Source organism: Oncorhynchus masou, chromosome 28 (genome assembly GCF_036934945.1).
Source record: "Oncorhynchus masou masou isolate Uvic2021 chromosome 28, UVic_Omas_1.1, whole genome shotgun sequence".
Taxonomy (NCBI): Eukaryota; Metazoa; Chordata; class Actinopteri; order Salmoniformes; family Salmonidae; genus Oncorhynchus; species Oncorhynchus masou.
In genome coordinates this window covers 65882175-66170532 of record NC_088239.1, presented here as the reverse complement: position 1 = coordinate 66170532, position 288358 = coordinate 65882175, and the positions used below count along the sequence as shown (strand labels likewise).

At 43.9% G+C, this 288358-nt stretch overlaps 8 protein-coding genes and 1 non-coding gene across 17 annotated transcripts in view; 3 read left to right on the top strand and 6 right to left on the bottom strand.

Moving 5' to 3' along the window:
* Positions 1-12338: 12338 nt before the first annotated feature.
* c28h2orf42 (chromosome 28 C2orf42 homolog) lies at positions 12339-18355 on the bottom strand. Of its 3 annotated transcripts, none has more exons than XM_064943002.1 (8): positions 18253-18355; positions 16613-17859; positions 16387-16500; positions 15065-15169; positions 14878-14985; positions 13745-13845; positions 13397-13559; positions 12339-13316 (listed from the first exon to the last, which is right to left on the bottom strand). In XM_064943002.1, the coding sequence occupies exons 2-8, from the start codon at positions 17802-17804 to the stop codon at positions 12997-12999; spliced, it is 2103 nt and encodes a 700-aa protein (XP_064799074.1). In that variant the 5' UTR covers positions 17805-17859; positions 18253-18355; the 3' UTR covers positions 12339-12996. The 3 variants fall into 3 exon arrangements, with proteins under 3 accessions (XP_064799074.1, XP_064799076.1, XP_064799075.1); XM_064943004.1 differs by having other exon boundaries at positions 13772-13845; XM_064943003.1 differs by having other exon boundaries at positions 16613-17841.
* Positions 18356-20486: 2131 nt separating this feature from the next.
* LOC135518102 (cytotoxic granule associated RNA binding protein TIA1-like) lies at positions 20487-30896 on the bottom strand. Of its 4 annotated transcripts, none has more exons than XM_064942998.1 (12): positions 30647-30896; positions 29095-29191; positions 27932-28030; positions 26501-26555; positions 26167-26254; positions 25682-25757; positions 25325-25433; positions 25085-25180; positions 24884-24968; positions 24510-24660; positions 23829-23977; positions 20487-23541 (listed from the first exon to the last, which is right to left on the bottom strand). In XM_064942998.1, the coding sequence occupies exons 1-12, from the start codon at positions 30673-30675 to the stop codon at positions 23403-23405; spliced, it is 1173 nt and encodes a 390-aa protein (XP_064799070.1). In that variant the 5' UTR covers positions 30676-30896; the 3' UTR covers positions 20487-23402. The 4 variants fall into 4 exon arrangements, with proteins under 4 accessions (XP_064799070.1, XP_064799071.1, XP_064799073.1 ...); XM_064942999.1 differs by having other exon boundaries at positions 23829-23974; XM_064943001.1 differs by having other exon boundaries at positions 23829-23974; positions 24522-24660.
* Positions 30897-31105: 209 nt separating this feature from the next.
* trnag-ccc (transfer RNA glycine (anticodon CCC)) lies at positions 31106-31176 on the bottom strand. Its single transcript has one exon. It is a non-coding gene; the product is annotated as a tRNA-Gly (tRNA).
* Positions 31177-31935: 759 nt separating this feature from the next.
* dtwd2 (DTW domain containing 2) lies at positions 31936-46270 on the bottom strand. Its single transcript, XM_064942997.1, has 6 exons — positions 46018-46270; positions 43522-43612; positions 41792-41886; positions 37428-37650; positions 35700-35831; positions 31936-32354 (listed from the first exon to the last, which is right to left on the bottom strand). The coding sequence occupies exons 1-6, from the start codon at positions 46257-46259 to the stop codon at positions 32175-32177; spliced, it is 963 nt and encodes a 320-aa protein (XP_064799069.1). The 5' UTR covers positions 46260-46270; the 3' UTR covers positions 31936-32174.
* Positions 46271-67960: 21690 nt separating this feature from the next.
* LOC135518099 (homer protein homolog 1-like) lies at positions 67961-116705 on the top strand. Of its 2 annotated transcripts, XM_064942994.1 has the most exons (10): positions 67961-69110; positions 93728-93884; positions 99001-99132; positions 99233-99325; positions 99764-99871; positions 100484-100632; positions 103724-103883; positions 111739-111849; positions 111943-112023; positions 114406-116705. In XM_064942994.1, exons 1-10 carry the CDS (start codon positions 69106-69108, stop codon positions 114598-114600), a joined length of 1191 nt encoding a protein of 396 aa, XP_064799066.1. In that variant the 5' UTR covers positions 67961-69105; the 3' UTR covers positions 114601-116705. The 2 variants fall into 2 exon arrangements, with proteins under 2 accessions (XP_064799066.1, XP_064799067.1); XM_064942995.1 differs by lacking the exon at positions 99764-99871 and having other exon boundaries at positions 67962-69110; positions 114406-116704.
* Positions 116706-116812: 107 nt separating this feature from the next.
* LOC135518100 (junction-mediating and -regulatory protein-like) lies at positions 116813-178392 on the bottom strand. Its single transcript, XM_064942996.1, has 10 exons — positions 176815-178392; positions 145223-145396; positions 126746-126896; positions 125101-125270; positions 124234-124399; positions 123639-123826; positions 123410-123493; positions 119837-119932; positions 119216-119726; positions 116813-119114 (listed from the first exon to the last, which is right to left on the bottom strand). The coding sequence occupies exons 1-10, from the start codon at positions 177712-177714 to the stop codon at positions 118801-118803; spliced, it is 2754 nt and encodes a 917-aa protein (XP_064799068.1). The 5' UTR covers positions 177715-178392; the 3' UTR covers positions 116813-118800.
* Positions 178393-182179: 3787 nt separating this feature from the next.
* Positions 182180-186943, bottom strand: LOC135518098 (betaine--homocysteine S-methyltransferase 1-like). The gene is made up of 8 exons (XM_064942992.1): positions 186835-186943; positions 186190-186322; positions 184953-185065; positions 184463-184654; positions 184166-184313; positions 183721-183903; positions 183360-183588; positions 182180-183142 (listed from the first exon to the last, which is right to left on the bottom strand). Exons 1-8 carry the CDS (start codon positions 186856-186858, stop codon positions 182962-182964), a joined length of 1203 nt encoding a protein of 400 aa, XP_064799064.1. The 5' UTR covers positions 186859-186943; the 3' UTR covers positions 182180-182961.
* A 5329-nt stretch (positions 186944-192272) lies between these two features.
* Positions 192273-222399, top strand: LOC135518097 (dimethylglycine dehydrogenase, mitochondrial-like). Its single transcript, XM_064942991.1, has 17 exons — positions 192273-192725; positions 193253-193421; positions 194463-194561; positions 196039-196203; positions 196807-197011; positions 210595-210689; positions 210825-210978; positions 211146-211344; positions 211531-211700; positions 212580-212733; positions 215028-215193; positions 217561-217691; positions 219403-219620; positions 219704-219861; positions 219924-219983; positions 220211-220345; positions 220809-222399. The coding sequence occupies exons 1-17, from the start codon at positions 192604-192606 to the stop codon at positions 221013-221015; spliced, it is 2607 nt and encodes an 868-aa protein (XP_064799063.1). The 5' UTR covers positions 192273-192603; the 3' UTR covers positions 221016-222399.
* Positions 222400-271825: 49426 nt separating this feature from the next.
* Positions 271826-288358, top strand: part of lhfpl2a (LHFPL tetraspan subfamily member 2a) — a 64926-nt gene continuing 48393 nt past the window's right edge. For 2 of the 3 annotated variants that reach the window (XM_064942990.1, XM_064942989.1), the window contains exon 1: positions 271826-272088. The gene's annotated coding sequence lies outside the window, so the exon portion shown is untranslated. Of the gene's footprint in view, positions 272093-288358 lie in introns of all 3 variants that reach the window. The other variant, XM_064942987.1, reaches the window with a different exon arrangement.

Genomic DNA, 288358 nt, shown 5'->3' with positions numbered 1-288358 from the left:
CCATGCTGACCCTTAACACAGGGGCCGCACAGGGGTGTGTGAATAGTACCCTCCTGTACTCCCTGTTCACCCAACACCATTATCAAGTTTGCTGACGATACAACGGTGGTAGGCCTGATCACCGGCGATGATGAGTCAGCCTACAGGGAGATGATCAGTGACCTGGCAGTGTGTTGCTAGAGCAACAACCTCTTCCTCAACATCAGCAAGAAGAAGGAGCTGATTGTGGACAACAGGAAACAAGGGCGGGGCATGCACACCCCCTTCCACATTGACGGAGTGGCACTGAAGTACGTAGACAGCTTCAATTTCCTCTGTGTACAAATCATTAAAAACTTCAAATGGTCCAAACACACATGCACAGTCGTAAAGAAGGCGTGACAGTGCCTCTTCCCCCTCAGGAGGATTGAAAAGGTGTGGCATGGGCCCTCAAATCCTTAAAAGGTTCTACAACTGTACAATTGAGAGCATATTGACTGGCTGCATCACTACTTGGTATGGCATTAGCGCTGCCCAATCGCATGGTGCTACAGAGTGTTGTGCGACAGCCCAGTACATCACTGGGGCCAAGCTCCATGCCAACCAGGACCTATATATCAGGCGGTGTGAAAAGAAGGCCTGGAAAATCGTCAAACACCCCAACCACTCAAGCCATAGACTATTTTCTCTGCTGCCGCAAGGCAAGGGTTACTGGTGCATCAAGTCTGACACCAACAGGCTATTAAACAACTTCTATTCCCTAGCATTACAACTGTTAAGTAGCTAAGAAAATACACAGACCGAGTTTCCCTTGCATCTTTATTTACCTTTTATTTCAATATTTGCAGTCTCTATGCACGCTCACAGGGCCCTACACACTCACAGGGCCCTACACACTCACAAACACTGTCACTACCAACACACACACAAACACTCATGACATAATTTGCTCGCTCACACATAATATGATCATACATTTATACTGACTCTACACACCCGCACACTCAAATACATGCAAGCTGCTGCTACTCTGTCTATCTTATATCCTGTTTCCTTGTCCCTTTACCCCTATACATACAGCACCAGTCAAAAGTTTGAACATACTTACTCATTCCAGGGTTTCTTTATATTTACTATTTTCTACACTGTACAATAATAGTGAAGACATCAAAACTATGAAATAACACATGTGGAATCATGTAGTAACCAAAAAAGTGTTAAACAAATCCAAATATATTTTATATTTGAGATTCTTCGAAGTAGGCACCCTTTGCCTTGAGGACAGCTTTGCACACTCTTGGCATTTTGTTGGGTTACTGCATGATTCCATATGTGTTATTTTTGATATCTTCACTATTATTCTACAATGTAAAAAATTGTAAAAATAAAGAAAAATCTTGAATGAGTAGGTGTGTCCAAACTTTTGACTGGTACTGTACCTTCCTCCATCACTCCAGTTTCCCTGCATATGTAAATATGGTATTGGAACTGACTTTTTAAATATTTCCTGTATATATAGTATGCTTAATTACTTACTGTATGTAAAAACCCTAAGTATGTCCACATAAGTTGCATGGACTCACTCTTTTTGCAATAATAGTGATTAACATGTTTTTTTTGATTGACTACCTCATTTCTGTACCCCACTCATACAATTATCTGTGAGGTCCCTCAGTCGAGAAGTGAATTTCAAACACAGATTCAACCACAAAGACAAGGGAGGTTTTCCAATACTGTCAGGACCCGGTTACGAACCTGGGTCTCCGGAGTGAGAAACAGTCACTTAACCAACTGAGCCACAAATAGTCAGCAGAACCCAGAAGATGAGGCAGACACAGCAGTACTTAAGACGGTGTATTTAATAAAGTAAAAAGGAGAAGTCCTTAAATACAAAAATGGCAAATCCAAAAGGTGGTAGGAATAGCACAAAAAAAGCCTCAAGAGATACTCAAAAACAAAAACAGAATTCCACAAGAGCATCCACCGGAATCGACAAGAATACACAGAACACTAGGGCTGGGTGCTAACATACAAACACAGAGCACAGAACTGAGGGAAACTAAGGGTTTAAATACAATCAGGGGGAACGAGGCACAGGTGCAAATAATAATGGGGAACAAGGGAAAAAACATAAGGTCAAAAAGCACAATGGGGGCATCTAGTGACCAAAACCCGGAACAACCCTGGCGAAATCCTGACAGAATCCCCCCCCCCCCCCTAGGAACGGCTCCTGACGTTCCTACCAGCTCTCTCAGGGTGGAGGGCCCTGAACTGACGAATGAGGTCAGGGTCCAGGATGTCTTTGGCAGGAACCCAGGAGCGCTCCTCGGGACCGTAGCCTTCCCAGTCCACCAGATACTGCCAGGACCGCTGCACCCGGCGGGAATCCAGTATCCGATGGACGGTATAAGCCGGCTGGCCTCCAATGACACGAGGCGGAGGGGAGGTCTGTCTGCCGGGACAAGGGGAAAAAACAACAGGTTTTAACAATGAAATGTGAAATGTGGGATTAATCTTAAGGGATCTGGGTAAGTGTAGGCGATAAGAAACTGGGTTAACTCTCCTGGCAACCTTGAAGGGACCGATGTATTTTGGGACAGCTTGCGAGACTCCACCCGTAGAGGTAAGTCTCTTGTGGAGAGCCAGACTCTCTGGCCGGGGCGCAGGGTAGGCCCGGGACGGCGACGTCTGTTGGCTTGTTGTTGGTACCTCTGTGAGGAACGCATAAGATTAAGACGGGTCTTCCTCCACATAAGCCGACAGCGTCTGACGAACTTCAAGGCTGAAGGCACTCTGACTTCTGCCTCCTGGTCCGGGAACAATGGAGGAGCATAGCCAAACTGACACTCGTGCGGGGACATACCAGTGGAGGAGGAACGCAAGGTGTTGTGCGCGTATTCGGCCCAAACAATAAAGGATGACCATGTGGACGGGTTGTCACGAGTCATACATCGGAGGGTGGTTTCCAGCTCTTGATTCATCCTCTCTGTTTGGCCGTTGGACTCCGGATGGTACCCTGAAGATAGACTGGCAGAAGCCCCCATGAGTTGGCAGAAGGCCTTCCAAAACCTTGAGGCGAACTGGGGACCTCTGTCAGAAACCATATCTTGAGGAATGCCGAAGACTCGGAACACATGATTAATTACCAACTCAGCCGTTTCCTTGGCAGAAGGTAACTTAGTCAGAGGGACGAACCTGGCCGCCTTTGAAAACCTGTCGATTATGACTAGGATAGTAGTATTGCCATGGGATGGAGGAAGTCCAGTAATAAAGTCCAATGAGATATGGGACCAGGGTCTGTGGGGAACAGGTAAAGGGTGAAGGAGTCCTTGAGGGCGGAGGTGAGAAGATTTGCCCTGGCAGCACACGGGACAGGCATTGACGAAAGTGGCAACGTCTTCTCTTATGGTAGGCCACCAGAACTTACGCTGGATGAACTCCAAGGTGCGACCTACGCCCGGATGACAGGTGAGGCGAGAGGAGTGCCCCCACAGAAGGACCTGAGTCCTCACTGCCTTGGGGACAAACAACCGATTGGCAGGACCTCCTTTCGGGTCCGGTTCGCTAGCTTGAGCACGTCTCATGGTATCCTCAACTTGCCACGAGATCGGAGCCACAATCTTAGCAGCAGGAAGGACAGGCATGTCCGTGTCATCTCGAATGGCAGGAGCGTAGACTCGGGACAGGGCATCCGGTTTGAGATTCTTCGACCCGGGCCGATAGGTGAGGATAAACTGGAATCGATTGAAGAAAAGAGACCATCTAGCTTGTCTAGAGTTCAACCGCTTCGCCTGCTGGATATACTCCAGATTTTTGTGGTCCGTAAGCACTTGAAACGGGTGAGAAGCCCCCTCGAGCCAGTGTCTCCATTCCTTCAATGCCATCTTAACCGCTAGGAGTTCACAATCCCCCACATCGTAGTTCCTCTCAGTCGGGGTAAGCCGGTGTGAGAAGAAAGCGCACGGATGAAGCTTCTTGTCTTCACCCCTCTGAGACAGGACAGCTCCAACACCAACCTCTGATGCGTCTACCTCCACCACAAATGGTTCATCCGTAGTCGGTAGTATCAGGATGGGAGCAGAGAGAACGCGCTGCTTGAGTCCTTGGAAGGCCGTCTCAGCTTCTCTTCCCCACAAAAACCTTGCATTGCCACCCTTGGTTAAAGCTGAGAGAGGAGCTGCCACCAAGCTGAAGTTCTTGATGAACTTGTGTTAGAAGTTTGTGAAGCCCAGGAAACGCTGAACTTCCTTAACGGATTTGGGGGTGGGCCAATCCGCTACCGCCCCTACCTTCCTGGGGTCCATTTGGACTCGACCGGGTTCCACTACAAATCCCAGGAATTGTACTCGGGATGAATGGAATTCACATTTTTCCGGCTTAACGTACAGATGGCTGTCCAGGAGGCGTTTGAGTACTTGTCAATGCTTAGTGTGTTCTTGAAGGGAGCTCGAAAAGATGAGGATGTCATCCAAGTAAACGAACACAAATATGTTAAGCATATCCCTAAGCACATCGTTTATGAGCGCTTGGAACACCGCTGGGGCGTTGGTCAGGCCGAAGGGCATCACCAAGTATTCATAGTGACCAGTAGGCGTGTTGAAAGCGGTCTTCCACTCGTCACCAGGTCTGATCCGCACAAGATGGTATGCGTTCCGCAGGTCAAGCTTAGTGAAAACAACTGCTTCCTGGAGCAGCTCGAAGGCTGTGGCCATAAGGGGTAGCGGGTAACGGTTACGGACGGTTATGGCATTGAGTCCCCGGTAGTCGATGCAAGGACGTAATCCACCGTCTTTCTTGGCCACAAAGAAAAACCCTGCTCCCGCCGGGGAGGTGGATGGACGCATGAGGCCTGCTTCCAGAGCGTCCTTGATGTAGGTATCCATAGCAGCTCGTTCGGGTGGAGATAGGGAAAAGATCCGACCCCTGGGGGGCAAGTGCCCGGAAACAGGTCGATGGGGCAATCGTAAGGTCTATGGGGTGGTAGCATGGTGGCCCTCTGTTTGCTAAACACCAGTTTGAGGTCATGGTAACACTCGGGAACTCGGGTCAGGTCGATGGATTCTAAAGACTCGGGAGTAGAACTCGGGAATTCTGGAAAATACAAGTAGCTTGGCACGTAGGACCCCACTGCTTGATAGTGCCCACAGACCAGTCGATGTGAGGGTTATGGCTGTGAAGCCAGGGGTATCCAAGGACGAGAGGGAACTCGGAACAGGAGATCAAATGAAAGTTCATCAATTCCTGGTGTTGTGAAACTGAAAGTCGCAAGGAGGTAGTGACATGAGTGACAAGTCCAGATCCCAAAGGGCTTCCATCCAATGTAGTGACCCTCATGGGTTCACTTAGAGGTTCAGAGGGAACGCCATTCTCCTTCGCCCAGACACCATCCATGAAGTTACCTGCGGCTCCAGAGTCTACCAAGGCTTGAAGGTGAAGCTTGTGGTTGTCCCAGGAGAGGGTGACTGGAATGAGCAGACGGGAGTTGGACGGATGGGAGGAGGTTATGTTTCCCGTTACAGTTCCCCCGGTCTGTACGGGACAGAGCGTTTCCCTGGAGCCCGGGACACGTGGAACGGAAATGGCCCGGTTTGCCGCAATATAGACAGCGTCGCTCCTCATCCGGCGGTCTCTCTCAGCCTGGGAGATGCGTCCAATCTGCATGGGTTCCGATGGAGCCAGCGAGGATAAAGGTGGGGACTCGGAGCTGGGACTGATAGGGGCTAGAGGTCTACGGTTGAGTTCTCTCTCTCTCAGACGCTGGTCAATGCGTGAGGCCAACTTGATCAGGGACTCGAGATTGTCCGGTGGTTCCCGAGTGGCCAGTTCATCTTGGATAGTGTCGGAAAGGCCTTTCAGAAAGCACACCGTGAGCGCCTCGTTGTTCCAGCCACTTGCTGCTGCCACCGTGCGGAACTGGATGGCATAGTCCGTCACGCTGCGCCAACCTTGGTGGAGAGTCAGGAGCTGTTTGGCTGAGTCAGAACCACTGCTTGGGCCTTGAAACACTCGTTTGAATTCCTCAGCAAAGGCAGAGTACCTTGCAAAGAAGGGCACCTATTGGTAGATGTATAAACAAATATATATTAAATATCCCATGGTGAAGTTATTAATTACACTTTGGATGGTGTATCAATACACCCAGTCACTACAGATACAGGACTCCTTCGTAACTAAGTTGCCGTAGAGGAAAGAAACCACTCAGGGATTTCACCATGAGGCCGATGGTGACTTTAAAACAGTTACAAAGTTTAATGGCTCTGAAAGAAAAAAACTGTGGATGGATCAACAACATTATAGTTACTCCCCAATATTATCCAAATTATCCAAAAAAATATTAAAAATAATGTATCCTGTTTAAAACAAGGCATTAAAGTAATACTGCAAAAAAAATGTGACAAAGAAATTAACTTTTTGTCCTGAATACAAAGTGTTAGGTTTGGGGCAAATCCAATACAACACATCACTGAGTACCACTCTCCATATTTTCAAGCATGTTGTTGGCTGCATCATCTTATCAAATCAAATCAAATTTATTTATATAGCCCTTCGTACATCAGCTGATATCTCAAAGTGCTGTACAGAAACCCAGCCTAAAACCCCAAACAGCAAACAATGCAGGTGTTGAAGCACGTTGGCTAGGAAAAACTCCCTAGAAAGCCCAAAACCTAGGAAGAAACCTAGAGAGGAACCAGGCTATGAGGGGTGGCCAGTCCTCTTCTGGCTGTGCCGGGTGGAGATTATAACAGAACATGGCCAAGATGTTCAAATGTTCATAAATGACCAGCATGGTCAAATAATAGGTCTGGTACAGGTAGCACGTCCGGTGAACAGGTCAGGATTCCATAGCCGCAGGCAGAACAGTTGAAACTGGAGCAGCAGCACGGCCAGGTGGACTGGGGACAGCAAGGAGTCATCATGCCAGGTAGTCCTGAGTTTTTTGGAAACAGTTCGGAATGGCTTCGGGAAGATGTATACCATGAGGATTAAGCGTGATCAGAAAATGGCTGATTGCCAGACACCTGATAGATTCTACTTTCATTCACTCCCACAACACAGTAGAAGTCTCATTCAAATTTCTATAGATGGTTGACATCTAGTGAAACCCCTAGGCAGTGCAACATCATTAATATCTCAAGGGGATTTCATTGTGAACTGTGGTGAATACATACAAAGCTCAGATTTCTCACTTCCTGTTTTGATTTCTCCTCTGGATTTTGCCTGCCAAATGAGTTCTGTTATACTCACAGACGTCATTCAAACAGTTTTAGAAACTTTATAGTGTTTTCTATCCAATACTAATAATAATATGCATATAGTAGCAACTGAGACTGAGGAGCAGGCCGTTTACTTTGGACAACTTATTCATCCAAGCTACTCAATACTGCCCCCCAGCCATAAGAAGTTAAGAGGTGGGGATCATACAAGAGTAATAAAGGCCCAGTGCACAAATTTTGAGGGATTTTTTTTCTGATTTATCATGGGGTGCTGCAGCACCCTCAACACCCCAACTTCCCGTGGCACTGCAGCTCTGAGAATTAGCAATGTTCCTACTAAGGTTCTAACGGTGAACTTAACCTTAAGATGCATTTGGGAAACTGGGCCCAGGGCCGCCAGTTCACTGATGGATGGGAGGAGAGAGGGAAGAGAGGTGATTAGATAGCTGTGCTTATCATCCCTTCATCGAGAGAGAGAGAGAGAGAGAGAGAGAGAGAGAGAGAGGGGGGGGGAGAAAGCTTCAATAAAAACGAGAAACACAAAGAGAAGGAAGAATGAGGATGAGCAGAAGAGAATAATAAGGGAGGGAGGGAGGGAGGGAGGGAGGGAGGGAGGGAGGGAGGGAGGGAGGGAGGGAGGGAGGGAGGGAGGGAGGGAGGGAGGGAGGGGAGGGAGGGAGGGAGGGAGGGAGGGAGGGAGGGAGGGAGGGAGGGAGAAAAAGAGAAGAAGTTTGTTGAGATTCTGGCAGCGACACTATCATTTCAATACATCAGGACAATGAATGAGGCTTTCAGCGAGCTGTAATAAGAATTTGATAAATCATGAGACCAGAATTAACCAGACGTCACAACAATGAGACTCCTCTGATGGATGGAGGGAGGGCCACGGCACAGATTACTCATAGAGGAAGAGAGGAGAGTGGGAAGGAGAAGGGGAGGAGAGGAGGATGCATTGGATCCAGCAAGGTCAAAACAGGGTCTGAGAGAGAGGAAAGGAGATGTGCCAGGCAAAGAGAGGGGAGAAGAAAGGGAGATAGGGATGGGAAAAGAGAGAGAAAAGAGGTAACTGACTGCAACTGAGAAGATATAGGAGGACAGAGATAAGAAAGGTGAGGCAGTGAGAAATAAAGAGAGGAAGAGAGGGGGTGAGGGAGTGGACACTATGGGAGGCAGACATTATATCTGCCATATCTCTGGTAATGATCTTTGTAGTACTACAGTTATCACAGAACAGTTTATCTCTCACTCCCCTCTCCCTCCACCTCCCTCCCTCTTTCCTTCCTTCCTTCCCTCCCTCTCTCCAGCCCTCCTCTCTCTCAGTCTGGATCATATCTATTTATTTAACCTTTATTTAAGTAGGCAAGCCAGTTAAGAACAAATTCTTATTTACAATGACGGCCTACCTGGCTGAGGGATGTTTATTTAATGAGTGCAGTCTGGAGGGGGTAATGGAATCTGCCCTAACACCATTAACCATGAGGCTTATCAGCTCTGCTCTGCATGGGGACACACGTCAGCACACTGCACCCCTTCGTTCTCTACACCAGTGTTCTCTACACCACTCCAGTCCTCCAGTACCCCCAACAAAACACATTTTATTGTAGCCCTGGACAAGCACACCTGATTCAACTAATCATCAAGCTCTCAATCAGTTAAATCAGGTGTTTTTGTTCGGGGCTACATCAAAAATGTGGCCGCTAACACAGTTCTGGGATCAGATTACCCATGTAACTGCAGCCTAACCCTGAGTGTGAGGTTTTACAAAAAAGTGGTAAAAAGCTAAAAGTGACTAGAGAACAGTACTAAAGGGGTAACTGTTTATATGTTGTTGTTGCTCAGTTGAAATGGAGGACAGTCTTGTGATAAAGGGTTAGGAGGACTAGAATAAGTTATGGTTAGTATTAGTTCAAGTACAAGTTATAGTTTACTTGCCATATTCCAGTTCAAGTTTATTGGCCATACCCAAGTTACATTTTGCCATATATAGTAACTACATTGGAAATAGAGGTCTCCCATTAAAACAGCCTTACATTAGAGAGGTCTGATGATGGCTACACAGCCATGTAAATGAGCAGAGAGTTCTCATCAGTCATCCTGCCAGTCTCTCAGTCCCATTAGAATTAGGACCATAATTGGCCCATGTATCCTCAGGCTACTGACTCTTCTCCTCTCTGATAGAACTACTTACTGCCCTACTCAGCCCAGCCACTCAACACTACACTACTGTGTGTGTGTGTGTGTGTGTGTGTGTGTGTGTGTGTGTGTGTGTGTGTGTGTGTGTGTGTGTGTGTGTGTGTGTGTGTGTGTGTGTGTGTGTGTGTGTGTGTGTGTGTGTGTGTGTGTGTGTGTGTGTGTGTGAGCTGGGTTGGACTGGTGTGCGTGATGTCATATGATCTGATTTGTTGTGTTCACCACAGGACTGTGTACTGGAGATCAGAAGGATCCCACTCCCTTTGTGATCAAGTGAATCCCAGACATGCCACACTTTAATACTATTAGTAAATTAGCCAAGCTGAACAGAATGAGACAATGCATGGCTTCATGACCTTCTATAGAAATACTGTACCCTGGACACAACGTCTGAGTGGGACAAACAAGCAAATAGAGAAGAGAAGATGTCTCTCATAAGATGTCTCTCATATGAAGCTCACTGGGATACTAATGGTCCTTATGAGAGTACAACATCACAACAATATAAATGGTTTTAATATTATAATTTTGAACATATATGTTGTGCCATTCTTCTTAGTACATGTACTCACCCTTCACCCCCTCCGTATCCCCTCTTCTCACCTCACCCCTTCACCTCACTATATCTCTTGCACTCTCTGTATCTCTGTAGGGGCCTAGTTGTAACAGACAAAGAGTTGAGTTAACCTATTGAGAGCCACAGTCCATTTTGGACTTCTAACTCCTTTTAAACAGTGTTTTTGATCAGTTGTACCGTTGGATTAGTCTATTTCCTCTGCGTCTGCTGATACTAACCAATAGTCTGTGATTAATGAGGGCTGAGTTAGAGCGGTGTTTGTGAGACAAGGGCAGGTCCCGAAGGGGTCTGGGGATGGTTCTTCTCACAAAAACGTCTGAAGAGTCCAAATGGGTTGAGCTAAAAACTACTATGACCCATCTATGAAAACCTGAGACTCTCACGAGCACACACGTACTGCTCTATGACTCTCAGAAGCCACACAAGAGTTGTTCGAAGGTAAGGGGTTCCTCTACATAGAAGATCGTAGGAAATTCCAGGACATTTTGTCTATAATACTGTAATAAGCTCACATACTTTCACTGACGAGTAAGATATTAATTTCTCATAGATCAAATCATTTCTGTAGTCTTATAAATACATTTCTATCAGGTTTTTGCTTACCTTATTGGTTTGACATTAGTTAATAAAACTCATTAATGCAACTGTTTGTCAAGTAGTTTTGTGTTCTACTTGTAACCCTGGTTGTCCTGAAAAATAAAATGGTCAAATACATCAATGTGATGCACAATATGAGGGCAGAATGAGCATATTAATAAAACGAGTGAATTTCAACTTGTTTTGCTGTGGGAAGCCTGGTTACAATGGAGGAAAACAGGTCGGATAAATGGTGCTGTAATGGGACAGAGAGGATCATACAAACTAGGGACGAGTGGGGTCACCACTGAACCCAGCACCCCATCAGTAACCACCAACATTACAGAGAGAGAGAGAGAGGAGAGAGAGGAGAGAGAGAGAGAGAGAGATATTGGCAGGTGTGTGATTGGGTTGGTTGGTTTAATGATTGACAGCCAGGCCTTAGAGGTCAGTAGTTAAGTGATCCATTGAGTCTCAGAGGTACTGATTGACATCTGCTAATTACTTCATTGTCTCAGTGTTCTTTAATTAGACTGTGGGTGAATCTCAAGTCTCAATACTCCTCTCTCTGAAGTCTGCACTTGCTTGCTCATGGGGCGGTAGTGTAGCCTAGTGGTTAGGGTGTTGGACTAGTAACCGGAAGGTTGCAAGTTCAAACTCACAAGGTGCAAATCTGTCATTCTGCCCCTGAACAGGCAGTTAACCCACTGTTCCTTGGCTGTCAAGAACAAATTCTTATTTTCAATAACTGACTTGCCTAGTTAAATAAAGGTTAAAAAAAAATATATATATATATTGGATTGGACTAAGCTGAAGGACCTAGAGGGAGTGTCCAAAGGAAGTGTAAAAAATGTTGCACGTAGTACCTGAACATGTATTAAATAATATAAATATGTACAGTATCGCCATCTCAACCACCTGTATGGTGTGAGCACCCTTTGGATTATATTTAGTTTTTTACCCTTTGCCTTGTACTATATAGCTTAGGCGCAGACTGACACTCATTTTCTCTGTAATTGAGAAGAACAAGGCTAAGAGAGAGCTGTCGTCTCAGTGTGTCTGTAGGCTGGCGTTGACAGACACAGAGACACACACACACACACACAGTCACAGAGCGCTGGCTCCTCACAATTCCATCATTAAGGGACACATACACACTAGTGCGCACACAAACACACACTGCGCACCAGCTAAAATAATTTTGTGACCTTGAGATTTGAATCATATTCTACCTGACATGTGGCCTTCGCTCCAATTCTTTTACCCTCCATCCCTCTCCCTCTTTCCAGCGCGCTCCTTCATCCTCATCCAACTTTCATGCTGTCAAACAGGATGTTTCTCCTCTCTCGCTTAGTGTCACAGACTCTTGTGGAGGTTGTCTCCCGGGGGTCTGAGAGGGAGGACGAATAGGGCCGGGAGCCATTGATGTTCTGACACCCACACACACCTCTGATACACTAATGTCCTCCTCCTACTCCGTACATCACTAATTTGGCATGTGGTTCACTAAGGAGCATTAACTGAATCAATTAGTTCATGTAAAAGTGGATCTTATTCTGAGACTGTGTGGTTATGATAATATCCTGAGAAGGAGTGTGTAATTGAAGTGAGCTGTCTGTTCATCGGGGGATGGATCCATGGCCAAACATTGGACAGTGACGTTTCTATAAAGCAAAACATAATTTCTCTCTTCTGTTGGCACTAGTCCAGTTTGTGGAACACTGGTGTGAAATTGTTAGCCAATGTCACCACCTGGTGGACAAAGACTAAGCTCAACACTTTGGCAGAAAAAAAGCAACATCTATGACACAAGTGTGCACACTCTTTAATCAGTAAAATAAGTAATGTAAAGGATGGGAGGGAGCGAAGCTAAGAAATAGAAAAAGTTGATTTTCAGAGAAGACTGTCTATTCTCAAAGTCAATAAATGTATTAATCTACACTACAAACAAACAAAAAGACAACAAACCATTATGTTATTCTGTAACTACGGGCACAAATGTAAATGTTCTACTCGACAGTGAATTAGATCACTACACACCAGAAAGTTCTTATTCATTATACACCACTTATAAATGCACACACACATGCAAAGGGGATTCAATCAGATGGCATTCATTTACAGACACACACATAAGCCTCACACACGTTTGTCATTTGATTAACTCAATGACTTGATATTACATTCAGATGCTACTTCTCTGCAGAGTAGCTAATTTTATCAAGCACCTGCGGTTTGATACATAGAAGTCATGTAATAGCGTGAATTAACACAAATCCATGTTAGCTGCAATGGAAGGGACAAAGGGTAACTTTGGGAGAAAAGTTTGCAAACAGTGATATAAAAAATACAATTCTTGGCCATCAGTAGCACTCTTTCACATCTCTTCTTTCCATCTCTCAAAATGTCCCCCCCCCCAATTCTCTCTCTAAAAACTGGTCCCCCTTCACCTCCCTCTATCTAAAAACAATGCTCTAGACTTTCATAATTCCCAGAACTATTAACTAACAGATCCTCCAGTGATTTCTCATGGGACAGTTGCCTGTGGAACTTTTTATTTGGGAAGGGAGGTCTCTGATGAAGACTTGCAACCCCCCCTACCTGTCCCCCTCCCACTCCGGTGCGTCTCGGCGTTCCATCACAGTATTCCGTCTGTCCTCCGTGCTGGTGACCATACTGGAAGCGGATGCGGAGCTCTCCGACGCGACAGCGAGGCAGGATGTCTGGGATCCACTCGATCACAAAGGGAGTGGGATCCTTCTGATCCGCTGTACACAGTCCTGTGGTGAACACAACAAATCAGATCATATGACATCACACATAGCAGTCCAGCCCAGCTCTCTCTCACACACACACTGACCGACTTGTAGAAAGGTGCGTAGCTCCAGGGGTCGTATGGCCTGGGATCTGTCCGTCCGGCTGTAGCCCTCAGTGGGGTGAGGATGAAGAGGCTCAGGGCAGCGGAACGGAGAGTAGGAACCATCACTGTTCTTCACAAAACTCTGGGTCAACTCCAGGGGCAGCTAGACAGACAGAGGAAGACAGAGAGTGGGAGAAGGATGCATGGTGAGATAGAAAGTCACAGAGTGACTAAGACCAAAACATACCAACACCCTGTGGTAAATACATGACACGAGCAGTCTGAAGACCATGTGAGTGGATGAGATGAAGGAGGGAGATGGGGAGGGGTGAAGAAGAGGGAGCTGACCTCTGGGGTGTCGAAGATGCGTTTCACCTGCATCAGGTTGGTGATGTGCCAGGTGTACTTGGGGAAGGAGCCATGGTGCAGATCATCTTTCCTTACAAACGCTGACCAAAGAAAACAAAACGATAAGACAACAAAACATGTTTCCCTTGTAACTCAGCCTAAAACTGGTTTTTACTTTAGTGTTAAGGTTTACCTGTAGTTGCATTAGGGTTAGTCTCGTGAGGCCATCTTTCCAAATCTCATCTTGATGACTCAAATATTGGAAGTCTGGAGAACTTCAGTATTGGATTTTGCATTTGAATGGGAGTGCTGGCTGTTAAAGCTCGCATTTGATTGTCTCAGAGTAGAAATTCAAATTAGTTGTTTTTTCCTAGTTTTGATTGTGCCTCTTTTCCTACAGGTTAGACAACATTTTAGTAGCCTATTCTGCCTCTTTTCCTACCGGTTAGACAACATTTTAGTAGCCTATTCTGCCTTCTTTTTTGTATCGTATGCTAGTTAGCTTGTTGCAAGTCAGAAAATGTTTTAGAAACATAACCTCTGTTTGGAGCTCCACCCAATCAAAATGTTTGATTGATTTGATAGGTGGCAATGTGTCACTGGCATTCATCTAGACTCCACCGTATTTTTGTCATCTTTCGGCTGATAAGTTCCCCAGGAGTTCGGAACAATGTAAATAAAGCCTGGGTGTCCGAGGCAGTTAGGGTTAGAGTGGGCTCATTTGTAGCGTTATACAGTGAGCTCCAAAAGTATTGGGACAGTGACAATTTTTTGTTGTTGTTTTGGTTCTGTACTCCAGCATTTTAAATGACACAATGACTATGAGGTTAAGTGCAGACTGTCAGCTTTAATTTGAAGGTATTTTCATCCATATGGTGGGAAACAGTTTAGAAATTATGACACTTTTGGTACATACTGCCCCCATTTCAGGGGACCAAAAGTATTGGTACCCTCAAATTAAAGCTGACAGTCTGAACATTAACCTCATAGTCATTGTGTCATTTAAAATCCAAAGTGCTGAAGTACAGAACTAAAACAACAACAACAAACAAGGGTCACTGTCCCAGTACTTTTGGAGCTCACTATAGTTGAATTCAGGATGGCGTTGGGTTGTGGTTAGGTTTAAGGGTTACCTGAGGTAGCATTAGGCAGCCGTCTCTTCTTGGAACCCAGGGACAGACGATACTGCAGGGCGTTGAAGAACACATGGGGGATGTGGAACACCAGAGGCTCCGGCTGACCTGGAGAAAACAACATCTTTATCATCATCATCAATTAGACAAACACAGAGGCACGGAGGGCTGTGTGTGTGTGTGTTACCATCAAACTGGTAGTGCATGGTCAAGTGGATCCTCTCTGTAACGCTGGCTAGCCACTGCTGGAACCCCAGGGTCACCAGGCTCTCATCCACAGGCTGACTGCTCCCTGACACACACACACACACACACACACAAGTCATAATCAATTAAAAGAGATAGAATAATATAATATGACCTTTTAATGCTCAAGAATATGTGGTTTATTGGATACCGTTAAAGGGCAGAAAGGCAGTGAAAAAGGCCGTGAGAGACAGAGAGTACACAGCGGCAGAATACCTGACCACTGTGACTGACCCAAAATTAAGGAAAGCTTTGACTATGTACAGACTCAGTGAGCATAGCCTTGCTATTGAGAAAGGCCGCCGTAGGCAGACATGGCTCTCAAGAGAAGACAGGCTATGTGCTCACTGCCCACAAAATGAGGTGGAAACTGAGCTGCACTTCCTAACCTCCTGCCCAATGTATGACCATATTAGAGAGACATATTTCCCTCAGATTACACAGATCCACAAAGAATTCGAAAACAAATCCAATTTTGAAAAACTCCCATATCTACTGGGTGAAATTCCACAGTGTGCCATCAGAGCAGCAAGATTTGTGACCTGTTGCCACGAGAAAAGGGCAACCAGTGAAGAACACACACCATTGTAAATACAACCCATATCTATGCTTATTTATTTTATCTTGTGTCCTTTACCATTTGTACATTGTTAAAACACTGTATATATATACATATAATATGACATTTGTAATGTCTTTATTGTTTTGAAACTTCTGTATGTGTGATGTTTACTGTTAATTTTTATTGTTTATTTCACTTTATATATTCACTTTATATATTATCTACCTCACTTGCTTTGGCAATGTTAACACATGTTTCCCATGCCAATAAAGCCCTTGAATTGAATTGACAGAAAGGGAGGACAGATGGACAGGACAGAGGCAGTGATTAAGACACAGGGAGACAGAGAGAAAGGAGGCAGGCAGGCTGCACCTGCGTTCTTGAGCCCAATAGAAACAGGAGCACAACGACCAGGAGGTTTCCTCTGACAAGGCCTCCTCTACCCATCCTACCCCTACCCACCCTACAGGACATACAGCTGAATGGAGGGAGGAGAGAGAAGGAAGGAGGGACTTAAAGGGGAACATTAAGAAGAAAGAAGTGACAGAGGAAAAAGAGGATAGATGATAACAGAGAAGGACAGATCGAGAGAAAAAAATTGTGCTCAGGCAGATTTCAAAGAACATAAATAATATCCTATTTTCATGATGAGGCACTCGCACTTCTATTGGATGAACAGTGTGATTGACAGGGCAGCTCACCAATGAGGTGCTCTTCCAGACGGAGTCTCTTGGTTTTGTGAGCGGTGATTGGTTCAGGCAGCTGAGGTGGGCTGGAGCCACAGAGGACTGTGCAGTCAGCATTCTGTTGTACACCTGTAGTACAGATGACAACAGGGTATCCTACAGGTACTGCAGTGAACACATACATACACCATGAAATATTACACAAAGATCACACACATCAATCCCTCTCCTAGGGACCTACCATTGGAGCTGTAGTTGAGGAAACCTGTGAACTCTGAGGCCAGTTTCTCGTCGCTGGTGAAGGCGCAAACACAGGCATAGAAGTGGAGGCAGAGGTATGGAGCTGTAGGGCCAGCATCAGTACCAGGCCGAGAGGTGGAGTCAGGTAAGACACCAGAGGAGACGCCACCTGAGGACCCTCTCACCTCCCCATCCCCATTCTGGGAGGTTTCCACGGCCACTCTTCCCCCTGCCGTACCTCCTCTGACACCCCCTTGACAGGAACACTGAAACACAGCCCCCTCTCTGACCTTCCCCTTCCCCTTCCCCCCAACAGCAGACCCCCCTGCACCTACAGTTAGGTGCAGCAGCCCCAGAGGATGGCTTGGTCCACTGTGACATTTCACCACCAGAGTATCTTTGTTCACCCGCTGAACCAGGGGTCCCGGGGACTCAGTAGCCAACCTCCAGAGCTCTTCCCTGGCCTCGGCTGAGGCCTGAAGCCCCTCCAGGATAGAGCTCTTCAGGGGGAGAGGGGTGGCCTGCACCTGGCACTCCATGGCCTGCTTCACGTGGACACAGGGAGTGACGGAGTTAGACAAGCCATGCTTGGAGGGGGGGTTGGTCAGAACAGCTGCCTGCTGCGACTGGCTCTGGCCTGATCTTTGACCGTTGGCATGGCGGCAGGTGGGCAGGAAGCAGCGGCCCATGTTGACCCGGGTCAGCAGAGTCGCCCCTTCACTCGTGGCAATGGCCGTATCCGTGGGGACAAGCTCTATGAACCCCCGCTGTGTTGCAGCCGCTCCCACCCCTCTCACTCGCTGACAGACAGAGAACACCTGCGCACCTCCACCTGAGGATTCACCACATCTTCCTTCATCTCCCTCTTCATCTTCCCCTCCTCCGTCAATCACCACCCGCACCACCTCCATTGCTCCTCTCTTGGCCCCTCTGCCTCCCCCCACAGCCCCCCCATCTCTGAAGACAATTCCACAAGCCTTGTTCTTGCAGCTGAGCCCACGGGTGCCGTTGAAAACGCCACACTGGGGACACTTCCTGATGCCTCGTAGGGTGGGCTTGCCCAGATTGGACAGAAAGGAGGGGTTGGTGCTGGTAGCAGTCTTCTTGCTACTCTCTCTCTGCTTTGAGCAAAGGTTGTGGGGTGTAGGGGCAACCACTGCAGGAGGTGAGGTTACTGCCACACCAGACTCCATTTGGTCAGCCGGTCTCCACTGGCAGTTGGCCTGAAGTCTGGAAGACAGAGTTGGTCTGAAAAGAGAACAGATACAACCTGATCTAAATTTCAGCAAGTAGATATTACTGTAATCAATGTGATCAAAAAATAACTTAGGCCATAATGCAATCTTTTGTTTCTAGTCAAGCCTTTGTAGGTCTTTTTCGCGTTTCCTTATGTAATCAGAAATAAGTGGGGTGTTTTTAATACAGAGTATAACAAATAATTGATCATAAAAAAACGGTTAATTTTCAACACATGTAACTTTGATAAGAAAGGAATAGAAAATACAATTTATGTAGGATGACATTGTTCCTGAGGTGAACAATAACGGTGCGTAAAATGCGTCCATAATTATACCATACGCATTGCAATCTACTGCTCCACGCCTGTGTTTGAACCATGATTGGTTACAGCTGAATGCATACCTGTGTTTTTTTCACTACCTATAATCCTGGTGCTGTATGGTCGCTCCAGTTTTCATACACAAACCTCCTCTTCTCCTCGACCGTCGCCATTCCTCCTTACATCCGTGTCTCCGCATTGCGCCTGTAACGAGCATCCTGATTGGGTAGGGTGTTGGACAATGACTTATACATAAAGTAGATGTATAATTCACCGCACGTCCATCTTGGTACTCCCCCATGGTTGTAAAATAGGAATGGCGTATTTTTGAAAGCACTAACTCCACAGATAGAACAATGAGCAAGTAATAGATCTTTGCTAACTCCACAAAGGTTCACTGGACAAAGCCTATGCGGAAATGAATGGTGTTGTTGGATATATGCTGAAAATAAATGTGGTGGTAAAAACAGGTTTAAACCATACTCTCATGGAACTAGGATTACTATAGAACGTCGGTTATGTAATAATAACCCCAACATGTCCGTTTTTTCAGTGGACGATTAGGAGGGGATTAGTTTTACCAAACTGCCCTGTAATTTCGGGGTGTTTTCTCATTCTCAATTGACCATTATGACGGAAACTCAGAGGCTCTTCTAGGTGTGAAGATATTTCAAATGTCTAGGGATAACCTAATATTGGCTTAATGGCCTTCAATTCGGAGAAAGTCAAAAATAAAAATCAATAATAACCATAAACGGTAACCTATGCAGACCTGACGTATTTAGCAATGTATCAATTTATTGGCACAATATCGTCCACTTTATATTTTTTAAGTATGGCACTAGAAAGGTTTATATGTGACTAAACAGATCATTCATCTGTAGGCTAGTGCTCCCCATGTTCATACCCAAACTGGGTTCAGCACCAGTTAAACTCTGTAATAATCCCTAAAAACACAGGGATGACGATTCGCCCGGGATAAATATTATCAGAAGAACTTGGAGTTTGCCGAAAAACAGGTTTTTACAGCTGGGGTAATAACCTTCCTGACAAATAAAAATGACTGACATAGCAGTTCGGACAAAACTAAATTAGGGATGTGGTGATTCGTGCTCGTGGACATAAATACATTACCTGAGCTCCCCAGTAAAATGTGTTCTGTCCGAATATGGCTTTATAGAATCTTACACATTTTGTTCTAGGATAATCTTCATCAGATGTCAACTTTTTGTTAATTTCGAAGCATTTATGCAATTTAAAAAAGCGCATAAAGGCTTTATAATTCAAAAAGGTCAGGTTCATTTGACATCTCATAGAACAAAAGGTATATAATCTCTTAACCTCAGACCTTATTTTCGGCATTTATCCCCAAAACCCTATTCTTTCCCCATTCATTGTTCGCTGAATGAACCAGAGGTAACTAATTTCCGGGTTTTAGGACTACAAACTGGCGAGCTCTACAGAATTGCATTTAATGACATTGTTTTTTGCCACGTTTATTCTATTACAGACACCTTCATTCAAATGCTTTTAAGTTGTGAGCTATACATACAAATATAAAAGTCTTTAAAGTATATATGTTTTTGGTCAATGTTAGTTTTTGTTGTTGTCATTCTGCCCCTGAACAAGGCAGTTAACCCACTGTTCCTAGGCAGTCATTGTAAATACGAATTTGTTCTCAAAGGACTTGCCTAGTTAAATAAAAGGTCAAATTAAAAAATGCATTCCTATGGGAGGACTGCTCCTACTGGGGAGTGCAAATATGGCTGACCAGTGGCTTCAAAGCCACTCAAATAGTCACTACATAGCATCAGCAATACAATGTTTGTTGCCACGTTCACATGCTATTCAGATCTAGATAGCAAGTCGGAAATGTCCAAGTTATCTGGTTGGCGTGTTCAACCAGTTAGTAAATCGGATATTTCCGACTAGCAAGTGAAGGCAGCGTATACACATTACTGGTGTTGGTCACAGGGCCGAGATGAAAGGCCTTTTCAGAGAAGAGAATCAAGTGACATGTAGTTTCTATCTTGTTCATACCTGTAGATCAGAAATTCAAACACAGCTTGGGTCAAGTGTATGTAATGTATGTAGGCCTGCCCTGCTCTTGCAATTCCAGTTTCTGTTACTTACAAAATGTGTTATCTGATGACAAAAATCAATGGATCTGAATACTACAAGTAGGAAAGCTCATTGTAAACAAAAAAGCATTTCGTTGTAAGACTGGACCACCTCTCACAATACTCTCAACTCAAGCCTGTAAAAACACAGTAACAAAAAGTGTGATGGAGATAGAAATATGATCCGTTTCCTCAAGCAATGTTTATAAGCATCAGCATTTTAATGGGACAAAGCAAGAACACGTTATAGCATCAGCAACATAACCCCACCCCCAAAACATAAGGTTTATCCTTAGGCACTGCCTACTCTATGATAAATTGGTTGGTTAAAATTAAATTAACTCAAAGTAAGGCAACACAATGGGTCTCATCCAACTGTATTATTTAAACAACTCCATGGGGGGGGGGGGGGGCACAGTGCAAAATTATGATCCATTCAAGTTTCATTTTTTACGTTTGATAACTATTTACTACTTTGTCATAAAAAAACACCAAAAAGTTCAATATTTAGGTTGTATACACAGAATAACTTTAATTCTACATTACTTTTCAGTATAGATCATTTTTGCACTGCCGTTCGCTCTCCTCAGGCCCCTGGAAGAATCAAATGTTGCACTGTCCCTACATTGTAATGGACCAGCATTTAGCAGTGATGCTAATATGCCCCAGTCTAGTTTAAATCCCCAGCCCTGGCCGTCAAAAAGCAAGCAAGCTTCCATAATTAACATGAGGTTTCTTCCTCTTTATACAGCGTCAGAACAGTTGAACAGACTTTGTTTGGTTATTTACATACAAAACAGTATACGTACGTACGCCCTCCTAAAACTAAAGTTTCAACAGGAAAAAAGTGGAATGCAAAACAATTCAAAATACCTAGAATTTGTGTAACATCAAATTTTGTGAAAAGGTAACTAAGTAATAGTATTGTGCAATATTTGTCTGCCTTTAAAAGAAAGAAGAACAGTGGCAGTAATCCCTGCAATTGTTTCTTAGTTGAGATATTGAGATTTAAAAAAATACAACAGTTGACATCCATTTGATTCGTTTTTTATAAACATAAAAAACAAAAAAAGGTTCTTACATTTCACATGATTCCATGGAGTCATTGATTTAAACATTTCTTTAAAATGACAGTCCCAAAAAAACAAAAAAAAAGGCAAAGCTCGTTTAACGATATCAGCAGTGGAAATCGTTCAAAACAAACCAACGAGAAAAAGCAAATCCAAAATATGTCTATTATTTAATAGTACTTTAATTAAAAATGGCATAGTCCTTTTTGATTCATGAGTCAGTTGTAGGGTGTGTGTACGCATGAATACAGTACCAGTCAAAAGTTCAGACACCTACTCATTCCAGTTGTTTTTTTTGTTTTACTATTTTCTGCATTGTAGACTAGTGAAGACATCAAAACTATGAAATAGCACATATGGAATCATGTAATAAGCAAAAAACAAACAAACAAAAAGGTGTTAAAGAAAACATGTATTTTACATTCTTCAAATTAGCTACCCTTTGACGACAGCTTTGCACCCTCTTGGCATTCTCTCAACCAGCTTCATGAGGTAGTCACCTGGAATTAATTTCAATTAAGAGGTGTGCCTTGTTAAAAGTTAATTTGTGGAATTTCTTTCCTTCTAAATGCCTTTCAGCCAATCAGTTGTGATGTGACTAGGTAGGGTTGGTATACAGAAGATAACACTATTTGGTAAAAGACAAAGTCAATATTATGGCTAGAAAAATAAGCAAAGAGAAATGACAGTCCATTACGTTAAGACATGGACAGTCAATGCAGAAAATTTCAACAAGTTTGAAAGTTTCTTCAAGTGGAGTCGCAAAAACCATCCAGCGCTATGATGAAACTGACTCTCTTGAGGACCGTCAGAGGAATGGTAGACCCAGAATTACCTCTGCTACTGAGGATAAGTTCATTAGTTACCAGCCTCAAAAATTGCATCCCAAATAAATGCTACACAGTGTTCAAGTAACAGACATCAACTGTTCAGAGGAAACTGTGAATCAGGCCTTCATGGTCCAATTGCTGCAAAGAAACCATTACTAAAGGACACCAATAAGAAGAGACTTGCTTGGGCCAAGAAACACGACCAATGGACATGAGACCGGTGGAAATCTTTCCTTTGGTCAAATGAGTCCAAATTAGATTTTTGGTTCCAACAGCAGTGTCTTTGTGAGACGCAGAGTAGGTTAACGAATGATCTCTGCATGTGTGGTTCCCCTGTGAAGTATGGAGGACGAGGTGTGATGGTGCTTTGCCGGTGACACTGTCTGATTTATTTAGAATTCAAGGCACACTTAACCAGCATGGCTACCACAGCATTCTGCAGCGATACGCCATCCCTTCTGGTTTGCGCTTATTGGGACTAAGTTGTTTTCAACAGGAAAACCTCAAAACACCTCCAGGCTGTGTAAGGGCTATTTGACCAGGAAGGAGAGTGATGGTGTGCTGCATGAGATGACCTGGATTCTACAATCACCCGACCTCAACCCAATTGAGATAGTTTGGGATGAGTGTGACCGCAGAGTGAAGGAAATGCAGCCAAGTGCTCAGCATGTGGGAACTCCTTCAAGAATGCTGGAAAAGCATTCCTCATGAAGCTGGTTGTGAGAATGCCAAGAATGTGCAAAGCTGTCAAGGTAAATGGTGTCTAATTTGAACAATCTCAAATATAAAAATGTTTTTTTGATTTGTTTCACTATTTTGGTTACTACATGATTCCATGTGTGTTATTTCATAGTTTTGATGTCTTTACTATTATTCTACAATATAGAAAATAGTACAAATAAAGAAAAACCCTGGAATAAACTTTTTACTGGTACTGTATACACACACGTGTGTATCTTATATACCAGGACTGGGCAACTGGGCAACTCTATCGCCAATGACACACAAGCGTTTCCTCCTCTTCTCCACCATAAAACTTACATGTAAAAACCAGGTTGGGTGGGGGGGACGGACAGGGGAACCCCCCCCTCCCCGTCATAGAGTTCTTAATCATGTTGTAAAAGACAGGGCACATGTTGGCCCCCCACCCCCTGTATAGGATCCCTGTTGTGGAGGGTAGGAGGCCGACTCTGGGCCGCCAGGCCAACGCTGATCAGTGGGTGTGGTAGCCAGCGGTGCCCATGCCGGACTGGTTGGCCAGCACAGTCCCATTGACTCCCTGTCCAGGCTCCACCACACCACCATTACTGACGGCTCCCACGCCCGTCCACCCTGCACCCGCCTGTAAATGGCTACACAGAGACAACATAGAGGTTAGAGGATAGGTGAAGGATGGGGAGAGAAAGATGTAAACCCAAAATCGGTGATGGTTAAAGGGCAGGAGGGTAAAGGTCATGAGAGGGATGAAAGAGAGCAACGACATGAACAAGAAGTTCAGATTGATCTTCAAGGGCCACTAATGTTAAACAAGTCTCCGCGCAACATCTGGGCTGAAATGTTATACAAGTCTCCTGACATCTGGGCTGCATTTCCTTCAAACACCTTGTTCCCTTCCCTCTAGGAGTCCACGAGTACTCACTTGAATCCCTGCTGGTTCCAGGCCTGTCCGTAGACTCCGTAGGTGGGCACCTGCCACCCGTTTGGTACATATTGGCCAATCTGCTGGGCGTTACCGTACCACTGGGCATACTGGCCGTAGGGCTGCGCTGCAAAACCCATTTTGTTCTGCTGTGGAGACAACACTTAGGGTTCAAACTATGTAATTGATGAACTATTGCATCAAAATGGGTCTACTATGTTTTTCTGTTTACTTAGATAGTCCACTTTGCTCTGTGCTTATGGGCAACTGCTACATCAAGCTCCTAAAGCTGAGCATGTAGATATGTTATGACACGTGTACATCGTAGATATGTTATGACACGTGTACATCGTAGATATGTTATGACACGTGTACATCGTAGATATGTTATGACACGTGTACATCGTAGATATGTTATGACACGTGTACATCGTAGATATGTTATGACACGTGTACATCGTAGATATGTTATGACACGTGTACATCGTAGATATGTTATGACACGTGTACATCGTAGATATGTTATGACACGTGTACATCGTAGATATGTTATGACACGTGTACATCGTAGATATGTTATGACACGTGTACATCACGTCCATGTGTATATCATATCCATGTTATTACACGTATTATATCTAAGAGAGTGTAAAGGATGTATGAGAAAGGAAGTGCTGTTACCTGTGGTCTTACCTGAGGCATCTGTACCTGCTGCATGGGGCTGACCATGTCTGTGGTTTCTTTCCCCCAGTAACACTTCACCACGTGACCATCTATGGACGTCCCGTTCACTGACACTATGGCGTGGGCCGCTCCCTCGTGAGAGTTGAACCTATACCAAGGAGAGAGGCAGGTGAGAGGAAAATCTCCCAAACAACTTCAAGGTCACCATCAGGGCTCTTCCCATCGAACTAGAGATGCAGACACCTGGTCAGCAGTGAAAAGTTCCACGTTTTCACCTGGAGATGACCAGGTTTTGCTGTGATTCTGGGTTACTCTGTGGGAATACGGGATTCTGGAACAGTGTATTCTGTAGACAATGTGCATGGACTTACCTCACAAATGAGTAGCCTTTGTCTGGGAAAACTCTGATCTCCATGATCTGACCGAAGGGGGTGAAGGTCTGCCTCATCAGTTGCTCTGGAAACAAGGTACACCAGTAAGGATGGGGTCACCAATGACATCACATATTCCATCTACATAACCTGCACGTTATGTTGTGACTTCCATAGTACAGATTGTCTTGAGGTTCTGACCTGTGAGGCCTGTTGTGACACCTCCACAGTAGACGGTACAGTTGCTGGGACTGGACTGGTTCACAACCTCTTCAAACGACAGGTGTTTGGTGTTTGCTGCTCCACAGGGGAGAAAGTTGATTTAAAACATGAATGAAAAAAAAAAAAATCTGCCAATTTTTTTCAGACAATTTTTCCCAAATCGGATGCCAGCAGGTGTGCGCGTGCAAGTCCTTCTTTAGACTGTTGTGTCTAACTCACTCTCGTAGGTGGCTTTGGGCGCAGGGGGCTTCCTGGTGGCCCAGTTAGTCCTGATCTGCCGTCCTCCCAACCATTGACCTCCCATCTGTTGGATGGCATTCTCTGCATCCTACACACAAAGGCATACCATTTATTACGCATAGTGATAGTAATAATGGTGTAACATAGAATCTAAATCTCGTCTTCACCCATGTAAACTCAATAGCTGAAAGTGGCTAAACATTGCTGGGTGACGTCTGAGGGGGGACACCAAACAGGAATGGAGTCTCACACTGCTCCGATGCTAATGGTTTCTTGCAAGCCACAAACCCCAGATGCAGCACAGTAAGTGGAGGTTGGGAGGGGGCGGGCACTCACCCATTTGTTGAAGAAGGACACAAAGCCATAGCCTTTAGATTTGCCAGTAGCCATGTCTTTCACCACCCGAGCATCACTATGGACAGAGACTACTGTTAGCAAAACAACAGGAAGTTATGGCCTCTGCCAACTGATCCATCGGTGTTTCTTGGAAGCTTTTCCTTGCCACCAACTAACTGGGTTTCTGCCCAGGGAGGTTTCGGCCCCACGTTGCTGTAAAGCACTGGATGATAAGTATGATACTAAGAAGTGCTGTGATTAGTATTTGATTAGCTGCTTGTTGAGAGATATACTCCAAAAAGACCCGTAGAGAACAGATTTTACAGATGAATGCTGCGAATACAGCTTGTTCTCGTGTTCAATCAATAACATTCACGATTGAAGGAACACATCTTTGTCGTGTTTTCGAATAAGCATAACAGAGAACAACTGGGGTAGGGAGAAACAGAGAACAACTGGGGTAGGGAGAAACAGAGAACACTCACGATATCCTCCCAAAGGGGGCGAAAGCAGCCTTGATGTCATCCGTGGTGATTTCAGGACTGAGGTCTCCAACGAAAACGTGGAAGTGATCTGAACGCAAACAGAACCATGTGTATAAAACATTTTTGAAGATGACAAAAAGTAATCTCATTTTAGGCAGCCATGCTAACGATTCTTGGAAAAATCTTGGATAACACAAGTGTGCTCGAAATGCCCCATACACAAAGTCTAGCCACATTTGAATAATTATTAAGTTTCCATGCTTTATATAAGCACTACTCCTTTAACACAGTTAGGTACAGTGCATGTCAAAGTATAAATAGAGATAGTACTCACTGCTTGTGTCTTTCTTCTGGCTGCTAGGGGTTGTGGCCCAGTTCACCTTGACCTCCTAAAGAAGAGAGAGATGGAAAGAGAAAAAGATAGAGGGGGATGGAAAGAGGGGTGAAAAGCAAGCCTTACTTGTACAGCACGCGTCTGTCAGCCTATTAGATGGCTTGTTGTAGTCACACCAGTGATAGAGGGAAAGCCTGGTCACACTCAGACTACGTCACAATTCAGTCTCACCGTCTAATCAATCAAATTTGGAACAAAACGTCTAGGAAGTTTAAAAAAAAGGTCCAAATAACAAGGGACTTACAAACAAGTGAATTTTACGAACTTGTATTACTCCTCAAATGGTCCTTCAATACCTGTTGAGGATAAAATATTTTCAACTGAATGTGTCTTTAAAGATATAAATAGTATTATTTGGATTCTTTATGCAAAGGATTTTTGCAAAAGAACACATAGTACAGAAAGATAAGGGTAGAAGTATAGGAGTGTTATTTGAAACCAGTCAATGGGGGACACTACTTAGAAAGATTACACAACCCAACCAGGTTTAAAGTCATTGGACATGCTGCCAATATTAATTGCCTATGCCAAGTTGTCTTCTGAGCATGAAACTGTACATGGGTGACGTCCAGAAGCTGTTTCTACCAGTAGGATTAAATAGTATGTAGAGTAGTAAGCCTATTAGCTACAACCAATCTGGGATGGCCAGGGTCAGGTGGCCAGGGTGCCCAATCAGTAGCTAGCAAAAAATAAATAAATCCATAACATCTTATCAACAGGAGTTTCATAGTGTTTGAATTCAAGTGCAATCCGTCGTCCACGCTCCTTCATTCAGTATCTCCCCCAGGTCAAATGAACCAGATGTTTCATTTACATTGCGAGATTGTAATATGACTGAATTCGATGGTGCCAATGTCAAACTTCCCCATTAGAGATTGAGGCCTGCAGATTGATTTTAATTTATTTAAAAAATGGCATTAATACAACATTTGTGTGAAATATGTAGTCTTATCTGGGCTATCATTAGACATGTGAGGAATGGAGACAGATTTCAGGGTGAAGAACAAAGTAGCCTACCGTTGTAAGGAATGCTGCAAGACCATTCAAATGTAGCCTACTTATATTTAAAAAATAATAATAAATTCTGGTGCTGCGGTATTATTGCTAAATGAGGAAACATTCCATGCATGTCATACTCCCTGATGTTTAATGTCAACTGTTGAGATTGAACTGATAACATGATTCAGTGTGATACCCAGTCAATGAGACTCAGTCCCAAATCAACCCCACTCCTAACCATTCCTCATAGGGCCGCCATATTGCTTGCGCCAATCTGACCTTTCCAGTCCAACATCAAGTAGGCCAACCCTCTCCTCCTTCCCCTACCCAAGCCGACCCAACCAGACTCACCCTGTAGATACGATAGCTTACCTTACCCATTATTTTACGACCATTCATGGCTGCGAGTGACGAGGCAGCGTGCCTGTGTTCGTAGAACTCCACAAAGCAGTATGGGTCATTACCTGCCGTCTGGAGGGGAACAGGGGACAGGAACAGGAACTTTACCTTTGACACCAGACCTGCCCACCGTTTCATCCTGCCCTTGTGAAATGTCGGTCTAGTTGAGTCTCCCTCCTTAAGAATTTGTTACTAACTGACATGCCTAATTAAATAAAAACAAGTAAAATGTAAAGCATTTCATACTCCAGTTCGCCTATACAAATAAAATCCATTATCATTCATCATCATTTACAGATTGGCCAAACAATCTTCCCTCTATTTAGCTTGACAGACTCAATGTAAATCAAACCCAGAAGAAAGACTTGCAACAGTACAATGTGTTCTTAATCTGGCAGCTGACTATTACTGGTCAAAGCTATTCTGTCTAATTTGGCTAGTGAGTCCTGGGTCACTTTCAGTGGGTGCCAGATAAAGCAAGTGTGTAGGACAGACATCCCTCTGTCATGTAGAACAGTGAATTGTGTGGTCATATTTGTTTAGGCTTTATACATTAAATTCCTATCTGCAATGTGTTGCAGACCACTGAATAGGCCCCTAGTCATGGTCGGCGCTCAGTAGGGACAAAACTAGAGAATTCTTTTTGAAGCAGTGGTACCCCTCTCAACGAGTGCAAATACAGATGGGACGTTAAACCGAAAAGGATCGACACAGACCATACCAATCACTTATTGCAGACATAATGCTGATATTGTTCATTAAGATAAGTAGCATATACTAGATAAATGTGAAGTTTGAAATTAAATAAATTATCTAATATGGGTGATTGTTAATGGGACAATATGTGCCGAGAACCATCAAACTAGTAGTTTAAATGATAATTTACAAAAACTGCAGTGCACATTAATATTATAAACGTATCCTATTCATTGTCGTCACCACAATTCAGGCAATTTATTGCAATATGGATTTTGTCCATAACGCCCAGCTCCAAGTCTAATCATAATGCTCTTTTTGTTTTTCCATTTCAAAACATTCTCTCCCATTTGTTCTGACTAAACATGGTGCAGTGGTAAGTAATTCTGAGTTGAATCTGATTGGAGAAGGTTCATTCCTAACCAATGGGGAGGACTCACGTCTACTATCATTTTACAGCTCTTGCAGGGGCCGATCTGTCCAAACAGCTGCATGATGAGGGCTTCAGTCACATCCCGGGACAGGTTCCCAACATACCTGCAGCACAGTGACAACACATCAGCATGGACACCCTGGGTTCAACTCAGCAAATACAAGATACTCCGAATGCTCCACTTACCTGATAGACAAGGAAGTGTGGTTGTGAAGATCTGGATTTAAAATGGATAGTTCACCACCATCGACAAAGTACAGCGGTATAAACCGTCTGGAATTGTTTCTTATTTTGGGGTGAACTATCCCTTTAACTCAGTATATTCTACCTCACAGCTAACAATTAAGATATTGGTATTTAAAATCTTAAAATGGATACCAGCCCATGCAAGGCACCATATAGCAACAATGGCCACATGAAGACAACTGAGGTGAAACTGAAACCATAACATAAGGCAGTGCCATACAAAACCAGTCAACGTTAGCCGGCTTTGTTTGGAAAGTAGACACCTGGCTTTTACAGCTACTGAACATAATATTTGCAACATTCTCAAGACAGATTATGTTAGTGTCGCAGTTTGTGTCTAATGTGAGAAAAATTAACACAAAGGTATAGAGTAAGTAACATCCAGTTAGAATTTCCTAAATTAGGCGCCTAGGCCCCAGAATCTGGGCATCCGAGAGGACTAGGCCCCAGAATCTGGGCATCCGAGAGGACTAGGCCGCGCTTTCACATTGCATTCAACTATTTCTATATGTGCATTATCATGCATGGCCAGTGTCGTAGTTGCAACTAACACATTCATGTTAGCTAGCTGGCATACCCAATCTGAATCTCAGATTTGTAGAGGTATGGTAGGTAGTTAGCCAACAGCAACAGATAACACATTGATGTCCAGCTATTATTGATCATTGATGTATGCCGAGCAGTGTAGGTATAGCTAGATAGCAAACGTTAGCAGTAAGATTGTGCTTTCTTGAATACTGTACGGACAACGGTGTAGAAATGTAACGTTATAAGGCTGACGACAACAGAATTGTTCAGCATGATACTGAAGCTAATTTAGAGGCCCGGCATGCTGTCGACAAGAGTTAGTAAGCAAGATAGCTAGTTATCCTGCTAATCATGCGAACGTTTGTCTTCCTCAAATATGACATTACCAAAATATGCAAAATGTACATTTAACACCAATAGGCGAACAAGAGCATCACAATATCTCTTAAATGTTGAGTTCTAAAAAGGCGGATTTAGAGACAATTATGCAAGTTGCAAAAATGTTCTCTCTTCTACAGCATAGGTGGCTACAGTGCCTTTGTCTTAAAAAATGGACACGTCTGACATGTTAGTTAACTAGCCTATTAGCCAGTGCATTTCCATCATAAACCCAATGGGCTGGCTCAGTCCTAGCTAGCTAATAAACAGGGGGGTAGAGAAATGACTGACATGATTATTATGAACCACATCATATGAAAATGCAATTGACACATCAGACCGATGCACTGATACTTGAAATAAATGGTCATTCGGCTAGCTAATAGCTTGCCGCTATTCATACATACAGGGTCTTGGGTGTTTCGTCGTCCATCATATTTTCCGACCGAGGTTGAGATCGAACCCTGAGAGAAAAATCCACGTGTGTCGTATTCTATGATGACCTTGGATTCTTGCTCCTTTACCCTATGTTGCTGATGTCCACTGAGCAATATCCAAAAATGTTTTAATGCGCAGTAAATCGCTCCGCCGCCCCTGCTAACTTCAATTATGAACAATAGAAAAGCGACATAAAATGGCGGAGAAAGAGAGCGGATATACGGCATCGCTAAGGTATAGCATCGCATGCGCACTGTGGCTTTGGTCAAAGTACTGGCAGGACGGCGCGATGACCAAAATAAGACTTGTAAATGCAACGATTGATTAACAGTAACATATGATTTGTGCTATGGTTGCCATGTTGGATATTTATTTGTATGCCTATGTAAAATGTAGGAGAAAATTGTGATAGAATGTAACAAAATACGTGCGCCGCCCGGGAATCGAACCCGGGTCGCAAGAATGGGAATCTTGCATGATACCACTACACCAGCGGCGCGTTAAAATGTCTTGGAGAATATGGGTATTTTACCCTTACCGTAACAACATCACTTCGACTGCAATTTCACATTTATTAAAATGTGTTCCTCTTGTCAATGATTTTGAACGAGGCTGTGTTAGAACAAAGGCGGTTCAGGTGTCCTCACTGAAGTTATATGCACCATCAGTACTTCAGTAACGTGACTTGCCTAGTTAAATAAAGGTTAAATAAATACATTAGTTGTATTTTTTTGAGGGTATCTGTACTTTACTATTCATATTGACAACTTTTACCCCTCTACAATCCTAAATAGAATAATGTACTTTTTACTCCATACATTTTCCCTGACACCCAAAAGTACTTGTTACACGTAGAATGTTTAGCAGGACAGGAACATTCACATATGTATGAAGAGAATATCCCTGGTCATCTCTTCTACAGCTGATCTGGCGGACTCACTGAACACAAACGTAAATGTCTGAGTGTTGGGAGTGTGCCCCGACTGTTCACGAATATAATACAAACAAGAGAATCGTGTAGGTCTGATTTGCTTAATATAAGGAATGTAAAAAAATATTTAAACTTTTGTTGCTTAGTATATTTTTGCAATTACATTTCAAACTAAATAATCTCAGACTTTTACTCTAGTGGTATTTCACATTAGTCGTTTTCTATTAAGGTATCTATACTTTACTCAAGTATGACAACTGGGTACTTTTCCCCACCACTATGCACCATGCCATCAAGTCCTGCATAATCAAATTAGACAGCAGACAATTTACTTATTTCAACACATGTTTAAAAACAAATAAGACCATTTCAAATAACCACACATTGGATTGGAAATATAGTGGGTAGCAACACTGACCCAGGAGTCTGAATTTCAGTGCTCTGTACACATCTGGGTAAGGTGGAAGAAATGTTGATTAATCCAAATTGCACTCAGATCAAAAGTAGTGTTCTATATGAGGATAGGCCAGAGAGTTATTTTATTTCATAAACAACCTAGTAGTCACTCATCTAGGGCAGATGTGCTGGTTCGTAATAAGATTCTCCATTCTCTTGATCTTGCGTTTGTTCGTGGGCATTTGTTTGTCGTAAATGCCGTGTCGTATCAGGTGTTCCTTGCTGTGGTGTACCAGGGCCCCATGCTGCAGCTGGAAAGAGCACAGTGCCTGCAGAGGCTTCAACAGAACCTGGAAGGGACAGGAAGATGAAATGTCCAGTCACGTACAGGCAGATTGCTGCAAAGGGCCATCCACAATCATGGTGTGGGTCTGTAGCGGCCTTATGCTCAGGAGCAGTGTTTGGGTCTTTACTCACAAAAAGTAATATATTATTCATTACGCATTACTTCTTTCAACAATAACTAATTACTTCACTTATTACTCCTTGGGAAAAGTAATTTGTTACACTACTTATTTTTTTACTTTTTGCGTTACACACCAAAATGTTGCACGTCCTCACTAAATGTAAACAACATTGCGTTAAGTAGGCCGATACACCAAAACAAGTACCTTAATAATGACAGATTCTACCATGGATAAGGGCAGCATTTCCTCTTACTACATACCCAGCTTAAAGCTTGTTCAGCTCTCCCTAATTCTACACCCTGTCCTCCTGAATGATTAAAATCAAGCCTTGGTTGTTTGAATGAGGTAAGCCTACAGACATCTTCAGCAGCAGTCAGGTATCGGGGGTCTTTCGATACGAGTTTTGTGTTGCCTTTGAAGATTACTTCCATGTTGAGAAAGTCAATGTTAAAGACGCTTCTGTCATTTTTCATCTCTCTCATTAAAGCAGTTAGTAGTAGTGCGTGCATAAACAGGAACTTAGTGAGACTGAGAACAAAAACAAATTTGTTTAAAAAATATATATATATATATATTGCACCATTGGAGAGGGAATAATAATCACAAATATTTACTTGGATCAATAACAAAATATTAAGGGAATGATGACAAAAGTAACAATCAATTTATTTGATAAGAAACTATAAAGTTATTACTCAAATTGGAGCAGTAACTCCATTACATTACTGGTTACTGTAAAAAATTATATTATTACTGTAACATGTTGCTTTATAATACCCACTTGAGCAGTGTTGTGGGTAATGTAAGGTAAGGAGGGTAGAAGTCATGAGACGTTATAGAAAGTACAGATAGAAATGGATGTTGTCTATTATGCAAACTGGAAACCATATATCTTGAGGCCCATTTATTGTAGCTGGGGATGTTAACAAAGCACATTTGAGAACATGGCTACCTAAATTCTATCAGCATATTGACTGTAGCACCCGCGCTGGTAAAACACTGGATCACTGCTACTCTAACTTCAGCAATGCATAAAAAGGCCCTCCCCCGCCCTCCCTTTGGCAAATCCAACCACGACTCCATTTTGCGCCTCCCATCCTATAGGAAGAAACACAAACAGGATGTACCCATGCTAAGGACTATTCAATGCTGGTCTGGCCAATCAGAATCCACGCTTCAAGATTGTTTTGATCACGCGGACTGGAACATGTTCCCGGGTAACCTCAGTGAATAATATTGACGTATATGCCGATTCAATGAGTGAGTTTATAAGGAAGTGTATAGGAGATGTTGTACCTACAGTGACTTAAAACCTACCCTAAGCAACAACCGTGGATAGATGGTGGCATTCCTGCAAAACTGAAAACGCGTTTAACCATGGAAAGGTGACTGGGAATATGGCTGAATACAAACAGAGTAGTAATTCCCTCCACAAGGCAATTGAACAAGCGAAATGTCAGTATTGCGACAAAGTTGAGTCGCAATTCAACGTCTCAGACACGAGAGGCACAGTTGAAGTTGGAATCATTAAAACTCGTTTTTCAACCACACCACAAATGTCTTGTTAACAAACTATAGTTCAGGCAAGTCGGTTAGGACATCTACTTTGTGCATGACAAGTAATTTGTTCAACAATTGCTTACAGACAGATTATTTCACTGTATCACAAATCCAGTGGGTCAGAAGTTTACATTCACTAAGTTGACTGTGCTTTTAAACAGTTTGAAAAATTCCAGAAAATTATGTCATGGCTTTAGAAGCTTCTAATAGGCTAATCGACATAATTTGAGTCAATTGGAGGTATACATGTGGATGGATTACCTTCAAACTCAGTGCCTCTTTGCTTGACATCATGGGAAAATCAAAAGAAATCAGCCAAGACCTTAACAAGTCTGGTTAATTATTGGGAGCAATTTCCAAACGCCTGAAGGTACCACGTTCATCTGTACAAACAATAGTATGCAAGTATAAACACCATGGGACCACACAGCCGTCATACTGCTCAGGAAGGAGACGCGTTCTGTCTCCTAGAGATGAATGTACTTTGGTGCGAAAAGTGAAATTCAATCCCAGAACAACAGCAAAGGACCTTGTGAAAATGCTGGAGGAAACAGGTACAAGAGTATCTATATCCACAGTAAAACAAGTCCTATATTGACATAACCTGAAAGGCGGCTCAGCAAGGAAGAAGCCACTGCTCCAAAACCACCATAAAAAAAGCAAGACTATGGCTTGCAACCGCACATGGGGACAAAGATTATACTTTCTGGAGAAATGTCCTCTGGTCTGATGAAACAAAAATAGAACTGTTTGGCCATAATGACCATCGGTATGTTTGGAGGAGAAAGGGGAAAGATTGCAAGCCAAGAGCACCATCCTTACCATGAAGCACAGGGGTGGCAGCATCATGTTGTGGGGGTGCTTTGCTGCAGGAGGGACTGGTGCACTTCACAAAATAGATGGCATCATGAGAAGGAAAATTATGTGGATATATTGAAGCAACAGCTCAAGACATCAGTCAGGAAGTTAAAGCTTGGTCGCAAATGGGTCTTCCAAATGGACAATGACCCCAAGCAAACTTCCAAAGTTGTGGCAAAATGGCTTAAGGACAACAAAGTCAAGGTATTGGAGTGGCCATCACAAAGCCCCGACCTCAATCCCATAGACAATTTGTCAGGCCCACCAACCTGACTCAGTTACAACAGCTCTGTCAGAAGGAATTCACCCAACTTATTGTGGGAAGCTTGTGGAAGGCTACCCAAAATGTTTGACCCAGTTAAACAATTTAAAGGCAATGCTACCAAATACTAATTGAGTGTATGTAAACTTCTGACCCACTGGGAATGTGATGAAAGAAATAATAGCTAAAATAAATCAATCATTCTTTCTACTATTATTCTAACATTTCACATTACTAAAATAAAGTGGTGATCCTAACTGACCTATACAGGGAATTTTTACTAGGATTAAAATGTCAGGAATTGTGAAAAACGTTGATGTGTGTATTAGGTAGTTGTTGTGGAATTGTTAGATTACATGTTAGATATTGCTGCACTGTCAGAACTAGAACATTACACTCGCAATAACATCTGCTAACCATGCATATGTGACCAATAAAATTAGATTTGTAGAACAAGTATGATTGTCTGTGTATATATATATATATATATATATATATATATATATGATTGTCATGTCACGTAGAGTATAGGTCCATATGCTACCCACCTCCTGTATTGCTTCGTTCCTCTCTAGGATGGACAGGGTGACAGCAGCACACTCCAGGGTGGACAGGCAGATGTTAGATGGCTGAGAACGGATCACATACTGGCTAGTCTGCTCACTCCTGCTCAGCTGTACCTGAAATACAACGCAGCAGACTCCATTTCAACAATAAAAATAACCTGACCATACACTTGAAAGCCCTTGATTTGGCTTGTAGTTGACACTTTTGGGACTATTGCATTGGCTTGATTGTACTTAATCAATACACCCCTGGTGTAAAGAAACCTGATTCCATTATACTCAATCTACAGTGACTTGTGAAAGTATTCAGCCCATTTATTATAGCTGCAAGTATCTTGGGGTGTGTCTATAAGCGTGGCACATCTATAGTCACTGGGATTTTTGCCCATTCTTCAAGACAAAACTGCTCCAGCTCCTTCAAGCTGGATGGGTTCCCCTGGTGTACAGCAATCTTTAAGTCATACCACAGATTCTCAATTGGATCGAGGTCTGGGCTTTGACTTGGCCATTCCAAGACATTTATATGTTTCCCCTTAAACCACTTGCGTGTTGCTTTAGCAGTATGCTTAGGGTCATTGTCCTGCTGAAGGTGAACCTCCGTCCCAGTCTCAAATCTCTGGGAGACTGAAACAGGTTTCCCTCAAGAATTTCCCTGTATTTAGCGCCATCATTCCTTTCATTCTGACCAGTTTCCCAGTCACTGCCGATGAAAAACATCCCCACGGCATGATGCTGCCACCACCATGCTTCACTGTGGGGATTTTGTTCTCGGGGTGATGAGAGGTGTTGGGTTTGCGCCAGACATAGTGTTTTTCTTGATGACCAAAAATCTCAATTTTAGACTCATCTGACCAGAGTACCTTCTTCCATATATCTGGGGAGTCTCCCAGATGCCTTTTGGCATACACCAAACGTGTTTGCTTATTTTTTTATTTAAGCAATTGCTTTTTTCTGGCCACTTCCGTGAAGACAAGATCTAAGGAGTATACTGCTTAAAGTGGTCCTATGGACAGATACTCCAATCTCCACTGTGGAGCTTTGCAGTTCCTTCAGTGTTATCTTTGGTCTCTTTGTTGCCTCTCTGAATAACGCCCTCCTTGCCTGGTCCGTCAGTTTTGGTGTTAGGCCCTCTCTTGGCAGGCTGGTGCCATATTCTTTTTAAAAAGTTATAATGGATTTAATGGTGCTCCGCGGGATGTTTAAAGTTTTAGATATTTTTTTATAATCCAACCCTGATCTGTACTTCTCCACAAGTTTATCCCTGACCTGTTTGGAGAGCTCCTTGGTCTGTAGTGGTCTGTGGTTTGTAGGTGACCAAATACTTATTTTCCACCATAATTTGCAAATAAATTAATTAAAAATCCTACAATGTGATTTTCTTTCTCATTTTGTCTGTCATAGTTGAAGTGTACCTATAATGAAAATGACAGGCCTCTGATCCTTTTAAGCAGGAGAACTTGCACAATTGGTGGCTGACTAAATACTTTTTTGCCCCACTGTATGCACGCACCACTTTTCTGTTTTTACATTTTTTTAAACAAGTAATTTTTTTCATTTCACTTCACCAATTTGGACTATTTTGTGTATGTCCATTACATGAAATCCAAATAAAAATTAATTTAAATGACAGGTTGTAATGCAACAAAATAGAAAAAGTGCTCCAAGGGGGATGAATCCTTTTGCAAGGCACTGTATATATAGCTGTTCCACCTGTTTGGGCTGGTGGAGCAGGGTGTTTCTGAGGAACATATCTTTTGCCTGGCTCCAGGTGCCATCGATGATGATGACATTGGGTCCCACTGCCCTCACAAATTGCTCTCCCATCCTGTCCTGGTCTTGTTTCTGGACTAGCTCCTCCAGGTTCTGAGCATCTGGTCCCGGGTACAGTATCAGGGTTCTGCTGTCTCGACACACTGCAGCCAGCTCTGGGTTCCTGTAAGGCAGAGAGAGAGGCAACATGTTTAGAGAGAATGATGTACGTGTCACGTTTGTCGTATGGAGGAGACCAAGGCACAGTGTGATATGAATACATCTTCTTTAAGACGAAGAACACAAACAAGCAATACAAAAACACCAAACGAACATGAAGCTATACTATAAATGTGCATATACAGGCAACTAGACATAGATAATAACCCATGAAATACCCAAAGAAGATGGCTGCCTAAATATGGTTCCCAATCAGAGACAACGATAAACACCTGCCTCTGATTGAGAACCACTTCAGGCAACCATAGACAAATAAACACCAAGATGATAAACAACCCCATAAACCTACAAAACCCATAGACACTACAAAAACACATACATCACCCATGTCACACCCTGACCTAACCAAAACAATAAAGAAAACAAAGAATACTCAGGTCAGGGTGTGACAGTACCCCCCCCCCACAAAGGTGCGGACTCCGGCCGCAAAACCTAATCGAAAGGGGAGGGTCCGGGTGGGCTTTTTCAGTCTTGGCCCACTTAGGTGGTGCCTTTGGAGTGGGGACCCTCGCAGCGGACCCCGGACTGAAGATCATCGTAGAGGGCGTCACTGGACTGAGGAGCGGCTCTGGTAGCTCCCAGCATCGCCGGCGTGACAGGCGGCATCGGCGGCTCCTGGTTGGCTGACGGCTCTGGCGGCTCCGGACAGGAGGGAGACCCTGGCGGATCCAGACAGGAGGGAGACCCTGGCGATCAGGACTGGAGGGAGACCCTGGCGGATCCAGACAGGAGGGAGACCCTGGCGGATCAGGACTGGAGGGAGACCCTGGCGGATCCAGACAGGAGGGAGACCCTGGCGGATCCGGACAGGAGGGAGACCCTGGCGGATCAGGACTGGAGGGAGACCCTGGCGGATCAGGACTGGAGGGAGACCCTGGCGGATCCAGACAGGAGGGAGACCCTGGCGGATCCAGACAGGAGGGAGACCCTGGCGGATCCAGACAGGAGGGAGACCCTGGCGGATCCAGACAGGAGGGAGACCCTGGCGGATCCAGACAGGAGGGAGACCCTGGCGGATCCAGACAGGAGGGAGACCCTGGCGGATCCAGACAGGAGGGAGACCCTGGCGGATCCAGACAGGAGGGAGACCCTGGCGGATCCAGACAGGAGGGAGACCCTGGCGGATCAGGACTGGAGGGAGACCCTGGCGGATCCAGACAGGAGGGAGACCCTGGCGGATCCAGACAGGAGGGAGACCCTGGCGATCAGGACTGGAGGGAGACCCTGGCGGATCCAGACAGGAGGGAGACCCTGGCGGATCCAGACAGGAGGGAGACCCTGGCGGATCCAGACAGGAGGGAGACCCTGGCGGATCCAGACAGGAGGGAGACCCTGGCGGATCCAGACAGGAGGGAGACCCTGGCGGATCCAGACAGGAGGGAGACCCTGGCGGATCAGGACTGGAGGGAGACCCTGGCGGATCAGGACTGGAGGGAGACCCTGGCGGATCCGGATAGGAGGGAGACCCTGGCGGATCCGGACAGGAGGGAGACCCTGGCGGATCCAGACAGGAGGGAGACCCTGGCGGATCCAGACAGGAGGGAGACCCTGGCGGATCCAGACAGGAGGGAGACCCTGGCGGATCAGGACTGGAGGGAGACCCTGGCGGATCAGGACTGGAGGGAGACCCTGGCGGATCCAGACAGGAGGGAGACCCTGGCGGATCCGGACAGGAGGGAGACCCTGGCGGATCCGGACTGGAGGGAGACCCTGGCGGATCAGGACTGGAGGGAGACCCTGGCGGATCAGGACTGGAGGGAGACCCTGGCGGATCAGGACTGGAGGGAGACCCTGGCAGATCCAGACAGGAGGGAGACCCTGGCGGATCAGGACTGCGACCCGTCGTGGTAGGTTCCGGACTGCGGCCCGTCGTATGAGTTTCCGGTCTGCGGCCCGTCGTAGGAGGTTCCGGTCTGCAGACTGTCGCCGGACGCGCTGGGCTGGGTACTGTCGCCGGACGCGCTGGGCTGGGTACTGTCGCCGGACGCGCTGGGCTGGGTACTAGTTTCCGGTCTGCGGCCCGTCGTAGGAGGTTCCGGTCTGCAGACTGTCGCCGGACGCGCTGGGCTGGGTACTGTCGCCGGACGCGCTGGGCTGGGTACTGTCGCCGGACGCGCTGGGCTGGGTACTGTCGCCGGTCGCGCTGGGCTGGGTACTGTCGCCGGACGCGCTGGGCTGGGTACTGTCGCCGGACGCGCTGGGCTGGGTACTGTCGCCGGACGCGCTGGGCTGGGTACTGTCGCCGGACGCGCTGGGCTGGGTACTGTCGCCGGACGCGCTGGGCTGGGTACTGTCGCCGGACGCGCTGGGCTGGGTACTGTCGCCGGACGCGCTGGGCTGGGTACTGTCGCCGGACGCGCTGGGCTGGGTACTGTCGCCGGACGCGCTGGGCTGGGTACTGTCGCCGGACGCGCTGGGCTGGGTACTGTCGCCGGACGCGCTGGGCTGGGTACTGTCGCCGGACGCGCTGGGCTGGGTACTGTCGCCGGACACTCTGGACTGGGTACTGTAGCCGGACGCTCCGGGCTGGGTACCGTTGCCGGACGCTCCGGGCTGGGTACTGTTGCCGGACGCTCCGGGCTGGGTACTGTTGCCGGACGCTATGGACTGGCGAGGCGCACTGTAGGCCTGGTGCGTGGTGCCGGCACTAGTGGTACTGGGCTGGGGACACGCACCTCAGGGCGAGTGCGGGGAGAAGGAACAGGGTGTACTGGACTGCCGAGTCGCACTGTAGGTCTGGTACGTGGTGCCGGCACTGGTGGTACCGGGCTGGGGACACGCACCTCAGGGCGAGTGAGAGGAACAGGGAGTACTGGACCCTGGAGGTGCACTGGTGGCGGCACTATTGGTACCCGGCTGGAGACACGCACCTCGGGGCGAGTGCGGGGAGCAGGCACAGGACGTACTGGGCTGTGGAGGCGTACTGGAGGTCTGGAGTGTAAAGCTGAAACAACCCGTCCTGGCTGGATGCTTATTGTAGCCCGGCAAATGCGAGGAGCTGGAATGTAGTGCACCGGACTAGAAATGCGCACCGGAGACACCGTGCGCATCTCTGCATAACACGGTGCCTGACCAGTTACACGCTCCCCACAGTAAGCACGAGGAGTTGGCTCAGGTCTCCTACCTGACTTAGCCAATATCCTCGTGTGCCCTCCCCCCCAAAAGAATCTTGGGGCTGCCTCTCGGTCTTCCGTGCTAGCCGTGTACCCTTATATCTTCCCCGTTCCTCCATTCTCCTGTATCCCTCCTCGCACTGTTCCATAGAATCCCATGCAGGCTCTGGCACTCTCCCTGGATCGATCAATCAACTCTCAATCTCCTCCAGGTTGTTACCCATTCGTCCTTCTCCCGGGTCCATTTCTCCATTAAGCACTGTTCCTCCCAATCACGCTGCTTGGTCCTTTTATGTGGGTTAATCTGTCACGTTCGTCGTATGGAGGAGACCAAGGTGCAGCGTGATATGAATACATCTTCTTTAATAAGACGAAGAACACTTAAACAAACTATACAAAATAACAAAACGAACGTGAAGCTATACTATAAATGTGCATGTAACAGTATAACTTTAGACCGTCCCCTCGCCCATACCTGGGCACACATCAACAACAGTCACCCACAAAGCATCGTTACCCATCGCTCCACAAAAGCCACGGCCCTTGCAGAGCAAGGGGAACAACTACTTCAAGGTCTCAGAGCATGTGACGTCACCGATTGAAACGCTATTTAGCGCACACCACTGCCGCTAACTAGCTAGCCGTTTCACATCCGTTACACATACACAGGCAACTAGACATAGATAATAACCCACGAAATACCCAAAGAAGATGGCTGCCTAAATATGGTTCCCAATCAGAGACAACGATAAACACCTGCCTCTAACTGAGAACCAATCTAGGCAACCATAGACCTATATAAAGATAAACAACCCCATAAACCTACAAAACCCCTAGACAGTACAAAAACACATACATCACCCATGTCACAACCTGACCTAACCAAAACAAAGAAAACAAAGAATACTCAGGTCAGGGCGTGACAGTACGTTTAATGTTCAGTATCAGACCAACATAAAGATAAATGTTTACCTCTCTTCATTGAATCTCCTTCCCACAAAGACCTTGCATTTTCCTGGGGGCAAACACGCAGCAAGGAGAGGGACGGTACGAAGCGCTCGGCTCTCCTGAAAACACAGAAAATCATTTCCATTGTTATTTTTACTAACACAGTACCCAACCACACACACTGGATCGGAGGAGCATAGGGCCAGCTGCAGAGCAGTAACCCTGAAGCAGTTTGGGGCATTACTCAAGGGATAAACTCAGGGTTGTGAGTGAGTCGTTCCATAGGATTTTAATCACTTTATTAATGGACCCCTTGTGATTTGAACGAAACCTTCCATACATTTTTGCCCACGGCAGAAGTGGTCAGAAAGTGACTTTTTGGACCTGAATGCCAAAACATTGAGGGGCTCAACGTTTACCCATTTTGTCTACTCCACCTACCATGAGACAGCCATGTCTTCATCACCGATTAGAAAAATGGTTGAGTTTGATATATACTGAACAAAAATATAAACGAAACATATAAAGTGTTGGTCCTGTGTTTCATGAAATAAAAGAACAGAGAAATGTTCCATACTCACAGAAAGCTTATTTCTCTCAAATTGAGTGCACAAATTTGTTTACATCCCTGTTAGTGAGCATTTCTCCTTTTCTAAAACAATCCATCGACCAGACAGGTGTGACATATCAAGAAGCTGATTAAATAGTATGATCATTACACATGTACACCTTGTGCTGGGGACATCAAATGGCCACTCTTAAATTGTGCCGTTTTTGTCACAACACAATGCTACAAATGTCTCAAGTTGAAGGAGCATGCAATTGGCATGCTGACTGCAAGAATGTCCACCAGAGATGTTGCCAGAGAATTAAATACTTATTTATCTACCATAAGTCACCTCTAACATCATTTTAGAGAATTTGGCAGTACGTCGAACCGGTCCCACAACCGCCGACCACATGCAAGTCAGTGAAGAGCCGACTCCGGGATGCTGGCCTTCTAGGCAGAGTTCTTCTGTCCAGTGTCTGTGTTATTTTGCCCATCTTAATCTTTTCTTTTCATTGGCCAGTCTGAGATATGGCTTTTTCTTTGCTACTCTGCCTAGAAGGCCAGCATAGAAGGCCAGTCTCCTCTTTACGGTTGACGTTGAGTCTGGTGTTTTGCAGAAACTATTTAATGAAGCCGCCAGCTGAGGACTTGTGAGGCGTCTGTTTCTCAAACTAGACACTCTAATGTACTTATCCCCTTGCTCAGTTGTGCACCGGGGCCTCCCACTCCTCTTTCTACTCTGGTTAGAGCCAGTTTGCGTTGTTCTGTGAAGGGTGTGGTACACAGCGTTGAAAGCGATCTTCAGTTTCTTGGCAATTTCTCACATGGAATAGCCTTCATTTCTCAGAACAAGAATTGACTGATGAGTTTCAGAAGAAAATGCTTTGTTTCTGGCCATTTTGAGCCTGTAATTGAATCCACAAATGCTTATGCTCCAGATACTCAACTAGTCTAAAGAAGGCCTTGCTTCTTTAAATCAGAACAACATTTTTTAGCTGTGTTAACATAATTGCAAAAGGGTTTTCTAATGATCAATTAGCCTTTTAAAATGATAAACTTGGATTAGCCAACAACGTGCAATTGGAACAGAGGAGTGATGGTTGCTGATATAATGGGCGCAGTCAGAAAGTGATTGAAATTATATGGATCGACCCCCCCACACACACACACACACACACACACACACACACACACACCACCCCACCTCTGCAGGATGCTGTACGATGTACAGACACGTGGAGACCTCCAGGGGTTGGACTGGCAGGAACGGGCAGAGACACACCTTCTGGGGACGGCTGTTTGGAGAGAAGTGGAGAGGGTGAAGATGTCTCCCAAACAGTCTTAAATAACTACCTTCCTCATCGCATACCTTTATATGTGACTGCCAGGGAGAGGTGAAAGGTATAACTATGGTGGATGACTACTGAGAATTTGCTTTAACATGGCCACAAATCAGTGTGCAGATAAAGGACTCAGTACTGGGGTGGTATTCATTACGCTGATTCTGTTCCAAAATATTTCGTCCAAACGGAAAACGTTTTGCAACAAAAACTTGAGTTTTGTATTGGACAAGTTCAGGTAGGTCCCTCCCCGTTTGCTTCCTGTTGAGGCAAATGGTATCCGATGCAATACATAATCAGGGTTTGAGAGTAACGGATTACATGTAAGGGATTACAAAAAATGGTAACTGTAATCCCTTACCAGAAAAAATACTGTAATCAGATTACCAATACTTTTGAAAAACTAGATGATTACTTTGAGGATTAGTTTTAAATTCCAAAAGCATGTTTGCGCAAAAAAATCTGTTTTCTAAATGACATTCAAATCAGCATTGAAAAAAGGTGCAAGTTTAAGTTTGTTCCATCTGAGCGAGTCTGACCACAAGTCAGAGACCGCTATGATGACACACCAAATGTGTTTGATGTATCGCAGGAAAAGAGCATTAATAGGCTTTTGTAGGCTACAGTCCAAGCTATGTCTTCCAATGGTGCGACTGCAGTCGGCATCCAAAGATTATCCAACTTGAATAAACGCTTGGAGGTAAGGATGACAGTAGTGGTGTAGTCTACGGCCATACAGATATCACTTATTGATATCTACAGAGCGCATTGATGTGGATCACACTGCTGCTCTCTCATTTAGCTATTTGCGCCTTACCGATTGTGGTTGTTGTAGATGGCTATTCACAAACCTAAATATGTATTTGAACCCAATAATGGTTGAATTCAATAAGTTTAAACTGTCTATCAATCATTGTTTTTGAAACCAGTGGACAGCGAATGAAAAATGCGCTCTTGCAACAGCTGCATAATGCAGATCCAAGCCTATGGAATAAAAGTGGGGCTTTTATTGATCAATCTAATTGATGCTGATAAAATAAGTCCATAGGCCTAATGGACATGCTCAAACTGTTGTTGTTTTTTTTCCTTTATTTAACGAGGCAAGTCATTTAAGAACAAATTCTTATTTTCAATGACGGCCTAGGAACAGTGGGTTAACTGCCTGTTCAGGGGCAGAACGACAGATTTGTACCTTGTCAGCTCAGAATATGAACTTGCAACCTTTCGGTTACTAGTCCAACGCTCTAACCACTAGGCTACCCTGCCACCACGCACACTTTTTGATAGACTTAAAGGGACAAGCTGTAGTTGCTTCATCCATTTTGGGATTCATAAATATTAAATATACAGTACCAGTCCAAAGTTTGGACACACCTACTAATTTAATTATTTTTAGAAAAACCATTCAATGAGCCCAGTCATTTCTCCATGTCAACAAAATCATAAAAAACAGAGTAGGACTGGCTAATATGTCCTTAGTTTTGGGGTCATACTCAGGTAAAATAATTTGGCTAACCTATACTTCCATATTTCCAAGTCCAATTCTTGAAGATCAAGGGGTATAAAATTTATTGTAATGACTGGAATTCTGATAGACTTTGGTTTTTAATGTAAAACTATAATTTAATCATATTTTTATATGTAATAGAAAGCAATGGGTTAGAAGAAGCCTACATAACCAACCCATAAAGTAAACTGTTACGTCCATATATGACCAGCTATGTAAACTTTGACATAGATTTATGCTGCAATAGATGTCGTTCAATTGATAACATACATTCGTGTGTTCTTCTAATGCATCTTAAGGGGAAAGTAATCTAAAAGTAAACGAATATAATCAGATTAAGTTACTGCGTTTGGGGTAATCTAAAAGTTGCGTTACTGATTACAACGTTGGACAGGTAACGTGAAACTGTAACGGATTACATTTAGAAAGTAACCTACCCAACCCTGGGCATAATGAATGAAGCACTGTACTATTTGAGAAGTAGTCTACCCCTAGCCTCGCGAGGGAATCCTTCCACATATCGTCTCGTTAGAAGCAGCAGAATGGTTCATGGAGAGAATGAATATCCTCATGTAGCTAGCTTTCTCGTAGGCGGGTTGCCTCCAAGGCTCCAACAGGGTACCACGGGTCTAATCATTAATCCAAACTGTTGCGTTTGGCATGAATTCGTGTAATCAATACAGCCCAGCTGTAGCTACAGAATTGTAACTGTATATGTGATGGTCCATTGCAGTAACTAGCTGATCTTAAATATTTGACTGATAAAGCTTTCGTTCACATACTATCAGTCAATGGTGGTGGCAAAGATACTGGTAACTTCTATATTTTGTGGCGGTGCTCCCACTGAACTTACCAACATCGTAAACATGTGGGTCGTCTCTCGCAGACATCTACAGGCAGAGATCGCAGATCCCCAAAGCCGTCCACGTCTTCGTCATCTTGCGAAGAAGAGCTGCCACAATTGGCATATTCAACTGGAGCAAGAGGGTGGTTTAGGGAAAGATTTGAGAGACTTTGGCATGTTGTGTCCATTACAAATGTATGGAACATGAAAAAAAATGAAGGGAAACTCGTATCAGCTCTCGTCAGTAACATCAGAAGTACTTCCGGGTTACGGAATTTCGGACCTTTTCTAAATAAAAGTCCACCACGTAATAGTAGGAAGGTGTCATTAACCTGTATTTATTCATATGTATGAAAAATAATTGTTTAAACATTAACAATGATTCATATTCGTTCAGAAATTCTTATTCGTTCACATTTGCATTAAATGTGGGTTTTTAAACAGGTTCCAAGGTTAATTAAATGCCCCCAATGCAAATCACTATATATCAGTGGAGGCTGGTGGGAGGGGCTATAGGAAGACGGGCTCATTGCAATGACTGTATTGGAACCAATGGAATGAAGTCAACGCGTTGTTTCAATCTGTTTGATTTGTTTGGTACCATTCCATTGATTTCATTCCAGCCATTAAAATGACCCGGTCATCCCAAAGCGCTTCCCACCAGCCTCCTCTGTTTTACATGCATTGCATATTGGCTTATACAGAAAAAAGCAAGTATTTGACCAGATGTAAAAGTGGGGTGGGGAGTACTCGGTAGGGACTGTAGAATCTATATATAGTGTAATTTCATAGGGCCCTCTTTCATAGGGGGGCACACGGGGAGTCAGGCCATAGACCTGAGCCAACTCCCCGTGCTTACCGGAAGAGGCGTCGTACTGGTCAGGCACCGTGTTATGCGGTCAAGTGCACGGTGTCGCCAGTACGCGCTCATAGCCCGGAGCGCTATAGGCCAGCCCCCCTCAAGTACCTTTAAATAAATGGAGAGAAAATGTTCCATGCGAGAGTGGGCATCCAGCCAGGGTGTATTGTGCCGGCTCAGCGTGTTTGGTCTCCGTACGCCGTTTCGGCCCAGGGTATCCTGCGCCGGCTCTGTGTGCTGTGTCTCCGTGGCGCTGGGAGGCTGCGCCCTATGCCTGCGCTCCGCCCGTGCCGGGCAAATGTGGGAATTGAGCCTAAGGGAGAGGTGCGAGTGATATGCACCATATGGTCAGATTTTCTTTAACGTTTCTCATTTTAGATGCTGCTATACCAGTGCTTACTCTGACCATTTTTTTTAGCTCTCACTCCCTCTCTCCCCTTGCCTGTTTTAGCACTTTTCAGATTTCGTTAACTCTGTATGACTGTCATAAAAATGCAGGTGCTGGGTTTGTGAGAGGGTTGCTTGGGTACATCTATATACATTCTCTATTATGTATTTTTAATAAGAGATGTTATTTATTCATTAATTATCCTCCTAAGCCTTATCTCCAAATCTAACATGGAAAAACTATGAGCCAAAACCATGATATATTTGAGGACAACATGGGATGCACACGCGTTTGTGTGCACGTGTATGTGCAAGTACATGTGCGCACAAACGCATACACACCGCATGTTGTCCTCGCACATTTACATTTACATTTAAGTCATTTAGCAGACGCTCTTATCCAGAGCGACTTACACACATATCATGGAGTGAAAATGTGCACCTTGAGAGTACAGTACTAGTCAAATGTTTGGACACACCTACTCATTCAAGGGTTTTCTTTATTTTTTACAATTTTCTACATTGTAGAATAATAGTGAAGATATCAAAACTATGAAATGACACATATGGAATCATGTAGTAACCCAAATATATTTTAGATTCTTCAAAGTAGCCACCCTTTGTCTCGATGACAGCTTTGCACACTCTTGGCATTCTCTCAACCAGCTTCATGAGGTATTTACCTGGAATGCTTTTCCTACAGTCTTGAAGGAGTTCCCACATATGCAGAGCACTTTTTGGCTGTTTTTTCTTCACTCTGCGGTCCAACCCACCCCAAACCATCACAATTGGGTTGAGGTTGGGTGACTGTGGAGGCCAGGTCATCTGATGTAGCACTCCATCACTCTCCTTCTTGGTCAAATGGCCCTTACACAGTCTGGAGATCTGTTTTGGGTAATTGTCCTGTTGCAAAACAAATTATAATTCCACTAAGCGCAAACCAAATGGGATGGTGCATTGCTGTAGAATGCTGTGGTAGCCATTCTGGTTAAGTGTGCCTTAAATTCTAAATTTGAAAAAATTCAATCGCTAAGACCCATTTCTCAATACTTTTTCAAAACTCTTCACACAGTTCTCCTAACCAACTTTCAGCCTGGCATAGCAGTTAATTTCACATCCAAAATGCACTAAAACTACCAAAATACTTCATACATGTCTCAAATCAACTCATTCTTCCACACTACCAAAGGTTGTCACCCAACAAGCACACTTTGTCACTCATAAAACAATGACCTAAAAAGCTCTAACACTAAAAAACAATATTTTTTTTGTTAAATTTCTTTGCTGTTTAGAATTCACTGCAGTATATGTTACGTGAAAAAATAAGACATGATGCAACATGCTTCAATATGTTTTGTCATTTTCTTATGTCAGACTGTTGGTAACAATGATTCGGAAGACAGGCACAGGAATGCGTAATAGTTTTTTTTTTAAATGATACCACAAATGACGGTGTGCCGTGTAAAGGCACGAAGAACAAACAAACACTTACACAAAACACAGGTTTGAAACCCAAACAAAAGAGTGAGGAGTACCTCAAATAAATTCACATGCTCACAATGATTAACACACGGGACGAGACCCATAGTCGTCTGCGCAATACACAAGGGCACGAAACTCCAAAACACACAGTACAGGTACTCGCGCGCACCAAGGGACATTGTAACAATAATCGACAGCACCAAGGTAAACAAAGGGCACATATATACAAATACAATCAGTGGGAATAGGGGCCAGGTGTGCGCAATGAAAGTTCCAAAGGGATCCGTGACAGTTCTGTATATTATAGTCATCTTACCTGGACATATTGGTTCCTGAGTTGCTTGGCTCCTGGGTTTGGAGGATTTGCTCAATTTACTTCTGTAATGTGCAGTTCAGAAACATGCCCTTGCAGAATGCACATCTTACCTGTTGTTTTGCCGGAAATTTCTCACAATAGATGCCACTGTTGAGCGTTGCAGATTTGGCTGCACTCTCAGACCAGCCTCTCTCATTAATAGACCATGATTTATTACATGATCAATTATAGTATCCCTAATCTCATCTGAGACTACAGCTCTCTATCTTCCTCTCAGCCGTCTTCCACCACGCATACATACTCCTCTCCCTCTCCCAGCCACTCTTCTTCCTCTGTCAGCCACTTCTCTATCTCTGGCTGGGTTCATGTTTACATTACAGTACAGCATTACTCCTAAGAGGTCCCCTTTGTATAGGTAATGCAATTGGGTAGGTGTTAGGCTACAATTGTTTTGATAGTAAGTTTCTAATTAGCTAAAGTTGTCCAACCTTTGGGTTGCTAGATTTTTGCGTTATAAGACCACCCATCCACCCCAACCAACTGCCATACTAAGTAACCATTTGTCTTATGTAACCATACCAAACATAACATATCATATCATTAGAGTAATGGATTTACATTTACTATGTCACATCTAGTCTATGAGACCAGGCTGGCCTCGGTAACGCCACCTACTCTGAGGCTATGAGGTCAGTGAACTCATGTTGAGTCTAAATCATACTTCTGCACTTTTGTAGTCACTTTAACTCTCTGCTGACTCACAAATTCAGGACTATATCTAAATAACAATGTAGACTTTACAAATTAAATCAGCCCAAAGTCAGCCTTGCCTGACAAAACATGCATCAGGTCAAGCGTTTTGGCTAGACAAATATATATATATATATATATATATATATATATATATATATATATATATATATATATATATCAATTATCAGTATCGTTACTGGCATATCTGTATGTAAATGTACTAAATTATCCGAATGATGATGAGCAGGCTGCAGACTTTACACATTTAAATCAGCCCAAGGTCAGCCTTACCTGCTGTCATGACTGTCCTGTAAGGATCTGAGTGGGTCAGATCAGGTTTGCAATGAATAACTCAACCAGACCCCCTTTCACCCACAGAGAGGGGAAGGAGAGAACTGGGCCAGGTTGACAGCTCATGCCCAGTTGTAAAATTAAAGGAGAAGAAGACTCTCTCTCCATTAACAGACTTTTTCCTGACGAAACTCTAACAGTTTTTGAACGAATACTGGAAGAACTTTTCTAAGATATGAAAAGGTTATAAAGGAAATAATGTAACTTGGAAAGCATATCCCCTTTATCTGTCTAATCTCCATCCTCTACATTGTATATTGGTAATGAAAAATTATGTTAAATAGGAATGTGATTTTAGGAGCCATAAGAGAATCTATCTCCTATAAACTCTGCATAGTAAGTAGCCATGCCCCAAGTGTGGTCAGAGAGCGTGTCAGACTGACGGAACCGTCCCCTTCAGCCAGAGTGCATAAAATGACTGGTATGGAAATTAACATTAGACCAGAAAGGCGTTTAAAATGGTTGGCACTTTGAACCTCAACACGAGGTGAAGAAAATAAACCCACCTCCCAGACCAGAGAGGCGTGTAGAGTTGCAGCTCGTGTCCAGAGGGGTTTGAACCTTGAATATCAACATGAGGAAGCAGCGAAAAGCTTACCTTCAGACAATCACTGGTATGGCTGATTATCAAGAAAAGCAAATTTATTAAGTGGGACCATCCTACTACTCTTCTCAAATCACAGTATTCTACTACTCTCATCACCAATAGGAACCGTCGACACGGCTGGCTGGCTATTTTCGAAGGAGCATCTTCCTGAGTGAACAACAGTAGCAGGCGGGAAAGTGGAGACCCATTTCGGACAATCAGAGCCACACAAGCGTGCCGCTGAAAGGTCAACAACCTTCCTAAGTAGGGCTGGTTCCAACAGCGATAAATGGTAAACGCAGTCACACGTAAATACATTCATGATTTCTTACTTTGTGTGCAAAGTATATGATTATTGTGAGAATAGTTTCTAAAATGTATCAACAATAAGTCTCTTTCTTTTTCTCTCTCTCTCTCCCTCTCCATGTCACTGTGTAAAAAGCCACCATATTGTGTCAGTCTGCTAGGAACCTTTTTCTCATGTATTAAGTGTGTATGTTTATTCTGTGTTATTATTTAGTTAGCTAGAAAATAAATAATTAAACCAATTTGTGTAGCACTGAGTCATAAGTAAGGCTGGGGTTTTTGCAGATCCAAGAAGGTTACGACTGTTCAGAATGATGATACGATAAGAGGTCATGATTTAATACGTTGACTGTTGGATGTGATAGGTAAAGACCTTTAGAGTTTAATTCGGGAGATGGTAACGCTTTAAACAACCACTCTAGAGGTGCCCCAAATTCCTAATGAGTTAATTGTTGCATGATTAATTTAATCAGGTAACAATTAAACATAGTTATTTGATTCGATAAAGAACAGTCATCAGATTAATGAAAGTAAAGCCACAACACTGCCAAAACATGCATTAGGTCAAGCATTTTGTTTCCAACAACTAAAATATTATTTTTTGAAGCTGTATCATAGTAAGATCATGCTGCTGGTTAGTATCACCCCAATTATGCCTGTAGTCTATCAATGGTTATCACGGAGGTTAACAGCACTTTTCTTCAACCAACCCTAGTCGCAATTCATCAAAAGGTTTGTATCTTGGACTTAGGTTTTTGGATTGAAAGTAGCAGGGATGTGGGTTTTGGTTTTTGTGATTGTGTGACATAGTGTTGCCTCATAAAATAGCTATGTGCTCACCAGGAAAAGGTAGATTCTAGTGAGTTGGCAGGACCCTGGTTTTATGGACACACAATCAATTGTTTTGCCTGTACACTGCAATATTTGTTTCTTATAGTGTCCAGGCGTCCCCTTTTAAGCTGTTTGACCACAGTAAATGTCCAGCAACACTTTCTATGATCTAGCTTTTTCTTCAAACTCACCTGATTTGTATTCTAGGGACTCTCATAAGTAGACTGGACCCGGATTCTATGGACACACTATCAATAATTTTGCCTGTACAGTGCTATATTTGTACCGTATAGTGTCCAGGTGTTCCATTTTAAGATGTTTGACCACAGTAAAAGTCCTGTAACACGTGCTATGTCCTTGCTTTTTGTTCAAACTAGACCCTGGTTTTATGGACACACAATCAATCCTTTTCCCTCTACAGTCCAGTTTGTTAGTGCAATAGAACGAAAATACAGAAAAACTTCTTTTTAAACATTACATTTCAAAATATAATCCTTGAACGATAGCACCAATAAATTAACAAGAATCATACAATCAAAATAATTCTATATATTTTTTAATTGTTTTTGAATATACTTTTTACCAGTAGGCCATTATTGTTATTTACTATACTTAAGCTCCAACTATTTTTCAATGTGCTTCACCTTATAATATTATTTATCTTATATATAGTAATTATCTTTAGTTTAGATTTTCTCCCATGTAATTATATATTTTGTACATAATTTTTACATTACGCACTATGCAAAGCTGCAATTTTGCGGGGGAATTGTATCATCCACACAGCGTTTTACCATGGATGGACCTTTATTTTGAAGGCAAAATACGAAAACCGGAACTCTTAATGCTGCTGCTCGGACTATAATGTTGCTTTTCAAAAATAGATATATATTATTGTAACATTTCAAATTACAATACAACAAAAAAACATAAGACATCACTGCACGTATATTTTCTCTGAAAAACATAAAATAATATTAAAAGTAGAAAAATGTAATAACAAGAACTGAGTTTCATAAATTAAAGTAAAAGAAATACAATAAAGTACAGGGGTTACAGTAGTACAAACCTATGATAGAGTTGTAAGAATATATTAGTCAATAGAAGGGGGGGAAAAAAATTATATATATATATATATATATATATATATATATATATATATATTAATTATTGACTAATTCCAGATATTTTATTAAATATTATAATAAGTAAAAATATATTTTAAATATGTGTTTTTGTGTATATAAAATGTACCATGAAATTAACGACTAATTCAATAGTTTTGTTTTCATTTGATTTGAAAATGTTGCTGCCTTGACATTTGGAATTTCCTGGTGTTAAACTGCAGTTTAGTCTTTACTAGTCGAGTAACTACAGTCATAAACCTCTCCTATTTCTACAATGTATTTTTAAACCTAACCTTAAACTTAACCACACTGCTAACCGTATGCCTAACCCTAACCTAAATTAAGATCAAAAATCTATTTTTTTCTCATAAAATTTGGATAATTTTGACCTTGTGTTTGTGGTAACTAGCGCACACCGCACAGTTGGTGCATTACCGTTTCCTGCCGTTCTGGTGCGGGAAAGGCCGTACGATTTTCCATTTGGCCAGAAGATGGCACTAAAGCCTTTCAAGAAATGTTAACAAAATGTTACAATCTCACCCGAAACTAAAAATGAAATAAAAATAGCTGATGGTGATGTGAATGTGTTATCAAAAACTCTGTTATAGCCCCATATAATACAATACAATGCAAAACCCTTTGAAAACCAGTGAAAAGCACATCAACTATTCACAGGGGAAGATACACATGATGAATAGGAGAATGAAGAGGAATACTACATGAATACAAGAAAGGGAGCAGGTATGCAGATCTACTTCAGTTCCTCAGATTGAGTTGGCAGCTGCTTCAGTCTTCAGTTAGAGCATCCACAACAACAAGCTGACACACAGGGAACACTTGGGTAAACGTGTAAACTTATATTTAATTTCCATCCATACTTCACGTGGAATAAGAAACCTGAACATACAGTACATATCACACTATGTGTTTATGCTGCAAGGTTCTTTGCAGTGGGAGCCAATCCAAGAAGATGGTTACTAGACCAATCTGAGAAGAGAACAGGGTTACAGAGACTCGGTGTCAAGATGGGGGTTGTCAGGCTCAGGCCAAGGATGGTTATTTATAGCCCTTTACAGTGAGTGGAGGCAAGGGGTGCACTTAAGACAACACACACACACTCCCTTCCTATAAGGTCATCAATGTGTATAAGATGCTACTCATTTGACAAACCCCACCTCTCCAATTCCCCCCCTCCCCTTCCGTGATTCATACCTCCTATTTCTAACACACACACATGAATACAGACACACACACAGGTTTTTTTCAACTGGCCACCATCCATCAACACAGAGGAGACTGGATGATCTGGAGCAGCGGCTATACGGTACACTCCTCTCTCTTAGATACAAAAGGAGAGGAAAATGGGTAGAACTTTATTTTACAGTTCAGAAATGATCAGATATTTATTTAGAAATGAAATGGTTAAATGGTAATAACCTAACAATTACCTATGAGTCTGACTGACTTCTTAATAGAGAATCTCAGTTGAAAGGGTTTAGGCTGGGCCCGGGAAACCAGACCAAAAAGTGCTACTGTGCTAAGGTTTAAAAATGGTAAAATAAGCAAGTATGCATAAAAATAAATATCCAGAAAAAACAGCCTGATCTGATAGACGAAACATAGTAAATGTAAATCCAGGACACTAAAATTAGTATAATACTCTATGTTAGTATGTTTACATAAGACAGATGGTTGGTACTAGGGGGCAGTATTTTCATTAAAAAAAATAAAAAAACGTTCCCGTTTTAAACGGGATATTTTGTCAGGACAAGATGCTAGAATATGCATATAATTGACATCTTTGGATAGAAAACACTCTAACGTTTCCAAAACTGTAAAGATATTGTCTGTGAGTATAACAGAACTGATGTTGCAGGCAAAAGCCTGAGAAAAATCCAATCCGGAAGTGCACCAGATTTTGAAAGCGCTGCGTTCCAATGAGTCCCTATTCAGCTGTGAATGTGCCATCAACTAGTTTACGCTTTCTACGTATTCCCCAAGGTGTCTACAGCATTGTGACATAGTTTTACGCATTCTTCATTTCTGTTGAAGAATAGCCGTAGGCGGCCACATTGCGTGAGTGGTTACATGGTGGCTCCGAGAGAGATTCTCGTGTAAAATACAGAGGTAGCCATTACTCCAATCGGTCCTACTGTAAAACTATTTGTCCCAACTATCGAATGGATATTAGAAAAACACCTTGAGGATTGATTATAAACAACGTTTTCCATGTTTCTGTCGATATTATGGAGCTAATTTGGAATAGTTGTAGTGACCGCAATTTCCGGGCGATTTCTCAGCCAAATGTGAAGAACAAAAGAAGCTATTTCACCTACAAAAATAATATTTTGGGAAAAAATGATCTTTGGCTATCTACCTGGGAGTCTCATGAGTGAAAACATCCAAAGTTCATCAACTGTAAACGATTTAATTTGATTGCTTTTCTGATTTCCGTGACAATGTTGCCTGCTGCTAGCAAGGCATAATGCTATGCTAGGCTATCGATAAACTTACACAAATGCTTGTCTAGCTTTGGCTGTAAAGCATATTTCGAAACTCTGAGATGACAGGGTGATTAACAAAAGGCTAAGCTGTGTATCAATATATTTCATTTGTAATTTTCATGAATAGGAATATTTTCTAGGGATATTTATGTCCGTTGCGTTATGCTAATTCGCTTCAGGCGATGATTACGCCCCCGCATGCTGGTTTGGGAGTCACAAAAGGCTATTAGGAAAAAAGTAAAGTAGGATGGTTAGTTGGGATGGTTGGTGGGCATATAGCGTGAACGTCTAGCAACCCAATTGTTGCAATTTCACATCACAGACAACTTTAGCATTTAATTAATTAGCAACTTTTCAATTACTTGGTACTTTTAGCTACTTTGCAACTACTTAGCATGTTAGCTAACCCTTCCCCAACCTTAACCCTTTTAGCCAATCCTTCCCCTAACCCTAACATTAACTCTTTAACCGAACTTCTAAACTTAACCCTAACCCCTAGCCTACCTAATGTTAGCCAGCTAGCTAACGTTAGCCACTAGCCACCTAGCTAGAATTCATTACATATCATACAGTTTGAAAATTTGTAACATACTATACATTGCAAATTCATAAAATATAATACAAATTGTAATTTGTAAACATATCATCCACAAATTAATACATACCATACGACCCATAACATATCATACTAAATGCAGTGTTTCGGATTTATGTACAGAATAGTACGAAATGCTCTGAGACCAGGTTGAGAAAAAAAATGAAGTTCTGTAATTTTTTACTTCAATTCATCATTTGACCTCTCAATTTCAAATTGCTGAAGCATAAAGGCAATAAGGCTAAAGGATGATGCATCCGCCGCCAACTTTGGCTGGGTCATTCACTGGGGCAGGAACGGAAGGAGTGGTCTGGCTAGGTCCTGTTGTAGGTTCAACTTCTAGCTTGGCTGACTCAGCTGGTTCAGCCTCTCCTTTAGCTGGTTCTATTTTACTGTCCTGTCCTGTCAATACCGGGTCAGCCTCTGGCATGGGGCTGTCACTCTCCTCAGCCTGAGGTGGTTCTGTGTTTCCTTCAGCCAATTCAGTCTTTTTATCCTCTGCTTTTACTGGTTCAGTAGCTATACTTGAGAGCAGCGTAATCTGGGATTGGTAAAATGAGGATGAGCCGTCAACTGGTGTTGTCATATCTTTCTCCTCCTCCCTCTGTCCTGTCTCTCCATCCCCCTCTCCTTCATCAGCAGTCTCAGCTGGTGAAGCCTTCTCTTTCTCCTCCTCCCTCTCTTCCTTCCCTCTATCTCCTCCTCCCTCTAGGATCTCAACTGGGGTCTGGGCTCGAGCCAGTGGCGCTAGTTTCAGAGAGCTCTTGTGAGGTGCAGCTGGCTTCCTTCTAGGGGGGGCTACTGGCTTTGGAGCTTCCTGATTTGTGCCACTGTCACTCACAGGTGGGAGTTTTTGTAGTTCCACTGTGGGAGCATCATGTTTGTATGAGAGGTCTTTGTCTGTGGGGGGCTCAGTGACACTCCCCCCACCAGCCCTCTCAGAGAAAGACTCTGGGTCAGAAAGTGGTGGATCATTTAAATCTGTGACAACGCCCTGACTCTTGTTCTCCTCTCTGGTTTTCCCTTCTTTAACCACTTGAAGCTGAGGTGCTTCCTGTACCGTCTTTAAAACATTGTCTGCCTTAACATGTTTGTCCTCCTTCACAGGTTCTGCATAGTTATTTTCTTTATCCAGTGATGGGATGTAGCGATCATCAGATGGAGAGGAACTGGCGTTCGTCCGGAAAAAATCTGTCATGTCATGCTCAGACTCCTGGATCTCCCCTTCTATCCCTCTATCATCAGGGTGGGAGAGAAAGCTGTCCAGCATGTACAGTTCCTGTGCCCAAGTTCTGAAGCCTTCCTCTACTGCCGGTTCCCCTTCCAGCTCCACCATGGGAGTCTCGTCCTTTAGGACAAACTTCTCCAGGTACCCCCTGGCCTCCCGGTCTGAGTGTCTGCTGTGGAAGGACCTTTCGGAGGTCATACTCTCAGTGTCTTCCTCCTTCACTCCTTCCCTGCTGCCCACCGCCTCTTCATACAGGTCTGTGTAAAGGAAGGCCATGGCCGTAGGCTCTTCTAGCAGAGTGGGGTTGATGATTTTGGGGGGTCCCGAGGGGAGGAAGATGGGGGTGAGGACGGTTTCCTCGCTGCCGAAGAGGGCCGATCCACTCTCCTTCAGGGGGGACTTGGGTGACTTGTCTACTGCGCCCTCCTCTACTTCCAGATAGTTCTTAGAAGGCATATTGTCCATACCGCCATAGAACACCTCGTCTAGATGGTCACTGGAGATTTCTTCTCCGCTAACGCCTGTGTTGGAACCTCCAAGGGCTTCGGTCAAAGGTGCGGCATCTTGGAGCTGTTCCGGCTCCTCACTCACCTGCTGGGTTTCCTCTCCACAGTCTGCTTCCTCCTCCTTCTGTCCTTCTTCAATCATGGTGGGGCCTCCTGGAGCAGGCTCATCCATCTGAGTAAATGTCTCAAAGTAGTCCATGTCACTGGTGGCTCCTCGTCTGGGCTGCTTTGCCACCGGAGCCCCAGGAGGGTCAGTCTGATCAGGCCTGGTGAGATGGGAGGAGTCAGTGTGTTCCACTGTTTGATCTCCACCCCCCACTGATGGTGCGGTGTTCTCCTCAAACACCTGAATGAATGGATCAGTGAATGAATAAACAAACAAGTGAATGAGCAAATAAATGAATGAATGACTGAATGGATGGATGGATACACAGAGTAAGTCTATAGATCTAATTAAATTGTGTTTGTCACCTCTTCTATGATTTCGTTACTGGGTTTGGTGAAGGTGGATTCCTCTAGGTAAGACAGGTTGTCCACCATGACTTGGCTCTCCTCCTCGTCTATGCTCACCAGCCTGGGAGGAACCATGATGTTCAGGATCTCTGAGCCTTCTGACACCAGGCGGAACAAACTCTGCTTCTTCTCCTCTTTGGGATCTGTCGTTTCCTCCTCCTCCCCATCTCCCTCTGCCCTCACATTGGGCAGGGAGACCTCCACTAGCTCTGGCTTCTCAACCAACTCACCTGAGGAAGGAAACATATGCAAAAATGTGTCTCAATAGATTACAGTTTGAGCATATCAGAGTTTGAGGCATTACCTAATTTCTTTCAGTGACCTCACCTAAGTCATCACCTGTGGGCAGAGGAGTCTGTCCCCGTCTGTCAGCCCGGCTCCTGCGTCCTCCTCCACAACTTATTTTCATCCTTGGCCTCCTCACCATCATTGCCTCATCCATGACAAAGGTTATTTTACCTGCTGTTCCAGATCCTAATCCAGGTGAAACAGACCTTCCATTAATGGGAAAGCAGAATTCCGAGGCGATGGTAGGGGTGGGTTCGGCTTCGGAACCCCAAGGGGTGGAGCAGCGGCTGGAGCTGGTCTCCCATTGGATGCCGCTGTCCTCGCCCTGCACGGTAACCATGGAGAAGGAGGGGTCCATCATTAAGCACTGCATCTTGGGACGCACTGCCTCATCCTGAACCGCCAACCGCAAACTGGAAGAGATGGGATAATACAGATAACATGGTGAGGTACTGGGGCAAATGTACATTTTCACATTTTGAGGCACATCAAGAAATTATAATAAACAATGACTTGAAATAAAAGCCTTATGTATGTGACGATCCCTCTACGTCTGTCTGTCTGTCTGTCTGTCTGTCTGTCTGTCTGTCTGTCTGTCTCACTAGGAATGTGAACAAGACATGATTACTATGGATGGAACTCTGATTTATCTCGACAAAGTGGAATGCTCAGAGACAGAAATCATTTTCAATCATGTATCAAATAATTTAATTATCTCCTTAACTATTCATCCACACTAATGTGATCTCGACGAAGGAGGGGCTAAGGTTTTTTGCGAATGTACACTGCCGGTCAAAAGTTTTAGAACACCTACTCATTCAAGAGTGTGCAAAGCTGTCATCAGGGCAAAGGGTGACTATTTGAAGAATCTAAAATCTCAAATATATTTAGATTTGTTTAACACTTTTTTGGTTACTACATGATTCCATATGTGTTATTTCATAGTTTTGATGTCTTCACTATTATTCTACAATGTAGAAAATAGTAGAAATAAAGAAGAACCCTTGAATGAGTAGGTGTTCTAAAACTGACCGCCAGTGTACTTTGGAAAAAGACTCAGATTTCACTTCTAGTAGGCTGTTCAGAATGTCAGAAATGATGTAGGATATATTCTGCTACCTGTTGCGGAGATCCTCAACCTCGTCATTGATTTGGCAGACTCCCTCTGTGATGTCCACATCATCCTCTAGCATTGTCAGAGTATCTGGATCTATCCTGACACATTCCACCGTTTCCATTGTATCCATTGTAGCAGGTTCTTCTCATCTATTTTCAATGGCTTCTTATCGGCACTCCGCAGAGCAACGTTGATGACATTCCAAGTTGGAGAACTTGCTCAGAGATTTTGTGCACAGCGTAATCTTGAAATAGAAAGAACGGCATCCAGGGTTTCAAAATGTGTCATCCCTTGACAGTTGACACTAATGTTGAAGTACAGGACCAATAACTATAGCTGTAAAACTATTTTTCGTGGGGGAAAAGTGTATCCTGACCCAGGGTGTGTAGGCTACCTATAGACGTCATATTCAGTTGCAGCAGTATCAGCAGAAAAGACGCCCACTTCTTTTAAAATATTTTTTTTGCCAGGTCTAAAAATAATACTTGTCACCAGCCTGTATCCATTGGCACGGTGCTGTCTGCCAGTCTGACACAACAAGGGTAGATAAGAAGGATTGAAATTGACACATGCAGAATGTCATTTAGCGGTGCATAATTAACAAGGGAGTATCATGCTTATCATAATCAATTTTCTCAAAGTCCAGCACCATGGACAGCACCAGTGGTCAGAGCCTCTCTCTCTCTCTCTTTCTCTTCTAAGTGTGCAAGAGTAGAGTGAGCCTGTAGTCATGCAAGCCAATCAAATTCAATACATTTATTTCACATTAAAATTAGGATCATATTTCTGCCTACAGGGTCTCTCTCAGGTCTTGGTGAGACTTGAATGTCAAAGTGTCATCTGCTAATGCCCTTCCATTCGCAATGTGAAACAGATACTGGACAGGGAATATGAGACTCAAGGAGAGGGGTGGGGGTTGCTGTTGGAGCACATGACAGGGGTTCTTTCTCAGATTTAGTCTCCTACTACAACCGTTAACATTGTACAAACATATATAGGAAAAGATTACTGTCCTAAAATCCAAACTGTGAAGGCAGGTATCCTAGTGGTTAGAGTGTTGGGTCATTAACTTAAAGGTTGCTGGATCAAATCCCAGAGCTGACAAGGTAAAAATCTGTGGTTCATTTCAGTTGAATGCATTCAGTTGTAAAAATGACTAGGTATCCCCCTCCCCAATGCAGATGTTTTTATATCAAATCATTTGGATAACAATTAACTACTTTATATTTTTAATATTAGCTTTTAAAATAATTGTACTATGACTGTCTGAGAGTGGTTGGGAGTTGGGAGGAGAAAACTTAAATCTTGCTGTTATTGGCAGAGTTTTGGAACTAGCTTTGTTATTGGTCTATTAACCAATTTACCGCCTGGTGATATCATCAGGGAAGCCAAAACTCCCGCTCATGCAAACAGGCTGATTAGAAGTTCCTGAATTTTAACTGCACTGGGCCTTTAACAATTAGGGGAGGAAACACAAAACTGAACTTAGATCAGTGTCTACGGGTAACTTCATCCTACCCTTTTAAGACCCCTGTGGGTTATGGTTGTAATATTCTCAGTCACCTAGGAGCCTCCAGTTTAGGGAATGTGGGGAAAGGGAGTGTGAAGTATTATGTGAGGGTTTCACCAACTGGGGTAAGGGTTACGGAACACATCAGGCAGGCGTGGTGGTGTTGGAGGCTAAAAACAGACAGGCACTTTTGGCCTGTCCTACAGCGTTCTCAGTTTTGACTCTTCTGAGAGGAAACAGGAGAGGAGAGGAGGTATCTATCTAGTCAGAAGAACCCTATAATGCTATGTCAACATGTTTTGGAACAGTGGAATAATCAAGGGGGGAGGAAGGATAGGAAAGGAAAGGAGGGGAGGAGAGGAGTAGGAGAAGATAAGGAGAGAAGGGTTGGGATTCTGTGACTCCACTGTGCTGACGGTAGTGATGTCCCTGCCATCCAAACCTTGGCTGTGTGCTAATTCTACACTTAATGAGTGTACAAAAAAAATGCCCTTTCCAGGACATAGACTGATCAGGTGAAAGCTATGATCCCTTATTGATGTAACTTGTAAAATCCTGTGGATCGCTTTCAACACCTTATATAGTCCATGTCCTGGTGGAGTGGGCAGGGCAACTCAATATTAGGAAGATCAGTGTATATCAATGTTCGCTGCTCCCTCTCTTGTCAGGTGGCCAATCAGATGTGAGGGACAGGGCATGAGGATCTTATGTTTCAGTGAAATACCACCAACCAATATCTGTAATTTATGTGAAGCCATGAACAGCCCAGGAAAATGTAATAACAGTATTTGATAATTAGCATTAACACTGAAAGATTCAACCATTTAAGATTTCAGTTATTGACCTGAGTTGTGTTTTTGACACTATGTTAGTCACGCCATGGCCATGCTATCCTCAAAGCTCAAGTCAACACTCCACCTGTATTATATTGGATGTATTATATAATGTATTATTTAAGATCCATAGTGCATTCAGAAAGTATTCAGACCCCTTCCCTTTTTCCACATTTTGTTATGTTACAGCCTTATTCAAATATTGATTAAATTATTTTTTCCCTCATCAATCTACACACAAATACCCCATAATGACAAATCAAAAAGAGGTTTTTAGAAATGTTTGCTAATTTATAAAAAACAGAAATGCCTTATTTACATAAGTATTCAGACCCTTTGCTATGAGACTCGAAGTTTAGCTCAGGTGCATCCTGTTTCGATTGATCATCCTTGAGATGTTTCTACAACTTGATTGGAGTCCACCTGTGGTAAATGCAATTGATTGGACATGATTTCGAATGGCACACACCTGTCTATATGAATTCCCACAGTTGAGAGTGCATGTCAGAGCAAAAACCAAGCCATGAGGTTGAAGGAATTGTCCGTAGAGCTCCGAGACAGGATTTTGTCGAGGCACAGATCTAGGGAAGGGTACCAAAACATCTCTGCACCATTGAAGGTCCCCAATAACACCGTGGCCTCCATCATTCTTAAATGGAAGAAGTTTGGAACCTCGCCATCTGGCCAAACTGAGCAATCTTTGGAGAATAGCCTTGGTCAGGAGGTGGCCAAGAACCCGATGGTCACTCTGACAGAGCTCCAGAGTTCCTCTGTGGAGATGGGAGAACCTTCCAGAAGGACAACCATCTCTGCAGCACTCCAAAAATCAGGCCTTTATGGTAGAGTGGCCAGACAGAAGCCACTCGTCAGTAAAGGGCACATGACAGCCCACTTGGAGTTTGCCAAAGGGCACCTAAAGGACTCTCAAACCATGGCAGCATCATGCTGTGGGGATGTATTTCAGCGGCAGGAACTGAGAGACTAGTCAGGATCGAGGGAAAGATGAACGGAGCAAAGTACAGAGAGATCCTTCCAACAGGACAACGACCCTAAGAGCACAGCCAAGACAACGCAGGGCTGGCTTCAGGACAAGTCTCTGAATGTCCTTGAGTAGCCCAGCCAGAGCCCAGACTTGAACCCGATCGAACATCTCTGGAGAGATCTGAAAATAGCTCTGCAGCGACGCTCCCCATCCATCCTGACAGAGCTTGAGAGCATTTGCAGAGAAGAATGGGAAAAACTCAGTTCCCTCCTGTACTCCCTATTCACCCAGGACTGCGTGGCCAGGCCCGACTCCATCATCATCATTAAGTTTGCAGATGACACAACAAATCATTAAAATCCAGACAGAAAATATTTACACAAAAAGCAATCTAATATCACACATTCAAACTCTCAGTCGTTTAGTAAGTTCACCATTCTGCGATTCTCGCTGTTAATAACAGTCTGATCACCGACAACGACGAGACAACCTATAGGGAGAAGGTCAGAGACCTGGCCGGGTGGTGCCAGAATAACAACCTATCCCTCAACGTAATCAAAACAAAGGAGATGATTGTGGACGGCAGGAAAAAGAGGACGGCGCTGTAGTGGAGCAGGTGAGAGCTTCAAGTTCCTTGGTGTCCACATCACCAACAAACTAGAATGGTCCAAACACACCAAGACAGTCGTGAAGAGGGCACGACAAAGCCTATTCCCCATCAGGAAACTAAAAAGATTTGACCTGGGTCCTCAGATCCTCAAAAGGTTCTACAGCTGCAACATCGAGAGCATCCTGACTGGTTGCATCACTGCCTGGTATGGCAACTGCTCAGCCTCCGACCGCAAGGCACTACAGAGGGTAGTGCGTACAGGCCAGTACATCACTGGGGCTAAGCTGCGTGCCATCCAGGACCTCTACACCAGGCGGTGTCAGAAAAAGGCCCTAAAAATTGTCAAAGACCCCAGCCTCCCCAGTCATAGATTGTTCTCTCTACTACCGCATGGCAAGCGGTACCGGAGTGCCAAGTCTAGGACATAAAGGCGTCTCAACAGTTTTTACCCCCAAGCCATAAGACTCCTGAACAGGTAACCAAATGGCTACCCGTACTATTTGTATTGTGTCCCGCCCCAACCCCTCTTTTACGCTGCTGCTACTCTCTGTTTATCATCTATGCATAGTCACTTTAACTATACCTGCATGTACTGTACATATTACCTCAATTAGCCCAAATAACCGGTGCCCAAGCACATTGGCTACCCGGACTATCTGCATTGTGTCCCGCCACCCCCCACCTGCTACTCTCTGTTTATCATTTATGCATAGTCACTTTAACTATACCTACATGTACATATTGTGTCACGACTTCTGCCGAAGTCGGTTCCTCTCATTGTTCGGGCAGTGTTCGACGGACGACGTCACCGGTCTTCTAGCCATCGCCAATCCATTTTTCATTTTCCATTTGTTTTGTCTTGTTTTCCCACACACCTGGTTTTCATTCCCTCATTACGTGTTGTGTATTTAACCCTCTGTTCCCCCCATGTCTTTGTGTGGTATTTTTTGTTGTAAGTGCTTGTGCACATGTTGACTGGTGCGCATCGGGTTTTGTACCCAAGTTGTTATTTTCTTGATGCCGTTGGTTTTGGAATTAAACTGCTCCGGCTATTACCTAGTTCTGCTCTGCTGCGTCTGACTTCCCTGCCACCAGTTACGCACCCCTTACATATTGCCTCAATTAGCCCGACTAACCGGTGCCTGTATATAGCCTTGCTACTGTTATAGCCCTGCTACTGTATATAGCCTCCCTAATGTTATTTCCACTCTCTTTTTACTGTTGTTCAGGCTGTAACGTAACAAAATGTGGGAAAAGTCAAGGAGTCTGAATACTTTCCGAATGCACTGTATGAATGCACAATCTCAACTCTGGTCCTGGAAGCCAGTTCCACTTCATTTTTTTCATTGTTCCCCTCTATCAGGGACTGATTTGGGCTCTCGAGTGGCGCAGCAATGTAAGGCACTGCATCTCAGTGCTAGGGTCATCACTACAGACCCTGGATCGATTCCAGGCTGTATCACATTGGGAGTCCCATAGGGCGGCGCACAATTGGCCCAGCACTGTGTCCAGGTTAGGGTTTGGCCTGGGTAGGCCGTCATTGTAAATAAGAATTTGTTCTTAACTGACTTGCCTAGTTAAATAAAGGTTAAATAAAAATGTAACACCAGGTGGGTGCAATTACTGTAATTATCAGGTAGAACAAAAAACAGCAGGCTCCGGACTTCATAGGATAAGAGTTGAATACCTTTGAAGTAGATAGTATCTGAAAACACTGATAACATATCTGATACTGCAGTGTGCATGTAAAAAGAATCTGCTTTGATGCCAAAGAGAGAATGGCAATCTCCTCCTTGCAAAATAGTATACATTGTATCCCCCTCATCATTGAGTTTATAACATGTCTATCTCAAGCATAGAACAATCCATTAACATATGGGCCCTGATCAAAACTAAAGGCCAATATGTCTCTGTTGTCTTGTTTAAAAGAAAACTAGTTTATTTTGATAACAGTAGACACCATTAACGGCCACATTTGGCACTGTCATCCAATGTCCACAAGGTGGCCACCATCAGTTGCACAATAATGCAACTTGAACAAATCAATGTGTACACTACATCCATTATCATTGTGTGTATGCTTTTCATTTCTAGAAGGTAAATAAATGTTTCCCATTAGAAAAAAACACAGTAGTAGAGTAGTAATAGTGTAGTAATATAGCAGCTATCCATAAAGTGGTCCTCTGGGTGAATCATAAATATAAAGTTCTAATTATATGAAATACTATACTGAACAAAAATATAAATGCAACATGCAATTTCAAGTATTTTACTGAGTTACATATGAGGAAATCAGTCAATAGAAATAAATGCATTAGGCCCTAATCTATGGATTTCACATGACTGAGCCCCCTCCACAGCCAAGGGTGGCCTGGGAGTTTACTTTTATTTTTAACAAATTCTTATTTACAATGAATGCCTACCCCAGCCTCACCTGGACTACGCTGGGCCAATTGTGCGCCGCCCTATGGGACTCCCAATCACATCCGGATGTGATGCAGCCTGGATTCAAACCAGGAACTACAGTGACGCCTTGTGCACTGAGATGCAGTGCCTTACACTGCTGCGCCACACAGCATTCGCTCACCAACTGGGGAGCCAGGCCCACCTACTGGGGAGCCAGGCCCACCTACTGGGGATCCAGGCCCACCTACTGGGGATCCAGGCCCACCTACTAGGGAGCCAGGCCCACCTACTGGGGATCCAGGCCCACCTACTGGGGATCCAGGCCCACCTACTGGGGATCCAGGCCCACCTACTAGGGAGCCAGGCCCACCTACTGGGGATCCAGGCCCACCTACTGGGGAGCCAGGCCCACCTACTGGGGATCCAGGCCCACCTACTAGGGAGCCAGGCCCACCTACTGGGGAGCCAGGCCCACCTACTGGGGATCCAGGCCCACCTACTGGGGAGCCAGGCCCACCTACTGGGGATCCAGGCCCACCTACTGGGGAGCCAGGCCCACCTACTGGGGAGCCAGGCCCAACCAATCAGAATGAGTTTTTCCTCACTAAAGGGCTTCATTATAGACAGAAATACTCCTCAGTTTCACCAGATGTCTGGATGGCTGGTCTCAGACGATCCCACAGGTGAAGAAGCCGGATGTGGATGTCCTGGGCTGGCGTGGTAACACGTGGTCTGCGCTTGTGAGGCTGGTTGGACGTACTGCCAAATTCGCAAAAACAATGTTGGAGGCAGCTTATAGTAGAGAAATTAACAATGAATTCTCTGGCAACAGCTCTGGTGGACATCTCTGCATTCAGCATGCCAATTGCACACTCCCTCAAAATAGGACACATCTGTGGTATTGTGTAGTGTGACAATCTGCACATATTAGAGTGATCTTTAATTGTCCCCAGCACAAGGTGCACTTGTCTAATGATTATGCTGTTTAATCAGCTTTTTGATATGCCACACCTGTCAGGTGGATGGGTTATCTTGGCAACGGAGAAATGCTCATTAACAGGCATGTGCATATAGGATCTCTGTATTTCAGCATGGTAGAGCTGGCAGAGCATGTCTCTTGCAGTTCAAGGATAATGGGTTCAATTCCCGGGACCACACAGATGTTTAAGTCGCTTTGGATAAAATAGTCTGCTAAATAACATATACCTAGCTATCTTTTATTTCAGCTCATGAAACATAGGACCAAGACTTTACATGTTGCATTTATATTTTTGTTCAGTATAATTCTAAGGAATTAAAGATCTGTGCAGTGGGCTGAATTAGTACTCTTTTGAAAATCCCATGTCAGCATTTTCATGCGATTCCCTCTATCTTCACAAAACATACCACAGTAAAAAACTTGAATGGAATACTGCATTTCATGTTTATTACAGGTTTATTATGGGTTACATAATAAACTGCAGGTTGGTAGGTGTTGCTACACTATTTGACAGTTGCTAACCGGAAGTGACGGACATATTTATCGCGCATTACGTCATATTTCGAAGGATACGGTGACTTCTGTGCGAGGACGGCGTGATGACGTAGGCCAATTTAATGCTTGAGGATGGGTAGAGATGGTGCTTTCAGGAAAACTTGGAATTCGGAATAAACGGGTCAAATCATGACGTCAGTGGTCTTCAGGTCGAAAAGTCACAGCTCGAGAAAGATACCCGAGTTCCCGACCTAAAATTCTAAGTTGAATGACCGTTGAAAACGATTTTTCCCAGACGGAGCTTGATTTTTTCCGAGTTCCCAGATTTCTTGAACGCACTGAAGTCAGAGATGTCCGAGTTCCCAAATGTTTTGAACGCGACAAGAGATGTGATGAATGGGATGAGAGGAGAAATCAGAGAATACACAAACAGACGGCTGAAGAAGTGAGGCGTTCGATGGAGCGAAAAGAGGTCGTGATTTGACATCTCTGTCTGATAAATAATATCAACGAACTGGCAATCGTTCATATTTAAACATAATTTACCATAGCATTTCATATTCGCCCGGCATCTTAGATGCTAGCTGCTTGTCTGATTTGGTACTAGAGATGGTGGAGCCATGAGAATGCACCAAGTCTTTCCGCGAAAACAGATGGGAGATGAAGCCGACTCGACAAAAAAACATATTCCCCTGTAGCTAAAAATGAGTTTATTATTGTTGCAGATGTATTTGTGATGTTAGTGCCATGCAATGATGCGTTTGATAAGCTGTAGTAGAATAGCTGCTGGAGGAATTTTGATGGCACTTACGACGCCAGGGAAAGAGGCAACGAGTAAATTGTGCTATTTTGAACAGTCGGGCCTTACAAAGTGACATGCAGGAATGAATGTTCAGCATTTTTCTCGCCCGAGGATAACTGTATGCGGTGCAGGCAGCTGGTCACATTGAAAGCGGCGGTGTCTTTGGAGAGTAGCGAAATACAAGGCAGCGGAGAGGAGCGCCGAGCTGTAATACCTAAGTCCGTCTAGAACCAAGTGGATATTTTAAGACTATTTTAGCAGCCAAGATAAGATTTTGTTCTGCCAATATTAATGCAAGCGGTCCCTATTTACCTGCCTTATAAGTGTAAAATGAGGTTCGCGCTACATTGAAATTAAAAACAGTTTCTGTCAATCATGTATGTGGTCCTTGGTAGCCAACATTAGCTTAGCTGCTATCGTCGTTGAGCATGATTGAAAAGTGCATATCATTTATCTAACGTCAACACCGATGTTTTCGATCCTCATGCATGCACCGACACGTTTGTTTGGGAGAGCTTTCAACCAACACCCACAGCGTATAACAGACGAACAGGCTATGTCGGCGTGAAGGGAACCACACTGACTATCTCGAGTACCCCGTCAAGCCATAGCCGTCAACAGCGTTGTGAAGAACCGATTATTGGAGAGGAAAACACAGTAGCCTGTTCATTCCCGCGTTGGAGCCCTCGGCGACCAGGGCCTGAATCCCTTCGATTAACCGACCAAGCAAAATGGGGTAGGTATCGCGCAATGTAGTGCCATTTTTATCCTGTACTAATCTAACCTGACTAGAATGGTGTTCATGGGATGTGTTATGATTCCTATGAAACCTGGTTTGTTTCAAGATAAATACGTGTGGGTAGAAGGTTGAGAGCAATATGCTGGCAGGCTACATGGGTTTACCTGAAGTTGGCTTGCATTACCATGCCAGGCTCACCATTTGTCCATGGCCTGAGCTATAGCTTCCAAATGCCTACTGAACAATGTATCAAACACTGGTGAATAGGCTATTCCTCCGTTATTCTAAGATAGGCCACCTAAAGCATGTTATCTGTTTTTATTTCAATACATTAGAGTACGTCAGATGGGTTTAGTATGTGGTGTCATTGGAAAACTATAATCTCATCCAGTACTGGGGGGGTGGCCTTGTGATGGGGTTGCACTGTCTACATGAACATTTATCAATTATTTCACAAGTTTGTTTAAGATTTGTTCTAGTGCCTGAACAAAAGCTATAATATCAACCATAGAAGTAGATCATACTGTGGTATAATATGCCTGTCATACTTTCTGAAGAAATACTGACACCAGAAAGGAACCCAGAAGGCATTAAGTGTATTTCCAGTTCAGACTAAACACCTTAATATGGAACCCCCATCCCAGAGGATCCTGTTATCTTTCCAAGCCTTTGCCTGGCAATCTGACTGTGATACTGCAGGTTAGTCTGAGAGTAGTGCCATACATTTGTTTGGGAAGCCAGAAAATGGAATATAATATATCTTAAACTTCCTCGACCTGTAGTCTCAGCAGTTTGTTGTTTTGTGGTTCGGAATATTGAGAAAACATATCTACAGGAAAGTATTATTAAACAGATGTTTCCAAACGCTGGTACTGCAGTCACCTGGCACATACGCAAAACAATGTAAACCCCCGCAAGACTTGGGTTAGTATGCATGTCCTTCTGTCTTGTGCACATTCTTCAGGTGGTGAGCAAACAAATGGTGATAGCCACACACGGAGACCTGCGTTTTGAAGTCAGTTTAATTATACATCCATGTGGATGTTTTGTCTAAAATTTCTGGCCACAAAAGTACTAAATCAGAGGACAACCGGTAAAGTTCAAATGGAATTTTATTCAACATTTGCGACAGACGGGGGACATATAGGTTTTTGTCAATACAAATGAACGTGACTCTGTTGTCTGAAGGACAGCATAGGAACGTCGGGACTAATCAAGTCCTAACCCCAGCCGACGGGGTCTCACCTGATGCTTAGGCATACACCTGTACCTCCACAACAAACTCACTGTTGAATATGGACTAAACCTGACTTTAGACCATCTGAGATTAAATGAGAAGAAAGTTGATTTCGGGGGTGTACTGCGGCGTTAAGCCATACAGCACCTCACTAACCTTAAATTCCTAGTCTATGATCCAGTTAGGACTCCATATCTCGGACAACAAAAAAACACGAGAAGAATGCATCGTTCTTCAAAGTGTGCCCTTATCTTAAATGAAGCCTCTCAGTGTGTTGGCTGTTAAAGTGTTTTAGTGCAGGGATTCTGTTCTGCATAATGTATTAATGTAAACCAGGCTGAAACTTGGCATCTCGGCAGCCTACAGTACTCTCAGGACGTGTCATAAACAGTCTGATATATTGGGCTAATAATCATTAGTGTAGATGGATTGAAATAGGGAGGTTTCAAGAGTGTGTTAGAATAAATGTTATTTGGCATAATTTTAAAACTATTCTCGGGGTTAAATGTTGCACAAATGATTTCACAAGTTATGATTGATCTCCCATTAACTGAACAAACTCATTGTCTGCCCGTATCTGGTTCAACAACTTCAACCACAACCTTGACTAGCCTATGTGGTGCATTTACGCTGACACACGTCAGTTTTTAAAGCGGCAATCTGCAGTTAAAACAAAGCCCCACCCGTTTCAGTAAAAAGCTGAGGGATGGGGCTGGAGGAATGTAACCACTCAAATTCATGAACAGCACTATGGATGAAAAGACTGATCATCTATGATATAAAAATGATAGTTTTAACCACATTTTGAGGCTAAATAGTGTTTGGTTACCGTACATTTACTTTGTTTATAAATATTGGAGTAAACAGGCTTATATTTTGGGTTCTGATGGAGTACGACAGCTGAACTAAGCTCATGAGGCATTTATAAGTTATATTCTTCAAGAACCAATGGGTACATATCATTAATTCACAAGTCCAAAAATGGATGAAGCTACTGCAGATTGCAGTAGATTGCTCCTTTAAGGACTGCCTGTCCTGCGCCAACCTTTAAAACGTCCCTCCCTGTCCTCAGACTGAGTAGAAATGATCTTCACAATCATACGTGGTGCCAGTGTTGGACAAGGAAGTTACTGTGAGACTAAGTGGATGGTCAAAGTCAGGAGCACTTTGTTTTGTAAGGGATTTCACCCCCGTAGTGGACAAAAATGAATGGCAAGTTATTGGCATTGACCGAACCATGCACACATTGGCCAATACCACCCAAAGCGGCGTTGATTCATGCAAAGTTTACTGCTATTGCCATATGGGTATTGCCAGTTGTAACACTTCAAAAATCCAACAGGTGGCGATTGCACTCCACCATGGTTTTTCATATTGGTATTGGACTCCAAGTCAACATCCAAAAGCCAAATTTTGAAAAAACGAATTTTTTGAAAAAAACGTATCACCCCTTAAAAAAGTGCTTTCTGGACCGTTTTTCGAAATTCTTTCGCTTTTTTTGACAATTACACATGTATAAGAACTGTATGAAAATACTTTTGTCCAATTTTATTAACATAATTTTTTTAATTTTTTTACTTGCGCATATTGCATATGTTTTGTCCATTTGCAATATGATTTCATAGGAAGTCAGAAGTCAAAAGTCAAAAATTCTTAAATTTCATAAAAAACTTCACACACCCCTAAAAAAGTGCTTTCTGGACCGTTTTTCGAAATTTTTTCGCATTTTGTGTCAGTTACACACGTATAAGAACTGTATCAACATACTTTAGTCATATTTTATTATCATAATTTTTTTTTTTTTTTTTACTTGCGCATATTGCATGTGTTTTGTCCATCTGCAATATGATTTCATAGGAAGTCAGAAGTCAAAAGTCAAAAATTATTAAATTTCATAAAAAACTTCACACACCCCTAAAAAAGTGCTTTCTGGACCGTTTTTCGAAATTTTTTCGCATTTTGTGTCAGTTACACACGTATAAGAACTGTATCAACATACTTTAGTCATATTTTATTATTATAATGTTTTTTTTTTTTTTTGCTTGTGCATAAGGCATATGTTTTGTGGGGGCCAAATGTCATAAGAAATTTGACATGCTCAAAAATCCTTCAGAAATGCAAAATTGACTGGCCTGATGAACTCGGGATGGCCGGGCAGTGATTGTTGTTCCTTTCAATCACTCGTGGTGTTGATTTCATCATGTCCATTTGTTTATGTTTTCTCACTTTTGCAAAGTCACTGTGCATTTGCCATATGGTTAACTGGGCATTCACCATCACCAATTTGTCATGCCATAAAAATCATGCAGGAATGCCAAATTGACTGGCCCGATGAACTCGGGATGGCTGGGCAGTGATTCTGGTACCTCTCCATCGCTCGTTTGGGTTGATTTCAGAATGTCGCTTTTGGTGATGGTACCTCACTGTTAAAACATATTGCAAATGTTCCTTACTTTTTCAAAGTCACTGAAAATTTTTGCAGGAATGCCAAATTGACTGGCCCGATGAAGTCGGGATGGCTTGGCAGTGATTCTGGTACCTCTCCATCACTCGTTTGGGTTGATTTCAGAATGTCGCTTTTGGTGATGGTACCTCACTGTTAAAACATATTGCAAATGTTCCTTACTTTTGCAAAGTCACTGAAAATTTGTGCAGGAATGCCAAATTGACTGGCCCGATGAACTCGGGATGGCTTGGCAGTGATTCTGGTACCTCTCCATCACTCGTTAGGGTTGATTTCAGAATGTCCATTTGGTCATGTTTTCTCACTTTTGCAAAGTCACTGTGCATTTGCCATATGGTTAACTGGGCAGTCACCATCACCAATTTGTCATGCCATAAAAATCATGCAGGAATGCCAAATTGACTGGCCCGATGACATAGGGATGTCTGGGCAGTGATACTGGTACCTCTCCATGGCTCTTTTGGGTTGATTTCAGAATGTCGCTTTTGGTGATGGTACCTCACTGTTAAAACATATTGCAAATGTTCCTTACTTTTGCAAAGTCACTGAAAATTTGTGCAGGAATGCCAAATTGACTGGCCCGATGAACTCGGGATGGCTTGGCAGTGATTCTGGTACCTCTCCATCACTCGTTTGGGTCGATTCCAGAATGTCCATTTTGTGATTTTTCTCACTTTTGCAAAGTCACTGTGCATTTGCCATATGGTTAACTGGGCAGTCACCATCACCAATTTGTCATGCCATAAAAATCATGCAGGAATGCCAAATTGACTGGCCCGATGACATAGGGATGTCTGGGCAGTGATACTGGTACCTCTCCATCGCTCGTTTGGGCTGATTTCAGAATGTCGCTTTTGGTGATGGTACCTCACCGCTTAAACATATTGCAAATGTTCCTTACTTTTGCAAAGTCACAAAATTTTTTTGCAGGAATGCCAAATTGACTGGCCCGATGACCTCGGGATGGCTGGGCAGTGATACTGGTACCTCTCCATGGCTCGTTTGGGTTGATTTCAGAATGTCGCTTTTGGTGATGGTACCTCACTGTTAAAACATATTGCAAATGTTCCTTACTTTTGCAAAGTCACTGAAAATTTTTGCAGGAATGCCAAATTGACTGGCCCGATGACCTCGGGATGGCTGGGCAGTGATACTGGTACCTCTCCATCACTCGTTAGGGTTGATTTCAGAATGTCCATTTGGTCATGTTTTCTCACTTTTGCAAAGTCACTGTGCATTTGCCATATGGTTAACTGGGCAGTCACCATCACCAATTTGTCATGCCATAAAAATCATGCAGGAATGCCAAATTGACTGGCCCGATGACCTCAGGATGGCTGGGCAGTGATACTGGTACCTCTCCATGGCTCGTTTGGGTTGATTTCAGAATGTCGCTTTTGGTGATGGTACCTCACTGTTAAAACATATTGCAAATGTTCCTTACTTTTTCAAAGTCACTGAAAATTTTTGCAGGAATGCCAAATTGACTGGCCCGATGACCTCGGGATGGCTGGGCAGTGATACTGGTACCTCTCCATGGCTCGTTTGGGTTGATTTCAGAATGTCGCTTTTGGTGATGGTACCTCACTGTTAAAACATATTGCAAATGTTCCTTACTTTTGCAAAGTCACTGAAAATTTTTGCAGGAATGCCAAATTGACTGGCCCGATGACCTCGGGATGGCTGGGCAGTGATACTGGTACCTCTCCATGGCTCGTTTGGGTTGATTTCAGAATGTCGCTTTTGGTGATGGTACCTCACTGTTAAAACATATTGCAAATGTTCCTTACTTTTGCAAAGTCACTGAAAATTTTTGCAGGAATGCCAAATTGACTGGCCCGATGAAGTCGGGATGGCTTGGCAGTGATTCTGGTACCTCTCCATTGCTCGTTAGGGTTGATTCCAGAATGTCCATTTGGTGATTTTTCTCACTCTTTCAAAGTCACTGTGCAGTTGCCATATGGTTAACTGGGCAGTCACCATCACCAATTTGTCATGCTATAAAAATCATGCAGGAATGCCAAATTGACTGGCCCGATGACATAGGGATGTCTGGGCAGTGATACTGGTACCTCTCCATCGCTCGTTTGGGCTGATTTCAGAATGTCGCTTTTGGTGATGGTACCTCACCGCTTAAACATATTGCTAATGGACAAGAGTCACCTGCAAGTCACTGTCCATCAGTCAATTTGATATCATTCAAAGCTAACTATTGGAGGCACTGTCAGTCTCTACGCACCCCAATGATACGTCCCTCCATCCATGTTGTGTATCTGTGTGATTTAGTTTTCCTTTGAATTTTTATGGGAAAAATGACTGATTTACAGTTCATGGGGGTTGCCTAATCATATATATGAAGTTTTGGAAAGATCTGATATTTTTAACCCCTCCAAACAGCCCATGAGACACCAATTATGGCACTTCCGGTTGGCACAGGAAGCTGTAACTCAACATACATCCTCATTGGGGTATTCCATTAGAGAATCCTGAGTTTTAAGTCTTTACCATGAAAACTGACTGATTTACACAGGGTTCAATGCACTATGTCCATCAAATTGCAGGCAGTGTATGGGTATACACTTTTAGGGCGATTTGGACCACTTCCGGTTGGTCCAGGAAGCTTAGAATCGACACAGGTAGACCTTATAGTGGTCTGATGGACTGGTACCAAAGACAGGTTCATACAACATTCATAACCCATATAGACTCCAGGTTGTATTTAGTGGAGCAGCCAATATATTCCTATGGGGAGAGAAGTCAATGAACACTGTTTTTATGTAAACACCTTCTTTTGACTGTGAAGGGTTAATGTCACACGGTCAAGGATAGGCTTGGACAGATCAGGAGGACCTTAGGAACATTCCTGTGGTTGAATTGTCTTTCTAAACCTAACGGTTCCGCCGCTGTCACCCAAAATCAAATGACGTACTGGTGAAGGCTTCATATTGGGCCTATTTTTCTCATGGTCGCCGCGCTCAGACCGAGCGAGCTACGGTCAAGCGGGGCACCTCGTTGGACTCGGCATAGTCTGGACACTATGGTGATGCCATTGTTTGTGTTGATTTCAGATTGTCCATTTGGTCATGTTTTCTCACTTTTGCAAAGTCACTGTGCATTTGCCATATGGTTAACTGGGCAGTCACCATCACCAATTTGTCATGCCATAAAAATCATGCAGGAATGCCAAATTGACTGGCCCGATGACATAGGGATGTCTGGGCAGTGATACTGGTACCTCTCCATGGCTCTTTTGGGTTGATTTCAGAATGTCGCTTTTGGTGATGGTACCTCACTGTTAAAACATATTGCAAATGTTCCTTACTTTTGCAAAGTCACTGAAAATTTGTGCAGGAATGCCAAATTGACTGGCCCGATGAAGTCGGGATGGCTTGGCAGTGATTCTGGTACCTCTCCATCACTCGTTAGGGTTGATTTCAGAATGTCCATTTGGTCATGTTTTCTCACTTTTGCAAAGTCACTGTGCATTTGCCATATGGTTAACTGGGCAGTCACCATCACCAATTTGTCATGCTATAAAAATCATGCAGGAATGCCAAATTGACTGGCCCGATGACCTCGGGATGGCTGGGCAGTGATAGTGGTACCTCTCCATGGCTCGTTTGGGTTGATTTCAGAATGTCGCTTTTGGTGATGGTACCTCACTGTTAAAACATATTGCAAATGTTCCTTACTTTTTCAAAGTCACTGAAAATTTTTGCAGGAATGCCAAATTGACTGGCCCGATGACCTCGGGATGGCTGGGCAGTGATACTGGTACCTCTCCATGGCTCGTTTGGGTTGATTTCAGAATGTCGCTTTTGGTGATGGTACCTCACTGTTAAAACATATTGCAAATGTTCCTTACTTTTTCAAAGTCACTGAAAATTTTTGCAGGAATGCCAAATTGACTGGCCCGATGACCTCGGGATGGCTGGGCAGTGATACTGGTACCTCTCCATGGCTCGTTTGGGTTGATTTCAGAATGTCGCTTTTGGTGATGGTACCTCACTGTTAAAACATATTGCAAATGTTCCTTACTTTTGCAAAGTCACTGAAAATTTTTGCAGGAATGCCAAATTGACTGGCCCGATGACCTCGGGATGGCTGGGCAGTGATACTGGTACCTCTCCATGGCTCGTTTGGGTTGATTTCAGAATGTCGCTTTTGGTGATGGTACCTCACTGTTAAAACATATTGCAAATGTTCCTTACTTTTGCAAAGTCACTGAAAATTTGTGCAGGAATGCCAAATTGACTGGCCCGATGACCTCGGGATGTCTGGGCAGTGATTATGGTACCTCTCCATCACTCGTTAGGGTTGATTCCAGAATGTCCATTTGGTGATTTTTCTCACTCTTTCAAAGTCACTGTGCATTTGCCATATGGTTAACTGGGCAGTCACCATCACCAATTTGTCATGCCATAAAAATCATGCAGGAATGCCAAATTGACTGGCCCGATGACCTCAGGATGGCTGGGCAGTGATACTGGTACCTCTCCATTGCTCGTTTGGGTTGATTTCAGAATGTCGCTTTTGGTGATGGTACCTCACTGTTAAAACATATTGCAAATGTTCCTTACTTTTTCAAAGTCACTGAAAATTTTTGCAGGAATGCCAAATTGACTGGCCCGATGACCTCGGGATGGCTGGGCAGTGATACTGGTACCTCTCCATGGCTCGTTTGGGTTGATTTCAGAATGTCGCTTTTGGTGATGGTACCTCACTGTTAAAACATATTGCAAATGTTCCTTACTTTTTCAAAGTCACTGAAAATTTTGCAGGAATGCCAAATTGACTGGCCCGATGAACTCGGGATGGCTTGGCAGTGATTCTGGTACCTCTCCATCACTCGTTAGGGTTGATTTCAGAATGTCCATTTGGTCATGTTTTCTCACTTTTGCAAAGTCACTGTGCATTTGCCATATGGTTAACTGGGCAGTCACCATCACCAATTTGTCATGCCATAAAAATCATGCAGGAATGCCAAATTGACTGGCCCGATGACCTCAGGATGGCTGGGCAGTGATACTGGTACCTCTCCATCGCTCGTTTGGGTTGATTTCAGAATGTCGCTTTTGGTGATGGTACCTCACCACTTAAACATATTGCTAATGGACAAGAGTCACCTGCAAGTCACCGTCCATCAGTCAATTTGATATCATTCTGACACCAAACTGATACAAACTGACACCAAACCCACTTTTCCCAACTCATTTAGGAGCCAAGTATAACATACTTCAGAGCTGGCCCAAAATTCACAAGGCCTTCGGTACAAAACATTAAAAAACCATAAAACACATAGTTACTTTCTAGCTGCGAGGCCAGTTCGGACATTATGTGTAGTCCTATGTGAGGCGACCCCGAATCCCGAGTTTCGGCCCGATAGGTCATTTGGTGTCCGAGTAAAAGCCTAATTGGTGCTGAAAATCCACTTTTTTCAATGCCTTGCTACGGGGTCCTTGAATGAGCTATCGGACCGAGATGTTGGGTTCTGTCTCTATGGGCAGAGACGGTCACAATGCACCTAGTCTTGTGTCTCTGGGACATTTCTAAATGTCGCCATTTTCGTAATGGTCAAAATGAATTGAAGTCATTGCAAATGTTCGACGCTGTTTCTCGGTCCGAGAACCTCCTAGAGCGCCGTAACTCACCACGCACTATCTACCTGAGGTCTAGAACAGGATTCTAAAGTTTCGGAACTCTAGGTCTGACGGTTCTTTTTTAGCTCGAACAAAGCTAACTATTGGAGGCACTGTCAGTCTCTACACACCCCAATACGTCCCTCCATCCAAGTTGTGTATCTGTGTGATTTATTTTTCCTTTGAATTTTTATGGGAAAAATGACTGATTTACAGTTCATGGGGGTTGTCTAATCACACATATGAAGTTTTGGACAGATCTGATTTTTTTAACCCTTCCAAACAGCCCCTGAGACACCAATTATGGCACTTCCGGTTGGCACAGGAAGCTATAAATACACACATGTCTTGACTGACATAGAAACCTAGGGAATCCTGAGTTTTAAGTCTTTAAGTTGAGAATTGACTGATCTACACAGGGTTGAATAATGCAGAGGCCTCGGCACCTTTCGAGGTGATGTACATCCAAATACCTTTTGGGTCAATTTAACCACTTCCGGTTGCTCCAGGAAGCTTAGAATCGACACAGGTAGACCTCATAGTGGTCTGATGGAATGTCATAGAAGACAGGTTCATACAGCATTCATAACCCATAAAGACCCCAGGTTGTATTTAGGGGAGCAGGCAATGTATTCCTATGGGGAGAGAAGTCAATGCACACTGTTTTTTTGTAAACACCTTCTTTTAACTGTGAAAGGTTAATGCCACACAGTCAAGGTTAGGCTTGCACAGATCAGGAGGACCTTAGGAACAGTCCTGTGTTTGAATTGTCCTTCTAAACCTAACGGTTCCGCCGCTGTCACCCAAAATCAAATAACATTGTGGTGCAGGCTTCATTGTGGGCCTATTTTTCTCATGGTCGCTGCGCTCAGACCGAGCGAGCTACGGTCAAGCGGGGCACCTCGTTGGACTCGGCACGGCCTTGGGATTATGTTTATGCCATTGCCTGCTCTCTGTGTCTTTAAACACCACGCTTTGTCACTCCATCCTTGCTGTGTGTGTGTGTGAGAGCTTTTCTTTGACATCTGTTGGGAAAAATGACTGATTTACAGTTCATGGGGGTTGTCTAATCACACATATGAAGTTTTGGACAGATCTGATTTTTTTAACCCTTCCAAACAGCCCCTGAGTCACCAATTATGGCACTTCCGGTTGGCACAGGAAGCTATAAATACACACATGTCTTGACTGACATAGAAACCTAGGGAATCCTGAGTTTTAAGTCTTTAAGTTGAGAATTGACTGATCTACACAGGGTTGAAAAATGCAGAGGCCTCGGCACCTTTCGAGGTGATGTACATCCAAATACCTTTTGGGTCAATCTAACCACTTCCGGTTGCTCCAGGAAGCTTAGAATCGACACAGGTAGACCTCATAGTGGTCTGATGGAATGTCATAGAAGACAGGTTCATACAGCATTCATAACCCATAAAGACCCCAGGTTGTATTTAGGGGAGCAGGCAATGTATTCCTATGGGGAGAGAAGTCAATGCACACTGTTTTTTTGTAAACACCTTCTTTTAACTGTGAAAGGTTAATGCCACACAGTCAAGGTTAGGCTTGCACAGGTCGGGAGGACCTTAGGAACAGTCCTGTGTTTGAATTGTCCTTCTAAACCTAACGGTTCCGCCGCTGTCACCCAAAATCCAATGACATTGTGGTGCAGGCATCATTGTGGGCCTATTTTTCTCATGGTCGCTGCGCTCAGACCGAGCGAGCTACGGTCAAGAGGGGCACCTCGTTGGACTCGGCACGGCCTTGGGATTATGTTTATGCCATTGCCTGCTCTCTGTGTCTTTAAACACCACGCTTTGTCACTCCATCCTTGCTGTGTGTGTGTGTGAGAGCTTTTCTTTGACATCTGTTGGGATAAATGACTGATTTACAGTTCATGGGGGTTGTCTAATCACACATATGAAGTTTTGGACAGATCTGATTTTTTTAACCCTTCCAAACAGCCCCTGAGTCACCAATTATGGCACTTCCGGTTGGCACAGGAAGCTATAAATACACACATGTCTTGACTGACATAGAAACCTAGGGAATCCTGAGTTTTAAGTCTTTAAGTTGAGAATTGACTGATCTACACAGGGTTGAATAATGCAGAGGCCTCGGCACCTTTCGAGGTGATGTACATCCAAATACCTTTTGGGTCAATCTAACCACTTCCGGTTGCTCCAGGAAGCTTAGAATCAACACAGGTAGACCTCATAGTGGTCTGATGGAATGTCATAGAAGACAGGTTCATACAGCATTCATAACCCATAAAGACCCCAGGTTGTATTTAGGGGAGCAGGCAATGTATTCCTATGGGGAGAGAAGTCAATGCACACTGTTTTTTTGTAAACACCTTCTTTTAACTGTGAAAGGTTAATGCCACACAGTCAAGGTTAGGCTTGCACAGATCGGGAGGACCTTAGGAACAGTCCTGTGTTTGAATTGTCCTTCTAAACCTAACGGTTCCGCCGCTGTCACCCAAAATCAAATGACATTGTGGTGCAGGCTTCATTGTGGGCCTATTTTTCTCATGGTCGCTGCGCTCAGACCGAGTGAGCTACGGTCAAGCGGGGCACCTCGTTGGACTCGGCCCTGCCTTGGGATTATGTTTATGCCATTGCCTGCTCTCTGTGTCTTTAAACACCACGCTTTGTCACTCCATCCTTGCTGTGTGTGTGTGTGTGAGAGCTTTTCTTTGACATCTGTTGGGAAAAATGACTGATTTACAGTTCATGGGGGTTGTCTAATCACACATATGAAGTTTTGGACAGATCTGATTTTTTTAACCCTTCCAAACAGCCCCTGAGACGCCAATTATGGCACTTCCGGTTGGCACAGGAAGCTATAAATAAACTCATATCCTCATTGGGGTATGCCTTTACAGAATCCTGAGTTTTAAGTCTTTACATTAAGAACTGAGTTATTTACGGAGGGTTTAGTGAGTGTGTGTTATTTCAGAAAATCATAGAAAATCACAGAAATGTCGCAGAGCTCCGCAGCACATTTTAAAAATACTCGTATGAACACCCTGCAACTGGATCTGTAACCGTTGAAAAAAAAAAACACCTATATCTGAACATCACGATCTGGTCAACGTACGATTTCTCGTAAATGACGATAGATAAATGGCCGATTTTTTTTTTATTGACACCGGAGGCTCCTTGACTTTGACGTGAAGTGAAAAAATCTTTTCTCTATTTTCATTTTGGACCTTTAATCCCAGAAATATGGCCATAACTCAAAAACCGTTGAGGCCTAGACGCCATCTTGTTCGGGGCCATCTTCCCATAATGCCAAACCTACGCTCACCAAGTTTCGGCTTCGAAATATTTTCGGTTTCCGAGATATGGCACGTCGTGATTCGTGATGTTTTGTCCAATAGCAATATGATTGCTTATGCCCTCTTGTGGGATATTTCGGCATTGCGCAAAAATGGGCTAAAATTTGTTTATTTTATTAAACGAAAACCGAATGTCCGACAAAGTTCATTTGATGACTTCCCGGTAGGTCTGGCCCTACCGCTCGGCCCGACGCCGTCCCCGAATTTCTAAAATGTTTTCGGACGTCTAGTAAGGGACCGTACAGTTCCAATAGGGACTTTCTCACTAACTATACGGTGATTGTCGAAATGTTCCCTTAAGGTATGGAAGCATCACTGCTGTGTCCTTACTCAAAACCAGACTCTGACTTACCAGAGTCACGGTAGCCCTGCCCTGTTTCAATCTTACTCATGTCTAATGGCAGTGGGAAGCTGAGAATGCAGAATGGTAGCTTATGCACTGGGCATTTCCATCATAAAAGGACCCATGAGCAGTGAGCACCAACATGTGAAGTTCCACAATGTAGGGATACATAAAGGCTTTGATTTTCTGTGGAATTGCCCCACTTTTAAAACATGAAGTACAGTTTCTTTGAGGAAACACAAAAAGATTGCAGTGTAAAGGTTTTAAGAAGAACCTCCAAGCAGATCCCTCCTGAGTTCTACCCATGGCAGTGTCCCCAGAGGTAGAGGGAGGTTAGATATCCTACTCTCTAATCTGAGTGGATGGACCCAGTAGAACCCCCAACCTGAGAGAGATGGAGCCAGGGGGTTAGCAAGACCGAGGGCGTGGGGAGAGATGGAGAGAGGGAAAGAGAAATAAAGAAGGGCATATGGAGAGGTAGAGAGAGTGGGCGATGGCCAGCCCAGTGAGATCCAGAGAGCCAGGAAGAGAGAGGAAGAAGTGGGGGAGTGTGAGTGAGAGGGTGGGCTGTTGTGGCCAATGCCGTTAGTAGGGGAAAGCCAGACATCTTCACTGGGCTCCAGCTGTCAATACTTCCCTGGAACCTGCGTTAACAACAGGAGCAGTGGAGAGAGAGACTAGGAGAGAGAGAGAAGTCTATGACAAGAGGGAGAGATTTCTCCTTTCTCTAATCACATTACTACTATTCCATTTTTTACGGTTGTTGTTATTATCTCAATTTGCTTTAGCAACAGTGGCCTTGTCATTAATGCTAATAAAGCTGATCTGAATCTGAGAGGGATCAGAAGAGTCCACGCAAACCACAAATCACCCTCCATATGTGTGTCACCAGAACACAAACCAGGCCCTAGCATATGGGTATTTTAAGCCAGAGGTTGCACCAATACTCCTGTGTGTATCCACAGACCAGGCCTTAGCCTAGCATATGGCTATTTTAAACCTCAGGCAGCGCCAAGCAAAGACCACACATTCCCTCTGTGAGTAGGTTTAACCCGTATGGGACACGCTGCCTTGTGATTGGCTTAGAGAGCCTGTGGGAGGGAGAGAGGGGGTTAGAGGATGCTCACAGATCCTGACCGGCCCTGAGTCACATGGGTGTTGCCTTGGCAACCAGGCAGCAGCTAAGTTTGCAATGCAGGCAAGCAGGTTTTTTTTATTTTGTGAGTGGTGGCGTTCCAACCTGTCTTTTACACAGTCACACTGCCTAGTGCAGATTATCACATCTCACAATGCCCGTAGAAGTGTTTTAACAACATCTCAGGAACCACAATGATATTAGATAGTAATCGTTTAAACATTATAGTAAAACCTTTCTGAAAACAACTTGGTTCTTAGCCTTCATCTCTATGAAGACTGACTGTGAAAGGGATCCCAGACAGTCTGGCAGACATGTCAGGTGAGGATGAAAAGGACCTAAGCAGGTTGGCTCCTCTTGAAGGCTTCTCAATATGCCCTCTAGTCTGGGAAGCAGAGGAATATGAGGAGGAGCACTGTCCTGGAGAGAGAGGTTACTTGAACATGAGTGTTTACTGACCACACACACACACACACACAGACAGACAGACACACACACACACACAGACAGACACCGACAGACACCGATAAAGGTCCGTAATTGGAGTCTGCACCAGGGTGCTTTCCCCTTTGGCCACAGACAGTACCTGCCTTTGACAACCTCTATGCAAACAGAAATCTCTGTGTGTATGTGTGGTGGTAAGTGGAGAACTGCTGATTTGATAACATCTGCGATCGGATTCCTCTGGCATAGCACTCGTCATTGAGCCCCACATGCCACACAACTGCCCATTGTGGGAGGGATTAGAGGCTAACAAACAAACACACACACACACACACACCTGGCCACTGATGTACTGATAACAGAGAAACTTTGCTTTAATTAAGCAAATGTTGCTCCAGGAGGAAGTGGGTGTAATGGCATTTGATGCCAGTAAGATTAGTCTGAATGAAAATCAGATTGATAGATTGCAGGACTGTCATGTTATTGCAGATGTGTCATATTACAGGGAGAGACTCCCTAAACGAACAAACCCTCATTTCAACACAACAAGCAGTGGACTTGGAGAGCGTTCAGTGAGGTGAAATTAGGAATAGCGAGAGACATGGTAATGGAAAACTACAAGGAAGGACATAGGTTAGCAAACTCAGCAAAAAAAAGAAACATCCCTTTTTCAGAACTCTGTCTTTCAAAGATAATTAGTAAAAATCCAAATAACTTCAGATCTTCATTGTAAAGGGTTTAAACACTGTTTCCCATGCTTGTTCAATGAACCATGAACAATTAATGAACATGCACCTGTGGAACGGTCATTAAGACACGAACAGCTTACAGACAGGTAGGCAATTAAGGTCACAGTTATGAAAACGCAGGACACTAAAGAGGCCTTTCTACTGACTCCGAAAAGCACCAAAGAAAGATGCCCAGGGTCCCTGCTCATCTGCGTGAATGTGCCTTAGGCATGCTGCATGAGGACTGCAGATGTGGCCAGGGCAATAAATTGCAATGTCCGTACTGAGACGCCTAAGACAGCGCTACAGGGAGACAGGACGGACAGCTGATCGTCCTCGCAGTGGCAGACCACGTGTAACATCACCTGCACAGGATCGGTACATCCGAACATCACATTTGCGGGACTGGTACAGGATGGCAACAACAACTGCCTGAGTTACACCAGGAACACACAATCCCTCAATCAGTGCTCAGACTGTCCACAATAGGCTGGGAGAGGCTGGACAGAGGGCTTGTAGACCTGTTGTAAGGATTGTAGACCTGTTGCAACAACGCCACCTATGGGCCCAAACCCACCGTCGCTGGACCAGTCTGGACTGGTAAAAAGTGCTCTTCACTGATGAGTCACGGTTTTGTCTCACAAACAGGGGTGATGGTCGAATTTGCATTTATCGTCGACGAAATGAGCGTTACACCGAGGTCTGGAGCAGGATCGATTTGGAGGTGGAGGGTCCGTTATGGTCTGGGGCGTTGTGTCATAGCATCATCAGACTGCACTTGTTGTCATTGCAGGCAATCTCAACGCTGTGCGTTACAGGGAAGACATCCTCCTCCCTCATGTGATACCCTTCCTGCAGGCTCATCCGGACATGACCCTCCAGCATGACAATGCCACAAGCCATACTGCTCTTTCTGTGCATGATTTTCTGCAACATAGGAATGTGTTCTGCCATGGCCAGCGACGAGCCCGGATCTCAGTCCCATTGAGCAGGTCTGGGACCTATTGGATCAGAGGGTGAGGGCTAGGGCCATTCCCCCTAGAAATGTCCGGTAACCTGCAGGTGCCTTGGTGGAAGAGTGGGGTAACATCTCACCGCAATAACTGGCAAATCTGGTGCAGTCCATGAGGAGGAGATGCACTGCAGTACTTAATGCAGCTGATGGCCACACCAGATACTGACTGACTTTTGATTTTGACCCCCCCCCCCCCTCCCTTTTGTTCAGGGACACATTATTCTAGTTCTGTTCGTCACATGTCTGTGCAACTTGTTCAGTTTATGTCTGTTGTTGGATCTTATGTTCATACAAATATTTACACATGTTAAGTTTACTGAAAATAAACACAGTTGACAGTGAGAGGACGTTTCGTAGGGATGCACCGATATGACATTTTTGGCCGATACTGATATACAATATTTTCCCTGCCAAAAAACAAGATACCTATAGACTATATTAAAAAATTTAGCTGCCTTTTTAAGAATTCTAGTACAGTTAAATAGTTAGAAACACACACACTGACCAAAAAGCAATACATGTTGGCATTTACGTATGTCCCAATTACCAGTAAAACACAATCCAATCTTATTTCTTTCACTTACTTGCTGTGCTGTTTCTTTGTTCAGTCATCATACATGTCAAGCAGTGAAGTTTCAGCTCTGTCTGTCCGTGGCCTCTCTTCCTCAGAGCGCACGGTCACTGCGACATTTCTATCTTGTCCAGCTCTGTCTGTCCGTGGCCTCTCTTCCTCGGAGCGCACGGTCACTGCGACATTTCTATCTTGTCCAGCTCTGTCTGTCCGTGGCCTCTTCCTCAGAGCGCACGGTCACTGTGTCCATTTCTATCTTGTCCAGCTCTGTCTGTCCGTGGCCTCTTCCTCGGAGCGCACGGTCACTGCGACATTTCTATCTTGTCCAGCTCTGTCTGTCCGTGGCCTCTCTTCCTCAGAGCGCACGGTCACTGTGTCCATTTCTATCTTGTCCAGCTCTGTCTGTCCGTGGCCTCTCTTCCTCAGAGCGCACGGTCACTGTGTCCATTTCTATCTTGTCCAGCTCTGTCTGTCCGTGGCCTCTCTTCCTCGGAGCGCACGGTCACTGTGTCCATTTCTATCTTGTCCAGCTCTGTCTGTCCGTGGCCTCTCTTCCTCGGAGCGCACGGTCACTGTGTCCATTTCTATCTTGTCCAGCTCTGTCTGTCCGTGGCCTCTCTTCCTCAGAGCGCACGGTCACTGTGACCGTTTCTATCTTGTCCAGCTGTGTATGTAACATTTCACATAAACCCTGTTTCTTGTCTGCATCGAAGTGGCGGTCCTTGTACCTAGCATCGAGCATGGTGGCAACTCAGTAAAGAGGCTCAGAGAGAATGCCACTGAATCACTTGTTCATAGCCTCTTGTAGAGTACTTTTGTAAGTTTTAACCCCACGGTCGGTGTTGGCAGTTCTGTTGAGCAGCGTTTCAATGTCATGACAGAGGGCATCACGTCTGCTGCAGGCACAGTTGATGAGCTTATTTCTCCAGTCAGTTGTTCAAATGGAGCTTGGAGTGTTTTCATGTTTCCAAGTTTCACACATGTTCTCAAATGCCATTGAAATGGCAGCAGCGGTATGAGATTCTTGAGCAATACGTCTTTCCTCAGTACAAAACTTTTGTCCCCCCACAATGCTGTCAGACTCTGCATGCTCATGGGGCTGACATCGCTGGTCCAAATGTCAGTCGTGAAGCTAATAGCAGTGACGCCCATAGAAAGTAGCTCATAGATGTGCTTTTCAACAAACTGTCTCCGGTAGGGCAACATCTGAAAAGTAGTGCCTACTTGGTAGTGTGTGCCGGGTGAAAGCCAACATCATCCACGACAGAGGACATTTGATTGTCAAGGGCAATGAATTCCATTATCTTGGTGTTGATTTCGCCTTTGAGTTGTCTCACTGAAATTTTCTTACTCAACTTGAACTTGTTTAGTTGTTGGAATGGGCACTTAGTTATTTTTCTGCTTTTGTTCCGTGTAGTGCTGTATTTGTGTCATGGCGTCATTACGTAATCTACCTATGATTTTTATATATATATATATATATATATTAGAGCATCCCTAGTTAGTAGTGTACTGTGTAGCACATCTCTATTTCCATTGCCTCTACATTACAGCTCACGGCCCCCTCATACAGTCTGATTCTACAGTAACTATTATCTGCAGACAGTCTGTCAATTCTGGTGTGAACAGTAAGGTTCCGGTCCACCTTCCCATCTCATCACCTCCCTCATCCCTCTCACGACACCAGTCTACACTGAGTATACTGAACCCCCCAGGGCATGGACTCTACAAGCTGTTGAAAGAGTTCCACAGGGATGTTTTGGGACATGTTCTACTCCAATGCTTCCCAGTTGTCAAGTTAGCTGGATGTCGTTTGGGTGTTGGACCATTCCTGATACAAACAGGACACTTTTGAGCGTTAAAACCTCAGTGTTGCAGTTCTTGCCACAAACCAGTGCGCCTGTGTCACGAACCAGCTCAAAGCCCATAACAAAAAGGGAGACGACGTCGAGATAAGGAATAACCAAAGTAACCTAATATGGTGTAAGTGAGTGGTTGCATGCATAGATGTGATAATGAGGGTTGTTGAAAGGTGCCCAAACAAAAGTGCCAATACCAAAATCCAACATTGTCTGCATGGAGAGAGTCTCTTCAATGAATGTGGAAGATGTGTGTTTATCCCGGAACACACCCGGGACCAGGTGTGTCCCATTTGTCTTGCCCCTTCACCCTCTGAATGTCACTCCTACACAATCCATGTCTCAATTATCTCAAGCCTTAACAATCCTTCTTTAACTGGTCTCCTCCTCTTCATCTACACTGACTGAAGTGGATTTAATAAGTGACATCAATAAAAGATCATTGCTTTCAACTGGATTCACCAGGTCAGTCTGTCATGGAAAGAGCAGGTGTTAATGTTTTTTACCCTCAGTGTATGTGTTAAATAATACCTAGCAAGGCCCCAGACCCACCACTCCACTATGCTAACTTAATTAACTGGTTAAGACCGGGAGGGACTGAAGAAGAATCACAGTAGTAAGAATGAAATGAAACCAGCTCTGAGCCACCGCCGAGCAATTACCTGTGTTTTCCCTTGTGGATCCCTGTCAGAGCCCGGCAGATCGACATCTAGGGACTGAATCTCCATCAAATGAGATCCGTTTAAAGGCACAACACTTGGCTGCCATACTGCAGGCTGCTGTTGTGGGCTGTTTAATGCTGAGGGCAGAAGAATCAGCTATAATAGTGTTTATCTTTGAGGGACCACTGGCTGGATGGTGAGGCCGATCTGTGGGAGAGTTCTGGAGGGGAGCTCACTCTGGCCAGGCCAGAGCCGCACCCCAAGGGCCCGCTCACTCCTGGTTCAGTTAACCCAGTCCAACCAGAGTTTTGTAATGCCAAGTATGTTTTTAATGGCAGTTTCCATTGCAGAGGTGTATAACGGAAAAGATAATGATGTTGAGATGGAAACCACAGCCCAACACTCTGAAACCCATCCTCTTGTGGTTTTCAACCTCTGGTTTGTGAACCTGCACTAGTCCCTCTAATTGTTGTCTGACACTATGTCGTTCTGTCTAAAGTCAGCGGGTCTCCAAGTAGAAGAATCATGGCTTTGACGTGACAGTCAAGGCTACTGTGTTGAGTAGCCTACAGTTAAGACCGGCAGATATGGTAAACGGTTTGAGTTACGCTGAGGATGTAGGGATGCCAGTTACTCCACCAGGAAGAGGAAGTGTTTCTGCTTTGTGTTTTGGGATCATCATCAGCGGGTATCCAAGATGGTAACCAAAGCATGCTGGGACATAACATCATGCCATAAGGACACACAGACCCTGCCCTGGCATTTCCTGTTATAGTAGGTTGGCAACCTATGAGCTGTTAGCCTGTCAGTAACTTAACATAGCAGGTGTAAATTATTATTATTTAAACCCTGAGCAGGATGCCCACATTCTGGTACTGATCCCGGGAGGTTTTCTTCTGCACTGTTCAACCAATCCAGTACATGTGGAGGAGTTAAGATGGAGTGTCGCCTTGTTAACGTCCAAAAGCAGAAGACAGGCTGTCTTCTATTACCCTGAAAACCAAATGTGCCCTGCCCAAGAAAGTTATGGGCCCACTTAGTCAATGCTAAACTGCTATGGTTCTTTACAGTTCACATCTGTCTTGTTTTTGGTTTAGTGATTTACTTAGCGTTTACTTGGAAAATTACCCACAAATACATCTTACCTAAATGCAATGTTAGCATATGGGCAATTTCACAGTATTGGATTTTTCGTTTAAAAGGTATGCCAAACCAAAAACATCCATTTCAAAGTTTAACAAACCACACAACTCTATGCACAAGGACTACTTGTAACAATTTACACTGAACATTTTACAAAAACACATTTACTGGTAGAGCTGTGCAGATGCAAATTTTGGTAACAGAATTTCTGTAAAATCTTCCTCAGGTTTTTATTTTATTTTTCATGAGTCCACATTTTCCAAAACCTCTTAAATATCTGTTCTGAATTAAGATTGAAAGATGTCTGCAGAAAGAATGGTGTCAGCTATGACATGACACATTGACTTTGAACCTCATTCTCTTCATGGGGATGTGTCCTAAGTAGGTACACAAAGATATACATATGCAATATCCTCCTTTGCATATTTGGGTATTATTCTACACACTGGCCTCATATGAGGGAGCGAAATGTGAAAATATCTTTAAGATATATTGGTTTTTGGTAATGTAATTACAAGGCAATGTTTCTTAAACTTACAGAAGGCAAGTCATTTCTCCAAAACTAAGTAGTGTTAGTATTAGTTGGCAGCAGAGTTGGAGTCAATTCCATTTCAATTCCAGTTGGTTTAGAAAATAGAAAATAATTTCTTCATAAAAAGCATTACACGATCATTTGGGTTGGAATTTCATTGTATTTCCTGAATTGAAATGGGGTTGACCCCAACCCTGGAGGGGTCTTTTCTTCAACGTCATTGTGTTTTGATGTATTTATAATACCTTTTTCAAGACTTTCTTGCCAACGTTTTCTAAGACCCCTTTTTCATCTGTTTGACCAGAAATCAAAGCCTTGGTTTATTCCAACGTTTTTAGATGGAACATGGTAAACTGTATATATGCCTTAATTTAAAACAATGATACACTCTTAGCTTTTTATTTGGCACGGTCCTTTGAACTTTACATGTTGTGGCTTACGTGCCCTTTTACATATACATGTGTGTGTAGCTGTGGAAATCCGTCCAAATCCATGCTTTCTGAATGGGGCTCCTGCTCCTCCCAGCCATCTCCTATCAGGGAGAATATATTCAAATGGCTTGTGATTGAGGGGCAAATTGCTGTCATAATAAAATGTGATTCATAAAAAGCAAAGTAAGTGCTCTACTTCTCCTAACAGAACCAGTTATGAGAACAATGTGCTCGTTCATGTCCAGAGCTTTTCCCCCTAGTTTTAGACAGGAGTCCCAGAGTGTAGTCACATTATCTGAGGCACTGTTGCTAAAGGGTAAATTATCACTCCTCTCCCTCTCTCTGTCTCTCTCCCTCTCTCTGTCTCCCTCTCTCTCTCTGTCTCCCTCTCTCTCTCTGTCTCACTCTCTCTCTCTGTCTCCCTCTCTCTCTCTGTCTCTCTCTGTCTCTCTCTCTGTCTTTCCCTCTGTTTCTGTCTCTCTCTCGGTCTCTCTGTCTGTCTGTCTCTGTCTCTCTCTCTCTCTGTGTCTCTCTCTCTCGCTGTGTCTCTCTCTGCCTCTCGCTCTGTGTCTCTCTCTGCCTCTCGCTCTGTGTCTCTCTCTGCCTCTCGCTCTGTGTCTCTCTCTGCCTCTCGCTCTGTGTCTCTCTCTGCCTCTCGCTCTGTGTCTCTCTCTGCCTCTCGCTCTGTGTCTCTCTCTCTGCCTCTCGCTCTGTGTCTCTCTCTCTGCCTCTCGCTCTGTGTCTCTCTCTGCCACTCGCTCTGTGTCTCTCTCTCTGCCTCTCGCTCTGCGTCTCTCTCTCTGCCTCTCGCTCTGCGTCTCTCTCTTCTCTCCATCACACTCAAAATATTAAGCCTACACTTATTTAGGATATATGGATTTTGAGGAATTATGAGATATTTAGCAAATTCCCGACAGGAAGACTTCTACCCACCTCTTGCTGTTGATGATGTGAAGAGGCTTCTAGCCCAGTCAGTCCCAGCCATAGATATGCCGCTGGCTATGCTATTAGCTTGCAGTACTAAATATGCCTTTAATCCAAGACCTTACCTGAGCGCTGCTTTCCTCCATAGTTATGTTTGGAAGCTGGCCAGGGCCACAGGGCCAGGACAGTTGTCTGATCTGTGTATGTGGGCCCAGCCCAGGTACTACCAGGTCACCTTTGGCTCATCTGTTACAGCACTGTTACAGCACTGTTACTGCAGCCTGACTCTCATGGACATCTGCCCCCTGCTGGACTGTTGGTATAACCACATTCACTCATTTTCTTGGGAAAGATGTAACAGAGTTGGTTTGGTAAACCATGCTTGTGTGATTAGTAACCTTGCCTGTCCTGAGGACTTGCATTAGCACCCAGGCCTAATGCCTAGGCTTTAGCTCATCGTGCTAACACTGTCATGCGAGATTCAAACCCAGTTGATCACATACAGTACATTAATGGACAGTATTCTGGATTGTGTACTTTCTCTGTGTAAAAGCTTAGCTCCACTTTCCTTTTAACTTTTGCAGAATCAGTGCGCAGCTTTCAAACCTTATTGTTCCTATTTCCCCCTGACTCCTGTGTGTGATATAATGGGAGGTGTGATGTGTTTGGGGTTAGGGCTCTCATTGTTCAGCTCTTTGGTGGAACATTTGCATATCTGCCCTTCCTACGGCTGCTTTTAAAACTCACACTCACAAACAGGCAGGGCGGTTGAAGTTAGACCCACTTCTAGCCAGCTAATTCTCTCTCACTCTAACACACATGCTCTTTCTCTCATCTTCACCTCCAGCCCTTATTCCATTAGTTCCTTTCATTCTTTTATCCAATTTTCTTTCTTTCAACCCTATATTGCCTGACTACCCAGAGTCCCTGCTGCGGCCGAGCACTACGCCACGTTCACAGACGTTAGTTTCTTCTCCACAATGAGTCTGGATCGACCTCCCTGACCCTTCACTGAATGTCAACACTTTCGGGGCCGTCTGATTGGTCCAGAAAACGATAGTTTGGGCCAGAGCCAGTCACTGATTATTTTGTTTTGTACAACACCCCTCGTCACCAGAAACCACTTCAGTAATGGCAGTCTCAGACTAAAGTATGTAGCGAACGACAGAGCAGCCAAAGAATTACAAAAATGTAGTCAGGCAAATATCACTACTCTCCTCTTATCTCCCAAGTAGCACAGTATAGGTTGGCTACCGACCTATACATTGTCAAAGACAATTATGTTGAAGAACCACCTCCTTTTATTTAACCTTTATATAACTAGACAAGTCAGTTAAGAACAAATTGTTATTTATAATGACGGCCTACACCGGCCAAACCCGGACGATGCTGGGCCAATTGTGTGCCGACCTATGGGACTCCCAATCACTGCCGGTTGTGATACAGCCTGGAATCGAATCAAGGTGTCTGTAGTGACACTTCTAGCACTGAGATGCAGTGCCTTAGACCGCTGCGCCACTCGGGAGACCATACTTTAATATTTTATTATATTTATCAGGCAGCCCTAACAGTTTAAATGTGCTGGGGATGCATCATCTTTAATGAACCTCCTCTCTATTGTCTTAGCAAAGGCACGTTTACTGTAATTAATTAATGGACTAGTAGAAAATCGTTTATCCCTGTTGCTCCTGTTTTAGTACCTTAATGTGCCCAGCCAGTCAATTTGATTAACTTCAACATTACATCCATTCATTTCTAGTAAGTGATTTCTGTCTGTGGCTAAGTAATGTTTGTCTTTCTAGTGCTGGTATTAAAACTCCTTGATAATGTTAATGGGCTCCATCTGGATTGAAGATATCACCCACAAATACTGGAACTGAAGTGTGTGTATGTGTGTGTGTGTGTGTGTGTGTTTCCCCCTCCCAGTCATGGCCAGTGCTGTAGGTGACAGTGAAGAATGGATGTGTGTAGCGATCTCTGGGAGGCTGTGTGTGTTACCTACCACACACACTCCACACTCTTACCTCAGCCCTCACACACTCCCAGTACTTTGGTTTTCCATGGCGCAGCTGTGCGAACCAACAACTGGGTGGTGAGTATAATTCCTATATATATACTGACCCCCCCCCCCCTCCCTGTCTCCCCTACAGAGAGCAGCCTATCTTCAGTACGAGGGCACATGTCTTCCAGATCGACCCCACCACCAAGAAGAACTGGGTCCCCACCAGTAAACACGCTGTCACAGTCTCCTACTTCTACGACAGCACGCGCAACGTCTACCGCATCATCAGTCTGGACGGCTCTAAGGTGTGTGTGTGTGTTTTGGTGTACGTGTGTGTGTGTTTTGGTGTACGTGTGTGTGTGTTTTGGTGTACGTGTGTTTTGGTGTACGTGTGTTTTGGTGTACGTGTGTGTGTGTTTTGGTGTACGCGTGTGTGTGTTTTGGTGTACGCGTGTGTGTGTTTTGGTGTACGCGTGTGTGTGTTTTGGTGTACGCGTGTGTGTGTTTTGGTGTACGCGTGTGTGTGTGTTTTGGTGTACGCGTGTGTGTGTTTTGGTGTACGCGTGTGTGTGTTTTGGTGTACGCGTGTGTGTGTTTTGGTGTACGCGTGTGTGTGTTTTGGTGTGGTGTACGCGTGTGTGTGTGTTTTGGTGTACGCGTGTGTGTGTGTTTTGGTGTACGCGTGTGTGTGTTTTGGTGTACGCGTGTGTGTGTTTTGGTGTACGCGTGTGTGTGTTTTGGTGTACGCGTGTGTGTGTGTTTTGGTGTACGCGTGTGTGTGTGTTTTGGTGTACGCGTGTGTGTGTGTTTTGGTGTACGTGTGTGTGTGTTGGTGTACGTGTGTGTGTTTTGGTGTACGTGTGTGTGTGTTTTGGTGTACGTGTGTGTGTGTTTTGGTGTACGTGCGTGTGTGTTTTGGTGTACGTGCGTGTGTGTTTTGGTGTACGTGCGTGTGTGTTTTGGTGTACGTGTGTTTTGGTGTACGTGTGTTTTGGTGTACGTGTGTTTTGGTGTACGTGTGTTTTGGTGTACGTGTGTGTGTGTTTTGGTGTACGTGTGTGTGTGTGTTTTGGTGTACGTGTGTGTTTTGGTGTACGTGTGTGTGTGTGTTTTGGTGTGCGTGTGTGTTTGTTTTGGTGTGTGTGTGTGTGTGTTTTGGTGTGCGTGTGTGCGCAAAGTTGTGTAAACGGAGAGGAAAGATATACAGTGTCTTCAGAAAGTCTTCACACCCCTTTACTTTTCCCACATTTTGTTGTATTACAGCCTAAATAAAAAATTATGCTAATTTAATGAAAAGCTGACATTTATTGAGTCAATAAGTATTCAAGCCAAGTATTCAAGTTCAGGAGTAAAATTTGTCTTAAGTCAAATAGAATGGACTTTGAGTGCAATAATAGTGTTTTACATCATTTTTGAATTACTACCTCGTCCTTGTACCCCAAACATACAATTATCTGTAAGGTCCCTCAGTTGAGAAGTGAATTTCAAACACAGACTCGACCACAAAGACCAGGGAGCTTTTCCAATGCATAGCAAAGAAGGGCACTTATTGGATAAAGAAGGGCAGACATTGAAATCCCTTTGAGAATGGTGAAGTTATTAACTACACTAAGGATGGTGTATCAATACACCCAGTCACTACAAAGATACAGGCCTCCTTCCTTTTTTTATTTTATTTCATTTATTTCACCTTTATTTAACCAGGTAGGCTAGTTGAGAACAAGTTCTCACTTACAACTGCGACCTGGCCAAGATAAAGCAAAGCAGTGCGACACATACAACAACACAGAGTTACACATGGAATAAACAAACCTACAGTCAATAATACAGTAGAACAAAAGAAAATAAAAAGTCTATATACAGTGAGTGCAAATGAGGTAAGTTAAGGAAATAAATAGGCCAAGGTGGCGAAGTAATTACAATACAGCAATTAAACACTGGAATGGTAGATCGGCAGAAGATGAATATGCAGGTAGAGATACTGGGGTGCAAAGCAGCAAAATAAATAAATACAGTATGGGGATGAGGTAGTTAGATAGATGGGCTGTTTACAGATAGGCTAAGTACAGGTGCAGTGATCTGTATACTGCTCTGACAGCTGGTGCTTAAAGCTAGTGAGGGAGATGTGAGTCTCCAGCTTCAGAGATTTTTTTGCAATTCGTTCCAGTCATGGGCAGCAGAGAACTGGAAGGAAAGATGACCAAAGGAGGAATTGGCTTTGGGGGTGCCCAGTGAGATATACCTGCTGTAGCGGTGCTACGGGTGGGTGCTGCTATGGTGACCAATGAGCTGAGATAAGGCAGGGCTTTACCGAGCAGAGAGTTGCCAGAGAGGAAGGAAACCACTCAAGGATTTCACCAAAACATTATAATAATTTAGCAGACGTTCTTATTCAGAGCGACTTACAGGAGCAATTATGGTTAAGTGCCTTGCTCAAGGGCACATCAACAGATTTCTTTTCTCCTAGTTGGCTCAAGGATTTGTTCCAACAACTTTTAAGTTACTGGCCCACTGCTCTTAACCGCTAGGCTACCTGTTGCCCTAAATCCACACTGGAGTTGCTTACCAAGAAGACAGGTAATGTTCCTGAGAGGCCGAGTTACAGTTTTGAATGAAATCTACTTGAAAATCTGTCAAGACCTGAAAATGGTTGTCTAGCAATGATCACCAACCAATGTGACAGAGCTTGAAGAATTTAGAAAATAATGGGCAAATGTTGCACAATCCAGGTGTGGAAAGCTCTTAGAGACTTACCCTGAAAGACTCACAGCAGTAATCGCTGCCAAAGGTGCTTACACAAAGTATTGACTCAGGGGTGTGAATACTTATGCAAATTCAATTTCTGTATTTCATTTTCGAGAAATATTAGCACATTTTTCTAAAAACATGTTTTTACTTGGTTATTATAGGGTATTGTGTGTAGAATTTGAATTCAGGCTGTAACACACCAAAATGTGCAAGAAGTCAAGGGGTATGAATACTTTCTGAAGTCACTGTATACAGTGCCTGGTTCCCCCTCAGCAAGGGGATTAGGAGTGGCAACAGGAAGGCTCCCTCAGGCTCAGGGCACGCCATGCTATACATCCCTCACAGCACGTGAAACACACTTCTGTACTTGTGTACAGTATTCCCTCTATTTCCCACAGGCAGACTTGACACATTGAAGGAAGTTGTAGTTTCACTCAACACACACACACTACATGTCCCACGTGTGTGTGTTTCCATGGCCAGTGGTAGCAGCAGAACCCATGGTTGGTAGTGGCATGGGGGCGTTGTGGCCTGTTCTGTCGTAACAAAAATGATTTTAGTCTTCAGAGGGTTGCAGGGGAGGAGCTATTTTAGTACCGCAACGATATGTAAAGCTCTCCACACACACACACACACACGCTCTCTACACTGCTTTGCATGTGACCCTTGGTGCTGTAAAGCTAGCGAATAGGTGAACACAACTGTGGTTACTGCTACTGTGCTGAGCTGGAAATAGCAGGGAGAGGGTGGGCTGTGGTGAGGTGCTGCCTGCCTGCCACTCTAGGATACACTCGTCATCAACATCCACACAGCCCGAAGTAACTAAACTCAGCAAACTCAGCAAAAAGAAACCTTTTTCAGGACCCTGTCTTTCAAAGATAATTAGTTAAAATCCCAATAATTTCACAGATATTCATTATAAAGGCTTTAAACACTGTTTCCCATGCTTGTTTCAAAGATAATTAGTTAAAATCCCAATAAACCATAAACAATTAATGAACATGCACCTGTTGAACGGTCATTAAGACACTAACAGCTTACAGACGGTAGGCAATTAAGGTCACAGTTATGAAAACTTAGGACACTAAAGAGGCCTTTCTACTGACTCTGATAAGCACCAAAGAAAGATGCCCAGGGTCCCTGCTCATCTGTGTGAACGTGCCTTAGGCATGCTGCAAGGAGGCATGAGGACTGCAGATGTGGCCAGGGCAATAAATTGCAATGTCCATACTGTGAGACGCCTAAGACGGCGCTACAGGATGGACAGCTGATCGTCCTCGCAGTGGCAGATCACGTGTAAAAACACCTGCACAGGATCGGTACATCCAAACATCACACCTGCGGGACAGGTACAGGATGGCAACAACTGCCTGAGTTACACCAGGAACGCACAATCCCTCAGTCAGTGCTCAGACTGTCCACAATAGGCTGAGAGAGGCTGGACTGAGGGCTTGTAGGCCTGTTGTAAGGCAGGTCCTCACCAGACATCACTGGCAACAACGTCACCTATGGGCACAAACCCACCGTCGCTGGACCAGACAGGACTGGAAACGAGTCACTAACGAGTCGCGATTTTGTCTCACCAGGGGTGATGGTCGGATTCGCAATTATTGTCGAAGGAATGACCGTTACACCGAAGCCTGTACTCTGGAGCGGGATTGATTTGGAGGGTCCGTCATGGTCCGGGGCGGTGTTTAACAGCATCATCGGACTGAGCTTGTCATTGCAGGCAATCTCAATGCTGTGCGTTACAGGGAAGACGTCCTCCTCCCTCATGTGGTACCCTTCCTGCAGGCTCATCTTGACATGACCCTCCAGCATTACAATGCCACCACACACAAAACGAGCAGTATGGCTGATTTCCTGCTTGACAGGAATGTCAGTGTTTTGCCATGGACAGCGAAGAGCCCGGATCTCAATCCCATTGAGCACGTCTGGGAGTTGTTGTTTTGGAGGGTGAGGGCTAGGGCCACTCCTCCCAGGAATGTCCGAGTACTTGCAGGTGCCTTGATGGAAGAGTAGGGTAACATCTCACCGCAAGAACTGGCAAATCTGGTGCAGTCCATGAGGAGGAGATGCACTGCAGTACTTAATGCAGCTGGTGGCCACACCAGATGCTGACTGTTATTTTTGATTTTGACCCCCCCCCCCCCTTTTGTTCAAGGACACATTATTCCAGTTCTGTTAGTCACATGTCTGTGGAACTTGTTCAGTTTATGTCTGTTGTTGGATCTTATGTTCATACAAATATTTACACATGTTAAGTTTGCTGAAAATAAACGCAGTTGACAGTGAGAAGACATTTTATTTTTTTGCTGAGTTTACATACACACACAGAACTGTACATAGAACTAACAGGCCAACAGTGTGCCTCGCCCACCTTCCTCTCTCCCTCACCCACTGTGGTCGATGCCAGTAGAGTCAATCAGCCTCACTGGGGCCTCTCCTCTCATTGACGGCTTCCTGTTTAATAATCAATAGGGATGTATTGTGCACACACACACATGCATACGCACACACACACACTTTTCGTCTGACACAAACACAGATAGATAACACAGTTGTTACTGTTGCTGAAGGAAACCGTTCAGAAAACTACAAGCCCACTCATCTTTTAGGCAAATGGGTATGCATTGCTTTTGTGATTCATACAACTCCTCTCTCCTTCCCCAGGCAATCATCAACAGCACCATCACCCCCAACATGACCTTCACCAAGACCTCCCAGAAGTTTGGCCAGTGGGCTGACAGCCGAGCCAACACCGTCTATGGCCTGGGCTTCTCCTCAGAGAACCACCTGCTCAAGGTACACACACACATTGCCAAAGTTGAGCTCACAAACACACCACATACACACACAAACTAGTTTAGTCAGTGTTGTCTGTGTCATTGTGGTTCTTTCTCAGTTTGCAGAGAAGTTTGCAGAGTTTAAAGAGGCGGCCCGATTAGCCAAGGAGAAATCCCAGGAAAAGATGGAACTCACCAGCACCCCCTCTCAGGTAGTCTCAACAACACACACCCCTACCTCAGATGGGATAGTTCACCAACACCTACTTACTCACCTTAATTAAAAAGAAACCTGTTTCCTTACATTAAATGTAGCTTTTGGACCAGTATAGTCTGCAAAGCACCTGGTGTTTTTGTACACAACCCACCACTAACATTAACATTTTGTTACCAGAAAACAATGGGAGTGAATGGACCCCAAGTGATTTCGGTATCACAGGAAGTGATTGGAAACACTACCTGCAAAGCACTACTCTTGGATGAGATGTTAAACTAATTCCTAATGGGAGTGTCTGAAGCCAGTACTCTCTTGGCAAGACTATAGTGTGTTAACTCCAGTGTCCTGGCTAAACTCCCAACCTGGCCTAACCATCCCCAGGTTTCAATTGGCTCATTCAACCCATCTCTTCTCCACTGCAACTCTTCCCCAGGTCACTGCACTAAAAAAGAATGTGCTCTCAGTACCTCACAAAGTACCTCCCAGAGTACCTCACAAAGTACCTCCCAGAGTACCTCTCAGAGTACCTGTAAAAAATAAGGTAAAATGGAATCTAAATCATTGTCATCTGACCCCAGTCTCCGATAACCCTCCTGCTTTGCCCTCTTACTCCAGTCCAGTGTTGAAATCCCCAACTACCCCAGGCTAACACTCCAGCCCTTCAGGTGGTCTCCCCACAATGTTGTCACTGCTGTAGAAACATGGACCAAACAATGTCCATTATACAGTATGGTGTATATTTACCCTAGTATTGAGGTGTTGAATGGCACTGTTCCACTCTTTGGGGAGAACCCTGCCCTCCATGGATTAACCAATTTCTCCCTCTCTCCCCCATCCTAATATCAGATTAACACACAGATTAATGAATCCCTTCTCAGTCTCAGATTAACTCTGATCTCCCAGTGTCAGCTATGCTTCCATAAAGCGATGTTTCTTTTTTCAAGTGAGAAAACAACAAGCTCACTTGAAAACACATAGGCCTACTCACTTGAGAGAAACAAAAACTCACTTGAAACATCACTTTCTGTGGAGTGTAACTCATTGTGCAGGTATTCTCTCCACATTACATCAGTATTTTATTTACTCAGCAGTTGAGAACATACAGTTCAACTGTATTTCTGTTCCTTTAACCTTATTGTTTACATCATGCCAGGAGTCAGCCACTGGTGACCTGCAGTCACCTTTGACCCCGGAGAGCATCAACGGCACTGATGACGAGAGGGGCACCACCCCTGAAATGCCGCAGCACCCACCCGAGCCCCGTCCCGAGCCGTCTCAGAACCAACTGCCCTTCTCCCACAGGTAAGAACAAGGCTCTGAAGCCAGGGGCTGGAGTAGGGTGTCAAGCACAAAGATAGTTCACCTCAGTGGGCAAGGCATGGTTGGTCAGTGGGCAAGGCATGGTTGGTCAGTGGGCAAGGCATGGTTGGTCAGTGGGCAAGGCATGGTTGGTCAGTGGGCAAGGCATGGTTGGTCAGTGGGCAAGGCATGGTTGGTCAGTGGGCAAGGCATGGTTGGTCAGTGGGCAAGGCATGGTTGGTCAGTGGGCAAGGCATGGTTGGTCAGTGGGCAAGGCATGGTTGGTCAGTGGGCAAGGCATGGTTGGTCAGTGGGCAAGGCAATGGTTGGTCAGTGGGCAAGGCAATGGTTGGTCAGTGGGCAAGGCATGTTTGGTCAGTGGGCAAGGCATGGTTGGTCAGTGGGCAAGGCATGGTTGGTCAGTGGGCAAGGCATGGTTGGTCAGTGGGCAAGGCATGGTTGGTCAGTGGGCAAGGCAATGGTTGGTCAGTGGGCGAAGGCAATGGTTGGTCAGTGGGCGAAGGCAATGGTTGGTCAGTGGGCGAAGGCAATGGTTGGTCAGTGGGCGAAGGCAATGGTTGGTCAGTGGGCGAAGGCAATGGTTGGTCAGTGGGCGAAGGCAATGGTTGGTCAGTGGGCGAAGGCAATGGTTGGTCAGTGGGCGAAGGCAATGGTTGGTCAGTGGGCGAAGGCAATGGTTGGTCAGTGGGCGAAGGCAATGGTTGGTCAGTGGGCGAAGGCAATGGTTGGTCAGTGGGCGAAGGCAATGGTTGGTCAGTGGGCGAAGGCAATGGTTGGTCAGTGGGCGAAGGCAATGGTTGGTCAGTGGGCGAAGGCAATGGTTGGTCAGTGGGCGAAGGCAATGGTTGGTCAGTGGGCGAAGGCAATGGTTGGTCAGTGGGCGAAGGCAATGGTTGGTCAGTGGGCGAAGGCAATGGTTGGTCAGTGGGCGAAGGCAATGGTTGGTCAGTGGGCGAAGGCAATGGTTGGTCAGTGGGCGAAGGCAATGGTTGGTCAGTGGGCGAAGGCAATGGTTGGTCAGTGGGCGAAGGCAATGGTTGGTCAGTGGGCGAAGGCAATGGTTGGTCAGTGGGCGAAGGCAATGGTTGGTCAGTGGGCGAAGGCAATGGTTGGTCAGTGGGCGAAGGCAATGGTTGGTCAGTGGGCGAAGGCAATGGTTGGTCAGTGGGCGAAGGCAATGGTTGGTCAGTGGGCGAAGGCAATGGTTGGTCAGTGGGCGAAGGCAATGGTTGGTCAGTGGGCGAAGGCAATGGTTGGTCAGTGGGCGAAGGCAATGGTTGGTCAGTGGGCGAAGGCAATGGTTGGTCAGTGGGCGAAGGCAATGGTTGGTCAGTGGGCGAAGGCAATGGTTGGTCAGTGGGCGAAGGCAATGGTTGGTCAGTGGGCGAAGGCAATGGTTGGTCAGTGGGCGAAGGCAATGGTTGGTCAGTGGGCGAAGGCAATGGTTGGTCAGTGGGCGAAGGCAATGGTTGGTCAGTGGGCGAAGGCAATGGTTGGTCAGTGGGCGAAGGCAATGGTTGGTCAGTGGGCGAAGGCAATGGTTGGTCAGTGGGCGAAGGCAATGGTTGGTCAGTGGGCGAAGGCAATGGTTGGTCAGTGGGCGAAGGCAATGGTTGGTCAGTGGGCGAAGGCAATGGTTGGTCAGTGGGCGAAGGCAATGGTTGGTCAGTGGGCGAAGGCAATGGTTGGTCAGTGGGCGAAGGCAATGGTTGGTCAGTGGGCGAAGGCAATGGTTGGTCAGTGGGCGAAGGCAATGGTTGGTCAGTGGGCGAAGGCAATGGTTGGTCAGTGGGCGAAGGCAATGGTTGGTCAGTGGGCGAAGGCAATGGTTGGTCAGTGGGCGAAGGCAATGGTTGGTCAGTGGGCGAAGGCAATGGTCGGTCAGTGGGCGAAGGCAATGGTCGGTCAGTGGGCGCGAAGGCAATGGTCGGTCAGTGGGCGAAGGCAATGGTCGGTCAGTGGGCGAAGGCAATGGTCGGTCAGTGGGCGAAGGCAATGGTCGGTCAGTGGGCGAAGGCAATGGTCGGTCAGTGGGCGAAGGCAATGGTCGGTCAGTGGGCGAAGGCAATGGTCGGTCAGTGGGCGAAGGCAATGGTCGGTCAGTGGGCGAAGGCAATGGTCGGTCAGTGGGCGAAGGCATTGGTCGGTCAGTGGGCGAAGGCAATGGTCGGTCAGTGGGCGAAGGCAATGGTCGGTCAGTGGGCGAAGGCAATGGTCGGTCAGTGGGCGAAGGCAATGGTCGGTCAGTGGGCGAAGGCAATGGTCGGTCAGTGGGCGAAGGCAATGGTCGGTCAGTGGGCGAAGGCAATGGTCGGTCAGTGGGCGAAGGCAATGGTCGGTCAGTGGGCGAAGGCTGAATAAATGAGCACTTTCAGTTCTCTTTGGAAATGGTAAGATAATACCAATTGATACAAAACTATCTTCCAATTCCTTACTTTACAACTCATCTTCCTTTGTACAAGCTGAACATCCACAGTACTCCACTGTGTTCCCATGTTCAGTCTGGTATTGGTGGGGTTTAGCTGTTCACTGGGACCTCTTATTTAAAAGGAAATTGGCACAGCAGCAGCACCGCGTGTGCATGGTCTGCTCGCACCTGGATGTGTCGAGTCATCCATCTCTTATTCATGTGGTCCCAGAACCCTGGACAGCAGTTAGGCATTATATCAAAACACTGTGTAGTGCTGATTTTAATTATTAATGACTAAATAAATGGAAAATGTATTTCACTCCCCCGCCCCTTCGTATTCACCATACACAGTTCCCACATGAGTTCCACTCTAGCCTCTGAGGTCAGTAATGCTGATGAACATGAAGTTGAACATGCATTTGTACATTGGTGCTGGAATGGTTCATAGTCTTTAGTCAAATGACAGCATTGTTATTTTTTGCAATAAACTCAGGAAAACAATGATTGAGTTTATATCAGAGATGGAGTCTTGATCTTGCAGTCTTAAGACCAGTCGTGACCACAAAAAAGCAGTCTTGGTCAGTTGGTCTTGTCATGTGTCTCAATACACTGGGTCTGGGTCTTGGTCACTGAAACTCTGCTGAAGTGTCTGTCTGTCTCCAGTTCGTCCAGTATTAACAAGCACTGGGAGGCCGAGCTGGCAGCCCTGAAGGGCAACAATGCCAAGCTGACAGCAGCTCTGCTGGAGTCCACAGCCAACGTCAAACAGTGGAAACAACAACTGGCTGCTTACCAGGAGGAGGCTGAGAGACTTCACAAACGGGTAAGACTGACATTATAAAGGGATACTGGAGAGAGACTACACAAACGGGTAAGACTGACATTATAAAGGGATACTGGAGAGAGACTACACAAACGGGTAAGACTGACATTATAAAGGGATACTAGAGAGAGACTACACAAACGGGTAAGACTGACTTTATAAAGGGATACTAGAGAGAGACTACACAAACGGGTAAGACTGACATTATAAAGGGATACTAGAGAGAGACTACACAAACGGGTAAGACTGACTGACTTTATAAAGGGATACTGGAGAGAGACTACACAAACGGGTAAGACTGACTGACTTTATAAAGGGATACTGGAGAGAGACTACACAAACGGGTAAGACTGACTGACTTTATAAAGGGATACTGGAGAGAGACTACACAAACGGGTAAGACTGACTGACTTTATAAAGGGATACTGGAGAGAGACTACACAAACGGGTAAGACTGACTGACTTTATAAAGGGATACTGGAGAGAGACTACACAAACGGGTAAGACTGACATTATAAAGGGATACTGGAGAGAGACTTCACAAACGGGTAAGACTGACATTATAAAGGGATACGAGAGAGAGACTACACAAACGGGTAAGACTGACATTACAAAGGGATACTGGAGAGAGACTACACAAACAGGTAAGACTGACATTATAAAGGGATACTGGAGAGAGACTACGCAAACGGGTAAGACTGACATTATAAAGGGATACTGGAGAGAGACTACGCAAACGGGTAAGACTGACATTATAAAGGGATACTGGAGAGAGACTACACAAACGGGTAAGACTGACTGACTTTATAAAGGGATACTGGAGAGAGACTACGCAAACTGGTAAGACTGACTGGCTTTATAAAGGGATACTGGAGAGAGACTTCACAAACGGGTAAGACTGACATTATAAAGGGATACTGGAGAGAGACTACGCAAACGGGTAAGACTGGCTTTATAAAGGGATACTGGAGAGAGACTACGCAAACGGGTAGGACTTACTGGCTTTATAAAGGGATACATTACATTACATTTAAGTCATTTAGCAGACGCTCTTATCCAGAGCGACTTACAAATTGGTGAATTCACCTTCTGACATTCAGTGGAACAGCCACTTTACAATAGTGCATCTAAATCATTTAAGGGGGGGGGGGGGTGAGAAGGATTACTTATCCTATCCTAGGTATTCCTTGAAGAGGTGGGGTTTCAGGTGTCTCCGGAAGGTGGTGATTGACTCTGCTGTCCTGGCATCGTGAGGGAGTTTGTTCCACCATTGGGGGGCCAGAGCAGCGAACAGTTTTGACTGGGCTGAGCGGGAACTGTACTTCCTCAGTGGTAAGGAGGCGAGCAGGCCAGAGGTGGATGAACGCAGTGCCCTTGTTTGGGTGTAGGGCCTGATCAGAGCCTGGAGGTACTGCGGTGCCGTTCCCCTCACAGCTCCGTAGGCAAGCACCATGGTCTTGTAGCGGATGCGAGCTTCAACTGGAAGCCAGTGGAGAGAGCGGAGGAGCGGGGTGACGTGAGAGAACTTGGGAAGGTTGAACACCAGACGGGCTGCGGCGTTCTGGATGAGTTGTAGGGGTTTAATGGCACAGGCAGGGAGCCCAGCCAACAGCGAGTTGCAGTAATCCAGACGGGAGATGACAAGTGCCTGGATTAGGACCTGCGCCGCTTCCTGTGTGAGGCAGGGTCGTACTCTGCGGATGTTGTAGAGCATGAACCTACAGGAACGGGCCACCGCCATGATGTTGGTTGAGAACGACAGGGTGTTGTCCAGGATCACGCCAAGGTTCTTAGCGCTCTGGGAGGAGGACACAATGGAGTTGTCAACCGTGATGGCGAGGTCATGGAACGGGCAGTCCTTCCCCGGGAGGAAGAGCAGCTCCGTCTTGCCGAGGTTCAGCTTGAGGTGGTGATCCGTCATCCACACTGATATGTCTGCCAGACATGCAGAGATGCGATTCGCCACCTGGTCATCAGAAGGGGGAAAGGAGAAGATTAATTGTGTGTCGTCTGCATAGCAATGATAGGAGAGACCATGTGAGGTTATGACAGAGCCAAGTGACTTGGTGTATAGCGAGAATAGGAGAGGGCCTAGAACAGAGCCCTGGGGGACACCAGTGGTGAGAGCGCGTGGTGAGGAGACAGATTCTCGCCACGCCACCTGGTAGGAGCGACCTGTCAGGTAGGACGCAATCCAAGCGTGGGCCGCGCCGGAGATGCCCAACTCGGAGAGGGTGGAGAGGAGGATCTGATGGTTCACAGTATCGAAGGCAGCCGATAGGTCTAGAAGGATGAGAGCAGAGGAGAGAGAGTTAGCTTTAGCAGTGCGGAGCGCCTCCGTGATACAGAGAAGAGCAGTCTCAGTTGAATGACTAGTCTTGAAACCTGACTGATTTGGATCAAGAAGGTCATTCTGAGAGAGATAGCGGGAGAGCTGGCCAAGGACGGCACGTTCAAGAGTTTTGGAGAGAAAAGAAAGAAGGGATACTGGTCTGTAGTTGTTGACATCGGAGGGATCGAGTGTAGGTTTTTTCAGAAGGGGTGCAACTCTCGCTCTCTTGAAGACGGAAGGGACGTAGCCAGCGGTCAGGGATGAGTTGATGAGCGAGGTGAGGTAAGGGAGAAGGTCTCCGGAAATGGTCTGGAGAAGAGAGGAGGGAATAGGGTCAAGCGGGCAGGTTGTTGGGCGCCGGCCGTCACAAGAAGCGAGATTTCATCTGGAGAGAGAGGGGAGAAAGAGGTCAGAGCACAGGGTAGGGCAGTGTGAGCAGAACCAGCGGTGTCGTTTGACTTAGCAAACGAGGATCGGATGTCGTCGACCTTCTTTTCAAAATGGTTGACGAAGTCATCTGCAGAGAGGGAGGAGGGGGGGTAGGGGGAGGAGGATTCAGGAGGGAGGAGAAGGTGGCAAAGAGCTTCCTAGGATTAGAGGCAGATGCTTGGAATTTAGAGTGGTAGAAAGTGGCTTTAGCAGCAGAGACAGAGGAGGAAAATGTAGAGAGGAGGGAGTGAAAGGATGCCAGGTCCGCAGGGAGGCGAGTTTTCCTCCATTTCCTCTCGGCTGCCCGGAGCTCTGTTCTGTGAGCTCGCAATGAGTCGTCGAGCCACGGAGCGGGAGGGGAGGACCGAGCCGGCCTGGAGGATAGGGGACATAGAGAGTCAAAGGATGCAGAAAGGGAAGAGAGGAGGGTTGAGGAGGCAGAATCAGGAGATAGGTTGGAGAAGGTATGAGCAGAGGGAAGAGATGATAGGATGGAAGAGGAGAGAGTAGCGGGGGAGAGAGAGCGAAGGTTGGGACGGCGCGATACCATCCGAGTAGGGGCAGTGTGGGAAGTGTTGGATGAGAGCGAGAGGGAAAAGGATACAAGGTAGTGGTCGGAGACTTGGAGGGGAGTTGCAATGAGGTTAGTGGAAGAACAGCATCTAGTAAAGATGAGGTTGAGCGTATTGCCTGCCTTGTGAGTAGGGGGAAGGTGAGAGGGTGAGGTCAAAAGAGGAGAGGAGTGGAAAGAAGGAGGCAGAGAGGAATGAGTCAAAGGTAGACGTGGGGAGGTTAAAGTCGCCCAGGACTGTGAGAGGTGAGCCGTCCTCAGGAAAGGAGCTTATCAAGGCATCAAGCTCATTGATGAACTCTCCGAGGGAACCTGGAGGGCGATAAATGATAAGGATGTTAAGCTTGAAAGGGCTGGTAACTGTGACAGCATGGAATTCAAAGGAGGCGATAGACAGATGGGTAAGGAGAGAAAGAGAGAATGACCACTTGGGAGAGATGAGGATCCCGGTGCCACCACCCCGCTGACCAGAAGCTCTCGGGGTGTGCGAGAACACGTGGGCGGACGAAGAGAGAGCAGTAGGAGTAGCAGTGTTATCTGTGGTGATCCATGTTTCCGTCAGTGCCAAGAAGTCGAGGGACTGGAGGGAGGCATAGGCTGAGATGAACTCTGCCTTGTTGGCCGCAGATCGGCAGTTCCAGAGGCTACCGGAGACCTGGAACTCCACGTGGGTCGTGCGCGCTGGGACCACCAGATTAGGGTGGCCGCGGCCACGCGGTGTGGAGCGTTTGTATGGTCTGTGCAGAGAGGAGAGAACAGGGATAGATAGACACATAGTTGACAGGCTACAGAAGAGGCTACGCTAATGCAAAGGAGATTGGAATGACAAGTGGACTACACGTCTCGAATGTTCAGAAAGTTAAGCTTACGTAGCAAGAATCTTATTGACTAAAATGATTGAAATGATACAGTACTGCTGGAGTAGGCTAGCTGGCAGTGGCTGTGATGTTGACACTACACTAATCAAGTCGTTCCGTCGAGAGAGAGACTACACAAACGGGTAAGACTGACTTTATAAAGGGATACTAGAGAGAGACTACACAAACAGGTAAGACTGACTTTATAAAGGGATACAAGAGAGAGACTACACAAACAGGTAAGACTGACATTATAAAGGGATACTAGAGAGACTACACAAACGGGTAAGACTGACTTTATGAAGGGAAACTGGAGAGAGACTACACAAACGGGTAAGACTGACTGACTTTATAAAGGGATACGAGAGAGACTACACAAACGGGTAAGACTGACTTTATAAAGGGAAACTGGAGAGAGACTAAACAAACGGGTAAGACTGACTTTATAAAGGGAAACTGGAGAGAGACTACACAAACGGGTAAGACTGACTGACATTATAAAGGGAAACTGGAGAGAGACTACACAAACGGGTAAGACTGACATTATAAAGGGGTACTGGAGAGAGACTACACAAACGGGTAAGACTGACTTGCTTTATAAAGGGATACTAGAGAGAGACTACACACAGGTAAGACTGACATTATAAAGGGATACTAGAGAGAGACTACACAAACGGGCAAGACTGACATTATAAAGGGATACTAGAGAGAGACTACACAAATGGGCAAGACTGACTGACATAAAGGGAAACTGGAGAGAGACTACACAAACGGGCAATACTGACTGACATTATAAAGGGAAACTGGAGAGAGACTACACAAACGGGTAAGACCGAATGACATTATAAAGGGAAACTGGAGAGAGACTACACAAATGGGTTAGACTGACTGACATTATAAAGGGATACGAGAGAGAGACTACACAAACGGGTAAGACTGACTGACATAAAGGGAAACTGGAGAGAGACTAAACACACGGGTAAGACTGACTGACTTTATAAAGGGATACTAGAGAGAGACTACACAAACAGGACAGACTGACTTTATAAAGGGATACTGGAGAGAGACTACACAAACGGGTAAGACTGACTGACTTTATAAAGGGATACTGGAGAGAGACTACACAAACAGGTAAGACTGACTGACTTTATAAAGGGATACTAGAGAGAGACTACACAAACGGGTAAGACTGACTGACATTATAAAGGGAAACTGGAGAGAGACTTCACAAACGGGTAAGACTGACATTATAAAAGGATACTAGAGAGAGACTACACAAACGGGTAAGACTGACTGACTTTATAAAGGGATACTAGAAAGAGACTACACAAACGGGTAAGACTGACTTTATAAAGGGATACTAGAGAGAGACTACACAAATGGGTAAGACTGACTTTATAAAGGGATACTAGAGAGAGACTTCACAAACGGGTAAGACTGACATTATAAAGGGATACTAGAGAGAGACTACACAAATGGGTAAGACTGACATTATAAAGGGATACTAGAGAGAGACTACACAAACGGGTTACACTGACATTATAAAGGGATACTGGAGAGAGACTGCACAAACGGGTAAGACTGACTGATTTATAAAGGGATACTAGAGAGAGACTACACAAACAGGTAAGACTGACTTTATAAAGGGATACTAGAGAGAGACTACACAAATGGGTAAGACTGACTGACATTATAAAGGGAAACTGGAGAGCGACTTCACAAACGGGTAACACTGACATTATAAAGGGATACTAGAGAGAGACTACACAAACGGGTAAGACTGACTGACATTATAAAGGGAAACTGGAGAGAGACTACACAAACGGGTAAGACTGACATTATAAAGGGAAACTGGAGAGAGACTTCACAAACGGGTAAGACTGACATTATAAAGGGATACTAGAGAGAGACTACACAAACGGGTAAGACTGACTTTATGAAGGGAAACTGTAGAGAGACTACACAACGGGTAAGACTGACTTTATGAAGGGAAACTGGAGAAAGACTACACAAACGGGTAAGACTGACTGACTTTATAAAGGGATACGAGAGAGAGACTACACAAACGGGTAAGACTGACTTTATAAAGGGAAACTGGAGAGAGACTACACAAACGGGTAACACTGACTTTATGAAGGGATACTAGAGAGAGACTACACAAACGGGTAAGACTGACTGGCTTTATAAAGGGAAACTAGAGAGAGACTACACACGGGTAAGACTGACATAAAGGGATACTAGAGAGAGACTACACAAACGGGCAAGACTGACATTATAAAGGGATACTAGAGAGAGACTACACAAATGGGCAAGACTGACTGACATAAAGGGAAACTGGAGAGAGACTACACAAACGGGCAATACTGACTGACATTATAAAGGGAAACTGGAGAGAGACTACACAAACGGGTAAGACCGACTGACATTATAAAGGGAAACTGGAGAGAGACTAAAAAATGGGTAAGTCTGACTGACATTATAAAGGGATACGAGAGAGAGACTACACAAACGGGTAACACTGACATTATAAAGGGATACTGGAGAGAGACTACACAAACGGGTAACACTGACTTTATAAAGGGATACTGGAGAGAGACTACACAAACGGGTAAGACTGACTGACATAAAGGGAAACTGGAGAGAGACTACACAAACGGGTAACACTGACTGACATAAAGGGAAACTGGAGAGAGACTAAACAAACGGGTAAGACTGACTGACTTTATAAAGGGATACTGGAGAGAGACTACACAAACGGGTAAGACTGACTGACTTTATAAAGGGATACTAGAGAGAGACTGCACAAACGGGTAAGACTGACTGACTTTATAAAGGGATACTAGAGAGAGACTACACAAACGGGTAAGACTGACTTTATAAAGGGATACTAGAGAGAGACTACACAAACGGGTAAGACTGACTTTATAAAGGGATACTAGAGAAAGACTACACAAACGGGTAACACTGACATTATAAAGGGATACTAGAGAGAGACTACACAAACGGGTAACACACTTTATAAAGGGATACTGGAGAGAGACTACACAAACGGGTTAGACTGACTGACTTTATAAAGGGAAACTGGAGAGAGACTACACAAACGGGTAAGACTGACTGACATTATAAAGTGATACTAGAGAGAGACTACACAAACGGGTAAGACTGACTGACTTTATAAAGGGATACTAGAGAGAGACTACACAAACGGGTAAGACTGACTGACTTTATAAAGGGATACTAGAGAGAGACTACACAAACGGGTAAGACTGACTTTATAAAGGGATACTAGAGAGAGACTACACAAACGGGTAAGACTGACTTTATAAAGGGATACTAGAGAAAGACTACACAAACGGGTAACACTGACATTATAAAGGGATACTAGAGAGAGACTACACAAACGGGTAACACACTTTATAAAGGGATACTGGAGAGAGACTACACAAACGGGTTAGACTGACTGACTTTATAAAGGGATACTGCAGAGAGACTACACAAACGGGTAAGACTGACTGACATTATAAAGGGAAACTGGAGAGAGACTACACAAACGGGTAAGACTGACTGACATAAAGGGATACTAGAGAGAGACGACACAAACAGATCAGAATGGTTACACAAAGAACATAAAAACGATATGATTACCAACACTGTGTATGTCCTCAGGTGACAGAGCTGGAGTGTGTTAGTGGTCAGACGCCAGTCATCAAATCCCAGAAGACTGAGCTCAACCAGACGATAGAAGAACTGGAGTCAGCATTAAAGGCCAAGGAGGAGGTGTGTGTGTGTGTGTGTGTGTGTGTGTGTGTGTGTGGGGGGGGGGGGGATGTACATGTGAGCCCTGTGATTGTATATTTTCCCTCCCTGCAGGAACTAGAGAGGTTGAAAGAGGAAGTGGAGAGTGCTAATGAGTTCCAGACTCTGAAGGAATCGCTAACACATAAACTACAGGTGAGACTAATGAAGAACACTACTGTATTGCACTGCACACGACACTGGGCCTCACATCTGTTTTCACTGCAGTGTGTACGTTTGTGTTTGTTGGTTTGTGCGTGTTTGTGTTTATAAGTGTGGGTGTGTGTTTTTGTCTTTGTGTGTTTGTCTATACAGAGCCTTGCAAAAGTATTCAGACCCTTTGGATGTCTTCACATTTATTGTGTTACAAAGTGGGATTACAAATATTTTGATTGTCTTTTTTTGTCAGCAATCTACTCAAAATATTATAATGACAAAGTGGAAGAAACTATGTTTAAGATTTATACAAATTTGATTACTTAAGTATAGTCATTGCATAAGTATTAAGCCATTTTGATCAGGAAAGTCTAATTTCGTAAAGGAATAAAAATCAAGTAAGTTACATGGACTCACTCTGTGTGAAATAATAGGGCTTGACATGATTTTTGAATGACTACCTCTTCCCCTGTACCCCATACAACATATGTAAGGTCCCTCAGTCAAGTGTTGAATTGAGGCACCTGTACTTGAAAGTCAAACCATCTCAATTGGGTTGAGGTCAGGTGATTGTGGAGGCCAGGTCATCTGATGCAGCACTCATCACTGTCCTTCTTGGTCAAATGGTCCTCACACAGCCTGGAGGTGTGGTGGGTCACTGTCCTGTTGAAAAACAAATGATAGTCCCACTAAGTGCAAACTAGATGGGATATCTCTGCAGAAAGCTGTGGTAGCCATGCTGGTTAAGTGAGCCTTGAATTCTAAATAAATCACGGACAGTGGCACCAGCAAAAACACCATCGCACCACCACCTCCATGCTTCACGGTGGGAACCACACATGCAGAGATCTTTTGTTCACCTACTCTGCGTCTCACAAAGACACTGCGGTTGGAACCAAAAATCTCAAATTTGGACTTATCAGACCAAAGGACAGATTTACACCGGTCTAATGTCCTTTGGTCGTTTTTCTTGGCCCATGCAAGTCTCTTCTTATTGGCGTCCTTTAGTAGTGGTTTCTTTGCAGCAATTTGACCATGAAGGCCTGATTCACGCAGTCTCCTCTGAACAGTTGATGTTGAGATGTGTCTGTTACTTGAACTGTGTGACACATTTATTTGGGCTGCAATCTGAGGTGCAGTTAACTCTAATGAACTTATCCTCTGCAGCAGAGCTACCTCTGGGTCTTCCTTTCCTGTGGCGGTCCTCATCATAGCGTTGGATGGTTTTTGCGACTGCACTTGAAGAAACATTCAAAGTTCCTGAAATGTCCCACTTTGACTGACCTTCATGTCTTAAAGTAATGATGGACTGTCATTTCTCTTTGCTTATTTGAGCTGTTCTTGCCATAATATGGACCTGGTCTTTTACCAAATAGGGCTATCTTCTGTGTACCACCCTTACCTAGTCATAACACAACTGATTGGCTCAAATGCATGAAGAAAGAAATATTCACTATTTTAACTTTTATCAAGGCACACCTGTTAAGTGAAATTCATTCCAGGTGACTACCTCATGAAGCTGGTTGAGAGAATGCCAAGTGTGTGCTAAGCTGTCATCAAGGCAAAGGGTGGCTGCTTTAAAGAATCTCAATTATATAATATATTTTGATTTCTTTAACACTTTTTTTTGGTTACTACATGATTCCATATGTGTTATTTCATAGTTTTGATGTCTTCACTATTTTTATTCAATGTAGAAAATAGTCAAAATAAAGAAAATTTGTGAGTAGTACTTGAATGAGTAGGTGTGTTCAAACTTTTGACTGGTACTGGATATCTTTGAATAAAAATAAAGATTGTGCACTGGGCCTTTAATAGTCCTGTATTAGTGGACTGATATAGCCCTTTGCAGTGCAGGCAAAACATCTGCAGCCCCAAAAATACTTCCGGCAGACACTTTAACCTTGTTTCTTATGATTTCATTTTTGGTTGTACTATTTGCCATTTATGAATGTTAGTCAATGCGTTTCTATGGGCTTTAGAAAATCTATATTTTACCAAGTAATTGATACTTAAAGGGGTCCTACAATTTGAAATCAAATAGCTAAATTATCCATAGTACGACCATTTGAAAACAATTCCATGCCAGTTTAGGACCCCCCCCCCTTCCCCCAACGTCTTAGAATGTCTTATCCAGAGCGACATAGTAGTGAGTGAATACATTTGTTATTTGTACTGGTCCCCATGGGAATCCAACCCACAACCATGATTTTGCAAGCACCATGCTTTCTACCATCTGAGCCACACAGGACCTTTTTAATCACACTTTTTAACACAATAAAATGTGAAGATTCCAAGGGGTATGAATATTTTTTCGAGCCACTGTATGAGTATGTTTGCTGTGTGCACACGTTAACACATCTCCCCCCCCCCCACCCCCAGGAGACTGAGGAGCGGAACCAGACGTTGGAGGCCCAGTTGGGGGAGTTGGAGCTGCATCTGGAGGGCAGTCAGCTAGAGAGCGAGGCCTTCAGGAAGAGTCTGCGGTCCCTGCTGGAGCTGCTGGACGGGAAGATCTTTGAGCTGACAGAGCTCCGAGACAGCCTAGCCAGACTCATCGAGGACAGCAGCAGCTAGAAGAGACGAGAAGTGCTACGACAGAGCCCCCAAGTGGAGCACCATCGCCACCATAATAACATAGTGACTGGAGAATGAATTGTAGTGCACGAGGGCACTGTATGAAAATATTCACACACTGTTATTGGTACAAACACAGTCATTATTCTTCACTAACATGCACATAATCAAGCATGTGTTGATTATGCCACATGCTTGAACATAATTGTAAATAGATAGACTTGCTCGCTTGGATTCTCTAGTTTTGGCTAATGTTCACTACATATTGCTGGTACACCTGTATACTATATGAACATACTCACACACTTTATACACACACACACTTCAGAGGTCCTGTTGAGGCTTTGCTTGGGCCCTGCCTTCCATCTCTTTGCTCTCCCTGTGGGATGTTCTTTACACATTACAGACTGCAAGCTGCTCAGATATCTATTTTCTCTCTGCTTTTTTTTGCCAAGTCTGGCTAGCATTCCAGAGGATGTTGAATATGGTGGGTTATTTTACTTTGGGTTTTTCTTCCATTACAGACACAATTAACAGAAATAGGAAGCCCTCATTTTCTATATTTATTTGGTGCAAAGTTCAGTTGCTGGTGGATGTTTTTGTTTAATCTTTGCTGTTGTCCGTCATGGGTTCAGGTCTGTTTTCTAACTATTCTGCATATACCACTTTATTATTCAGTTATTACTACAGTACTATTATTGCTCTGGTTACTATGGAGATATCATTGTCAGCCAAATGGACAGTGCGATTAGATGAGGTCATGGAGATGTAGACAGTTGTACTCACGGATCCTTACAGCGTTTCACTGGACTCTACGGCCGTTTGCTCCGAGGCCCCATCTAACACTGGGCTAGGACTAAGGGTCAGAGGTCAGACAGATGACCTCCCAGTGACCTTGTTTTTAAATGCTCCTAATGTCCTCCTATCACAACATTTCCATGGAGATTAAAGAAGAATGTGGCATCTTGTCCAAGATTGAGGACCGATCTGGGACAACCTTCTATACTAAATGAGCAATATAAAGAGAGAGCGTCAAGAGTAAAAATACACATTTCAGTCTCGCTTTCAGGTATTTTCCTCCTCTTCTGGGAAATGTAAGGAGAGACCAGGTGGAAACAACGCCAACCCAAGACCAGAAGCTGGGGTTTGGGTCAGCAGTTACTACAAGTCTTTCCTTTCTATAAACTTTTTTATTACAAATACTAATATAACAAATTTATAGTGCACTTGTGAAAATGGAATTGAATGTTTGGGTGAATCTAAAACTATTTTTCTTTATTTTCCCCCTCCTTGTTTCTGTTACAACTTGAAGTGCAGTGATTGATTGGTTCCTATGTTTTCCCTTAATTTATTATTCCAGATATATTATAACCACAGATTGAGAATTTTATGAAGCAAATTTTTGTTTGAACTTAATGATTTTCATGTCTGGTATGTGGGTGTCAAGGTAGATTTTTTTATTTATTCTTTTTTTTTTTGGTGTAAAAAAAAACGGGCAATATTTTTGAACTACTTAAAAAGGAAATGGATTTACAGAGACCCTTGTGCATAGCATGTGTGGTTTGCAGAGACATCATTTCCTTTTGCCAAATGTTTTCCTGTACAGAATATGAATTTTGCTGACATTGCCTTTGGTACAAAGATGCATCAATGGTAGCTAACTACGGAACTTTTGTCGGGTTTACTATTGCCAAAAATCTGTGATAATGTATAAAAAAATAAAACTATATGTATACCTGAAGAACACTATTTAAGGGCTTGTTGGTTCTGGTATCTTTGAGAGATTTGAATGTGGTTTCTGGGTTGGTTGGCGTTTTCAATTATGATCTGTACTACAATTTGAAAGGGAATAATGTTTGAGTAATAATTTTAAATGATTATACCACATGCTTAAACAATTAATTGAGTTTATAGTAAAATGTAAAAAAAAAAAAAAAAAAAAGTGTTGTCATTTTTCACTATCTGAATGTTCCTCATTTTCTCTAATCTGCACTCACTTCAGTTCCTGTCCTGATGCTTCTTGTATAACATCACATCCACTCACTGCCTTAAAGGGGATTGTTTGGCTTTTTTTTTAATGAAATACTATGTGGTTGACCTCATGTGGATGTGCATGATGTACTAGACCCAACAAAAGGCTGTCTGGTTTGGCCAAAGGCTGAGTTGAGTTCTAATGACTGTGATAAGTCAAAGAACAGGACAGGAAGACATGTCGGGACTTGGTTTTATTTTGAAGGGAAAAAATATAACTGGGATATATAAAGCAGTTAGGAATGCAATAACCGTAAGACGAGTAAAAGGCAAAAGAAAACATTTAAGCACATTTACATTTTGTATGGTATTGCTTTATAAATTCTTACTCCATTTCTTAAATCATGAAGTGTTTTACTCAATAAATACTTAGGATGTTTTTAAGCATGCCAATGTATTTTCAGGATGTACATCACATTATATATTACATTTCAGTTTAATATAATAATATTGCACTTATCTTGTGACGGACTCATCTTTAAATCAGACCAGGCCAGCCACATGCATAAGGTCATACAAGTCAAAGGTTATAGGTCAAACTGTAGTGTTAGCTAAAGACAGAAGAGAGGGAAATGAATAATACAAAAGATTTTACAAATCATGTATAAAATAAACAAAATACATAAAGATCCCAAATACAATGAAGAAAACTGACAAAAATGGAAGTGATTTTCCAACAGACAGGTTTGTTCTGTATATGGACAGGAAGGGGGCATCTCAATATAACTAAAATGGCTGCCTCTACACTCCTAAACGTCTCTCCATCTGCACTACAAAAAGATCTGGACAGTGAAAAGCTAATTCCTCTGAGTCAATATACTGTGTTGCTGTCACCTACACACCGTTTATAGATTCAGTGCAGATAAAGGAGAAGAAGCCACTTCAGACTAGAGACCCAGTCAGAGATATGCGGACGCTGCAGAAAGTCACATGATTGGGTTTTAACCACTTGCCATGAAGACACAGCATGAAGAATGAGCCCCATATGCTCAGCCTACTGACTCACTGTGGTTAGTTACCAGTACCATACCACTGGTGGATTCAGTGAGGTAAACACAGATAGAAATATAATGAATAGTGCTGACAAGGTCCCTGTTCTACATGACCGACAATCATATCAGTTCTGCACCATACATTTCTATCTGAGTGTTTTTCAAGACCGGAAAAATACAGTACTACCACCTTTGACCTGGCCAAATGTCAACTTGGACAGCAGTTGTACACACAGTCCTTCAGTTCTAAACAGTACACCATTTTCTCTTCAACATGTCCTTCATACTCAGTGCATGATTCATTACAGTAAACAGAGATTGTTCCTATAGAAATAGTTTCAGTTTTGACAGCTCTTAGATAAAATAATCAGGCGTAGATAACGTGAAACGACTCCACGGTAATAGTGGACTCATGAAAAATAATAACAGTGAAAATAAAGCAGTGAAAAAAGAAAAACTCCTTAAAAAGAACGTAAAAGCACATTTTAAAACCATCAACAGAAACACATGTCATGATGGAATATGAATATAGAGTATGGAATGAATGACACCTGTCTTTGTAGAGCTGGACAGATCAGCTGACTTTAAAGGGCACTGGTTTTACAGAGAAAAATATCATGACTTCTCGACACCAGGGTTTGCCACGCTCACCCGCAGAGGACTGGACGGTGTGAGTGCAGGCATTTTGTTCCAGCCAAACAATAACACATTTTATTCTATGGGGGGTTGAATTAACATTAAAGAAAACACTCAATCCTGTCAAACGGAAAACCAACTCACCCCAGCAACCTAACCTCTCCAACCTCATAGTTCATTCTATAGAAAGGGATCCCAGAACCCTAGCTCTCCAGTCGGTGCACTGACAAGGAGCCTTATTCCCCCACTTGGTCCAGGACAAAGAAGGAATCGAGTGAAGGAATTACTTTTACATAGTGACTTTCATACTAGGTTCTCAAAGTGCTTGACTATATAGAGCGTGAGGAGTCAGCACAACACAGAAAACCAGGAGCAAAGGCTAGTGGTCCATTACAAAGACCAGAAGAAATAGTAAGAAATAGTTAACATCTCTGCTCAGCTTTCAGTCTGTCAATGTGGAGCCAGAAATAGTAGATGGTAGTGGCTGAGGTCAAAGGTCAGAGTCCCAGTCGGTGCCATTGTGTGTGTGTGTATCTTGTATCTAGTTCTCCCAGTCGGTGCAGGGCAGGCCTTCGTCCTCAGACTCAGACTCAGGCGAAGCCTCCTTGATGCGTCTCAGGGCTTCATGGATGGAGCGGGTCAGAGCGTCGGCAGAGTGGGGGAACAAGCCCTTGGTGTGCCGCTGTTCCGGCCGCGTCCGCACCTTCTTCAACCGGACACCCTGCCGGATCTGGGCCAGGATGTTGTTACTCTCGTCATCGTCTGGGTCGGGGGCTAGGACTCTCAGCTCAGCCTTACGCAGGTGGAAGCTGCCTCTCTTCAGGGAGTTCAGGACCTCGTCCATGGGAGAACTCGCTGGAGAGATGGGAGGATGGAACAATGTTAAAAATCTAGTCAAGTTATGATTTTGATATATTCTTTTAAAATCCAGGAAACAGTATGTTGTCATGTCTGACCTCTCCTCCATTGTGAGGAGTCCAGCATGGCTGTCTTCTTCAGTTTCTTTCTGGCTGTCTGCAGCTGACTGCTGTCAAAGAAACGTGGGGAGAAGGGAGCCAGGGGGAGAGGCTCTGAATCTGACCCAGCCTTGGATTGCCGGACTGGGCTAGTGGGATGAGCCCACTCAACTCCCTCACTGGAGAGGTCATCTAAGGAGGGAGGGGGTGGGGGAGGAGGAAGGGGAGGAGGTGGAGGGGCAGAGGAGGGAATCGCTGAGAGGGGAGGAAGAGAGGGGGCAGAGAGAGGCCCAGTGGCGCCCCCTGGCGGGGGTAGAGAGACACTCTGATGACCACAGGCATCAGAGGGAGGAGCAAAGAGCTCAGGGAGGTCAACAGTGTCTGTTTGGACACTGGCAACCAGGGTCTCAGGCCTCCCCGCGGGGGAGAGGGGAGTGGAGGTTTTCCTCCGGGAGTGGCCGTGGGACATACGCAGTCTGCTGGACTTCAGAGTCACCTGACCAGGGAAACGCTGCAACAGACAAAGAACCAACAGTTACATCTAAACACAGCGTCAACCTAAGATATACTCAACATGAGACGTTTAGACTGTGTTATTCAGAGGTAACTGTGTCCTCTCACCTGTTTGAAGCTGCGTAGTCTGTCCAGAGTTCTCGACCTATCCAGATTCATTCTGGCGTTACTCCTCTCCTCCTCTTCCTCCTGCTCCTCCCCTCGCTATGGAGAAACAGACAGGATGAGGAACTATTCACCATCATTGCCATAACACTGAATCAACTAGAGGCATTAATTAGGGCTGATTTCAAGTTTTCATAACAATCGGTAATCTGCCTTTTTGGACACTGATTATGGACAACTACATTGCAATCCACGAAGAGACTGTATGGCAGGCTGACCACCTGTTACGGCAGGCTGACCACCTGTTACGGCAGGCTGACCACCTGTTACGGCAGGCTGACCACCTGTTACGGCAGGCTGACCACCTGTTACGGCAGGCTGACCACCTGTTACGGCAGGCTGACCCCCTGTTACGGCAGGCTGACCACCTGTTACGGCAGGCTGACCCCCTGTTACGGCAGGCTGACCACCTGTTACGGCAGGCTGACCACCTGTTACGGCAGGCTGACCACCTGTTACGGCAGGCTGACCACCTGTTACGGCAGGCTGACCACCTGTTACGGCAGGCTGACCACCTGTTACGGCAGGCTGACCACCTGTTACACGAGTGCAGCATCAAAATTACCTGTGGCTGCAAGGAGTCAAGGTAAGTTGTTAGCTAGCATTAAACTAGCTAACTATAAAAAAAACAATAAAATCTTCACATAATCACGAGTTAACTACACATGGTTGATGATATTACTAGGTTAACTAGCTTGTCCTGTGTTGCATATAATCAATGCGGTGCCTGTTAATTTATCATCGAATCACAGATTACTTCAACTTCGTCAAACGGGTGATGATTTAACAAAAGCGCATTCGCGAAAAAAGCACAATCGTTGCACAAATGTACCTAACCATAAACATCAATGCCTTTCTTAAAACTAATACACAGAAGTATATACAGTGCCTTGCGAAAGTATTCGGCCCCCTTGAACTTTGCGACCTTTTGCCACATTTCAGGCTTCAAACATAAAGATATAAAACTGTATTTTTTTGTGAAGAATCAACAACAAGTGGGACACAATCATGAAGTGGAACGACATTTATTGGATATTTCAAACTTTTTTAACAAATCAAAAACTGAAAAATTGGGCGTGCAAAATTATTCAGCCCCTTTACTTTCAGTGCAGCAAACTCTCTCCAGAAGTTCAGTGAGGATCTCTGAATGATCCAATGTTGACCTAAATGACTAATGATGATAAATACAATCCACCTGTGTGTAATCAAGTCTCCGTATAAATGCACCTGCACTGTGATAGTCTCAGAGGTCCGTTAAAAGCGCAGAGAGCATCATGAAGAACAAGGAACACACCAGGCAGGTCCGAGATACTGTTGTGAAGAAGTTTAAAGCCGGATTTGGATACAAAAAGATTTCCCAAGCTTTAAGCATCCCAAGGAGCACTGTGCAAGCGATAATATTGAAATGGAAGGAGTATCAGACCACTGCAAATCTACCAAGACCTGGCCGTCCCTCTAAACTTTCAGCTCATACAAGGAGAAGACTGATCAGAGATGCAGCCAAGAGGCTCATGATCACTCTGGATGAACTGCAGAGATCTACAGCTGAGGTGGGAGACTCTGTCCATATGACAACAATCAGTCGTATATTGCACAAATCTGGCCTTTATGGAAGAGTGGCAAGAAGAAAGCCATTTCTTAAAGATATCCATAAAAAGTGTTGTTTAAAGTTTGCCACAAGCCACCTGGGAGACACACCAAACATGTGGAAGAAGGTGCTCTGGTCAGATGAAACCAAAATTGAACTTTTTGGCAACAATGCAAAACGTTATGTTTGGCGTAAAAGCAACACAGCTCATCAACCACAACACACCATCCCCACTGTCAAACATGGTGGTGGCAGCATCATGGTTTGGGCCTGCTTTTCTTCAGCAGGGACAGGGAAGATGGTTAAAATTGATGGGAAGATGGATGGAGCCAAATACAGGACCATTCTGGAAGAAAACCTGATGGAGTCTGCAAAAGACCTGAGACTGGGACGGAGATTTGTCTTCCAACAAGACAATGATCCAAAACATAAAGCAAAATCTACAATGGAATGGTTCAAAAATAAACATATCCAGGTGTTAGAATGGCCAAGTCAAAGTCCAGACCTGAATCCAATCGAGAATCTGTGGAAAGAACTGAAAACTGCTGTTCACAAATGCTCTCCATCCAACTTCACTGAGCTCGAGCTGTTTTGCAAGGAGGAATGGGAAAAAATTTCAGTCTCTCGATGTGCAAAACTGATAGACATACCCCAAGCGACTTACAGCTGTAATCGCAGCAAAAGGTGGCGCTACAAAGTATTTACTTAAGGGGGCTGAATAATTTTGCACGCCCAATTTTTCAGTTTTTGATTTGTTAAAAAAGTTTGAAATATCCAATAAATGTCGTTCCACTTCATGATTGTGTCCCACTTGTTGTTGATTCTTCACTGTATATATTTTTAAACCTGCATATTTAGTTAAAAGAAATTAATGTTAGCAGGCAATATTAACTAGGGAAATTGTGTCCCTTCTCTTGCGTTCAGTGTAAGCAGAGTCAGGGTATATGCAACAGTTTGGGCCTCCTGGCTCGTTGCGAACTGTGTGAAGACTATTTCTTCCTAACAAAGGCCATAATTAATTTGCCAGAAATTTACATCATTATGACATAAAATTGAAGGTTGCGCAACATAACAGCAATATTTAGACTAATGTATGCCACCCGTTCGACAAAATATGGAACGGTTCCATATTTCACTGAAAGAATAAACGTTTTGTTTTCGAAATAATAGTTTATGGATTTGACCATATTAATAATGACCTATTTCTGTGTGTTTATCATAATTAAGTCTATGATTTGATATTTGATGGCGCAGTTTGACTGAGCGGTGATAGGCACAGCAGGCTCGTAAGCATTTATTCAAACAGCATTTTACTGCATTTGCCAGCAGCTCTTAGCAATGCATGAAGCACAGCTCTGTTTATGACTTATCAATTTATCAAGCCTATCAACTCCCGAGATTAGGCTGGCAATACTAAAGTGCCTATTAGAACATCCAATAGTCAAAGGTATATGAAATACAAATGGCATAGAGATAAACAGTCGACGCGTCATAATTCCTTTAATAACTAAAACCTAAAACTTCTTACCTGGGACTATTGAAAGCTCATGTTAAAAGGAACCACCAGCCTTCATATGTTCTCATGTTCTGAGCAAGGAACTTAAAAGTTAGACTTTTTTACATGGCACATATTGCACTTTTACTTTCTTCTCCAACACTGTGTTTTTGCATTATTTAAACCAAATTGAACATGTTTCATTATTTATTTGAGACTAAATTGATTTTATTTATGTATTATATTAAGTTAATATAAAAGTGTTCATTTAGTATAGTTGTAATTGTCATTATTACAAATATATATATAAAAATCGTCCGATTAATCGTTATTGGCTTTTTTGGACTTCCAATAAATCGGTATTGGCGTTGAAAAATCATAATCGGTCGACCTCTAGAATCAGCACAAACACTAACAAAACATGTCACTGTACCTGTTGCAGTGCTTGATGGGTCTGGTCATCCTTACTACCTTGGCGTTGCTGTATCTTCTGGTTGTGGTTGATGATACAGATCTCCTGGTTACAGATAAACAAGACACATTACAGGAGGATTGAAAGTATTGGTTTTACTTTTCCACATATTGTTGTTTTCGAGGCAGGCTTTCGTGGATTTGATTTGTTAGTAAGTCCAGAGCTAAGCATGTGATTGCTGGATTATTACCTTTTTGGTTTTAAGGTAGGCCTTCTTGGCGGTGATGCGTCCCCTGCGTGCCTCTAGCTGTCTGGTCCTCTGCTGCAGCTGGCTGAGCTTGTCTCTGAGGTGGGGAAGAGAGGCCGAGGGGTCCTCTACCCTCCGCATGGCATCAGGACTCTCATACGCATCATAGTACACTACCTCGTCCTGCCGCTCTGGGGAGGGAAGGGCACAGAGAGGTACACTGTTAGATAACCTCACTAGTAGTGTTTCTACAGAGGCTCTGGAGCTGAGCAGTTAGAACAGGTCTAGTGGTTCATTAACAGTAACAGGTATAGATGTATAGTAGTCTGGGGAGGCTGGTGAGTTGGGCGTTGAGCAGCAGATCCTAGGCTGAATGTTACTTAGAAGTAACAGGTATAGATGTATAGTAGTCTGGGGAGGCTGGTGAGCTGGGCGTTGAGCAGCAGTTCCTAATCTGAATGTTACTTAGAAGTAGCAGGTATAAAGTGCATAGTATTACCAGTGATCTGTCTGCGGAGGCTGGTGAGCTGGGCGTTGAGCAGCAGTTCCTAATCTGAATGTTACTTAGAAGTAGCAGGTATAAAGTGCGTAGTATTACCAGTGATCTGTCTGCGGAGACTGGTGAGCTGGGCGTTGAGCAGCAGTTCCTCACAGCGCAGCACCTCAGCCTGGATGTCATAGAGCTGCAGCTGGAGCTCATAGTACAGCGCCTCCATCTGGTCCAACCGCTGCATGGCATCCTCTCCCTCCTGCAGGCTCTGCATCTGAGACAAACAGACATAGATGGTCAGAAACACAGACAGAGAGAGAGTCAGAGTATTGTGTACATCAGGGATGGACAACTTTGATGGGAGTGGGGGCCACAAGAAATCTGAACTCATCATGAAGGGCTGCAGTTTCTGGCGGGTCTGCGTACACACATGTGCATTTCGAAATTGCACCTTGGTTATTCTACTATTCTAACTGCAACAGTAATTTGAGACCCAACATGAGTTTTTTTTGTTTTATTGATATGAGGGCCTTCAGAAGGGGGGCTGCCGCCACTTGCCCATCCCTGGTGTACCTGATGTGTGGTGAGATATCTGTTGTAAAATGGTTGCCGTGGCATCAGGTGATATACATTGGTGGTGGATGAGGCATGATTCCCCAAAACAATGTGCTTTGAGCATCTTGAAAAATGTATAGATTTATCAGTACTTCCCTTCTCAGGCCATGTTTCCTCTGCTCCAGGCAGATCTCCTTGGCCCTCATCAGTTGACTATTTATTACTATAATAACAGTAGTAGTATAGTAATAGTATTAGTTGTAGTACTGTAATATAGGAGTAATACCTCCTCTTTCAGGCCGTGTTTTCTCTGCTCCAGGCAGATCTCCTTGGCCCTCATCAGTTGACTATTTATTAATATAATAACAGTAGTAGTATAGTAATAGTATTAGTTGTAGTACTGTAATATAGGAGTAATACCTCCTCTTTCAGGCCGTGTTTTCTCTGCTCCAGGCAGATCTCCTTGGCCCTCATCAACTGCAGCGTTTCCTTGGAGACGGCGTACTGCAGACGCTCCACGCGGTCCACAGCTGCAGCCCACGTCGACTTGCCAAACTTCCTCTGGTCCACACGCATCCGCTCATACACCGCTGCAACACACACACACCAACATAACAATTACTGTAAAACTTATTAATAGCTTGGGCAATTAATAGCTTGGGCGTTTATTTGCTTAAACAGAACAGAACAGGCACGTGTGTGTTATCATTTGCACACCATGTCACATTTATTTTGTCTTAGTATGCCTCTATATATATATTTTTTTTTTTACAAGATATGTCCTTGACAGAATACTTATTCTCCTCTGTGCATTTTAGTCAGTTCTTACTTTCACCACTAGAGGGCTATCTGCTGATTTCTAGTGGTCTGTACTGCCTAAATTGGAGACAAAAACAAATGATTTACATGTTTGGGAATAGTTATCGACTTTGTAGTCAGTGTGGAGCCAGTGGATAGTTGGGTTATGGTTAGTTTGGGGATTCTGGGAGAGCAGTTTAAAGCCTGGAGATTATGGTCTGACTGAGGGGCTGATCTGCCATCTGGATAATACATGGCTCTGGAGTTTGTCTGTACAGAGTTTGTGTGTGTTTATGTGTTTCTCTGTGTGTTTCTCTATAGGAGTGTTCACACTGCACCTTAGCCTGGGGCTAAGGGAGATTTTAGCCCAGGGATAAGGGAATGTTCACACTTGCACATTCTAAAGTGGGCTAGCACCAACCTTAGCCCAGAACTAGCTGGTCCTGCTCCGGAGCAGGGTTAGTACCAACTTTTCGGGGGGATTAGTCCCAGAAACACAGTGCCAAAATCGCAAGTGTGAAACTGTGTCAAGAACAACACCTAGAATGATCACTATCCAATCACAAAAGCGACACTCAATTTACATATGCTTGTGAGGCCTGTAATGCGTTCTGACGGTTATTTTGTAAATTCGTACTATTTAATCCTGAGGAAAATACTTTAAATCAGTGCAAAAACAATGGTTGGTATGCCTAACAAAAATGGTTGCTATGCAGGCTGGCTAAGGTCTTCTCACTTAGCCAACTAAAGCTAAAAACTCTACAGCTGGAAGGGCAGCAAACCATCCATTTCCCTCTGTTTTCATAACTTTTCTATTGACATTTAATTGCATATATCCATGATAATAATATTGTTGCATGATTTCGCCTGGATCAGAAAAGTTGACATCTCGTTCATTCACTGCATTCTCTGTACAGGAGCAAGATAGAATTTCAAAAGTAAAACATTGCTGTCTGCCTGACTGACATCAGAAACAATGTTTATACAATGCATCACTGTTGGAAATCAAATGCTAGAAGCAACAGGAAATATTGTGTTAATAAATTGCTTATAATATTGGTTGTGCATCAGAGATGTTGGTCACATGTTGTGTTTGTCAGTTAGCTCAGGGCTTGGGTATACAAGTGTGAATCCTTAGCCAGGGCTAAAGCTTAGCCCAGGGTTAACAAATATTTATGTGAACACAGGCTAAGCTATCCCAGGCCAGTCTAGTCTGGAGCTAAGAACAACGCCAGTGTGAAAAGGCCTCATGTGTGTATGTGTGTACCTTTCTGAGCCCTGGCGGTGGTCTCAAAGAACTTGACGGTAAGGTCCTGTATGGAGAGGACGGCAGCGTGAGCCTTCTTCGTCCACTCCTCATCCTCCCTCCTCAGCCCCTCCACACGACGAGGCCCCAGACGCTCTGTCTCCAAGGAGATCTGACCGAGGGGACACAGATCAATAGGGGTCACGCAAAGGTCAAATCAACATAAATCAATGACATATTTAGAAATATATTATCCCAGAGGGAAATATGGTGTGCCGGTACAGCAGGATCAAATAAAAGGATTGGATTAATAAATGAAAGTCAAACTCTCGCACATGGATACATTGAGAAATTCAGACCTTACAAATAGTGATTAACGGAGGATTTAAAGTACCTGAATTCACCTGGCCTCATGTCATACCAGGCTTTAACAGCAGGTTGTGCTGTGGTGTAGCAGTCAGGGACATAGAGCTTCAAGACTGGACATGTGTTTAATGTACTACTAAACCCAGTGTCCTCCTTTGTTGTAACTTTTGATAACTGTAGGACGTTCTCTAAGGTTAAGACAACCTCATTTAATCAAACATACTGAGGCAACGACAATCGAGTGCTTAAGTGTTACTGACTTCTCAGGCTTAGTTCATTACTTGGAAGTGACTTGGGTAAGGTCTTTTACACTGTCTTTGTAGCTAGCTAACCAGCCCTGGATACGCCCTGGGTGAGTTAGTAAAACAGTTGATTATTGTTCTGTTCATTGTGTGTTTTAGAGAGCAGCTGGAACATATTGTAGTTAGAGTAGCTGATTTCCTAAGAACAGCCCCCACACAGCCCACTGTTTTGCTCCTGTCTGGACCAGCCTTGATTTCAACGTCCACAGATGTAGATTTTTGGTCCGGTCCAGAACAAATCTGAATCCATCATAGACGTCTATGTTTGGTTCAGATTTGGTCTGGCCATGATTTGGCCCAAACATAGACATTTTATAAGTTTGGACAGCACAATACAGTAAAGAAAAGTTGAGTATAGCACAGTATAATGTACTGTATTGTACCCTATTTTACTCTAATGTACTCTACTGAACTAAACTGTACTCTACTGAATTAAACTGTCCTGCTGCTCATTGACTACAGCTCAGCGTTCAACACCATAGTGCCCACAAAGCTCATCACTAAGCTAAGGAACCTGGGACTAAACACCACCCTCTGCAACTTCATCCTAGACTTCCTGACGGGCCGCCCCCAGGTGGTGAGGGTAACAAAAAGTCTGCCATGCTGATCCTCAACCCCAGTTCCCCTCAGGGGTGCGTGCTTAGTCCCTCCTGTACTCCCTGTTCACCCATGACTGCGTGGCCAAGCACGACTCCAACACCATCATTTAGTTTGCTGACGACACAACAGTGGTAGGCCTGATCACCGACAACGATGAGACAGCCTATAGGGAGGAGGACAGAGACCTGGCTGTGTGGTGCCAGGACAACAACCTCTCCCTCAATGCAAGCAAGACAAAGGAGCTGATTGTGGACTACAGGAAAAGGCGGGCCGAACAGCCCCCATTAACATCGACGAGTCTGCAGTGGAGCAGGATGAGAGTTTCAAATTCCTTGGTGTCCAGATCACCAACGAGCTAACATGGTCCAAACATACCAAGACAGTTGTGAAGAGGGCACGACAACACCTTTTTCCCCTTAGGAGACTGAAAAGATTTGGCATGGGTCCTAGATCCTCTAAAAGTTATACAGCTGCACCACCGAGAGCATCCTGACCAGTTGCATTACCACTTGGTATAGCAATTGCTCGGTATCTGACGGTAAGGCGCTACATAGGGTAGTGCATACGGCCCAATACATCCGAGGTCAAGCTTCCTGACATCCAGGACCTATCATACCAGGCGGTGTCAGAGGAAGGCCCAAAAAATTGTCAAAGACTCCAGTCACCCAAGTCGTAGACTGCTCTCTCTGCTACCGCATGGCAAACGGTACCGGAGTGCCAAGTCTAGGTCCAAAAGGCTCCTTAACAGTATCTACCCCCAAGCCATAAGACTGCTGAACAATTAATCAAATGGCCACCCGGACTATTAACATGAACCCCCCACGCCCGCTTTTACACTGGTGCCACTCTCTGATCTTCATCTAAGTCACAACAATAGACAAACAGTGTGTTTAAACTAATAACACACAAATTGTTGTGTGTTTCTTGTCTATATTGAATACATAATTTAAACTAGAGGTCGACCGATTAATCGGAATGGCCGATTAATTAGGGCCGATTTCAAGTTTTCAGAACAATCGGAAATTGGTATTTTTGGGCGCCGATTTAATTATTATTATTTTTTTATATACCTTTATGTAACTAGGCAAGTCAGTTAAGAACACATTCTTATTTTCAATGACGGCCTAGGAACGGTGGGTTAACTGCCTTGTTCAGGGGCAGAACGACAGATTTTCACCTTGTCAGCTCGGGGGATCCAATCTTGCAACCTTACAGTTAACTAGACCAACGCAATAACGACCTGCCTCTCTCTCGTTGCACTCCACAAGGAGACTGCCTGTTATGCGAATGCAGTAAGCCAAGGTAAGTTGCTAACTAGCATTAAACGTATCTTGTAAAAAACAATCAATCATAATCACTAGTTAACTACACATGGTTGATGAAATTACTGGATATTATCTAGCGTTGCATATAATCTGACTGAGCATACAAGTATCTAAGTATCTGACTGAGCGGTGGTAGGCAGAAGCAGGCGCGTAAACATTCATTCAAACAGCACTTTCGTGCGTTTTGCCAGCAGCTCTTCGTTGTGCGTCAAGCATTGCGCTGTTTATGACTTCAAGCCTATTAACTCCCAAGATGAGGCTCGTGCAACCGAAGTGAAATGGCCAGCTAGTTAGTGTGCGCTAATTGACTTTGTGTTGCTGGTGCGAGCCCAGGGAGGAGCGAGGAGAGGGACGGAAGCTATACTGTTACACTGGCAATACTAAAGTGCCTATAAGAACATCCAATAGTCAAAGGTTAATGAAATACAAATGGTATAGAGGGAAATAGTCCTATAGTTCCTATAATAACTACAACCTAAAACTTCTTACCTGGCAATATTGAAGACTCATGTTAAAAGGAACCACCAGCTTTCATATGTTCTCATGTTCTGAGCAAGGAACTCAAAAGTTAGCTTTCTTACATAGCACATATTGCACTTTTACTTTCTTCTCCAACACTTTGTTTTGCATTATTTAAACCAAATTGAACATGTTTCATTATTTACTTGAGGCTAAATTGATTTTATTTATGTATTATATTAAGTTAAAATAAGTGTTCATTCAGTATTGTTGTAATTGTCATTATTACAAATAAATAAATCAAATCGGTCGATTAATCGGTATCGGCTTTTTTGGGCCTCCAATAATCGGTATCGGCGTTGAAAAATCATAATCGGTCGACCTCTAATTTAAACATTCACAGTGTAGGTTGGAAAAAGTATGTGAACCCCTAGGCTAATGACTTCTCCAAAAGCTAATTGGAGTCAGGAGTCAGCTAACATGAAGTCCAATCAATGAGACAAGATTAGAGATGCTGCTTACAGCTGCGTAGCCCTATTAAAAACACTCACAAAATGGAGAAGGTTCAGCACCTCATGCTACTCTCCCTAGGAGTGGCCGTCCTGCAAAGATGACTGCAAGAGCACAGAGCATAATGCTTAATGAGGTTAAGAAGAATCCTAGTGTCAGCTAAAGACTTATAGAGATCTCTGGAACATGCTAACATCTCTGTTGACGAGTCTATGATATGTAAAACACTAAACAAGAATGGTGTTCATGGGAGGACACCACGGAAGTAGCCACTGCTGTCCAAAAAAATATTGCTGGACGTCTGAAGTTTGCAAAAGTGCACCTGGCGCTGGCAAAATATTCTGTGGACAGATGAAACTACAGTTGAGTTGTTTGGAAGGAAGATACAACCCTATGTGTGGAGAAAAAAAAGGCACAGCACACCAACATCAAAACCTCATCCCAAGTTTTAATGACTCCAACCTAAGTACATGTAAACTTCCGACTTCAACTGTATATTGTTGTGACCTAGATGAAGATCAGATCAAATGTTATGACCAATTTATGTAGAAATCCAGGTATTTCCAAAGCGTTCACATAATTTTTCTTGCCACTGTAATTCTACTGTGTTACTTTTTATTTTATTTAGTAAATATTTTCTTAACTCTATTTCTTCAACTGCACTGTTGTTTAAGAGCTTGTAAGTAAGCATTTCACAGTAAGGTCTACACCTGTTGTATTTTGAAAATGTGACGAATACAATTGGATTTGATTTGATTTTGATGAGGAAGTCACCTGAAATGCATTTCAATTAACAGGTGTGCCTTGTTAAAAGTTAATTTGTGGAATTTCTTTCCTTCTTAATGTTAGTGTTTGAGCCAATCAGTTGTTGTGACACGGTAGGGGTGGTATACAGAAGATAGCCCTATTTGGTAAAAGACCAAGTCCATATTATGGCAAGAACAGCTCAAATAAGCAAAGAGAAACGACAGTCCATCATTACTTTAAGACATGAAGGTCAATCCGGAAAATGTCAAGAACTTTGACAGTTTCTTCAAGTGCATGTGCAAAAACCATTAAGCGCTATGATGAAACGCTATGATGAAACGCTAGCGTCCCACCTCGACAACAGCCAGTGAAATTGCAGGGCGCCAAATTCAAAACAACAGAAATCCCATAATTAAAATTCCTCAAACATAAAAGTATTATCCACCATTTTAAAGATAAACTTCTTGTAAATCCAACCACAGTGTCCGATTTCTTTCCTCGAAAGCACACCATGTGATTATGTTAGGTCAGCACCTAGTCACAGAAAACCATACAGCCTTTTTTCCAGCCAAAGAGGAGTCACAAAAAGCAGAAATAGAGATAAAATTAATCACTAACCTTTGATGATCTTCATCAGATGGCACTCATAGGACTACATGTTACACAATACATGTATGTTTTGTTTGATTAAGTTCATATTTATATCCAAAAATCTCAGTTACATTGGCGTGTTATGGTCATAAATGCATTGTCTCAAACAAACATCGGGTGAAAGTGCAGAGAGCCACATCAAATTACAGAAATACTCATCATAAACATTGATAAACGATACAAGTGTTAACATACGAATAAAGAAACTTCTCATTAATGCAACCGCTATGTCAGATTTCAAAAAGGCTTCACGGAGAAAGCACACTTTGCGATTATGTTAGGTCTGCACCTAGCCACAGAAACCCATATAGCCATTTTCCAGCGAAGGAAAGAAAAAGCATTCAAATTAATCACTTACCTTTGATGATCTTCATTTGGTGGCACTCCCAGGTCTCCATGTTCGACAATAAATGTTAGTTTTGTTCGAGAATGTCCCTCTTTATGACCAAATACCTCCTTTTTGTTTGCTCGTTTTGTCCAGTAATCCAAATGCAGAAGGCACGTGCACTAATTCCAGAAGAAACGTTTTTAAAAAGTACAATAAAAGTTAGTAGAAACATGCCAAACGATGTTTAAAATCAATCCTCCGGTTGTTTCTGTCATAAATGATCAATAGTATTTCAACCGGACAAAAGCTTTGTCAATGGGAAAGGAGAAACAAGAAAGGCACGTTCCCGATCAGGCGCATGGCTGATGAATGGAAATTTCCACTGGCCACTGATTGAAAGTGCTGTATCTCCCTCATTTTTCAGAGTAAAAGAATTAAACCATACTTAAAGACTGGCCACATGTAGAGGAAGCAATAGAGACCGTGAACTGGGTCCTAAGTCTTTGTATGGTTGATAGGCTTTCAATGGAAAAACAGCCTTTCAAAATAATAATACTTCCTGGTTGGATTTTCCTCTGGTTTTTGCCTGCCATATCAGTTATGTTATATTCACAGACATCATTTTAACCGTTTTGGAAACATTAGAGTGTTTTCTATCCAAATCTACTAATTATGTGCATATCCTATCTTCTGGGCCTGAGTAGCAGGCAGTTTAATTTGGGCATGCTTTTCATCCAAAATTCCAAATGCTGCCCCCTACCCTAGTGAAGTTAACACTTTTTGTTAGCTACTACATGATTCCATATATTATTTCATAGTTTTGATGTCTTTACTATTATTCTACAATGTAGAACATTTTAAAAAATAAAGAAAAACACTTGAATGAGTAGGTGTGTCCAAACTTTTGACTGGTACTGTATGTGCAGTTGAAGTTCAGCCATAGAATCAATGACCAAAAAAACGGATTTTCAATTTCTGTAAATTATGTCTTCTTAACTTTCCTTCAGAACTGAAAACAAACTTCATTTCAACATCCTGAAAATACATGTTTTCAACGTCCATAAAATATATATTTTCAACTTTCATTCAGAACTGAAAATGGAAAGACGTCTTTTCGACATAATTTTGCTTACTGCAAGACTACATACACTCACTCATATGTTAATATCTCAATGTAAAACAGATGTGTCTGTATAGGCGCTCTCGCTCTCTCACACACACACAGGCCACATGCATGCATGCACGCAGGCTGCACACACACAAGAAATCAACAGCACGCCACACCTGACCTGAGTGGTTCACATCAGCCAACAAACTGTATGCTGAGTGTGTGTGACAGAGGGAAAGAAAGACTTAGATAGAGGGGGGAGAGAGTAGATAGATAGAGAGACAGAGACAGAGAGACAGAGAGAGAGAGAGAGACAGAGAGAGAGAGACAGAGAGGGAGAGAGAGAGAGAGAGAGAGACAGAGAGTGTTTTATAGTGAGAAAAGGCAAGATAAAGGGAGAGTACTCAGTCAGTCCCACAAAATTAGACATGACCTTAGTGCTGGGGTATCCATTCTCCAATAGAGAGGGAATATTAGCCCTCTACAAAAACTATAACATTTAGACTTTGACTAACATCTGGGCCACACATCCTGCTGTGGAACTATGGAAACACCCTAACAATAGGGATGTCCATCTTAAAAGAAATAAGCCTACTGTAAACACGGGCTAGTCACTTCACTGCAGACTTTCCTTCCAAGGGCTATTGACCCCATGTAAAATACACAATTTCTACTATTCCATTGTTCTCCGTTTCCCTGATTTTGTTGTTGACTGTTGTCTGTGTGTGTATGCCTAGGTGGGTTAGGCATGGTTCTGGTTAGATAAGGTGTTCTTGGAGTGAAAGAGCTAAAGACATGAATAGATTATGTTATCGGGAAATCTAGAATAGAAGTATGAGGATGGAATAATGAGATGCGAATAGAATAGTGGATATGATGTCAGAGAGTCTTTATGTTGTTTTCTGTCCAGTCTGCCACCTGGTCCAGTAAGCCGCTCCCCCTCTCAGCCATCACTTCCTCGTTGCTGTGTCACTGTGGTGTGGACCATGTGGTGTGGGTCTCATCTCAGACACGACACCCTATTTATCCATGACCTAATCCCACACCACTAAATTATACACACACATTGACACTACCTCCAGTAATAGAACTACACTACAATATACCTTCATTCTTCTGCCCATCTTTCCACACGTCCTCTACAGCCCACTATGTAATCTGCAGCTTCAGACAGCTGGTGTCAAAGTGAATGAGGCAGAAATAGCAATCAGGTCTGTTTCCAGGGCCATAGACTGAGATAACTACGGATAGACCAGTGTCACGGTGTCATGGTCCTTATCACAAATGCTTAAAACTGCCTTCTATCACTTTGGGAGTGGGGAACGTTAGCACACACACAGAGCACAGACACACAGAGTTTTATCATCCGGAATGTTAATGTTCTTCCTCCTACCTATGCTACATAGCCACCGGTCAATAGGTTACAGAAGCTACATGACTTATTAATGCATGCCTTCTGACCCTGGCTGTAACAGAATACCCACGCTGCATCACTCCAACACGCGATATGTCCTTCCCACAATGCACCATTCATCCTATACCTGCTCTCCTTTGTCCTCGACACTCATTCACTTCATGCCTTCATTCATCAGATCCCTCATTCACTTGTTCCACTTGGCATGTTGGCAGGGGCTAGGGTTCAGGGATGGGCAATTCTAGTGCTGATAGACTGCAGTGTGTGCAGGCTTTTGTTCCAACCCAGCTCTAACACAGTAATCAAAATTGGCGATTTGAAAACCACAATAGGTTGATTACTTAAATTGTAGTTATTGCTGGGCTTGAACAAAAGCCTGCCTAACGATACCCATTATCAGTTTAGACCCGAGCCTAAAATTAACTTTTTGGTCCACCAGCCACTGTGGCAGGTAGATAAAATTAAAAAAATCTACCAGACACTCAGATTTTCTACCAGCCCAAATATTTTTTGGAGCTACAATTACACCAACACAACAAAACAAAAAAAGAGATGAGTATGCTTTGTAATGTTTCTAAAACAATAAATGTATGACAAGTAAGAAGTAATAATTGTGGTTCATTATATTTGGCTTGGCACCTAAAACCCTCACAAACTTTTACACATGCACAATTGAGAGCATCCTGTCGGGCTGTATCACTGCCTGGTACGGCAACTACACCGCCCGCAACCGCAGGGCTCTCCAGAGGGTGATGCAGTCTGCCCAACGCATCACCTGGGGCAAACTACCTGCCTCCCAGGACACCTACAGGAAACGATGTCACAAGTAGTCCAAAAAGATCATAAAGGACAACAACCATCCAAGCCACTGCCTTTACACCCCGCTATCATCCAGGAGGCAAGGTCAATACAAGTGCATCAAAGCTGGGACCGAGAGACTGAAAAACAGCTTCTATCTCAAGGCCATCAGACTGTTAAATAGCTATCACGAGCTGTGCTGGTGATAGACTTGAAATCACTGGCCACTTTAATAATGGAACACTAGTCATTTTAATGTTTACATATTTTGCATAACTCACCTCATATGTACAGTTGAAGTCAGAAGTTTACATACACCTTAGCCAAACAATTCCTGACATTTAATCCTAGTAAAAAAGTACCTGTCTTAGGTCAGTAAGGATCACTGCTTTATTTTAAGAATGTGAAACGTCTGAATAATGGTAGAGAGAATGATTTATTTCAGCTTTTATTTCTTTCATCACATGCCCAGTGGGTCAGAAGTTTACATACACTCAATTAGTATTTGGTAGCACTGCCTTTAAAATTGTTTAACGTGGGTCAAACGTTTCGGGTAACCTTCCACAAGCTTCCCACAATAAATTGGGTGAATTTTGGCCCATTCCTCCTGACAGAGCTTGAGTAACTGAGTCAGGTTTGTCGGCCTCCTTGCTCGCACACGCCTTTTCAGTTCTGCCCTCAAATGTTCTGTAGGATTGAGGTCAGGGCTTTGTGATGGCCACTCCAATACCTTGACTTTGTTGTCCTTAAGCCATTTTGTCACAACTTTGGAAGTATGCTTGGGGTCAATGTCCATTTGGAAGACCCATTTGCGACCAAGCATGAACTTCCTGACTGATGTCTTGAGATGTTGCTTCAATATATTCACATAATTTCTCTTCCTCATGATGCCGTCTATTTTGTAAAGTGCACCAGTCCCTCGTGCAGCAAAGCACCCCCACAATATTATGTGGCGATCCCGTGCTTCACGGTTGGGATGGTGTTCTTTGGCTTGCAAACCTCCCCCTTTTTCCTCCAAACATAACGTTGGTCATTTTGGCCAAACAGTTCTATTTTTGTTTCATCAGAGCAGAGCACAATTCTCCAAAAAGTATGATCTTTGTCCCCATGTGCAGTTGGAAACCGTAGTCTGGCTTTTTTTTATGGCGGTTTTGGAGCAGTGGCTTCTTCCTTGCTGAGCGGACTTTGGGTTATATCGATATAGGACTTGTTTTACTGTGGATATAGATACTTTTGTACCTGTTTCCTCCAGCATCTTCACAACAGCTGTTGCTGTTGTTCTGGGATTGATTTGCACTTTTCGCACCAAGGTACATTCATCTCTAGGAGACAGAACGGGTCTCCTTCCTGAGCGGTTTGACGGCTCCGTGGTCCCATGGTGTTTATACTTGTCTACTGTTGTTTGTACATATGAACGAGGTACCTTCAGGCATTTGGAAATTGCTCCCAAGGATGAACCAGACTTGTGGAGGTCTACAATTGTTTTTCTGAGGATCTTGGTTGATTTGTTTAGATTTTTCCATGATGTCAAGTAAATAGGCACTGAGTTTAAATGTAGGCCTTGAAATACATCCACAGGAACACCTCCAACTGACTCAAATTATGTCAATTAGCCTATCAGAAGCATCTAAAGCCATGACATCATTATATTTTAATTTTCCAAGCTGTTTAAAGGCACAGTCAACTTAGAGTATGTAAACGTCTGACCCACTGGAATTGTGATACTGTGAATTATAAGTGAAATAATCTGTCTGTAAACAATTGTTGGAAAAATTACTTGTGTCATGCACAAAGTAGATGTCCTAACCGAGTTGCCAATGTTCAACTGTATATACTGTATTCTACCCTATTCTACTGTGTTTTAGTCTATGCCACTGACATTTCTCGCCAAATATTTATATATTCTTAATTCCATTCCTTTACTTTAGACTTGTGTGTATTGTTGTGAAATTGTTAGATATACCTTGTTAGATATTACTGCACTGTTGGAGCTCTAGAAACATTGGAGCACTGTTGGAGCTAGCATTTTGCTACAGACGCGATAAAATCTGCTAAACACGTGTGTGTGACAACTAATAATTTGATTTGTTTAATGTAATTTTTTGTGACTTGAGTTTTTTTAACCAAATTATCACAGATGAGACAAATGTTCATCTGCCTCTTTAAGGGCTGGAGATTACTGTGGTAATGTGACTTGGGTCATGTTTGTGCCTGTGAGATTGAGAGTGACTAGTATCTGTGTTGTCTTCTCTTCCCTAGCAGTTGAAACTCAAACATTGTAAAACAACCTAGCTTGTGAACAAAACAATGTAAATAGCCAAGAAACACAAGAACAAACTCTCACTTCAGTAGACTTTTGTTTCAAGTAAATTAGACCAACTTTTATGCCTGTGCGCAGGGCTTCTAAAAATGAATCTTCCACAACTCTTCACGCCAGGCAGTGTCGCAGCGCGATGTGGGATAGGCTATATAGGGTTCATAGGTCTTTGTTGTGTGATTAAGTTACCGGCTATGAAACAAAACATCAGAAATACTTTGAAAGCTGCTACTAGGGCATTTATTTTACTATAAATGTGGTCATACTTGACTATTTTTCTCACAAATGTGAGTGAAATGTTCGCACTGTGGAGCCCTGACCACCCACCAATGTGGCTGGGGAAATAGACATCTTAACCGCCAATGCCAAAATCTACCCTCATTTGGAGGGTGGCGGCTATTCATTTTAGGCCTTTGTTCAGACCATTGCAACTCCTCATCATAAGATAATGTGTCTGCTCAATTGTATTCATTCCCATCTGCAAAGCTTCAAGCAGCTAAATATAACTATTGGCCTTGTCATCCTCTTCCTTTCTAGAGGTGACAGGCTTTATTTACACCTTCGACTAGGACAATAGGCGTCAGCACAGACACAGTGTGTGTGTGTTCACCCTCCCAGAGAAGGTAAGAGGAGGCTGTGACTTTAGCAGGTAGGCTATATCTCTCCCTTGGGACATTGATAGCAGTCTATTGAGACTACCTAACCTACCCTCATCTCTACACATTACATTTCTCACCTCACATTACTTGCACTATTTACCAATTTGAACATCAAGCACAATGCAAAACACATGCAAATACCCTATCCTCCCCTCTTTGTCCTCTCCCACCTGTCTCTCCTCTCCCTCCCCCTGTTCTCTCTCTCTCTCTTCCTTCCTCTCAGTGATACACAGACTCCTCCTTTAATGAAACAGCCAGCTGTATACAGCAGGGCCGTTCTACTGACTCATCAGTCTGGGAGAAAACACAACATCCAACATCCTCCCAACCAAGAACTGACTGGCCCGTCTGGTATTGGAGTTCATTTGCATACAGCTTTGTTTCCAGCCGTTGGCTCGTTGGTTTCACCTGAGGGCAACAGGTGATTGGACTGAGGCTGAGTCAGGATTAAAGCATCAAATAGTCCTTCTGACTAACTACCCCAGACGGATCTACTTAGCTCATGATATAGCAGAGTTTAGGATTTACTTATATTTTGAAATTGTCATCACAAATAAGGACGAGTGTGTGGAAACCTTAGATATTAACTAAGATGAACCAACAGTTCTGGGTTTCTATGGTGGATAGAATATACAGTACTGCAGCTCCTCCTATAAATCTAACATTTAACAATGGACTACCAGCAAGCCCACTAAGCACTTTCTCCTTTATTAGAGCCCAGTAGGCAGCAGGGTTTCCGGTAGGAAAATGTGGTGCTGGACATTTGACCGGCAACATTTTAAATTTACCAGATATTTTAGAAATGTACCGGACCCATATGCATTGAGTGCGTAACCTGATTAGGTCGTACACCCACAGCGCTCAGAATGACAGAAATCTATGGTCATTTATCTTAACAGAACAGGCATGTCAAGGATGCAACAATGTGCGATCATTCTTACCCAATTCTGATGTGCACTTTGAACATGTTAAAATAACTGTCCACATTTACCTTTCCTCAGCTAACAAGACAAGTAAGGAACAGCAAAATCACTTGCCTATGTCAATCTACTATATTAGAAAAGTTTAGGCTACCTAGTCTATTGGTCAGCTCTTTGAGAAAGACATGTCATATTCCAAACAGACAGTTGTAGGACAATAGATCTCAAATTCAAACAAGCAGTAGGCCTTGGATACATAGACAAATATGTTAAAATGCAACAGATCAGAACGTTTAGCTTAAAATGTTGATAAACTATTATTTCTTCACATTATAAGTGTAGCAATGCGCACAAGGCAGTAGACTATGCGGGAATGTGATTTCCATAATACAATTAGCAGGAAAACACAGTTGTCAAAAAGGCACTGCACATGCCAACAGTTTCATGTGACAGAGATGAAAATATCCATTTAGAAAGTGAGAAAATCCTCTAGGCTACTTTGAAGCAAGGAAAGACATGCCTCATAATATGTATTATGAGCTCTGACTACAAATGCCTCATATGTATTATGAGCTCTGACTACAAATGCCTCATAATATGTATTATGAGCTCTGACTACAAATGCCTCATAATTTGTATTATGAGCTCTGACTACAAACATTTATTTGAACAGTCACCCAACTAGGAATTCCAACTCGGGAACTCTTTCTAGAGCTCTGACTTTCCAACCTGAAGATCTCTGACGTCATGATTTCACATCGTATTTTTCAGAGTTCCAAGATGTCTTGAAAGCACCGCAAGATGCTGTAGCAGCGTCTGACAGATTTTCCACTTAAAGACTCTGTATCTGTATGCTGTATGAGTGTGATAAAAAAGATGCATAACAAATATACTGTAAACGCGCCAATTTAATTACACCAAATTATGCAAATGAACCAATAGACCGATAAGCATGACCAGTCAAATGTATTTCCATCGACTGGTATTTCCATTAATGAATTGATTGAGATTCACAATGAGATTTTTGCCAATTTTATTTATTGGCTGTTTCATTTGTTTACCGGACGAAGGCCGGCTGCTACCGGCTAACGGAAACCCTGGTAGGCAGGCAGGATTACTGAGACATATCATTGCTCCAGGTTCTGGACATCTGGCAGGTGTACTAGAGGAGAGCAGATCAGTGAAGCAGCTTTGACCACACTGGTAGGATTATCCAACGAGCCCAGATCCTTCCTGCATATCTCACAGGGTTACCCTACCCTAGACGCTGATTCAAGGTCAGTTCAGCGTTTCTCCTCCAAATGGTTGGTGTTAGGATTTGGGGAGGGTAATCCTTCCCAAATGATCCTAGATCTGTACCTACCGGGAAGCAGGTTCTTCCTGGATCTCATAATGCTGCATTGTATTCTGAAGGAACTCCCCTTACACATGGACATGTATGTATGCATGTATGCATGTATGTGTGTGACCAGTGCAGCGCCACAGACAGCCATGCTGGGTGAAGAATGTGATGTGGCCAAAGACAAACAGGGGAAATCACCCCAACCTCCATGACTATAGGCTGAACCCTCACAAGAGATGAGTAAAATAACACAAAATCCTCACTAACACAACACCCTCAGAGAGAGAGGGGAGAGGGCAAGGAAAGGAAGGAGAGAGACAGAAAGAGGGGGAGAGAGGCAGAGAGTAAGGCGAGAGGGGAGTGGGAGAAAGAGACTGAACAGAATGATAAGCAGCTGAAGAGAAGAGAGGTGTATGTGTGTGCTGAGCAGTATTCCAGCCTGGTTTGGTTTAGAGCCTGAGTACTGACCACAGCACTAATACTTCTACTGTTGGTTAAGCTGCTCTGGGCAGGAAGGCAGGCGGGCTCAGCTGATCTGATCCCCCCCATCACACACACACACACCATCATATTGCGGGTAGAGGTTAGTGTTAGCCACATACCTAGCATCAGCTTAGCCTTAACCATTACAGTGGAGTAGGACAACAACAAAATTAGGAGCAATTTCATCCCACCATCTCGTCAGTCCAGTTAGCCACAGAAGCTAACCCTAATGTCAGTAGATAGGACTTAAGAAATAATGTGTATTAGAGTGTATGCTGCTGTCTGTCAACAAGCTTTTGGCCCACCCTTTAATGGTTCAAACAGCCGACCAATCATCCTGTTACAAATGTTTAGCAAACTTTTAGAAAAATTTTGTTTAATCAAATACAAAGTTATTTTACAGACAACAAAACATTTAGTATGCTTATAGGGAAAGGCACTCAATGTGCTCGGCACTGACACAAATGACTGATGATTGGCTGAAATAAATTGATAGTAAGAAGATTGTGGGAGCTGTTTTGTTAGACTTCAGTGTAGTTTTGTCATTGATCATAAACTATTGCTGAAAAAACGTAGGTGTTTTGGATTTGCATCCTCTGCCTTATTGTGGATTGAGAGTTACCTATAGAACACAGAGGATTTTCGTTCACGGAAGCTTCTCTCATGCAAATTCAGTTGAGTGTGGTGTACCGCAGGGCAGCCGGCTAGAGCCATTATCGTTTTGTTTTTACAAATGAACTTTCACTGACCTTGAATAAAGCCTGTATGTCTATGTATGCTGACAACTCAACAATATTCACATTGGCTGCAAAGGTTTAAAAAAATAACAGAGACAGTTAACATAGTTATCCATTCTAAAACTGACTGGAGCTCTATCAATAGACTGGTGCTAAATATAATATAAAATAAAAGCATCACTTTTGGACAAATCATTAGCTCAACGCTATACCTTGTTCAGCTCTAGTATTGAATAATGTGGCTATTGAGCAAGTTGAGGAGACTAAACGGCTGTGTGTAACCATAGATAGCAAGCTGTCATGGTCAAAACATATAGACTCATTCGTTGCTAAAATGTGGAGAGGTCTGTCCATGATAGGGCGTTGATCTACCTTCTTGACATCTCAGTCGACAAGACAGGACCTACAAGCCCTAGTTGTGTCGCACCTAGACTACTGCCCAACTGTGTGGTCATGTTCGGCAGAGAAGGAAATAAGTAAATTCCAGTTGGTCCAGAACAAAGCAGCACGTATCGCACTTATATGTACACGGAGGTAAATTGTCAGTAACACGCATGTCAGTCTCTCCTAGCTCAGAGTTGACTGCGTCACTATTGGTCTTTGATGTGTAGAAGGTCCCAAACTCTCTGTTCAAGCAGTTGGCACACAATTCGGACACTCATCGATACAACTTGAGACAGAGGTATCTTCACAGTCCCCAGAACAGAGGCTAGGAAAAGCACAGTATTAAATCGAGCCATGACTACATGGAACTCTCTGCCACCCCAGGTAACTCAAAACTAGCAATAAAAACAGTACAAAAAAACAGACAAAAGAACACTTTACTGAACAAAGGGGACTGTGAAGAGACACAGCCATTGTATACATCTTGTATTGTAATTTGCACTGTACTACAGTACCAGTCAAAAGTTTGGACACCTACTTTTCTTTATTTTTACTCATTTCTACATTGTAGAATAATAGTGAAGACATCAAAACTATGAAATAACACATATAGAATCATGTAGTAATCAAACAAGTGTTAAACAAATCAAAATATATTTGAGATTTTAGATTCTTCAAAGTAGCCACCCTTTGCCTTGAATCTAAAATCCAAACTTTTGACTGTTACTGTATATATACAGTGGGGAGAACAAGTATTTGATACACTGCCGATTTTGCCGGTTTTCCTACTTACAAAGCATGTAGAGGTCTGTAATTTTTATCATACGTACACTTCAACTGTGAGAGACGGAATCTAAAACAAAAATCCAGAAAATCACATTGTATGATTTTTAAGTAATTCATTTGCATTTTATTGCATGACATAAGTATTTGATCATCTACCAACCAGTAAGAATTCCGGCTCTCACAGACCTGTTAGTTTTTCTTTAAGAAGCCCCCGTTCTCCACTCATTACCTGTATTAACTGCACCTGTTTGAACTCGTTACCTGTATAAAAGACACCTGTCCATATACTCAATCAAATAGACTCCAACCTCTCCACAATGGCCAAGACCAGAGCTGTGTAAGGACATCAGGGATAAAATTGTAGACCTGCACAAGGCTGGGATGGGCTACAGGACAATAGACAAGCAGCTTGGTGAGAAGGCAACAACTGTTGGCGCAATTATTAGAAAATGGAAGAAGTTCAAGATGACGGTCCATCACCCTCGGTCTGGGGCTCCATGCAAGATCTCACCTCGTGGGGCATCAATGATCATGAGGAAGGTGAGGGATCAGCCCAGAACTACATGGCAGGACCTGGTCAATGACCTGAAGAGAGCTGGGACCACAGTCTCAAAGAAAACCATTAGTAACACACTATGCCGCCATGGATTAAAATCCTGCAGCGCACGCAAGGTCCCCTGCTGCAGTGTGTGCAAACCTGGTCAAGAACTACAGGAAACATATGATCTCTGTAATTGCAAACAAAGGTTTCTGTACCAAATATTAAGTTCTGCTTTTCTGATGTATCAAATACTTATGTCATGCAATAAAATGCAAATTAATTACTTAAAAATCATACAATGTTCTGGATTTGTATTTTTATCTAAATAGTTTAACCTACTTTTTTTGCAATAATCACTGCCCCTTTTGTTAAAATGTTTACCAGAACCATGCTCAATGCACATCCACTAATAATGACTAACTTCTGGTAGCAGGCAGTATATAACATTAACACAGGTCTCATAAACAATCTCTCAAGCACAAGCACACCTGCTAGTGAGTAGCCAACTAATCTTTATATTTAAAGTCTAGACAACTTGGTTCTATTTGCTAGCTAACAAGGTAGAACACTTGAACTGTTATGAATACATTATCCTGTCTGACTCAAACTGTTTGAAAAACACAGCCTGTTCACTATGTTTAGATGTTGAAATCAAGGATAATAATATGCTTATTTCTCAGAATGAGAACGAGTTGCCAATTCCTTATATAACTGCGTCTTTTTATGCTCATTGCACATTTCTATAACACAGACTAGACAGCTAGTATAACAGTTTGTGGCTAAAATGCTGTTAGAGGTACATGGTGCCACTCACAACAGAAACTGACCATTAATTATCCCCAATCATGTTCATTGATACTTCCGTTTTAGTCTTCTCTGTTTTACATTTCTGCAGATAAGACATAAAAAGGTTATCATTAGGTTATCCTCTATTACAATAAAATATTGTCTCAATCTGTTTCGGTGTCCATATGACTGATTACATTGGCCCAAACCTCAAATGCAAATAGCAAGTTGAAACTGCTTGTTATCAGAGAGGAAGATGATGATCTTTCGTCTTTGATGTTGTGAGTGGCAGAGGGAGGGGCTTGGTGTCTGTGTGTGAAGGTGCACACAGCACAGAAGGAGCGAAAGAGACAAGCCCAAAAAGACAAACTCATAAAATTGGGGAAAAAATAAAAACCTTGATTCTTGTAATAGTCATTTGGAACATTGTGCTAAAACATAAAATCTTTTATTTTTTGCCTTTTTCAATCTTGTCTCCACTGCAACTCCCCAACATGCTCGGGAGAGGAGAAGGTGGAGTGATGAGTCCTCCGAAACATGACCCGCCTAACCGCACTCCTTAACATCCGCCAGCTATACCCGGAAGCCAACCGCACCAATGTGTCGGCGAAAACACCATTCAACTGGCGACCGAGGTCAGCCCGCAAGCACCCGCACCCGTCACAAGGAGTCACTAGAGCGCGATGAGCCAAGTAAAGCCCTCACCGGCCAAACCCTCCACTAACCTTCACAACGTTGAGCCAATTGTGCGCAATCCTATGGGACTCCCGGCCACAGCCAGTTGTGGCACAACCCGGGAATGAGCCAGGTCTGTAGTAATGCCTCTAGCACTGTGATGCAGTACCTTAGACCGCTGCGCCACTCGGGAGGCCCCATGAATTCAAATGTATCAAATTAATTTGATATATCGCCCAGCCCTAGTGTGTGTGTGTTACCTTGATCTGCTGTCTGCGCAGCATGGCCAGCTCTCTCATGTCTCTGAAGGGCTGTAGCAGGTAGTGGTAGAGTTGTGTTGTAGCTTCCAGTAACTCTCCATAGGCCTCATCCTCCTCTGGATACACCTGCAGCAGCTCCACCATACTCTCCATGGCCCGGTGCCTCTCCAGCAGCTACACACCCACAAAGAAGATCATTAAACAATTCAGCAAAACATCACAAATAAAAAGGAACCAAATAAAACATTTTAGCAGCCGGACTGGTTTAGAAGGATTAGAAGAAGAAACTGGAAAAGATGGGGCAAAGTTTGAAGAAGTTTATTCTGTGCCTCTGAATAAGGTGTTATAGGAAAGGCGCTAACAATGGTCAGGAATAGCTCATATTTCAGACTGTGTTGAAACTAGTTCCATTGCTGATTCACAGGAGTAACTGGCACAGTGTGTGGTGGTCTCAGCCCCAGCACCAGCACAGACAATTTCATAATGGCTGTCTAAACAAAGAGCTCTTTCACCAGCTGCACAGAGAGAAAAAAAGTATTTACCAAAAGTTACAGTACTGGTAAAATGAGAAGGCTTGAGCATGTGTGCAGTGCACAAGCATACATGTGTGTGAGCATGTGTAAATGTTTATGTGTCTGTGGCCATTAAGGTTGAGAAATACTTGGGGAGACCTCTTCTACAATATGGTACTTAAATTGGTTTGCTCCGTTAATGACTAGATCATTCCAGACTGTGACATTTTTTTCCTTTATTTATGATATTATCGTAACATTCTCATTAAATAATCTTAGTACGGCAGAAAAAACAAGGTTTAATTCATTCATTTAGACTTCATTTTGAACAAACTGACTAACCTAACTAATAAAACTGCACAGTTGTGATCTGTAAAGTTCCAATAGTGTATAGTCTTGCATTACACTATATATCGTCAATGTCATTTCACGATAGTCAATTTAATCATATATCGGAACAACTAGGGTTGAATATTTTCCCGGTATTTGACAAAGTGTTCCATCCCGAGAATAAATCACTTTTCTCCCAGGTAACCAGGTATTTCCTGCCAAAACCGTAAGTGTCATTCAAAAGCATAATAAAGCATTGATTAAAGCTTTGACCGAAAATTCAAGAGTGATGCTACTTCAGCCTGATGAGCCATACATTACATACATTCCATTCCTTCCAGTTCTCTGCTGCCAATGACTGGAACGAACTGTAAAAATCACTGAAGCTGGAGACTCATATCTCCCTCATTAGCTTTAAGCACCAGCTGTCAGAGCAGCTCATAGATCACTGCACCTGTACATAGCTCATCTGTAAATATCCCATCCAACTACCTCATCCCCATACTGTTATGAACTTGAGTGAAGACCCAAAAGCGGTTTTAACAGAAAACAGAGTTCTTTAATGAAAAACAGGAATGGCATAAATCCTCTTCCAACGTTGTCAGCGGAACAAAAAGAACGTTAGTATAGTGCAGGATGCACCTGCCAGGCAGACTCCGACAGGACAGGACAAGGTGGAAGCAAACGAGACGACAGCTTGCTTCTGGCATCAAAAAACACAAACAAGAATCAGACACTGAAAGTAGCAGGAACAGAGAAAGAAATAGAGACCTAATCAGAGGGGGAAGAGAGAACAGGTGTGAAAGAGTGAATGAGCTAGTTAGAGGAGATGTAGAACAGCTGAAGAATGAGAGACAGAGAAGGTAACCTAAAAAGACCAGCAGAGAGAGAGAGTGAAGAGAAAGGACAGGAACAGACATAACAAGACATGACAGTACCCCCCCACTCACCGAGCGCCTCCTGGCGCACTCGAGGAGGAAACCTGGCGGCAACGGAGGAAATCATCGATCAGCGAACGGTCCAGCACGTCCCGAGAGGGAACCCAACTCCTCTCCTCAGGACCGTACCCCTCCCAATCCACTAGGTACTGATGACCACGGCCCCGAGGGCGCATGTCCAAAATCTTACGAACCCTGTAGATGGGTGCGCCCTCGACAAGGATGGGGGGAGGGACGAGCGGGGCGCGAAGAACGGGCTTAACACAGGAGACATGGAAGACCGGGTGAACGCGACGAAGATAGCGCGGGAGAAGAAGTCGCACTGCGACAGGATTAATGACCTGGGAAATACGGAACGGACCAATGAACCGCGGGGCCAACTTGCGAGAAGCTGTCTTAAGGGGAAGGTTCTGAGTGGAGAGCCATACTCTCTGACCGCAACAATATCTAGGACTCTTGGTCCTACGCTTATTAGCGGCCCTCACAGTCTGCGCCCTATTACGGCAAAGTGCCGACCTGACCCCCTTCCAGGTGCGCTCGCAACGCTGGACAAAAGCCTGAGCGGAGGGGACGCAGGACTCGGCGAGCTGAGATGAGAACAGCGGAGGCTGGTACCCGAGGCTACACTGAAAAGGGGATAGACCGGTAGCAGACGAGGGAAGCGAGTTGTGGGCGTACTCTGCCCAGGGGAGCTGTTCTGACCAAGACGCAGGGTTACGAAAAGAAAGACTGCGTAAAATGCGACCAACAGTCTGATTGGCCCGTTCGGCTTGACCGTTAGACTGGGGATGAAAGCCGGACGAGAGACTGACGGAAGCCCCAATCAAACGGCAAAACTCCCTCCAAAATTGAGACGTGAACTGCGGGCCTCTGTCGGAAACGACGTCAGACGGAAGGCCATGAATTCGGAAAACATTCTCGATAATGATCTGAGCCGTCTCCTTAGCAGAAGGGAGCTTATCGAGAGGAATGAAATGAGCCGCCTTAGAGAATCTATCGACAACCGTAAGAATAACTGTCTTCCCGCTGATGAAGGCAGTCCGGTGATAAAATCTAAAGCGATGTGAGACCACGGTCGAGAGGGAATGGGAAGCGGTCTGAGACGGCCGGCAGGAGGAGAGTTCCCAGATTTAGTCTGCGCGCAGACCGAACAAGCGGCGACAAATCGACGCGCGTCACGTTCCCGAGTGGGCCACCAGAAACGCTGGCGAATGGAAGCGAGCGTACCCCGAACGCCGGGGTGGCCGGCTAACTTGGCAGAGTGGGCCCACTGAAGAACGGCCGGACGAGTAGGAACGGGAACGAACAGAAGGTTCCTAGGACAAGCTCGCGGCGACGGAGTGTGAGCGAGTGCTTGCTTTACCTGCCTCTCAATTCCCCAGACAGTCAACCCGACAACACGCCCGTCAGGGAGAATCCCCTCGGGGTCGGTGGAGACCTCAGAAGAACTGAAGAGACGAGATAAAGCATCAGGCTTGGTGTTTTTTGAGCCCGGACGATAAGAAATAACAAACTCGAAACGAGCGAAAAACAGAGCCCAACGAGCCTGACGCGCATTAAGTCGTTTGGCTGAACGGATGTACTCAAGGTTCCTATGGTCAGTCCAAACGACAAAAGGAACGGTCGCCCCCTCCAACCACTGTCGCCATTCGCCTAGGGCTAAGCGGATGGCGAGCAGTTCGCGATTACCAACATCATAGTTACGTTCTGACGGCGATAAGCGATGAGAGAAAAACGCGCAAGGATGGACCTTGCCGTCAGAGAGAGAGCGCTGAGAAAGAATGGCTCCCACGCCCACCTCTGACGCGTCAACCTCAACAACAAACTGGCTAGAGATGTCAGGTGTAACAAGAATAGGAGCGGATGTAAAACGATTCTTAAGAAGATCAAAAGCTCCCTGGGCGGAAACGGACCACTTAAAGCACGTCTTAACAGAAGTAAGGGCTGTGAGGGGAGCTGCCACCTGACCGAAATTACGGATGAAACGACGATAGAAATTAGCGAAGCCCAGAAAGCGCTGCAGCTCGACGCGTGACTTAGGAACGGGCCAATCAATGACAGCCTGGACCTTAGCGGGATCCATCTTAATGCCCTCAGCGGAAATAACGGAACCGAGAAAAGGGACAGAGGCGGCATGAAAAATGCACTTCTCAGCCTTCACATAAAGACAGTTCTCCAAAAGGCGCTGGAGGACGCGTCGCACGTGCTGAACATGAATCGAGAGAGACGGAGAAAAAAATCAGGATATCGTCCATGTAAACGAAAACAAAAATGTTCAGCATGTCTCTCAGGACGTCGTTAACTAGTGCCTGAAAGACAGCTGGAGCGTTAACGAGGCCGAAAGGAAGAACCCGGTATTCAAAGTGCCCTAACGGAGTGTTAAACGCCGTCTTCCACTCGTCCCCCTCCCTGATGCGCACGAGATGGTAGGCGTTACGAAGGTCCAATTTGGTGAAAAACCTGGCTCCCTGCAGGATCTCGAAGGCTGAAGACATAAGAGGAAGCGGATAACGATTCTTAACTGTTATGTCATTCAGCCCTCGATAATCCACGCATGGGCGCAGGGACCCGTCCTTCTTCTGAACAAAAAAACCCCGCTCCGGCGGGAGAGGAGGAGGAGACAATGGTACCGGCGTTGAGCGAAACCGACAAATAATCCTCGAGAGCCTTACGTTCGGGAGCCGACAGAGAGTATAATCTACCCCCGGGGGAGTAGTTCCCGGAAGGAGATCAATACTACAGTCATACGACCGGTGTGGAGGGAGAGAAGTGGCCTTGGAACGACTGAACACCGTGCGCAGATCGTGATACTCCTCCGGCACCCCTGTCAAATCGCCAGGCTCCTCCTGTGAAGTAGAGACAGAGGAAACAGGAGGGATAGCAGACATTAAACAGGTTACATGACAAGAAACATTCCAGGATAGGATAGTATTACTAGACCAATTAATAGAAGGGTTATGGCGCACTAGCCAGGGATGACCCAAAACAACAGGTGTAAAAGGTGAACGAAAAATTTAAAAAGAAATGGTTTCGCTATGATTACCAGAGACAGTGAGGGTTAAAGGCAGCGTCTCACGCTGAATCTTGGGGAGAGAACTACCATCTAAAGCGAACAAGGCCGTGGGCTCCCTAACTGTCTGAGAGGAATGTCATGTTCCCGAGCCCAGGTCTCGTCCATAAAACAGCCCTCCGCCCCAGAGTCTATCAAGGCACTGCAGGAAGCAGATGAACCGGGCCAGCGGAGATGGACCGGAAAGGTAGTGCGTGATCCAGAAGGAGAGGCCTGAGTAGTTGCGCTCACCAGTAGCCCTCCTCTTACTGATGAGCTCTGGCTTTTACTGGACATGAGGTGACAAAATGACCAGCGGAGCCGCAGTAGAGACAGAGGCGATTGGTGATTCTCCGTTCCTTCTCCTTGGCCGAGATGCGGATACCCCCAGTTGCATAGGCTCAGCATCCGAGCCGGCGGAGGAGGGTGGCAGTGATGCGGCAGGTGGCAGTGATGTGGAGAGGGGAGCAGCGGAGAACGCGAGCTCCTTTCCACGAGCTCGGCGACGAAGATCAAACCGTCGCTCTATGCGAATAGCGAGAGCTATTAAGGAGTCCAGACTGGAAGGAACCTCCCGGGAGAGGATCTCGTCCTTAACCTCGACGAGGAGACCCTCCAGAAAACGAGCGAGCAAAGCCGGCTCGTTCCAGTCACTTGAGGCAGCGAGAGTGCGAAACTCAATAGAATAATCCGTTATGGATCGATTCCCCTGACATAGGGAAGACAGGGCCCTGGAAGCCTCCTCCCCAAAAACAGAACGGTCAAAAACCCGTATCATCTCCTCCTTAAAGTCTTGATACTGGTTAATACACTCAGCCCTCGCCTGCCAGACTGCCGTGCCCCACTCACGCGCCCGTCCGGTAAGGAGAGAAATGACGTAGGCGATGCGGGCTGCGCTCCTGGAGTAAGTGTTGGGCTGGAGAGAGAACACCACATCACACTGAGTGAGGAATGAGCGGCACTCAGTGGGCTCCCCAGAGTAACACGGCGGGTTGTTGATCCTGGGCTCCGGAGACTCGGAAACCCCGGAAGTGGGCGGTGGATCGAGGTGGAGTTGGTGAACCTGTCTTGTGAGGTCGAAGACTTGGACGGCCAGGGTCTCAACGGCATGTCGAGCAGCAGACAATTCCTCCTCGTGTCTGCCTAGCATCGCTCCCTGGATCTCGACGGCGGAGTGAAAAGGGTCCGGAGCCGCTGGGTCCATTCTTGGTCTGATTCTTCTGTTATGAACTTGAGTGAAGACCCAAAAGCGGTTTTAACAGAAAACAGAGTTCTTTAATGAAAAACAGGAATGGCATAAATCCTCTTCCAACGTTGTCAGCGGAACAAAAAGAACGTTAGTATAGTGCAGGATGCACCTGCCAGGCAGACTCCGACAGGACAGGACAAGGTGGAAGCAAACGAGACGACAGCTTGCTTCTGGCATCAAAAAACACAAACAAGAATCAGACACTGAAAGTAGCAGGAACAGAGAAAGAAATAGAGACCTAATCAGAGGGGGAAGAGAGAACAGGTGTGAAAGAGTGAATGAGCTAGTTAGAGGAGATGTAGAACAGCTGAAGAATGAGAGACAGAGAAGGTAACCTAAAAAGACCAGCAGAGAGAGAGAGTGAAGAGAAAGGACAGGAACAGACATAACAAGACATGACACATACTGTATTTATTTATTTATCTTGCTCCTTTGCCCCCAAGTATCTCTACTTGCACATTCATCTTTGCTAATGTAATTACTTCGAAACCATGGCCTATTTAATGCCTTACCTCTCTTATCCTACCTCATTTGCACACACTGTATATATACTTTTTCTACTGTATTATTGACTGTAAGTTTGTTTATTCCATGTGTAACTCTGTGTTGTTGTATGTGTTGAACTGCTTTGCTTTATCTTGGCCAGGTCGCCATGAGAACTGTAAATGAGAACTTGTTCTCAACTAGCCTACCTGGTTAAATAAAGGTGAAATAATGAGCCCCACATTAAAGACATTTAATGAGGCCAAGCCCCAAAAAGCCTAAATAATTGTGCAGTTATCCAATACATACAGTACAAGTCAAAAGTTTGGACACACCTACTCATTCCATTCATTTACTATGTTCTACACTGTAAAATAAATACTGAAGACATAAAAACTATGAAATAACACATATGGAATCATGTAGTAACCAAAAACTGTAAACAAATCTAAATATATTTAGATTTTAGATTTTTAAAAGAAGCCTTACATTGCCTTGATGACATCTTTGCACACTCTTGGCATTCTCTCAACCAGCTTCACCTGGAATGCTTTTCCAACAGTCTTGAAGAAGTTCCCATATATGCTGAGTACTTGTTGGCTGCTTTTCCTTCACTCTGCGGTCCAACTCATCCCAAACCATCTCAATTGGGTTGAGGTCGGGTCATTGTGGAGGCCAGGTCATCTGACACAGCACTCCATCACTCTCCTTCTTGGTCAAATAGCCCTCACACAGCCTGTAGGTGTTGAAAAACAAATTATAGTCCCACTAAGTGCAAACCAGATGGGATGGTGTATCGCTGCTGAATGCTGTGGTAGCCATGCTGGTTAAGTGTTCCTTGAATTCTGAATAAATCATAGTGTATTCAGCAAAGCACCCCCATACCTCCTCCTCCATACTTCATGGTGGGAACCACACATGTGGAGATCATCCATTCACCTAATCTGCATCTCACAAAGACAAGGCAGTTGGAACAAAAACATCTCCAATTTGGACTTATCAGACCAAAAGGGCAGATTTCTAACGGTCTAATGTCCATTGCTCATGTTTCTTGGCCCAAGCAAGTCTCTTCTTCTAATTGGTGTCCTTTAGTAGTAGTTTCTTTGCAGCAATTCGGCCATGAAGGCCTGATTCACGCAGTCTCCTCTGAACAGTTGATGTTGTGATGCGTCTGTTACTTGAACACTGTGAAGCATTTATTTGGGCTGCACTTTCTGAGGCTGGTAACTCTAAATGACACCAATAGGAAGAAGAGACTTGCTTGGGCCAAGAAACACAAGCAATGGAAATTGGTGAGTTTGGTGAGTCCAAATGTGAGATTTTTGGTTCCAACCGCCGTATCTTTGTGAGACGCAGAGTAGGCGAACAGATGATCTCTGCATGTGTGGTTCCCCCGTGAAGTATGGAGGAGGTGTGATGGTGCTTTGCTGGTGACACAGTTGGTGATTTACTTAGAATTCAAGGCACACTTAACCAGCATGGCTACCACAGCATGCTGAAGCGATATGCCATCCCATCTGGTTTGCGCTTAGGACTATCATTTGTTTTTCAACAGGACAATGACCCAACACACCTCGAGGCTGTGTAAGGGCTATTTGACAAAGGAGAGTGATGAAGTGCTGCGTCAGATTACCTGGCCTCCACAATCACCCGACCTCACCCCAATTGGGATATTTTGGGATGAGTTGGACCGCAGAGTGAAGGAAAATTTAGCCTACCTCTCAGGAGGCTGATTTGCAGCCAAAGACAGATAAATGGGTAATCAATACTTATTGAAAATGAAAAGACGCAATGCTCGCTCACCATAGTAGCCTAACGTATGCTGCCTTTTCCATGACGATTAGATTTTTTGATTGGACCTTGACTCACATTGGTTGAGCACCCTCCACTTCTTTCCATTATCAATATTTATTCACCAGACACTGTTGTAAACTACAGTCTAATCATGTTAAAGTTCATTTCAGAATTTAAGTTAACTACCACGTGATTCTCCGCCCATGTAGACAGCCTACTCTATTTCAATGAGACCACACATACTAGGCACACTTGAACCCAGACACCCAACTAAGAGAGGCAGGCTACTGAAGTTGAAGCAGCAAATTCTGTGTTTGAATAATGCAAAAAATATACTTTTAATACAATACGTAGGCTAATGCATACAAAGCAGAAAGATGATTGTTTCCAAATAATCTGCGGGACAACAAAAATATTTTCATCCCAAAATTGTCTGTCTGACCGACCCGCAGCATGAAAAATGCTGACCACACCTCAATGATCTCTTTTGGGAACCTCAAGAATGCAGCCCTCTACTAGGAACCACTTGTTTCAATTCATACAGTACAACCCTCCCTCAGTTCTCCGAGGTGTAATATTGAAAGGCTGCTGCTACATCACCAATCTAAGCAGTGAATAGCCTAACAGTACCCTTCTGCTCTGTCTGTCTGGTGTGGCTTGAAAAGAGAGGAGTAGCTGTGGATAGGATGAATAGGGGCTCTTAAGTTGTTAACCCTAGCCAGGTTTTCCATAGCCAGCCACACACACAGGTCCACTCTAGGGATCAGGGGCTAGAGACAGACACTGGTCAATTCAGCTCCAACACTGCTCCTACTGTTTACCTTGGCCAGGCATCTCCAAGGTAACCATAGACAGGCCAGCCCTGCACTTAGCTAAGAGAGGGCTGGCTGAGAGGGAGGGAGCTACTGTAACACTAGAACAGTTGCATTAGGAAAGGGAAATGGGGATACCTAGTCACTTGTACAACTGAATGATTTCAACTGAAATGTGTCTTCTGCATTTAACCCAACCCCTGAGTCAGAGAAGGTACAAGCTGCCCATAGGCATAAATGCAATCCAGTAGGGGGGGGGTCAATGCAACCTTCCAGGCAAGAACGGAATATGTTGTCTGGTGAGTGACATTTTCTGTGACCTCTGACCCAACTGTGGTTAAGGCAGCCCTGGGAGCACAAATTGACGAATGACCGAGTGTGTATGTGTTTGTGTTGTAGTTGATTTCTGGCCAGAGCTCACATATAACTACAGTGATTGGCTGGCTCTCTTTATAACAAACATCCCTGATTGGCTGGGAAAGAGTAGCAAAAAACTTCTGATTGGTGGAGAATTCACAAAGTACAGACGACCATCGCAAGGTAAACTTAAAAGTGCATTGGGAACATGAGTGAGCAATTATGATCACACACACACCCAAATGGTAATTAGAATCGTACTAATAACAATTGTACACCAGAGGGAACTTATCAAGCCTAACTCTACCAGTCTATCAGTGTGAAATCTGCCTGGTCTTCATAGTGTAATGCCGGTAGGCCTGGTTGGCAGGAAACAGCCTTCCGATGATGTGAACAGCAGTCCTTCCTTTGAAAGATCACATCACTTCAGAGTTCACATTAGTCAGTTGTTAGCTATTTATGCGCTACGGAAAATTACAAAATGAGACATGTGGCAAAAGTCTGCAATTCCTCACACTGGGTGTGTGTGTGTGTGTGTGTGTGTGTGTGTGTGTGTGTGTGTGTGTGTGTGTGTGTGTGTGTGTGTGTGTGTGTGTGTGTATTTAGCTCGAACAACATACATTGCATTCCATCTGGACAAGAGGCATACCTATGTAAGAATGCTGTTCATCGACGACAGCTTAGCATTTAACACCCCCTAAACTCGTCAATAAGCTCTAGACCCTGGGTCTCGACCCCGCCCTGTGCAACTGGGTCCTGGACTTTGACGGGCCGCCCCCAGGTGGTGAGAGTAGGAAACAACATTTCCACCCCGCTGATCCTCAACACTGGGGCCCCACAAGGGTGGTTCTCAGCCCCCTACTTTACCCTCTGTTCACCAATGACTGCGTGGCAACGCACGCCTCCAACTCAATCATCAAGTTTGCAGACGACATTACAGTGGTAGGCTTGATTACCAACAACAACGAGACGGCCTACAGGGAGGAGGTGAGGGCCCTCAGAGCGTGGTGTCAGGAAAACAACCTATCACTCAACATCAAACAAATCAAAGGGAGATGATCGTGGACTTCAGGAAACAGCAGTGGGAGCATCCCCCCATCCACATCGAGAGGACAGTAGTGGAGAAGGAAGAAAGTTTTAAGTTCCTCAGCGTACACATCATAGACAGACTGAAATGGTCCACCCAAACAGACAGCGTGGTGAAGAAGGTGCAACAGGAGGCTGAAGAAATTTGGCTTGTCAGCTAAAACACTCAAAAACTCTTACAGATAAACAATCGAGAGCATCCTATCGGGCTGTATCACCGCCTGGTACGGAAACTGCTCCACCCACAACCGTAAAACTCTCCAGAGGGTAGTGTGGTTTGCACAACGCATCACTGGGGACAAACTACCTGCCCTCCAGGAGACCTACCGCACCCGATGTCACAGGAAGGCCAAAAAGATCATCAAGGACAACAACCACCCGAGCCACTGCCTGTTCACCCCGCTATCATCCAGAAGGCGAGGTCAGTATAGGTGCATCAAAGCTGGGACCGAGAGACTGAAAAACAGCTTCTATCTCAAGGCCATCAGACTGTTAAACAGCCATTGTTAACACTGAGAGGCTGCTGCCAACACACAAACTCAAATCTCTGGCCACTTTAAAAAAATGGATGTAATAAAGGTATCACTAGTCACTTTAAATAATGCCACTTTAATAATGTTGACATATCCTACATTACTCATCTCATATGTACAGTTGAAGTCAGAACTTTACATACACCTTAGCCAACTACATTTAAACTCTAGTTTTTCACAATTACTGACATTTAATCCTAGTAAAAATTCTCTTAGGTCAGTTAGGATCACCACTTTATTTTAAAAACTTGAAATATCAGAATAATAGTAGAGAGAATGATTTACTTCAGCTTTTATTTATTTCATCACATTCCCAGTGGGTCAGAAGTTTACATACACTCAATTAGTATTTGGTAGCATTGACTTTAAATTGTTTAAATTGGGTCAAACGTTTCAGGTAGCTTTCCACAAGCTTCCCACAATAAGTTGGGTGAGTTTTGGCCCATTCCTCCTGACAGAGCTTGTGTAGCTGAGTCAGGTTTGTAGGCCTCCTTGATCGCACACGCTTTTTCAGTTCTGACAACCATTTTTCTATGGGATTGAGGTCAGGGCTTTGTGATGGCCACTCCAATACCTTGACTTTGTTGTCCTTAAGCCGTTTTGTCACAACTTTGGAAGTATGTTTGAGGTCATTGTCCATTTGGAAGACCCATTTGCGACCAAGCTTTAAACTTCCTGACTGATGTCTTAGGATGTTGCTTCAACATATCCACAGAATTTTCCTTTCTCATGAGGCCATCTATTCTGTGAGGTGCACCAGTCCTTCCTGCAGCAAAGCACACCCACAACATGATGCTGCCAACCCGTGCTTCACGGTTGGGATGTGTGTTCTTCGGCTTGCAAGCCTCCCCCTTTTTCCTCCAAACATAACGATGGACATCATGGCCAACAGTTCTATTGTTTCATCAGACCAGAGGACATTTCTCCAAAAAGTACCATCTTTGTCCCCATGTGCATATGCAAACCGTAGTCTGGATTTTTTGTCGCGGTTTTGGAGCAGTGGCTTCTTCCATCCTTTCAGGTTGTGTCGATATAGGACTCGTTTTACTGTGGATATACTTTGTACCTGTTTCCTCCAGCATCTTCACAAGGTTCTTTGCTGTTGTTCTGGGATTGATTTGCACTTTTCGCACCAAAGTACGTTCATCTCTAGGAGACAGAACACGTCTCCTTCCTGAGCGGTATGATGGCTACGTGGTCCCCATGGTGTTTATACTTGCGCACAGTTGTTTGTACAGACGAACGTGGTACCATCAGGAGTTTGGAAATTGCACCCAAGGATGAACCAGACTTTGAAGGTAGGCATTGAATTACATCCACAGGTACACCTCCAATTGACTCAAATTATGTCAATTAGCCTATCAGAAGCTTCTAAAGCCATGACATCATTCTTTTTGAATTTTCCAAGCTTTTTAAAGACACAGTCAACTTAGAGTATGTAAACGTCTGACCCACTGGAATTTTGATACTGTGAATTATAAGTGAAATAATCTGTCTGTAAACAATTGTTGGAAAAATTACTTGTGTCATGCACAAAGTTGATGTCCTAACCGACATGCCAAAACTATAGTTTAACAAGAAATTTGTGGAGTGGTTGAAAAACGAGTTAATGACTCCAACCTGGGGATCCCAGAGAAAGTAGCATATTTTTGTTTTCCCCGGTACAGATAACCTCCAGTAATAACCTTCATGATAATAAAATAATACACTATAAATGCCTTGTGTTATTGACTCTGTCTTTTCCATGTTGTAGCCTACTTTGGATGTTCTTGTTGACAAATGATATTGATGTTGTGATGTTGTGGTGGTTCTGTTTAGGCTATTTAGACTAGATTATTGCTCTATTCCAATCAATTCTACACATGTTTGGGACAGTGCTGCTATCTCTTCTCAAACAATGCAGCCCTCAACTGAATAATTTTGAATATTTGCCATTGTTATCAGAGTGCAGGGAGGCAGACACAGACAAACAGGCAGGACAGATGTTGTGATAAGGACAGAGTGCGTTAACCCATTAATTCTCTGACTAGTGTCCCTGCTGTTCCCATGATCTTCTCACTATCAGCATGGAGGCCTGTAAAACGTGTCCCTCTGTCTCCCCTCATTGACATGATCACCTACAGAATGACTGACAGAGGTCTGCTTCTGAATGTGAACATTCCACTCAATCCGCTGTGACATTCTCATCATCGCCCACAGCCTCAGGCTACTGTACTGAACAGTCAGAGGGAGCCATTGTGTGTCCATTGAGTTGCTGCTCTCCCTCTCTGTCCCTGGCCTTCACCAACCCACACTACATAATGGCCTCCTCTTCTCCCTTCAAGCCTCCTCCTTCCCTTTCACTGCACTGTATTCAGAGAGGAGTTCTCTCTGTCCTACTCTGTGAGATATCTGGCTTGCCTGTTGTGAATTAGTATTAGGTAGGGGTGTAACGATTCACGTGGGTTTGGTACGTATTGTGGTTTTGGGGTCACTGTTCAGTTTTGGTACAGCGGGAAAATGAAATTCCAACAATTACTGTAGCTCATATTAGTTTATTTTACAAAAGACACATAACTAAAAAGCACCCCATTTGTGGTCCAAGTCCAGCTACTGTGACAAAATTCACAATGTTCCTGGCATTGTCTGTTTTGACAAAAAGTAGGAGCTCTTCACGTGTCCAAAAAGTAGGACCCGTTCCAAAATGGACCTGGGGCTTTCCCACCAGTACCAATATGCATAAATATTATTTTTTTATATAGGAGACCTGTTCCCGAATGGACCCGAGGACAACTAGAACAGTTTCATACAGACCTTGTCGGATCCAGACCCGGTTCGATCCGGATTAAAAGTCCATTTGTAAGTGACTTGATTAACCAGAACTGATAAAGCATGAAGGAGAGCAAGGTGTCAGAGGAGAGGCCTTGTGGTGTGTGTACTGCAGGAGTTCCTAAAACTTTTGGCCTGCAACCCCATTTTGATACCAACATTTGTTTGTGGCCCGACCATGTAAAAAAATAAAGTTATGTAATCAAAGGCTAATGTTTCATTTTTTTTATTGGGGCTATGACATTCTATTTCAAATTAGCCTGACAGTATTCAATCTGAAAAAAGTATGGTTGGAAGTAACTGAAACGCATCAGAAAGGTATTGGGATGTTCAGAAGATCATCAGGCAATAATTTTGTATGATATTCTGTGTAGAAAATAGCATCATTACTGATTGTTCTTTTTCCCCCAGTCTGATTTACTGCCAGGTCGTCTACTATTTCTATTGAGTCCTGTGCAGCTTGTGAGCATTGTAGTGGGAAACAGAAGACACATCCCACTGGGCATATTGAAAATCCCTTACATTGATGTCTATTTGCAAATCCAATCAGTTTTCCACGTTGATGCAGTAATCACATTGAATTTGTTGTTGTTGAAATGATGTGGAAACAACGTTGATTCAACCAGTTTTTGCCCTGTGGGATACATACGTGTTCCTGAGAGTTATCTTTCAGCAATGCGGGCTAAATCATTTTGTAGCTTAAAACTCTTTAGAACCCATAGTGGCCGCGAACAGCCTTTCATTAAATTAGTATAGCGGCAGCGAACGGCCTTTAATTAAATTACTATAGCGGCAGCGAACAGCCTTTCATTAAATTACTATAGCGGCAGCGAACAGCCTTTCATTAAATTATTATAGCGGCAGCGAACAGCCTTTCATTAAATTACTATAGCGGCAGCGAACAGCCTTTCATTAAATTATTATAGCGGCAGCGAACGGCCTTTAATTAAATTACTATAGCGGCAGCGAACAGCCTTTCATTTAATTACTAGAGCGGCAGCGAATGGCCTTTCATTAAATTATTATAGCGGCAGCGAATGGTCTTTAATTTAATTATTATAGCGGCAGCGAACAGCTTTCATTAAATTATTATAGCGGCAGCGAATGGCCTTTAATTGAATTATTATAGCGGCAGCGAACAGCCTTTCATTAAATTATTATAGCGGCAGCGAATGGCCTTTAATTGAATTATTATAGCGGCAGCGAACAGCCTTTCATTAAATTACTATAGTGGTAGCGAACGGCCTTTCATTAAATTACTATAGCGGTAGCGAACGGCCTTTCATTAAATTACTATAGCGGCAGCGAACAGCCTTTCATTAAATTACTATAGCGGCAGCGAACAGCCTTTCATTAAATTACTATAGCGGCAGCGAACAGCCTTTCATTACATTATTATAGCGGCAGCGAACAGCCTTTCATTAAATTACTATAGCGGCAGCGAACAGCCTTTCATTACATTATTATAGCGGCAGCGAACAGCCTTTCATTAAATTACTGTAGCGGCAGTGAACAGCCTATCATTAAATTACTATAGCGGTAGCGAACAGCCTTTCATTAAATTACTATAGCGGCAGCGAACGGCCTTTCATTAAATTATTATAGCGGCAGCGAATGGTCTTTATTTTAATTATTATAGCGGCAGCGAACAGCCTTTCATTAAATTATTATAGCGGCAGCGAACAGCCTATCATTAAATTAGTATAGCGACAGCGAATGGCCTTTAATTGAATTATTATAGCGGCAGCAAACGGCCTTTCATTAAATTACTATAGCGGCAGCGAACGGCCTTTCATTAAATTACTATAGCGGCAGCGAACGGCCTTTCATTAAATTACTATAGCGGCAGCAAACAGCCTTTCATTAAATTACTATAGCGGCAGCGAACAGCCTTTCATTAAATTACTATAGCGGCAGCAAACGGCCTTTCATTAAATTACTATAGCGGCAGCGAACGGCCGTTCATTAAATTACTATAGCGGTAGCGAACGGCCTTTCATTAAATTACTATAGCGGTAGCGAACGGCCTTTCATTAAATTACTATAGCGGCAGCGAACAGCCTTTCATTAAATTATTATAGCGGCAGCGAATGGACTTTAATTGAATTATTATAGCGGCAGCGAACAGCCTTTCATTAAATTATTATAGCGGCAGCGAATGGCCTTTAATTGAATTATTATAGCGGCAGCGAACAGCCTTTCATTAAATTATTATAGGGGCAGCGAATGGCCTTTAATTGAATTATTATAGCGGCAGCGAACAGCCTTTCATTAAATTACTATAGCAGCAGCGAACAGCCTTTCATTAAATTACTATAGCGGCAGCGAACAGCGGTAGCGAACAGCGGCAGCGAACGGCCTTTCATTAAATTACTATAGCGGCAGCGAACAGCCTTTCATTAAATTATTATAGCGGCAGCGAATGGCCTTTAATTGAATTATTATAGCGGCAGCGAACGGCCTTTCATTAAATTACTATAGCGGCAGCGAACGGCCTTTCATTAAATTACTATAGCGGCAGCGAACGGCCTTTCATTAAATTACTATAGCGGCAGCGAACGGCCTTTCATTAAATTACTATAGCGGCAGCGAACGGCCTTTCATTAAATTACTATAGCGGCAGCGAACGGCCTTTCATTAAATTATTATAGCGGCAGCGAATGGCCTTTAATTGAATTATTATAGCGGCAGCGAACAGCCTTTCATTAAATTATTATAGCGGCAGCGAATGGCCTTTAATTGAATTATTATAGCGGCAGCGAACAGCCTTTCATTAAATTACTATAGTGGTAGCGAACGGCCTTTCATTAAATTACTATAGCGGTAGCGAACGGCCTTTCATTAAATTACTATAGCGGCAGCGAACAGCCTTTCATTAAATTACTATAGCGGCAGCGAACAGCCTTTCATTAAATTACTATAGCGGCAGCGAACAGCCTTTCATTACATTATTATAGCGGCAGCGAACAGCCTTTCATTAAATTACTATAGCGGCAGCGAACAGCCTTTCATTACATTATTATAGCGGCAGCGAACAGCCTTTCATTAAATTACTGTAGCGGCAGTGAACAGCCTATCATTAAATTACTATAGCGGTAGCGAACAGCCTTTCATTAAATTACTATAGCGGCAGCGAACGGCCTTTCATTAAATTATTATAGCGGCAGCGAATGGTCTTTATTTTAATTATTATAGCGGCAGCGAACAGCCTTTCATTAAATTATTATAGCGGCAGCGAATGGCCTTTCATTAAATTATTATAGTGGCAGCGAATGGCCTTCAATTGAATTATTACAGCGGCAGCAAACAGCCTTTCATTAAATTATTATAGCGGCAGCGAATGGCCTTTAATTGAATTATCATAGCGGCAGCGAACAGCCTATCATTAAATTAGTATAGCGGCAGCGAACAGCCTATCATTAAATTAGTATAGCGACAGCGAATGGCCTTTAATTGAATTATTATAGCGGCAGCAAACGGCCTTTCATTAAATTACTATAGCGGCAGCGAACGGCCTTTCATTAAATTACTATAGCGGCAGCGAACGGCCTTTCATTAAATTACTATAGCGGCAGCGAACAGCCTTTCATTAAATTACTATAGCGGCAGCGAACGGCCTTTCATTAAATTACTATAGCGGCAGCGAACAGCCTTTCATTAAATTACTATAGCGGCAGCAAACGGCCTTTCATTAAATTACTATAGCGGCAGCAAACGGCCTTTCATTAAATTACTATAGCGGCAGCAAACAGCCTTTCATTAAATTACTATAGCGGCAGCGAACAGCCTTTCATTAAATTACTATAGCGGCAGCAAACGGCCTTTCATTAAATTACTATAGCGGCAGCAAACGGCCTTTCATTAAATTACTATAGCGGCAGCAAACAGCCTTTCATTAAATTACTATAGCGGCAGCGAACAGCCTTTCATTAAATTACTATAGCGGCAGCAAACGGCCTTTCATTAAATTACTATAGCGGCAGCGAACGGCCGTTCATTAAATTACTATAGCGGTAGCGAACGGCCTTTCATTAAATTATTATAGCGGCAGCGAACAGCCTTTCATTAAATTATTATAGCGGCAGCGAATGGCCTTTAATTGAATTATTATAGCGGCAGCGAACAGCCTTTCATTAAATTATTATAGCGGCAGCGAATGGCCTTTAATTGAATTATTATAGCGGCAGCGAACAGCCTTTCATTAAATTATTATAGCGGCAGCGAACGGCCTTTAATTGAATTATTATAGCGGCAGCGAACAGCCTTTCATTAAATTATTATAGCGGCAGCGAATGGCCTTTAATTGAATTATTATAGCGGCAGCGAACAGCCTTTCATTAAATTACTATAGTGGTAGCGAACGGCCTTTCATTAAATTACTATAGCGGTAGCGAACGGCCTTTCATTAAATTACTATAGCGGCAGCAAACGGCCTTTCATTAAATTACTATAGCAGCAGCGAACAGCCTTTCATTAAATTACTATAGTGGTAGCGAACGGCCTTTCATTAAATTACTATAGCGGTAGCGAACGGCCTTTCATTAAATTACTATAGCGGCAGCGAACGGCCTTTCATTAAATTATTATAGCGGCAGCGAATGGCCTTTCATTGAATTACTATAGCGGCAGCGAACAGCCTTTCATTAAATTATTATAGTGGCAGCGAATGACCTTTAATTGAATTATTACAGCGGCAGCAAACAGCCTTTCATTAAATTATTATAGCGGCAGCGAATGGCCTTTAATTGAATTATTATAGCGGCAGCGAACAGCCTATCATTAAATTAGTATAGCGGCAGCGAACAGCCTATCATTAAATTAGTATAGCGACAGCGAATGGCCTTTAATTGAATTATTATAGCGGCAGCAAACGGCCTTTCATTAAATTACTATAGCGGCAGCGAACGGCCTTTCATTAAATTACTATAGCGGCAGCGAACGGCCTTTCATTAAATTACTATAGCGGCAGCGAACAGCCTTTCATTAAATTACTATAGCGGCAGCGAACGGCCTTTCATTAAATTACTATAGCGGCAGCGAACAGCCTTACATTAAATTACTATAGCGGCAGCAAACGGCCTTTCATTAAATTACTATAGCGGCAGCAAACAGCCTTTCATTAAATTACTATAGCGGCAGCAAACAGCCTTTCATTAAATTACTATAGCGGCAGCGAACAGCCTTTCATTAAATTACTATAGCGGCAGCGAACGGCCGTTCATTAAATTACTATAGCGGTAGCGAACGGCCTTTCATTAAATTATTATAGCGGCAGCGAACAGCCTTTCATTAAATTATTATAGCGGCAGCGAATGGCCTTTAATTGAATTATTATAGCGGCAGCGAACAGCCTTTCATTAAATTACTATAGCGGCAGCGAACAGCCTTTCATTAAATTATTATAGCGGCAGCGAATGGCCTTTAATTGAATTATTATAGCGGCAGCGAACAGCCTTTCATTAAATTACTATAGCGGCAGCGAACGGCCTTTCATTAAATTACTATAGCGGCAGCGAACAGCCTTTCATTAAATTATTTTAGCGGCAGCGAATGGCCTTTAATTGAATTATTATAGCAGCAGCGAACAGCCTATCATTAAATTAGTATAGCGGCAGCGAACGGCCTATCATTAAATTAGTATAGCGACAGCGAATGGCCTTTAATTGAATTATTATAGAGGCAGCGAACAGCCTTTCATTAAATTACTATAGCGGCAGCGAACAGCCTTTCATTAAATTACTATAGCGGCAGCAAACGGCCTTTCATTAAATTACTATAGCGGCAGCAAACGGCCTTTCATTAAATTACTATAGCGGCAGCAAACGGCCTTTCATTAAATTACTATAGCGGCAGCAAACGGCCTTTCATTAAATTACTATAGCGGCAGCAAACAGCCTTTCATTAAATTACTATAGCGGCAGCGAACAGCCTTTCATTAAATTACTATAGCGGCAGCAAACGGCCTTTCATTAAATTACTATAGCGGCAGCGAACGGCCGTTCATTAAATTACTATAGCGGTAGCGAACGGCCTTTCATTAAATTACTATAGTGGTAGCGAACGGCCTTTCATTAAATTACTATAGCGGCAGCGAACAGCCTTTCATTAAATTATTATAGCGGCAGCGAATGGACTTTAATTGAATTATTATAGCGGCAGCGAACAGCCTTTCATTAAATTATTATAGCGGCAGCGAATGGCCTTTAATTGAATTATTATAGCGGCAGCGAACAGCCTTTCATTAAATTATTATAGGGGCAGCGAATGGCCTTTAATTGAATTATTATAGCGGCAGCGAACAGCCTTTCATTAAATTACTATAGCAGCAGCGAACAGCCTTTCATTAAATTACTATAGCGGCAGCGAACAGCGGTAGCGAACAGCGGCAGCGAACGGCCTTTCATTAAATTACTATAGCGGCAGCGAACAGCCTTTCATTAAATTATTATAGCGGCAGCGAATGGCCTTTAATTGAATTATTATAGCGGCAGCGAACGGCCTTTCATTAAATTACTATAGCGGCAGCGAACGGCCTTTCATTAAATTACTATAGCGGCAGCGAACGGCCTTTCATTAAATTACTATAGCGGCAGCGAACGGCCTTTCATTAAATTACTATAGCGGCAGCGAACGGCCTTTCATTAAATTACTATAGCGGCAGCGAACGGCCTTTCATTAAATTACTATAGCGGCAGCGAACAGCCTTGTAATATCAGTGTTAATAATCACAAAATTGACTTGCAAACAACTGGTTGTCATATTCGTGTGGCTGTTGTTGTCAACTAGAAAAAGGTCATGCTATCATTTGTCTTTTTTTTCCACTTCATTAGCCAAAATGACAGTGCTGAAGTAGGCACGACTTTTCACTGTGAAAGAGGCTGCATTTATGTTGGTTGGTGATAAGGATTCGAACACATACTTGCACAATGAAAAGCGGTGATGTCAAGGTGAGTGAAATATGTAAACAGTAGATATATGCTTGGTGTTGTCAATGTTTGCTGTGAAACTTTGGGTCAGATTAGCACGTCCTGTCATGATCACTTAGTTGGTACAGGCAAGCACATCAGCGGTGGAGCTCAAATGATTGCTCTCGGTCTCATGAAAATAGTTGCAGTGTTAAGCTGTATTTTGTCTTGTTTCTACTGATGTAATTAAAAGATGGAAACGGCCCAAGATGCTTGCTATAGCTTGCTAGCTAGCTAGTCTGTTAGGCAAGTTGTGTGTAGCGGTAAATTTGGGCTGCGCTCATGAATCGTCAACCTCAGCTGTCACTTTCACTAGCTGTCCATACAGACATCCAGCGAACTAGCCACCAAAATGAGTAGAGTAATTTGTGTTTGTCTGCTTAGGTTATGGTTTGTCAGGTTTGCTAGGTGCAGATATTCATAGGCTATACATTGCATTGTTTTCCTATTATTTGACAGCTTAGCTGTTGTGTTAAGGTAGATGCCTATGCAGTGGAGCTCATATGATATTGAGTTGGATATTTAATTACATAGCCAGCTAACAAGGTGCTTGTTTTGTCCTGTTTCTACCGATGCAATTAAATGTGGAAACTGTCCCATCTTCGTAACTAATCAGCTAACATTGGCGAAATCTCTAGTTGAGAGTTGAAAGAGAGAGCGGGAGAGGGCGGGATAGTGTGGAATGGGAGGCATGTAACTGTATCACACAATTTATTATGGGAAACCCTAAGAGGTGATAAATAGGAAGAGTCTAAGGTTGAGAGAAAGAAAGAGACCGTGTGAGAGGGAGAGAGAGATTATGTTCCTGACTACAATGGTATCCTATTTGTTGCTCTTCTCCTCTCCCTCTGTTACTCTGTTCCTCTAGGTCAGGGAAAGTGAGGGAAGTGATTTACATTTAACATTTAACAGTGATGTGGAGAATCAGGGCTTAGCAGCAAAAGGCAGGGAGGAAAAGGAGTTAGAGATGACTGGAGTGATAGAGATGTGGAGCGAGGCATGGGGAATGGAGCAAGAGGAGAGTAGAGGGAGAGAGGAAGAGGAGAGTGAAAAGGATCAGGAAGGGGAACAGGGAGAGGAGGAGGGAGACAGAGAGGAGGGGGGAGTGGAGGAAGCAGAGGGAGAGGATAAAGCAGAGGGAGAGGAAGACGCAGAGGGAGGAGAAGAGGGATAGCACACCCAAGAGGGAAGCCTATGTTTCCATGGGGAATGTCTGCCCAAAGTCTTACCATTCACCCTTGTGCCAGACAGCCTGAGACGAAGGTGACAGTAGCAGGGGTTTTGGAGTTGTCTTTAACCTCTCTGGGTAGGGGGCAGTATTTAGAATTTTGGATGAATGAGGTGCCCAATGTAAACTGCCTGTTACTTCGGCCCAGAAGCTAGGATATGCATATGCATGGTAGTATTGAATAGAAAACACTCTAAAGTTGCCAAAACTGTTCAAATAAATGTCTGTGAGTATAACAGAACTGATTTGGCAGGCGAAAACCTGAGGAAAATCCATCCAGGAAGTGGGATATTTTTGATGTGGGAAATTTTCAATTGAATGCCTATACAGTATTGAATGCCTATATAGTATGTATTGGGATAGGACCAAGATTTCAATTCCTATGGCTTCCACTAGATGTCAACAGTCTTAAGACATTGTTTCATGCTTGTATTCTGAAAAATGAGAAAGAACGAGACCACTTTCTAAGTGGACTGTAGAATGAACCAGAGCTGTTTTGCGTGACCGATTGCGTGCCGTTCGTTGTTTTTCCTTTTCTATCGAAGACGCTATTGTCCAGTTAAAATATGATCAATTATTTAGACAAGAGACAACCTGAGGCTAAATTATAAAGATAATTTGGCATGTTTCTACGAACTTTACAGGTACAATTAGGGTGTATTCGTCTGCATGTCATGACCACCTTTGAGCCAGTGGATTACTGAACAAAACGCGCCAACAAAACTGAGTTTTTGGGACATAAAGAGGGACTTTATCGAACAAAACAAACATTTATTGTTTACCTGGGACTCTTGTGACTGCAACCGTATGAAGATCATCAAAGGTAAGTGATTAATCTTATCGCTATTTCTGACTTTTGTAATTCCTTTACTTGGTTGTAAAATGTTTATATGCTTTTGTAAGCGGGGCGCTGTCCTCAGATAATCGCATGGTATGCTTTCGCCGTAAAGCCCTTTTGAAATCTGACACAGTGGCTGGATTAACAAGAAGTTAATCTTTAAACCGATGTATAACAATTGTATTTTTATAAATGTTTAATTTGACTATTTCTGTATTTTGAATTTGGCGCTCTGCAATTTCATCAGATGTTGGCCAGCTAACGTCCCACCTATCCATAAGAAGTTTTAAAAGTGGTTGGAACTTATATCTGTTCAAGAGCTTGTAATGGATTACAACAAGAAAATGGGCGGGGTTGACCATCTTGACCAACTGAGGAGCTATTACAATGTTGGACGCATAGGCAGAAAATTGTGGAAATATGTGTTTTGGGGGTGCTCAACATTGCCATCATTTGTGGGGGACCCTGCAAAGGCCCCTTCCCAGAAACCGCAGGTGCTGGTCCATAAAGGCATTCAGAAACCACTGTTAATTACAACCACATCTACCGGATATTGGAGGTTACTGATGTAACCCCGGTTCAATTAGCCAAGCAAAATGTTTATGTTTTCTGAGTTTCTCTCGCGACCGCATTTTCAAATCAGGCGAGCCCATTTTAAAATCAGGCGACCCCACATTGGGTCTTAGGGCTGACCCCATTTAGTCAACTGGTCGACCAATATTTTTTTAGTCGAGCAGTCACAAATATATGTTAATTTTTTTAGAGCACGAGACACCTGTCAGATTCACACCTGTCTGGTCTGAGTAGACTAATCCATTGTGGAGGCCGCGGGATGGCACACCAGTATCACATTTACCGTTAAATCCCATAATTCTTTATCTAAATTGTTTGTTTCGTTAAGGTAATTTCTGTTAATGCATTCAATATATTATTATTATTACAGTATTTTACCGTTCTCATTGTCGGAGTGGACACGTTGTTTGCGGACCACACAACCTAGACTACATTTCTGAGGAACACGTTTTGGTGTATTTCATTCCATTTAAAAGTTGCCAATTTATGAATTGTCTTTTGTTTGAAGCGCTCCTGTCAATGTTGATTAAGGGTGCGCCCCCGGTTACGCATAGAAGTAGGCCTAGGCAACCGGCACAAAAATATAGGCCTATAAATGTTCCCACATGGGGATCTGATAGTATTTCTGATTGTCTTAACTCACCACCACTGTGGAGCTTCTCAAATTAATTTCTTATTCACCTCAAACAGCAAGTAAACGAAGTCTGTTTTTACATCCATTGAGAATGACAATAGTTCCTCAACGTAGCCTATTTGAAAAAGATTTCCAGTTCTCTTTTGATAACCACTTGTGTGAAAGGAGGAAAAAAATGTAATGCTCTGATCCGGTGGAAACGTCATAAAATTGGCCTACCTGATTACTTCTTATCCCTTGCGCAAATATCCTACAGCTGTGTCTGTCAGGAGCTCACTGGCACAGGAAACTCTGAAGGCCAAGAATATTTTCTACAATGTTGCAAGTTTGCTAGTGCCAGCTTCAGGCCAGACCAAGTTGATAGTCGATACAATTCTTCAAGTTTCTTGCAGACAGCCAATGAGTAGACAATGTGATTTATAGGATATTTATTTTTAAAATCAGAATATTTTCAACCTGCAGGCTGCAATGTTTTTATTTGTTGGCTTTATGTAGATTATTTTTTACATAGTCCATTACATAGGCCATTACAATTTGTATTAAACATATGATAATGATTGAGGTACAAAGACTTTATTATAAATTGAATAAAACAATTCCACGAAAATGTGCATATGAAAATCATAACTGGCACGGAAATCCGTAAAAATGGTAAGATTGAGTGCCAGTTCAAATAGAAAAGGTTGCCGACCCCTGGTGTAGCTTATTACCGGCAACTTCAGGAGGATAACGGCAGAATCTGCAAAGGCCAGCAGCAGCTGGAGGAGGGGGATCAGGAACAGGTTTTTTTTATTCTGGCTAGGTTACCTTGATCTCTGGCTCCCTTCAGTAATTTGCGTGTCTAATTATTTACATCACAGTGTGCTTAAGGCATCAGACAAACTCAGTAGCCTAGATATAGTTGATTTTATTAAAACACATAGGGTTTGTCTATATATGGAAAAATACATCTTTTAACATTTAAAATGGTCACTCTTGGTCGACCAAGATAAAAAAAAAATGTTGGGGCCAGTCCTTTATTGATTGAATAATCTCCTAACTTTCTTTGCCACACAGAGGCTCTATGACTGTAGGGCCCCTTTGATGACTTGTGATTGGGCGACAACAACAAGCTAAGCGCCACTCTCATGAAAAGCATACTGTACTGTCTTTGTCCGCAGCATACCATTTCTTCTCTCTATTACAATCAGCTGTGAAGGGCTGCTTGAATACAGAGGGGAGACGATGTTGTGCTGTTGTTTCTTTGCATTTCCGCCTTGCTCCGGTGCTAGGAATACTGTCAGCATAAATGTGTCAACATGTTTGAGGTGTTGGGAGCTGCATAGGCCATTATTGTTGAGCAGTGGCAACATACTGTCAACATTTTATCCACAACTCTCTGTCCATCGCCATTGTGATCTACTCTGAAGCCAAAATGTTCACAAACTGGAGATTTAAACTATGGAGGATCCTCCAATTCTGGCTTAAAATTCTCGCCATCGTACCCCACTGGGCACAGACGTCAATTCAACGTCTATTCCACGTTGGAAATGACGTCAAAACAACATTGATTCAACCAATGTGTGCCCAGTGGGACAGTTCCCGGCTGCAACTCAAAAGGAGAGTTTGAAATGCAGCAGTTAAGATCCAAATTTTTATTACAACGTGCATATAGGCTCTAGTTGTTTTAACAGAATAGCCTAATAGCTCAGATTTACTCAAGAGTCAATGGCATACAACGCAGCATACCATAGGCATAGCGTTTACATTTTTTAAATATGTATTCATTTGGGTTCACAGTGTAGACCGAAAGGAGGTCCCTGTACCAAACGGTTTGGTACCAATATGTGTAATGTTCCAGAACATCAAACAAATCTACATTTTAAACCCTTCACCTGAGTTATATAATGAAAGTCAACAGTGTTTTTTTGCTTCAATAGTGTGATCAGGGGCTTGAAACTAAAGTTTTCCTTCACAGAAAATACATTAGTGCAACACATTTGGCAGAAAATACTGTAGCTTAAGTGCAATGCTATTTGGCTAGCAGCCACACAAGCAAATCAGCTTACAATGAAAAAGCAAGGTATTTTGGCCAGAAACTATGCAAGGCCATCAAATTTGCAATGTTTATCATAGAAGGAAAGTGGGCAGAAACTATGCAAGGCCATCATATTTGTAACGTTGATCATAGAAAGAAAGTGGACGGGATATTTCCTAATGTTTTGTTTGAAGTTAATCTTGCATTTTACCAGACAAAAGTAGGCTACACTGAGAAAAGCACCACAGAAAAGTAGCTACACATCAGTCAGAGCACTGTGTGCTGATAGAATGCCCGTATGTGAATTCTCATCTCGAGTGAAGAAGTGCAAATAAAGCACAAAATTAGCAGAAAGTACAATAAAAAGCATTTTAGATCTGCAGTTACAAAACACAAGATATTTCTAATGCATATTATCTTTTCTGTTAATATGACCCCTGGTGGTGCATTCTTTTAGGTCACGAACCACTTTCTTGAGTTCTCTTTGATTACTTTTGACTATTTTGAGGAAGTGTACACTGGCTACAGCATCTCAAGATCTCAAGACATTCAGTACTATTGCAGCTTTTTTCTTGCTTTAAAGGGAGTACGCGAGCACACTCGTTCCGTTCCCTACCCAAGTTTGGATAGGCGCCAGCCGAAACCAAAACATGCAGAAGGCTGCGTTTACACAGGCAGCCCAATTCTGATCTTTTACCCAATTACTGGCAAAAGAGCTGATCTGAATGGTCAAAAGAGGGGAGGGGGGGAAATCGGCATGGCCGATTAATTAGGGTCGATTTCAAGTTTTCATAACAATCGGTCATCAGCGTTTTTTGGACGCTGATTATTGCTGATTACATTGCATTCCACGTGGAAACTGCGTGACAGGCTGACCACCTGTTACGCGAGTGCAGCAAGGAGCCACGGTAAGTTGCTAGCTAGCATTAAACTTATCTTATAAAAAACAATCAATCTTCACTACTAGTTAACTACACATGGTTGATGAAAGTACTAGGTTAACTTCACTAGGGTAGGGGGCAGCATTCGGAATTTTGAATGAAAAGCATGCCCAAATTAAACTGTCTACTACTCAGTCCCAGAAGATAGGATATGTATATAATTAGTAGATTTGTATATAAAACACTCTAAAGTTTCCAAAACTGTTAAAATAATGTCTGTGAGTATATCAGAACTGATATGGCAGGCAAAAACCAGAGGAAAATCCAACCAGGAAGTACTATTATTTTGAAAGCCTGTTTTTCCATTGAAAGCCTATCCACCATACAAAGACTTAGGATCCAGTTCACGAGCTCTGTGGCTTCCTCTACATGTGACCAGTCTTTAGGCATTGTTTCAGGCTTTTATTCTAAAAAATGAGGGAGATACAGCACTTTTAATCAGTGACCAATGGAAATTTCCATTCATCAGCCATGCGCCCTGATCGTGAACTCGCCTTTCTTGTTTCGCCTTTCCTATTGACGAAGCTTTTGTCCGGTTGAAATATTATTGATCATTTATGACAAAAACAACCGGAGGATGGATTTTAAACATCATTTGGCATGTTTCTACTAACTTTTATTGTACTTTTTAAAAACGTTTCATCCTGGAATTAGTGCCTTCTGCATTCGGATTACTGGACAAAACGTGCAAACAAAAAGGAGGTATTTGCTCATAAAGATTGACATTGTCGAACAAAACAAACATTTATTGTCTAACATGGAGACGTGGGAGTGCCACCAGATGAAGATCATCAAAGGTATGTGATTAATTTTAATGCTATTTCTGACTTTTGTGACACTCCTTGGTTGGAAAATGGCTGTATGCGTTTCTATGGCTAGCTAACATAATCACAAAGTGTGCTTTCGCCGTAAAGCGTTTTTGAAATCTGACACAGCGGTTGCAATAAGGAGAAGTTTAGCTATATTTCCATGAAAACACTTGAATAGTTTATCAATGTTTATGATGAGTATTTCTGTCATTTTATGTGGCTCTCTGCACTTTCACCAGATGTTTGTTTGAGACAATGCATTTCTGACCACAACGCACCAATGTAAACTAGGATTTTTTTAATATAAATATGAACTTCACCAAATAAAACATACATGTATTGTGTAACATGAAGTCCTATGAGTGTCATCTGATGAAGATCATCAAAGGTTAGTGATTCATTTTATCTATATTTCTGCTTTTTGTGAATCCTCTCTTTGGCTGGAAAAATGGCTGTGTTATTCTGTGAATAGGCACTCACCTAACATAATAGTTTGGTGTGCTTTCGTCGTAAAGCCGTTTTGAAATTGGACACTGTGGCTGGATTTACAACAAGTGTATCTTTAAAATGGTGTAAAATACATGTATGTTTGAGGAAATGTATTTATGGGATTTTTGTTGTTTTGAATATGGTGCCCTGCTGTTTCACTGGCTGTTGACGAGGTGGGACGCTACCCACGTACCCTAGAGAGGTTAACTAGCATGTCCTGCATTGCATATAATCAATGCGGTGCCTGTACATTTTTTATCGAATCACAGCCTACTTCGCCAAATGGGGGAGGATTTAACAAAAGCGCATTTGCGAAAAAAGCACAAATGTTGCACGAATGTACCTAACCATTAACATCAATGCCTTTCTAAAAATCAATACACAGAAGTATATTTTTTTAAACCTGCATATTTAGTTAAAATAAATTCATGTTAGCAGACAATATTAACTAGGGAAATTGTGTCACTTCTTTTGCGTTCATTGCACGCAGAGTCAGGGAATATGCAACAGTTTGGGCCACCTGGCTCGTTGCAAAGTAATTTGCCAATATTTTACAGAATTATGACATAACATTGAAGGTTGTGCAATGTAACTGTAATATTTAGACTTAGACTTTTCGATAAAATACGAAACGGTTCCGTATTTCACTGAAAGAATAAACGTTTTGTTTTTGAAATGATAGTTCTGAATTTGACCATATTAATGGCTCGAATTTCTGTGTTAATTATTTTAAAATTAAATCTACGATTTGATAGAGCTGTCTGACTGAGCGGCAGCAGGCTCGTAAGCATTCATGCAAACTTTACTGCGTTTTCCAGCAGCGCTTAGCAATGCTTGCTCACAGCACTGTTTATGACTTCAAGCCTATCAAGTCCTGAGATTAGGCTGGCAATACTAAAGTGCCTATTAGAACATCCAATAGTCAAAGGTATATGAAATACAAATGATATAGAGAGAAATAGTTGACGCGTCATAATTGCTATAATAACTACAACCTAAAACTTCTTAACTGGGAATATTGAACCACCAGCTTTCACATGTTCTCATGTTCTGAGCAAGGAACTTAAAAGTTAGCTTTTTTACATGGCACATATTGCACTTTTACTTTCTTCTCCAACACTGTGTTTATTTGCATTATTTAAACCAAATTGAGCATGTTTCCTTATTTATTTGAGATTAAATTGATTTTATTTATGTATTATATTATATAAGTAAAAGTGTTATATAATATAAGTAAAAGTGTTATATAATATAAAAGTGTTCATTGTTCATTCAGTATTGTAGTAATTGTCATTATGTCACGCCCTGATCGTAGTGAGCGTTTTATGTGTCTATTTTGGTTTGGTCAGGGTGTGATTTGGGTGGGCAGTCTATGTTCTATGTTCTATGAATTTCTATTTATATGTGTTTGGCCGGGTGTGGTTCTCAATCAGAGGCAGCTGTCTATCATTGTCTCTGATTGAGAACCATACTTAGGTACCCTTTTCCCCCACCTGTTTTGTGGGAAGTTAACTTTGTCTTTGTTCAGGGCACATAGCCCAAAGCTTCACGGTTTGGTTTTTGGTCTTCGTTTTGTCAGCGGCATTTTTTAATAGAGAGAAAATGTACGCTTACCATGCTGCACCTTGGTCCAGTCCTTCAGCCAGCCGTGACACATTATTACAAATATATATTTCTTTAAATTAATCGGTATCAACTTTTTTTGGTCCTCCAATAATTGATATCAGTATTGAAAAATCCTAATCGGTCGACCTCTAATGTGAAGTCACTTTCAGGCACCTCCACACACACTAGATGAGGCATTACCCTAGTTGTTTTATGAGCTTCATTTACCTACAATATGAAAACAGTGTTCTGTCTCTCTCTCAGTCCAGACATGAGGAAGTAACACCTTATGGAGTCACACCAGGTCATCATTGCAATAGGGAATACACGATCTTTCCAGTAATAACCTAATAACATCCATTGCCATCAACATCCTGCCATCATTCTTACCCAAGTGTTTCCATAAAAACAAAGGACACAGTACAAATCAGTCCACGTTCAGCCAAATGTTTATACATTTGTCATAACATAATTAACATTAGCCTACCCAATAACAATCTAGTCCTCATAATGAGTGAAACACCCTTCTGTAACGCCAAGCAATAGCCTGATTGTGAGTAACAACTGAGTCTTATTTGCACCGGTTAGTCATGCCCTGTCCTAGCCTGATCAGATGTTCTGTGGTCTCTGACTCAAAACACACACACTATGACAGAGAGATTGTGAAGACAGACATATGGGGATGGAGAGATAAAGAGAGAAGCAGGAGCGGATAGTTTTTATATAAAGCGTGCCCTAGCACTTACAATAACGATGATGATTATAACAGGGTGATAGTAGGAGCTGCCCTAAAGGAGGAGCTTTGGTCTTTGTTACGAGCACTGGTCTTTGTTACTAGAATGTTGATTGTCCTTTCTTGTCATCATAGTAGCCATTCAAATGATAACATTCAAACTAAGTTTGCTGAACTGCATGACTCAAGTGTGGTGGACCCATACCCCATGATCCAACTATAACCATGGACTCCACTCCACCTAGCAAGCCAACTGGATTGTCAGGGCAGGATCATATTACAGGCCTGGGACTGTGGAGTTCAGAGCAACAGATGTTTATTTCACTTTTCATCATTATCCATTTCACTTGCTTTGGCAATGCATGTTCCCCATGCCAATAAAACCCTTTGAATTGAATTGAGAGAGAGAGGGGGAGAGACGACCATGTGGTTGGGTGACCCTGACATGCATTTTGGATCTCATCAGCCCATGGACACAGTGTGTGTGTGTATACAGTAATGCCAGCTTAACACAATTGTAAACACAGTAAAGAGTGTCAGGAATTTCTCCAGGCATTCTTCTTCATGTGAAACACTAACAACTCTTCATTGTGAGACCAGAATGATGATGATAATATGATGGCATGAAATCAATTCTCTTGTGTTATTCAAAATTTATGGCAACAATTTTCTAGTGTTAGTCATGCAGAACAGTTGAGGATTAATGTAGCTACACTTGTTATTTTTGTCTGGAGACTGGTTGTTCACAATGTTTAGCTATTCCCCAATAAAACATGGGTGCTGAGAGACAGGAGTGAAGTTTAATTTACCTCTTGGAGACGTTTCTTGGCCCTCTGGAGAGCATCCTCATAACCCTTCTGTCTCAGCTCACTCAAACTCTCATAGTACTCTTCTGAGTCATCACTCTCCGTAAAAAGCACCTGGGCAAGGATCTTCCAGCCACAGGTGTCTAGAGCATGGCCCAGGTACACCTGGAGTTGGTAACACAGGGCATCCGTTTCCCGTTGGGACACCTCCGGGGCCCCGAAAAGCACCGTCCACATGCCCACCGGCTCCTCAGGGAAGGGGGGCAGACAGGGCTCCAGGTCCGAGTTGACCGCGCAGAGTTGAACGTGGGCTGCCCGGACGTCCTGGAAGGAGAATAGCCCGGCCCAGCTGTAGCCCTCTCGGCTGCTGTCCGACTCCTCTCCGTCGCCATCATCCGGGGAGCGAGGCAAACTAGTGACAACCGCTGGTTCCAGGACCTCAATATCGGTCACCTTGCAGGACACGATGTCCCACGACCCCAGTGTTTTGATAACACTCTCGGCTGGCCTTGACGAGGAACCCACCGCCGCAGTTCTCTCTCGAATGGGGCTCTTTGTCGTTTTTATTTCTTTCGGGCTGACGTTACATCTAACTTTAACCAATGTGGAGATGTCATCTTTCCTTTTGGTAGGACTTTTTATTGGAGTTTTGTGTTTGTCTGCCTCGGGGGCTAGTTTGACGGTGACGGGGGATACGAGGTCGCATTCGACAGTTTCCAATAGCGAATCCCGAAACGCTGTCCGTTTCTGTACTGTTCTATTGTGGCAGGTTATGGCGAACTTTCCCTCGATCTCGTTCCAAGCAACGATGAAAATGAATTTGTGTCTTTCCTTTTCGTCGAAAACATTTGGTCGAACGGCCACCCAGTCCGACTCTACAGAATCCTCCATCATGAATGACATCTCATCCAGCCAGTAAAAACGGAGCTTGTGAGCTCACACACAAATACCCCTTTTTACAGTTCGCCGTTGAAGCTAAAAAGACTAGCTAGCTAGCTAGCTACGTTAACCAAAAATATGACAGAAAACAAGCCGTGGCTAGCTTTGTGTACAAGCTTTGAGTTGATTACCCTCTGAACGTTGCGCAGATTTTCCTCAAATCAGACATCAAGTAAAGGAAATATTTCGGTAAAAAGCTTGCCTACATCCATAAGAACAAAACAGACACGAAAAGCGTAAGAGTCGACTTATTATCGTAAATTGGCAGGCTAGTCATCTCTCCACCTGCCTCGCTCACCAGCCTGCTACATGCGCTGGATGGCTCCCTTTGTGCGACTACAGACAATGCACAGCCGCGGTTCCCATCGTCACGTGTGAGGATCTGTTTACAAGCCGTGAAACGTTTGAGAGCTGCTGTGCTGTCAAACCCGGGGGGATTTTCTGAACAAACCACCTTTCTGAAATGTTCGGAAATACTGTCTTTACTGTCTCTAGATTGTTAATAGTCCAAAGACAACCGGTGGATATTATCCACGAGATGTCCCTCTGTTCCATCCGACAAATTGTTGTTTTGATGTCGCATCTTTACCTCTTTCAAACGTTTTTCTTCCAACTGCGAAGTGTTGTGACGTAGTTCTGCACGAGGACCTAAACATCTGCACGCGGGACACGCAGTGGACGTGGTGACGCAGAAATTAACAACAAAACATGTCAAATGTAGCCTACAAATCCCTATTTATTTTAATCAAATTACTTTGAATATAAACCTTTATTCATGTGTTATAAATCGTGCATAACACAACTAGTACTTGACCTGGCAAGTAATCATTTGTGCTCATACAATTTTCACTCTGTCAATGTAGCATATAGGCCTGCATTGAACTAATACATAAAATAATAATAAAGGCACCATGACATAATAGCGTCATAGCAACAAGCATGGTGGTGACAATTTGTTAAATAATCTAATCAAAAGATACATATTTCATTGACTTCAGACCAATTGTTGCCAGTGACAGAATCAACTGAATGGTTAGGTTACTCTCATTTGATGTTTTGAGTACTCACCATTGAACATCTGTTTTGTTTATTTGGAAGGTGTTTAATTAAATGACAGACGTTTCCACTTTCCTTTTTTCTTTATTTTGTTCTTTATTTAACTAGGAAAGTCAGTTAAGAGCACATTCTTATTTACAATGACGGCCTGTCAAAAGGCAAAAGGCCTCCTGCAGGGACAGGGGCTGGGATTAAACATAAAAATATAGGACAAAACACACATCACGACAAGACAACACTACATAAAGACCTAAGACAACATAGCATGGAAGCAACACACAACAACACAGCATGGTAGCAACACCACATGACAACAAATGGTAGCAGCACAACATGGCAGCAGCACAGCATGGTAGCAAAACAAAACATGGTACAAACAAACTTTTGGCCATTAAGCTACAATATATTTTGTAAATCATGAATTGATTCGTTTTTACTTGCTGCTTTTGCCTTTGATACAGTCATTGTTTGTTAGGATGATACTGAAGCCTACTGGGGATGATAGTGGGCCAGATGGTCCAACACTGCCACCTACAGATGATAGTTTATTTCACAGTAGTATACTACAAGGTGATTTCCATTTTGTCCACTTGATGGCATACTTTGTCTCTAAAATGTATGCAGTTAAACTGCTCTCGTCTACTCTAAACCAAGCAGTCACACTATATGGCAGTTAGGTAGAGATAGCCTACCATGTAACAAATTGAATAACAAAAATATATAAATCATTCTGAAAACTAAAAGATACATTTCCTGGAGGAATTTTTGCTTTTGTGAACAGGTGGCAGGTAGCCTAGCAGTTAGGAGCTTTGGGCCAGTAACCAAAAGGTTGCTGATTCGAATCACTGACAATACTAGGTTAAAAAAAATCTGCCGATGAGCCCTTGAGCAAGGCACTTATCCAGAGCGACTTACAGGCGCAATTAGGGTTAAGAGTTTCTGCTAAATCATGTTTTCCCAAACTCAGTCCTGGATTTTTGATATTCCTGCAGGATATGGTAATTACTGCAGGAATCAAAATTACCTTAATTCGTCAAGTATATTTACAGATACTCCGAATTTTACTTGGTAATATGGTGCTGCTAGTGACAGACAACATTTAGAGACAAGAACTCTAAGGCAGGGTTTCCCAATCTTGGTCCACATTTTGGTTTTTACCCTAGCACTACACCTCTGATTCAACTTATCATCAAGCTTTTATATTTTGAATCAGCTGTGTAGTGTTAGGGCAAAAAAACAAAACTCGCACCCCTTGGGGTCCCGAGGACCGAGTTGGGAAACGCTGCTCTAAGGACTCTAAGTCTTCATACCACAATGACTACCACCCCATAGCACTCACACCTGTAATCATCAAGTGCTATGAGAGGCTTGTTATGGCACACATCAACTCCATCATCCCAGACCCACTCCAATTTGCATACCACCCCAACAGATCCATAAACGAGGCAATCTCAAGTGCACTCCATACCGGCCTCACCCACCTAAATAAGAGGAATACTGTTCAACACCAGTGTCCCCTCCAAGCTCGACATAAAGCTTAGGACCCTGGGACTGAACACCTTTATTGAAGGAATTTAATTCCTCTGTTTTAATTCCCAATTAAAATTAAATACTCTGTCAATTCATAAGAATTTGTAAGACCCTTATTTTATAGAAATAGACAGAGCCCGGTCTAAAGTCAAATAGCAGCCTTTATTCACGAGAGTACTGAGTACTTACACATTTTACCACAGGTTATAAACTGAAAATGACGTCAGCGTTTTCTAAATGTTCCGTCTCTTCTTGACACTGGTAGAAAGGCTCTATAGTTCTCAAGCCGTCCCTCCTCGCCTAGAGCCAAGGTCAGCCAGTGTAGATAAGCATTCTAGTCAGTCTGGAGATATAGTTCATTCATTTGTACCAAGGAACAGACCGTCATTGTTCTAACTCTTGACCACATTCACACACATTATATTCAGTACTGGGATCAAGACAGAAAATTCATACATGTACAGTAACATAATAGTATTCTGATTCGTCAGGCCTGATTGAAATGTATACATAATTAGTCATCATTGATGAAAATTTCCTTAACAACCTTCCTCTGCAGCTGGATCCTGGACTTTCATGGTCTGCCCCAAGTGCTGGTAGGCAACATCACCTCTGCCACGCTGACCCTCAACATGTGGGCCCCACAGGGGTGCGTACTTAGTGCCCTCCTGTACTCCCTGTTCACTGCTTAAGTATGGCAATAGTACTGCCCTCGATCGCATGGCGCCGCAGAGAGTGGGGTGGACAGCACAGTACTTCACTGGGGCCGAGATGCCTGCCATCCAGGACCTCCAACAGGCGGTGTGAAAGGAAGGCCCGGAAAATCGTTAGACGCCAACCACCTAAGCCATATACAGTTCTCTGCTTCCACACAGCAAGCGGTACCTGTGCGTCAAGTCTCTGCACACTTACAGGGCCCTACACACTACGTACACTGATACTCCACACAGTCACTCCATCCATCATTTGCTCACACACACATTTATACTGACTCTACACAATCATAAACACTGCTGCTACTGTTTATCATATATCCTTGGACTAGTAACCGGAAGGTTGCGAGTTCAAACCCCCGAGCTGACAAGGTACAAATCTGTCATTCTGCCCCTGAACAGGCAGTTCACCCACTGTTCCCAGGCCGTCATTGAAAATAAGAATTTGTTCTTAACTGACTTGCCTGATTAAATAAAGGTTTAAAAAAAAATATATATATATATATCCTGATGCCTTGTCACCTTACCCCTATACATAGCCATCAATCCCTGCACACTGTAAATATGGTACGGGAACTGACCCTGTATATAGTGTACTTTGATATTTCTAGATCGTGTGTTGGTTCTACCTTATTTATATTGTTAAATAGTTATTACTGCTTTTTGGGGGTTAGCACTAGCAAGAAAGGCATGTCACTGTACTTGACATTAAAACTAAAATACAGACAGGAATTTACATACAAAATATGTAGGAACAGAGCCGCAAGGGAACGAGCAGTCGATATACTAATATTTACGGAGGATGTACAAATTTACAGTATCACAACGCATAGAGATGAACGGAGTGCAAATGTAGTTATGTGCAGTTCAGAGATTGTTTAATGGGCATATTACATAAGTCTCTATGAACGAGATGGCCGGTTGGTGAGGGCCCCAGCCGGTGAAAGAAACTGTTCAGATGATTGAATATTTCTGCAGGACATTTTTTGTAAGGGTAGAATGACTGCTTGTATGTAATCATTTCTATTTTGATGTCACAATGTACTGTAATTGTTAACGTGGTTATTTTTATTTCAGAAAACATTTGCATGTCTAATGTTTTGATAAGAAATACAATAAAAAGTCAGACATTAAGGTCATGTGGAAGTTTATTAAATAAAACAGTATTGAAGTCAATACTTCCATTTGGTAAGACAATATTTGGCACTAGATTGTGTTCAGAACTAGGCTACATTCTTCACCAGAGCAAACATTGTGTTCACAGTAGTTTTGTTAACACTTTATAAGCTTAGGTTTCGATTGCACCAGGGATGTATTCATTATCTCTTGCAACGGAAACTGTTTAAAAAAAAACAAATGATGAAGCAAGCAGAACAAAACATAACTGAATTTGTCCAATAGAAACTTGTTTTGATGCCAAATGTTGTTTGGCGTAAACAGTTGTTGCTAAATGTTTTGCAACAGACTCTGCGTAATGACTACACCCCAGATCAACAGCACACTCTGAAGACATGTGGACACAACAGCAACTTTTTAGTTTGTTTCACTAACACCACGCATCACTGGCTTGAAGACTCCTGTAACATTCTGTCCAAGTAAAGCACATATCAAGTTTGAAATGAGAAATCTATAACATGTTACTTCAATTATTACAGAAGAGTATACGATGGTGCTACACTATGTACAGGTGGTGCAAATCTAAATGACAAGAAAAATAACTTTTGGTTGACAAAAAGATGGTCCTTGAAATCAGGAGAATAAGACTTTATCTGATAATTTTTGGTATGTAAACTTGGAATATGTGGGAGCTCTTCCCTCTGCCTTTCTCACACAATACCACAACACACCGACCACGAGTAGAGAACAGCATCCTCCTGGCTGGTTTACCTCCCTCCTAGCCCAGGAGGAATGCTCAGTGGCTGGCCTTTGCCTTCTCAAACAGGGGCTTGAGCTCGTCCAGGCTGGTGGCCTCCTTGTGCTGCATCAGGTCAGCATGGCCTTTGGTGACACCCCAGCTGTCAGGGGTGGACATGGCGGGACACTTGGGACGGCCAGATGCTGGCTTCAGCTTCTCCCAGTAGTCACGGCGGGCCCTGGGGGAAGAGAAGGATGGTCATATGTATACGCCAAATGTAGTTATAAGCTGGTACTAAAACGTTACAGTAGTACGTAACCTCATGTTTTATAGTACCAATTAGATTTAAATAATTTAACTCTTGTAATTTTGGACTGGAGTCATATACTGTCACCCCTTCGTGGTTCCTGGTATCTTATTAATTTGTATCCTTGTGGTGTATACGGTCTCGTTACCTGGCGCGGACCCAGGGCTTGGTGTGCATCTCCAAGCCAGCACCCCAGTTGCCGTGCTTGACGGAGGCAGCGGGCAGGTAGCCTCTCTCTGTGGCCAGCTCCTCAGCCACAGCCCTGATGTGGTAGGGCTCGAAGCCGCAGCAGCCACCGATGAAACGGATGCCAACGTTGAAGGCCTCTCTGGCGTACTTGTGCATGTCCCACCTGGTCAGAATCCTGGGCTCCAGACCTGGGGGAGAGAAATGTAGTCAGAAAGAGAGTTGAGGGGGGGAAGGAGGGAGGCAAGAAAGGAAGAAAAAGGGAAAAAGAACACAACTACGGGGCAGGAGAGATTGCGATGGAGATGTTATCGTGTGTGTACCGAAGGGGAATTCTGGCAGATCGATGAATCCCTGGCAGTTGCAGTCAGGCGTGTGGTAGGCCAGAGGCTGCACCATGTAGTGGGCCTTCAGCCCTGCCCTCTCCACTCCCTCTTTCATCATCTTCACAGTCTTCACACAGGTCATGGGGTCAAAGTGGCAGTTGATGCCAACAATATTGGCTCCTATAAGCAGAGAGTGAGATGACAGTTTGACAATATCACTATTGACACTGTTTTTGGTTTTACTATCCTTGTGGGGGACCAGAAGTCCTCACAAGGATAGTAAAACAAGGAGGGACATGCCACCGGTCCCCACAAGGAAAAGGCTATTTTAGGTTTACAATCAGGGTTAAGGAAATAGAGTTCAAGCTCCAATTTTTTGGTCCCCACAAGGATGGTAAAACAAACATGTGTGCACATCTAATGATTAAATTAAGTCCCATACCAGCTTTGACCAGCCTGACAGCACAATCCCCAGGGCTGACACCGTTGAGGTCTCCATCTGGGCCGATGCACAGGGAGGCACATACTGGCTTCCCGGAGGTTTTCAGCACCTGCACGGCCCACTCTGCCTCCTCCACATGCTCAAAGTACTGCACAAACACACAGATGGGGTGAATAAGACCCAAAACACAGAAACCAGCATTGTCCAAGTGAGGATCCATTGAACATAGAAACAGTCAGGCCAAAATGAGGTGTATAAGAAAATGTGCTATACACATGCACAATATCACATTCCTACCTCTGCAATCATGAAATCCACATTCTTCTTGACAAAGACATTGAGCTGCCTCTTGAAGATACCCTTGACCTCAGCCTCGCTCTTGCAGCTCAGGTATGAGGGGGTCTGGGAGACCCCACCTGCCACCATCGCGTCACCCTCATTGGCCACCTCTCTGGCCAGGTCACAGGCAGCCTCGTTGATTTGCGCACCCTGGTGCAGCCATTGATTAGTGTACAACCTTATTGATGTAGTTTCAGGTACAGTACAATGTATTTTATATCACTATTGTGAAACCTGCCAAGTAGGCTAAACACCACATTGGGAAATAGTAGAGCTGAACAGAACAGGCATTGAGAAACGTATAGTAAACTGATTTACAGGCAGATTCATTTATATAAGCTCTTTCAGTCATTGGTCAATTTGGCTAAAAGGTCATTACAGTAGCATGGGTCTGGCATGCTTATTCATTCCCCCCTGATCTTTCCCAACAGAGCAGACAGATACTCACTGTGAAGCGCTGAGCATTACCCCTGTTCTCCAGCTTATCGTCACTGGCGTAGAAGGTGAAGGTCTGCATGACATTTGACCCCGACCGCAGGAACTCACGGTGCAGCTGTCGCACTGGAAGTAAGAGCAATCGGCTTTTGGCTAAATATTTACAACTTCGACGTAATGCCCTCAGCCTCATCTGGTTAAAACATGCACTCCAACAGTCAGTAGAACTAAGCATAAAAGTTGTACCAAATCATGTCAATAAGATTTATCACTTCATGTTTGAGTACTGTTAACAAATTAGGTAATAGAGTAAATAACAATTTACTTGTGTTCTGCTAATCTAAAGTAGAGTTCACAAGTTATGATTATTCAATATTTTACAGTTAGGCCAACATTCATAAAATAAGTTGTTCTTACTTGACTATTATGTTTGTCTTTACTTAAAATAAAGTAGTCATAGATTGATATTTGAGTAAAACAATGACATTTATGTGTTGTGCTGTAATAGTTACTTTTTTGCAAGTTAAGAATATTTAGTGCCACATGGCTCTGTTTTGGGGGGATTTGGGGTAATTCAACATTTCAGTAAGCATACATTGTTTAAGAGTGTTAATAAATAATAAAGACACTCATTTCTAAAATAGTATTAAGCAGTTTGTTGTGCTGTGATGTGTAATTGATAAGGAATAATATCAAACCCGTTGGGAAAACTGTCATTGAATAATGAGACAACCGATTCTCACCACCAACAAGGTAATGTGCCCCACTCGTCATAACAGAAGCTAACGCAGCATCTGGTCATGCTTACAGCTCTACCACCAGTTACCGTTCGAGAAATGAGCACGGTGCCCAAGAAGGACTGGCAAGGGGGGTTCAAGTGGCAAGTCTTCATATGCATAAAACAATGTTAGGCTAAACATTAAGACACCACTGAAAATGAGTAATCAGAACTACTTACACTAGAAAAACATCTACTTAAAGTACTAACCTTTTTTAGGGACACTATTTTCACTGCAACAAATATTAATGTTCAAGTAACTTCAATCGTTATAACTCAGAATACATCAAGTTCATAAGAAAAAAAACTATTTACAACTTAAAAATATAACAGTATTTCCACAAAAATGTTGTTAGCGGAACTAACTACTGGACAAGTTGTAGGCGAGAGGCTGCGCGAACCGCTATGTATTATGACTGATGCATGGTCCAGGCTAGGTAGCCAAGCAATTAGATAAGCGCGCTCATTTTACCAGCCTCAGGATGCTCTGCGGCGGCCTCAGGAGTCCAGGGACCCGCCTTCACGTATCCCCTTTTCTCCAGAGCGAATACGAAGCCCCCATCCCCGATGACAATTTCGCCTGCATCCAGGCGCTCCAGAATGTTCTGCACACACATTGCGTAATTAGTTAGTCATTCTCCAAATATGAAATATGCACGCTTAATTAACACGCATAACAGCTCCCTGGATGAAATAAACTAGCCGTAAACTAGGGTCGGTGCCATCAGGAATCCTTGGGACGTCTTACCGTAAACCTCTACCATTTTAACATTTCAACTTCAGTGGGTGAGGGACACTTAAAATTTAGCAGTGTTACCCAAATGAGTACAACACAGTTGATTCAGACTATTAACTCATCCACCAAAACTCATAGGGCGGTGTTTGGGAAACGCTTCTCTAAAACAAAGTAACAGAATATAGTTAAAGTAGAAGTCACAATTGTTCCATCAAACACGCTTTGTGAGAATGTTTTATAGTTATAAAAACTTACGCATTATAACAAATAACTTCTCAATAATTGAAGCAATACATAGCACATCTGCAAAGGTTCTGCAAAAGACTGCATGCAATTGTATACAGCCATAATGACGTTAATTCATATTATGTCGCCACTTACCCTCTTAGCTCCAGCGGGTGCCATGATTATTGGGGATTGCAGTTGTATTTTAGATTCACCTTCTCAACCAACCGCTTCGGCTAGATTTGGTGTTTGAAGCAGTGAAACGTCTGCCTTTATACGCCAAAAGAGAGGTGTGGTGCGCAGTGATGTCACACACAGATCCGCCTGCTCCTGCTTCTTACACATGGTGCTTTCATGACAATTGGGAATTCAGGGGAAAACGATGTAAAATCATGACGTCAATGATCCCCAGGTCGGAATGTCGGAGCTCTCGAAAGAGGCCCCAGTTCATGAATTGGAATTCCGAGTTAGATGACAGTCCAAAACTATTTTTCAAGTCGCTCGTTTTTTCCGAGTTTCCAGTTGTTTTGAACGTACTGAAGTCGGAAGTCGGAGACATCAGCAGATGTCACAATTTACTATACATAAACCCAGCCTAAAACCCAAATAGCAAGCAATGCAGATGTATAAGTTCCCAGTTGTTATGAACACAGCATATATCTCTTTTTTTCTCTGCATCTATAAATGCAAATGTTGCACAAAGAACACTTGTTATTTTACCTTGTGCATGTTTACTTAAAAGAAAGATGTTGACAGGGCAATGTGCAATAGCTTATCATGGTTTTTTGTAACTTCAGTGAAGGCCCACAGCACAGATATTTAGCATGGGTCAATCAATATGTGCAATAGCTCTTTCCCTTATGACTTGGAATGACAGTTTTCTAGGTCATGTGTGACCATCAAAAAATAAGATCACTTGTTTATACATTTTATTCCAGAGCCATCAGATAAAGTGGGGCTGCCTCTTTTTCCAAGATTAACATGTGTTCAGTGTTTGTACAGAAATATGTTTCTTTCTCTGTTTTTGTTAGATTGATTAATACAATTCTTAAACTCATCCAATCTGGTTAGACCTGTCAGAATTCCATGAGTTTAAGAAAAGAAAAAAATAACTGCAAAATCAGATGGCAGGTAAACTTCAGGGGCTACAAAGAGTTAGATTTTTTTACATTTTATATCTACAGTACATAAGTATTTAAAGTGGCAATCAGCACTTAAAACAATAACAAAATGTTTTCTCGTCCCTGTTTCGGTTAAATTATGAGGGATGGGCTGGATCCAATCTCAAAAACCAATCTCAAATTCATAGACCAAGCTATGGATGCAACTCTGGCATCTTTCTAGAGCTCTGATTTCTGACCTGTAGGTTGCTGAAATCATGATTTGACCTCGTTTTTTCCAGTTCCCAGTTGTCTTAAAAGCACCATTAGCTAAGGGGTCTGTGGCAGGAGTGATGAATGAGAGACTAGGTCATCATGCAGCTGCATGTGTGTGTGTGTGTGTGTGTGTGTGTGTGTGTGTGTGTGTGTGTGTGTGTGTGTGTGTGTGTGTGTGTGTGTGTGTGTGTGTGTGTGTGTGTGTGTGTGTGTGTGTGTGTGTGTGTGTGTGTCCACGGGAAGCAGAGGGGATGGGGAAGGAACATTTTGGGCCTAATAAAAGAACTCAGCACAACAGTAGGCCTACACCATAACTGATCTACAGCAATATAGAGCCCCTCAGCGAATCACTGGAGCCCATCACAGTTATATAAGATGCAAAAAACCTACAGGCAAAGCTGTTCTTTATAGAGGCACTTTACATACAGTTATAGTTTTGAAGCATATATGTACTTTACGATTATAGTTTACAAGCACAGATGTACTTATAGTTTAGGGTTTGGGGGTTTGTGGTACATTGGGCAAATCATTCTAACCCAAGGTGGTGGCCTGGCAGGTTTCATAGTGGGGGTGTTGTATGTTGTCACTTACAGTTGCATGCTTACACAAGCACACACACGCAAGCACATGCTTGCATGCACACAAGCACAAATGCACACACTCCCCTTGTATTGCATTTGGTTGTGTGTTTTATGCTTTATACTAGACTAACCAGGTGGATCCAGGTGAAAGCTATGATCCCTTACTGATGTTACTTGTTAAATCAACTTCAACCAAATCAAATCAAAAGCGCAAAATACAACTGGTGTAGACTTTATCGTGAATTGCTTGCTTACGAGCTCTTCCCAACAATGCAGAGTTTAAAGATGAAAATGAAATAGTAACACAAGAGGAATAAAATAAAATACACAGGAATGGAGATACAGTACAATGAGTACCAGTACCAGATCAATGTGCAGGGGTACAAGGTATTTGAGGTAGATACTGTATGTACATGAATGCAGGGTAAAGTGACTACGCATCAGGATAGATAATAATAATAGTTAAATATAGAACAGAGTAGCAGCAGATGATAAACGTGAGTGTGTGTGTGTGTAATGTGTATGGATGTGTGTTTGTGTTGTGTTGGTCTGCATGTGTGTGTTGTGTGTGTGCGTATGTAGTGTATGTGAATGTATGTGAGTTTTGTGTGGGCTTGTCAATGTAGTGTGTGTGAGTGAGTGTGTATATGTTTTGTATATATAGTCCAGTGAGTGTGCGTAGGGTCAGTGCAAGATAGAGTCAGTGCAGGTAGTTTGGGTACCATTAATTGACTAGCAGTCTGGCTATTTAGCAATCTTATGGCCTGGGCGTAAACGCTGTCTTGGAGCCTGTTGGTCCGACCGTTTGCAGAGGGTAGCAAAATGAACAGTCCATGGCTTGGGTGGCCAGGATCTTTGGACATTTTTTGGGCCTTCCTCTGGCACCGCCTAATATAGAGGTCCTGGATGGCAGGGGGCTCGGCCCCAGTGATATACTGGGCTGAGAAGGATTTTTAAGCCTTGAGACAATTGAGACATGGATTGTGTATGTGTGACATTCAGAGGGTGAATGGGAAAGACAAATGATTCTAGTTCCTTTGAACGGGGTATGGTAGTAGGTGCCAGGAGTATCGGTTCGTGTAAAGAACTGCAACGGTGCTGGGTTTTTTAAGCTCATATATTTCCTGTGTGTATCAAGAACGGTCCACCACCCAAAGCACTAATATTACTAATATTACTAATACTCAGTGTATATACATGTGTGAATAACTACCTTACTAACATTTACATTTACAAAATGTGGTAGTAATGGTTAATAAATGGTGAGCATACTGTTTGTAAATGCCTTAAAAATAGTTTATAAATACCTCTAAAAAGTGTTACCTGTTTCAGGTATCATAAAAGGTATTGTAGCTTTTAACCTTTTCAGTGGCATGCTGAAAAAGTCATACAGTAGTTGAGCATCACAATATATATATCTGTACAAAATATAATAGATTTTTGTTTGACGTGATTATGTACACCTGAGACAATGGACATTCAGGAGAATGGACATTTAAAGAATGATCGAATAGACTTGTAATTGTGTAAATAAAATTTGACTGTCAGTAACAGTAGATTGGAATAGAATATGACATTGTGTTCTACAATCTTAGAAAAAAGCTGCTATCTAAAACCTAAAATGGATCTCCAGCTGTCCGCATAGGAGAACTCTGTGTAGAAACCTTTTAAATACTAGGTAGAACCCTTTGGGTTTCAGGTAGAACCAATTTGGGTTCCATGTAGGGAACCAAAAAAGGGTTCTACCTGGAACCAAAAAGGGTTATTCTATGGGGACAGCCGAAATACCCTTTTGGATCCCTTTTTTCTAAGAGTGTATTGGTTCTATTTATATCTTCAACATGCAGTTGCAGATACAACCCTGACATTAGTTAAAGACAGTCAATACAATAGATTCTAAAAAAGTTGTCAATTCCTGAGATATGTATTCACACTTTTTTTAAAGTAGTTACTTTCTCAGATCTGTGTTAAAATAGTTTTGATAAGTAGTCACTTTGTGTGATCTGTATTCAAATAGATTTGATAAGTAGTTATTTTGTGTGATCTGTATTCAAATAGATTTGATAAGTAGTTATTTTGTGAGATCTGGACTCAAGTAGTTTTTAAAAGTAGTACTTTTTTGGGATCTGTATTCAAATAGTTAAGCACCTCCAAAGTAACAGTCAGTTCCCACCCCCCCAATTTGTGTTTTACTTTCCACAAAGCATAGGTAAACTTATAGTTATCCCAGGTCTGCTGCGCACTATTGACAGAAGTCCACTCATTTATTTTCTTGACCAAATCTCCAATCCCCTGTTCCCCTGTCTGTCAACAATGGTTATGACACACACTCATGTGCAGTCGCACAAACAAATGCATGTGTGGATACACACATACACACGCACGTGCACACACACGCTTTTAGAAACATATGGTTAAGTTATGGTTAAACTCGCTGTTTTTTAACAATAGATCCAATAACATTCATCAACAGATACAACCTGAATGTAGGTCAGCTGTTCCAGGGGGTTTCTAGGGGTTGTACTTATATAATAGTAGATGATACTGTAAGTCTGTGTGTGTCCCAAATGGCTCCCTGTTGAGCTCTCGTCAAATTTGGGATGCAACTCTATGTCCCTCCGTGGCCTGTTCAGACTGGATCCAATACATCAGACCAGCAGGGACTGATAAAAACAGCACATAACCTCCTGTGTCAATCCAGGAGCCCTTGTGAAATGTGCTACACCAATTGAGTGGGAGTATTAACTCCCGAGTGGCGCAAGGCACTGCATCTCAGTGCTACAGACCCTGGTTCGAATCCAGGCTCTATTGGGAGTCCCATAAGGTGGTGCACAATTGGCCCAGCATCGTCTCGGTTTGTACCTTCGAAGTTGTTCTTAACTGACTTGCCTGGTTAAATATATATAGATTTTGTTTAAATGTCCATAGCCTACTGTGAATGTCACCCACAAAGGAATTCAATATTCTAGTCTTGTCCTAATAGTTTTCTTATCCAGTGTGTTGCTCAGAGTAGCTTTACCCATATTATGTCATTACACATCACTGGCCCTGGTTAATGTGTATTGTGTTCAGTCCCTCTCCTTGCCCCTACTTGGGATTGAACCAGGGACCCTCTGCACACATAGACAACTGACACCCATGAAGCATCATTACCCATCGCACCACAAAAGAACGTGGCCCTTGCAGAGCAAGGGGAACAACTACTTCAAGGTCTCAGATCAAGTGAAACGCTATTAGCGCGCACCACCGCTAACTAGCTAGCCATTTCACATCGGTTACACTAGGTGAGATTGTGCCTGGCCTATGCTCTATGGGCAGTTGATGTCGACTCAAGTTATGCAAGCATTGTCTGTCTACACTGCCATTAGATGACAATGACATAGGTAGATCTTGTCACAAAAACAAGATTTTGTAAAGGGTCTATTGGACTAAATATCATCAATATCAACAGTGCTTATCCATTTTGTGTGTATTTTTCATTTATTTGTATATTCTCTTTTGTGTTATACGCTGGGGCCCTTCTATTCCCTAGATTCCCTGAGGCACAGCCTGACCTATGATATCTAAAGAGTTAACCTTTCAGCGATTTTTAGACTGGGAGGGTCTGGACACAGTTGGTGCGTTCAAAACAACTCGGAACTCGAATTAACGCGATTAAGGCCAGATCGATCTTCAACCAAGATAGTCATTAAGGCCAGATCCCAGAGCTCCAACTTCTCCGACCTGAAGATCACTGATGTCACGATTTTTCCCACTCCGAGCTCGTTTTTACCTGAGTTCCCAGTTGTTTTGAACGCACCAAGTTTCACTGTGCCTAAATTGACTGGCGCTCTGCGCGAACGAGGGCGTGTTCAGCCAACAAAATAGTGCTTTGGTATAGAAGGCCTGCAGTAAATTGCGGTGGGGAATTAGGCAGAGGTGGTTCTGGTGTGCTTTGTGTTTTAATATATATTTTAATTAGTTAAACCATGTCTAGTTTTTTTAACGCAATTAATACTCACCTCCGGAGAGATTTTGCCGCATATCGCGCTATTGTCTGTATTCCACTGCGTACAATAAACTACACTTCGCAGAAACATGTGGGAAATGGGTAAGCCCCCTCGTGCACTTTTTGCCTTGTAGTAAACAATTTATGTTACCCTTTCAGCTTTCTTGTATCCGACAGTAAGTTTACAGATTTCACGTTTGGGACAGTTGGGGGAGACCACAGAGGTGTCCGGTCGGCTTTAAGGGGCTTTTTGATAGCGTAATGTTATTATAGGTCTGCCCACAACCCAACCGTTTTAATTCAATTTGCATAATGCACATCACTTCCCTGCTGAACAGACCATGATATTATTCGGACGCGCTAATGTTCTATGTGTTTATAATGTGACAAACAACAGCCTATATCTACAATTGACGTTAATGTGCCAGGCTGTCTGAGTGATCTCATGGCAGCATTTGTTGCATTTCCTTCCAGGGGTGTATGTCAGGTCAGAACTGGTCAGGGTTGATTTTCTTCACAATAATCTATTCTGCTTCATAGAAGTCACATAACTACTTATTTTTTTTCACATTTCAATCTCACTGTCTCCTTTCATTTCACCCCTCTTTACCCCCTCTTCCCCCTCTCAGGGACAGCACTATGGTCCTGGGGAAGAGGTGGAAGGACGTGGCTGAGACGGTGATCATTGGAGGGGGCTGTGTTGGAGTCAGTCTGGCCTATCACCTGGCCAAGGCTGGACAGAAGGATGTGGTCCTGCTGGAGAAGTCTGAACTGACTGCTGGATCCACCTGGCACGCTGTAGGTCAACAAAAAATAAAACAGATCTAGGATCAGCTTACCTGTCCCAAAACCTTATCTTAACCGTATGAGGGAAGACAGAACTGTCTGGGAGCAACAGTTGGCTCAAGGGGCTCATGGATAGAGTCTTGTTTTGTTTGTCAGTCAGGGGGGTACACAAATGTATTGGGTGAGTTTGTTTTGCAAGACCCTGTGCCCCTTAAGTGAAATCTCCACCCACCCGGGGCATGCAAATGAACTCGCCCATTTATTGATGGTCTGACACCTGTTTCGACCTGAGACGGTCTTCTACTAATACATAAGTTAGCAAGGCATGGGAGTTTATGTTCCCCAACATTTGAATAAGTTAAGGAGTTATTACACACACCCACTATTAGAAGGAACTGTCAGAGGAAAAGATAAAGGTCAGAGATATTCAACACGGAAATAATACATTGAGACCACACTGAAGATATTTACATTTTGTCATTGAGTCATCTTATCCAGAGCGACTTACAGTTAACAGGAAAAACCCGACCGAAGATACTACAGTACTACAAGATATCAGATAGTCCACTCAGCAGAGGCAGATTCCCAAGAAGTAGATGGAAGCATGTAAGAAGATCTAAGTTATGGTAGCTGTCAGACAGCTGCTGTCAAAGAACCAGGCCTATGTGGGTCTGCCAAGGATCTGATGACCTAATACTGCTTCTCTATGACCCCCTTCCAACCAACCCTATCCCATATAGGTTACTCTACATAGTAAATATGCTGCCCTTAATGTCAAGGGGCCAACTTTCCTAGTAGACTTATCAAACTTCTCATTCTATGTATCTATGTTAGGAACTTGTGAACTGCATGCCCTGGTTGTGTTGTTGTTAAAGTCAATGGAGATAAAATAATGTTGTTGATATATGTATTACTATTATTTTATAAGATGCACTTTCAAATCATTGCTTTGCAAACCTGCAGGGTCAATACAGTAGATCAAGTGTTGTCAGTGTTTCCATTTACATGACCATGCCTCCTCTTCTAAGTGTCCATGTTTATTGTCTGTTCCAGGCTGGTTTGACCACGTACTACCACCCTGGTATCAACCTGAAGAAGGTCCATTACCACAGCATCAAGCTGTATGAGAGTCTGGAGGCCGAGACAGGACAGGTATACTATATGTCAACCACAGCACAACGGATTATATCATATCTGTCTGTATGAGTGAATTTATGTACAGTGGCTATCAAAGTTTTCACCCCACTTGGATTTTTAAAATTTTGTTACAAAGATTGAATTGAAATGAACATAATTGTGATTTTTTTTGTTGTTGTTGTCATTGATGACAAAGAGTAGTCTGTATTGTGAAATTGGAAGAATATAAACGTTACTATGCCTTGATTAGACACGAATTCACTCCCCTGAGTCAATACATGTTAACTCCTTTTGTAGCAGTTACAGCTGTGATTCTTCTTGGGTAAGTCTCTAAGAGCTTTGCACACCTGGATTGTGCAATATTTGCCCATTTAGTATTTTAAAAATGATTCTAGATGTTGGCTAGATGGTAATTTTCAAGTCTTGGCATAGATTTTGTAGCAGATTTAAGTCATCTGTAACTTGGCCAAGCAGGAACATTCACTGTCTTGTTGGTAAGCATCTCCAGTGTAAATGTGACCTTGTGTTGTAGGTTATTGTCCTGCTGAAAGGTGAATTCCTCTCCCAGTGTCTGGTGTAAAGCAGACTGAAGCAGATTTTCCTCTAGGATCTTGTCTGTGCTTAGCTCTGTCCCATTTATTTTTATTGTGAAACATTCTGTTTGCCAATGTCAACCATACCCATACCATGATGCAGCTGCCACCACCCTTGAAAACAAGGAGGTAGTAACTCAGTGTGTTTTGGACTTGCCCCAAACATAAGGCTTTGCATATATTTTTTTATTCTACTTTTTAGGTCATTATTGTGGCGTAAATACAATGTTGATCCATCCTCCGTTTTTTTTTCCTTCACAGCCATTGAGCTGTTTTAAAATGAGCAATGGCCTCATGGTGACATCCCTGAGCAGTTTCATTCCTGTCCTGCAGCTCAGTTCAGAAGGATGACTGCATCTTTGATGTGTCTGGAGGGGTTTAATACATAATCCACAGCATAATTATTAACTTGCACATGCTTAAAGATATATTAAATGTCTATATTTTGTTATTGTTACTAATCTACCAATCACTGCCCTTTTACTATGAGTCTTTCGAAAATCTTTGTGGTTGAATCTGTACTTGAAATTCAATTCTTGCCTGAGGGACCTTACATGTGTTGTCGTATGTATGGGGGACAGAGGAATTATGCCAACCCCTGTTATTAGTGTGAAATAGCAGGGATTGACATGCTACTTATTATGAGAATTGTTTAGCCAAATTTGACTCTAGAACTATTTTAGGCTTGTCTAAACAAATGGGGTGCAATAACTATTTTAGTTGTTAAATGTTTATTAATTTAATGAAGTTCTTTGTGTAGCTCAATGACAACAAATCACAATAAAATTAATTTGTATATCACTTTGTCACACAACAAAATGTGGGGGAAAAGAGGGGGGAATACTTTATGATACCCACTATGTATGCATGTTTCACACATTTTATCCATGTGTCTATAGGCGGTGGGTTTCCACCAGCCAGGCAGTATCCGTATTGCCTCCACCCCAGTCAGAGTGGATGAGCTGAAGTACCAGATGGCAAGAACCCACTGGCACCCCACGCCTCAGTGGCTCATCACCCCTGAGAAGATCAAGGAGCTCTTCCCCCTGCTCAACATGGACAAGGTCTGGACCTGAACCAAAAAGATATATATCTGTCAGAGGAGGCTAATGAGGGGAGGACAGCTGATAATAATGGATGGAATGGAGTTAATGGAATGGTACCAAACACATGGAAAACCAGGTGTTTGATACCATTCCATTTATTCCGTTCCAGCCATTACTATGAACCTGTCCTCTCCATTTAAAGTGCCACCAGCCACCACTGATCTATAACCATGGCTCTATATCTATTGTTCTGGTCTGGACCGGAGGAATGCATTCTCATGCGCCATAGACATGTAGCCTGGGTCCCAGATATGTTTGCACTGTCTTGCCAACTCCATTGTTCATTGGTATGACAATGCCCATAGGAGTTGGCAAGACAGCACAAACAGATCTGGGACCAGGCTAATAGACATCAATGTGATCTCAGTTTCATGTCATGACCTAAGAGTCTAGTGGATATACTCTAATGATTTAAAGAGGCTTTATACAACTTTTCCCTCTGCGGGGGCTCTTGAGGGAAACAAAACTTCCATAATGTATCTTTAAAGTTGTCATTGACCAAGAACGTTTGTTTGAACCAGTAGACAATGACATGACAGTAATAATATCCACCTCCCCCAGGTGCTAGCGGGTCTATATAACCCAGGAGACGGCCATATTGACCCCTACTCCCTAACCATGGCTCTGGCTGCAGGGGCCCGTATGTATGGAGCCCAGATCTACAACCCAGCCCTGGTCTCTGGCCTCACACCCACCAGTGATGGGAAGTGGGATGTCCAGACCCCACACGGGACCATCAGAGCTAACCGCATAGTCAATGCCACAGGTCAGTGGTTGAATATTTGTCAGTGGCAAAATATCTGTCTCTATGTAAACCCCAATGGTGGCTAGAGGAGAGCAGAATATGTCGACAGGCTCATTGTAATGGCTGGAATGGAATGGGTCATTACCGGTACATATGATTGCATGCAGGAATACATGCACAGCATGTACTTCTTGCTGCACACATGGAGAATAGAAACAAGAACCTTTTGCAAACTGGGAGGCTTAGCTTCCTGCTAGAACTTGGTCTGCCAGAGAGCCAGATGAGCGTTGATGTAGTTGGGTCCAGGCTCTATGTTATTGTACAGTGTTTGTGCTGCAAATCATGATTGATTGGCCCTTGCACAAGTTTGTATGTCCAAACTAACATTAGTGACCATATTACAGAACATGCATTGACTGTTGACTTCTAGATAAATTGTATCAATACATTGCATCATGCACTGTAGTATCTTGTAGATATATCAGCATGTAGAGGTCATCTAGGGCTATAGATGAGTTTCTAATGTTTAAAACTGGCTCAAGCAGTTTGTCCATTCGGCAACACAGTCCTGCTATTCACAGCTTTTGGGTCAGATTGAAATCTCACTGGCAAACATTGAGAAACTATGATTAGAGCCGGCCAAAAGGCTTGAACAACAACTTCAGTTGAATATTTTTCTAAAGGAGTTGGGGTGAGTCTGTATAACACAGACCAGTCTGGGTGGGTGAGCTGGGGAAGTTAACACCTCTAGCTCCTCTCTAGGTTGTCAGAAACTAAACCCACAGGCCTGCTTTACCAGTTTGGGTTGGTTCAAATGCAGGACCCCATGTCTCTCAAGTCAATCAAACCAGTCTCTCCTCTCTCCTTCTGCCCCTGAACAAAGCAGTTAACCCACTTCCTAGGCCGTCATTGAAAATAAGAATTTGTTCTTAACTGACTTGCCTAGTTAAATAAAGGTTAAATTAAAATTAAATTAACTCATTTTCAGTTCAGCCACTGGCTTATTATTATTATTATTTTACTCCTTGTAGACAGACAAAAGAGAGATGACCGTAGTAAAAGTAGAATTGGGTATAGTCTACAAAAAAGAGCACACTCGGCACAGACAAATTAGATCTTAGGACCCCAGTCCTGAGGACAAAGAAGTTGATGAAACTAAATACTTTAGGGGTGAGTTCAGTTGTAGTTCTTGTTTGATTTGGCCCAGTGCTGAGCCTCTTTCAGTCTTTCTGACTCTTGTCTGAACTGCTCTTATTCCAAGGCTGCTATCTTAGGGACATTTGACCCTATACACGACATTCTGAGTTCAGGAGAAACTGGATCACATGGTTTGAACTGGGTCATACCAGTTCTGGGAGGATTTAGTTGGCAAGGTTTTGTCACCACTATCATACCTCCTTGCATAACTGATTAATTTTGCAGCTGCCTGAAGTTTGCTCTCTCCCTCCTTTATGGGTCGCTGGAGGAGGAGGAGGAGAGGGGCACGTTGTAGGTTTACTTTGCTTTGTTCTAGCTTTGCTAAACCCATTACTATTATGGCCCCTGGCCCTCCGTTCCCTCATCAGTTCATCCAAACAGGCCAACAGGTTTTAGCCAATCACAGAGCAGCAGCTGAAGGACGCCTCTTCAGCAGACGTTTTAATACTTTGCTGACAGATTTTTTTAAATGTTGAAGAACAAACATTTTCTGATTCCTTAGTGATGCTTGGGTTTCCATGTGCTTTTTCTCTGCAAACTCTGTTTTCTTTAAGTTCATGAATTTGCAGTTTGGGTCCACTCATTTGACAACCTTGTGTTAACATCACCTATGTACAACAGTCAAACCATTGCTGACTGGGCTTTCCGAGTGGCGCAGCGGTCTAAGGCACTGCAGATCCGGGTTCAATCCCGGGCTGTGTCGCGGGTGGTTTCCGGGTTAAGCGAGCAGTGTGTCAAGAAGTAGTGCGGCTTGGCAGGGTCGTGTTTCGGAGGATGCATGGCTCTCAACCTTCGCCTCTCCCGAGTCCGTACGGGAATTGCAGCGATGAGACAAGACTGTAACTACCAATTGAGGAGAAAAAGGGGTAGAAATGGTTTTATTACAATAAATTTAAAAAATCATCATCTTTGAATAACAGTCAGCTGTCTTAGAATTTGACTCATGTTTTGTCAACTCAACTTGATTTCCTCAGTTGGTGTAATGTAACAAGCTGTAACTACATTTAAGTAATTTAGAAAACACTCTTATCCAGAGCTATTAAGGTAAAGTGCCTCACCTAGTCTGCTTGGGGATTCAACCCAGCAACGTTTCAGTTACTGGCCCAACTCTTTTAACCCCTAGGCTACCTGCTGCCTGTAACTACCAAAATGTTGTCTAGTGCTTGACACGTAGTTGATTCACAGCAGCTACAACATTGTCCAGTCAGGCAAAAAAACGGATATGTATTGTTTTGGTACACAGGATGAATTATGCTATAATATTAATATAATGTATAATATATGCCATTTAGCAGACGCTTTTAACCAAATGCCATTTACAGTCATGCGTGCATACATTTTGCGTACGGGTAATCCCAGGAATCGAACATACTATCCTGGTGCTGCAAACACCATGCTCTACCAACTGAGCTACAGAGGATAACGCGTGCTTGGTAGATATAACACTTCCTATAGGGGATCTGCAGATATACTGCCCATCGATGTGTGTTATTGCATAAGTCACGGCTGGTGAGAGACTTACAGCCTTGTCGTATACATTACACTTTGCATACAATCAACATGGAGAGAGAAATGTATAGCTGCACATAAAGCTGCTGGGGCCAAATGAAAGCCACTTTGTCAGAGGTACAATGGAAATGTCCCATAGCGCAGCTGAGGGATTTAATCTAAAACCTTGTCGTTGAAGCTGCTGTTGTTTGACACCCCACTGGACACTGTAGATTTATAGTGTTTGACCAATGCAGTAATGATTTGTCTCCATATGATCCAGTAAAATAGAACAGTGCACGTACAGCACACACAGGCCGGGTAGGGGGAGTTTGTGGGGATTGTGTCAGTTGCTGTGTTTGCACTTTGCAGACACAAACACATACACAACCTGCAGACTGAGTCTTATGTGTCCAGTTTTGGTTTTGTGGGCTTCTTTTTTTTATCAGAACATCCTTGGTTGTACTCATAAACAGTAGCTACTACACCCATTAAACTCACTGCTTTACTTTGGAGCTAAATCTCTCAACTTCATTATTCTACTTTGGAATAGGCCCACTGATTTGTGGTTGAGTTTTGGACATTTTGTGAGCTTTGTTCATATTTGTGGGAATAACCCTGGGAGGAGGGGGAGGAGGATCTTTTGTGAAGAGAAAACAAATTCCAATAAAGAGCACTTCCGGAAGCCTCCCACTCTATACATATCATTGGGAAGTTTATATCTTTCATTACAAACCAACTCTCTAACCCTCAGGTCAAACTACTCTCTCTCATTTAGTGGGTGGGTGAGTTGTGTGTGTGTGTGGTGGGATTTGGGGGTTCACCCCTCGACATGCAGGGTAGGATACGTGATTTATGCTTGCTGGCGCTATGGTGTGCAGAAATAACTCCATGTGAAAGCAGATCCTGAAGTACCGCTGTAGCATTCCTCACAAACACCAGTCTCTCATTTGCTCCCTCCCTCTACTCCCACACTAATTCCATCCCTCCCACCTTTCTAAAATAAAATAAAAAATCTAATCAGTTTATTGGTTGCATACACATATTTGCAGGCGTTATAGCAGGTGCAGTGAAATGCTTATGTTTCTGCAGTAGCTCCAACAGTGCAGTAGAATGTCTCACAAATATAATACACAAATAACACACAAATTATAGTCCCACACTCACCATATTCCTTCTCTCCTTCCACTGTCTCAAACTCGCCCCTTTCCTCCCCCCTTGTTTCACTCCCACATTCACCTATTCCATCTCCACCTCCCCTTCTCCAACCCTACCTTCATAATGCTACACCCCATCACTGTTTGGCACCTTGACCAATGAGAACCCACAGAGTAAGGTAAAGGGTTGTGGTTCTTGGAATGTCACTCCCCCTGAAGGATCGGTTTCAAAAGTTGGTCCTGTGACCTACTAAAGGTGCACAGGACACCGAGACCCCCAGTGAAAGGACAATGTCTCAACGAGAGAGTGAAACCTGGTTTATCAGAGTCTCTGGTCTTCAGAAACTATTTAGGTTATCACTGGTGCTCATAAATATGAGCGAGGGAGGGAAATTAACTAGTTAGTTAGAGGTGTGGAGGTGGTTGTACTCTGGACATGGCTGAGCCTGTGTCAGACAAAGCCCCACTTCCAATGAGTCCATTCATTAGAGGTTATTCCTGGGAGGGTCTGTGAATGGCCCTGTGTGTGTCCTCCTACAGGGAGCTTGTAAACATGTGTGCTGTCTACTCTGACTCCTTCAGAAGCACTGCCCTGGCCCAACTAGCTGTATTCTACAGAATTGGTGCAAGGCAACCTTTAAAAGTAGAGTACGTTCGTCACACAGTCGCAGCTGGAAAATGTAAACAACGCTGATGTTCAAATCAGCCAAACTGCCCAATTTGGGAGCGAGAAATCAGAATCTAAAATGAGCGATTATATCAGACCCTACATGTAGTTTAAGTATTTATGTACAGTGCATTCCAAAAGTATTCAGACCCCTTGACTTTTTCCACATTTTGTTACGTTACAGCCTTATTCTAAAAGGGTAAAAAAAAATATATATATAAAATAATCATCAACCTACACACAATACCCCATAATGACAAATCAAAAACAGCTTTTTAGAAATGTTTGCAAATGTATAAAAAAACAAATTCCTTATTTGCATAATTATTCAGACCCTTTGCTATGAGACTCAACATCGAGCTCCGGTGCATCCTGTTAGATCACCCTTGAGATGTTTCTACAACGTGGACTCCACCTGTGGTAAATTGATTGTATGTGATTTGGAAAGGCACACACCTGTCTATATACCCACAGTTGATAGTGCATGTCAGAGCAAAAACCAAGCCATGAGGTCGAAGGAATTATCTGTAGAGCTCCGAGACAGGATTGTGTTGAGACACAGATCTAGGGAAGGGTACCAAAAAAATGTATGCAGCATTGAAGGTCCACAAGAACACAGTGGCCTCCATCATTCTTAAATGGAAGAAGTTTGTAACCACCAAGACTCTTGCTAGAGCTGGCCGCCTGGTCAAACTGAGCAATCATGGGAGAAGATCCATGGACAGGGAGGTGACCAAGAACCCGATGGTCACTCTGACTGAGCTCCAGAGATCCTCTGTGGAGGTGGGAGAACCTTCCAGAAGGACAACCATCTCTGCAGCACTCCACCAATCAGGCCTTTATGGTAGAGTGGCCGGATAGAAGCCACTCTTCAGTAAAAGGCACATGACTGCCCGCTTGGAGTTTGCCAAAAGGCACCTAAAGACTCTCAGACCATGAGAAACAAGATTCTCTGGTCTGATGAAACCAACATTGAACTCTTGGCCTGAATGCTAAGCGTCACGGTTTGAGGAAACCAGGCACCGCTTATCACCTGGCCAATACCATCCCTACGGTGAATCATGGTGGTGGCAGCATCATGCTGTGGGAATATTTTTAAGCGGCAGGGATTGGGAGACTAATCAGGATCAAGGGAAAGATGGACGGAGAGAGGTCCTTGATAAAAAAATTTGCTCCAGATCTCTCAGGACCTCAGATTGGGTTGAATGTTCACCTTCCAACAGGACAACAACCCTAAGGACACAGCCAAGACAATGCAGGAGTGGCTTCGGGACAAGTCTCAATGTCCTTGAGTGGCCTAGCCAGAATCTGGACTTGAACCCGAGCTAACATCTCTGGAGAGACCTGAAAATGGCTGTGCAGTGACGCTCCCCAACCAACCTGATAGCACTTGAGAGGATCTGCAGAGGAGAATGGGAGAAACTCCCCAAATACAGGTGTGCCAGGCTTGTAGTGTCATACCCAAGAAGACTCAAGGCTGTAATTGCTGCCAAAGTACTGAGTAAAGGTTCTGAATAATTATTATTTCAGTTAGATTTTTTTTATACATTTGCAAACATTTCTAAAAAACAGTTTTTGCTTTGTCATTATGGGGTATTGTGTGTAGATTGAGGGGGGGATTGAATCCATTTTAGAATAAGGCTGTAACATAACAAAATGTGGTAAGTCAAAGGGTCTGATTTCTTTCTGAATGCACTGTATTTGAGCCAGTGTGTGTGTGTTACCTTTATTTTACTAGGCAAGTCAGTTAAGAACAAATTCTTATTTTCAATGGCAGCCTAGGAACAGTGGGTTAACTGCCTGTTCAGGGGCAGAACGACAGATTTGTACCTTGTCAGCTCGGGGATTTGAACTTGCAACCTTTCGGTTACTAGTCCAACGCTCTAACCACTAGGCTACCCTGCCTCCCCAAAAACCAGTGTCTGGTGTGGAACAGTTGCAACTCAGCAGATAACCCCAGTTGTTGACTTCTGCCGTTCCCCGTCACAACTAGTTCCTGCAGGCCATTACCAGTCTGATCTGTGGGGACAAACAGCTGTGGTGGCTGCAGGGGCCATGGTGTGTGTCTGTGTGTTTAGAGAGAGAGAGAGCGCAGTTGACACACGTCGGACTTTCGCCCCACAAATCATTGTTTGTCTGGCAAGGGACCAGTAGCAATAGGTTGCACCTCCGTCACACAGTCGCAGTATGACATTATTATGGAAGTTCTCTAGCTTTATCGGCAGCAACATAGTGGTTGGTGCCCTTGGTAAAGTTGTGATAAGCACAGTCATTCTGGACGAATGCTAACTACTGTTTAGTCTAAATTAAACTATAGTGCCTGGAAATACAATGACTTAGCTGAAGTATTAAAATATTTAGTAGGGAACAACTTTTCCAGTATTATCATATCATCAAATTGACTTTAGACAGATTGCAATGTTATTAGCTAGCAAAGTTTGTCAAATAGCTAGCAATGCTAATGTTCGGTGACCTCCCCTCAGTTTCAGCTAAAGTCAATCCCGTGACATCAAAATGACATGCTTTTCCTTTCTTTTTTGATTTGTCGTTGTAATGCACTTTTGGTAAACTCTTTATCAACACTCATTGACAATGCATTTGAGCAGAATGCTGTTGGGAATCAGTCCAAAACTAATGTTCAAAACAAGATTGGGACTAAACATGCAACCCATGAATACTGGTTAGTAGTCAGTTTGCTGTAACAGAGGTTATGCCATAAATTATTTCATGTGTACAGTTTTATGGGTGTCTCTTATTAAAACTATGTGGTGTAGTGTATGGATATATATAAAGTTGTGCAATACTGTAATGACCTGACTAGATCATAAAGGAACAATTGTCCAGACTGAGGCTTGAGTTTACAAATTGACGGTTTATTAACCCAACTTTACACAGGCCACTGTTTGGCTGTAGCCCACGCCAAATAAATGAAGGATACCCTATAAAACAACCGTGAGCTTCTCTTGTGAAGGCCAGACGTAAGAGAGAGAACAATGGCTAAACCTGGTCTTAACTTCCAATGCTTCATCCCCCTGCCCAACCCCCCTCCACGCCACTCCGCCAACCGCCAGGATGCCCGGCATCAGAACATTCCAGGCATTCCCGTGATTGGCAGGTTGATTGGCATATCGGACCCCGCAAACACTGGGTACTGGTAAGTACAACACAACCACCTACTAGCCTAACACACAGCTGTCTGTGCGGGACGCTACACAGCCCCCCCACCAAAGTCCCTTGTCCCCGTGGGAACAAACAAAGTCGCTGAAGCGACTCCTTTCCCTGCGTGGCAGTGATGGTCGCAGAGTTCCCCTCTGAGAACCAGAGGATGAAGGCAGGGATATGGGGGACAAGGAAGCGGGAACGGGTAATACAGTCCGTGGCTCTGGGGAACCACGCGGTGACACAGGGAGGGAGACAGGGGGAGAGGGCTGTCTGGAGCCTTGTCTGCGGCACCTGGGGGTGGGTGCCTGGAGAATGTCATTGCCAGAGAGGGGAATTGTGGGGGTCCCTGGGGTTTGGGGAGAAGAGGCCCCTCTGTATGGGGCTAACCTGTCCCGGTGCAGTGTCACCTTTCTCCCCCTGGGAGGAAGCTGCACCCGGTAAACAACCTCCCCTACCCTCTCCAGGACGCTGCAGGGTCCCACTCAGTGACTTTCCAACTTAGGGCATCTGCCTTTTTTCCTTAGGGGGCTGTAGACCCAGACCAGCTCCCCAGCCACAAAGTGCCTTCCCCGGGTGTGCACGTCATAGTTCCTCTTCTGCCTCACACCTGCATTCACCAGCTGCTCTCTGGTGAAGGTGTGGGCTGTCTCCAGGCGGTCCTGGAGTCTCTGGGCATACTCCGGCCCCGGAGGAACATGAGGGCTATCCAGGGGCCGACCAAACGCCATCTCCTTAGGGGTGCGAATCTCTCTCCCCAGCATGAGGAGGGCAGGAGGTGGAGTCTTGGACAGCGGAGCGGCATGCCATGAGGACCATAGGCAGGTGCTTGTCCCAGTCACGCTGGTGTTTGGAAGAGACGATGGCCAGCTGCTGCCCAAGCGTTTTGTTGAAGCGCTCCACAAGGCCATCACTTTGAGGATGGAGAGGAGTAGTGTGGGTCTTGTGCAGACCCAGCCTCTCACACATAGTGGCGAACACACGGGACTCAAAGTTTCTGCCTTGGTCGTTGTGGATGAACTCTGCAGCTCCAAACCTGCTGAACATCCCCACTGTCAGGGCGTTGACGATGGTCTCTGCCACCTGGTCAGGCAGAGCATAGGCCTCGGGCCATTTTGGGAAATAGTCCATGGCCGTGAGCACCCAGGTGTTTCCACTGTCTGTGGTGGGGAACGGCCCAACCACATCCACTCCCACCCTCTCCATGGGAGCCTCGACTGGGAACTGTTGGAGCTGAGCATGAGAGCGGCCTGGGGGACCCTTTATCGCTGTGCAGTTGTCACAGCGGCGACAAAAGTCCTCCACATCCCTCTTGTGCTGCCCCCAGTAAAAGCCCTGACTGAGGCGGCGCAGTAATCTTGTGACCCCAAAGTGTCCTGTCCCCACCCCCCCATGAGTACTCTGGAGCACAGCCTCCCGCAATGGTTTTGGGACCACCACCTGCCACCTCTCCTCTCCCGTAGCTGACTCCTTCCATGCCCGCTGTAGCACGCCATCAGCCAGTCTCTCAAACTTTGACCACAACCCTTTGGTCGCGAGTGAGAGCGCTGTCACCTCTTCCCATGGTGGCCTCACCTGCGCCTCTACCCACTGTATCACTGGCTGTAGGTCTGTGTCCCGCCCCTGCTGCTGCCCCCTTTCAGCCATGTTGACAGTCTGCAGCTCACAGCAGACAGCCGCTCGCCTGACACACTGTGGCACAGACCCTCTCCTCTGCACACAGCTCTCTCTCCCGTTCCTCTCTCCGCTCACAGTGGCGGCAGCCGTCTGCAGTACAGGGCCGACGAGACATGGGGTCGGCTTTGGAGTGGCGTGCCCCTGCCCTGTGCACCACTGTGAAGTCATACGGATGAAGCTCCTCCAACCAGAGAGCCACCTGCCCCTCTGGCTCTCTGAAAGACATAAGCTACTGGAGAGCAGAGTGGTCAGTCCTTTCAGTAAAGGGCAGGCCACCGAGGTAGTACTTGATGTTTTTGAAGGAAGCCACAACAGCCAAGAGCTCCCGCCGGGTGACACAGTAGCGGCGCTCATGTTTGTCAAATGTTTTGCTGAAGTACACCACCACTCTCTCCCCCTCTGGCCTCACCTGGGCCAGCACCCCACCCATCCACATTGCTCGTGTCTGTGTCCAGGATAAAGGGCAAGGTGAGGCGAGGTGTGCACGGGGGCCTCGATCAATGCACGTTTGAGGATGTTGAACGCCTCCTCACACTCCACTGTCCAAGTGAAAGCCTTGTCCTTCGGCAGCAGGCGGTTCAGGGGAGCAGCGACGCTTGAGAAGCCCCATACAAACCTCCTGTAGTACGAGGCCAGGCCCAGGAAGCTCTTCAGCTGACGCTGGTCGGTGGGGGTGGGCCAGTCTGACAGCCCCCACCTTGTCCTCCATGGTGCTGATCCCCTCCTTCCCCACTCAGTGGCCCAAGAAGGACACCTCTCTCCTCATGAAGTGGCACTTCTCAGTGGAGCTTCAGACCTGCGGCAGCCACCCTCTCCAGCACACGCCGTAGCGCCCCCAGGGCTGACTGGAAGGAACTGCCGTGGGCCAGGATGTCATCGAGGTGTACCAGACACTGCTGTCGGGGGATGCCATCCAGCACCCTGTCCATCAAACGTACAAAAGTAGCTGGAGCGTTGCACAGGACCTTGAACTGCCAGTGTCCTCTGTTAGTGGAGAACACAGTTTTGGCTCTGGCCTCTGGGGAGAGGGGCAACTGCCAGTAGCTGCGGAGGTCTAGTGAGGAGAACCAGGAGGACCACCTAACCAGGCCTAGTGACTCATCGATACGTGGTATGAGGTATGAGTCCTTCCTGGTTACCTCATTCAGCCGCCTGTAGTCCGCACAGAACCTCAGCTTGCCCCACTTCTTAGGAACCATGACGACTGGCGCCGCCCAGGGGCTGTCTGAGGGCTTCGATGAAGTCTCCAAATAAGCCTTGTCTGCCGCCTCCTGGCGTGCCAGCGGGATACGGCGGGGACGCATCTTGATGGGTCGAGCATCACCTGTGTCGATCTCATGCTGCACCAAATGAGTCTGACCCACCTCTTCCTCACTCAGCGCAAAGCTGTCTCTGAATTCAAACAGAAACTGCCACAACCGTTCCTGCTGCTCGGGGTCAAGACCAACACAGTTCCTCCCCCATATCTCCCTCACTGCAGACAGTGTCCTCTCCTCTCCCATCTGGGGTAGCTGGGCTGAAGGGGCGCGGCCCGGACACATGGAGAGATGTGTCATGGAGGTATGGGGGAATGTAACACACAGCCGTAGGTGACAGGGGGGCTGGGGAAAAGTCACACACAGATGTGGGGGCGGGGGGGCAGCCATGAGTCTCTGCTGCTTTAACTGTTGGAGTAAAGGGTTTGTTGGGTTGAGTGAATGTGACATTAGGGGGAACCATGGTGACTGCTGGCCCACCCTGAAAGCTCAGTGTGCCCCCATTTAGGTCAGCCTGTGCTCCTAAGAAAGTCCAACCCCAGGATACAAGGATCCTGCACAGCCGCCACCCACGCAGGATGACGCACAGACCTTCCCCCTACTGTCAGTCATTATTCCCTTCCCTTTCATGGGTGCCAGCTCACCTGTGACTGTGCGGAGTTGCACAGTTGTGGGCTCACACTGAGTAGAACCTGGCACAATGTCTGGCCTCACCAGGGTTACTGTGGACCCAGTGTCCACCAGGGCGGAGCAGGGCACCCCCTCCACAGTGACAGGGACATGACAAAAGTCCCCAACACAGGTCCGGCCCACCACAACAACAGGCTCCATCCGCTTGCCCTCGTCTGCTTCTGGGGCAAGTGGAGCCTTGCTTCCCCGTCTGTGCCAGTGGGCTCCTCCTGAAGAAGATGGTAGTTGGGATAGAAAACCAGGGGTCCGCACTACCCGGTCTATGCGGACCCTGAGCCGTTTCCCTGAGCTCTGGGGGACATCAAAATAAACTGGAATAATTGTTCAACTGAAAAAGCTCCTAGAAAATGTTGTTATTTGAAAATGAAGCCTTTGATGAAGTTTAAAACAGAAATGAGCTTCTATGGAGAGAGTCGGAGTGTAACTTGACATTCCCTCTAAAGTGAATCACCTGGTAGGACAGGGAGTCTTGGAGAGGGAGAGGGTAGTAAGTTTTAAGTTCCTCGGCATACACATCACAGACAAACTGAATTGGTCCACTCACACAGACAGCATCGTGACTTCTACAGATGCACAATCGAGAGCATCCTGGTGGGCTGTATCACCGCCTGGTACGGCAACTGCTCCGCCCACAACCGTAAGGCTCTCCAGAGGGTAGTGAGGTCTGCACAACGTATCACCGGGGGCAAACTACCTGCCCTCCAGGACACCTACACCACCCGATGTTACAGGAAGGCCATAAAGATCATCAAGGACAACACCCACCCGAGCCACTGAAGGCGAGGTCAGTACAGGTGCATCAAAGCTGGGACCGAGAGACTGAAAAACAGCTTCTATCCCAAGGCCATCAGACTGTTAAACAGCAACCACTAACATTGAGTGGCTGCTGCCAACACACTGACTCAACTCCAGCCACTTCAATAATGGGAATTGATGGGAAGTGATGTAAAATATATCACTCGCCACTTTAAACAATGCTACCTAATATAATGTTTACATACCCTACATTATTCATCTCATATGTATACGTATATACTGTACTCTATCATCTACTGCATCTTTATGTAGTACATGTATCACTAGCCACTTTGTTTACATACTCATCTCATATGTATATACTGTACTCGATACCATCTACTGTACCTTGCCTATGCTGCTCTGCACCATCACTCATTCATATCTTTATGTACATATTCTTTATCCCCTTACACTGTGTATAAGAAATTAGTTTTGGAATTGTTAGTTAGATTACTTGCTGGTTATTACTGCATTGTCGGAACTGGAAGCACAAGCATTCCGCTACACTCGCATTAACATCTGCTAACCATGTGTATGTGACAAATAAAATTTGATTTGATTTGGAGCTCAGTGGTTCCCAAACTGTGTGGTGGGGGTGTGAGGGGTTTGCGGGGGGGGCTTTAAACTTACTCTTGAAAGTTATAATAGTAGAATGCATAAGGTGCAATTTCGAAATTGGGTAGTGCATCATCAGTTCCTCTTGTCATGTTAGAAATAGCTCTAAGGTATGCAATGACTAACTTGTCAGAACTGTCCAGATCAACTAGCCCATGTCAGCTAATGTTTTTCTAAAATAAATTGCCCAAAGATATTGTTGTAATTTTTTAAGAAGTTTGGGAACCCCTGTCCTAAGATGTGGAGCCCTTAAAATGTGGAATTAGAATAAAGATAAAACATTTGGAGTAATTAGTAGGATCTCTATGTTGGAGCCATATTCAGACGGCTAACTCTGTTAGTGTAGTATAGCAAGTCTCAGTCTGAAATGGCATCCTATTCTCTATATAGTGCATTACCTTTGGCCAGTGACACATGGTTCTTGCCTAAACTAGTGGACTACACAGGGTACAATTTTGAATACAGCCCATATCTGAGTGGCATAGAGTACACCATAGTACTGTAGTAAGTCATGCTCTCCCTCTTCTGAGCTGCCAGCTTATACATTCTGTATATGGGATTCTAATATGCTCAAGACATCCCTTAGACACACGCACGCCTCCATTTATGCCAATATCTTTTTACAATCCTCTGTGGGACCCAGTTGGCTTTACAGTGTTTTGGTCTCAAGAAGTGAAGGCTGGTTGGTAGAAGGCAGAGAGTGTAAGTGTGTGTGAGACTATTCCTAACCTTGTTTTGCTTTCCTTATGGTGGAGACTGGAGCGGATCATGGATGGCTGTTTACACGTTGGTGGTGTCTTTCTCCCTACTGTCTGTGTTAACTGCTTCCTGGTCTCATCAAGACTCAGCAATTTCCTGTGTAGTCCATGAACTCATTACTAATCTGTGATTGGTCAAAAGGTTTCTGGGCCCGGGAAGTTGGCCAGCAGATTGGCTTTGACCACCCCACTATCCCTGTCCATCACCAGTATGTTGTCACGGCAACGGTGCCTGAGGTACTAATTGAATCACATCTTAATGTCTTCCTGTCTTAACTATCCTTCATTATGCATATTTTACAGTAAATGTGTTGTGATGTTTAACTGCATTTAATTTGATGTTTAATAAAGTTTGTGTTTTGTTGTGTCTAGGTAAAGGCACTAAAGGCAGAGCTGCCAGTGATCAGGGACCTGGAGGGTTCCTACTACCTCAGACAGGAGAGAGATGGACTGCTGTTTGGACCCTATGAGAAAGAGGAGAAGATGGTGCTGCAGGACTCCTGGGTTAGAGATGGAGTACCACCAGGTCTGTCTGCTGATCTCTCTCGCTCTCTCACCCTCTCTCTTGCCCTCGCTCTCTATGCCTTAACCTTAGTTGTACTGTGTATGTGTGTGTGTGTGTGTGTGTGTGTGTGTGTGTGTGTGTGTGTGTGTGTGTGTGTGTGTGTGTGTGTGTGTGTGTGTGTTGAACAGGTTTTGGTAAGGAGTTGTTTGAGTCAGACCTGGACCGTATCATGCACCACGTAGAGATGGCCATGGAGATGGTGCCTGTGCTGAAGAATGCTGACATCATCAACATTGTATCTGGACCAATCACCTACACCCCTGACCTCCTTCCTATGGTCGGACCGCACCAGGGAGCACGTAACTACTGGACCGCTATCGGCTTCGGGTAAACGGGAGTGTTTGTGTGTGTGATGGGGTCGGGTGGATGCTGACATCAATATGACTGGATGGTGTAGTGTGAAAGATCTAAGCATCTTCCCTATTGTGTGAACTATAAAAGCCTTATGTTTGATTGACAGGGAGTAGGAGGTTGTAGCTTAAAGGCATACCTCAGGGTCTGTTTGTGTCCCAGGTATGGAGTGATCCACGCCGGTGGCATTGGGAAGTTCCTCAGTGATTGGATCGTGACAGGGGAACCCCCCTATGACCTCATTGAGTGTGACCCCAACCGGTATGGAAAATGGACCACTGTACCCTACTTGTGTGCCAAAGCCAGAGAGTCCTATGGATTCAACAACGTGGGTGAGTAGTCACTACCAATGTTCCCTCAAATGTTTTTCATCACTGAGCAAATTTTCAGGTCTGCTATGCACAAACTTGCAACTTTGTGTGTTTATTGTAAACACTGAGGCTGTACCCGCTTTAAGTTGTATCAATAGCCACTTTAAACAATGCCACTTAATATAATGTTTACATACCCTACATTACTCATCTCATATGTATATACTGTACTCGATACCATCTACTGCATCTTGCCTATGCCGTTCTATACCATCACTCATTCATATCTTTATGTACATATTCTTTATCCCTTTACACTTGTGTGTGTATAAGGTAGCAGTTGTGGAATTGTTAGGTTAGATTACTCGTTGGTTACTACAGCATTGTCGGAACTAGAAGCGCAAGCATTTCGCTACACTCGCATTAACATCTGCTAACCATGTGTATGTGATAAATAACATGCAGGTCTTGACATGAACCTGTTTATCCACTTGTCCTTCAGACAAGGTGACTGAACATGTTATATTGGTGTTTGATGCAAGAAACCACTTTACAAAATAAAATGCATCATTATTCCCACACCATTATTACAGAGAATCAGACAAAATCTCAAAATACAACACAGCCCCTTTAAGACAAAAACAATCTCTTTACCTGACGCACTTTTCAAAGATTTTGAGCTCTTGTAGGAAGCAATCACTTGCTCATTGCTGACTGCAAATGATCCATATCTGAGCTAGAAAAGGATATGAACAGATGTACAAACGTCACTACCTGTAGCTCTCGCTTTGATCACAAAACAAGCGCATCTACTCACGACCGCTCATGCTGTCAAAACTCTTCTCTCTCTCTCTTTATCCCCCCCCCTTCTGCTCTCCCTCTCCTTCCCCCCTCTCTCAGTGGGCTACCCTAAAGAGGAGCGTTTTGCTGGCCGTCCGACCAACAGGACGAGTGGTGTCTATGAGCTGCTAAAGGGAAAAGCTTCCATGGGGTTCCATGCCGGCTGGGAACAGCCTCACTGGTTCTATAAGCCTGGAGACAATGTCGGTTACAAGTAAGATACCAAACCTGTCAATCAATCAGTACAAATATGACAATACACTGAGCGTTAACCCAATGAGTCCCACCATAACGCCGGCATGAATTAGGACTTCAAACCCCTTTTATACATTGTGACTTTGAGCTACAGAGTCACACCATTGGATTTGTCTATTTTGTCTGCATCTGCAGATACCAACCATTAGTCTGTGTGATTAACTGGGGTTGAGTTGTTTGTGAGACAAGGGTGGATGCCGAAGGGGCCAGAGCCTGGTCTTATTACAAAAACATCTGTGGAGTTGGAATAGTTTAAGATACAAACTATTAAAAGTTATCTATGAGACTCTCACGAACACACGTGTAACATGCTTTGCTCTGACGTTCACAAGGTACACAAGAGTCGTTAGAAGGTAAGGGGTTCCATTACATAGAAGATCATAGGAAATCCCAGGACATGGTGTCTATAATACTATTTCACATAGTTGCTGTCACAAACTCAACTCCACGCAATTGTCACTGACTAGTAGGACATTCATTTCCCACAGAGCAAACCATTTCTGTACTTATATCATTCATATAAATTCATTTTGTATATGGTATATGCTTTGATGGACTTAAAAGAAGAAACAAAAATTGGGCACATGACAGCAGTGTGGTTTCGTCCTGGTGCAGCCGAGAGTGTGTTAGAAGGTTCAAGGACTTGGTGTTCTTTTTTGGGGGGGATGGAAGGGGGGAGGTTAGGATAGGCTGGACAGCTCCCAGTGGAGGAGTGGAGACCACCCCTGTAAAAATATCAGCCAGCCCCAATGGGTCTTAGAGGTGAGCTCACCGACTGTAACATGGCATTATGTAACAGTTACTCGAGCCAGCACAATAGAACCATTTAGAGAACATCAAAACACATTTATTTACAAGTAATGCCATGGGAAATAAATCCTGTGTAGCTACTGTTCAATACCCTTATAGACTGATAATATTAGTCTGACTTCATCCTCATCAGGTGTTGGTCTGAAACCACTTTTGTTTTAAGAGCTGGAGGTGTTTTGGAGATCAAACTTAGGTTTAGGTTCCAGTTGGCCCGTTTAAACTCCGGTTTAAGATTGTTGGCCAACTCAAACCCAGGGTTAGCTTCCACTTGGCCACCCACCAGTGACTGACTAGGCTATTTATTGACTCAGAGAATTTAGCACCACCTGAGGGATTTCTTTATGAAATTATGCCCATGGTATATGAAAATAGTTTTCCATATGTAAAACTATAAAACCTACTGTATAAGTACTCAGTGATGCAATGTTATGTAAGTACTGGCAGTGAATAGTCCCCTTCCTAACACCATGTCTTTGTATGACTTCTTTTATAACAAAGTGTTAAGTCTGGCAACCAACTCTACCCAATAAATACACTAAATATACAAACGTATGGGGACACCTCTTCAACTTAGTGGATTTGGCTATTTCAGCCACACCTGTTGCTGACAGGTGTATAAAATCAAGCACACAGTCATGCAATCTCCATAGTCAAATGGCCTTACTGAAAAGCTCAGTGACTTTCAATTTGGCACCGTCATAGGATGCTACCTTTGCAACAAATCAGTTTGTAAAATTTCTGCCCTTCTAGATCTGCCCCGGTCAACTGTAAGTGCTTTTGTTGTGAACTGGAAACGTCGAGGAGTAAAAACTTTGTAGGCCACACAAGCTCACAGAACGGGACCTCTGCGTGCAGAAACGCATAGCGTGGTAAAATTGTCTGTCCTCATTTGTTAGAGCGTTGAGCCAGTAATCGAAAGGTTGCTCGATCAAATCCCCAAGCTGACAAGGTAAAAATCTGTCGTTCTTCCCCTGAACAAGGCAGTTAACCCACTGTTCCTAGGCCGTCATTGTAAATAAGAATTTGTCCTTAACTGACTTGCCTAGTTAAATAAAGGTTAATAAAAAAATGACAGCTTTGCACAGTCTATTGCTTGGGTGGCTGGAGACTTTGGGCCTTCCTCTGAGACTGCCTGATATAGTCCCGAATGCCAGGGAGCTCGGCCCCAGTGATGTACTGGGTTGTCCGCACCATCCTCTGTAGCGCTTTGCAGTCAAGGGCGGGGCATTTGCTGTACCATGCGGTGATGCAGCCAGTCAAGATGCTCTCGGTGGTGCAGCTCTAACTTTTTGAGGAAATCCAAATCTTTTCATCCTCCTTAATGGAAAGAGGCACTGCCATACCCTCTTCACAACTTTGCAGGTCTGTCTCAGCCAATACTTTGCCATTACATTTTAAATTAACCAAGTAACTAACCCACAAGTGTCTGTCTTTACTCCCCAGGCCCAGTTTCAGGCGTACCAACTGGTTCGGTCCGGTGGGGAGGGAGTGTAAGCTGGTGATGGAGAAGGTTGGGGTCGTTGACCTGACACCCTTCGGCAAGTTCATGGTTAAAGGGAAAGATTCTCATAAACTGCTGGACAGACTGTTGGCCAACACTATGCCCAAGGTAAGGATAACACTACACACAACTACTCACTGTATTATAACTCACTGTATTACAACTATTCTATACACAACTCACTGCATTACAACTATTCTATACACAACTCACTGCATTACAACTATTCTATACACAACTCACTGCATTACAACTATTCTATACACAACTCACTGTATTACAACTATTCTATACACAACTCAATGTATTATAACTCACTGTATTACAACTATTCTATACACAACTCACTGCATTACAACTATTCTATACACAACTCACTGCATTACAACTATTCTATACACAACTCACTGCATTACAACTATTCTATACACAACTCACTGTATTACAACTATTCTGTACACAACTCACTGTATTACAACTATTCTGTACACAACTCACTGTATTACAACTATTCTGTACACAACTCACTGTATTACAACTATTCTATACACAACTCACTGTATTACAACTATTCTATACACAACTCACTGTATTACAACTATTCTATACACAACTCACTGTATTACAACTATTCTATACACAACTCACTGTATTACAACTATTCTATACACAACTCACTGTATTACAACTAGTCTATACACAACTCACTGTATTACAACTATTCTATACACAACTCACTGCATTACAACTATTCTATACACAACTCACTGCATTACAACTATTCTATACACAACTCACTGCATTACAACTATTCTATACACAACTCACTGTATTATAACTCACTGTATTACAACTATTCTATACACAACTCACTGCATTACAACTATTCTGTACACAACTCACTGTATTACAACTATTCTGTACACAACTCACTGCATTACAACTATTCTATACACAACTCACTGTATTACAACTATTCTATACACAACTCACTGTATTACAACTATTCTATACACAACTCACTGTATTATAACTCACTGTATTACAACTATTCTATACACAACTCACTGCATTACAACTATTCTATACACAACTCACTGCATTACAAATATTCTATACACAACTCAATGTATTACAACTATTCTGTACACAACTCACTGTATTACAACTATTCTATACACATCTCACTGTATTACAACTATTCTATACACATCTCAATGTATTACAACTATTCTGTACACAACTCACTGTATTACAACTATTCTATACACAACTCAATGTATTACAACTATTCTGTACACAACTCACTGTATTACAACTATTCTATACACATCTCAATGTATTACAACTATTCTGTACACAACTCACTGTATTACAACTATTCTATACACAACTCACTGCATTACAACTATTCTGTACACAACTCACTGCATTACAACTATTCTGTACACAACTCAATGTATTACAACTATTCTGTACACAACTCACTGTATTACAACTATTCTATACACAACTCACTGTATTACAACTATTCTATACACATCTCAATGTATTACAACTATTCTGTACACAACTCACTGTATTACAACTATTCTATACACAACTCAATGTATTACAACTATTCTGTACACAACTCACTGTATTACAACTATTCTATACACATCTCAATGTATTACAACTATTCTGTACACAACTCACTGTATTACAACTATTCTGTACACAACTCACTGCATTACAACTATTCTATACACAACTCACTGTATTACAACTATTCTATACACAACTCAATGTATTACAACTATTCTATACACAACTCAATGTATTACAACTATTCTATACACAACTCAATGTATTACAACTATTCTGTACACAACTCACTGTATTACAACTATTCTATACACAACTCACTGTATTACAACTATTCTATACACAACTCACTGTATTACAACTATTCTATACACATCTCAATGTATTACAACTATTCTGTACACAACTCACTGCATTACAACTATTCTGTACACAACTCACTGTATTACAACTATTCTATACACAACTCAATGTATTACAACTATTCTATACACATCTCAATGTATTACAACTATTCTATACACAACTCAATGTATTACAACTATTCTATACACAACTCAATGTATTACAACTATTCTGTACACAACTCACTGTATTACAACTATTCTGTACACAACTCACTGTATTACAACTATTCTGTACACAATTCACTGTATTACAACTATTCTGTACACAACTCACTATCTCACCAACGCTAGGCCCAACAAGAGAGGGACTAAATGTATCATTGCATCGCACCAGGCAAAACTCACTGACTCTCATAGACAGCTCATTGCACCACTGTATAAGTCCCTATATAACTCACTATTGCCAACAGGTGGCAGTGATCTGTTTGCTGCTCAGGCAGAGGTTTAGGTTATATATATGTTTCACTCTCTCCCCTGTCAGGTGGGCCTGACTAACATCAGCCACATGTTGACCCCCACTGGGAAAGTCTACGCTGAGGTCACCATTACCCAGCTCACACCTGGAGAGTTCCTCCTCATCACAGGATCTGGATCAGAGCTGCATGACCTCAGGTAACACAGGCAGAGACAGAGGCATCCCAGGCCAGCTAACAAGGTGTAGAGACTAGCCGTCCCATATAAAAGGATTCAGTAATCCATTATGTAACATTATTCTATCCCACTTAGAAACACTGGTAGTTACAGCAGCTGCTACTTTAACGGCCCCTCTCTTTGCTCCAATAGGCAAACAGCACATTAAAAACAAATGAATCTCTATTCTAACTATTCATTCAGCTCTCTGTCTCTCATACACCCTGAGACAAATCAAATGTATTTATATAGCCCTTCGTACATCAGCTGATATCTCAAAGTGCATACCCAGCCTAAAACCCCAAACCCAGCCTAAAACCCCAAACAGCAAGCAATGCAGGCATGCATGTTCATAAATGACCAGCATGGTCAAATAATAATAATCACAGGCAGAACAGTTGAAACTGGAGCAGCAGCATAGCCAGGTGGACTGGGGACAGCAAGGAGTCATCATGTCAGGTAGTCCTGAGGCATGGTCCTAGGGCTCTTGGCCAGGTCGCAGTTGTAAATGAGAACTTGTTCTTAACTAGCCTACCTGGTTAAATAAAGGTGAAATAAAAAATAAAAAAGGTCCTCTGAGAGAGAGAGAAAGAAAGAAGGAGAAAGAGAGAATTAGAGAGAGCATACTTAAATTCACACAGGACACCAGATAGGACAGGAGAAGTACTCCAGATATAACAAACTTACCCTAGCCCCCCAACACATAAACTACTGAAGCATAAATACTGGAGGCTGAGACAGGAGGGGTCAGGAGACACTGTGGCCCCATCTGATGACACCCCCGGACAGGGCCAAACAGGAAGGATATAACCCCACCCACTTTGCCAAAGCACAGCCCCCACACCACTAGAGGGATATCTTCAACCACCAACTTACCATCCTGAGACAAGGCCGAGTATAGCCCACAAAGATCTCCGCCACGGCACAACCCAAGGGGGGGGGGGCCAACCCAGACAGGAAGATCACATCAGTGACTCAACCCACTCAAGTGACGCACCCCTCCTAGGGACAGTATGAAAGAGCTCTAGTAAGCCAGTGACTCAGCCCCTGTAATAGGGTTAGAGGCAGAGAATCCCAGTGGAAAGAGGGGAACCGGCCAGGCAGAGACAGCAAGGGCGGTTCGTTGCTCCAGAGCCTTTCCGTTCACCTTCATACTCCTGGGCCAGACTACACTCAATCATATGACCCACTGAAGAGATGAGTCTTCAGTAAAGACTTAAAGGTTGAGACCGAGTTTGCGTCTCTCACATGGGTAGGCAGACCGTTCCATAAAAATGGAGCTCTATAGGAGAAAGCCCTGCCTCCAGCTGTTTTCTTAGAAATTCTAGGGACAATTAGGAGGCCTGCGTCTTGTGACCGTAGCGTATGTGTAGGTATATACGGCAGGACCGAATCAGAGAGATAGGTAGGAGCAAGGCCATGTAATGCTTTGTAGGTTAGCAGTAAAACCTTGAAATCAGCCCTTGCCTTATACAACACAGTCTGCTGGTGTTGTGTATCACCCCCTAGTGGTGACCTCCAAGGGCCATGTGCAGGGTTTTGCTCCAGCCCTGCACTAATATACATGATTCAACTAATCAAAGTTCATATTGAAGACTTTTATTAGTTGAATCAACATTGTGCCAGTGTTTCGTTTCCTTTTGAGTTCCTTGAAGTTGTAAATATAACCCCATGGATCCCTCCCTAACCCCAGGTGGATGGAGAAGGAGGTAGCAGAGGGGGCGTATGATGTAGATATTTCCAACGTGACAGAGGACATTGGGGTGTTGGGTGTGGCTGGACCAAAGGCTAGAGATGTTCTACAGAAACTCACTCAGGAGGACATGAGCAATGCAAGCTTTAAGTTCCTCCACTGCAAACCCATTCAACTGGGTGGCATCAACCTCAGAGCTATCAGGATCTCCTACACAGGTGTGTTTGTGGGCTTAAACACTTTTAAGAGTATGTGTGGCATGTGAGTGCAGGTACAGCTCAACTAACGGACTGTGGTTCAGGTGAGTTGGGCTGGGAGCTGTACATTCCTCACAAGGACATGGCAGCTGTGTACCAGGCTATCATGGCAGCAGGAGAGGACGAGGGCATCGACAACTTTGGTACCTACGCCATGTCATCACTACGACTGGAGAAAGGCTTCAGAGGCTGGGGTGCAGAGGTACGTACACACACCTTTTTAAGTTGTTTGTGGCTGTTGGACTGATGTTTTTGTCTCATCAGATGAACTGTGACACCAACCCCCTGGAAGCTGGTCTGGACTACTTCATCAAACTCAACAAGGTAGACATTGTTACTAGCTACTGCTGTTTCACCATTCAACCACTGTGTTCAAATATTGGTGTCATATTCAAACGCGTAGCTTATTTTGAGATGTTATGAAATTTTGGCTTACTACATCTACTTAACATTTTCTCCTACACTCCTGTATTCTTTTTGGGGTTATTTATTCTACTTATAAATAAAGCACACATACAAACACTCTCAAATCTCTCCCTGTCTGTCTCCAGCATGCTGACTTCATCGGTAAGGCAGCGCTGCAGGAGATAAAAGCTAAAGGTCTGAAGAGGAAGCTGTCATACATCACCATGGAAACGGATGATGTTGACCCCGAGGGCAACGAGACCATCTGGCTCAATGGCAAGGTGAGCTGTGTGTGTGTGTGTGTGTGTGTGTGTGTGTGTGTGTGTGTGTGTGTGTGTGTGTGTGTGTGTGTGTGTGTGTGTGTGTGTGTGTGTGTGTGTGTGTGTGTGTGTGTGTGTGTGTGTGTGTGTGTGTGTGTGTGTACATTGTTTTCCTACCTTATCAAGACCACAGTGTCCTGACATGTCACCAGAATGTTCTGACAATGTAAGAAACAATTTCACTGTTAGTCTACACTTGTTGTTTACAAAGCATTTGACTGATAAAATTGATTTGATTTTGCAGTAGTAACAGAGTTCTGTGTTTTTGTTAAATTCATTTGTTAAAATGCTATTTTAGGTTTAGGGTTTGGGCTTAAGGTGTGTGTGTGTGTGGGGGGGGGGGGGGTATAGAGGCAACACAACATTAGAAGCTTACACTTCCATCCACCGTTTGCATTCCTGCAACCTTCTCTATCTCTCCTAGGTGGTTGGTAACACTACATCTGGGGCCTACAGCTACACCACCCAGCAGAGCCTGGCGTTTGCCTACCTGCCAGTGGAGCTGTGTTCTGTAGGGCAGAAGGTGGAAGTGGAGATGTTGGGGAGGAAGTACCCTGCCATGGTGGTCCAGGAGCCACTGGTCCTCACAGAACCAACCAGGACCCGGCTGCAGAAGAAGAGCAAGGCATAGACACTGGGGACAGGCAGAGAACCAGCTTAGAACTAGGGTACCAGACCTGGGTCGAAAATAGGATGTTTTCTTTCAAATATTTACAGTGTGCTCCTGGTGCTAATTTCAACCCAGGTTCGACCAAGGTCCGCAAACGGTAGAGCTGACACCAACCAAGCAACTACACTGTGAAGTGAACTATGCTGGCTGACAAAGTTACTTATGAAAAAGACTGAAATGTGATGAATGGTACTCAAATGACACCCTATTTCCTATTTTGTGCACTGTTTGTAGTGTACTATATAGGGTATCATTTGAGACAGACTGACTGTGAAGTAAAATAAAAAAGACTTTCCTGTCTGGTCATCTGGTGAGGAAGAATCAGCTAGAGCAACCTAGAATGTGCATATAAGAGCTTAACTCTAGGTTCCGATGTGGACCTATGGACATATTGGAACGTAGACCTAGACTTGTATTCGTCTCAGTATTCAAAGTATTACAGGTCCAATGCAGCCATTTTTATCTTGATATCAAATCATTTCTTGGTAACAATTAAGAACCTAACTGTGATGGGTTTAAAAATTGTTTTAAAAAAATCACCCCTAGGAAAAAGAAGGGAAAAAAGGTGCAATTTCTCAAGCAAGACTTTTGTTAGGACTGTATGAGAGTGGTCTTATACTAACTGTTATTGGCAGAGAGGTGTGGAACTCTCTTATTGGTCTATTAACTCATTTACTGCCTGGTGATTTCAACAGGCAGGCCAAAACTCCATCCCACCAAAAGAGGCTGAAATTTCAGGTCGTCTTTTCAAACAGCTCTTACACTAAAAGGGCATTATCATGTTTGCAGTTTTGCTCTAACCTCGTAGTGTGGAAATGTATATAAAATACTGAGCCTTTAAAGTCATGATACCTTTGGCTTAAGTCTTGAATCCATCCAACCCTTAGAATGTGGTCATTAAGTACCTATACCTTAACTGCTTAGCAACAGAGCCAATCATTACTCTTAGTTGGCATTTTAATGTCTCAGTATTGCAGTGTTATCTGTTTGAATGGTTTTTTTAAATTCCAGGTATTAAGGGTTATTATGGGGTTGAAAAGCAGAGTCTTGGTAGAAGTGTTATTGTAGCTACACTATCACAAGAAGAATGGGCCAAATAGATGCTGCTTTACTTCCTACTGTAGTCTACATTATGTGGAAGAGACAGTTAACTATGATAATGCTTTGCACAAACTTTAGTCTTGAAAGCAGGGCGGGCATAATTGCAGATAATAATCAATTATGCACAAGGCAGGACAAGCTAAGAGAACTGTTTTTTTAGAGCACAATGTCTTTATCTTTTCAGTTATTTTTGTCATTGTCTGTACATTTAAACATTGGTTAATTAAATCCAATGCCAAGCTTGGTCCTGTGTTGTGTGTTTTTGTGAAGATTCTAGGTATTTCAAACACTAGAATTAATCCCTCTCGCTGAATGGCGCAACATCAATCATATTGGCTATTTGAACTTTGAGAATGATAAGTGTCACTCCACTGTACCACTACACAACACAATATCCAGGAGCAACCAACAATAGAAGATTCACAATAATGGAATGAATGTATTGCATCATACAATTATTTTTTATAAAAAGCAAAAATAAGGTAATTTATAATGAACAAGTTTTTCTTGATCAGAACCCTGGTATGGAACACAACACAGAACTCTGTTACTACTACATAAAACAATTTTTGTAAACGACAGGTGTAGACTAACAGTGAAATGCTTACTTTTCCAACAATTCAGTTAGATACAAAAAAATGGAAATAGTGACGAGGAATAAAATCTCACAGTAACAATCTCACAATAACAAGTAAAAATAACATGGCCACAGGGAGTACCAGTACTGAGTCAATGTGCAGGGGTATGAGGTTGCTACACGACTGTCTTGGTGTGCTTGGACTATGTTAGTTTGTTGGTGACAAAGGAACTTGAAGCTCTCAACGTGCTCCACTACAGCCTCGTCGATGAGAATGGGGGCGTGCTCGGTCCTCATTTTCCTGTAGTCCACAATCATCTCATTTGTCTTGATCATGTTGAGCGAGAGGTTTTTGTCCTGGCACCAAACGGCCAGGTCTCTGAACTCCTCCCTATAGGCTGTCTTGTCGTTGTTGGTGATCGGGCCTACCACTATTGTGTCATTTGGCAAACTTGATGGTGTTGGAGTCGTGCCTGGAGTACAGGAGGGGACTGAGCACGGCCCCTGTGTTAGGTGTTCCTTTTGTCCAGGTGGGAAAGGGCAGTGTGGAGTGCAATATAGATTGCATCATCTGTGGATCTGTTGGGGCGGTATGCAAATTGGAGTGTGTCTAGGGTTTCTGGGATAATGGTGTTGATGTGAGCCATGACCAGCCTTTGAAAGCACTTCATGGCTACAGACATAAGTGGTGCTCTCATGCATGTTTCAGTGTTATTTGCCTCGAAGCGATCACATAAGTAGTTTGGTTTGTCTGGTAAGCTTGTGTCAAGACCTGCCACATCCAACAAGTGTTAGAGCCGGTGTAGTATGATTCGATCTTAGTCCTATATTGGCGCTTTGCCTGTTTGATGTTTCGTCGAAGGGCATAGCGGGATTTCTTATAAGCTTCCGGGTTAGAGTCCCGCTCCTTGAAAGCGGCAGCTCTAGCCGTTAGCTCATTGCAGATGTTGCCTGTAATCTATGGCTTCTGGTTGGGGTATGTACGTACGGTCACTGTGGGGACGACGTCATCGATGCACTTGTTAGCCTGGTGACTGGTATGGTAAACTCCTCAATGTTATTGGATGAATCCCGGGACACATTCCAGTCTGTGCTAGTGAAACAATCCTGTGGTTTAGCATCCGCTTCATCAGACCACTTCCGTATTGATCGAGTCACTGGTACTTGTTTGAGTTTTTGCTTTTAAGCAAGAAGCAGGATAATATAGTTATGGTCTGATTTGCCAAAGGAGGGTGAGGGATGGCCTTGTATGCATTCCTGTGTGTGGAGTAAATGTGATCTAGAGTTTTGTTGTCTCTAGTTGCACAGGTGACATGCTGGTAAAAAGGAGGTACAATGGATTTCAGTTTACCTGCATTAAAATCACCAGCCAGGAGAAAGTTACTACAGTCACTAATACTATTAAAACATTTAGCTTTAGTAACTTCAACTGCAGCATTCTAGTTTCTAAGAGCAGTGACATCTAATCAACTTTGCTCTTTCCCTGCACATAAACTTTGCAATCATTTTATGGCAATAAACTGTACTGAATGTTGCTGTATTGCTCACAGTTGTACATGAATCACAATAGGATCATATCATGATATAATAAGTAAAGGATTTTTACTGATGACACCCTTCATGTGATCTGCACTTCTCTACTTGAGGGGGGAGGACAGTTAAATTGAATTAAATTGATTGTGCATAATAAGTCAACCATTCCACTGATCACACCCTTCATGGTATTTTCATTTCTATACTTGACATACAGAGATAAAGAGAAGGGAGTGGTAATCGAAGAGAGACAGAGGAGTTTACCTGTGAGGGTGAACCTGAGTGAAGGTGAGAGTCTGTAGATTTATTGTACAGGCCTGAGCAACAGTGATCGGTAAAAACGTTGTGAAGATATGTCTGTATGTACTTATGTAGAGTATGTTTTAAATCAAGTATTTTTAGTCTGTGGCAGACATGAAGACCAGTAAAGGTAAGAGGAGATCTCAGTACATTTCTCTTTCCAAATTAGCCACAACAGCGAGGACTGGAGAAAGAGTATGTGTGCTAGACAAAAAGACATCATCTGATGAATGGATGGTGGAATTATGTAAATATAAATGTTGTCTCTTTTTGGTGCAGGGAAAATGGCCAGAGCTCATAGTAAGTCACCATGTTGGAATTCATTATTCTATTTTCTTGCATTCATATTGGAAAGCAATACTAAACAAAGTATTGAGAGTGAAATACGTTTGTTGTTTTTCTCTGTACATCTGTATTTGCATGGATTAAATGTGTTTGGAAGATGAGGAGTTGTAGTTTGTGTCTGTGAGAAACAGCTCTTATGCTCCACAGTGACCTCTCTCCTGCATTTGATTTCCAATCTAGATAGTAGTATTCATCTTCTGCTTTCCTATATATTTTCTTTTCTTTCAGTATGTCTTCTTGAGATTGTGTTGTACTTTAGAATGGGTATTGTCCCTGTCATTGTATTTCTATTGTAGCTTTTAATTGAGCTGTGTTTATGATGAGAGTATTTGTTAACACAGAAAATGTCATTAAACTAGATATGTGTTCTCTCTTTCTGAACAGATGAGTTTAAACTCACCACCCCTGAAGACAGTGTGGAGGCTCGGGATGGTGATGATGTCACCCTCCCCTGTCACCTCTCCCTTGAGACCAGTGCTGTTGACATGGCAATCAGGTGGTTTAAAGGGACAGAGTGTATTTACCTGTTTAAGAATGGCCAGGTGACAGAGAGGAGTGGCTATGAGGGCAGAGTGAGTCTGATCACCCAGGAGCTGGAGAGAGGCAATGTGTCTCTGAGGCTGAGAGACTACAGGGAGTCAGATATAGGAGTCTACATATGTCAGGTCATCCATGGGGAACAGAAGGAGGAGGCTGCAATAGGTTTAAGGGTCAGAGGAGGTAAGTGTTCTATAACTCCAGTAATGTTTATAAACACCTAAACAACAACAATAACAGCCAGTCTGTTTCCCTGTACAGAACACTCCTACTTTCTCATGTAGGTAGGAGTTCATAGTAGGAGTTACAGATGAGTAGACTAGATTCATTCCGAATATCAACTAGTTAGAATGCATATTACAATCACTCTGAGCTTTGAGCTTGATGTCCTAAAGCATTTGAACCATTCCATCATTACTTTCACATCCCTTTCCACAGTGCACAGATGTCGATTAAACGTCTATTTCACATTAGTTCAACGTAATTTCATTGAAATGGCGTGGAACCAATGTTGATTCAACCAGTGTGTGCCCAGTGGATTGATTCTCATTAGTAATGAATGTGATGAACACTAATACCCCTCTGATGCATATCAAATCACTATGGCATTTGATTGGCTAATGTGACTGTGCTGGGTGATAGCTGTAAACCTAATTTACATTTCAATAAATTCGCCCAGTAGGCTAGTGCAATTTTGGTTGCATGTATGCCTATTGGTATGAAGTCTTTTTTCTACTTCTTGCTGTAGGCCTACATCATCATCCTCTGCCTGCATTCCTACCTGTAGCCTACCTGCCTCTGGTATAATGCATTTCCACCTCTCACTCTATTAGTCTTGATTGTCCATCTTCTTGAATTAAAATTAGATATTTTAACAGATCAAGCTTGCTGGCAAAAAGCCATTAAATATGTTTAATTTATTTAGCTATAGTGTGGATGTAGGGTTGTTTTTAGTATATAATGACCACCCAGATGCTGCGTAGGCAACACAATGGTTTCAGACAAGCTGGCTCGGGGAAAAATGTTCGCGGGCCGCATCCGCGTTGAGTACACATAAAGGCAAACATTCTCGACCGAGGAATGAAGAAGGTAGGCATAGTGGTGCTCCGTGGGGTGTTGCTGAATGGACAGCGTCTCTGTCTCGTAGCCAGATAGAATTAGGCTACTCAGTTTGTGGCCAGTTTAAAACATTTTCTGGGCACAATTGAGTAGCCTACAATGCTTATATGAAAATCATAACTGGCACGCGGATCTTTAGAAACTGTAGGATCAATTGTAATTGTCACTCATATGAAAAAGGTTGGCCACCCCCTGCTATAGGCTATATGAAGCAACCCTTGTAGAACGGCGCATACAGTGTACTGCGTTCTGTCGATTGTAGGCCTAAATCGTTTATTTGACGTATGCCTTTAAGTTCAACGCATGTGTAGGATTTACTTTCACATTGATGTCCATATTTGAAGTCGGCCTTGCACTGTTCCACAAGTAGGGTAAATTTCAGAAAATGATTTAATGGTTTTCGAAGCTTCTGAATGCCTATATATGATGAGGTTGAGTAGTACATTGTACACACCGTTCCACAGACCTTTAAACCTAATATAAACCTAATATTCAGGCGATGAATGGATTTAACCGTTATCTAACTAGGCAAGTCAGTTAAGAATAAATTCTTATTTACAATGACGGCCTAATCCGGGCCAATTGTGCGCTGCCCTATGGGACTCCCAATCACGGCCGGTTGTGATACAGCCTGGAATCAAACCAGGGTCTGTACCAACGCCTCTAGCACTGAGACGCAGTGCCTTAGACTGCTGCGCCCTTCAGGAGCAGCGGTCTGAATTTTAATTTCGTGTTAAATAGCCAATTGGCAAACCATCCCTTATGGGATTAATTGACACATAAACAAACATTACAATAATTCACTATGGTAATTAAATTCTTCTTCTTCTTCCGGTGTTCTCTGCACTGAGCATCGCATAAAGAGTGAAAAAAAGTAAGGTCAAAATCAATACATCGTGGAAAATAAGGTTATCCAAACAATAATTACATCCCTAGAGCAGTAAAATAATATACAGTTGAAGTCTGAAGTTTACATATACATAGGTTGGAGTCATTAAAACTCGTTTTTCAACCACTCCACAAATTTCTTGTTAACAAACTATAGTTTTGGCAAGTCGGTTAGGACAACTACTTTGTGCATGACACAAGTAATTTTTCCAACAATTGTTTACAGACATATTATTTCACTTACAATTCACTGTATCACAATTCCAGTGGGTCAGAAGTTTGCATACACTAAGTTGACTGTGTCTTTAAACAGCTTGGAAAATTTCAGAAAATGATTTCATGGTTTTCGAAGCTTCTGATAGGCTAAATGACATAATTTGAGTCAATTGGAGGTGTACCTGTGGATGTATTTCAAGGCCTACCTTCAAACTCAATGCCTCTTTGCTTAACATCATGGGAAAATATAAAGAAGTCAGCCAAGACCTCAGAAAAAAATTGTAGACCTCCACAAGTCTGGTTCATCCTTTGGAGCAATTTCCAAATGCCTGAAGGTACCACGTTCATCTGTACAAACAACAGTACGCAAGTATCAACACCTTGGGACCACGCAGCCGTCATACCGCTCAGGAATGAGACTCATTCTATCTCCTAGAGATGAACGTACTTTGGTGCGAAAAGTGCAAATCAATCCCAGAACAACAGCAAAGGACCTTGTGAAGATGCTGGATGAAACAGGTACAAAAGTATCTATATCCACTGTAAAATGAGTCCTATATTGACATAACCCGAAAGGCTGCTGGGAATTAAGAAGCCACTGCTCCAAAACCGCCATAAAGAAGCTTGACTACGGTTTGCAACTGCACAAGGGGACAAAGATGGTACTTTTTGGAGAAATCCTCTGTTCTGATGAAACAAAAATTGAACTGTTTGGCCATAAATGACCATTGTTATGTTTGGAGGAAAAAGGGGGAGGCTTGCAAGTCAAAGAACACCCATCCCAACCGTGAAGCCGGGGGGTGGCAGCCTCATGTTGTTGGGGTGCTTTGCTGCAGGAGGGATTGGTGCACTTCACAAAATAGATGGCATCATGAGAAGGAAAATTATGTGGATATATTGATCACAAGACATTAGTCAGGAAGTTAAAGCTTGGTCGCAAATTGGTCTTCCAAATGGACATTGACCCCAAGCATACTTCCAAAGTTGAGGTAAGATGACTTAAGGACAACAAAGTCAAGGTTTTGGAGTGGCCATCACAAAGCCGTGACTTCAATCCCATATAAAATCTGTGGTCAGAACTGAAAAAGCTTGTGCGAGCAAGAAGGCCTACAAACCTGACTCAGTTACACCAGCTCTGTCAGGAGGAATGGGCCAAAATTCACCCAACTTATTGTGGGAAGCTTGTGGAAGGCTACCCAAAACGTTTGACCCAAGTTAAACAAGTTAAAGGCAATGCTACCAAATACTAATTGAGTGTATGTAAACTTCTGACCCACTGGGAATGTGATGAAATAAATAAAATCTGAAATAAATCATTCTCTCTACTATTATTCTGATATTTCACGTTATTAAAATAAAGAGGTGATCCTAACTGACCTAAGACAGAGAATTTTTACTAGGATTAAATGTCAGGAATAGTGAAAAATTGAGTTTAAATGTATTTGGCTAAGATGTATGTAAACTTCCGACTTCAACTGTACATACATACACACACACTGTATATATACACGTACATACATACATACATACATACATACATACATACATACATACATACATACATACACACACACACACACACACACACACACACACACACACACACACACACACACACACACACACACACACACACACACACACACACACACACACACACACACATACACATACACACACATACATACATACAGTGGGGCAAAAAAGTATTTAGTCAGCCACCAATTGTGCAAGTTCTCCCACTTAAAAAGATGAGAGAGGCCTGTAATTTTCATGATAGGTACACTTCAACTATGACAGACAAAATGAGAAAAAAAATCCAGAAAATCACATTGTAGGATTTTTAATGAATTTATTTGCAAATTATGGTGGAAAATAAGTATTTGGTCACCTACAAACAAGCAAGATTTCTGGCTCTCACAGACCTGTAACTTCTTCTTTAAGAGGCTCCTATGTCCTCCACTCGTTACCTGTATTAATGGCACCTGTTTGAACTTGTTATCAGTATAAAAGACACCTGTCCACAACCTCAAACAGTCACACTCCAAACTCCACTATGGCCAAGACCAAAGAGCTGTCAAAGGACACCAGAAACAAAATTGTAGACCTGCACCAGGCTGGGAAGACTGAATCTGCAATAAGTAAGCAGCTTGGTTTGAAGAAATCAACTGTGGGAGCAATTATTAGGAAATGGAAGACATACAAGACCACTGATAATCTCCCTCGATCTGGGGCTCCATGCAAGATCTCACCCCGTGGGGTCAAAATGATCACAAGAACGGTGAACAAAATTCCCAGAACCACACGGGGGGACCTAGTGAATGACCTGCAGAGAGCTGGGACCAAAGTAACAAAGCCTACCATCAGTAACACACTACGCCGCCAGGGACTCAAATCCTGCAGTGCCAGACGTGTCCCCCTGCTTAAGCCAGTACATGTCCAGGCCCGTCTGAAGTTTGCTAGAGAGCATCTAGAAGAAGATTGGGAGAATGTCATATGGTCAGATGAAACCAAAATATAACGTTTTGGTAAAAACTTAACTCGTCGTGTTTGGAGGACAAAGAATGCTGAGTTGCATCCAAAGAACACCATACCTGGTGACGTCACTCGCTCTGAGACCTGAAGTAGTTGTTCCCCTTGCTCTGCAAGAGCTGTGGTTTTTGTGGCACGATGGGTAACGATGCTTCGTGGGTGACTGTTTTCGGTGTGTGCAGAGAGTCCCTGGTTCGAGCCCGGGTCGGGTTGAGGGGACGGACGAAAGTTAAACTGTTACATACACCTCAATCCCTTTCTTGGCTTCCATGGCACCTCCCAAGGGAACCTTTCCCCAATAGAATCTTTCCCCCACGGGAATCACACCTGTTGGCTTTCTCACAAACATACGCACCATTGTTTCAATAATGCGTAGAACTTTTCTCGCAGCTATGGTATATAAAGCTTTTTTGAGGCCTTGCTCACAATTCATTCTGTGGCAGCACAATGACCAAATGAAATACTGTATGTGAGGCTCTTGATCATATCTTTGATCACGACACTGGTGAGGAGGAAAGAGGCCAGGAAACTGACAGGGAATATGCATTAGCGGAGGAAGTGTCAGAAGTTGAAGACAGCACAGAATATGATCCAGACCAAGAGACAACCGATGTGGAACAATCCAGTGATGAGGAAGAGGGCCATGCTGAGGTTGTTGTTACAATCCAGTGATGAGGAAGAGGGCCATGCTAAGGTTGTTGTTACAATCCAGTGATGAGGAAGATGGCCATGCTGAGGTTGTTGTTACAATCCAGTGATGAGGAAGAGGTCCATGCTGAGGTTGTTGTTACAATCCAGTGATGAGGAAGAGGGCCATGCTGAGGTTGTTGTTACAATCCAGTGATGAGGAAGAGGGCCATGCTGAGGTTGTTGTTACAATCCAGTGATGAGGAAGAGGGCCATGCTGAGGTTGTTGTTACAATCCAGTGATGAGGAAGAGGGCCATGCTGAGGTTGTTGTTACAATCCAGTGATGAGGAAGAGGGCCATGCTGTGATGGTTGTTGTTACATTCCAGTGATGAGGAAGAGGGCCCTGCTGAGGTTGTTGTTATTCCAGTTACCCTGCTGATTCCAGATGAGGAAGAGGGCCATGCTGAGGTTGTTGTTACAATCCAGTGATGAGGAAGAGGGCCATGCTGAGGTTGTTGTTACAATCCAGTGATGAGGAAGAGGGCCATGCTGAGGTTGTTGTTACAATCCAGTGATGAGGAAGAGGGCCATGCTGAGGTTGTTGTTATATATATTATATTATATAACAACATTTGTGAAAATGCTGACATTTAAAATATATGTCAAATTATGTTTGTGTTTGTGGATTCATTTACTTCTGCCAGATACCTTTTATAAAGTGTTTTTGCTGAAGACTTGCACTATGTTTTTGCCCATTGAATACCATTCAAAAACCCTACACATTTTCAAAAATGACAAGGCTACTTCCTGGATATCAAAGATTTACCTTGGGGATATTTATCAAGATGGCCAGAAGATGGCAGTGTTTATACATTTGAACTGATTTGAACAAACTCCATGTTAGGGTTACAAGCTAAAAACATAACGGTGGCTAAACACTGTAGCTGGTTGAGATAACAGAGAGTAACATAAACACTACAGGTAACAATGCTAAGTTGGTGTAACAGCCAGGTGTGTTAACACTTTTCATTTAATAAACCAGTGGTGTTGTCCTTGTTTAGGTGCGCTTCCGATCCACTACATCCCTGCTGCAGCCATTTTAATCTGGATCAAAGGTGAATGTATCATTCTGGTGAGCTTGTTGTTGTCCGGTTGTTATGTGGGCAGGTGTCCGCATAGAAATATAGCTTTATTTCTATGGGTGTCACTCCCTTCTCATGAATTTTTACAAAAACATTGTCACAAAGTGCTTAACAGTAACCAGGTCTAGACCATGAAAGAACAAGCATGTTATTGATTGGCCAGAGAATCCACTGACAGGGTCTGAATCAGTCCCTGATTAAAGGGGAAAGATAAAAACCAGACAAACCATTTCAAATACAATTTTATTTGTCACGTTTTGCAAACAACAGGTGTAGACTAACTGTAACCGCTTACTTACAGGCCCTTCCCAATAAAGCAGAGAGAAAAAAGAGAAATAATAGAAAAATAACAATAACTTAGCTATATGCACAGGGTACTAGTACCAAGTCGATGTGTAGGGATACAAGGTATGTACATATACAGTACCAGTCAAAAGTTTGGACACACCTTCATCGGTTTTTCTTTATTTTCACTATTTTCTACATTGTAGAATAATAAAGACATACAAATTATGAAATAACACATATGGAATCATGTAGTTACAGAAAATGTGTTAAACAAATAAAAGCCTTTTATATTCTTCAAAGTAGCCACCCTTTGCCTTGATGACAGCTTTGCACACGCTTGGCATTCTCTCAACCTGCTTCACCTGGAATGCTTTTCCAACAGTCTTGAAGGAGTTCCCACATACGCTGAGCCCTTGTTGGATGCTTTTCCTTCACTCTGCGGTCCAACTCATCCCAATCCATCACCATTTGGTTTAGGTCAGGTGATTGTGGATGCCAGGTCATCTGATGCAGCACTCCATCACTCTCCTTCTTGGTCAAATAGCCCTTACACAGCCTGGAGGTGTGTTGGGTCATTGTCATGTTGTAAAACAAATGATAGTCCCACTAAGCGCAAAACAGATGGGATGGCGTATCGCTGTAGAATGCTGTGGTAGCCATGCTGGTTAAGTGTGCCTTGAATTCTAAATGAATCACTGACAGTGTCACCAGCAAAGCACCATCACACCTCCTCCATGCTTCATGATGGAAACCACACACGCGGAGATCATCTGTTCACCTACTCTGTGTCTCACAAAGACACGGAGGTTGGAACCAAAAATCTCAAATTTGGACTCATCAGACCAAAGGACAAATTTCCACACTTCTCATGTTCATTGCTCGTGTTTCTTGGCCCAAGCAAGTCTCTTCTTCTTATTGGTGTCCTATAGTAGTAGTTTCTTTGCAGCAATTCGACCATGAATGCCTGATTCACGTAGTCTCCTCTGAACAGTTGATGTTGAGATGTGTCTGTTACTTGAAATCTGTGAAGCATTTATATTGGCTACAATTGCTGAGACATACAGTGCCTTGCGAAAGAATTCGGCCCCCTTGAACTTTGCGACCTTTTGCCATATTTCAGGCTTCAAACATAAAGATTTAAAACTGTATTTTTTTGTGAAGAATCAACAACAAGTGGGACACAATCATGAAGTGGAACGACATTTATTGGATATTTCAACTTTTTTAACAAATCAAAAACTGAAAAATTGGGCGTGCAAAATTATTCGTTCCACTTCATGATTGTGTCCCACTTGTTGTTGATTCTTCACAAAAAATACAGTTTATATCTTTATGTTGAAGCCTGAAATGTGGCAAAAGGTCGCAAAGTTCAAGGGGGCCGAATACTTTCGCAAGGCACTGTATGTACCAGTTTGTACTTGGGTAGAGTGTTTTACGCCTGTGTTCGGCGTCACCCATTTGTAAGCTATTTCTGTTGGACATTAAAGCGTTTTTTTCCCAAATCCTATGCTCTCTGTGCCTGACTCCACACCCATCACTCTTCGAGGGTGACAGATGCGCCTAAGACAGCGCTACAGGGAGACAGGACGGACAGCTGATCGTCCTCACAGTGGCAGACCACGTGCGTGCACAGGATCGATACATCCGAACATCACACTTGCGGGGCAGGTACAGGGTGGCAACAATAATTGCCTGAGTTACACCAGGAACGCACAATCCCTCCATCAGTGCTCAGACTGTCCACAATAGGCTGAGAGCAGCTGGACTGAGGGCTTGTAGGCCTGTTGTAAGGCAGGTCATCACCAGACATCACTGGCAACAATGTCACCTATGGGCACAAACCCACCATTGCTGGACCAGACAGGACTGGCAAAAAGTGCTCTTCCCTGACGATTCGCGGTTTTGTCTCACCAGGTGATGATGGTTGAATGCGCGTTTTCAGTTGAAGGAATGTGCGTTACACCGAGGTCTGTACTCTGGAGCGGGATCGATTTGGAGGTGGAGGGTCCATCATGGTCTGGCGCCATGTGTCACAGCATCATCGGACTGAGCTTGTTGTCATTGTAGGCAATCTCAATGCTGTGCTTTACAGGGAAGACATCCTCCTCCCTCATGTGGTACCCTTCCTGCAGGCTCAACCTGACATGACTCTCCAGCATGACAATGCCACCAGCCATACTGCTCGTTCTGTCTGTGACTTCCTGCAAGACAAGAATTTCAGTGTTCTGCCATGGCCAGCTAAGAGCACGGATCTCAATCCCATTGAGCACATCTGGGACCTGTTGGATCGGAGGGTGAGGGCTAGGGCCATTCCCCCCAGAAATGTCTGGGAACTTGCAGTTGCCTTGGTGGAAGAGTGGGGAAACATCTCATAGCAAGAACTGGCAAATCTGGTGCAGTCCATGAGGAGGAGATGCACTGCAGTACTTAATGCAGCTGGTGGCCACACCAGATACTGACTGTTACTTTTGATTTTGACCCCCCCCTTTGTTCAGGGACATATTATTCCATTTCTGTTAGTCACATGTCTGTGGAACTTGTTCAGGTTATGTCTCAGTTAAGTCGTGTTATGTTCATACAAATATTTACACGTTAAGTTTGCTGAAAATAAATGCAGTTGACAATGAGAAGACGTTTCTTTTTTTTTTGCTGAGTTTATTAATATCAAACAAATCAGGTAAATACCTACATGTTCTCCCACACTTCACACCAGTATGAGGATCTGAGTTCTCTGGAGAAGGTTTTCATCAAGGATCTCTCTATACTTTGCCCCGATCATCTCTCCCTCGATACTGACTAGTCTCCCAAAATCTGCAACTGAAAAACATCCCCACAGCATTTTACTGCCACTACCATGCTTCACATTAGGGATGGTATTTGCCAGGTGATGAGCGGTGTCTGGTTTTCTCCGGACGTGACACTTGGCATTCAGGCCAAATAATTCAATCTTGGTTTCATCAGACCAGAGAATCTTGTTTCTCTTACTAGTTAGTAACCTTAATTCATCAATCAAGGACAATGGAGGAGCCAAAACCTGCAAACACTTGGCCCTCTGTGGAATGAGTTTGACACCTGTGGTATAGAGATCATTATCACACAGATGGGAGCTATTAGGAAACGGAAAAAGCCCTGAGTTGAAAGGTTCTCAGCAGCCACAGACAATTGTGAGCATGGGAAGTCAAGACGTGCTGTGGAGGCTGACTGTAGTTGTGTACGCTTACTGTTAAAGGAACGGTCTGTAAGATGTGCTGTGGTAGGCTTACCGTTAAAGGAACATTCTGTAAGATGTGCTCTAGTAGGCTTACCGATAAAAGGAATAGTCCGTAAGACTATACTTTAAGCCAGTAGTTCTGAATGTAGCGCTCACAAGCCAAAAGTGGTCCCCGAACATGACATACTATGTCACATACTGTATGTGCACCACCTCATTGCTCTCTCTCGCTCCGCTGTGTGTGCATCTTGCTAGGTGTCACTCAAATGGCAAGGGGCTGAAGCTCATTGGCTAGTACTCAAATTGCTAAGGGACTGGACCACTTGGGGGAAAATATAGGGAAAATGGTGCTGCACAGTTTCCAGTAAACAGTCGCTTTCAAACTAGGGATATCGTGGCTAATTGAGGTAAAATAGTAATTCTGCACATAGATCTGGCATGTATGAACTACACATGGACACATCCAGCCCAAAGCGAGGCAAATTCGTAGCCGCCAAAGTTCCTGAACATGTATTTAAAGAAAAATTCTGTAAGATGTGACATGTGTAGGCCTACTTTCAAAGGCAGATCATTATAAATTCAAAATTGTTCTAATTTACCAGTGTGGAGGTCTCCTTTAACATAATAATCTAATTAAATCAAATTGTACTCATCACATGCTTCGTATTTGTCTGCCACTTTAGTCCAGGGTGCATTGCATGGTGCAGTTGCCAGAGATATTATAGAAAGGAGATTGGAATCCAATGAAATAAGGAACGTGTAACGCCCCACCCAGCAGACTGTCGACCAATCGCGTTCACGTAGTCATGCTGCATTACGCTGTTGCTAAGCTGATCGTCAAGCAATCCCTTCTCAAAGTCAGTGTACATGTCGAGAAACGTATCTATTTTCCTCTAAAGTAAGTAATGTCACGATTCCAAAACTATACGATACTACAGACAACAAGTTAATTATCTTGGAAAATATTTGTAGTTTTGCACTTCTTCTTGATGTAATTTGTGCTAATGTTGGGTTTTTGAGCTAGCTCCAATAGACTCCCATACGCCCACACTCCTTGAAGGAGAGCGGTCCTTGTCCAAGTATCACCAAGAATGCACCGCGCGGCCGATTGACATAGCATGGGCAGTGTTTCCCATCTTCTCTAAAGTATATCTGCTGTTGCAAATGTTGGATTCCACTCTGTGAGGCACATCTATATGCAGGTTGAACATGGTGAGATTGTAGACTCCAAAATTGATAGTGCAGTTTGTTTAGGTGATTTTGTGGTTGGCATTATTATGTGTAGCTACATTTGCTAGCCAGCAGTGTGGTGGTACCCGAGACCACATATTGAGCATCTCGGTCTTGTCTCTGTGTTGGATACATTTGGACTCGGTTTCGACTCTGTCTTGTCATAATTTCTTCCCAAGACCAGCGGAGTAAAAACTCATATTTATGAGCTTCCCATTCAGTCAGTGCATAAAGCCGCTTCGCCAGGCCAAATATTCTTGAAACATTAATACAGTATCTTAAAAAACTTCATAGGACTGCAATCCCGTTAACGGGATTGATATGACAACAGCCAGTGAAAGTGCAAAGCGCCAAATTCAAACAACATAAATCTCATATTTAAAATTCCTCAAACATACATGTATCTTATACCATTTTATCCTTGTTGTTAATCCCACCAAAGTGTCCGATTTCAAATAGGCTTTACAGCGAAAGCACCACAAACGATTATGTTAGGTCACCGCCAAGTCACAGAAAAATTCAGCCATTTTTCCATCCAAAGAGAGGAGTCACAAAAAGCACAAATAGAGATAAAAATGAATCACTAACCTATGATGATCTTCATCAGATGACACTCATATGACTTAATGTTACTCAATACATATATGTTATGTTTGATAAAGTGCATATTTATATGAAAAAATCTCAGTATACATTGGTGCGTTATGTTCACTAGTTCCAAAAACATCTGGTGATATTGCAGAGAGCCACATCATTTTACAGAAATACTCATTATAAATGTCGATGAAAATACAATTGTTAGACATGGAAATATAGATACACTTCTCCTTAATGCAACCGCTGTGTCAGATTTAAAAAAAAACTTTACGGAAAAAGCCAACCATGCAATCTGAGTAGAGCTTTCAGACAACAAAGCAGCCATAAAGATATCCGCCATATTGGGTAGCCAACAGAAGTCAGAAATAGCATTATAAATATTCACTTACCTTTGATCATCTTCATCAGAATGCACTCCCAGGAATCCCAGTTCCACATTAAATGTTTGATTTAGTTCGATAATGTCCATCATTTATGTCCAAAGAGCTACTTTTGTTAGCACGTTTGGTTAACAAATCCAAAGTCATGAAGCGCGTTCCCTAGTTGCAGACGAAATGTCAAAAGGTTCCATTACTGTCCGTAGAAACATGTCAAACGATGTATGGAGTCAATCTTTAGGATGTTTTTACGTGTTCACGCTACAGGTTCCCCAAGGGGAACCACCCCCCCCGCTCAACTGAAACCGTGGCGTACAGAATGCAAAAATATTCTTAGAAATATTTAACCTCCACACATTAACAAGTCCAATAGCTCAAATGAAAGATAAACACCTTGTTCATCTACCCAGCGAGTCAGATTTCTCAAATGTTTTACGGCGAAAACATAGCACATATGTATATCAAACCACCACAAAGACACAGACGATATGTAACCATTTTGTCGAACAAAAGATGCAATCACAAACGCAGGATTAAAAGAAAAATAATTCACTAACCTTTTGAAAATCTTCATCAGATGACAGTAATAGGACATGTTACACAGTACATTTATGTTTTTTTCAATAATATGCAATTTATATCCATAAATCTCTGTTTACATTGACGCCATGTTCAAAAAATGCTACAAAATGTCCGGAGAAATTATAGAAAACTCCGCCAGATAACGCCAGATAACAGCAATACACATCATAAACTTTGACTAAATATACATGTTCTACATGTATATTTAGTAAGATACACTGCTTCTTAATGCAATCGCTTTGTCACATTTCTTTTTAATGTTACAGAAATCGTTAGCTATTCAATAATCTGAGACGGCGCTCAAACGTAAGCAATATTTCTCCGCTATGTTGGAGTCAACAGAAACACAAAATTGCAACATAAATATTCCTTTACCTTTGATGGTCTTCGATCAGAATGTAGTGGAAGGAGTCATACTTACCCAAAACAGCGTTTGGTTTCAAGTCGTGTGTCTTTGTGTTAGCAAATGCGACAAATTCCAGCTGAAATGCATCCAAAATTACCTCTGGTCTCGAGGGGTTGCGCATCAAAACTTCAAAATTACATATTATATGTCGACTAAACTGGTCAAACTAAGTGCAGAATCAAGCTTTAGGATGTTATTAACGTACAAAACAATTCTCAAATCGACCAGACAAACTGACTTCTTCTCGTGCCACATGGAACAAAGGGCGCTCTGGGCGCAACGCGCGCCTGAAAGTGCATGTATTTTCTCGCGACACTCAGTATTTAGCCTGCCAAAGCATCAAAGCTCGCGGGATTTGCACAATGAAATGCTCTATTGATAGAAGACATCTCGCGGAAGACATAGAAACTGATCCCAGATCCATAGCTGGTTGGGAAGGGTGGGGGCGATGACGTCAAAGTTGGACCAACTTTCCTGATGAGAAAAATAGTTTGGGAGATTGGCTGCCCTGTGAGTTCTGCTATACATACAGACATAATTCAACTGGTTTTAGAAGCTTTAGAGTGTTTTCTATTCAATAATTATTATTATATGATTATATTAGCAATTTGGACAGATTTGTTTCCAGTTTACTATGGGCACGCAATTCATCCAAAGGGGGCAGTATTGTCCCAAGCCTTAACAGGTTTTAACATAAAACGTCCCATAATGTTCCAACTGGAGAATTCCTATCTCTGTAGAAAAGCAATGGAATGAGTGCTAACTCTCTCTTGACTGCACCTCAGAGCCTGTGGCAATCTGCCAGACACCTGGCTCAAACAGCCCTTATGAGCCCCCACTTCACAGTAGAATCCTCAAACCAGTTTCTAAAGACGGTTGACATCTAGTGGAAGCCTTAGGAAGTGCATAACCAATATCCCACTGTGTATTCAATAGGGGCTGGATTGAAAATTGACCAACCTCAGATTTCCCACTTCTTGTTTGGATTTCTTCTCAGGTTTTTGCCTGCCATATGAGTTCTGTTATACTCACAGACATCATTCAAACAGTTTTAGAAACTTCAGAGTGTTTTCTATCCAATACTAATAATAATATGCATACATTAGGAAATGGGACTGAGGAGCAGGCCGTTTACTCTGGGCACCTCTGGGCACCTTTCATCCAAACTACTCAATACTGCCCCTGCAGCCATAAGAAGTTTTAACAGCCTTTATATCTATTATAGACATGTCTGCACAGTGCCGAACCTATAGGCCTTCAGTGTGTGACAGGTTCGTGATTCTGAAAGGACAGCAATCTTAATACCAGTGCAGTCAGGTAGGAGAGTGCACTTTTTGTAAAACACAAAGTGCCAGTGGTGTAGCCATATACCCACTTATTTTTCAGTGGGCATTGCGCATACTCACTTCTTAATCCCTACTGATGCGTTTCAAAATAGGGTATTGGAGGTATACGACTTGTCAATTATGTAGCACAATAGAGAAATCAGACACAAAGTAGCCTAAGCAATCGCAAAGCACGTGAAATATATTCACATGCGCGCTGCACACAGCATAGTTTCAGCGGAATTTCATCTGCAAGCAGCTAGAGTGTGCAGCTCTTGACTGGTTTTGACATGGAGCAGCTCACAAAATAATGACATCTGTAGCGGGTAGGGTAGGAAAGACATTTAAACGTATGATATTTACCAGCTAACTAAGGCAAACAATGGGTATGCAAACCAGGTATTGAAAAAGTTTGGGTATTGAAAAAGTGTTGGTCAGTAGGCTATTTGTGCTGCACAATTGTCATCATGCATCAGGCTCCATAGACATGCACATCGCACACTGCTCCAGAGTATACTACTAGCCAATGTCCAGTCTCTTGACAACAAGGTAGATTTGAGCAAGGGTTGGCTCTCTCGAGATATGTTGTCGGAATCGGTTCAGCCACTGGGCTTCTCCATGCATCGCCCCAACAGAGATAAACACCCCTCTGGGAAAAGAAAGGGTGGGGTATATGCTTTATGATTAACGACTCATGGTGTAGTCATAACAACATACAGGAACTCAAGTCCTTCTGCTCACCCAATCTAGAAATCCTTACAATCAAGTGCCGGCCATTTTACCTACCAACAGAATTCTCATCAGTTATAGTCACAGCTGTGTACATTCCCCCTCAAGCAGACACCAAGACGGCCATCAAGGAACTTCACTGGACTATATGCAAACTGGAAACGATAAATCCTGAGGCTGCATTTATTTTAGCTGGGGATTTTAACAAAGCAAACTAAGTCTACCTAAATTCTACCAACATATTGATTGCTCTACGTGCATGAGCAATACCCTCGACCACTGCTACTCTAACTTCTGTGATACATACAAAGCCCTCTCCCGCCATCCCTTCGGCAAATCTGACCTTGACGCCATCTTGCTACATCCGTCTTATAGGCAGAAACTCAAACAGGATGTACCTGTGATGAGAACCATTCAACGCTGGTCCGACCAATCAGAAGCCATGCTTCAAGATTGTTTTTATCACGTGGACTAGAATATGTTTCCGGTCAACCTCAGAGAACAACATCGACCTATATGCTGACTTGGTGAGTGCGTTTATAAAGAAGTGCATTGGAGATGTTGTACCCACTGTGACAATTAAAACCTACAGTAACCAGAAACTGTGGATGGATGGCGGCATTCGCGCAAAACTGAAAGTGCAATCCACCCCATTTAACCATGGAAAGAGGTCTGGGAATATGTCTGAGTATAAACAGTGTAGCTATTCCCTCTGCAAGGCAATCAAACAAGAGAAATGCCAGAACAGGGACAAGGTGGAGTTGTAATTTTATTTTTTTATTTTACTAGGCAAGTCAGTTAAGAACAAATTCTTATTTTCAATGACGGCCTAGGAACAGTGGGTTAACTGCCTGTTCAGGGGCAGAATGACAGATTTGTACCTTGTCAGCTCTGGGTTTTGAACTTGCAACCTTTTGGTTACTAGTCCAACGCTCTAACCACTAGGCTACCCTGCCGCCAATGGCTCAGACACGAGACGTATGTGGCAGGGTCTACAGGAAATCACGGACTACAAAAAGAAATCAAGCCATGTCGCGGACTCCGACGTCATGCTTCTAGACAAACTAAACACCTTCTTTGCTCGCTTTGAGGATAATACAGTGCCACCATTGTGGCCTGCTAATAAGGACTGCCCATGGCTGACGTGAGTAAAACATTTAAACGTGTTAACCCTCGCAAGGCTGCCGGCCTAGATGACATCCCAAGCCGCGTTTTCAAAGCATGTGCAGACCAGCTGGCTGGTGTGTTTCTGGACATATTCAATCGCTCCCTATCCCAGTCTGTTGTCCCCACATGCTTCAAGATGGCTACCACTGTTCCTGTCCCCAAGAAGGCAAAGATAACTGAACTAAATGACTACCGCCCCGTAGGACTCACTTCTGTCATCATGAAGTGCTTTGAGGGACTAGTCAAGGATCATATCACCTCCATTCCCATCTGGACAAAAGGAATACATGTTCAATGACTACAGCTCAGCATTCAACACCATAGTACCTCCAAGCTCATCATCAAGCTGGAGGCCCTGAGCCTCAACCCCGCCCCGTCGCTGGAAGCTCCGGACTGGAGGCCGTCGCTGGAGGCTCCGGACTGGAGGCCGTCGCTGGAGGCTCCGGACTGGAGACCGTCGCTGGAGGCTCCGGACTGGAGGCCTTCGTTGGAGGCTTCGTGCCATGACTCCTCACTGGAGGCTTCGTGCCATGGATCATCCCTGGAGGCTTCGTGCCATGGATCATCCCTGGGGGCTTCGTGCCATGGATCATCACTGGAGGCTTCGTGCCATGACTCCTCACTGGAGGCTTCGTGCCATGGATCATCCCTGGAGGCTTCGTGCCATGGATCATCCCTGGGGGCTTCGTGCCATGGATCATCACTGGAGGCGTCGTGCCATGGATCATCCCTGGAGGCTTCGTGCTATGGATCATCACTGGAGGCTTTTTGCCGTGGATCATCACTGGAGGTTTCTTGCCATGAATCATCAATGGAGGTTTCTTGCCATGTATCATCACTGGACTGGAGAGACACACAGGAGGCCTGGCTCTGGGAGCGGGCACAGGATAAACTGGGCCATGGCGGCGCACTGGAGGACTCGAGCGTAGAGCCTGCACAACCCGTCCTGGCTGGATGGTTACTTTGGCCCGGCATGTGCGGGGCGCAGGCACAGGATGCATGCGCTCCACCGCATAACACAGTCCCTGACCAGTACGACGCTCGCCACGGTAAGCACAGGGAGTTGGCTCAGGTCTCCAACCTGACTCAGCCAAACTCCCCGTGTGCTCCCCCCAAAAATGTTTTGGGGCTGCCTCTCGTGCCAGCTCCGTTGCCGTGTCTCCTGGTAGCGAAGTCGTTCCCCCCTCTCCTCCCATGTCCAAAATGTCTCAATTCTCTCTTCTCCTGGGCCCAGGATCCCTGCTCCTCCTGGCCATGCTGTTTGGTCCTTTGGTGGTGGGTAGTTCTGTCACGGCCGTCGTTGGAAGGAGACCAAGGTGCAGCGTTGTTAGCGTGCATTTTCTTTTATTTATATAAAATGTCGCCAACAAAACATGAAATAACTAAACAACCTTGAAGCTTAACAGGGCTATAGTGCCACTAACAAAAATAACTACCCACACTGAAAGGAGGGAAAAAGGGCAACCTAAGTATGATTCCCAATCAGAGACAACGATAGACAGCTGTCCCTGATTGAGAACCTGTCACGTTCTGACCTTTATTTCCTTTGTTTTGTCTTTATTTAGTATGGTCAGGGCTTGAGTTGGGTGGGCAGTCTATGTTTGTTTGTTCTATATTTTGGGTATTTCTATGTTTCGGCCTAGTATGGTTCTCAATCAGAGGCAGGTGTCATTAGTTGTCTCTGATTGAGAATCATACTTAGGTAGCCTGGGTTTCACTGTGTGTTTGGGGGTGATTGTTCCTGTCTCTGTGTCTGCACCAGATAGGACGGTTTGGGGTTTTCACATTTCTTGTTTTTGTAAGTTTGTTCATGTTAAGTGATTTATTAAAGCATGAATCAAAGTAACCACGCTGCGCTTTGGTCCGCCTCTCCGTCAATGGAAGAAATCCCTTACAGAACCATACCCGGCCAAAACATAGAAATAAAGAAACATACTATTTGACACATTTTTTTAAACTTTAGTTTATTTAGTAAATATTTTATTAACTATTTTTCTTGAACTGCATTGTTGGTTAAGGGCTTGTAAGTAAGCATTTCATGGTCTACACTTGTTGTATTTGGCACATGTGATAAATAAAATTTGATTTGATTTAAGGTATTTTCTGTCGTTCTTCTATAGTATCTACAGTATCTATAGTCTCACATTTCTATATTCCTTCAATGTCAATAGTCTCAGTAGTAGTCATGGAAGCTATAGTCTCTATAGACTCTATAGTCTTGCCACATACACATAGAATAACATATTGTGCTATTATTTGACTTAAGACTAGTGGTACCTTTTTATGTTTCATGTCATTGGTTTTATTAAAACATTTTATTTTTATACAAATTAATTTAAATACACTTGCTGAAATCCAGTTGTCGTGTCCCTCAATAGTTTGCGGATGATGTGTATCCAGGGCAGTAAGGGTCTGGTCTCGTCATCTTTTGGTCAGAAAGGAATTTCCCTCACGCTTAATGTGTCACCGGGGCAATCCCGTTAGTTCTCTTATATACTGCTTACACAGACAAGTTATATCTGCATGATTTACATTATTCATTATTCATCATTAATTCATCATTAACGTTTGATTCATGCATGTGACTGACCAATACCTAACAAGGCATTCCCTTCCCAAGCTGAGACCTTGAAACTGAGATACCCCTTTTCGGTTCTCAAAGAAATATTCTGGGTGTACTGCCAAATTGCTTATTCCTGCTTGACACGATCAATCAGTCACTTGAATGAACTCAAACAAATTGGTTATTAGAAAATCACAAACATAAAACGGTCCTTCACAACAGAAATACTGGACAATTTGAACTCTTATGGTGGTGATTTGACAAAATTACAATCATGGTCTTGAATTGGACTCACATTTTTCTGGTCTCGGTCTTGACTTGGTCTCGGGCCCCTTGTCCCCCTCCCAGTCTCGGTCTTGACTCAGTCCCCCCCCCGCCCCGCCCCTCCGTTCTTGGTCTTGAATCAGTCTCACTTTAGGTTGTCTCGAACACAACACTGCTAGCCAGCCTGTCCATAGAGTTAGCATTGTGTATTTGGTGGTCAGCTTGAGCTGCAACAGATTTCCACAATTTTCCATGTAGCTACCAACCTTATTATATGACCAAAATGAAACATTTGTTCACAAACAATATTGTTCTCACATATTAGTCTTATTTAACACTGTAAATTAAAGGAATGAGTGGTTTTGGGTTTATTTCTCCTTTAACTATTTCATTAACTATTTAGCAGTCTTATGGCTTGGGGCATCAGTAACACTTGCCATGTTATAGCAGAGATAACAGTCTATGATTTGGGTGGCTGGATTCTTGACAATTCTTAGGGTCTTCCTCTGACACCGTCTGTTTTAGAGGTCCTGGATGGCAGGGAGCTCAGCCCCAGTGATGTACTAGGCCATACACACTACCTTCTGTAGCACCTTGCAGTCGGATGCCAACAGTTGCCATACATTTACATTTACATTTAAGTCATTTAGCAGACGCTCTTATCCAGAGCGACTTACAAATTGGTGAATTCACCTTCTGACATCCAGTGGAACAGCCACTTTACAATAGTGCATCTGAATCATTTAAGGGGGGGTGAGAAGGATTACTTATCCTATCCTAGGTATTCCTTGAAGAGGTGGGGTTTCAGGTGTCTCCGGAAGGTGGTGATTGACTCTGCTGTCCTGGCGTCGTGAGGGAGTTTGTTCCACCATTGGGGGGCCAGAGCAGCGAACAGTTTTGACTGGGCTGAGCGGGAACTGTACTTCCTCAGTGGTAGGGAGGCGAGCAGGCCAGAGGTGGATGAACGCAGTGCCCTTGTTTGGGTGTAGGGCCTGATCAGAGCCTGGAGGTACTGCGGTGCCGTTCCCCTCACAGCTCCGTAGGCAAGCACCATGGTCTTGTAGCGGATAAGAGCTTCAACTGGAAGCCAGTGGAGAGAGCGGAGGAGCGGGGTGACGTGAGAGAACTTGGGAAGGTTGAACACCAGACGGGCTGCGGCGTTCTGGATGAGTTGTAGGGGTTTAATGGCACAGGCAGGGAGCCCAGCCAACAGCGAGTTGCAGTAATCCAGACGGGAGATGACAAGTGCCTGGATTAGGACCTGCGCCGCTTCCTGTGTGAGGCAGGGTCGTACTCTGCGGATGTTGTAGAGCATGAACCTACAGGAACGGGCCACCGCCATGATGTTGGTTGAGAACGACAGGGTGTTGTCCAGGATCACGCCAAGGTTCTTAGCGCCTTGGGAGGAGGACACAATGGAGTTGTCAACCGTGATGGCGAGATCATGGAACGGGCAGTCCTTCCCCGGGAGGAAGAGCAGCTCCGTCTTGCCGAGGTTCAGCTTGAGGTGGTGATCCGTCATCCACACTGATATGTCTGCCAGACATGCAGAGATGCGATTCGCCACCTGGTCATCAGAAGGGGGAAAGGAGAAGATTAATTGTGTGTCGTCTGCATAGCAATGATAGGAGAGACCATGTGAGGTTATGACAGAGCCAAGTGACTTGGTGTATAGCGAGAATAGGAGAGGGCCTAGAACAGAGCCCTGGGGGACACCAGTGGTGAGAGCGCGTGGTGAGGAGACAGATTCTCGCCACGCCACCTGGTAGGAGCGACCTGTCAGGTAGGACGCAATCCAAGCGTGGGCCGCGCCGGAGATGCCCAACTCGGAGAGGGTGGAGAGGAGGATCTGATGGTTCACAGTATCGAAGGCAGCCGATAGGTCTAGAAGGATGAGAGCAGAGGAGAGAGAGTTAGCTTTAGCAGTGCGGAGCGCCTCCGTGATACAGAGAAGAGCAGTCTCAGTTGAATGACTAGTCTTGAAACCTGACTGATTTGGATCAAGAAGGTCATTCTGAGAGAGATAGCGGGAGAGCTGGCCAAGGACGGCACGTTCAAGAGTTTTGGAGAGAAAAGAAAGAAGGGATACTGGTCTGTAGTTGTTGACATCGGAGGGATCGAGTGTAGGTTTTTTCAGAAGGGGTGCAACTCTCGCTCTCTTGAAGACGGAAGGGACGTAGCCAGCGGTCAGGGATGAGTTGATGAGCGAGGTGAGGTAAGGGAGAAGGTCTCCGGAAATGGTCTGGAGAAGAGAGGAGGGGATAGGGTCAAGCGGGCAGGTTGTTGGGCGGCCGGCCGTCACAAGAAGCGAGATTTCATCTGGAGAGAGAGGGAGAAAGAGGTCAGAGCACAGGGTAGGGCAGTGTGAGCAGAACCAGCGGTGTCGTTTGACTTAGCAAACGAGGATCGGATGTCGTCGACCTTCTTTTCAAAATGGTTGACGAAGTCATCTGCAGAGAGGGAGGAGGGGGGGGGGGAGGAGGATTCAGGAGGGAGGAGAAGGTGGCAAAGAGCTTCCTAGGATTAGAGGCAGATGCTTGGAATTTAGAGTGGTAGAAAGTGGCTTTAGCAGCAGAGACAGAGGAGGAAAATGTAGAGAGGAGGGAGTGAAAGGATGCCAGGTCCGCAGGGAGGCGAGTTTTCCTCCATTTCCGCTCGGCTGCCCGGAGCTCTGTTCTGTGAGCTCGCAATGAGTCGTCGAGCCACGGAGCGGGAGGGGAGGACCGAGCCGGCCTGGAGGATAGGGGACATAGAGAGTCAAAGGATGCAGAAAGGGAAGAGAGGAGGGTTGAGGAGGCAGAATCAGGAGATAGGTTGGAGAAGGTATGAGCAGAGGGAAGAGATGATAGGATGGAAGAGGAGAGAGTAGCGGGGGAGAGAGAGCGAAGGTTGGGACGGCGCGATACCATCCGAGTAGGGGCAGTGTGGGAAGTGTTGGATGAGAGCGAGAGGGAAAAGGATACAAGGTAGTGGTCGGAGACTTGGAGGGGAGTTGCAATGAGGTTAGTGGAAGAACAGCATCTAGTAAAGATGAGGTCGAGCGTATTGCCTGCCTTGTGAGTAGGGGGGGAAGGTGAGAGGGTGAGGTCAAAAGAGGAGAGGAGTGGAAAGAAGGAGGCAGAGAGGAATGAGTCAAAGGTAGACGTGGGGAGGTTAAAGTCGCCCAGGACTGTGAGAGATGAGCCGTCCTCAGGAAAGGAGCTTATCAAGGCATCAAGCTCATTCATGAACTCTCCGAGGGAACCTGGAGGGCGATAAATGATAAGGATGTTAAGCTTGAAAGGGCTGGTAACTGTGACAGCATGGAATTCAAAGGAGGCGATAGACAGATGGGTAAGGGGAGAAAGAGAGAATGACCACTTGGGAGAGATGAGGATCCCGGTGCCACCACCCCGCTGACCAGAAGCTCTCGGGGTGTGTGAGAACACGTGGGCGGACGAAGAGAGAGCAGTAGGAGTAGCAGTGTTATCTGTGGTGATCCATGTTTCCGTCAGTGCCAAGAAGTCGAGGGACTGGAGGGAGGCATAGGCTGAGATGAACTCTGCCTTGTTGGCCGCAGATCGGCAGTTCCAGAGGCTACCGGAGACCTGGAACTCCACGTGGGTCGTGCGCGCTGGGACCACCAGATTAGGGTGGCCGCGGCCACGCGGTGTGGAGCGTTTGTATGGTCTGTGCAGAGAGGAGAGAACAGGGATAGATAGACACATAGTTGACAGGCTACAGAAGAGGCTACGCTAATGCAAAGGAGATTGGAATGACAAGTGGACTACACGTCTCGAATGTTCAGAAAGTTAAGCTTACGTAGCAAGAATCTTATTGACTAAAATGATTGAAATGATACAGTACTGCTGGAGTAGGCTAGCTGGCAGTGGCTGCGTTGTTGACTTTGTAGGCTAGCTGGCAGTGGCTGCGATGTTGACACTACACTAATCAAGTCGTTCCGTCGAGTGTAATAGTTTCTACAGTGCTGCTATTTGGGGCTAGCTAGCTAGCAAGCAGTGTTGATTGCGTTACGTTACGTTAAAAGAACGACAATAGCTGGCTAGCTAACCTAGAAAATCGCTCTAGACTACACAATTGTCTTAGATACAAAGACGGCTATGTAGCTAGCTAGCTACGATCAAACAAATCAAACCGTTGTACTGTAATAGTTTCTACAGTGCTGCTATTCGAGGGCTAGCTGGCTAGCTAGCAGTGATGATTGCGTTACGTTACGTTAAAAGAACGAAAATAGCTGGCTAGCTAACCTAGAAAATTGCTCTAGACTACACAATTGTCTTAGATACAAAGACGGCTATGTAGCTAGCTAGCTACGATCAAACAAATCAAACCGTTGTACTGTAATAGTTTCTGCAGTGCTGCTAGTCGGGGGCTAGCTGGCTAGCTAGCAGTGTTGATTGCGTTACGTTACGTTAAAAGAACGACAATAGCTGGCTAGCTAACCTAGAAAATCGCTCTAGACTACACAATTGTCTTAGATACAAAGACGGCTATGTAGCTAGCTAGCTACGATCAAACAAATCAAACCGTTGTACTGTAATAGTTTCTACAGTGCTGCTATTCGGGGGCTAGCTGGCTAGCTAGCAGTGTTGATTGCGTTACGTTAAAAGAACGACAATAGCTGGCTAGCTAACCTAGAAAATCGTTCTAGACTACACAATTGTCTTAGACGTTAGCTAGTTGCTTAGCTAGCTGCTGGGCAGATAGCAGTGTAGACTACGTTAGGACGACGAAATACGATAATTACGCAATTATCTTTGATACAAAGACGGCTATGTAGCTAGCTAGGAAGAAATTGCTAAGATTAGACAAATCAAACCGTTGTACTATAATGAAATGTAATGAAAATACCAGGCGGTGATGCAGCCAGTCAAGATGCTCTCAATGGTGCAGGAGGAACAGTTGTCAATACATACCACTGTTCCCAGCCCTATGTTTTGGTTGATATATAACAATCAAAGGATGTTTATGTCACCCATTGATTACATGTTGCCATTTCAATGTGCAGTACACCAGAGATGGTGGTTGGTTCCCTCTAAACCTTGACATCTGGGCCTGTTAATGGTTTGCATCCGAAGCTTCTAGGTAAAAGCAGCTTTGAAGGTTGAGGAGGATAAAGTTATTTTTAGGACTAGCAGGGTTTTACAGGCTAATTACAAGTCAGGAACAATTCTGTGAGAGTAAAGTGGAGAGGTTTATGCTTGTGGTGGGCTGAGGTAGGTGGCCTGCTTCACTGGTTCTCATCTTAACCCTTACCATTAAACTCATTACCATTAAACTTAACCCTTACCATTAAACAGATTGTGAGTGACTATGTCTTTGTTCCCTCAAAGCTTTCAAATACAATGACAAAATCAACGTAATAAAGCCTTACATTTATGTTTTTTTTCTCTAGTCTGGAATACACACCAGCCATGAATGAATCTTAAGGATTTTGTTTTTTAACGACATCTTAAGGATCTTCCTTAAGGATCTTCCTTTTTCTATCATTGTAAGTTTCAGCTTCACAAAGTATGTCTTAGTCCGGCCCTGTTCAAACACACACAGTTTAGAAAATTTGGAGGAGCACTCTGAGATTCCTTAGCGATGAAACCCTCTGTTAGCTAATTGGCGCACTGGGGCCTTACTGTAAGAGAGAGAGACCAAATGGGGGAGAGAGCTGGGGAGAGAGAGAGAAAGGATAGTAGAGAGTGTGTGAGTGAGAGCTGGGGAGAGAGAATGAAAGAGAGAGAGAGCTGGCATAGAGAAGGAGAAAAAGCAGATTGAAAATGAATTAGTGAGCAGAGGAGCTTAGAGGAGCGCCTTTTCAGGAACAGCCTGGAAGCTGCATAGACTACTTCCTGAACTCCCATGGCACTTTTCTTCTTCTTCTTCTTCTTCTTCTTGTTCTTCTTCTCCTCCTTTCCTCCCCCTCTCCTTCTCCATGTCTCCCTAGCTGAGAAGGAGCCCAGGACGACTGGTCTGTTTATACTGGACTAGTCTCTGGGTAGAGTCTCTGTCTGTCACTGTCTGACTCTCTCTGTCTGTTTGAGAAGCATAGACAAATGAAAAGACAAAGAAGGCGACAAAAATGTACACTTTGTCCTGTTTCTGCGAAGCTATAAATTATGGCCTAAACTCATCAAAGGCGAGCGTGCGAGATGTGTGTGATTTATTTCAGAATGCATTGTTTTGAATTATAATGACCCAGCCGGGAGGGCAGGTTGTCTGCTTTGATGCCTCGGTCAATTAGAACGTTTCTCTATTTTTGCATTTTGTCACTGGTGCTGTAGTCACACAAAGCAATATAAATGTTGTTGTTACTCACTTTTTTCAAGCTCATTTGAATTGGATGTGGTAACTAAGGGTTGAGGATTTACCATACATGCCAAATTAGACCAATTCATCCACTTATGGAAACACAATATCGCTATAAGCGTAGATGATTAGAGACATGGACTATCCTTCTACCATATGGTCACTGCTCTGCCTGTCCCGTCCTTTCCACCCGCCTCACTCTGCTTCTTCCACCCACCCAGTTCAGGTGAGTTTTAACCAACCTTTTGTGAAAGGACCAACTCCATTAACCCCAAGAGCAACCAAACAACCCACCATAACTAAAAGCTTACGGCCAGCCTTCCTCTTTTTGAGAGACAGTAGGCATGTTGTTTCATCTCCACCTCCACTGTTTCCCTTCTTCTGAGAGAGTTCTTCTATGAGTTCTGTGCTTCAGAGGTCGAACCATTGTATTGTTAATGGGATCAATTCACTTGGAATCACTGTTACACCTCAATGAATGAATCACCTCAGACCTCATAGATCCAGTCATGTTGGTTAGTAGTGCTTGCCAATCATGCTGTACTCTCATGGTGAATTTGATATATTATTAGAAATTCTGTATCATTTGAATTGCTGTATTATTTGAATTGAAGTATCATTTGAATGTATTTATCATTTGTGTGCCAGTCAGTGGAAAGGGAAAGAACAGACAGTGCTTTTTTGTAGAGGAGTTGGAAGGTATCTTTGGTTGGGCTCTCCAGTTCTTTAGAAATGACATATCCATAATCTATTCCCCTCACCTGTCTTCAGTGTCAAAATGGCTTCCTGGCTCTCATCAGGGGAGAGGGATTCTTTCTTACCCTCTGATCAGTGATATGGAATCAGAATCAAATCCAGCTTAATTTTAAATGCATTTAGGTTAACACCGCAATACACTTTACAGTACCTCTCTCTCGTGCGCTCTTTCTCTCTCTCTTGCTCTCTTTCTCTCTCTTGTGCGCTCTTTCTCTCTAGATAACGATGGTTAGACTCTGTCGGGGGGGTTCTAACTGGCCTCTGAGAGGCAGGAAGTGGTCACTGTGGGAGGGCGGGGTTAGGGGCATCAGCTTTGTGACCAGCCTGCTGTTAAAACAACCTGCCAGGTCATACACATCTCTGACATGGTTGGGCCTGGCAGAGGGGTCGACCAATCGTACAAAGCCGCTGGATGGCTTGTAACGTGTGGAACGCTATCAGATATGTATGTCATCATTCCTGAGTTGTTTATGTGTCTGTCTTACTCTGCTCTGGACAGACACCCCAGGAGTTTCTCACGTCTCAGTGAGGAAAAATATTTCCTTGTGTTTGACAGCCTCCCCCTCCTTTCTCCTTTCCCCCTCCTCCTCTCCCCTTCCTCATCCTCTCCTTCCTCTCCTCCTCTCCTCCTTCCTCCCTCCCCCTGAGCGATCTGTCTCCTGTCTTTCAATAAGCTCTTTGTTACCAGGACGATAAGACCTCAAAGAGAAGGAAATTCGGGGGGCGATTCCAGGAAATGGGTCTTGTGACTACCAGAGCCCCCCCCCCCCGACCCCCCCCTGCTGTGAGACACAGTGGAGCCCTCTCATTCTCGTCTAAACCACTTAATATTTGGTGGAGCAAACCACTTCCCATTCAGAGGGGTGTGGGGGCCCCTGGTCAGAGGTCAGCGTGTCTGACCGTGTGTTAAACAAAGGGCTGTTCGGTGGAGTGAGAGATCATATTCTCTTCTTCTCCACTAAGTTACTCAACAAGGAGGATGCCTTGGCTTAATGCCACATGTACATCATCTTTTTGATCTGATGGGCCAACTTTATCAAATGGTCAACTAAGGAAATTTGCCTTCGCAAGAGTGTGAGTTAACCAGAAACATCCTAATATGACTGTGACGTATGTGTATGTATGACATCATTGGAGTTGAACCATTTTCTGGTGTTTCCATGGAGATTTATTGGCTCAGATCATTGGTTTTTTGTGGTTCTACAGGAAACCAGCCAACTTTCAAACCCCTGATTGTTATTAATAGGCTTTTATTGTTTTCAGAACAGAGATCTTTTGAAAGGCAACCGGTTCAAAGCCAGCACTGCTTACCTTGGCCCAGGGAGTCCTAGCCAGTCAGCCAGGCAAGGCCTCATGTAATTGGTACATGATTGGTTTATACCAATCTTGAGTCTAAATATTACAGCACTGATGTTCCTGGGAGGGAGCTGCCATACTGATATAACATATAAGCTAGTTGACTTTGTGGAGTTTGGGCTTCCTCACTGACTGACCCTAAAATAAATGATGGAGTTTATGATAGAGAAGAAAGCCTTTACGCTGCAACACTTCAGACTGTGACTCGTTCAGAGAAGTCATGTCAGCAGACAGGTAGTAGATGTGAAGTAACTAGTGAGAGTTAGTAGCCATCATGATACAGTTGATCAAAACTTATGTGGCAAAATAAACATGAGATCTGGTTGGTCCTTCATCAGAGATTCAAACCTATCCACTTTGTTACTCTCTGACAAAGGCCATGCTGGAGAAACTTGTCAATTTTTAAATATTTGTTCCATTGAACATGCCATTAAAAAATAAAGTCATTTTAATTATACCAAGAGGGCCTTGGTCCTCTTCGATTCTCTCCATGTTGTTGAATCTTTCCTTCTCATTCTCTAGGAGCTTTCGAGTGAGCGGAGCGAGCCAGCTTCATGTGGGCCTCAACACTGGAAAACTTCTTGAAGGAGTGAACTTCTCATACCATAAGAACTCCTGTGTCCCATACATTCATGTCTTTATGTATTCATTCATCAAGTTGGAACCCTTGTAACTGTAACCATAGTGACCAGCACCATTCTTCCGGGGTTGTCTCTAGCAGGAGACCCCACTCTGCTTTCTTCATCACATTTTATTATCTTTCATTCCACTTCTCTTTCAATCCCCCTCTCCCCTTCTCTTTCTCTATCTGACAAGGGATTTTGTCTTCCTTTTTCAGTCTCTCATACCTCTGTCAATCTCCCACCCCCTTTCTCTCTCTCCTCACTTCTTCTACTCCACTTCTCCTCTCTCTTTCTCTATCTGACAAAATAGAAGTTTCTTCCTCTTTCTCCCACTTTTTCCTCTGTCCAAACTTCTTTTCCCAGTCTTTCTTTATCTGGCAAGATTCAGTCCTGTGTCTTTCTTCCAATCCTTCTCTCTCCCTTACTTCTTTCAATCCCTCTCTCCCCTTTGTCTCTCTATCTGACAGAGATATTCCGTCTTTAAATTGGGCAGAGAGAGTGAGGGGGTTCTCTAAACATCTAGGCAGAGAGAGAGAGAGACTCTGCAGTTCAATCCCCTCGATTCCCCGCCTCCTTCTCGACCACTCTCCCCCACTTGCCTTACGCCCTCTTTCTCCCACTGCTCTCCTCTTTCCCCTCTCATCTCTCATTCTCACCCCTCCTCTCTCCCCTACCTCCTTCTCTCTCTCCCCCTACCTCCTTCTATCTCACCCCTACCTCACTTCTCTCTTCCCCTCTTACTCTCACCATCTCACCCCCTCTCCTCCTCCCACTCTCTTCCCTCCTTCTCTCTCTTCTCCCTCTCCCCCTGCTCTCCTTCTCTCTTTACCTCTTCCTCCTCCATCCTCTCCACTCCCCCTTTCCTCCCTCTTTCCCCATGTCCCAGTTGGTACTGGTCCCGCTGTGCAGTTGGATCCAGATGTAGAGGCCCTGGCTGTCAGCTGCAGTTGTCGTCTGTCGTTCCTGCAGAGAAAGGGAAAATAAGAATGAAGCAGTGTGTGAGGGGAGAACAGAGTGTGAGGGGAGAACAGAGTGTGGGGGGAGAACAGAGTGTGGGGGGAAGACGGCTGAGGCACCTAGCTTTGAGGAGAGGAGGAGGAGGGAACAGAAAAGTCGAGAACAAGCTTCTCTGTTCTCAGTGTTTTAGATATTCTCTTATACATGATTCAGGCCAATCATGCATATTCATCTCTTCTTCTATACAACCCCAAGCCCATTACCTATGACCCTTTCTCACCAACCTTCACTTCTAACATGGTGATAGACTAGGATAGGCTAGGTGCAGTTTCCACAATATTTCTTAAACCCATCCAATCCTTTAGGGTATAGAATAGGAGTTGATTTGGGGCATTACGGGCCTCTGTCTGCCTGTGAAGCACTGGCAGTCTGGCACAAAAGCATAAAACTCACCCCAAACCCTTTCACATTCACTTAACTTCCTCATGGCTGGATCCAATCAAATCTGCAATATAGCACACTTAAGAATCTGGGTGGGGGATTCAGCAGTTGTATAACCAAATGCATGTGATAACAATTAGCTTATGAGGAAACCCCACACATCATTCATAAGCGGATCAATAGAGTCTAATGTTGCAACGCTAGTCATGTGGTCTGGAATGGGAAGTGTTTTAATGTCTCTGTCATGCTACAGCAGAGAGAGAGTCACGAAACAAGACATTAGTCTATGTGCTCCATGTATGTCAAAGAGAGGAGAACAAGGGCCTGTGTTAGTTACACAATGAATGTGGGAAGGGTTGTTTTCGGCAGCTTAAAACCGACCTGTAATTACTTTCAATCTAAGTCTAATTAGTAGCACATTGCTGGGGTCAACCTCTGCCTGAACCCTGGGATGCCCTCAAGGCTACTACAGCATCCCTGAAGCAGCTAAAGACCTGACTACCAGCCTAATGGGTATTTTTTCCTTAGGCAGACATCTTCCTATAGAGGTGAAGAAGTACTGGCCTGAGCTACTTTGACCCTCCCTGAAGTGAAACGGCTGCCTCTAGTTAAAGCAGCAACAGAGCTAGCTACTGGCCTAATGTGGATTTGCCTCAGTGGGTGAAGTAGGCCTACCGCTGATGTTGTGAATCTGATAAGTCAGAGGGCTGTAAAAACCTTTAGACATTAACTTGAGTAGCAGTAAATCCGTTATCTGTGTCATAAAAATACTCTCTGGTCTGAATCCTCTTAACAGGCAAACATTACAACATGTCTGTTGTCATTTGAATGAAAACAAGTTGTCCTTTTGGTTTAAGTGAGCAAAGCTGGCAGTCAGACTTCGTGTCGCTCCACTCTGCTCTAACCAGTAGCTGACCTTGGCATCGAAGGGTGAATTCTTCCAAGTCCGACCCCAGAAATTGTGCAAGTCCAGAGAAATCCTACACCTTGAATTCCACATTTTAACCAACGTTCAAATACAAAACCCTTCTCCATTCCTGCTGCTTCATCATTTGGCCTGCGGGAAGAAAGAGCTCTTTCTCATTGCTCTGTTTATTTTCACACCTCTCTCTGTATTGGCTGCCTAGCCCTCGTCTGTGATTCTCAGGTATGCTGCAGGGCTCAGTGTCTGGCACTCTTTACTTTACTTTAGTCTCTCTACAGAGAACGTTTTGTGTCCAGCAGTCGACCAATACTACATTTATCAGCAATTTCCACTTTCTCTATTTTATTTGGTAAATTTTTATTGGTCTCCATTATCATTTTTCTCCTATTTCGCTTCTAATGTTGTTTCTTTCTCCCTCCTCCCTCCTCTCCCCTTCCTCCTCTCTCCTCCCTCCTCCCAGTTCAAGGCAGGTGTTTCCAGGGGTGGTTTGTGTCTGATGCTCCAGCCCCTGATCCTGGTCTAACTCAAGCTTGACAATGTCTATCCACGCTGCCTTCTGCACCATGCAGTGAAAGCTCCTGGCTCGCTACCCAGGTAACTTAAGTTTCTCTGTCTCTGTCAGTTGTTACACATCCTAACTGCTGTGTCTGTTAAGTCTGTAGAGAAAGTGAAGTGTGACTCCTGACTGGGATTTTATTACTTTGGATCTGCAGCATGAAGCGCTATAGCATGAGGGTAGTATATTTACAAATTGTATGCTCACAGCCATGTGCACACATATACACACATGTCCCTGCTACATTTCATATTTCTCTGCCCTCCAGGCTGTGACCGATGGTTCCCCCATCCTGGCTTGGAGAACAGTTCTGGAACCAACCGTTTCAAGGCTGGTTCTGATAATCCTCTGAAGCTAGTGATGCTGTTTGGTGTGGAGGCAGACCCAGAGGAGAGGGGTGAGGTGTCTGACCAACACGTAGTGGACAACCTCCTCAGCAGACTGGGCCACTACCTGCAGCCTTTTCCCCAGGTACTTCATGGGCAGCCCAAACGTATAGTTATTTAATATTGTAGATTCTATGTGATATTGTTCTATGCCAGTTGAAAGAAAGCTTCTACTATGCCATTATGCATGCAATAAAACACATGAAAAGGGTGAATAAATGGTTTGTAACACATCGTTAGTTTACTTAATGACTGTGACATCATCATTGTTTATTATCCCTCAACCACTGTGTTAAGTAAGTTGAGTTAGAGCCGTTGTGTAAACAGAGCTGGCTATACCTGTTGCTGATTTCCTCCTTCTGCATCAGGTTAAACTTAATTTATTCTACATTCTGAAGCTCTAGTCCCCTCCTGAGTGTCAAACAGGGATGTTAACAGAAAGAGCAGCCCATAGGATCAGCTTCATGACTCACATGGATTGTATAGCAGAAACAGCAGGGTTGTGGGTTTGGTTTCCACTTATCTCTAAATGTTTGACTTCGGCTACTTCTTGAATATGTGTTACCTGTAAGTAGGTTTGAATACAGTAAATATACTGTATAGTAGAGTTAGTTTCATAACTTTACTTACCATGTTATAACACCTATGTGATTAAGGTCACTTACTCCTGCTGCGGTTGTTTTAAGAGTTTCTGAATAGGTGCTAAATGGGTTAGGAGTATTTTAGTGGTCAGAGGTTAGAAACATGAGGAATGTCCCAGGCCCTGCTGCTCTCCCTGTTATCATGGCCAGAGACGTAACACCCACACCCCAATCGCACACACTGTCTATCTCATTATCAGAGAGAGGCCGTATATAGTATGTGTCTGCATGCATGTGTGCATGTGATATTTGGAGTCACTTAAAGTTCTAACTCTGTATGCTTTTAGGTGTCTTAAGAGATTGGTCTCATGACCTTGTGGTTCAGCGAGCCAGTGATATGTGAACATTTGAATCCTTAAACATAGTATCATACTAATGTAGTACACTTGTTAGTGCAGAATAACAAACAGAAGTAAAAACATTCCCCCAGTGACCATTTCCATCTCTAAGAAACACATTTCCTCTTTATAATGCTTAAAATGACTTCTGCTTTCTGACCCCCCCTCCGGCAAGCAGTATGCTGGGTAATTACAGGAAATGCCCCCTGCAGAGGGCCGACGACCTGGTCACTAATGTGGGTCACATGAACTTTAACCCTCGGCCAGTCATTTGAGATGGCTGACAGCAGGATAAAAACAAACCGCAACGTTAGTTACTTTTAGAAATAACAAAATACTAGTTACACGGTAACAATTTTAATCATGTCAATACATCCTTTGTCAAAGAGTTATTAGAAGAAAGACATTCTCAAATATATATTATGTGTGTCAGAGGGGAGAGATGTACTTTTGTGTGGCCCAAAAATGATTTAAGCCTAGATCAGATCACGCGTTAACCAACGATAGCTGACAACTGCATAGGTTGGTGGTGTGAAAGGCTCTCTATCCACCGAATATGTACCAAATTCACTAAAAGTGGCAGTAATAAAGCCTCTCTTGAAAAAGCCAAACCTTGACCCAGAAAATATAAAAAACTATCAGCCTATATCAAATCTCCCATTCCTCTCAAAAATGTTTGTTGCGTGGGAACTCACTGCCTTCCTGAAAACAAACAATGTATATGAAACGCTTCAGTCTGGTTTTAGACCCCATCATAGCACTGAGACTGCACTTGTGAAGGTGGTAGATTACCTTTTAATGGCTTCAGACTGAGGCTCTGCATCTGTCTAAGTGCTCCTAGACCTTAGTGCTGCTTTTGATACCATCGATCACCACATTGTTTTGGAGAGATTGGAAACCTAAATTGGTCTACATGGACAAGTTCTGTCCTGGTTTAGGTCTTATCTGTCGGAAAGATATCAGTTTGTCTCTGTGTATGGTTTGTCCTCTGACAAATCAACTGTAAATTTCGGTGTTCCTCAAGGTTTCATTTTAGGACCACTATTGTTTTCACTATATTTTACCTCTTGGTGATGTCAATCGGAAACGTAATGTTAACTTTCACTGCTATGTGGAGGACACACAGCTGTATATTTTGATGAAACATTGTGAAGCCCCAAATTTGCCCTCCCTGGAAGCCTGTGTTTCAGACATAAGGAAGTGGATGGCTGCAAATGTTCTACTTTTAAACTTGGACAAAACAGAGATGCTTGTTCTAGGTCCCAAGAAACAAAGATCTACTGTTGAATGTGAAAATTAATCATGATGGTTGTACAGTCGTCTCAAATAAAACTGTGAAGGACCTCAGCGTTACTCTGGACCCGGATCTCTCTTTTGATGAACATATCAAGACTGTTTCAAGGACAGCTTTTTTTCCATCTACATAACATTGTAAAAATCTGAAACTTTCTGTCCAAAAATGATGCAGAAAAATTAATCTATGCTTTTGTCACTTCTAGGTTAGACTACTGCAATGTTCTACTTTCCGGATACCCGGATAAAGCACTAAATAAACTTCAGTTAGTGCTAAACACAGCTGCTAGAATCTTGACTAGAAAATAAAATTTGATTATATTATTCCAGTGCTAGCCTCTCTACACTGGCTTCCTGTTAAGGCAAGGGCTGATTTCTATGTTTTACTGCTAACCTACCTATCTCTCTGATTTGGTTCTGCCATACATACCTACACGTACAGTCACAAGACACAGGCCTCCTTACTGTCCTTAGAATTTCTAAGCAAACAGCTGGAGGCAGGGCTTTCTCCTATAGAGCTCCATTTTTATGGAATGGTCTGCCGACCCATGTAAGAGAGACAGACTCGGTCTCAACCTTTAAGTCTTTATTGAAGACTCATCTCTTCAGTAGGTCATATGATTGAGTGTAGTCTGGCCCAGGAGTGTGAAGGTGAATGGAAAGGCACTGGAGCAACAAACCACCCTTGCTGTCTCTGCCTGGCCGGTTCCCCTTTCTCCACTGGGATTCTCTGCCTCTAACCCTATTACAGGGGCTGAGTCACTGGCTTACTAGTGCTCTTACATGCTGTCCCTAGAAGGGGTGCGTCACTTGAGTGGGTTGAGTCACTGAAGTGATCTTCCTGTCTGGGAAGGCACCCCCCCTTGGGTTCTGCCGTGGCGGAGATTTTTGTGGGCTATACTTGGCCTTGTCTCAGGATGGTAAGTTGGTGGTTGAAGATATGCCTCTAGTGGTGTGGGGGCTGTGCTTTAGCAAAGTGGGTGGGGTTATATCCTGCCTGTTTGGCCCTGTCCGGGGGTATCGTCGGATGGGGCCACAGTGTGTCCCGACCCCTCCTGTCTCAGCCTCCAGTATTTATGCTGCAGTAGTTTATGTATCGGGGGTCTAGGGTCAGTCTGTTATATCTGGAGTATTTATCCTCTTATCCGGTGTCCTGTGTGAATTGAAGTATGCTCTCTCTAATTCTCTTTCTCTCTTTTTCTCTCTTTCTCTCTTTCCTAGGACCATGCCTCAGGACTTCCTGGCCTGATGACTCCTTGCTGTCCCCAGTCCACTTGGCTGTGCTGCTGCTCCAATTTCAACTGTTCTGCCTGCGGCTATGGAACCCTGACCTGTTCACTGGATGTGCTACCTGTCCCAGACCTGCTGTTATAAACTCTCTAGAGACAGCAGGAGCGGTAGAGATACTCTGAATGATCGGCTTTGAAAAGCCAACTGACATTTACTCCTGAGGTGCTGACCTGTTGCACCCTCGACAACCACTGTGATTATTATCATTTGACCCTGCTGGTCATTTATGAACATTTGAATATCTTGGCCATGTTCTGTTAAAATCTCCACCTGGCACAGCTAGAAGAGGACTGGCCACCCCTCATAGCTTGGTTCCTCTCTAGGTTTCTTCCTAGGTTTAGGCATTTCTAGGGAGTTTATCCTAGCTACTGTGCTTCTAAACATGCATTGCTTGCTGTTTGGGGTTTTAGGCTGGGTTTCTGTACAGCACTTTGTGACATCAGCTGATGTAAGAATAGCTATATAAATACATTTGATTCATTGATTGAGTGTACTTGTCACGTTCCTCATAACTATGAGACCAAGGCGCAGCGTGATAAGAATACATTCTTCTTTATTTACACAAAGAACACTTAAACAAACTAACGTGACGCTATAAACACGAGTGCTGACATGCAACTACACATAGACAATAACCCACAAAACCAAAATTGAAAATGGCAACATAAATAGGATCCCCAATCAGAGACAACGATAAACAGCTGCCTCTGATTGGGAACCAATTCAGGCCACCATAGACCTACATATACCTAGACATACAAGAATCCCCATAGATATACAAAAACCCTAGACAGGACAAAAACACCTAGACAATACAAAACTAAACCAACCACCCTTGTCACACCATGACCTAACCAAAATATTAAAGAAAACAAAGATAACTAAGGTCAGGGCATGACAGTACTGTAATTGTGTTAGAGCTGACAAATTGGTGAGCAGCTGCTGTTGATCATTGTCTTGAAGCCACACCTGTCACACTCACGTTAGAAGTTCAGAACGAGAAAATGTAGATTGCATCTCACATTCCAGTGTTCGAACTTGTAAGTAAGGCTGCATGGGTTTCTCTGAGTGATACTCTGTGCAGCCACTGGCAATGTTCGCTTTAGGTATAATGCCAGGATCCGCTTGTGGATCTGACAGCTCTAATGCAGTTCCACCACCTACAACGCTGAAACAGACGTTATGTGGATGTCGGTTAAAGGGGAACTCATTGAATATAGCCCTTAGTTTAGAATGTAGTCCTCCCGCTTCCCTCCTCCACATTCCCATTCCTCCAATATGGTCTCTCTCTCTCTCTCTCTCTCTCTCTCTCTCTCTCTCTCTCTCTCTCTCTCTCTCTCTCTCTCTCTCTGGTGTCACCTTTGACACATCAGCAGCAGGCCTGTGATCTCACTAACCACAACACTAACAACCCCCTTCTCTCACACAGTCAGTTATATACATCCCTCTCTCACTCACAACTGTGCTGTTTACTCATGGCTTATTCCCTCCCCTCCTTCATTCCCCCTCTCTCCCATTCATCTCTTTCTCACTTCATTTATTAAGAGCCTTTTAACTGTAGCTCTCTCCTGCCACTTCCTGTGGGGAATTATGGTTAGGTGGTGTGTGTGTGTGTGTGTGTGTGTGTGTGTGTGTGTGTGTGTGTGTGTGTGTGTGTGTGTGTGTGTGTGTGTGTGTGTGTGTGTGTGTGTGTGTGTGTGTGTGTGTGTGTGTGTGTGTGTGTGTATGAAGAGGTAGAGTGTCAAAGTGTGTGCCTGCTTTTCACGACCGACACTAATTACTGAGAACAACTGGCAGAATGAGGGTGAAAAATGTACTGCATGCGGAGCGGTCTGCTGCTCTCACAGAGGTCACAGGTCATATTCACAGTTCCTCTAAATACAAACCACTGTACAGTAGCTAATAGCTAGGTAGTGCAGAGTTGGCATACTGTAGCTAATAGCTAGGGAGTGCAGAGTTGACATACTGTAGCTAATAGCTAGGGAGTGCAGAGTTGACATACTGTAGCTAATAGCTAGGGAGTGCAGAGTTGGCCTATTGTAGCTAATAGCTAGGGACTGCAGAGTTGACATGCTGTAGCTAATAGCTAGGGACTGCAGAGTTGACATACTGTAGCTAATAGCTAGGGACTGCAGAGTTGACATACTGTAGCTAATAGCTAGGGACTGCAGAGTTGACATGCTGTAGCTAATAGCTAGGGACTGCAGAGTTGACATACTGTAGCTAATAGCTAGGGACTGCAGAGTTGACATGCTGTAGCTAATAGCTAGGGACTGCAGAGTTGACATACTGTAGCTAATAGCTAGGGACTGCAGAGTTGACATGCTGTAGCTAATAGCTAGGGACTGCAGAGTTGACATACTGCAGCTAGCTCGGGACTGCAGAGTTGACATACTGTAGCTAATAGCTAGGGACTGCAGAGTTGACATGCTGTAGCTAATAGCTAGGGACTGCAGAGTTGACATACTGTAGCTAATAGCTAGGGACTGCAGAGTTGACATACTGCAGCTAGCTCGGGACTGCAGAGTTGACATACTGTAGCTAATAGCTAGGGACTGCAGAGTTGACATACTGTAGCTAATAGCTAGGGACTGCAGAGTTGACATGCTGTAGCTAATAGCTAGGGACTGCAGAGTTGACATACTGTAGCTAATAGCTAGGGACTGCAGAGTTGACATACTGTAGCTAATAGCTAGGGATTGCAGAGTTGACATACTGCAGCTAGCTCGGGACTGCAGAGTTGACATGCTGTAGCTAATAGCTAGGGACTGAAGAGTTGACATACTGTAGCTAATAGCTAGGGACTGCAGAGTTGACATACTGTAGCTAATAGCTAGGGACTGCAGAGTTGACATACTGTAGCTAGCTCGGGACTGCAGAGTTGACGTGTGACATAACATTTTAAAGTAGACCCTGATCGTACCAGACTCACTAAGTGAATATAGTTAGAAAGAGTTCCTTAGTTTGGTCTGATTTCACCTTGTGAGATACAGTGTAGTTTGTTACTGTATGCTAGGTTTGTTCCTGGGAAATCACTAATAACTTTACTGGAGCTAATAACCTTAATGAAGCTAATAACCTTAGTCTTCCTAATTCGTCTGCAGCATTATCTATACATTTGACTCAATGTTTGCTCAATTTTCTGATGTGAACAGAATAGTCCATCTAGTAGATGATGTCAAACTTTAGTTCAAGTCAACTTCAAACCACTGAGGTACGAAAACATTTGACAGCAGACTTTAATATAGGAACTAGAGATCCCCTAACCTTTTACTGCAGTGGGCTAAATCAGGGTCACACAGTGTTTCTTGTTCGTCTTAAACAAATCTACTTTGAAACAAAATTATACACTCACACACACCTACCTCATCCCCATACTGTTTTTATTTAATTTACTTTTCTGCTCTTTTGCACACCAGTATCTCTACCTGCACATGTTCATCTGATCATTTATCACTCCAGTGTTAATCTGCTAAATTGTAATTATTCGCTCCTATGGCCTATTTATTGCCTAACTCCTCATGCCTTTTGCACACAATGTATATAGATAATTTTTTCCTACTATGTTATTGACTTGTTTATTGTTTACTCCATGTGTAACTCTGTGTTGTTGTCTGTTCACACTGCTATGCTTTATCTTGGCCAGGTCGCAGTTGCAAATGAGAACTTGTTCTCAACTAGATTACCTGGTTAAATAAAGGTGAAATAAAAAATAAATAAAATAAAATAAATATTCTAGTGATTCCCCAACATCTTGTCAACATGTGCCACAAAAATGGAGCAGATACAGTGCCTTGCGAAAGTATTTGGCCCCCTTGAACTTTGCGACCTTTTGCCACATTTCAGGCTTCAAACATAAAGATATAAAACTGTATTTTTTTGTGAAGAATCAACAACAAGTGGGACACAATCATGAAGTGGAACGACATTTATTGGATATTTCAAACCTTTTTAACAAATCAAAAACTGAAAAATTGGGCGTGCAAAATTATTCAGCCCCTTTACTTTCAGTGCAGCAAACTCTCTCCAGAAGTTCAGTGAGGATCTCTGAATGATCCAATGTTGACCTAAATGACTAATGATGATAAATACAATCCACCTGTGTGTATTCAAGTCTCCGTATAAATGCACCTGCACTATGATAGTCTCAGTGGTCCGTTAAAAGCGCAGAGAGCATCATGAAGAACAAGGAACACACCAGGCAGGTCCGAGATACTGTTGTGAAGAAGTTTAAAGCCGGATTTGGATACAAAAAGATTTCCCAAGCTTTAAACATCCCAAGGAGTACTGTGCAAGCGATAATATTGAAATGGAAGGAGTATCAGACCACTGCAAATCTACCAAGACCTGGCCGTCCCTCTAAACTTTCAGCTCATACAAGGAGAAGACTGATCAGAGATGCAGCCAAGAGGCCCATGATCACTCTGGATGAACTGCAGAGATCTACAGCTGAGGTAGGAGACTCTGTCCATAGGACAACAATCAGTCGTATATTGCACAAATCTGGCCTTTATGGAAGAGCGGCAAGAAGAAAGCCATTTCTTAAAGATATCCATAAAAAGTGTCGTTTAAAGTTTGCCACAAGCCACCTGGGAGACACACCAAACATGTGGAAGAAGGTGCTCTGGTCAGATGAAACCAAAATTGAACTTTTTGGCAACAATGCAAAACGTTATGTTTGGCGTAAAAGCAACACAGCTCATCACCCTGAACCAACCATCCCCACTGTCAAACATGGTGGTGGCAGCATCATGGTTTGGGCCTGCTTTTCTTCAGCAGGGACAGGGAAGATGGTTAAAATTGATGGGAAGATGGATGGAGCCAAATACAGGACCATTCTGGAAGAAAACCTGATGGAGTCTGCAAAAGACCTGAGACTGGGATGGAGATTTGTCTTCCAACAAGACAATGATCCAAAACATAAAGCAAAATCTACATTGGAATGGTTCAAAAATAAACATATCCAGGTGTTAGAATGGTCAAGTCAAAGTCTAGACCTGAATCCAATCGAAAATCGGTGGAAAGAACTGAAAACTGCTGTTCACAAATGCTCTCCATCCAACCTCACTGAGCTCGAGCTGTTTTGCAAGGAGGAATGGGAAATAATTTCAGTCTCTCGATGTGCAAAACTGATAGAGACATACCCCAAGCAACTTACAGCTGTAATCGCAGCAAAAGGGGGGCTGAATAAGGGGGCTGAATAATTTTGCACGCCCAATTTTTCAGTTTTTGATTTGTTAAAAAAGTTTGAAATATCCAGTAAATGTCGTTCCACTTCATGATTGTGTCCCACTTGTTGTTGATTCTTCACAAAAAAAATACAGTTTTATATCTTTATGTTTGAAGCCTGAAATGTGGCAAAAGGTCGCAAAGTTCAAGGGGGCCGAATACTTTCCCAAGGCACTGTATCTTATACCAATCTGTCTTTATAGACGTTTTATCCATAACAAGGCCTAGGCATCCCTTAGTTTCCAAAAATCTCCCCAAAACGTCACATTTTGAAACATTGTTATTTTCATTCATATAACTTATCAAATAGATAGATATGACAGTGGCCCTCCTCAGCCCGATGCCCTTGATATATAAATATGACAGTGGCCCTCCTCAGCCACTATGCCCCTAACACATAAATATGACAGTGGCCCTCCTCAGCCCTGATGCCCCTGATAGATATGGCAGTGGCCCTCCTCAGCCCTGATGCCCCTGATAGATATGGCAGTGGCCCTCCTCAGCCCTGATGTCCTGATAGATAGATATGACAGTGGCCCTCCTCAGCCTCGATGACCCAAATAGATGAATATGACAGTGGCCCTCCTCAGCCCTGATAGATAGATAGATAGATAGATAGATAGATAGATAGATAGATAGATAGATAGACAGACAGACAGACAGACAGACAGACAGACAGACAGACAGACAGACAGACAGACAGACAGACAGACAGACAGACAGACAGACAGACAGACAGACAGACAGACAGATATGACAGTGGCCCTCCTCAGCCTCGATGACCCAAATAGATGAATATGACAGTGGCCCTCCTCAGCCCTGATAGATAGATAGATAGATAGATAGATAGATAGATAGATAGATAGACAGACAGACAGACAGACAGACAGACAGACAGACAGACAGACAGACAGACAGACAGACAGACAGACAGACAGACAGACAGACAGACAGACAGACAGATATGACAGTGGCCCTCCTCAGCCTCGATGACCCAAATAGATGAATATGACAGTGGCCCTCCTCAGCCCTGATAGATAGATAGATAGATAGATAGATAGATAGATAGATAGATAGATAGATAGACAGACAGACAGACAGACAGACAGACAGACAGACAGACAGACAGACAGACAGACAGACAGACAGACAGACAGACAGACAGACAGACAGACAGACAGACAGACAGACAGACAGACAGACATGACAGTGGCCCTCCTCAGCCCTGATAGATAGATAGATAGATAGATAGATAGATAGATAGATAGATAGATAGATAGATAGATAGATAGATAGATAGATAGATAGATAGATAGATAGATAGATAGATAGACAGACAGACAGACAGACAGACAGACAGACAGACAGACAGACAGACAGACAGACAGACAGACAGACAGACATGACAGTGGCCCTCTCCTGATGCCCCTTGTCGTCATTGCCAGTGTCAGACCCTCCCGCAACCCCTTGATTCCATTCTGGAATGTTCACACAGATGGAATCCACTGGCCTGGGGAAGTTCTCTGTCTCTCTCACATAGTGAAGTCTGTCTGGTAGAGGAACTCCAAACAAGATTGTGTCTTTATGTGTGTGTGTGTCTGTGCAGCCTGCCTGCCTATGAAAACATATCAGAGATCCTTTACTGACCAATGCAGTCAGGAATGTGTTGGACCTTGAGCATCGCTCGCAGGCCAGTGGAAATACAAGTGCTCATCACACCCAACCCTCAGAAAACATTATCCTACAGATCCATCAACTAGTTTACACGCACGCACACGCACACGCACACGCACACACACACACACACACACACACACACACACACACACACACACACACACACACACACACACACACACACACACACACACACACACACACACACACACACAGTCAGACTTTAGGAGGAGGTACGTGCTTAGTGTTAGGTCGCCCATGCCCTCCTGGTGTGTGTGTGTGCACATGCGTGCGCTTGTGTGTGTGTGTGTGTGTAGTCATAATAAAGACACAAAGCTCTGCTTCACGGTAAACAAACAGAGCTAGAGACAGCCCACTTCCCTTATCTCTCTGTTGTCACGGGAACTGTGTCAAGAATGCCCTTGATGTATGTGTGTTCTGTATCAAAAGTCACATCAAAAGCACTACTTTTTTTCAATCAAAATATGTTTTTTCGAAGGAAACTACTCCAAGCAGCTAACTATAAAAACCTGTCAAACATTACACTCTGGTAATGAAAGTTTTCTTCAAACCTCCTTGGTTGAATACACTTAGGAAGTACCAATAACTGTTTCTCATTTTCATTCAAATCTCATTCAATTTACCAAGAAGCACAAGTATAAGTCAGAGAGTTCCTGGCACCAGTTGTCCCCTTCTCCAGTCACAGCAGTCCATTCAGCCTGATCCCCTGCCCTGTAACCTAAACACAATGTCAACACATACACAAAAGCTGTTGTTTCTCCCTATTCCTGTTTTCCAATGGGACACATGCACAACTCTGTACTGAGATATCTGCTATGAATGGGCGCCAGCTCTCTCCATTCAAACTGAAACACACCAGACAATAAGTACTAGAATGGGACAATACAAATATTCATATAAGTAAATGATGTTTAACTAAGATTTCAGTATGACCTCTAAATTGTAGGTCTTCACTCAAAATGTTGGACCCGTTCCAAAATTGACCTGGTTGGACCCAATATGCATAACTATTTTATTTTAATATAGAGCCCCATTCCGATTGGACCCAGAAGCTGATAAAGTGCGAGAGGAGGGAGAGAGGTGCCGCTCTAGCAGGAAGGGAGGGGACGGACTGTGAGCGAGTGACATGGTGATTACGAGTAGGGAGGGGGGAGGGAAAGAGAAGCGACAGCAATCAAGTTGACTTCCGCTATAGTAGACTAATAGCTGCCATAGCTAGGTTATTTATCATTTATCATCAAATATATATAGTTCCTGTCTTGACTGCATCAAACTGGGTGAAGCTAGTTAAGCTAGCTAACTTAGGCTACAGTGCATGCGCTTTCTCCTCCTACAGTTACAAATAACAACAACACCATTCAGAATATTAAGTAGCAGCCTACCTGTTGGCTCTTGGTCATTTTCCTTTAACTTTTAATTCTGTAATGTTCATTTCATCTTCCATTGATTACATATTGCCTAACTTTTGCCACACATAGAGCGAAGCTCTATGACTGTAGCCTATCGCCTCTTTGATGGCTTATAATTGGCCAACAACTAACTACACCAGCCACGCTTCACTCTTGTGAAAAGCAAGAACAAACGCAATAATAATAAAATGTCTCTCTTTCTACTGCGCAGTGGCGTTCGGATCTATATGGGCCATTCCGGACAAGTCAGTTAGAATTACACAGGGATGCAACTTTGGGTTTTAGGAGTGGGTGGGACATAATTATTATAATTTTTTCTGTTTTTATCCAATCGGATAAACACTCCAAACAGCCTACTCGGCCTCTCGGAGGCGTCCGCATGGTCCTTAAGCACACCGTTGCCTTGTTTTGAATCAGATTCCAATGATAAAACTGTGGGGGACAAAAATACAATTTCAGAATGTGGGGGGACATGTCCCCCCATCCACAGTGAAAGTTGCGCCCTGGAATTACCCATAACAGACCTGTGACAATCATATTAGTCCCGACCCAGACCCCTGACATTATTTTGAATTTGGGATCCGGATCTGCTCCGGTCCTTGACCGGGTCTTGGGTATTTTGCTACCTCTAATCTAAATCCTCTGTCTTGTCTAAACAATGTAAATTGTTCAGCCTAAATGACATTGGAACTTGTGTCCATTATTCAACCTTGTTTAGCTGTTGATAAACGTAGGCTGGGGTAGATATAAGTGTGCATGGCAGATACAAGATATAAGGGAAGTAGGGCAGACATAGGGCATGTAGGACAGATATAGAGAATGTAGCACAGATATATGGGATGTAGGGCAGATATGGGGCATGTAGGACATTTGATGGGCATATATAGGGCATATATAGAGCATGTGAGACAGATGTAGGGTATATAGAACAGATATAGGCCATGTGGGTCAGATATTTTAATTTATTTTATCTTTATTTCACTAGGCAAGTCAGTTAAGAACAAATTCTTATTTTCAATGACGGCCTAGGAACAGTGGGTTAGCTGCCTGTTCAGGGGCAGAACGACAGATTTGTACCTTGTCAGCTCGGGGATTCGAACTTGCAACGTTTCAGTTACCAGTCCAACGCTCTAACCACTAGGCCCCAGATATAGGGAATGTAGGGCAGATATAGGTAATGTAGGTCAGATATAGCAAATGTATGGCAGATATAGGGGATGTAGGGAAGATATAGGGCATGTAGGGCAGATATAGGGTATGTAGGACAGATATAGGGGATGTAGGGAAGATATAGGGCATGTAGGGCAGATATAGGGTATGTAGGACATATATAGGGCATGTAGGACAGATATAGGGCATGTAGGGCAGATATAGGGCATATAGGACAGATATAGGGCATATAGAACATGTATAGGCCATGTAGGACAGATATAGCAGATGTAGGGCAGATATAGGGCATGTAGGGCAGATACAGGGTATGTAGGACAGATAAAGCTCATGTAGGACAGATATATGGCATGTAGGGCGATATAGGGCATGTAGGGAGGATATAGGGCATGTAGGGAATATATAGGGCATGTAGGACAGATATAGGTTATGTAGGACAGATAAAGGGCATATAGGGCAGATATAGGGGATGTAGAATAGAAAAGGGGCATGTAGGTTAGATATAGGGCATGTAGGATATATATAGGCCATGTAGGACAGATACAGAGCATGTAGGGCAGATATAGGTCATGTAGGTCAGATATAGCAGATGTAGGATAGATATAGGGGATGTAGGGCAGATTTAGGGTATGTAGGGCGGATGTAGGGCATGTAGGACATATATAGGGTGGCAACCTGGCCAAGATAAAGCAAAGCAGTGCAACACAAACAACAACACAAAGTTACACATGGAATAAACAAATGTACAGTCAATAACACAATAGAAAAGTCCATATACAGTGTGTGCAACAGATGAGGGAGGTAAGGCAATAAATAGGCCGTAGTGGTGAAATAATTACAATTTAGCAAATAAACACTGGAGTAATAGATGTGCAGAAGATGAATGCGCAAGTAGAGATACTGGGGTGCAAAGGAGTAACAAAAAAAATATTAATAAATAACAATATGGGGATGAGGTAGTTGGTGGGCTATTTACAAATGGGCTGATCTGTAAGCTGCTCTGATCGCTGATGCTTAGTGAGGGCGATATGAGTCCAGCTTCAGTGATTTTTGCAATTTGTTCCAGTCATTGGCAGCAGAGAACTGTAAGGAAAGGCGGCCAAACTAGGAATTGGCTTTGAGGGTGACCAGTGAAATATACCTGCTGTAGCGGTGCTATGGGTGGGTGCTGCTATGGTGACCAGTGAGCTGAGATAAGGCGGGGCTTTACCTAGCAAAGACTTCTAGATGACCTGGAGCCAATGGGTTTGGCGATGAATATGAAGCGAGGGCCAGCCAACGAGGGCATACAGGTCGCAGTGGTTGGTAGTATATGGGGCTTTTGTGATGAAACAGATGGCACTGTGATAGACTGCATCCAATTTGCTGAGTAGAGTGTTGGAGGCTATTTTGTAAATTACATCTCCAAGGTCAAAGATCGGTAGGATAGTCAGTTTTACACGGGTATGTTTGGCAGCATGAGTTAAGGATGCTTTGTTTGCGAAATAGGAAGCCGATTCTAGATTTAATTTTGTAGTAGAGATATAGGACATATAGAACAGATATAGGGCATGTAGGGCAGATATAGGGTCTCTATGGCAAATATAGGGGATGTAGGGCAGATAATAAAGGGCTGAGATAGAGCAATTTGCTTTGGCAATGTAAACGTGTTTCCCATGCCAATAAAACCATTTGAATTTAATTTAATTGAGAGAGGGGGGGGGGGAGAGAGAGCGAGACAGAGACATTAAATGCTAACAGGAGGATAACGTCACTAGCTCCCAAATGTAGGCATGCTGGTCTGGAGAAAAAGGCTCGCAGCTCTGTTATCCGTGGTCACAGAGAGCGTGGGGGAGGAAGACACTTGGACCAAGGAGTCGTGTGGGTCGAAGAAACACACCGGCGTTATCCAAAAGGAAAACTTCTAACCCAAAGACAGCGGTTTTCAAAAAAATATTTAGGCTCGTTGGATTTTTTATTGGAAAGCGAGCATATTGAACGCCGGACGTTTTGCACAACCTGGAAAACCTATTCGTAAGTAAGGGAAAGGATTTCTTCTGCATTTCAATACGCTTTTCGTCTATTCTTCCCATTATATTTCTACACAGATTTCCTATTCACTTCGTTTCCCACTTTTCAAATTTCCAACAACGCTCAGCCTACTTTTGAGCTATGTTAATTTCATTGTAAATGTAGGCCTAATTACTTTCATTTGTCAGAAAGCTGCTGGTTCGGCGTTTTCCCCAGTCGCTGAAGGGGAAACTCGTGGCAGGAAAGCCGACCAGAATGACGAATAGTTTGCCAGGCAACGTTGCACATTCTAGCATACTTTTCCATTCTTTTTTTTGCTGACACGAATACAATCAGCTGTTGCCGTTATCACGTTATTAATGTTAGTAATAGGTCTATGTATAATAGTTATTTTAGCAAAGCTTCTCTCTTGTCAAATGAACTGTCAAATTAATTATTGACACATCAGTAATATGACACAAAGGAAAGTCAATTGCCATCACAATGAATGACATTTCATGTCAAAACACATTAGCCTATTTATATACAACTAACAGTGAACTCATAATGTAAACAAAGCAGACGTGGTTGCGACTGAGGCAGATGTAGCTGTTTTTCTCTCTGACCTAGTGAATGGACAGTTTGGCGGATCTCAAAATGGTCCAGAGGCAACTCCCTGAACTGTGATTTTGAATATCTAAACCTGCATTTAGACTGTTGACTGGTCAAACTGAATGACTAGCTCATGACAAACTGAGGAAGTCTAAAGATCTTTCCTAGAGGGGCTCATGAGATGGAAGTTTCTGACCTCACACCCCTTCCCCCACTTCCAACCAGCAACCTGAAAACAGATTCCACCTGTGTGTGTGCTCGTACACGCTTGTGTAAACCTTAGTGTGCGAGAGCCCTGGGGGGTAAGAAATATTAGATTACCAACTAAGGTGAAGCTTTTGGACCCCTGTATTGTCATATAGTCAGGATATAGAGATTGTGTCACATAAAAAAAACATCCCATATATGAGATCTCATTTATAGGCCAGCCTGACCCCCTCCCCTTTCCTTTGTTAGCCAGCCCATAACTCTGCAGGGGGAGTTGGCAGCCAATACAATTGTCTAAAGAATCCAAACTGAAATGCTGCAGTGAAATACCGATTTGTGTGAATAATGGATGTGGCAATGTATTGAATGAGAATGCTTGTTCTTGTCCCAAGGCTCAAGCCATTGATGGAGTGTGTACTGTATAGCAACGGTCAGTAGGTAATCAATAGCCATTCACCTAAGAGAACAGTTCTAGTCCCGGTGTTAAGTTTGAATTCGCTGTGTTGCACTTTATTTTTCTTCTCTCTCTTTCCCGTCACTGTACTTGCATGAATACACATTTAGAAAGACAGGACCTTTAATGTGAATTGCTAAATATGCTGCCATTCATTGTCACATTATAGCCAACCGTGGATGCGTGGCAGTCTCTGGCTGCAGCACAGTCACTGTGTGGTCTCGATCTCAAGTTGACACTTTCCTTCCTGGTATGTTTGTTTGACGCAATTTCTTTATCACCATCTTTAACGGGCACCCAGTTGTGGTTTAGAAGTTTAATGGCATCATCGAATGGGTTATTTTACAGTATCTAAGAATAAAAATGACAGCCGTTGGACCACTGGCAGTGGCTAGAGCTGGAGGGCTGAGGCACGTGGTGTCCCTCAGGGTTCCGTGTTTGGACCAATAAAAAAACCAGAATAAAACAGACTTCAATCATTACAGTCCTGCTGGAGAAGGCTGGAGAATGTTCCTCTGGTCTGCTCTATTCAGCTCTGACCTCAAGAAAAGGGGAAAATACAAGCATCCTACTGCTGGATGCCTTGGCAGGCTAGGAGTGCAGGCTAGGAGTACAGGCATAGGAGTGCAGACTAGGAGTACAGGCTAGGAGTGCAGACTAGGAGTGCAGGCTAGGAGTACAGGCTAGGAGTGCAGGCTAGGAGTACAGGCTAGGAGTGCAGGCTAGGAGTGCAGGCTAGGAGTACAGGCTAGGAGTGCAGACTAGGAGTGCAGGCTAGGAGTGCAGGCTAGGAGTGCAGGCTAGGAGTGCAGGCTAGGAGTGCAGGCTAGGAGTGCAGTCTAGGAGTGCAGTCTAGGAGTGCAGTCTAGGAGTGCAGGCTAGGAGTGCAGGCTAGGAGTGCAGGCTAGGAGTGCAGGCTAGGAGTGCAGGCTAGGAGTGCAGGCTAGGAGTGCAGTCTAGGAGTGCAGTCTAGGAGTGCAGTCTAGGAGTGCAGGCTAGGAGTGCAGGCTAGGAGTGCAGGCTAGGAGTGCAGGCTAGGAGTGCAGAAAAGTTATTTAATGTTGTTTTTTTGTTCTTCTTCCTTTGCCTAAACAGAATGGTAAATTATCAAAGAGTGGAAAAAATCTTACCAGCCTCTGCTCTTTTTTCCCCGGCCTGCTTGGTGCTGTGTGGGTGCAGTTGGCGATTCTTTTAACGTCACATAAAACCTCTTCGTCTTTGACTGGCAACCAGTTCATACAGACCACATAGTCTGCTCCATACAGACCAAATAGTCTGCTCTCTAAACTTCAGCTTTTCTGCTCTTTGATGATATCGTCTGTGTGTGTGTGTGTCATTAGACCAGGCCCCTGACCTCACTTTATAGTTTTCGTCAATATGTTCCCCTTTGGCATGGCGATGCTTAAAGCAACTTTCAATTGGAGGTTTTGGTGCAGTGGTACACATACACACCTTCTCAAAGCCCACAGTGGTCGGGCCTTTTCCAAATATAAACATTTGCTATAATGAATATGTTAACATCAATATTTGGAGCGGGCTCTTAGCCGAAATCTGATCCCGTCTCTATCAGTGTGTGCATGAAACCCGAGGCCAGACCACAGGCTTGGTGTGACAAGGCCTGTAAAATTGGGTTATTAAATGGAGTCTGTGGGGTCAGGGGTGAGGCAGTAGTGTGGAGGCAAGGTCCAACATCTGTTGTTTGGCACCACAGGACCCCACTACCCACTACTAGAGGAGATAGTCCTGATAACAAAGCTGTGTGGTTTGTATCAGATTGCCTGAAGGGGAATTAAAAAGGAACCATTAATACTCCGTACTCCATTTTTTTTACTCCTATTTTACCACACCAGGGTTTCAAGTTTAAAGCTGGTGTTCTATAAGAGATGCCGTTACTCAAGCTGTAGAGAAGTTCTGGTTTTCAGTACTGGTCAGCCCCTTCAACCACTGTTTGCATTATACTCCTTCAAACTAAAGTGTTCCAGATGCAGGAGGGGGACAGTAACAAACAATGATCATTTTCACTTTCACTGACTCACTGCTACATCTGTTTTTGACATCGTCATTGTCCCCCCCCCCCCTCTATATTCTTAGATTTTTGTGTGCGAGTTGGTCGGCTAGAAGTCTTTCAACAACAAACCCCAGGAAGTGCTCTAATCAATCCAACACGTGAAGTTAATCGTTTTCAGCGTGTCTTGTTTCCTGAAGATCCGCTAATTGGCAATGCAACCGCCATACTGCCTCTGAGGAGGGCTGCTTTGGAACACAGGCAGGCAGACCTACTGACTGACTCTAACTGGGTCACATTACGTTAGGACGTTTTCCGTCCCAGCCTCCAAAAAGGAGCAGTTGTGATTGAATTAAAAGCGTCTGTCTATCCGATGGCTTTATAGACCCACAGAGAGTTGGGAGGGTTGGGAGATGAGGTGGCCTACCTCATACAAGTGTCTCTGGAAAAGTCTCTCTCACTGTTATTCAGCAGCAGAGCAGAGTGGAAAAGGAGAGCAGTAGAATGGGAAGACTATTGTCCTCTCTCCTTATTTGTGTGTGTATGTGCATGCGTCTGCGTGTTTGTGTGTGTGTGTGTGTGTGTGTGCATGCGTCTGCGTGTTTGTGTGTGTGTGTGTGCATGTGTCTGCGCGTGTGTGTGTGCGTGTGTGTGTGAGTGTGTGCATGCATGTGCGTGTTTGTGTGTGTGTGTGTGTGTGCATGCGTGTGCGTGTTTGTGTGTGTGTATGCGTGTGTACAGTGTGTATGTGTTATAGTGGTGTTATGGCAGGCCAGTGCTATGTGAGAGGTCAAAGGAGTGGAAGCAGCTCAAGTGATGAAATGTTCTATGATGGCCTAGAGAAGATGAAGAGTTTCTCTATAGATTTCACAACCATCCTGCTCAGAGTCATGTTCACTTGATCATAGTAATGAAAATACCTGTGTAGATGAGTGAATGCCACATTCCTTCTCTGTTTCAGCCTCTCTCTCAATTCAATTCCATTCAAAGGGATGTATTGACATGGGAAGCATGTGTTTACATTGCCAAAACAAGTGAAATAGACAATAAACAAAAGCGAAATAAACAATAAAAATTAACAGTAGACATTACACTCACAGAAGTTCCAAAGAATAGAGACATTTCAAATGTCATATTATGTTTATATACAGTGTTGTAAAGATGTGCAAATAGTTAAAGTACAAAAGGGGAAATAAATTAACATAAATATGGGTTGAATTTACAATGGTGTTTGTTTTTCACAGGTTGCCCTTTTCTTGGGGCAGCAGGTCACAAATCTTACTGCTGGGATGGCACACAGGTATTTCCCTTCTCTCTCTCTCTTCTCTAGGGCAGTCATGCACACTGATAAGATTAGGCAGCGTTTGCGTTAATCACTCGCTTCTCCTCTCTTACTCTCTCTCCCTGAGTGTACTTTACTTTTCACTCTTTTGTCTGACAAAGTTTTCCTCCTCTCCCGCTGTCCTTTGGGTCCCGTGGCCCCCAGAGATGAGGCTCTGCTGGGGGTACAAAACTCCCGACCCCTTTCTGGCCCCTGCTGGCCCCCAGCCTGGTGCCTTTACTGGGAAACCAGCAGGGTGGTGCTCACACAATAGACAGACAGTAGCCTTTCTCAGCTGATTTATCATAGAATTTAGTTTCAGATTATTTGTTTGTATTTCCACTTGGTGTGGCAAAAACTGTGTGGCTATGTTATTTCTGCATTTAACATGCTCAGTGTATACAACTGGGAGTCCTGTGGTCCACTTAAACTGGTTTCCTTATTGCCAATATGACTATGACACTTAATAACAATGCAAATTCTTTGTTCCTTGTAGAATGATCCTTTCAGCCATCCTTAGGTTGCCATGGTAGCAGATTTTCTGTCTGGGGTTTATGGGTATTGATTGGCTGGAACTCAAGTCTGGAACTCATACAGCCTAACAGCTGTATGCTAATGAGGAGAGAGATTACAGCCAATCAGCGACACCTGGCCCTCTGTGCCTGGCGGTAAAGATATTATCATATAGTGTGCGTCTGATTATGATAGATATGCTTTGTGTCGGGTTTTATACTGGTGTTGAAGATGACAGGCTACATGATTGTAGTTGTTAGTCAGACTTTGGGATATGAATGCTTTGTGTTGTCGTTCGTTACTGGTTTATATCTGAAAGATAGAACTGCTTCACTGTTGATACAGAAATCAACTCCACCCTGCTGTCGAAGTCAAGAAGTCTAATCAAGCTCTGACAACTCGTGCAGGGCCTCGGTGAAAAACCTCCTGCAGGGCCCCGGCCACATCACTCAGAATGACTGAACTGTCCCCCTCTTTTTAGGACCTGGCCTTCTCCATCTCCACTACCCTACCATAGTTTATCACCTGCAGCTAGGGCCTAGTGTCGATGTCATAGCGCTACAATCACAAACCAACTGCCATAACGGTCTCTCTCTATCTCTCTCTCGGTCTCTCTGTCTCTCTGTCTGTCTCTCTCTCTGTCTCTCTCTCTCTCTCTGTCTCTCTGTCTGTCTGTCTCTCTCTCTCGGCCTCTCTCTCTCTCGGCCTCTCTCTCTCTCGGCCTCTCTCTCTCTCTCTCTCTCTCTCAAAAGACAGGCTGTCTTCTTCCAGTCTAGTGTTAGATGACTCATTCAAACTGAATAGTATTTTTATAGACTCCTGTCTATAAAAATATTTATACAATCCATAAAATCACTACACCAGAGAGCATGATTTATCCACAGAGGATCATTAGCTTATTTTAATAAATCGTTTATTGTAGGCCAGAACATAACCTACAATCCGGGAAGCACACAGTCTGGAAACGCACAGATTGTTGATTTGTGACTGTCAGTATAAAGTGTCTAAAATAGGCAACTCTAACCTGTCTTTAGTTAGGCTATGAAAATGTGCAACTACCAATAGGCAACTGTTCGCTCAATAGCCTATCTTATTGGCTCTATAGCAGAGAGCATCGGCTATATCCCTGTTGAGTTTACATATTCACTGTCTATCATTGGGTGAGTCCATGCTCCTGGAAAGTTTTTTTTTAGGACAATCATTTCCTCCTCCAGCTAGATATGTCTCCTCTTTTCATAGGCCTTGATTTGATGGTTCCAATTGAGATACAGTTGTTTTTATTCATCTCTGTTTGTCAGTGTCAGCAGATTAGCTTACTCTGTCATTTTTGTGGTATTGAAGATTTAGCTTTTGGCTTCAGTCGTGGAGAGTAAAGTGAGTTGAATTGCATGAAATGTCTTTATAAAAGTGCACATTTTTCTCAGCCTTTTCTAGCTAGGGCTGAGCTCTGGATATGTGCAAAGAAAAGAGAAGAAAAGCAGAATGGTCTTTCTTTACGAACAGTGAGTCAGTAATGTTATTAGCATAACTTATGACTATCCAATCTACTCATCACATTAGGAATAGTAGACTAACTTACATAAGTCTGAAAATGTGATGATAGATGCATGCAATACTTAATCATGAAGGTGATTATCTTTGTGATTTTTTGTTGTTGTTTTCCCTAATTTGAAACTCACACGCTGCCTTTGACTGTAACTTGCAAATGTCTCATGTCTCGTCCAACAGCTGCCCACCTCCTAGCAGGGCAGTTTAGTGTAAACTGAATTATCACGTTCAACCCAGCACTCCTCTGTATGAATTGTAATAGCAGAGCAATGTTTTTCAAACAGCTGAAATGTATAGACATTTTCCTAATATTTGAGACTTGTTTTATTGTTTTTATATGAAATTGCAGTTGGTGACTTGCGCTATGACATCGGCACAAGGTCATAGCTGCAGGTGATAAACTATGGTAGGGTAGTCATGGAGACGGAGAAGGCCAGGTCCTAAACAGAGGGGGATAGTTCAGTCATTGTGACTGAGTGGCCTGGGCCCTGCAGGAGGTTTTGTGTAGTTTCACATAGTAAATATGTTTCTATTGATTTCCATTGATTATGTCTAATCAATCCAAATGGAAATTCTCATAGTGCAATAAAATAATCCCTGAGAGCTAGTGTTGTTTAGAAAGTGTTTTTGAATTAGGCCCACTGTTTACACTCATATTGACTGGAAACCTAAAGCCCTGATCTATGGTCTCTGTGTATAGGCCAGAGTAATGGTGTGTACCATGTCTCTCTCTGTGTATAGGCCAGGGTAATGGTGTGTAGCAGGTCTCTCTGTGTATAGGCCAGGGTTATGGTGTGTATCAGGTCTCTCTGTATATAGGCCAGGGTTATGGTGTGTATCAGGTCTCTCTGTATATAGGCCAGGGTAATGGTGTGTAGCAGGTCTCTCTGTATATAGGCCAGGGTAATGGTGTGTACCAGGCCTTCTCTGTGTAATGTATGGGGTTATCTTAATGGTGTGTGCAGCGGTGAATGGATTTGTAGTTGAGAGAAAGAGTCTCCAGGGTTGGCTGCTGCTCCTGCTGCTGCAGGTGACTGGAGAGAACTCACACTGGACCGGACAGGGGCGAGATATAGCGTTGTAATACCAGAGGACTAGAGACACACACATACACACGTACACTTACATGCACTCACACATGACCATGCCTAATATGATTCACAAAAATTTTAAGCTTGTTTTTATTGTCTCTAATTCTTCATGTCAGACTGCCCAAGGACAAACTGGGAGATTTTAAGAGACAGACGATGCTGCACACACAGAGACAGATGCAGTCTGATTGTTAGCAATGGCCATACGCCTAGTTAAACCCACATAAAACACCACTGTGTCCCAAGGGCCCTGGACCTCATACCCCTCTCAGTCTCATATGAATACAGGACTAATTTAACTTAGCTGGAATTTGCCAAAGCAGTTCTCACCACCACACTGCCTCTCCTCTCCTAATCGGCAGATGTATCCTGTTCGATGAAATCTCAGGTGTTGTACGGGCAGCCGGACACTGACACACTTTCAGGAAGTAAACAAACACTGAAAGAACTGACACAGTTTCAGCTTCACCTCCAGCTCACCTCCCTCTTCCATTGTCTTTAAACCTGGTCTACTTATGTCAGGGAGGCTTCTTTGGAGGCTACATTAGTTCAGTGGGCCTGCCTGTTGGCTGGCTCAAGGATATACTACATGACCAAAAGTATGTGGACACCTGTTTGTCAAACATTTCATTCCACAATCAATCATGTGCATTAATATGGGGTTAGTATCCCTTTTGCTGCTATAACAACCTCGAAGGCTTTCCACTAGATGTTGGAACATTGGTGCGGGGACTTGCTTCCATTCAGCCACAACAGCATTAGTGAGGTTGGGCACTGATATTAGTCCTGGCTCACAGTCAGCGTTCCAGTTCATCTCAAAGGTGTCCGTTGGGGTCTGGGCTCTGTGCAGGCCAGTCAATTTCTTTCACACTGATCTCGACAAACAATTTCTGTATCGACTTTGCTTTGTGCACGGGGGCATTGTCATGCTGAAACAAAGTTGGATACACAGAATCGTCTAGAATGTCATTGTATGCTGAAGCGTTAAGATTTCCCTTCACTGGAACTAAGGGGCCTAGCCCAAACCATGAAAAACAGCCCCAGATCATTATTCCTCCTCCACCAAACTTTACAGTTGGCACTATGTATTCGGGCAGGTAGCGTTCTCCGGCATCCGCCAAACCCAGATTTGTCCATCGAACTGCCACATGGTGAAGCGTGATTCATCACTCCAAAGAACGCGTTTCCTCTGCTCCAGAGTCCAATGGCCGTGAGCTGTACACCCCTCCAGCCTCCGCTTGGCAATGTGCATGGTGATCTTAGACTTGCGTGCGGCTGCTCTGCAAATGGAAACCCATTTCATGAAGCTCCTAATGAACAGTTCTTGTTGCAACCGAGGACAGACTATTTTTACGAGCTATGCGCTTCAGCACTCGGTGGTCCCGTTCTGTGAGCTTGTGTGGCCTACCACTTTGCGGCTGAGCCATTGTTGCTCCTAGACATTTACACTTCACAATAATATAACTTACAGTTTACCAGGGCAGCTCTAGCAGGGAAGAAATTTGGCAAACTGCCTTGTGGGAAAGGTGACATCCTATGACGGTACCACGTTGAATGTCACTGAGCTCTTCAGTAAGGCCATTCCACTTCCAATGTTTGTCTATGGAGATTACATGGCTGTGTGTCAGATTGTATACACCTCTCAGCAACAGGTGTGGCTGAAATAGCCAAATCAACTAAGTTGAAGGGATGTCCACATACTTTTGGTGATGTAGTGTATCTGCAACCTCAGACTGTGTGTGCATGCTGCTATCTGCAGCCATCAGACGTGCTTATATATTGCCTCAGGTAAATGAGTGCTGCTGTTCCCTGTCTGAGTAAGGAGGACTATCTCTGTCTTGTTATCTCTCTGTCTGGTTCTCATCGCCTCTTCTCTTACTAAGGGCTTTTACACAGGCTTCTTCACAATGCTTGCTGCTTGCATATGGTTGCCTCTTCCTCAAGAAGGCTGGTCTTGAGACTGGGTGTTTGTTTGTGTAGGGTTACCTTTAGAGACAGAAGACTCATGTGCTTGTATGCTGCAGTTATCCAGGGTGATTGCAGAAGATAAGGGATGTGTGTTTGCTGTCATTAGAGAAAGTGAGAGAAGATTGAGAGAGGAAGAATAAATAGAGAGAGAAAGCAACAAGTGAAAGTAGAGCGGGGAAGGAAGAAGGTAGAGGGGCTTAAAAATGTGGAGACGTAGTGAAAGAGTGGTGGGAGAGGGAGGAAGGGAGGGAGATGCTTTGTTTCACAATTATCCTGCACAGCCCAGGGGCGGCAGTGAAGGTCAGACATCTGTGATCCATCTCCCAGAGTTCCCAGTCTGGAACCCTACACTCTGGTGCTCTCACCCTCCTCCCTCCACTCTCTCGTCTTTTCTCTCTCAGCCTCCACCCTTCACCTGCCCTCGCCTTTTCTCTCTCAGCCTCCTCCCTCCACCTGCCCTCGCCTTTTCTCTCTCAGCCTCCCCCCTCCACCTGCCCTCGCCTTTTCTCTCTCAGCCTCCTCCCTCCACTCTCTCTCGTCTTTTCTCTCTCAGCCTCCACCCTCCACCTGCCCTCGCCTTTTCTCTCTCAGCCTCCACCCTCCACCTGCCCTCGCCTTTTCTCTCTCAGCCTCCATCCTCCACGTGCCCTCACCTTTTCTCTCTCAGCCTCCACCCTCTACCTGCCCTCGCCTTTTCTCTCTCAGCCTCCACCCTCCACCTGCCCTCGCCTTTTCTCTCTCAGCCTCCACCCTCCACCTGCCCTCGCCTTTTCTCTCTCAGCCTCCTCCCTCCACCTGCCCTCGCCTTTTCTCTCTCAGCCTCCTCCCTCCACTCTCTCTCGTCTTTTCTCTCTCAGCCTCCACCCTCCACCTGCCCTCGCCTTTTCTCTCTCAGCCTCCACCCTCCACCTGCCCTCGCCTTTTCTCTCTCAGCCTCCATCCTCCATGTGACCTCGCCTTTTCTCTCAGCCTCCACCCTCTACCTGCCCTCGCCTTTTCTCTCTCAGCCTCCATCCTCCACGTGCCCTCGCCTTTTCTCTCTCAGCCTCCACCCTCCACCTGCCCTCGCCTTTTCTCTCTCAGCCTCCACCCTCCAACTGCCCTCGCCTTTTCTCTCTCAGCCTCCACCCTCCAAATGCCCTCGCCTTTTCTCTCTCAGCCTCCACCCTCCAACTGCCCTCGCCTTTTCTCTCTCAGCCTCCACCCTCCAACTGCCCTTGCCTTTTCTCTCTCAGCCTCCACCCTCCACCTGCCCTCGCCTTTTCTCTCTCAGCCTCCACCCTCCAACTGCCCTTGCCTTTTCTCTCTGTCTCCACCCTCCACCTGCCCTCGCCTTTTCTCTCTCAGCCTCCACCCTCCAACTGCCCTCGCCTTTTCTCTCAGCCTCCACCCTCCAACTGCCCTCGCCTTTTCTCTCTGTGTCCACCCTCCAACTGCCCTCACCTTTTCTCTCTGTGTCCACCCTCCAACTGCTCTCGCCTTTTCTCTCAGCCTCCACCCTCCACCTGCCCTCGCCTTTTCTCTCTCAGTCTCCACCCTCCACCTGCCCTCGCCTTTTCTCTCTCAGCCTCCACCCTCCACCTGCCCTCACCTTTTCTCTCTGTGTCCACCCTCCAACTGCCCTCGCCTTTTCTCTCTCAGCATCCACCCTCCAACTGCCCTCGCCTTTTCTCTCTCAGCCTCCTCCCTCCACCTGCCCTCGCCTTTTCTCTCTCAGCCTCCACCCTCCAACTACCCTCGCCTTTTCTCTCTCAGCCTCCACCCTCCAAATGCCCTCGCCTTTTCTCTCTCAGCCTCCACCCTCCAACTGCCCTAGCCTTTTTCTCTCTCAGCCTCCACCTTCCAACTGCCCTCGCCTTTTCTCTCTCAGCGTCCACCCTCCAAATGCCCTTGCCTTTTCTCTCTCAGCCTCCACCCTCCAACTGCCCTTGCCTTTTCTCTCTCAGCCTCCACCCTCCACCTGCCCTCGCCTTTTCTCTCTCAGCATCCACCCTCCAACTGCCCTCGCCTTTTCTCTCTCAGCCTCCTCCCTCCACCTGCCCTTGCCTTTTCTCTCTCACCCTCCTCCCTCCACTCTCTCTTGTCTTTTCTCTCTCAGCCTCCACCCTCCACCTGCCCTAGCCTTTTCTCTCTCACCCTCCTCCCTCCACTCTCTCTCGTCTTTTCTCTCTCAGCCTCCACCCTCTACCTGCCCTCGCCTTTTCTCTCTCAGCCTCCACCCTCCACCTGCCCTCACCTTTTCTCTCTCAGCCTCCACCCTCCACTCTCTCTCGCCTTTTCTCTCTCAGCCTCCTCCCTCCACCTGCCCTCGCCTTTTCTCTCTCAGTCTCCTCCTTCCACTCTCGCTCGTCTTTTCTCTCTCAGCCTCCACCCTCCACCTGCCCTCGCCTTTTCTCTCTCAGCCTCCACCCTCCAACTGCCCTCGCCTTTTCTCTCTCAGCATCCACCCTCCAACTGCCCTCGCCTTTTCTCTCTCAGCATCCACCCTCCAACTGCCCTCGCCTTTTCTCTCTCAGCCTCCTCCCTCCACCTGCCCTCGCCTTTTCTCACTCAGCCTCCACCCTCCAACTGCCCTCGCCTTTTCTCTCTCAGCCTCCACCCTCCAAATGCCCTCGCCTTTTCTCTCTCAGCCTCCACCCTCCAACTGCCCTAGCCTTTTCTCTCTCAGCCTCCACCCTCCAACTGCCCTCGCCTTTTCTCTCTCAGCGTCCACCCTCCAACTGCCCTCGCCTTTTCTCTCTCAGCGTCCACCCTCCAACTGCCCTTGCCTTTTCTCTCTCAGCCTCCACCCTCCACCTGCTCTCGCCTTTTCTCTCTCAGCATCCACCCTCCGACTGCCCTCGCCTTTTCTCTCTCAGCCTTCTCCCTCCACTCTCTCGCCTTTTCTCTCTCAGCCTCCTCCCTCCACCTGCCCTCGCCTTTTCTCTCTCAGCCTCCTCCCTCCACCTGCCCTCGCCTTTTCTCTCTCAGCCTCCACCCTCCACCTGCCCTCGCCTTTTCTCTCTCAGCCTTCACCCTCTACCTGCCCTCGCCTTTTCTCTCTCAGCCTCCTCCCCTTCCCCACCCTCGCCTTTTCTCTGTCTCTTCTCTCCACCCGCCCTTGCCTTTTCTCTATCCCCCGTCCTCCCTCACCCTCCACCCGCCCTCACCTTTTTCTCTCTCCCTCTCACTCACTCTCCCTTTCTGTCTCCTTCTCGTCTGGCTCTGTCTCTCTATCTCCCTCAGCCCTCCTTTTATCTCTCCCTCTTCCTCTCTTCCAGCCCTCTCCATCTCTCTGCTTTCTGACATCATCCCTCTAGTCTCTAGGGGTTTGTAAAGAAAGGGTTTTAGTGGCAGGCAGTTAGCTGTTGTCCCTCTCTGTAAACACTGTGTGATCCTCTGCTCTGTAGGCAGACATTACAGGCTCCATTATAGCCTTGTTATTGTAAAGTCATCAGATTCCTGGAGGAAAATGGCCTGTGTTACTGAAGGGGGAGGCTAGGAGTGGCTTCTATACTGCTGAGAGGTATTGAATACCTCAGTACAATAGAAACTGATCACAGTCAATACTCAGGAAGAACAGAAATAGGATTGGTCTGAACCAGGAAGGAAGAGAGGAAGGAGGACATGTTTCTGGTCCAAAAGTGGATGTCTTCTCCTGGCCGAGTTCCAGTCCAGGAGTATTAACCTCCCATCCCATGTTACCAGACTGTTATTAGCCGTGTGTCTGTGTGTCTGTGTGTGTGACCTACATATCTCCTCAGTCTCCATGCTACGTCTGTCAGAGAACACAGTAGTCTCTCTCTGACTCCCAGGCATCATAGATCTCTCTTAAGTCTGTCTAAAAACAGACATCATGAAGTTATTATGAATCACCCCATTCCCACATTCACAGCACTCTTTAAATCAGCAGGCCAAATGTCTTCACCAGTGTGTGTGTGTCTTTGCGTTCCTCTGCTGTTGTATTTTGCTCTGTTCTCCTGTCTTGGCTGCATGCAGTCAGGAAACTCGGCTCATTCTCTGTTGGAACAATTAAGTCAACACAGCAGCACACTGACCAGAAGCCCCCAGTCATTGAGGTCATAATGATCTTCTCTTGCACTGGCCAGTAGAGTAGTGTACTGCTGGAAGATGCTGTGTCTTTGTTACAGATGTGTTTCTGTTCAGGTATTTTACATCAGGCAGTATAGATGTAGGATCTTAATTTGATCACTCTTTTGTTGCTGAGAATTTCCCACTAAACAGGAAATTTGAACTTGTAGTATATTCAAGGTTTAAAAAGGCTTTTAAAGTTTACAAATTCTGCTTTAAAATGTCAGACTTGATTTGCCGTAACTAAATCTGTCTCAACCGGTATCCTTATCAGGCCTTGATGTTAGGGAGTCAATCCACTACATAATTGCTCTTCTCATACCCAGAGAAAACTTCTTTCTATTCTAAGAAATTATGATATCCAACATCTTAAGAAAATCTAATGATATAAAACATATTAAGAAAATATGACATAAAACATTTTAAGAGAATAAAGTGATATAAAACATCTTTATACAATATAATGATATAAAATATCTTAAGATATAAGGCAGTGTTATAGGACAGTTATTTTTTTAAACATACTAAAACATGCTCGAGTCAATTAGTCAGTTTCCAACAAACCCCGACAAAAAAATGTCCATTAATGATAATCCACATAATAATTCACATTTCCTGTTGTTGCAGGATTATTTTCCTGCTGTGGCAAACTGGTTCCAAATGAACATCCTACATTTGTAGCTGGCCGAGCAGACAGACAGAGTGACAGGTCCTCATTGTTAGGTTGATGCTTTCCAGCCATCTGTGCTGCTCCACAGCCTCTACTCTACTCAGCTATTAAAGTAATCACTGCAAGTTGACGTCATCTGTCTCTGTGTGAGTTCGTTGGTGGTCTGCGGGCAATACACACACACACGGACAGACACACAATATACACACGCACACATACTGCACATGCCAGCCAGCTACACACACAAGTACAGTGCACAAATGCACGCATATATACAACATACACACATACAACGTACACACACCTCAATAAAGACAGAGAGGAAATGGGAGAGTGTGCGTGTGTAATCATTGAGTTGTACGCATTGCCTAAGGGTGGTTTTGCACACCTTGTATTTTAACATTACAGCTGGTGTCCTGTCTAAATGGCCAAAGTTACAAAGCAGTGAAGTGAAGGCGTGAGTGTCATCAGGAGAACTGGGTTTATTTTGCAGAGGCAACTAAGTGCTCTTGGATGTGATGATGACATTATAAAGGGACAGAGTTCTATCTCCCTCTCACAACCGGTTTGTTCCTCTGTTTTTGCTGCTCGGTTGAGACTGTGACTTAGTGACAGTATAGGTGGCGGTTAGAGAGGTGAGCCAGCAACTGGAGTGTTGCCAGTTCGAATCCTGGGTCCGACTGGAAAATTCTGTTGGCAAAGGTCGCTGGTATCAAATCCTAGATGTCATTGCCTGCTGTTGTGTCCTTGAGCAAGGCACTTTACCCCCACAACAGCTCCCCGGGGGCCCAGTGTGGCAGCCCCCTGCAATTCTCCCTTAATGTATGTGTGTCTTTCGGAGGGGTTTGGTTAAAAGCGGAAATCAAATTTCGGTTGGACCCTTTGTGCAATTGACCAGTAATATTAAGTATATGTTTTCCTGTAGAGCAGTCCTAATATAAAGCACACATCCTGAGGTAGGAGCAAAGAGTGATATAGCCTCAGTCCCACTTTCTCTCTCTCTCGCTGAGGCAGCTGGATAGCTCTGATACGAAAACGGAAACTGCAACCGCACCACAAACCCAAAGGTTTTTCCTTTTCCTCTGATTGTCTCTTTGAAGAGCTCCTGGAAAGGCTTTAAAAGTCTCTGGTCTTCATGCTGGTCTCCAAACAAAATGTTTGGAAACAAAACAGAACAGAACTGACCAGGGATATAGCTTGGTTATTATTCTGTAGAAATATAATTGGTTGTGTTTGTCGTCTCTGAATTTATCTTATATACAGTGTAAACCTGTCTGTGCTTGTGTGTGGAAGTGTGGCTTATCATGCGAACTTACTGTGACTGTCCCATCATTGTCTGTAGGTGTTTCTCATAGAGTGGGAGTCAGAATAATCAAATCAAACTTTATTTAAAGAGCATTTCACAAATATCGCAAATAGCAACACATTTTTCACAACCTCTAAAGGTTTCATGTGTTAAAGGGATACTTTGGAATTTTGGCAATGAGGCCATTTGTCTACTTCCCCAGAGTTAGATGAACTCGTGGATACCATTTGTGACTGGAACATGTGAACTTTCATGTGCCTAAATAACAAACTTGTATGCCATCTGTGAATATGAATAAAATGATGAGCCTTGTTGCTTTAGCCACGGAAAAAGACAAGAACCTTCCCACTAGCCATGATAATGGATGGGCAGAGATAATGGATGGGCTGGATATGCCGAGAGATGAGTTCGGATTGGGCTGCCAAGAAGCACACTTCTGTCTGTAACATGAGCTGGTCAGTATATGTAGATAATCCTTTCTAATCTTTTTTTAAATATATCACATAGTAGAACTGCAAAAGTGTTGCT

What these genes read in the sequence shown, in the direction of transcription:
- c28h2orf42 (XM_064943002.1), bottom strand. Translation starts at nt 17,804, where the DNA reads ATGGAGTCTGGTGTGGCAGTAACCTCACCTCCTGCAGTGGTTGCCCCT. An exon ending in GCTGCCTAATGCTACCTCAG is followed by an intron (nt 13,846 to 14,877) that starts GTAACCCTTAAA and finishes TTCTTTGGTCAG; the next exon opens with CGTTTGTAAGGAAAGATGAT. An exon ending in ACGCACCTTTCTACAAGTCG is followed by an intron (nt 13,317 to 13,396) that starts GTCAGTGTGTGT and finishes TGTTCACCACAG; the next exon opens with GACTGTGTACAGCGGATCAG.
- LOC135518102 (XM_064942998.1), bottom strand. Translation starts at nt 30,675, where the DNA reads ATGATGGACGACGAAACACCCAAGACCCT. An exon ending in GCCCAAAGCCACCTACGAGA is followed by an intron (nt 25,181 to 25,324) that starts GTGAGTTAGACA and finishes CCTGTGGAGCAG; the next exon opens with CAAACACCAAACACCTGTCG. An exon ending in AAAGGCTACTCATTTGTGAG is followed by an intron (nt 24,661 to 24,883) that starts GTAAGTCCATGC and finishes TCCTTGGTATAG; the next exon opens with GTTCAACTCTCACGAGGGAG.
- dtwd2 (XM_064942997.1), bottom strand. Translation starts at nt 46,259, where the DNA reads ATGTTACTGACGAGAGCTGATACGAGTTTCCCTTCATTTTTTTTCATG. An exon ending in CCCACATGTTTACGATGTTG is followed by an intron (nt 43,613 to 46,017) that starts GTAAGTTCAGTG and finishes CTCTCCAAACAG; the next exon opens with CCGTCCCCAGAAGGTGTGTC. An exon ending in GGAACGAAGCAATACAGGAG is followed by an intron (nt 32,355 to 35,699) that starts GTGGGTAGCATA and finishes TGTCCCTTCCAG; the next exon opens with GTTCTGTTGAAGCCTCTGCA.
- LOC135518099 (XM_064942994.1), top strand. An exon ending in TCAGTCTGGACGGCTCTAAG is followed by an intron (nt 93,885 to 99,000) that starts GTGTGTGTGTGT and finishes CTCCTTCCCCAG; the next exon opens with GCAATCATCAACAGCACCAT. An exon ending in GAGTACCTGTAAAAAATAAG is followed by an intron (nt 99,872 to 100,483) that starts GTAAAATGGAAT and finishes ACATCATGCCAG; the next exon opens with GAGTCAGCCACTGGTGACCT.
- LOC135518100 (XM_064942996.1), bottom strand. Translation starts at nt 177,714, where the DNA reads ATGTCATTCATGATGGAGGATTCTGTAGAGTCGGACTGGGTGGCCGTT. An exon ending in AACACGGCCTGAAAGAGGAG is followed by an intron (nt 124,400 to 125,100) that starts GTATTACTCCTA and finishes TGTTTGTCTCAG; the next exon opens with ATGCAGAGCCTGCAGGAGGG. An exon ending in CCCATCAAGCACTGCAACAG is followed by an intron (nt 119,933 to 123,409) that starts GTACAGTGACAT and finishes GTTTCTCCATAG; the next exon opens with CGAGGGGAGGAGCAGGAGGA.
- LOC135518098 (XM_064942992.1), bottom strand. Translation starts at nt 186,858, where the DNA reads ATGGCACCCGCTGGAGCTAAGAGG. An exon ending in CACCCGCTGGAGCTAAGAGG is followed by an intron (nt 186,323 to 186,834) that starts GTAAGTGGCGAC and finishes ATGTGTGTGCAG; the next exon opens with AACATTCTGGAGCGCCTGGA. An exon ending in GTAATGCTCAGCGCTTCACA is followed by an intron (nt 184,655 to 184,952) that starts GTGAGTATCTGT and finishes TGGCTGCACCAG; the next exon opens with GGTGCGCAAATCAACGAGGC.
- LOC135518097 (XM_064942991.1), top strand. Translation starts at nt 192,604, where the DNA reads ATGTCTAGTTTTTTTAACGCAATTAATACTCACCTCCGGAGAGATTTT. An exon ending in TAGAGATGGAGTACCACCAG is followed by an intron (nt 210,979 to 211,145) that starts GTCTGTCTGCTG and finishes TGTGTTGAACAG; the next exon opens with GTTTTGGTAAGGAGTTGTTT. An exon ending in TGGCCAACACTATGCCCAAG is followed by an intron (nt 215,194 to 217,560) that starts GTAAGGATAACA and finishes CTCCCCTGTCAG; the next exon opens with GTGGGCCTGACTAACATCAG.